This window comes from Ovis canadensis, chromosome 10 (genome assembly GCF_042477335.2).
Source record: "Ovis canadensis isolate MfBH-ARS-UI-01 breed Bighorn chromosome 10, ARS-UI_OviCan_v2, whole genome shotgun sequence".
NCBI classification, from domain to species: domain Eukaryota; kingdom Metazoa; phylum Chordata; class Mammalia; order Artiodactyla; family Bovidae; genus Ovis; species Ovis canadensis.
This window is the reverse complement of record NC_091254.1, coordinates 85,849,956-86,057,554: the sequence shown is the minus strand read 5'-3', so window position 1 is coordinate 86,057,554 and position 207,599 is coordinate 85,849,956. Positions and strand designations below refer to the sequence as shown.

The 207,599-nt window shown below is 41.7% G+C and overlaps 1 protein-coding gene across 2 annotated transcripts; it reads left to right on the top strand.

Annotated features, from left to right (window-relative positions):
• The first annotated feature begins 36,226 nt into the window (after positions 1-36,226).
• Positions 36,227-207,385, top strand: LOC138446665 (ATP-binding cassette sub-family C member 4-like). Of its 2 annotated transcripts, XM_069601884.1 has the most exons (31): positions 36,227-36,767; positions 45,702-45,812; positions 46,355-46,475; positions 65,311-65,535; positions 69,226-69,315; positions 71,795-71,958; positions 74,446-74,571; positions 75,916-76,165; positions 81,176-81,277; positions 83,329-83,418; positions 87,392-87,583; positions 98,901-98,995; positions 99,214-99,300; positions 106,592-106,688; positions 109,942-110,139; positions 111,476-111,616; positions 112,353-112,390; positions 113,663-113,757; positions 120,287-120,433; positions 124,257-124,336; positions 143,412-143,562; positions 145,671-145,790; positions 146,947-147,057; positions 153,532-153,632; positions 155,235-155,426; positions 166,132-166,287; positions 173,461-173,550; positions 182,252-182,424; positions 182,869-182,974; positions 192,433-192,567; positions 205,596-207,385. In XM_069601884.1, the coding sequence occupies exons 1-30, from the start codon at positions 36,694-36,696 to the stop codon at positions 192,565-192,567; spliced, it is 3,858 nt and encodes a 1,285-aa protein (XP_069457985.1). In that variant the 5' UTR covers positions 36,227-36,693; the 3' UTR covers positions 205,596-207,385. The 2 variants fall into 2 exon arrangements, with proteins under 2 accessions (XP_069457985.1, XP_069457986.1); XM_069601885.1 differs by lacking the exon at positions 81,176-81,277.
• The last annotated feature ends 214 nt before the right edge of the window (positions 207,386-207,599 follow it).

Genomic DNA, 207,599 nt, shown 5'->3' with positions numbered 1-207,599 from the left:
CATATATAGCTTTTATTATGTTGAGGTATGTTCCTTCTATTCCTGCTTTCTGGAGAGTTTTTCTCATAAATGGATGTTGAATTTTGTCAAAGGCCTTCTATGTATCTATTGAGATAATCATATGGCTTTTATTTTTTAATTTGTTAATGTGGTGAATTACATAAACTCAAAATGGATTAATGATCTAAATGTAAGACCAGAAAGAATAAAACTCCTAGAGGAGAACATAGACATAAATCTCCGACATAAATCACAGCAGGATCCTCTATGATCCACCTTCCAGAATTCTGGAAATAAAAGCAAAAATAAGCAAATGGGATATAATTAAAATTAAAAGCTTCTGCACAACAAAGGAAAATATAAGCAAGGTGAAAAGACAGCCTTCTGAATGGGAGAAAATAATTGCAAATGAAACAACTGACAAACAACTAACCTAAAAAATATACAAGCAACTTATGCAACTCAATTCCAGAAAAATAAATGACCCAATCAAAAAATGGGCCAAAGAACTAAATAGGCATTTCTCCAAAGAATACATACAGATGGCTAACAAACACATGAAAAGATGCTCAACATCACTCATTATTAGAGAAATGCAAATCAAAACCACAATGAGGTACCACTTCACACCAGTCAGAATGGCTGCGATCCAAAAATCTGCAAGCAATAAATGCTGGAGAGGGTGTGGAGAAAAGGGAACCCTCTTACACTGTTTGTGGGAATGCAAACTAGTGCAACCACTATGGAAAACAGTGTGGAGATTCCTTAAAATTTGCAAATATAACTGCCTTATGACCCAGCAATCCCACCGCTGGGCATACACACTGAGGAAACCAGAATTGAAAGAGACACATGTACCCCGATGTTCATCACAGCACTGTTTATAATAGCCAGGACATGGAAACAACCTAGATGTCCATCAGCAGATGAATGGATAAGAAAGCTGTAGTACATATACACAATGGAGTATTACTCAGCCGTTAAAAAGAATACATTTGAATCCGTTCTGTTGAGATGGATGAAACTGGAGCCAATTATACAGAGTGAAGTAAGCCAGCAAGAAAAACATCAATACAGTATACTAACACATATATATGGAATTTAGAAAGATGGCAATGGTGACTCTGTATGCAAGACAACAAAAAAGACTTAGATGTGTATAGCGGACTTTGGGACTTAGAGGGAGAGGGAGAGGGTGGGATGATTTGGGAGAATGGCATTGAAACATGTATACTATCATGTAAGAATCGAATCACCAGTCTATGTCTGATGCAGGATACAGCATGCTTGGGGCTGGTGCATGGGGATGAACCAGAGGGATGTTGTGGGGAGGGAGGTGGGAGGAGGGTTCATGTTGGGATCTCATGTACACCCGTGGTCGATTCAGGTCAGTGTATGTCGAAACCAATACAGTATTGTAAAGTAAAATAAAGTAAAAAAAAAATGAATTAAATTAAAAAAAAAAAAAGAAAACGAAGATCATGGCATACGGTCCCATCACTCCATGGGAAATAGATGGGGAAACAGTGTCAGAGTTTTTTTTTGTTTGTTGTTGTTGTTGTTGTTTTTTTTTGCCTCTAAAATCACTGCAGATGGTGATTGCAGCCATGAAATTAAAAGACGCTTACTCCTTGGAAGGAAAGTTATGACCAACCTAGATAGCATATTCAAAAGCAGAGACATTACTTTGCCAACAAAGGTCCATCTAGTCAAGGCTATGGTTTTTCCTGTGGTCATGTATGAATGTGAGAGTTGGACTGTGAAGAAAGCTGAGTGCCAAAGAATTGATGCTTTTGAACTGTGGTGTTGGAGAAGACTCTTAAGAGTCCCTTGGACTGCAAGGAGATCCAACCAGTCTATTCTGAAGGAGATCAGCCCTGGGTGTTCTTTGGAAGGAATGATGCTAAAGCTGAAACTCCAGTACTTTGGTCACCTCATGTGAAGAGTTGACTCATTGGAAAAGACTCTGATGGTGGGAGGGATTGCGGGCAGGAGGAAAAGGGGACGACAGAGGATGAGATGGCTGGATGGCATCACCAAATCGACGGACATGAGTTTGAGTGAACATAGGGAGTTGGTTATGGACAGGGAGGCCTGGCGTGCTGCAATTCATGGGGTTGCAAAGAGTCAGACAGGACTGAGTGACTCAATTGAACTGAGAGGAGGAGAAGGTTTATCGTGTCTCCATCCCCAGCCCCATGACTGCTGAGTGAGCCCGTGACTGAGAGGTGGGGAGGAGGGTGAGATGAATGAGTGTCCTCTGGTCCCACAGCCAGTCCTCCTCCTGCCTTGCCCCCAGCACCTCCACCCTTCCTTCCCTCTGCTCTTGTACTTGCCCTTGGATTTCCTCTCATATGCATTCGGGGCTCCCCAGAGTTCTGTCTCAGAGCTGAAATTTTCTTAAGCCATCTTCTTTGTTGTTTAAAAGCTTATCCCTAGATAGTTGAGTGACTTCACTCAGGAGGACAAGGGGAGAACAGGGAGTATGGAAAAGGCAGGAGGGTCTGAGGTGTTGCTTAGTTTCTTATCTCACTTTTAAACTAGGGTGTGGGGCACTTACACAGAAAAGGCAAACATCACAGCATTTCACCAGAAGCAGATCCCCTACACCTGTGACAGGGAGGAAAATGTACCTTTGTTGGGCCCTGACCTCCCTGTCACTGGCAGCCCCTCCCAATATACTGCAGGTCTTTGGTACATTCTTATCTCTCCTCAAAGTGAAAGTAAAAGTATTAGTCACTCAGCCATGTCCTACTCTTTGTGACCCCATGGACTGTAGCCTGCCACGCTTCTCTGTCCGTGGATTCTCCAGGAAAGAAGACTAGAGTGGGTCGTCATTACCTTTTCCAAGGGATCTTCCCAATCCCAGGGATCAAACCCAGGTCTCCCACATTGAAGGCAGATTCTTAACCATCTGAACCACAGGGAAACCCTCAAACTGATGTTTATTATCTGACTCCATTTGTTGGGTGGAAAATTATCTCATTAGCTTACTGCATAATAATGACAAAAGAAAAGGAGTGGCATCAAGAAAAGACTGAAGCTCTTTATCCAGTGTTTCAAAGGGAAGAAATAAATCATTCCAGAAACTGCCCTCATGTAAAATTCCAAAGAAAGTGTGAAAGAAAGTGAAAGTGGCTCAGTCATGTCGGGCTCTTTGGGACTCCATGGATATAGTTCATTGAATAGGTCAGAGTACTTGAGTGGGTAGCCTTTCCCTTCTCCAGGAGATCTTCCCAACCCAGGGATTGAACCCAGGTCTCCCGCATGGCAGGTGGATTCTTTACCAGCTGAGCCACAAGGGAAGCCCAACTGCAGTATTAAACCAATGGCTTGTGATGATTTAGAAAAGGAAGCAGTGATCATTGGAACAACCTCTTGGGTTCAATAAATAAATGATTATAATGCTGAATTAAATGCATATTCTTATAAAGGCTAATGGATCTAAAGAAAACTGTAGTGAAATCCTAGCATTAAGATTTTAGCAGGCATCTGTCAGTTTCTTAAATGTTCTTGAGATTTAGTACTGAGTGTGAGTATATATATCCATACACACTAGCATATTGATTTTAAGGTGATTAGTAAAGGGATAATCGTACTGTGTTTATCTTTCTCAAGTGTTTAGCTCTTAGAAATGTGTAATGGAGTATCAATTGGTGAAACTATATGTATCTTGGAGTTGTGCTAAGTACTGGTATCACTGAGGTAAAAGAGAGTTTGATGAAATGAGATGGACAACATGTGAATAATTGTTGAAGCTTGTTTCATAGAAGCTCATTGTGCTATTATACTTTTGGATATGTTTGAAAATTTCCATAATAAAAAGTTAAAACACCTACTTCCCATGATAGGATATGAACAAATAAGAACTAAGGACAGGGTCTTTGATCAGGTGAATTTCCAGTGTTTTAGGGTTGGGAACTCACCATTCCTCATGATATTTCCTTAACAGGTGGGCACAGTACAGAGAATTATTATTCGTTATGTAAAAAGAAAACTGTAGGTGGATTAAAAAGCATCAGTTAGAGCCAGATGTGAAACTAATTGGCTCAAAGTTGGAAAAGGAGTACAACAAAGCTGTATATTGTCACCTTGCTAATTTATCTACTATGTGGAGTACATCATGTGAAATGCCTGGCTGAATGAATCACAAGTTGGAATCAATATTTCCAACAGAAGTATCAATGACCTCAGTTATGTGGATGATGCCACTCTAATGGCAGAAAGTGAAGAGGAAATAAAGAGCCTCTTAATGAGGGTGAAAGAGGAGTGTGAAAAAGCTGGCTTGCAAGTCAACATGAATAAAACTAAGATTATGGTATATGATCCCATCACTTCATGGCAAATAGAAAAGGAAAAGTGAAAGCAGTAACAGATTTTATTTTCTTGAGTTCCAAAATCAATGCAGACAGTGACTGCAGGTATGAAATTAAGACACATGCTCCTTGGTAGAAAAGGTATCACAAAGCTAGAGTGTATTAAAAAGCAGACATTATTTTGCTGAAAAAGTCCATATAGTCAAAGCTCTGGGTTTTCCATAGTCGTGTATCCATGTGAGAGTTGGAGCATAAAGAAGGCTGAGGGACAGAGAACTTATGCTTTGGGATTGTGGTCTGAAGAAAAATTTTGAGAGTCACTTGGATAGCAAGGATATCAAGCCAGACAATCCTAAAGAAAATCAATCCTGAATATTCATTGGAAGGATTGTTACTGGCCAATACTTTGGTCACCTGATGTGAAGAGCTGTCTCCTTGGAAAAGACCCTGATGCTGGGAAAGACTGAAGGCAAAGGAGAAGGGGGTGGTAGAGGATGAGATGGTTAAATACCTTCACTGACTAAATGGACATGAATTTGAGCAAACTCCAGGAGACAGTGGAGGACAGAAGAGTCTGGTGTGCTACAGTTCATGAGGTTGCAAAGAGCTGGACACGACTAAGTGACTGAATAAGAACAAGAAAAACCAAGAGAATGAGGACACAATTATATTCAAAAAGAACATGGTTGCCGCTGCAGACAGATATCCTAAGGTCTGCTGCCAGTGCCTCAGCAAGTTCATTCCAGAGTCCTCGCTCCATTGCCCTCATGTCTCAGTTTGCTCTCCAGACCTTTACATTTTCCTATTTCAAAAATAAGCCTGGGATGATTCCCTGGTGGTACAGTGAATAAGAACCCACCTGCCAATGCAGGGGACACAGGTTCGATCCCTGGTCCAGGAAGACTCCACATGCTGTGGAACATCCAAGCCTGTGTGCCACAACTGCTGAGTGCCCATGCTGCAACTACTGAAGCCTGCATACCTAGAGCCTGTGCTCCACAACAGGGGAAGTCACCACAATGCAGAGCAGCCCCTGCTCTCCTCAACCAAAGACAGATGCATAAAAGCAACAAAGACCAAAAGACCAGCACAGCCAAAAATAAGTAAACAAACAATCCTGGGAATAACCAACATTCTTTCTCTCTCTTTGTTGTTTTTAATGCCACACTGTGTGGCAGGTGGGATCTTAGTTCCCTGACCAGGGAAAATAAGATTAAACCTGTACCTCCTACATTGGGAGCATATAGTCTGATTGACCACTGGGTCACCAGGGAAGTCCCTTTTGTTGTTTTTTAGCTTTGGGGTTTTTTTGCCCTGCCTTTCTGATTTTCAATCAGTTCCTTGATCAAACTTTGACCCTACATGAGCAATCAATTCCTTGAACAGACTTTGACACTACATGAATGTTACATCAACAAACTATAACAGGGTGAAAGAGAACTTTACATTCCACATACTATCCTTTGCCATCCAACATTGAATATCTCCAACACAAGACCAGATTCTTTCTTTAGAGCAGGTGGAATGTTGAAGGAGGGAAGCAGAGAGAGCACACTGAGGACTGGATCATCGTGATGGGTCTGTCCATCCAAATGCTGTTGAGTTCATCTCCTGGTCTCTGCAGTCCCATCTGTTCATCTCAGCTCCACCTCCATCACTCAAGCCAGGTGGAGAATTTCTCTCCTGGAAAACAGAGGAAACCCTGCATTCATTCCAGCTCAGTGGTTCTCAACCAGGAACTGTCTTCTCCAAGGATATCTCGGCAACAATGTCTGGACACAGTTTTTTTGTCACGACTGAGGGAGGAGGTGACTGCTGCACCCAGTGGGTAGAGGTCAGGGACGCTGCGACACACCCTGCAATGCACGGGTCCCCTCACCAACAAAGACTTGTCTGGTCCAAATGTCAACCCTGCTAAAGTTGAGAAAGCTTGCTTGCCGGGGTCCAGCCCCGGTGGATCCAGGGAATTCGAAGGTGGGGATGGCGTCGGTGTCTTTGGAAAAATACATATTTAATTACAGATATAGAGAGAGATTAGAAACGGATAGTGTAGTAGGAAGATTAGTGGGGAAAAAGAGGCTGAATAACTTGGATTAGGTGGAATAGCATCCATGCTCCAATGGGAATTCAGCCAGAAAAACGAGGAGCAAGAAAGAATGACATGGGGGTATCAGTCTCCCCAGAAACTGATCCGATTTCTTTATTTTTGGGTTTGCTTATATACCTTTTGTTACATATAGGGATGAATACAGAGTCATGCGGGGGTCAGCAGTCCTGACCTTTATCAAAATCAGGTGCTTCACATAAATGTATTAAAAAAAAGTCTTAGGGATATTACATCATCTTCTGGCCATGAGTGAGACCTGCTGACATTTTATGATCCTTTCTTTCTGATAACCAAAAAACTTATTTCTTCCAAGCGTGTTTTTTCTTAAACCAGGCACCACCCTCCAAACAAAGTTACATTCCTATAGGGTAAGGGTGTAGTGAGTTACAATCAAGAAAGGAATTTATTTAACCCAAGGTTAACATGATTAATCTAAGGATTAATACTTATTTCTCCTATATGCTAGTTATATTCGTTATAAGGGCAGGGAACATGGAGATTTAGCAGCAAACATCAGCCCAACAAATGAAAATCCTTTCACCAATGCTCCCCTTAAGATCTATTTAGTCTTAAGATAGTGATAAAGTTACATTTTTACATAGCAAGGACACAGTGATTTATAACAAAGTACAGTGATCTATTACAAAAGAGAAAATTCATTAAATCAAAAAGTCTAGTATTGCTAACATCAAAAACTACTATATTTCCTTTTCTATATTCCAAGTACATTGATTAATATATTCCCAGGTGCCTAAGGATATGGAGGCCTGGTGGCAATCATTGACTCAACAAGAAGAAAAAGCCCTATGCTAATTAAGACTCTCAAAATACTCCAAAACTCTCTGTGCTGTTTATGGTTAAGAGGTAGTAAACAATCATGTGGCAGGAGTATGGATAATCCTGTCACACAAGCTAGTCTGTCAGCAGAGAGGTTTGACCTGAGACACACTTGTCCCACCCAGAGCAGGGAATTAGCAGCAATTATTGACACAACAAATGAAAAAACCCTTCACCAATATAACTCCTAACCAACCCACTATACTAATAATTTCCAACTCCCCAAAAGAATTTGCCTTTAGTAAGTCTAAAACATCTCGTGCCTCTCAGGTTGGGAGGCTGTAAACAATCACATGTGGCTGGACGAACCTATACAGGCAGGCTAGATAAACTTCAGAGGAGTCCGTAAGCTGAAACACTCTTGTCATGCCCAAGAATTTTTATTGCCTTGGAGCTGCACGTTTACTCCTTCTCTGAGAGAAACGGTTATGGGGGAGAGCATAAAACAGACTCTGGTTTTGGGGTAGATGCTCGGGAACAGGGGGTTTCCTGAGGCTTGATCACGCCTTTGTGTATGCCAAGCCTCCTTCCTCATGACCTTTGCCATGGGCGGAGTTCCTCTCGCTGGCCCCCGGCACTTGCTCCAATTCCTCTGTAAAACCTGAAATGCATAATCATGCTGTTTCTTTAAAGAGAACATCAGATCATGTCACCCCATTGCTTAAAACTTTTCAACAGTTTCCCACTCTTGGTACAAAGATTAAAAACAAAGAAAAAAACTCCTTAGCTCCTTGCACCTGCATGACCTGACACTCACCTCCCCTCTTTTCTTATATTACTTGTAGTAACCAACCTAACCTTATTCCTGTTTTTCTAGAAAGCGTCATACTTCCTCCTACCTCATAGACACATGTTATTCTCTCTTATAAGTCAATTTCTACCCTCTTCCCAGCCTCTCCCCCTTTTCCCTGCTCACTGATGCCTTCTAATCATTTAGGAGACCTCAGCTTGGAGGTGACTCCATCACAGACTCCCTCCCTGACCACCGAGCTGTCAGAAGCCTGAGGTGAGAGGCCACATAGGAAGAGAAACCAGGCCACTCCAGGTCCTCCAGCCATCCCAGCTCAGCCCACAGTGGAAGTGAGGCCCATCTGGACACCCAGTGCCCGTATGCCCCCGGCTGTGGGCAGGCCTGTGAGTGAGCCCAGGAGGCCAGCAACAACTCTGCCTCATCAGCCCTCACAACTGTACTGAGTAATGAATGAGTGACCACTACTTTAGGCCACTTACGTCTCAGGTGGTTGATGTAGTGACAGACAGCAGATTCGCTCTCCCTGGTGTTCCTGACTGTGCAGTAAGGAGAGCTCCCTGCTACTGTGGGCAATTCCCCCCTCACCTCCCGCTCGGTCCCCTTCCCAGGACTGCTGATACTGTGTGGAATTCTCCCCTTACCTCCTGCTCTGTTGTGCTCACTGGACTGCTCTCAGGACCTGAGTTTCTGAGTCACAGTCCACTTGACTGGATGACACTCTCTCTGCAGCAGGTCAGTGAGTGGAGATAGGGAGACTGTTCCCCTTTCCTATCTCACCAACCTGTCCCATCAGCCTCCCTGGAACTGCAGCCTGCACTGGGCAGGGATGGTCTCAGTTAACTCAAGAACTAGTATATGTTAAAAGTGTAGGCATCTACTTCAGTAAGCAGGGAAATAGCTAAAGTTTTTCCAATAGTTTTCCCCCATATTCTAAAGGGAAAGTCACTCAAAGAACTGAGCCTTCAGGCTTCCCTTGTGGCTCAGATGGTAAAGAATCTACCTGCTATGTGGGAAACCCAGGTTTGATCCCTGAGCTAGGAAGCTTCCCTGAAGGAAATGACAACCCACTCCAGTATTCTTGTCTAGAAAATTCTATGAACAGAGGAGCCTGGCAGGCTACAGTGCTTGGGTCACAAAGAGTTGGACATGACTGAACAACTACAGTTTCTTTCTTTTGGGGAAAATCCCCAGGGCAACACCATCCCTCTTGAACCTGTTATTTTAATTGAGGGCCCCCTTCTGCTCTCTTCACATGAATCTGGACTTGCCTCCTGAAAGAGATACATCCTCATAGGAAAATCTCATCCTTATGAAGTTCTCATCACTTGAGTCAGGATCCAATCCCTGACTAGTCACTAAATCTCGAGTTTAAATCCTCAGATTAGCATGACAGGGTATTTCCTGGGGCTCAGGTCAGGAAGGGTGGGGAAGTCTGAAGGAGAAAACGCTCTGATGCTCTTGACTTCTGGGTCTAGTGTGAGCCTGGGTCTCCCAGGCAATGGATTTCTCTCAAGAATCCCACTCTGAGAGGTTCTTGAGTTTCTGGTTCTTTATGTCTTTAACCTGATAGAACTGGAAGGTCTATAAGTCTCACCTGGCTTCTATCAGGAGGGGAGGCACATGTTTCCAAGAGTAAACACCACTTTTAAAGGCAATGATGCAGACTACATGGTTATTAAGTAAGAATTTTCTAAACTAATCTGCTGCTTCTCCCTTATCTAGGTCTCTTGGAGAATCACATTCTCTTATTGGGCAAAAGAGGGTTGGATTTCTTCCTAGTCTGTTACCCACCCTCCCACATCAGACCCCAAGAAGCATCCTTTGCCAGGTGTGGCTTGTTCCAATAGAACTTGCTCTGGAGCACATGCTCTCCCCTGAAAGCCCTCCACGGGCCTGCTGCTTGTGGTTCATGTGAGCAGAGTGGGGCGGGGTTCTCGCTGGGTGGGCTCAACTGTGTAGCTGTGTGCCCAGATCGCAGGGCCAGGTGCATCATTTCTGCACACGGTCCCCTGACCACCATCAAGAATCACAGCACCCTGAGCAGCGTCTTTCCATGTGGCCCTCGGAGCTGAGGTGTCACTGTAGCCATTTCTCCCCAGGAACTCTGGTCTAAAGGACTGGGAATGTGAGGCCTCTGCAGGAGGTGATCTGTGAGCAAGTGAAAGTCAACTCAGCACAAAGGGAAAGAAAAAAGGTTAAATTTTGTGACCCAGATCCTCCTTTTTGTTGTTTAGTTGCTCAGTCGTGTCCAACTCTTTTGTGAGCCCATAAACTGTAACCTACCATGCTCCTCTGTCCTTGGGATTTTCTGGACAAGAATACTGGAGTGGGTTGCCATTTCCTTCTTCAGGGTAACTTCCTGAACAGGGATCAAACCCGTATATCCTGTGTCTCCTGCATTGGTAGGCAGGTACTTTACCACTGAGCCACCTGGGAAGACCCAGATTCTACTTTTACCCCCAGAGAATTGTTGATGGGCTTTTCTAGTGACTGCTTTATCAGCACCCAGCCTCCTGGAATATTAAGGGCACTGCCTCACCTTTAATGACTGCTTCCTTTGTTTCCTGTGGTGATCACCCTGATGAAAAGAAAGAAATCAATTTGTTTCCTAAACCTGAAGAAAGGTAGTCATATGGTCAATTTTGTTTGTTTTGTAGCTTTTTTACCCATAAAGTAACTCCCTCTTGGCAGGGGCTTGATGTTGCTCCTGAAATGAGTGGAAGTCCTTGGTGCCCATTATTTGACAAAGACAACTAGTACTGTTTAAATAGGGAAGGGAAGGGCCTACGCATCAGGGTGCAAGAGAACTAGGTCTGAGCTCCTGAGAAAGGGGCTAAGATGGCCTCTTTACTATGGAAACGGTGTATCTATGCTCACAGCCTTGTCTAACTCAATGAAACTATCAGCCATGCAGTGTAGGGACACCCAAGACAGATGGGTCAGGCTGGAGAATTCTGACAATATGTGGTCCACTGGAGAAGGGAATGGCAAACCACTTCAGTATTCTTCCCTTGAATACATGAGCCCCATGTACAGTATGAAAATGCAAAAAGATAAGACACTAAAAATTGAACTCCCCAGGTCAGTAGGTGCCCAATATGCTACTGGAGATCAATGGAGAAATAACTCCAGAAAGAATGAAGAGATGGGGCCAAAGCGAAAACAACACTCAGTTGTGGATGTGACTGGTGATGGAAGCAAGGTCTGATGCTGTAAACAGCAATATTGCATAGGATCCTGGAATGTTAAGTCTGTGAATCAAGGCAAATTGGAAGTGGTCAAACAGGAGATGGCAAGAATGAACATTAACATTTTAGGAATCAGCAAACTAATATGGACTGCAATGCTGCTAAGTCGCTTCAGTCGTGTCTGACTCTGTGCGACCCCGTGGACTGCAGCCCACCAAGTTCCTCTGTCCATGGGATTCTACAGGCAAGAGTACTGGAGTGGGTTGCAATGGGTGAATTTAACTCAGATGACCATTATATCTACTATTGTGGGCAAGAATCCCTCAGAAGAAATGGAGTAGCCATCATAGTCAACAAAAGAGTCCAAATTGAAGTGCTTATTTGCAATCTCAAAAACAACAGAGTGATCTCTGTTCGTTTCCAAGGCAAGCCATTCAATATCACAGTAATCCAAGCCTATGCCTGCCCAGTAATGCTGAAGAAGCTGAAGTTGAACGGTTCTAGGAAGATCTACAAGACTTTCTAGAACTAACACCAAAAAAAGATGTTGTTTTCATTTTAGGGGACAGGAATGTGAAAGTAGGACGTCAAGAAACACCTGGAGTTACAGGCAAGTTTGGCCTTGGAGTACAGAATGAAGCAGGGCAAATGCTAATAGAGTTTTGCCAAGAAAACACACTGGTCATAGCAAACACCCTCTTCCAACAATACAGGAGAAGACTCTATGCATGGACATCACCAGGTGGTCAACACCAAAATTCCATTGATTATATTCTTTGCAGGCAAATATAGAGAAACTCTATACAGTGAGCAAAAAAAAAGACCGGGAGCTGACTGTGGCTCAGATCATGAACTCCTTATGGGAAAATTCAGTCTTAAATTGAAGAAAGTAGGGAAAACAACTAGATCATTGAGGTATGACCTAAATCATATCCCTTATGATTATACTGTGAAAGTGAGAAATAGATTTAAGGAGTAGATCTGATAGAGTGGCAGATGAACTATGGATGGAGTTTTGGGAAATTGTTCAGGAGACAGGGTTCAAGATCATCGCCAAGAAAAATAAATGCAAAAATGCAAAATGGCTGTCTGAGGAGGCTATACAAATATCTGTGAAATGAAGGGAAGTGAAAAGCAAAGGAGAAAAGGAAAGATATACCCATTTGAATGCAGAGTTCCAAAGAATAACAAAGAGAGATAAGAAAGCCTCATTAGTGATCAATGCAAAGAAATACAGGAAAACAGTAAAATGGGAAAGACTAGAGATCTCTTCAAGAAAATTAGAGATACCAAGGGAACATTTCATACAAAGATGAGTACAATAAAGGACAGAAATGGTATGGACCTAACAGAAGCAGAAGATATTAAGAAGAGGTGGCAAGAATACACAGAAGAACTGTACAAAAAAGATCTTCACAACCCAGATAATCATGATGGTGTGATTACTCACCTAGAGCCAGACATCCTGGAATGTGAAGTCAAGTGGGTCTTAGGAAGCATCACTACAAACAAAGCTAAAGGAGGTGATGGAATTCTAGTTGAGCTATTTCAAATCCTAAAAGATGATGCTGTGAAAGTGCTGCACTCAACATGCCAGCAAATTTGGAAAACTAAGCAGTGGCCCAGGACTGGAAAAGGTCAGTTTTCATTCCAATCCCAAAGAAAGGCAATGCCAAAGAATGCTCAAACCATGGCACAACTGCACTCATCTCACACGCTAGTAAATTAATGCTCAGAATTTTCCAAGCCAGGCTTCAATGATATATGAGCTGTGAACTTCCAGATGTTCAAGCTTGTTTTAAAAAAGGCAGAGGTACCAGAGATCAAATTGCTAACATCCATTGGATCATCAAAAAAGCAAGAGAGTTCCAGAAAAACATCTATTTCTGCTTGATTGAAATGCCAATCATGCCAAAGCCTTTGACTGTATGGATCATGATAAACTGTGGGAAACTCTGAAAGAGATGGGAATACCAGACCACCTGACCTGCCTCTTGAGAAACCTGTATGCAGGTCAGGAAGCAACAGTTAGAACTGGACACGGAACAACAGACTGGTTCCAAATAGGAAAAGGAGTACATGAAGGCTATATATTGTCATCCTGTTTATTTAACTTATATGCAGAGTGCAGCATGAGAAACGCTAGGCTGGAAGAAGCACAAGCTGGAATCAAGATTGCCGGGAGAAATATCAATAACTGCAGATATGCAGATAACACCACCCTTATGGCAGAAAGTGAAAAAGAACTAAAGAGCCTCTTGAAAGTGAAAGAGGAGAGTGAAAAAGTTGGCTTAAAGCTCAACATTCAGAAAACGAAGATCATGGCACCCAGTCCCATCACTTCAAGGCAAATAGATGCGGAAACAGTGGCCAAGTTTATTTTGGGGGGTTACAAAATCACCGCAGATGGTGACTGTAGCCCTGAAATTAAAAGACACTTATTCCTTGTGAAAAAATTTATGACCAACCTGCTGCTGCTGCTGCTAAGTCACTTCAGTCGTGTCTGACTTTCTGTGACCCCATAGATGGCAGCCCACCAGCCTCCCCCATCCCTGTGATTTTCCAGGTAAGAACACTGGAGTGGGTTTCCATTTCCTTTTCCAATGCATGAAATTGAAAAGTGAAAGGGAAGTCACTTAGTCGTGTCTGACTCATCATGACCCCATGGACTGCAGCCCACCAGGCTCCTCCATCAATGGGATTTTCCAGGCAAGAGTACTGGAGTGGGGTGCCATCGCCTTCTCCATGACCAACCTAGACAGCATATTTAAAATTAGAGACATTATTTGGTCCACAAAGATCCATCTAGTCAAGGCTATGATTTTTCCAGTGGTCATGTATGGATGTGAGAGTTGGACTGTAACACCAAAGAATTGATGCTTTTGAACTATGATGTTGCAGAAGACTCTTGAGAGTCCCTTGGACTGCAAGGAGATCCAACCAATGCATCTTAAAAGAAATCACTCCTGAATATGCATTGAAAGGACTGATGTTGAAGCTGGAGACGGTGTCAACAGAGGATGAGATGGTTATATGGCATCACCGACTCCATGGATATGAGTTTGAGTAAACTCCAGGATTTGGTGATTGACAAGGAAGCCTGGCATACAACAGTCCATGGGGTCACAAAGATTCGAACACGACTGAGCAACTGAACTGAACTGAATGCTTTTGAGATAGGAAGGAGGGGGCACAGTTGTTAACAGAATGAGGAGGGGGCACAGATATTAAGAAAAACAGAATCCCACAAAAACTGTCTGAAACCAGCTACAATCAAAATGGTATTGAGCATGGTTTAGTCACTGACCTCTAAATCATTTCACCTTCATCATTACACTGAAAATCACTCCCCTCACATCATGACAGGCACCGTGATACTCCAAGGCTGATCATAAAAAGCCTAGAAGTGTGCAGTGGTTCAGCTCCTGAAAATCCATCTCTTCCCCAGAATAGCAAAGATATTCCTCCTACTCTCTATCCTACGAAATTACCCATCCCATAAAAACTCACAACCCCATACTTCGGGGGCACCCTTGCCTAAGAGAGGGTCTACATTGTGTCTATAGAGTGTTTGTCTCCCTGAGTAAGTCCATTTTCACTCTATTTCAGCTTGCTTTTTGATTCTTCCCTGTAAAAGCTAAGGATCCTCACTGGGCAGCTGGTCCCTTGGCTCCCAGGACAGGATATTTCATTTTCCTGCACCACTTGTAACCTAGAGGATGAAGAATAGGGATTATAGATCTGACCTGATTATAAAGTAGTTGACCTACATTTAAGAAGAGTTCTTATTTATTGTCCTAGTGTCTCCTAAACTTTAGCAAGTCTGATTTCTTCTTTCACAGCAGATTTTTAAAATTTGTTTTGTTTTAAAATCAGCTCTGCTATAGGATTTTTGGGCTTCCCTGATAGCTCAGTTGGTAAGAAATTGGTCTGCAATGCAGGAGACCCACTTTTGATTCCTGGGTCAGGAAGATCTGCCTGGAGAAGGGATAGGCTACCCACTCTATTATTCTTTTACTTGCTTCACAGCTGGTAGAGAATCCACCAGTAATATGGGAGACCTGGGTTAGATTCCTGGGTTGGGAAGATCCTATGAAGAAGGGAAAGGCTACCGGCTCCACAATTCTGGCATTGGAGAATTCCATGGACTATACAGCCCATGGGGTTGTGAAGAGTCAGACATGACTGAGTGACTTTCACTTCGCTTCACTTCAGTTCATTCAATCAGCCATGTCCCAATCTTTGCAGCCCCATGAACTGCAGCACACTAGGCCTCCCTGTCCATTGCCAACTCCCGGAGTTTGCCCAAACTCATATCCATTGAGTTGGTGATGCCATCCAACCATCTCATTCTCTGCAGTCCTGTTCTCCTCCCTCCCTCAATCTTTTCCAGCATCAGGGTCTTTTCAAATGAGTCATCTCTTCACATCCGGTGGCCAAAGTCTTGGAGTTTCAGCTTCAACATCAGTCCTTCCAATGAACACCCAGGACTGATCTCCTTTAGGATGGACTGGTTGGATCTTCTTGCAGTCCAAGGGACTCTCAAGAGTCTTCTCCAACACCACAGTTCAAAAGCATCAATTCTTTGGCATTCAGCTTTCTTTATAGTCCAACTCTCACATCCATACATGACCACTGGAAAAACCATAGCCTTGACTAGATGGCTCTTTGTTGACAAAGTAATGTCTCTGCTTTTGAATATGCTGTCTAGGTTGGTCATAACTTTCCTTCCATGGAGTAAGCGTCTTTTAATTTCATGGCTGTAATCACCATCTGATGTGATTTCGGAGCCAATAAATAAATAAATAAATAAATAAAGTCAGCTGCTGTTTCCACTGTTTCCACATCTATTTGTCATGAAGTGATGGGACCAGATGCCATGATCTTCGTTTTCTGAATGTTGAGCTTTAAGCCAACTTCTTCACTCTCTTCTTTCACTTTCATCAAGAGGCTCTTTAGTTTTTCTTCACTTTCTGCCGTAAGGGTGCTGTCATCTGCATATCTGAGGTTATTGATATATCTCCCGGCAATCTTGATTCCAGCTTGTGCTTCTTCCAGCCTAGCATTTCTCATGATGTACTCTGCATATAAGTTACGCAAGCAGGATGACAGTGTATAGTCTTGATGTACTACTGTTCCTATTTGGAATCAGTCTGTTGTTCCATTTCCAGTTCTAACTGTTGCTTCCTGATCTGCATACAGGTTTCTCAAGAGGCAGGTCAGGTGGTCTGGTATTCCCATCTCTTTCAGAGTTTCCCACAGTTTACTGTGATCCACACAGTCAAAGGCTTTGGCATAGTCAATCAAGCAGAAGTAGATGTTTTTCTGGAACTCTCTTGCTTTTTCCATGATCCAGCAGATGTTAGCAATTTGATCTCTGGTTCCTCTACCTTTTCTAAAACAAGTTTGAACATCTGGAAGTTCATGGTTCACCTATTGCTGAAGCCTGGCTTGGAGAATTTTGAGCATTAATTTACTATTGTGTGAGATGAATGCATTTGTGTGGTAGTTTGAACATTCTTTGGCATTGCCTTTCTTTGGGATTGGAATGAAAACTGACCTTTTCCAGTCCTGTGGCCACTGTTGAGTTTTCCAAATTTGCTGGCATGTTGAGTGCAGCACTTTCACAACATCATCTTTTAGGATTTGAAATAGCTCAACTGGAATTTCATCACTTCCATTAGCTTTGTTCGTAGTGATGCTTCCTAAGACCCACTTGACTTCACATTCCAGGATGTTTGGCTTTAGGTGAGTGATCACTCCATTGTAATTATCTGGGTTGTGAAGATATTTTTTGTACAGTTCTGTGTATTCTTGCCACCTCTTCTTAATATCTTCTGCTTCTGTTAGGTCCATACCATTTCTGTCCTTTATTTTACCCATCTTTGTATTAAATATTCCCTTGGTATCTCTAATTTTCTTGATAAGATCTCTAGTCTTTCCCATTCAATTGTTTCCCTCTGTTTCCTTGCATTGATTGCTGAGGGAGGCTTTCTTATCTCTCTTTGCTATTCTTTGGAACTCTGCATTCAAATGGGTATATCTTTCATTTTCTCCTTTGCTTTTCACCTCTCTTCATTTCACAGCTATTTGTAAGGCCTCCTGAGACAGCCATTTTGCCTTCTTAAAAAAACTTTAATTGGATACTAATTGCTCTACAATATTGCAGTGTTTTTCTAGGTGATGTTCTTGATCCCTGTCTCCTGTACAATGTCATGAACCTCTGTTCTTAGGTCACGCGCCCTGTCTATCAGATCTAGTCCCTTAAATCTATTTCTCACTTCCACTGTATAATCATAAGGGATTTGATCTAGGTCATACCTGAATGGTCTAGTGGTTTTCCCCACTTTCTTCAATTTAAGTCTGAATTTGGCAATAAGGTGTTCATGGTCTGAGCCACAGTCTGCTCCTGGTCTTGTTTTTGCTGAGTGTATAGAACTTCTCCATTTAAAGGAAGAATGTAACTGGTTCTCATCTGCTCCCCAGTTGGAAGGCACATATTTCATCTCCCTCTATGGCATTCTCTCATCCTGGCTCTGGACTCCATAAGCCTGCTACCTCCCTCTTTCTGAATTTTCCAGACCCCAAGTGGGAAATCAGGGTTTTCTACTTCACTTGTAATACAGGTTTATGGCATGGGAGTGTCCTCTACAAAGCTGATAACTCTGCTGGCTTCTAGCAAGAGAAAAGGCATGAGCCATACTTGAAGGGATTTCTATCATATCCTGTGTCCCCCCTACTTTGGGGATGGTGGTCACTGGGGACAGGCATCTCCAGCTCTCTGCCTCTCATTCCCAGACCTTTGTTCACCTCTGACTTGGGTTTTGATCTCTCTTCTGTGGAGGAAATCGTGGTTGGCTGTTTTTTTGCCGACTGTGCTCTTTATACCAGCACCAGTGCTCTTGAAGTTATAACCTCAAGAATTCCATTTTCATTCCTTTTACACAAACATTTACACCATACCAAGGGACAGTCAATTTAATACTCTGGTAAAACAGCTTGCCGTAATAGTTTCTACTTATTGAATTTCTCTTCTGTGCATGGAACTGCAGGAAGCACTTTCACATCAACAATAACTCCATGAAATTGATACTACTTTTCAGTACCCAATTTACAGATGAGAAATTTCATTCAGAGAATGTAATTATCAACTGGAGTTTGGAAGAGTGCCCTTGTTAGGAGGTGGCCTCCCTTTTTTATCTGATAAATCTGCTGGGAACCTAAGAGTTTCCAGTTTTTGAACAGATCAGGTAGAAAGAAAAGATATGTTTTAATTATACTTACAAAGGTCTAATTTTCCAAATTGTTTTAAGTCATCATTATCTTGAAAGGAATAATTTCCTTACATATGGAAAATGCAAGCTAAAACCAGTAATATTTTAGACAAAAATCATAAAAATTATAACCATATTCACAAGTTCACTCAGCAACTAGTCCTTTTGTTAACAGTTTTATGAACCCATCAGGCTTTCTGTTAGAATTATATAATTCCTTACAAAGTTTAGCAGCAAGGTCTGAAATTTCTCAGACACCTGTATTTATCAAAAGTCCTTCCTATGAATCTTCTTGAAGATGAAGCACTTTGCAATACTATCTGAGTACAACAATAACAATCTGTAAATGATAGAAGATCTTTCCATAAGTGTGCATGCTACACAGGTTAATAAACTGTATTTCTCTTGTTCATCTGTCTTACATCATTTGAAACTCCAAGGCCCCAGCCAGAGAGCCTAGAAGGGTAAAAGAGAGAGGAATTTTCCTCTCCCCTACACAGTAAAATATACATAATGTAAAACAAGCCATTTCCACCATTTTTTAAAATGCACTGCTCTGTGGCATTAATTATATTCACATTGTTGTGAATCCATCTCTAGAACGTCTACATCTTCCCTTTAGATTTTATTAGGTTTGTCATAGCGTTACTTCCAAACAGCAAGTATCTTTTATTTTTTTTTTTAAATTTTTTATTTTTACTTTATTTTACTTTACAATACTGTATTGGTTTTGCCATACATTGACATGAATCCACCATGGGTGTACATGCGTTCCCAAACATGAACTCCGCCTCCCACCTCCCTCCCCATAACATCTCTCTGGGTCATCCCCGTGCACCAAATATCATGGCTGCAGTCACTGTCTGCAGTGATTTTGGAGCCCAAGAAAATAAAATCTCACTGCTTCTACTTTTTCCCCATCTATTTGCCATGAAATGATGGGTCCAGATACCACGATCTTAGCTTTTTGAATGTTGAGTTCAAGCCAGGTTTTCCCTCTTGTCTTTCACCCTCATCAAGAGACTCTTTAGTTCCTCTTTGTTTTGTGCCTCTAGAGTGGTATCTTTATCAGTTCAGTTCAGTTGCTCAGTCGTGTGTGACTCTTTGTGACCCCATGGACTGTAGCACACTAGGCTTCAACTGCATATCTGAAGTTATTGATATTTCTCCTGGTAATCTTGATTCCAGTTTGTGCTTTATCTAGTCTGGCACCTTGCATGATGCTCTGCATATAAGTTAAATAAGCAGGGTGACATTATCCAGCCTTGTCATACTCCATTCCCAATTTTTGTTTGTCTGAAGAAGTATTCAATTTTCCTTTACTTTTGAAAATCATTTCACAAACTAAATTCTAAATTGGTGGTTTTTCTGTTTTCTCTCAACACTTAAAACTTTTTCACTCTACTCTCTCCTTGTTTAGATGGTTTCTGAGTAGAACTGGATACAATTCTTATCTTTATTCCTTTATAGACAAAGGGATTTTCTTTAATTTGAAAACAATAAGCATAGTTATAGGTTTTTCTTTTTTTTTCTTCTTTTCTGTTACAATGCTTTTTATTTCTAGTGTTTCTTCTTTGTTCCTTCTTAGAATCTACATCTTTCTGATTCTCAGTTCAGTTCAGTTCAGTTGCTCAGTCGTGTCTGACTCTTTGTGACCCCATGAATTGCAGCACGCCAGGCCTTCCTGTTCATCACCATCTCCCAGAGTCCACTCACACTCACGTCCATCGAGTCCGTGATGCCATCCAGCCATCTCATCCTCTGTCGTCCCCTTCTCCTCCTGCCCCCAATCCCTTCCAGCATCAGAGTCTTTTCCAATGAGTCAACTCTTCGCATGAGGTGGCCAAAGTACTGGAGTTTCAGCTTTAGCATCATTCCTTCCAAAGAATCGCAGGGTTGATCTCCTTCAGAGTGGACTGGTTGGATCTCCTTGCAGTCCAAGGGACTCTCAAGAGTCTTCTCCAATACCACAGTTCAAAAGCATCAATTCTTCGGTGCTCAGCCTTCTTCACAGTCCAACTCTCACATCCACACATGACCACAGGAAAAAACATAGCCTTGACTAGACAGACCTTAGTCGGGAAAGCAATCTCTCTGCTTTTTAATATGCTCTCTGGGGTGGTCATAGATTTCCTTCCAAGGAGTAAGCATCTTTTAATTTCATGGCTGCAGTCACCATCTGTAGTGATTCTGGAGCCCCAAAAAATAAAGTCTGACACTGTTTCCACTGTTTCCCCACCTATTTCCCATGAAATGATGGGACCAGATGCCATGATCTTCGTTTTCTGAATGTTGAGCATTAGGCCAACTTTTTCACTCTTCTCTTTCACTTTCATCAAGAGGCTTTTTAGCTCCTCTTCACTTTCTGCCATAAGGGTGGTGTCATCTGCATATCTGAGGTTATTGATATTTCTCCTGGCAATCTTGATTCTAGCTTGTGTTTCTTCCAGCTCAGCGTTTCTCATGATGTACTCTGCATAGAAGTTAAATAAGCAGGATGACAATATACAGCCTTGACGTACTCCTTTTCCTATTTGGAACCAGTCTGTTGTTCCATGTCCAGTGCTAACTGTTGCTTCCTGATCTGCATACAGATTTCTCAAGAGGCAGGTCAGGTGGTCTGGTATTCCCATCTCTATCAGAATTTTCCACAGTTTACTGTGATCCACACAGTCAAAGGCTTTGGCATAGTCAATCAAGCAGAAATAGATGTTTTTCTGGAACTCTCTTGCTTTTTCCATAATCCAGCGGATGTTGGCAATTTGATCTCTGGTACCTCTGCCTTTTCTAAAACCAGCTTGAACTTTAGGGAGTTCATGGTTCACGTATTGCTGAAGCCTGGCTTGGAGAATTTTGAGCAGTACTTTACTAGCGTGTGAGATGAGTGCAATTGTGTTGGTAGTTTGAACATTCTTTGGCATTGCCTTTCTTTGGGATTGGAATGAAAACTGACCTTTTCCAGTCCTGAGGCCACTGCTGAGTTTTCCAAATTTGCTGGCATATTGAGTGCAGCACTTTCACAGCATCATCTTTCGGGATTTGAAACAGCTCAACTGGAATTCCATCACCTCCACTAGCTTTGTTCATAGTGATGCCCTCCAAGGCCCACTTGACTTCACATTCCAAGATGTCTGGTTCTAGATTAGTGATCACATCATCATGACTATCTGGGTCTTGAAGATCTTTTTTGTACAGTTCTTCTGTGTATTCTTGCCACCTCTTCTTAATATCTTCTGCTTCTGTTAGGTCCAGACCATTTCTGTCCTTTATCTAGCCCATCCTTGCATGAAATGTTCCCTTGGTATCTCTAATTTTCTTGAAGAGATCGCTAGTCTTTCCCAATCTGTTGTTTTCCTCTATTTCTTTGCATTGATTGCTGAAGAAAGCTTTCTTATCTCTTCTTGCTATTCTTTGGAACTCTACATTTAGATGCCTATATCTTTCCTTTTCTCCTTTGCTCTTCTCCTCTCTTCTCTTCACAGCTATTTGTAAGGCCTCCCCAGACAGCCATTTTGCTTTTTTGCATTTCTTTTCCATGGGGATGGTCTTGATCCCTGTCTCCTGCATAATATCATGAACTTCATTCCATAGTTTATCAGGCACTCTATCTATCAGATCTAGGCCCTTAAATCTATTTCTCACTTCCACTGTATAATCATAAGGGATTTGATTTAGGTCATACCTGAATGGTCTAGTGGTTTTCCCTACTTTCTTCATTTAAGTATTGCCCATCTATTTTTTTGCATTCTGTATACTTTGTCCTTTAGAGCCCTTGGTATATTAATCATGTTATTGTCATTGTTATTTAGTCACTCAGTCGTGTTCAAATCTTTTGCAGCCCCATGGACTGTAGCCTGCCAGGCTCCTCTGTCTATAGGATTTCCCAGGGAAGAATACTGGAGAGGATTGCCAATTTCTTCTCCAGGGGATCTTCCTGATGCAGGGATTCAACCCAGGTCTCCTGCATTAGCCGGCAGATTCTTTACCACTGAGTTACCGGGGAAGCCATAGATACTTTTATTTTGTAATTAAAAAAAATAATTGGAGGCTAATTACTTTACCATATTGTAGTGGTTTTGCCATACTTTGACATGAATCAGCCGTGGATGTACATGTGTTCCCCAACCTGAACCCCCCTCCCATCTCCCTCCCCATCCCATCCCTCTGAGTCATCCCAGTGCACCAGCCCTGAGCATCCTGTCTCATGCATCAAACCTGGACTGGTGATCTGTTTCACATATGATAATATACATGTTTCAGTGCTATTTTCTCAAATCATCCCACTCTTGCCTTTTCCCACTGAGTCCAAAATACTGTTATATACATCTGTGTCTCTTGTGCTGTCTCGCATTTAGGATTATCATTACCATCTTTCTAAATTTCATATATATGCATTAATATACTGTATTGGTGTTTTTCTTTCTGGCTTACTTCTGGTCTGATGTTTCCAACATCCCTGCTATGTCTGGTTCTGATGAAGCTTTGTCTCTTCAATTTTTTTTTTTCTTTTGCCTTTTGCTGTGCCTTATAACTTTTTCCTGAAATGTGGACATGATGCCCTGAATTAAAGGCACTGCTATAAGTGGGGTGTGAGGGTAGGCATATCCCATGATTAGGTCTCAGCCCCTCAGTGAGCCTCTCCCTCTGGACTGTGAACCTTACAAGTGTTTCTCATTTTTCTTTCCCCCACCCCTTCCCTTATATGGACAGAATAGCTCAAGCCAGCTGAAGCTCGGTATTCCCTTCCCAGGGTCAGTTGGCTCAGTTAATACTCTAGAGGATTAGACTCTAGTACTAGTTTTCCCTTGGGAAAGGCCTTCTTCAGAAGACATTGTTCTAATTATTTCAAATTGGCTCCTCCCCATCCCCTCCCTCCCAGCAGGAAGGCTGAGGGGACTTTCCCTGGTATTTCCTGTAGGATCCCAGTGAAACTCCTGGAGGTAAGGTTCACAGTATTATAAGTCCCTTCATTACCAGGTCTCCCTGGGGTTATTTACTCTCAGATTGTCCACACTGAGCCTCCAGCAGTTTTTCGGTTATGGCTCTGGTTTCCTCCCCAAGCGTAGGTTCCCATGGTGGCTTCACCCTGAGGAAGCCTCAACTTCCTCTGTTCACCTGTGGGCCTCCCCAGTCTCAGGGGTGGCAGTTTGCCTCCTCTGACAGATGCAAGAACAGGTCTCCCTTTCCTTTTTTTAATCCACCCTCACCGAAGTTATCTTATCCAATACCAAGGACTGTTTTTCATTTTTTTACATTGTTGTTTTTTTAATTTTTTCTTTTTGCTCCCAGGTTTATAGAAGACTGACTCCTTGGTTTTCATGTTTTGGCTAAGTTTCTCATCTGAGTAGCCTCCTTGACTACCAATTAAAATCAGGGCTTGTCAGCCATCTTCAGCTACTCTCACTTCTTGTTCTTCATCAGTTCAGTTTAGTCGCTCTGTCGTGTCCAACAGTTTGCGACCCCATGAATCGCAGCACACCAGGCCTCCCTGTTCATCACCAACTCCTGGAGTTCACCCAAACCCATGTCCATCAAGTCGGTGATGCCATCCAACCATCTCATCCTCTGTCGTCCCCTTCTCCTCCTGCCCTCAATCTTTGCCAGCATCAGGGCCTTTACAATGAGTCAGCTCTTCTGGTATTATCTTGTTCGTTCATTAACTTGTTTACTGTCTATCTCCTACTAATTCAGTGTAAACACTGTGAGAAGATAAACCTTACATGTTTTGTAAGCCATTGCTTCTTAGTACTTTGAAGGGTATGTGATGTGTGATAGGTATTCAAAAGCACTTGTTTAAAAATAATTCATAATTTATTTAATCATGTTGATGCTAAATTTGGAAGTTAGGATGTTTCTAAATTCTATTATAATTTAATAATAATCATTGCTCTGAGAAACATTTGTATATAAATAAAGTTGTGCACAAACAGTTTTCTGTAAATAACATTTTTGCCTTCATCATCTTATAGGTAAAAATCCTACTGGGTAAAAGAAGGTGAACAATTTAAGGCTTTTAATAAATATTGTCAAATTATTATTTGAAATGGCTATTCTAATTTATAGTTTACCAATAGTAGATTACAGTGTTTATCACACTTTTAATTAGTGTGGGGTGGGCTGGATAAAGCACAAGTTGGAATCAAGATTGCTGGGAGAAATAACAGTAACGTCAGATATGCAGATGACCTTATGACAGAAAGTGAAGAACTAAAGAGCCTCTTGATGAAAGTGAAAGAAGAGAGTGAAAAAGTTGGCTTAAAGCTCAACATTCAGGAAACTAAGATCATGGCATCCAGTCCCATCATTTCATGGGAAATAGATAGGAAACAATGGAAACAGTGGCTGACTACTTTTGGGGGCCCCAAAATCACTTCAGATGGTGATTGCAGCCTTGACATTAAAAGACGCTTACTCCTTGGAAGGAAAGTTATGACCAACTTAGACAGTATGTTAAAAAGCAGAGACATTACAATGCCAACAAATGTCCATCTACTAAAGCCTATGGTTTTTCCAGTAGTCATGTATGGATGTGAGAGTTGGACTATAAAGAAAGCTGAGCACTGAAGAACTGATGCTTTTGAACTGTGGTATTTGAAAAGACTCTTGAGAGTCCCTGGCACCTCAAGGAGAACCAACCAGTCCATCCTAAAGGAGATCAGTCCTGAGTGTTCATTGGAATGATTGATGTTGAAGCTGAAACTCCAATAATTTGGCCACCTGATGTGAAGAACTGACCCATTTGAAAATACCCTGATGCTGGGAAAGATTGAAGGTGAGAGAGAAGGGGACGACAGAGGATGAGATGGTTGGATGGCATCACCAACTCAATGGACATGAGTTTGAGTAAACTCCGGGAGTTGGTGATGGACAAGTAGGCCTGGCGAGCTGCGATTCATGGGGTCGCAAAGTGTCGAACACGACTGAGCGACTGAACTGAACTGATTATCTTATTATTTGTATTATTTTGCTGTAATTTTCTTTTTACTTACTCTTTTTCTTGATTGTGAGCTTAATAAATAGGGATTTCATCTTTTTCAGTTCAGTTCAGTTCAGTCACTCAGTAGTGTCTGACACTTTGCGACCCCATGAATCGCAGCACGCCAGGCCTACCTGTCCATCACCATCTCCCGGAGTTCACTCAGTTTGCGTCCATCGAGTCAGTGACGCCATCCAGCCATCTCATCCTTGGTCGTCCCCTTCTTCTCCTGCCCACAATCCCTCCCAGCATCAAAGTCTTTTCCAGTGAGTCAACTCTTCACATGAGGTGACCAAAGTACTGGAGTTTCAGCTTTAGCATCATTCCTTCCAAAGAAATCCCAGGGTTGATCTCCTTCAGAATGGACTGGTTGGATCTCCTTGCAGTCCAAGGGACTCTCAAGAGTCTTCTCCAACACCACAGTTCAAAAGCATCAATTCTTCGGTGCTCAGCTTTCTTCACAGTCCAACTCTCACATCCATACATGACTACTGGAAAAACAATAGCCTTGACTAGATGGACCTTAGTTGGCAAAGTAATGTCTCTGCTTTTTAATATGCTATCTAGGTTGGTCATAATTTTCCTTCCAAGGAGGAAGCGTCTTTTAATTTCATGGCTGCAGTCACCATCTGCAGTGATTTTGGAGGCCCCCAAAATAAAGTCTGACACTGTTTCCATTGTTTCTCCATCTATTTCCCATGGAGTGATGGGACCGTATGCCATGATCTTTGTTTTCTGGATGTTGAGCTTTAAGCCAACTTTTTCACTCTCCTCTTTTACTTTCATCAAGAGTCTTTTTAGTTCCTCTTCACTTTCTGCCATAAGGGTGGTGTCATCTGCATATCTGAGGTTATTGATATTCATCTTTTTAGGTATATTCTTTTCTGAGGACACCTTTGTTAACTCTTAGCAATTTCTGGATGCTTATCTAAATATTGAACTAGTTTTCTAAAAGGCTGAAATCAAAATAACCGAAGATCCCATTTTTATTATGATATCTTAATGTTGCGGTTTAGTCACTCAGTCGTCCTCTTTTGTGACCCCATGGACTGTAGCCTACCAGGCCTTTCGGCCCATGGGATTTCCCAGGCAAGAATACTGGAGTGAGTTGCTGTTTCCTTCTCCAGGGGATTTTCCCAACCCAGGGATTAAACCTGAGTCTCCTGCTTGGCAAGCAGATTTTTTACCACTGAGCCCCCAGGGAAGTCATTGGCTCATGTTGAGCAGTTTGCTTCAGTTTTTACATCAGGGCTGTATATGATAGTATAATGATGCAGATATGACTGAGGGCCAGTGGGAAGTAACACAGGTAACTCATTACTAACAACAAAGTTCTGAAATGTGAGTGTGACTTTTTTCCATGAATTAGATCACATTCAAGATTTGAATACTAACATGATCATTATTTACTTCCTTTCTTAAGCGGGAGAGAAATTTGTGGTGTTAAACTCTGTCCATTGGTTACAGCAGTGGTGTCCACAGAAATATATAGTGAGCCACATCTGTAAATTTAAATTTGCAATAACCATATGAAAAAGTTAAAAGGGACAAGTGAAAGTAATATTAGTAAGACCTTTTTGAAACTATCTGTCAAAAATATATCAGCATGTAATAAACAGAAAAAAAAATCATTGAGACATAAAAGAGTTTTATGCTATCTTTGAAATCTGTGGTGTATTGTACAGTTAAAGCACACCTCAAATTGGACCAGATGCATTTAAAGTCCTCAAAATCATTATGTGAATACTGCTACTGTATTTGACAACCCAGGGTTTATAATATTAATAAGGATTTTCATGGGTTCAAGGGAGTGAATATAATTTTCATAATTGGAAGGATGTTCCTCATAGGTGTCATAGTTTGAGTTCCCCCAGTAGCAGACCGTGAGGCAAACATTTGCATGAAAGTGGTTTATTTTAGAAGTGATCCTAGGAAAACACATGTATGGAGTGGATAAGTGAGACAAAAAAGGGAAGGAAACCAATAAAATGTGTATTATCAAGAAAGTTACTGCTTTTGCAACTGGGTTCCTTCCCTCAGAGTCATCATGGGAGACAGAATTATTCCAGCTGACAGGCAAGGGCACTGGGGCATTTATCTACCCACTCCCCATCCATCACTGGTTAAGGGCTGAATCCAAGGTTTTTTATTTGCTTTGCATATGGCCCCAGTGTGGTTCCATAGCTATAAAGAGGTCCTAAGTGGAGAGTTGCAGATAAGCAGTGAGCTCCTTAGTCCTGGAGAAGAGTCAGAGGACACGAGCCGGAAAGTGACAGCTTCTGCTCCAGCAGGTCACACCATCCAAGGAGGGATCCTGTTAGCCTCAGGAGCCCTAGGGACTTGATGTCACTGAGACTCTACTTTATACCAATCATCCTGTTCATTTATGTATCCCTAGTTCCTGGAATAGTAGGTGTCAGTAAATAGTTGTTGACTGTATGTCTTTCCCTGAGTACCTGCTTTACTCTTTCAGGCTCTCCATGTAAATAAATGGGGCACATGGTTACCAATCATGTGTCATGTCCTTAAAACTCCCTCATCAGAAAGGAAAGAGAGGTTTTCTCTTTCTAGCTCCAGCAAAAAAGAAAACAGAAATTACCCACTGGTCAACATTTTCAAGGAAGAAACTCAGCTGGTCTGGTTAGCCATGGGGTTATCTGTGGGCCAGGCCCTTTGCATATTGACGTGGCATATTATGATTGGCTGGATTTCAGTTGGGTGCCCAGCCCTGGGTTTACAGAGGTAGATATATTACTAGAAGGAGGAGTGATACAGAGATTGTCACCATATTCGGAACTATGGATACCCACAGGATTCTGTTTACATTGTGAATCCCGTTTGTCCTGTATGTCTTGATAGAAAAATGCTTGAGGACCAGCCCTGTCCCACCCGAGCCATTTTAGTTCTGCTGTTAAACCTGCTGCAGATTTAACACAGCTTTGACCATATGTCAGAGATCCTATAGACCAGTGTTCAACTTTTTTGGCCCTAGGGACCAGTTTCATGAAAGACAGTTTTTCTATGGACCAGGGAGGGTGGGATGGTTTTGAGATGATTCAAGCTCATTTCATTTATTATGTACTTTCTTTTTTTTATTATTATGTCGTGATTATATAATGAAATAATTATGCAGCTCACCATACTGCAGAATCAGTGGGAGCCCTGAGCCTGTTTTTCTGCAACTAGATAGTCTCATTTTGGGGTGATGGGAGAGACTGACACCTGAAGTGTGCTGTTTATGTCCAATCTACTCTGCAATCACATTTTGGTTGCTGTCACTGCAGAAAACCCTGCTTCCCAAAGATAGCTTGTTGAATATGGAAGCAGACTTTTCAGTGCTTTGTGGCAATCTCAGGATATTCTGCCTTTAATCTAGAACATACAGAGATTTGGAATTGTCTCAAACATATTTTTCAGATCGTCATCATTTACAGTCTCAAGAAGGTGATCCTCTCTTACAACGGATAAAGTCGATTCACCTGTCTTATTCTCAAATGGATCACAGACCCATTCCTTCCCAGTTCAAGAGTGTTTTGTGGTTGGGAAGTAATGCTCAAACTCTTTCAAAAGCTGAAATATGTGGTCACACACCAGCCAGGATGAAGAAGGCCCTGGCTCAGTCTCTTTCAAAATCTCTGTTAATATTTGAAATATGTCAAAACCCCAGTGTTCACTTGTTAACTCCATAATTGCAGTTTGGCATTGAATGCAGCCACTTTATCTGCTGACTTAAACACAGTTGTCCTTCTCCCCCAAAGTGATAGAGAGATTGAGTTCATTGAGCAGGTTGTGTATGTCACACAGGTAAGCAAGGTTTGCAGTCTCTTATGTGTCACTGAAAGGTGCTGCCAGAAATCCCCAGAGCATCTCTTGTACCTCAAAAACTCTGGCCAGTGATCTACCTTTGGAAAGTCTTCTCATTTTTTGTGCATAAGAAATGTGTGTGCTCTGCATCCATCTCCTCACAGAACTGCATGAACAGATGTGAGCTAAGGGCATGCACTGTAATGTAGTTGATCATTTAGTCACATCCTGCAAACATTGTTAAGGTTAGGTGACACTTTTCAGCTAGCCAGCATTTCTCTATGGATAACAGTGGATAGCGACTCACATTTAAAAGCGATCTCTTTGACCCAAGTAGTGAAACAAGAAAGCCATCCAGTCATGGCAACCACTGTGTGCACAGACCAACACAAAATGACCAATTCAGTTTTCCTGATATGTAATTTCAAAGACTTAAATAGTTCTGCAGCTGTGGTATTGGTTGGCAACAAAAGTGCACACAACATATCCTCATGCACATCCTCCTGAAAATAAAGCTCATAGAGACAAGCATTGTGGCCTTTTTGTCAACATCAGTAGACTTGTTAAGCTGGATTGCATGCCACGGTGACTCATTAATCTTTCCTACAATTGTGTCTCAATATCCTCTGCTGTTTCACCAATTCATCTAGCTATGGTACTAGCCAAAAGAGAGAAAGGTGCCACCTTTTGAACTGCAGCCTCTCCTAAAAGTTCATGAAAGCTGTCCTCAGCACCAGGTAGGATTGACTCTTCAGTAAGAGTGAAGGACTTTTTAACTTTAGCAATGATGTTCACAACTAAGAATGATGCTCTCAGTGCCGACACATTTGGTGAAGTTGTGGCCATCACTAATTGCTTCTGTTCTTCATGTTCACATTTTCCCTTTTGAAAAACTCCAAAGGCTTGTCTTTCAAGGCATGTCTTTCATGTGACAACAGTTGTGGTGGTTTTGTGGCTTCATTGCATAACTGGTTGCAAATATATGTGTTGCAATTAACCTATAATTGAAGTGGAACTCTTGATATTTTATCTTAATTGAAATTTTCTTTTGTTGGCAGTCTTAGACTCTTTTGCTGTCTCATCATTGGGTCTCTCCCCCTTATCAAAGAAGCTCCGACTCTTTGTTTTTTACTCATTTCGGCTAAAGTTAGCTTGTGGGCTTACCAAAACTGTGACAGAGACAAGTATGCAGTGCAGGAAAGAGGCACTGATGGAAGTAATGGGCAGGCCTTGTGCACACTAAAATTAGTGTCGGATTCTGCCTTAAAGCCTATCAAGAGATGCAGCTGAGCAATTGAAGTACACCAACTCATGTGCTACTGTATGGCCTGCCAACAGATGCAGCTTGTCACTTGCCACTCATTGAAAGGGTCTTCATATGAGTCTGCAAGCAACTGGCTTATTACGGACCCTCTGCTGTCAACCTTGGAGAAGGAAATGGCAACCCACTCCAGTGTTCTTGCCTGGAGAATCCCAGGGACGGGGGAGCCTGGTAGGCTGTCGTCTATGGGGTCGCACAGAGTCGGACACGACTGAAGCGACTTAGCAGCAGCAGCAGCAGCTGTCAACCTCTCTGCTAATGATAATCGTACTTCCAGGTGCTCCTCAGTGCTAGCATCATCACTTCAGCTCCACTGAAGCTCCACTTCAGATCATAAGGTATTAGATTCTCATAAGGAGTGCTCAACCTAGATCCCTCACATGAGCAGTCCATAGTAGGGTTCATACTTCTATGAGAATCGAATGTTGCTGCTAATCTGATAGGAGGTGGAGATCAGATGGCAATATGAGTGATGAGAAGTGACTCTAAATACCCATCAAGCTTCTCTTCCTCGTCCATTGCTCACCTCTTGCTCTCTGGCCTGGTTCCTAACAGGCCATAGATCAGGGGTTGGGGACTCCTGCTGTAGATCATATAATAATTTATAGTTTGCACAGATACAGATTTCCCCTATGATCCCTGAGGTTTGTTTTGGAAATGAATCATCAAGTCCAATAAGATTGAATTTCTCCTTAGATGTTGTTTTGTCAATGGCTGGCTTCGTTAACTCAGCATAATATATTCAATGTTCATCCATGTTGTGGCATACATTCATGTATCTATCTTTACAAATAATATTCTATTGCATGTAATACCAGATTTTATTTATCCATTCATTAGGTGGTGTACACTTGCTTCCTCCCACCCCTAACACCCCTAATTGTCACTTTTTATGAATAATGGTGTTATACCATTAGTAACTAAGTTTTCATGTGGACATATGTTTTCCTTTATCCTGGATAGATAACTATGAGGAGAATTTCTGGGTTATGTGGTAGCTTTGTGGTTGTACCATTTTACATTCCCACCAGCAATATATGAGAATTCCAGTTTCTGTACATCCTTTCCATCATTTGTTATTGTTCTTTTAGTTGTAGTATTGAACAATTTCAGATCAGTAATCAAGCGCAGATAGAGGTCTTATGACATCTTCCCCATGTTTGTAAGCTCTGTGTCTGGCCTAGTGGTCCTGCACCTGTAAGGCATTCACTGAACACCTGTTTAAAACAAAAAGTTTTTTCTTATTGTTATTTTTTAATTGAAAGGTAATTGCTTTACAGAATTTTGTAGTTTTCTGTCATACATCAACAAGAATCAGCCATAGGTATACCCATGCCCCCTCCCTCCTGGATCTCCCTCCCATCTTCCTCCCCACCTCACCCTTCAGCCTTTTGCAGAGTCCATGTTTGAGGTCCCTGAGTCATACAGCAAATTCTCATTGGCTATCTATTTTACATATGGTATTGTGAATTTCTATTTTACTTTCTCCATACACCTCCCCTTCTCCCTCTTCTCCTCCCATTCTGTCCATAGGTCTGTTCTCTTTGTGTGTTTCTCCATTGCTGCCCTGAAAATAAATTCATCCGTGCCATCTCTTCAGATTCCATGTATATGTGCCAGTATACAATATTTATATTCCTCTTTCTGACTTACTTCACTCTGCATAATAGGCTCTAGTTTCGTCCACCTCATTAGAACAGATTCAAATATGTTCCTTTTTATGGCTGAGTATTGGAGAAGGAAATGGCAACCCACTCCAGTGTTCTTGCCTAGAGAATCCCAGAGACGGGGGAGCCTGGTGGGCTGTCGTCTCTGGGGTCACACAGAGTCTGACATGACTGAAGCGACTTAGCAGCAGCAGCAGCACTAGTCCATTGTATATATATGTACCACAGCTTCTCTATCCATTTGTACATTGATGGACATCCAGGTTGCCTCCATGTTCTCACTATTGTAAACAGGGCTGCAACGAACATTTGGGTATGTGTGTCTTTTTCAGTTTTTATTTCCTCAGGGTATATGCCTAGGAGTGGGACTGCTGTGTCATATGGTGGTTTTATGCCTAGCTTTTTAAGGAGTGTCCATACTGTCTTCCATAGTGATTGTATCAGTTTACATTACAAGAGTGTTCCCCTCTCTCCATGCCCTCTCCAGCATCCATTGTTTGTAGACTTTTTGATGATGGCCACTCTGACTGGTGTGAAGTGGTAACTTCTTATAGTTTTGATTTGCATTTGTCCAATAATGAGTGATGTTGAGCATCTTTTCATGTGCCTGCTACCCATCTGTATGTCTTCTTTGGAGAAATGTCTCTTCAGGTCCCTTTCCCACTTTTTGATTAGGTTGTTTGCTTTTCAGGTTTTGAGTTGTATGAGCTGCTTGTGTATTTTAGAAATGAATTCTTTATCAGTTGTTTCCTTTGCTATTTTTTTCTCCCATTCTGAGGGTTGTCTTTTCACTTTGTTTGTAGTTTCCTTTGCTGTGCAAAAGCTTTTAAGTTTAATTAGGCTGCACTTGTTTACTTTTGTTTTTATTTCCAGTATTCTAGGAGGTGGGTAGGAGATCTTGCTTTGATTTATGTCATCGAGTGCTCTGCCTATGTTCTCCTCTAAGAGATTAATAGTCTCTGGTCTTACATTTAGGTCTTTAATCCACTTTGAGTTAATCTTTGTGTATAGTTTTAGGTAGTGATCTAATTTCATTCTTTTTCATGAAGCTGTCCAGTGTTTCCAGCACCACTTATTGAAGTGGCTGTCTTTGCCGCATTGTATATTCTTGCTTCCTTTGTCAAAAATTAGGTACCCATAGGTGGGTGGGTTCATCTCTGGGTTCTCTCTCTTGTTCCATTGTTCTATATTTCTGTTTTTGTGCCAGCACCACACTGTCCTGATTACTGTAGTTTTGTAGTTTAGTCTGCAGTCAGGAAGATTGATTCCTCCAGCTCCATTCTTCTTTCTGAAGGCTGGTTTGGATATTCAGGGTCCTTTATGTCTACATATGAATTGTGAATTTTTTTGTTCTAGTTCTGTGAAAAGTGCCATTGGTAATTTGATAGAGATTGCATTGAATCTGTTGATTGCACTTAGTGGTATAGTCATTTCAAAACAAACAGAGTTTTATTTGTATTTGTTTTAGTTTTTACAAAGTACTCTCACAAATTCTGAGGCTGGCACTAACCCTGTTGGAAGTAGGATGAGTGAGGCATCTAGAGCTCTGGCCCCTTGGCTCCAGAACAGTGGAACATTGGATTTGAACATTTCTTCTAAGTATCATATTAGTGTATGTTCAGAAAAGAATGCTAAGAAGTTTCAAAAACTCTTAATTAAAAAAAAAATACAGCAGAAGCTGTAGGGACTGAATGTATTCGACAGTTTGGAGACACTAATTATGGTCTTGAGACAGTTGTGGGGACCAGAGAGAACAATCTGGGGAAGTGTGACAAGAGAAGTCACTAGACTTCCAACTTCAGCAAGCAGTTTATTCATCTTTGAAGTAGAAGTAGTAGCTGAACATTTATAGGGATGGAGAAATGTAGAGAATTTCAAAGAGAACTGGAAGTCAAGTGAGGAGTGATTATTTAGATTGTTTGATTGCATTATCTAAGCAAGAGTTAACACCAGAAAGAAGGGTAATTGGAAGTTGACAATTTTCAGCTTTGTCTTCCTTTTTTCAATAGAAAACTTCAAACATGCATGAAATATCAAGAAAATAGTATAATAAACCAATAGCATGCCCATCAATATAAAATTAACAGTTTGCCACTCTTATATGTTTGAGTTATAAAAAATATTTGAATACAGTAAAGGTTTCTTTAAAATTAGTTTCTCCTTCAGCTTTATTGAGGTCTAATTGATGAGCAAAAATTGTATATATTTAGATGTACAACATGATGACTTGATATACATATACATTGTGAAATGCTCATCCTACCAAGCCAATCAATATATCTACCACACATCTTAATCATTTAATTTTTTCTCTCTTGTATGTTGAGAACTCCCAAACTCTCAGCAAATGAAAAGGACACAGTACTGTACTGTCAACTGTAACCAAATTGCTGTACACTAGTTCTGCAGGACATATTCATCTTGCATAACTGAAGCTAAAAGTCACTATTAATAACACCATTTTAGCCAAGGTACATGGGAAATTATCAAAGAATAATGGGGTGATCTTATTATAAGCACCACAAACTTTGATCTTTCTTCATTTAGAATGAAAGGGAAGAGAAGCTGCTGAGCTGGTAAGATGACCACACAAATAACTTATCACTTATGAGTGGGAGCCCAAGATTTTATTCTCAGTCCTACAGCATTGATTCATTCAGATAGCATATTCTAGACACTTTTCACACACTGCCCATCCAACAGTGAGACAGTCATGCTGGACTTGGACTTGAATCCAAATCAAAATTCATCATTTACTGATTCAAAGATCTTGGAGAATGCTGTCCTTGAGTCTCATCTTTCTCATCTGTAAAACAGAGATAATACCTTCTTGAATAGGGCATTGTGGGAGTTAAAAGTGAATTGTTTCCCACAAATGCACATAACCTGTATTCTATAACATATTGCCACTATTACTCCACTAGGCAGTCCCTGAGCTCATGATGAAAGAAATCATAAGGCAATCTCTCTGTCCCAAATTCCTCTTCAAAGAGAGCAGCAAAAAGCTCACAGAGGTCCCCCCACAATGTAACCTGTGAGATGCAAGACACCTCACATGTTGTGGCGATCTCCAATGACAGCATGAATTCATGTTTCAAAATCATTTGAAGTCTTCTAATCTTCTGTTACATTTGTTTAAGTCTTATAGCTCTACAAACATAATCTGTGCTAAACCCTGTTGTTGTCCATCATCAAATGTTTGGTGCCTGGTTTGTATTGGCCAAACCAAGGTCTTGTGCCCAATGTACACTGAGGTGATATGAACTGAAATGTTGGTGTTCTGAGCAGAGAAAAGTTTATTGCACGGGCCAAGCAAGGAGTAAGGATGCTCGTGCTCAGAAGTCTGGAACTCCCCAGTGGATTTCAGGGGAGGTTTTTTAAAGGCAGAGTAGGGGAGAGAATGGAGAGTACTTGATTTAGCTCATGCACTATTCTCTGCTTGATGTTGAGGAGCAGGGTAATGCAACAGGGGTTATCATCATAAATCCTTAAGTTCCAGTTAATCATGGTCATGCAGTTAACTTCTTCCACCTGGTGGACTTTTCAGCATCTGCAAAACAACTCGGGAATGTGCACCAAACATATTATCTGTACCTTCTGGGAGGAGCTAAAGATTCTATGACTGCAGTATGGCTATTGATAACATTTTATTTTTTTAATTACATGTTCACATTTTTCCAGTCATTAATTCTTGAGCCAGCCTTTTGTGATGCAGATGAGGCCTGGGAGACTAAAGATTTTCTACCAACAGGAGACAGGCAGAGGGCATGGGGTGGGGGTAGGATCTATCCCAGGAAGGCCCCACCGGGTTCTGCTTCATTACAGTTGCAGAACTTCCCACAGAGCCCTTGTCTGGTCTTGATGAGGGCAGAGGGCCCAGAGAGGAGGCTGCTATCTCCTTCTGCCAGCTTTCCCCAGGTTTCCTCTGCAGTGCATGGGGAACCTCTGAGCAGCAGAGATGGGCGGGGCTGAGCCTCCCATCTCCACCTTCTGGTTGAGTGCCTGGGCTCAGAACAGGAACTTCCGCAGAGTTTGCGGCCAGGTGCGCTCCTAGGAGCTGGGCTGGTTGTGCCTCACAGTCAGCCTGCTGCCTTTAACAAAGAGCTGATAACTTTGCCTCCCACCTGCGTAAGGCTTCTGGAAGCGTCTACCTGGGTGTTTCCTGATCCTGAAGGCCCACACGTGGCACGCTGCATCCATCCTATGCCTGTGGCAGCACCTGCACAGAGCGGGTGCCTCAGAGGTGGACCCTGGAGGCTGCTCAGTCTTAAGAGGCGGACCTGGTGCACAAAGGGCAGTCCACTCTCAGAAGCAGGTGTTCTCAGGCTCCGGTCCAGTGGACCTGTGAGACGGCCAGAATCCAGCATCCCCGCCAGAGCCTCCAGGAGCAGCAGGAGCCCCACGGCCGCCTGAGCAGGGAGACCCCGGTCTGTGTCCGCCTTGGCCGGCAAGATGCTGCCTGTGTCCGCAGAGGTGAAGACCAGCCCGCTGCAGAAGGCGAACTTTTGCTCGCGCCTCTTTGTCTGGTGAGTGCCCTGTCTGAGATGTGACATTCCACCGCGGGCGCAACACTGTCGGCTTCTGTTGGGGATCAAGGGACAAAGCGAGGGAGCAGTGCCTGGGAGCCTGGGGCAGGTGAGGTTGGGAGGGGTACCAAGAGACCTGGTGTCAGGGGAACTGAGTCTCCTTGCCTTGCTGCTCTTCGCCCAGCCAGCCCCAGAGCCTGAGAGCTGATGCAGCAGGAGCAGAAGGCAAGGAGGTTGCTCAGGGAGAGTCACTGCACAGCAGGAGAAGGGACTGGGCTCCCTACTCTCCACCTTATCCAGTGGCCTCAGAACCACTCAGGAATTCACTGTCAGTTCTGAAATAAGCTCCAACTCGGCACCCCCCGCCCCCGCCCCCCGCCCCCCGCCCCGCCCCACCCCACCAAGCAAGCAGCTTGTGAACAATTTTCTTTATCTATGTAGTGCCCTGCATCTTTGCCATCTTCCAATAATGTCCCCACCTTTTCCCATGTTCCTCAGGTGAACATCTGAGTTCCAACTGCCCTGGGCTCCCTCTCTCCGCCGTCTATGACCATGTCTTTCTTTCTGTCCCTCCTTCACTCCCTGTGTGGTCCTGTATGTCCTGGTACACAGTTTTGGCCAATTTCATGTGTGTACAAAACACTATTGTTTTTTATGAAATGAATGGGACATTATTCTGGAACATGTGTTGCTTTTGCCTGGGACACACAGCCAGGAGTAGAGTGTGTATTTGACCACAGCCCCTGGTCCTATTGTGAATATTTATCTCCACTTCTACCTTTGAGAACCAAACCCTGGGGATGGAGTCCCTGAAACCTGTGGGGTCTTATCTAGATATCTATTCTTCAGGGAAGCAGTACATGGTCTTGATGCAGGTGGTCGTGCCCAGGAGTCCTTTGGTCCTGAAACCACTGACAGGTCCATGAGCTGGGAGGAAACAGAGATGAAAAGCACTGCAGAGAGCTGAAGCTCTTAACTGAAGTCTTCATCTAATAGCTGGGAATATAGATATGCAGGCCTGAACCTTTGGACTTTAATCACACTTGGGTGATTATTAGGTCTTTTGTTTCTGGACCTTGACCCATTTATCTTTTCCACAAATTCTGATACTTCTTTTATTGGACAGTCTAGGGGATCCCCAGGGGGATGGCAGCTCCTATGCTTGCTTGGATGGTGGTGTATTCAGTGCATGTAGCTACATCCCTTGGCTATTTGATTGCCCTTTAGGAAAGAGGGGCCTAGAAGAAGGAATATGTGTGTGGTTACCATAAATAATAGCAAAGTAGACAAATGTCTCCTTAACATCAAGTAGGGCAGGAAACTCTCAAAACACATTCTATTTGTTGACTTTGAAAAGGTATGTGCATAGAAATGGAAGGTGAAGACTTCCATTTTCATTGGCACCCATTTCCAGCTTTTCTCCTGGGGAGGAAGGAGGTATTACCTCTTATTTCATGCTTGAAGACTCTGAAGCATAGAGGTTGAGTAGTTGCCTACCATCACACAGCTAGTAAGTGGTAGAGTGGGATCTCAAACCAGGAAGTCTGGTTCTGGGGTCTGTGTTTCTTGTGTATGTAACTGCTGTGCTTGCCATGGAATTGGTTGCCTGGACTTGTTCCAGGGTCCTGGCCCAGATTGAGATCCCTTATCATGATGGGGAGGTTCTTTCTCCACTCAGATTCCCCCAACCAATAAGTTAACTGATGGTGAGACTGCTAGAGCACACGCTTTGCTCAATGACCAAAGAAAGAGAAACGGAGACTTAGTTTGCAAGTCAACCTCTCAGCCCAACTGGGTATATAGGAGGGTTGAAGTAAAAGGAAGGGAATCAGGTTAAGACAGGGAGGAATATTCATGGCTTACCCAATAACGTGGTGTGATTTGGACCTGAAATTAAGGCAGCACTCCTTTTCAGTCCTTGTATGAGCTTTGGCTTTGTTGTCATAGTCACTGTCAACTGTAGTGGTCTGGTTGGTGTGTCATTTATCATGCTCATATATTACAGTGGATTCATAATGAGGCTCTGTGTCTATTAGAGGTTAGGTCTTCTGCCATTTGGGTCCAACCTAGTTATAGTCAGTTTTTATTTTTTTCTTTCCTTTTATGAATGAGCCTGAAACTCAGATAAGAGAGGTTTGTTTTCATTCGAGGGAGGGGCAGGAATATATTTCTGGGGCATCAGCCTTATCTTTTTACTGCTCCTTATTACTGAAGGGGCAAAGGTTCATCTTCTGATCCTGCTACCTGCTAAGCGCAGGCATTGTCACATGTTGGATTCAGTTCAGTTCAGTTGCTCAAAATGTCTGACTCTTTGTGATCCCATGGACTGCAGCACACCAGGTTTCCTTGTCCATTGTGAACTCCTGGAGCTTGCTCAGACTCATGTCCATTGTGATGCCATCCAACTATCTCATCCTCTGTCATCCCCTTCTCCTCCTGCCTTCAATCTTTCGCAGCATCAGGGTCTTATCCAATGAGTCAGTTCTTCACATCGGGGGGCCAAAGAATTGAGTTTCAATCTCAGCATCAGTCCTTCCAATGAATATGCAGGAAAGATTTTCTTTAGGATTGACTGGTAGGATCTCCTGGCAGATCAAGGGACTCTTAAGAGTCTTCTCCAACACCACAGTTCAAAAGCATCAATTCTTTGGTGCTCAGTTTTCTTTATAGTCCAAACCTCACATCCATACATGACTACTGGAAAAGCCATAGCTTTGACTAGACAGACCTTTGTCAGCAGAGTAATGTCTCTGCTTTTTAATATGCTGTCTAGGATGGCCATAACTTTTCTCCCAAGGAGCAAGCATCTTTTAATTCATGGCTGCAGTCACCATCTGCAGTCATTTTGGAGCCTCCAAAATAAAGTCTGTCACTGTTTCCATTGTTTCCCCATCAATTTGCCATGAAGTGATGGTACCAGATGCCATGATCTTCATCTTTTGAATGGTAAGTTTTATGCCAGCTTTTTTCACTCTCCTCTTTCACCTTCCTCAAGAGGCTCTTTAGCTCTCTTTGCTTTCTGCCATCAGCTCAGTCAGTCAGTTCAGTCACTCAGTCATGTCCAACTCTTTGTGACCCCAGGAACTGCAGCACACCAGGCCTCCCTGTCCGTCACCAACTCCCAAAGTTTACCCAAACTCGTGTCCATTGAGTTGATGATGCCATCTATCCATCTCATCCTCTGTCATCCCCTTCTTCTCCTGCCTTCAATCTTTCCCAATATCAGGGTCTTTTCAGATGAGTCAGCTCTTTGTATCAGGTGGCCAAAATATTGGAGTTTCAGCTTCTACATCAGTCCTTCCAATGAACACCCAGGACTGATTTTCTTTAGGATGGACTGGTTGGATCTTCTTACAGTCCAAGGACTCTCGAGAGTCTTCTCCAACACCACAGTTCAAAAGCATCAATTCTGCACTCAGCTTTCTTTATAGTCCAACTCTCACCTCCATACATGACTACTGGAAAAACAGTAGCCTTGACTAGATGGACCTTTGTTGACAAAGTAATGTCTCTGCTTTTGAATATGCTCTCAAGGTTGGTCATAGTTTTCCTTCCAAGGAGTAAGCGTCTTTTAATTTCATGGCTGCAATTACCATCTGCAGTGATTTTGGAGCCCCAAAAAATAAAGTCAGCCACTGTTTCCACTGTTTCCCCATCTATTTGTCATGAAGTGATGGGACTGGATGCCATGATCTTAGTTTTTTGAATGTTGAGCTTTAAGCCAAATTTTTCACTTTCCTCTTTCACTTTCATCAAGAGGCTCTTTAGTTCTTCTTCACTTTCTGCCATAGGATAGTGTCATCTGCATATCTGAGGTTATTGAAATTTCTCCTGGCAATCTTGATACCAGCTTGTGCTTCATCCAGCCCAGCCTTTCTCATGATGTACTCTGCATAGAAGTTAAATAAGCAGAATGACAACATACAGCCTTGACGTGCTCCTTTTTCTATTTTGAACCAGTCTGTTGTTCCATGTGCAGTATTAACTGTTGGTTCCTGACCTGCATACAGATTTCTCAAGAGGCAGGTCAGGTGGTCTGGTATTCCCATCTCTTGAAGAATTTTCCACAATTTACTGTGATCCACACAGTCAAAGGCTTTGGTATAGTCAATAAAGCAGCAATAGATGTTTTTCTGGAACTCTGCAACCTTGCCTTATTCTCCCAATTTGGAACCAGTCTCTTTTTCCATGTACCGTTTTAACTGTTGCTTCTTGACCTGCATACAAATTTCTCAGGAGGCAGGTCAAATTGTCTAGTATTCCTGTCTCTTGAGGAATTTTCCACAGTTTGTTGTGATCCACACAATCAAAGGCTTAGCATTAGTCAATAAATCAGAAATAGACTTTTTTCTGTAATTCTCTGGCTTTTTCTGTGATCCAACAGATGTTGGCAATTTGATTCTGGTTCCTCTGCCTTTTCTAAATCCAGCTTTAACATCTGGAACTTCATGGTTCATGGTACTATTGGATAATTTTGAGCATTACATTACTAGCGTGTGAGATGAATGCAATCGTGTGGTACTTTAAACATTCTTTGGCATTGCCTTTCTTTGGGATTGATGAAAACTGAAATTTTCCAGTCCTGTGGGCACTGCTGAGTTTTCCAAATTTGCTGGCATATTGAATGTACCAATTTAACAGCATCATCTTTTAGGATTTGAAATACCTCAACTAGAATTCCATCACCTCCACTACCTTTGTCCGTAGTGATACGTCCCAAGGGCTTACTTGCCTTTGCCTTCTAGGATGTCTGGCTGTTGTCCAGTGATCATACCACCGTTGTTATCTGGGTCATGAAGATCTGTTTTGTTGTGTTCTGTATATTTTTGCCACCTCTTCTTAATATCTTCTGCTTCTGTTACATTCATACCATTTCTGTCCTTTATTGTGTCCATCTTTGCATGAAATTTTCCCTTAGTTTCACTAATTTTCTTGAGAATATCTCTAGTATTTCCCATTCTAATATTTTCCTATTTCTTTGCCTTGATCACTAGGAAGGCTTTCATATCTCTCCTTGCTATTCTTTGGAAGTCTGCATTCAGATGGGTATATCTTTGCTTTTCTCCTTTGCCTTTATGTTGTCTTCTTTTCTCAGCTATTTGTAAGGCCTCCTCAGACAACAATTTTGCATTTATTTTTCTTGGGGATGGTCTTGATCACTGCCTCCTGTACAATGTCACTAATCCCTGTCCATAGTCCTTTAGGCACTCTGTCTATCAGATATAATACCTTGAATCTATTGTCATTTCCACTCTATAATCATAAGGGATTTGATTTAGGTCATATCTAAACAGTCTAGTGACTTTCCCTACTTTTTTTTTTTATTTAAAACTGAATTTTTCACTAAGGAGTTCATGATCTGAGCCACAATCAGCTCTTGGTCTTGTTTTTGCTGACTGTATAGAGTGTCTCCATCTTCAGCTGCAAAGAATATTAATCAATCTGATTTTGGTACTGACCATCTGATGATGTTCTTGTGTAGTCTTTTCTCATTTTGTTGGAAGAGGGTGTTTGCTATGACCAGTATGTTCTCTTGGCAAAACTCTGTTTGCTTTTGCCCTGCTTCATTTTGTACTCCAAGGTCAAATTCACCTGCTATTCCAGGTATCTCTTGACTTCCTAGATTTGCATTTCAGCCCCCATGATGAAAAGGATATCTTTTGGGGGGTGATATCCTATCTAGAACTAAGGTTCTAGAAGGTCTTGTAGGTCTTCATAGAACCATTCAACTTCAGCTTCTTTGGCATTACTGGTTGGGACATAGACTTGGATTACCATGATATTGAATAGTTTGCCTTGGAAATGAAGAGAGAGCATTTTGTCATTTTTGAGACTGCACCCAAGTACTGCATTTTGGACTCTTTTGTTGACTATGATGGCTACTCCATTTCTTCTAAGGGATTCTTGCCCACAGTAGTAGATATAATGGTCATCTGAGTTAAATTCACCCACTTCACCCCATTTTAGTTCATTGATTCCAAAAATATCAATGTTCACTCTTGGCATCACCTGTTTGACCATTTCCAATTTACCTTGATTCATGGACCTAACATTCCATGTCCCTATGCAATATAGTTGTTATAGCATTGAACTTTATTTCCATCACCAGTCACATCCACAACTGGTTGTTGTTTTCGCTTTGGGTTAGAGGAGCAGATTTCTCCTGATTCCACTAAAATGAATCTGATTGTTATCAGGCTAGAGTCGCAATTGCTCATAGCCTTGGGTAAAGACCATCTGCCACTTGATTGTCTCAGTTCTCTAAGAGATAAAACTAATAAGTCAATTGAGGAATCACAGACCAAAGAGCAAGAGAAGGAGAGTAACTGTAACGGGTTCTAAGAATGACCTTAGAAGCCCAGAGAAGCTGGGGAACCTTCTTTAGTTCCTGTCACAAATTTGTTCAGCCAGGCCCTTCTTGTTTTGAGTATTTGGCCAAGTGACCTTCTCTCTACTAAAGAAAAAAATTTATTGGGGTATAGTTGATTTACACTGCTGTGTTAGTTTCAGGAGTACAGCAAAGTAAATCAATAGACATATATCCACTGTTTTTAAAATGTTATTTTCTTTAAAAAATATAAAGGCTATTACAGAGTATTGAGTAGAGTTCCCTCTGCTATACAGTAGGTTCTTATTAGTTATCTATTTTATATATACTTCCCTGGTGGCTCAGACTGTAAAGAATCTGCCTGCATTGCAGGAGACCTGGGTTAGATCCCTGGGTTGGGAAGATCCACTGGAGGAGGGCATGGCTACCCACTCAGGGATTCTTGCCTGGAGAATCCCCATGGGCAGAGGAGGCTGGTGGGCTGCAGTTCATGGGGTTGCAAAGAGTTGGGTACGTATATAGTAGTCGATGTATGTCAATCCCAGTCTCCCAATTTGTCCCTTCCTCCCTGCCCCCCTGGAAACCATAAATTCATTTTCTACATCTGTAACTCTATTTCTCTTTGGTAGATAAGTTCATTTGTCTGGCTTTTTAAGATTCCGTGTATACGTGATACCATATGATACTTGTCTTTGTCTGCAAGTGGTTTTCTCTGGCAATTGGGATGTGCTCTCTTCTATCTGACCACTAGTGTTAACATAAAAACAGCAGGAAATGGTTGCTGGGGCATAAATTCCCCCTTGATCAGCCAGCAGGTAGTCAAGAGCTTTGTAGTGGTCAAGTGTCATGTGGGCCAGAGGGTCTAGTGAAGATTTTGTCATTCTAAGGTTAGATCTGGGTTCTCTACTTACCTAGGCCAGTCTCTGACTTAAAAAAATTTTTTTTTTTTATACTTAGGTTATTATAAGTTCTTTCTCATGCTAGGTTCACTGGAGATCCTACAAGAGTGACAACTGCTATTACCAGTCCAGCTCCCCTCCTGACTAGATGAATGGCCCCTTTGATTCACAGGTTGTGTGAGTGTAATTAAAATTTGAATGTAACCTTGATCTGGGTGTGAACAACCTATAGCCCAGTGTCCCCTGGTAGTTTTCTTGGAGACACTTGATGGCCCAACATGGGTGCCCTTGCCACAGGGACCTCGAGGAGCAAACATCCCTCAGGGGCACACACACTGTCTTTGAATTTTATTGAGTCATGTTTAGGCTCATGGTGGCGCCCTTCCATCCAGGGTACTTGCACATGGCCAGGCCCCTCCATGTTTGGTCCTGTCCCCAGAGCCCTTAAGCATGGTAACTATCTAGAGTTGGCCATGCCTGTAGGTGGAGGGCTCATGATGAATGGTTGGTTGGACCCCCAGAAAACAGGGATTTGATTCACACACAGGCCTTTGCAGGAGTGTGGTGGCAGTGGGCAATCTTGATGTCCCCGGGCAGAAGCCTGGACGTGGAGGAATTAAACCGTAGTTCGGTGATGCTGTCAGCTGTTAGTGCAGTTCCCTGAAAGTCTGGCGGGCTGTATTTATTCCTCCACTGAGGCTGATGGTGACAGATCCAACAGTCAGTAAAACCTCAGCCCTTTTGCATGTTTGAATGTTACTTTAAAAATAAACGAATCTTCCAGGGAGTGATACCGAGGAGGACCATAAGAAAAATCAACTGTATTTTAGTTGGGAAGGTATTACTTATCTTGAGGTTGTCTTCAGAAGGTTGGGTTCAGAAAGAAGCTCACATGAGTGCTCTGGCTGAGGGGAGTCTGACAGGACTGTAAGGAATTCAGGGTCCAGAGCCTGTTAGACTCAGGGTGTTGTGTCCATAAGATAATTCCTGTAAAACCTCCTCTGTGTTGACGATTGATCTGAGGAGATCTTGAGACCTCAAGGTTGCAACTGCTTTGAATATCACTGGTACTAAGACAGTTCAGTCATGTCCGACTGCAACCCCAACTGGTGGGGTTGCACCAACTGGTGGACCGTAGCCCACCAGGCTGCCCTGTCCATGGGATTTTCCAGGTTTAAACACTGAAGTAGGTTGCCATTTCCTTCTCCAGGGGATCTTCCCAACCTGGGGATCGAACCAGCATCTCTTACAACTCCTGCTTTAGCAGACAGGTTCTTTATCACTAACACATGTAGGTATTCTTCAATCTGATCCATTTCAGAAGATATAAGTCCTCAGTAATACAGGAACATATCTGCAGCCTTACCCACAATGGCCATTCAGCTCTATTCTGCATGCCTGAACCACTGTTACTTTATTTTGATTTCTAAACATATTTTTTCATTAATAATTAAAGCAGATGTACAATGAATGTTCAGTAGGCCACAAACAGGCTGCTCTAATTAAGTTATGTAATATATAAGCCAGCATGACTTTCCTATACCTAGAATGTATGTGTGTTTGTAAGCATATATCTAATTTTCCCCATATCTTTATATATTTAAAATGTAGAGTTTTTTTTTTTTTTTAACAATGTCCATGAATGTAGGTTTCTAATTAGAGATGTGTAATTTGGATATATGTCACTCTCCTTTTAATTTTTAACAGGTGGCTAAACCCCTTGTTTAAAATTGGTCACAAACGGAAATTAGAACCAGATGACATGTACTCGGTGCTTCCGGAAGATCGCTCCCAGCACCTCGGAGAAGAGCTGCAAGGGTGAGCACAGGCAGCAGGGAGGAGGCGAGGGAGAGTGAGAATTTCCACGTGGGGCTAAAGGTTTGGGGGAGGCTTTGCCTTCCTCTGGGTTCTCCTGAGGCTCCTCCCCTGGCACTGTACGCTCATCCCCTCAGGTTGACCCTGGGCTTAGCCCATTTTGGAGGCTGGGGGAGCCCATGTTCCCTGTGCATCTGTGGACGTGGAGGGAGCCCGCAAGCCATGGCCCTGGAGGCCAAGCTCTGTCCCCGGAGGTGGGGTCCATGGAAGAGGGAATCTGCCCTCCTGAACTGCTCATGACCTGTGAGTCCAGCAAATCTAGGCAGGAACTTGTTTCCAGAATCTGGGACTTTTCCCTCAAGGCCTGTTTCTCTGGAGCGTCAGAGTCTGCACCGCTCATCTTTCAGGAGCCCTGTGAGCAGGTAGCCGGCATCTATTGCACAGCCCCAGAGCGCCCTGTAGTGCAGGCTGGTCTCCCACTCTGCCCTTCCCCCGTTTCCCCTTTGGGGGACATGCTGTTTACTGTGCTTTGTTTTGTATCACAGGTACTGGGATCAAGAAGTTAAGAGAGCCCAGAAGGATGCACGGGAGCCCTCTTTAGTGAAAGCAATCATAAAGTGTTACTGGAAATCCTATTTAATTTGGGGAATGTTTACATTTCTTGAGGTAAAAGATATTCATACTGTGCACTGCTTTTTGGTATATGTATTTCAGTACCGAGGTGGACGGGACCGGTGGGGAGAGAGGCCAGTAGTCTAAGGTCTGAGGATAAACCCTCATGGAAACATGATGGAGCTCAGAGGTTGTATTTGCCTTTAGAATGGCAAGAACTGGACTCCAGGAGTTACTATTTTTCAACTGATTCAACAGTATTGTGGAAGGATGGCCTTGAAATAAAAGACATTTTATATTATGGTAGAAATTTCCTGGTGCTCAGTATAAACGTTGGCTGATCTTTGACCAAAAGAAGATTACAGCAGCCTCAGTCAATATGTGCCCTGTGATTGAGAGGAAGGTAAATTGGACCCAAGCCCAGAATAACGTACGTTTATGGCACTCATTTATAGTTTAACAAGGTAGAAATTGTTCCCTTGACCAGGTCACATCTGATAAATGCTTTTCTAAGAAGATACCATCGCCGCTCCTCTTCCAGGGGAGCAGAACCCAGGGCCCTGCATCTGACTGTAGCCGCCCAGAACTCCTAAGAGCACACCTTTCCCCAGGCTGCCCCCTTCCCCGTGGGCTAGCACTGTGAGCAAAGCCCCCATGGGAAGGAGCTCCAGCTTCACCGTGAATTCTGTGCACCCTTCACGCTGCTTTCTTTCCCTGGCTGTGGGAGCAGATTCCTCGTTGAAGGGGGATCCTGGTATCCTGGCATTGGCAGAGGGTGTAGGAGGGAATGTGCAGGGCAAACCAGAGGCAGAAAGCTGTGAGGTCAGTGACCTCCATGACCCTGAAGATCCTGGGTCAAGATCCCCCAGAGGACAGTTCAACTGGGGACACAGTGCTGGCAGCCCCCTGTCCTGGCTGAGCCTGCTGGAGGTCTGCTGCAGACCCCCCTGGGGGGCTCATGCTCTCTGTGGTCCCTTGAAGATGCAGTTGCTGTGAAAGGGGTGGAGAAGGTGGAGAAGGTGTGAGTTGTCCTCAGTCCATCGTGTTGGTGGGCCAGGTGGTTTGCGGTGGGTGGCCTGGCTCTTGTTTAAAGCCTGTGCTGGACTGAGGGCACTGCGGGCAGTGGGCAGCTGGGCAGGTGAAGTCCACCCCACATAACTGGAGAGACCAGAGAATCTGCCAGCTCCCAGGTGACTGGATGGTCCTGGGGGATGGAGTTCTCACTGATGTCAGAAGAGGACTGGCCATTGTGCCAGAGGGTGGGACAGGTGTGTGGGGCAGAGTGCCGCCTTTGAGAGGGCACTGACCACCTAGGTACTGCAGTGCCTTGTGAAGGACGGGGTGGGAGAGGGAGCAGGAGCCCGTCAGGGTGCCCCCGCCCTTGTTTGTCCCATGCGCAGCTGTCCAGTCATGGAATTTCCACATAGTCATAGTAAGTCTCTGTTTGAAATACACAGGTGGCAAGCTGGTGTGGCCTGTTTGTTCAGGATTTCCTGACTTCCCACAACAGAGCTCTCATGAATTCTGCTTATCAGGAAACCCTGGGGCCTCGGTTTCTGCCTGTGGCTCATGCCAGGTGCCTGGTTGGATGAGTGGCCTCTGGGTTTAATGTTGGATCATATCCTGGAGGAGGTCTTTCTCTGCTGTCCCTGGCTCTCTAGTTTCTCTTTGGTACCAGATGCTAAAGAGTCTTAAAGTCGGGTGGGTTCAAAGCATAGCCCATGTGGCTGGGTTTGAACTGAGCTGCTGGTTTTTCTTGCTGTCCTGGGCTGTTGGCTCTTTGGCTGGGGTCACTAAGCCTTGGATGGATCCCATTCTAATATGAGTCCTGGATCTTGGCTGTGGCAGCTCATGGGAGAAGCAGACATAGAGGGAGAGGCCACAGGATCTGGGGTTCTTCCTGAGAGGGAATCCTCCCCACTGTGGTGCTGGGAGTGTTGATTTCGCAGTTGTCCGGCCCCAGTAATACTTCCTGCTGGGGATCCAGGAAGGCCAGCCCTGGGGCTGCATAAGGTGGAACTGGAAGAGCCCTGGGCCCTTTCAGGAGGTTGGTCGCTGGGTGGTCATGGCAGAGAAGAGGGGAGGAGAGGACGTAAATTTAGAGGCTCATCTGTGTGATAGTACTACTAGTACTAGTAGCAATGCTAGTTAGCGAAATAATTGATTTTCTGAAGCAACTACCTGTGTTGTGATCAATCTATACTGCTTGTTGTTCTTTATATTTTAGATGGTGGAAGATCTAAACTCAGTCCAGGATTTTCTAAAACACAAACATGTTTCCTTTTTGATCTCCAGCCCTCTTTTAATCCCTCAGGTGCACAGAACACCCCGTGGATCATCCATGATCCCAAGCACTGTGCTCTTACCACCCACAGCATGAGCGGGGCCTCGCAGGTACTCCTGATGGCACCAGTGGGAGAAAGCAGGGTGACGCCAGTCCAGAGTGAGGCTTTTAGTGTTTTAGGATTTTGAGATGTGAAAACCTCTGTCCTATGAGAAGGCCTTCCCTGATAGCTCAGCTGGTAAGGAATCTGCCTGCAATGAGGGAGACCTGGGTTCGATCCCGGGGTTAGGACCATCCCCTGGACAAGGGAAAGGCTACCCACTTCAGTATTCTGGCCTGGAGAATTCCATGGACTGTCCTGTGAGAACTGAGGAGTATCTCTTCCTCTCAGAGAAACAAGTACCAGGCTATGGAGCACTTGCCAGTCACCCCTAATTAGAATAGAACAGCCAGAGATTTACCAGCACCCCTGTCCCGTGTGTGCACCTCCACGGTACTGTGGGTGGAGAGGACAGGTCCCCAACTGCCCAGGGCCCTCAGGGTGGAGAGAAGGAGCCTGAAGCCTCTGCCTGGGCCTGAGTCACAGAGACTACCTCCCCAGGTCATCAGCGTTTCTCTCTGAGTGGTGAGGTCTCCATTGCTGGTTTGTAAGTGGGATGACCTCGGAGAGCCAGAGTGGGTTCACCCAGTCCCTTCCTCTGAGAGGGGAGGTGTGGCCAGGAGTTATGTCCTCTTCCCAGGACCCTTAGAAATGGCCCGACCTTGTCCAGTCACCTGGCCTTTGTCTGAAGCCACTTTTGCCGATGGTCTCTGGTCCAGGTGGAGGTTGTGGGATTTTGGAGCTCAGGTGATGGGCAGGAAGTAAACAGAATCCTCTGCATCCCACAGTGAGCTTTGTGCCTTGACTCACGGCTGGTTCCCTGAGAGCTGAGTGGTCTTTGCATTTATTCCCCAACCCTTTCTTCCATGTGTCCCTCACTTCTGCTCAACCCAGGAGGCTGAGGAGTTGCTGCTGGTGGCAAAGATAGTGTGTGCTGAGAGCAACCACTGAGGACCACATGGCAAGGGAGAGGAGGAGGGGGCACTGAGCCAAGCAGAAGGGCACCTGCAGGGCAGACTTGTGCACCCTGCTGGTTCCTGAGAGCATCATGTTAGCCATTAGGTGCCAGTAATACCCAGAGTGATGACCTTGAGTTATAAATTAGGGTTTTATATCCAATCTTATTTTCTTTTTCTAAGCATATGTACATTTTTAACGTAAAATTAAAAGAATTTTTTAAATTGAAGTATAATTGGCTTACAATGTTATATTAGTTTCTGGTATATATCATTAGTGATTTACTACTTTATACAGTACATGATAGGTTTAGTTACCAACTGTCACCATGCAAAGTTATTCCAATATTATTGAATATATTTCTTATGTTGTATAATTCCATGATTTATTTATTTTTTAAATTTTTATCTATTTATTTTTTGTCCCTGATCCCCTTTGACTTATTTTATAATCTGGAGCTTGTACCTCTTAAGTTCCCTCACCTGTTTCACTTGTTTCCTCCACCCCCTCAATCCATTTTCTTTATGTAGTCAGGGAAGTAGACTACAAGGAGAGTCAGACTCTTTTTGAAAGATTGCATTCATAATGGTTAAAAATTTTCGCAATCTGGGCAGAAGTGAAACTGTACTTATAGTCTAGAAAATTTGATTTTACCCATGACTTTTCTCAAGAGTTCTTGTTCCACTGTGGTCGCCTGTGAGGAACAACGAGTTTTCCAAGCCTTGGTGAATCCAGCCTCTGCCATTAAGAATAGAGTGATTCTCTTACCAGGACTTCTAATAATAAAAGTGATTATTATTATTATTATTATTTATGGTGGTTTCAGAGTACTCTGCGCTGTTGTAGCTCATTTAGATGTCCCAGGATTCCTCTGAGGGAGGCAAGGCCAGTATTTTCACTGATAAAGACCTGGAGTCCCAGGAGGGCACACGATGGGCTTGGGGTCATGTGACTCGCAGGTGGCCAACCTGGTTTCTGAGGCGCAGAGCTCTGACTGCTAGACCCGTGTTCTCTGCGTTCTGTCCTCTCCTCCCACAGCATCCACTGAGGCTCAGAGCCAAGAGAAGCTGCTTTTCTAGCAACAGCTCTGGCCCCTCTCTCACCTGATTTCTATGGTGTTTTTTTTTTCTAACTTCCTGTAGATATTTTTTTAATGGATTTAGATTTTTAAGAACATTTCAAAAATACAAAAACAGAATAGAATGAAAGGGTAACACAATGTGTCACTCCAGAGTAGGGCTCTCTGGCAGAAAGATTGTTGTGAGTTGATTGTGTTTTTCAGAAATAGACACAGGAGAAACTCTGAAGACAGAGTAGAAGTTATTCTTCTGAGGGACATTTACGCTGATAAAGGAAACCTCCATTTGTAAAGGCATCTCCCTCTCTGTACCAGAAAATGGATGGCTCTAAATCACAGCAGAATCCTGTTGAAGGACAGTCTTCAAGAAGGATGAAATCTGCTTAACAAACCCAACCCTACTGTGGTTTAAGCTGCTTTTCCTGTTAACCTCTCATTGGCGCTCCATCACCTTTTCTTTTGTCTTTAGGGGGAGATGGCATTTAAGGTGGTGGCTTGGGCCATCTCAGGAGTTACTCAGTTCTTATTGATATTTCACATGTATATCAGAAATATACATGTTAATAAACTTCTGTTTTATTTTTTTTTGTTATTCTGTCATTTATTACAGGGATCCTCAGCTAAGAACTCAGAAGGGTAAAGGGAAATAAGCCCCTATGTCACCCTAAGTCAGCTTCAATAATTGCCATAATGAGCAGTCTTGATTTATCTGAAACTCACCCTCAGTTCCCAAGATTATTTTAAAGAAGTTCCAAGATAGCAAATAATTTTTATCCATAAATATTTCAGTATGTATCTTTAAAAGATGTTTAATCTCCCCCCACTAAACATATTTAGCATAAACATTATTTTTGTAGACTTCCCTGGTGTCTCAGGTGGTAGTGTCTGCCTACAATTCGTGAGACCCAGGTTCTATCCCTGGGTTGGGAAGATTTCTTGGACAAGAAAATGGCAATCCACTCCAGTATTCTTGCCTGGAAAATCCCATGGTTGGAGGAACATGGTAGGCTACAGTCCATGGGGTCGTAAAGAGTTGGACATGACAGAGCGAATTCACTTTCACTTTATTGTTTTTATGCTTAAATATTAACTTAGTATCTGGCCAGTGCTCACAGTTGTCTTTTCCCCTCTTCTGTTGGCAGCAGTATTAAATGAGGTACACTTGGCTGACACAGGTTATACAGATTGCTTTTCTGTCCCCTCCACCCCATGCCTCTAGGTTGTTTGTCCTGTAGAGATTCCCACAGCCTGGATTTGGCTGATCGCATCTCCCCTTGTGTCAATTAACTTGTTCCTCTGGCACCTTAGGTTGGTGTTTAGGTCTAGAAATTTGATATAGCTCATTTGGATTTTCTTCACCCCTTTCGTCTATGTAGGAGGTAGGGTTGTATATCTCCCTTATAAGGTACATAACATCTTGTGTGTGTGTGTGTGTGTTTGTGTGTGTGTGTGTGTGTGTGTGTGTGAGATGTTGTAGCTATTCATAATCCTTGCTCAAGGTCCATTAACTTATTAAGGGTTGCAAAGTGGGGATGTTCTAAGCTCTTTGGTTAATGCTGAACTATACTGTTTATAGGGAGAGTAGGGGGAAATAAGTTTTTCCATTTTTAAAACCTGTTTTCAAAATGGGGAATTGGTTCTCCTCTAGTGAGGAGAGGGGATAGTGAGTTTTCATGGTTGTTTGTTTGGTTTGGTTTTGTGAATGTCAGTTTGAGCTCATGGATTTAAGCATTTCTGATCTGCTTCAGTCCATTTCATTTGTTATGCTGTGTCAACCTTTGGCCATCTTTGGGCAGTGGGAGTCTATTCAGGTTGGGTCCTAAGTCTTTTGCACATACTCTAGAAGTCTTGGCTAGTTTTTTTTTTTTTTTAATGTCTTTTTTCATTCGTTTTGTTTTTTTGGTTTCTGGTGTGACAGGATGTTTCTAGTTCATTTTGTACAGCATTTCCTCAGCCCCGGAATCATCCATTTCTCTAAGCAGCCCTGTCTTCTCTTAGTGTGAAATGGTATTTAAAGACTATAGTCTGGGTGCTAGAGGGGCTTCTTGCTCTTGGTTATTGTTTCTTGGCTTTTTTTCATTAGACCAAGTTAGAATACATTTCTAAGGTAAACAAATATGTTCATATGGGTGTTCCCAATCCAAATCAGATACAGGACACTAGTTTTTTACTTCATCTTATTGTGCTTACATCTGTATCTCTTTTCTCCCATTATCTATTCTCTTTGTCCCATGTCTAAGCCCAATTCTCAGTGATATTAACAGAATTATTCATTTGTTTTACCTTATAATGTGACTTCTGAAAACATAATAAGATTTATCTTTTGGCAGTTCATACTGTCTTCACGTGGGTGTATCAAGCAGAGAATGTGTTTTCAAATTGTTTTGTTTAAAACCACTTTTGATAGTTCTTTTTTGTATGGCTCTTTGAACCAACAGGTTGGGTAGATACTTAGGTACTTTTATTTAAATTTACTCTGAAATTTTAGGAATTCCTTTTTAAAAAATTAGTTCTTTCATAATTATAGTTCTGTATAATGTTTTCATGATTCCAAAATCAAGACAAGGCTACTTTTTTTTAATTAGTTTTTTATTTTTTAAATTTTAATATCTTTAATTCTTACATGCATTCCCAAACATGAACCCCCCTCCCACCTCCCTCCCCATAACATCTCTCTGGGTCATCCAGGAAGGCTTATCTTTGTTAGCTCTATTCTAATTCTCCTTCTCCTTTTAGAGATAACTTTCCAGGCTAATTTTGACTCATCTTTTTATTAATTTTTTTAAAATATAGTTTTATCCAAAATTTTAGTTTTTCTACTGTGCAGAATGAAAATTTTCAATTTCAATACTGTAATCTCTGGATTTGGGTTTATAAGGATTTTTCTGGAAGCATGAAATGTGTTATGGGACTCGTTAAAACTGTTTATGATCATTGTAACTCCTTCATAGCAGGTCTGTAGCCTTTCCAGGGTCAGATGCCAAAACAGTGCAAGAGTGGAGGTTAGCAGATGCTTACATGGGGTTAGTTTCTGCATCCAAAATCTTCCATGGAGAAGAATCTTCAGGCTCCATCCTAATCAGTTGAACCTAAACCAGTTTCTGGAGGCTGGACCTTGGGCATCAGAGTGCCCTTATCCCCACCCAGGTGATGCTAAGGTGCAGTCAGGATGAAGACCACTGTGTAAAAGATGAGTGAAGGCTAGGATATCTAGAATGCTGGTGGTTATGATATCCCAGATTCACTGCTTTTTCTCCTTATCTCTGGATCTTTTTCAATTCTACTTAGAAATCCCCCAGTTCTAAAGATAAACTGCCTGTTCAGTTTTTCCCTACAAGCTCACTCTTTTCTGCGTATAGTTTCACTCAAGTGTTTTTCTTTGTTAGCTTGCTTCTATTTTCGTGTATTTGTTTCCATGAATGAGATGTGGGGAAATTGGGTGAGAAATGTTTCAAGTACCTTAACTTGGAGGAGAAATTCTATCCGTTGCAGAAGTTCTAGTTTCTAACTGAACCCTGCAAGAAGTTATCCTAAGCAGCAAAAGGTGGGACCCAATATCAGGTGCTTTCAGGAGGCTGAATACCAAGGCCTCTGTCAAGAAATGGCTACCACAAGCTTCCCTGGCAGTCTGGTGGTTAAGACTCCATGCCCCCAATGCAGATATGAGGGTTTTTGTTCCTTGGACTGGGAACTAAGATTCTGCATGCCACAGGGTGTGGCCAAAATAAAAAGTCTGCCTCAGAGATTCAGACTCTCAGATAATCCTAAATAATGGATGTTGTGGTATTAAATTCAGCTTTTTAAAAGATCCTTTATGATTTCAGAACTGTGGAGAATTCTTGTGAGACAATAAGAACTATATTCTCAATTGATTTGTGGAAAGAATATATATGTGGTTATAGATTGATGTCAGAGAGGAAAGGTTTAAGGGACAGTGTTTGACCTTGTTCCTGCTTATCAAGAAAGTTTCAATTCGGTTAGCTCCATGATTGATACTGAATACTTTCTCAGTTGTTTTATTTCTTATTAATTGATAGTGAGAATCAGGAATGTCCAGATGAGAGAATTCCTTGGTGGTGTCTGCCCACACCAGTGTACACGTGGTGGGGCAGCTCCCGGGAATGGCTGCCACAAGTGTCTGTGTCCCCAGGGCGAGCCACAGCCACTCCTTGCCTCTCTGAGAAACTCTCCAAGACAAGCAGAGTCTTCTGAAATTTGGTCTATCCTTGGGATTCACACCACTATTTCATTTGGTCTTAATACTTGGACTAGAACATTGAGCAGGCGGTTACTGCGACCCGTGCACTAAGCTCAGGCGGCTGCTGCGAGCGGCGCAAAGCGCAGATGGCTGGCTGCTGCGACCAGCGCACTAAGCGCGGCCGAGACGAGTCACCCCACTTCTGAGGTCAGAGGCGATGGCCAGGAGGAGCCACCCCACGTCCAAGGTCAGAGGCGGTGGCTGGGAGGAGCAACTCAATGTCCAAGGAGCTATGGCTGCACCAGCGCAGGAGGGCTTAGAGGAGCTATCCCATGTTGAAGGTCAGGAAGGGCGGTGGTGTGGAGATACCCCTCATCCAAGGTAAGGAGCAGCAGCTGTGCTTTGCTGGAGCAGCCGTGAAGAGATACTCCACGCCCAAGGTAAGAGAAACCCAAGTAAGATGGTAGGTGTTGCAAGAGGGCATCAGAGGGCAGACACACTGAAACCATAGGCACAGAAAACTAGTCAATCTAAACACACAAGGACCACAGCCTTGTCTAAATGAAGCTAAGCCATACTCACGGGGCAACCCAAGACGGCAGGTCATGGTGGAGAGGTCTGACAGAATGTGGTCCACTGGAGAAGGGAATGGCAAACCACTTCAGTATTCTTGCCTTGAGAACCCCATGAACAGTATGAAAAGGCAAAATGATAGGATACTGAAAGAGGAGCTACCCAGGTCAGGAGGTGCCCTGGAGAAATAACTCTAGAAAGAATGAAGGGATGGAGCCAAAGCAAAAGCAATACCGAGCTGTGGATGTGACGGGTGATAGAAGCAAGGTCCGATCCTGTAAGAGCAATATTGCATTAGTTCAGTTCAGTTCAGTTGCTCAGTCATGTCCAACTCTTTGCGACCCCGTGAATCGCAGCACGCCAGACCTCCCTGTCTATCACCAACTCCCAGAGTTCACTCAGACTCACATCCACCAAGTCAGTGATGCCATCCTGCCATCTCATCCCCTGTCATCCTCTTCGCCTCCTGCCCCCAATCCTTCCCAGCATCAGAGTCTTTCCCCATGAGTCAACTCTTCGCATGAGGTAGCCAAAGTATTGGAGTTTCAGCTTTCGCATCATTCCTTCCAAAGAAATCCCAGGGCTGATCTCCTTCAGAATGGACTGGTTGGATCTCCTTGCAATCCAAGGGACTCTCAAGAGTCTTCTCCAACATCACATTTTAAAAGCATCAATTCTTCGGCACTCAGCCTTCTTCACACTCAAACTCTCACATCCATTCATGACTACTGGAATAACCATAGCCTTGACTAGATGGACCTTAGTTGGCAAAGTAATGTCTCTTCTTTTGAATATGCTATCTAGGTTGGTCATAACTTTTCTTCTAAGAAGAAAGCGTCTTTTAATTTCATGGCTGCAGTCACCATCTGCAGTGATTTTGGAGCCCGAAAAAATAAAGTCTGACACTGTTTCCACTGTTTCCCCACCTATTTCCCATGAAGTGATGGGACCGGATGCCATGATCTTCGTTTTCTGAATGTTGAGCTTTAAGCCAACTTTTTCACTCTCCTCTTTTACTTTCATCAAGAGGCTTTTTAGTTCCTCTTCACTTTCTGCCATAAGGGTGGTGTCATCTGCATATCTGAGGTTATTGATATTTCTCCCGGCAATCTTGATTCCAGCTTGTGTTTCTTCCAGTCCAGCGTTTCTCATGATGTACTCTGCATAGAAGTTAAATAAGCACGGTGACAATATACAGCCTTGATGCACTCCTTTTCCTATTTGGAACCAGTCTGTTGTTCCAAGTCCAGTTCTAACTGTTGCTTCTTGAGCTGCATACAGATTTCTTAAGAGGCAGGTCAGGTGGTCTGGTTTTCCTATCTTTTTCAGAATTTTCCACAGTATATTGTGATCCACATAGTCAAAGGCTTTGGCATAGTCAATCAAGCAGAAATAAATATTTTTCTGGAACTCTCTTGCTTTTTTATGGTCTAGTGGATGTTGGCAATTTGATCTCTGGTTCCTCTGCCTTGTCTAAACCCAGCTTGAACGTCAGGAAGTTCACAGTGCACGTATTGCTGAAGCCTGACTTGGAGAATTTTGAGCATTACTTTACTAGCATGTGAGATGAGTGCAATTGTGCGGTAGTTTGAGCCTTCTTTGGTATTGCCTTTCTTTGGAATTGGAATGAAAACTGACCTTTTCCAGTCCTGTGGCCACTGCTGAGTTTCCTCAAATTTGCTAGCATATTAAGTAAAGCACTTTCACAGCATCATCTTTCAGGATTTGAAATAGCTCTACTGGAATTCCATCACCTCCACTAGCTTTGTTCGTAGTGATGCTTTCTAAAGCCCACTTGATTTCACATTCCAGGATGTCTGGCTCTAGATGAGTGATTACACCATTGTGATTATCCGGGTCGTGAAGATCTTTTTTGTACACTTCCTCTGTGTATTCTTGCCATCTCTTCTTAATATCTTCTCCTTCTGTTAGGTCCATACCATTTCTCTCCTTTATTGAGCCCATCTTTGCATGAAATGTTCCCTTGGTATCTCCAATTTTCTTGAAAGATCCTAGTCTTTTCCATTCTGTTGTTTTCCTCTATTTCTTTCCATTGATGGGTGAAGAAGGCTTTCTTATCTTTACTTGCTATTCTCAGATGCTTATATCTTTCCTTTTCACATTAGCTTTTCGCTTGTCTTCTTTTCACAGCTATTTGTAAGGCCTCCCCAGACAGCCATTTTGCTCTTTTGCATTTCCTTTCCATGGGGATGGTCTTGATCCATATCTCCTGTACAATGTCACGAACCTCATTCCGTAGTTCATCAGGGACTCTATCCATCAGATCTAGGCCCTTAAATCTATTTCTCACTTCCACTGTATAATCGTAAGGGATTTGATTTAGGTCATACCTGAATGGTCTAGCGGTTTTCCCTGCTTTCTTCAATTTCAGTCTGAATTTGGTAATAAGAAGTTCATGATCTGAGCCACAGTCAACGCCTGGTCTTGTTTTTGTTAACTGTATAGAGCTTCTCCATCTTTGGCTGCAGAGAATATAATCAATCTGATTTCGGTGTTGACCATCTGGTGATGTCCATGTGTAGAGTCTTCTCTTGTGTTGTTGGAAGAGGGTGTTTGCTATGGCCAGTGCACTTTCTTGGCAAAACTATATTAGTCTTTGTCCTGCTTCATTCTGCATTCCAAGGCCAAATTTGCCTGTTACTCCAAGTGTTTCTTGACTTCCTACTTTTGCATTCCAGTCCCCTATAATGAAAAGGACATCTTATTTGGGTGTTAGTTCTAAAAGGTCTTGTAGCTCTTCATAGAACCGTTCAACTTCAGCTTCTTCAGCGTTACTGGTTGGGGCATAGACTTGGATTACCGTGATATTGAATGATCTGCCTTGGAAACGAACAGAGATCATTCTGTCGTTTTTGACATTTGCATCCAAGTACTGCATTTCGGACTCTTCTGTTGACCATGATGGCTAGTCCATTTCTTCTGAGGGATTCCTGCCCACAGTAGTAGATATAATGGTCATCTGAGTTAAATTCACCCATTCCAGTCCATTTTAGTTCACTGATTCCTAGAATGTCAATGTTCACTCTTGCCATCTCTTGTTTGACCACTTCCAATTTGCCTTGATTCATAGACCTGACATTCCAATTTCCTATGCAATATTGCTCTTTACAGCATTGGACCTTGTTTCTATCACCAGTCACATCCACAGCTGGGTATTGTTTTTGCTTTGGCTGCATCCCTTCATTCTTTCTGGAGTTATTTCTCCACTGATCTCCAGTAGCATATAGGGTACCTCCTGACCTGGGAAGTTCCTCTTTCAGTATCCTATCATTATGCCTTTTCATACTGTTCATGGGGTTCTCAAGGCAAGAATACTGAAGTGATTTGCCATTCCCTTCTCCAGTGGACCACATTCTGTCAGACCTCTCCACCATGACCTGCCTGTCTTGGATTGCCCCATGGGCATGGCTTAGCTTCATTGAGTTAGACAAGGTTGTGGTCCTAGTGTGATTAGATTGTTTAGTTTTCTGTGCCTATGGTTTCAGTGTGTCTGCCCTCTGATGCCCTCTTGCAACACCTACCATCTTACTTGGGTTTCTCTTACCTTGGGCGTGGAGTATCTCTTCACGGCTGCTCCAGCAAAGCACAGCCGCTGCTCCTTACCTTGCATGAGGGTATCTCCTCCCACTGCCCTTCCTGACCTTCAATGTGTGATGGCTCCTCTAGGCCCTCCTGCACCCACACAGCCACCACTCCTTGCATGGGGGGTTGCTCCTCCTGGCTGCTGCCCCTGGCCTTGGGTGTGGGGTTTCTCTTCCCGGTTGCCGTCCCTGGCCTTGGATGCAGGGTATCACCTCCCGGCCATTGCCCCTGATCTCAGACGCAGGGTAGCTCCTCTCAGCTGTTCCTGGGCCGTCGCAGCCTAGCACTCTAGGCCGCTGCCCCGACCTCGGATGTGGGGTAGCTCTCAGCCGCACTTAGTGCTCTGGCCCCTGCTGCCACGTGCACTTAGTCATAGGAACCTAGAATGTCAGGTCCATAAATCAAGGCAAATTGGAAGTGGTCAAACAAGAGATGGCAAGAGTGATTGTTGACATTCTAGGAATCAGCAAACTAAAATCATCTAGAACGGGTGAATTTAACTCGGATGACCATTATATCTACTACTGTGGGCAGGAATCCCTCAGAAGAAATGGACTAGCCATCATGGTCAACAGAAGAGTCCGAAATGCAGTACTTGGATGCAATGTCAAAAACGACAGAATGATCTCTGTTCGTTTCCAAGGCAGATCATTCAATATCACGGTAATCCAAGTCTATGCCCCAACCAGTAACGCTGAAGAAGCTGAAGTTGAACGGTTCTATGAAGAGCTACAAGACCTTTTAGAACTAACACCCAAATAAGATGTCCTTTTCATTATAGGGGACTGGAATGCAAAAGTAGGAAGTCAAGAAACACTTGGAGTAACAGGCAAATTTGGCCTTGGAATGCAGAATGAAGCAGGACAAAGACTAATATAGTTTTGCCAAGAAAGTGCACTGGCCATAGCAAACACCCTCTTCCAACAACACAAGAGAAGACTCTACACATGGACATCACCAGATGGTCAACACCGAAATCAGATTGATTATATTCTCTGCAGCCAAAGATGGAGAAGCTCTATACAGTTAACAAAAACAAGACCAGGCGTTGACTGTGGCTCAGATCATGAACTCCTTATTGCCAAATTCAGATTTAAATTGAAGAAAGCAGGGAAAACCGCTAGACCATTCAGGTATGACCTAAATCAAATCCCTTACGATTATACAGTGGAAGTGAGAAATAGATTTAAGGGCCTAGATCTGATGGCTAGAGTCCCTGATGAACTATGGACTGAGGTTCGTGACATGGTAGAGGAGACAGGGATCAAGACCATCCCCATGGAAAGGAAATGCAAAAAAGCAAAATGGCTCCCAGACAGGGAGGCCTTACAAATAGTTGTGAAAAGAAGAGAAGCAAAAAGCTAAGGAGAAAAGGAAAGATATAAGCATCTGAATGCAGAGTTCCAAAGAATAGCAAGTAAAGATAAGAAAGCCTTCTTCAGTGATCAATGGAAAGAAACAGAGGAAAAGAACAGAATGGGAAAGACTAGAGATCTCTTCAAGAAAATTAGAGATACCAAGGGAACATTTCATGCAAAGATGGGCTCGATAAAGGAGAGAAATTGTATGGACCTAACAGAAGATATTAAGAAGAGGTGGCAAGAATACACGGAAGAACTCTACAAAAAGATCTTCACGACCCAGATAGTCATGAAGATGTGATCACTAATCTAGAGCCAGACATCCTGGAATGTGAAGCCAAGTGGGTCTTAGAAAGCATCGCTACGAACAAAGCTATTGGAGGTGATGGAATTCCAGTTGAGCTATTTCAAATCCTGAAAGATGATGCTGTGAAAGTGATGCACTCAATATGCCAACAAATTTGGAAAACTCAGCAGTGGCCACAGGACTAGAAAAGGTCAGTTTTCATTCCAATCCCAAAGAAAGGCAACGCCAAAGAATGCTCAAAATACTGCACAATTGCAGTCATCTCACATGCTAGTAAAGTAATGCTCAAAATTCTCCAAGCCAGGCTTCAGCAATACGTGAACCGTGAACTTCCTGATGTTCAAGCTGGTTTTAGAAAAGTCAGAGGAACCAGAGATCAAATTGCCAACATCCGCTGGATCATGGAAAAAGCAAGAGAATTCCAGAGAAATCTCTATTTCTGCTTTATTGAGTATGCCAAAGCCTTTGAATATGAGGATCACAATAAACTGCTGAAAATTCTTCAAGAGATGGGAATACCAGCCACCTGACCTGCCTCTTGAGAAACCTGTATGCAGGTCAGGAAGCAACAGTTAGAACTGGACATGGAAAAACAGACTCGTTCCAAATAGGAACCAGTACGTCAAGGCTGTATATTGTCACCCTGCTTCTTTAACTTATATGCAGAGTACATCATGAGAAATGCTGGGCTGGAAGAAGCACAAGCTGGAATTAAGATTTCTGGGAGAAATATCAATAACCTCAGATATGCAGATGATACCACCCTTTTGGCAGAAAGTGAAGAGGAACTAAAGACCTTCTTGATGAAAGTAAAAGAGGAGAGTGAAAAAGTTGGCTTAAAGCTCAACGTTCAGAAAATGAAGATCATGGCATCTGGTTCCATTACTCCATGGGAAATAGATGGGGAAACAGTGGAAACAGTATCAGACCTTATTTTTTTAAGCTCCAAAATCATTGCAGATGGTGACTGCAGCCATGAAATTAAAAGACGCTTACTCCTTGGAAGAAAAGTTATGACCAACTTAGATAGCATATTCAAAAGCAGAGACATACTTTGCTGACTAAGGTCCATCTAGTCAAGGCTATGATTTTTCCAGTAGTCATGTATGGATGTGAGAGTTGGACTATGAAGAAGGCTGAGCGCTGAAGAATTGTTGCTTTAGAACTGTGGTGTTAGACAAGACTCTTGAAAATCCCTTGGACTGCAAGGAGATCCGATCAGTCCATTCTGAAGGAGATCAGCCCTTGGATTTCTTTGGAAGGAATGATGCTAAAGCTGAAACTCCAGTACTTTGGCCACCTCATGTGAAGAGTTGACTCATTGGAAAAGGCTCTGATGCTGGGAAGGATTGGGGGCAGGAGGAGAAGGGGGCGACAGAGGATGAGATGGCTGGATGGCATCACTGACTCGATGGACGTGAGTCTGATTGAACTCCAGGAGTTGGTGATGGACAGGGTAGCCTGGTGTGCTGCGATTCATGGGGTCACAAAGTGTCGGACTCGACTGAGCAACTGAACTGAACTGACCTGAATCTTCTGGTAGCTGGACAAACTTTTGCCTGGTTTGCCTCAGAAATGGAAACACTCACAAATTACAAATGCTGCTGCCAGCTGTCCTGCCAAATGACTCTCCATCTCTAACCTTTCCTTATGTGTGGAGGTGATGGATTTACTTTTTGAGAGAAATTACTGGAAAATTGTTTTTTTACTTGCTGCTATTTTTCATATGGAGCATAATATCAATTTTCTGTTTTCCATAGTTGCAACTTGTGCCAGGATGGAAATTCCTTGTGCATTGCACTTTTTGTCGCTTCTCTGAGTTGCTGGCTCCTTGCTGGAGGCAGAGTTATGCATGTGTGCTGTGTCACTCAGTCATGTCTGACTCTTTGTAACCCCAGGGACTGTAGCCCACCAGTCTTCTCTGTCCGTAGGACTATCCTGGCAGGTATTCTGTAGTGGGTTGCCATTTCCTCCTCCAGAGGATCTTCTCACCTCAGGGATTAAACCTGCATTTCCTGTAACTCCTGCTTTGAGATGGATTCCTAACCACTGAGTCATCAAAGTCCCAAAAGAGTGCTTAAAAATAATAAATGACTCTCCTCCCAAACTGCATCAGTAACAGTTCATGTTTGAAATCCTTTGTTATCTTTTTGAAAGATAAACATTTTCTATCCCAATTAAATAATAATCATTATCAAGAATAAAAAGAATTCACAGATGAGTGGAAGATATAAGCCATGAAGTGGTATTTTACCTTAATAAGGCTATTTCTCCAACTGTTTTTTGGTTTTGTTTTGTATTTAATTGATTTATTTGGCTGTACTGGGTCTTAGTTTCTGCATGTGGGATCTACTTCTCTGACCAGGGATTGAACCAAGTTTCCGTACATTGGGAGTGTGGAGTCATAACTAAAGGACCACCAAGGAAGTCCCTCAGCTAGGTTATTAAATATTGTTTCTCAGCGAAAAACTCCAGATATGCTTAGGCAGTAATGACCTGCCTTTATTTACACTCCTTTTTGCTGGATTTATTGAATTATTCATATTATCTTTGGTGAGTGCTATTATTCTTATTTCTCCTATAGTTACAGGGATGTTAAGCTCAAATGGAGAGCTGAGTAACAGGCAACAGTGTTTCCCAAATAGAATCATAAGTTGCAGGAAAGTTTGGGATGGCAGATATTACTGCTGGGCTTCTGGTGGTTTGTGGCTCCAGCACTGGACTGCCCTTGGGGACACCTGGGCTGGGACTGCCCGTGTGTACAGTTTGATGTTCTTGCTTCTCTGTGTGGCCTCCACATTTCCATCTCAGGAAACTCTATCAACAGTGTGTTTGACAATCCACTGTGTGAAGGACTCTTCTAAGAGCTCTCTGTGCCTCTTGGGATGGATGACAGGACACGGTGGAAATGTATCAGTTACATTTTACTCAGTTCTGATCATCTTATTCACACTTCTTCAACTAAATAGTGTTCCCTTTATCCTCTATAGTAGATGAAAATCTCCATGACTTCCTGGAGGCAGAGGCAGTTGGTGCACTCTGTTGACGTGTGTGTGTACATGTGTTCATTTGTGTAGACAAGACATTAAGGTTTAGTGAGAACCCATGTGAGGGATGGGGACATCTTTTGATAAATATCCTGATCAGGCACTGGTTGGCTGAGCAGGAAATGCTTAGTTTTTTTGTTGTTTGGTGTTATGGATTCACCTTCCCTCCTCTTGTGTGTGGGTTCCTCAGCTTCAGACAGAGGAGAGCTATCAGAGCACAGCTGTCAGGTCAGCCAAGCTTCCCCTGTCTGTGTTAGCAATGAGGGATGGCTGAGAAAGGAAACCCCTGTTCCTGAAAGACTTCCAAACTTTGAACATTTTGTCTTTTAAGAAGTCTGTGGAGGAAATGATATTGTGGCCCAAGGTGTTTAGTTTTGGTAACTTGGATTTGTTGAATGATTTTCCTTGATGGTGAAGAAGGGGACCTAGGAAGAAGGGGACCTTCCAGGGGTGACTGGAGAGAAGTACGTTGTGAGGTGGAGTGGCTGTTTGGCAGGGTGGGTGGGTGGGTGTTGCTGTTCCTTTGCATTTTTCTTTAGGAAAGAAAGTTGCTTTCCCTAAGTCTTACTCAGGATGGAAGCCTCAGTGCACCCTGAGTCAATTGGTTTAGGCCTTGGGGAAGAGAGGACTGGTAACATTTCTTCCAAACCACCAACTTCAATGGATGGTGGCTCAAGAACTACGGAAGACATGATTTTTTAGCTTGGCCTCCACCATGTTTAATTTTTCACTCCAAGGAACATTCCAACTTCTAGAGGGTAGAGACATATTGAGGCAGTGCTCTCGGGAGCTGAGAACCTGCAGAGCTGCCAAGCCTGGTTTCTTTGTGGTGCTCCAGCCAAAGCTGGTTTCCATTCCCTTGATCTACATGTGGAATTTGGGGTAGAAAAGAGTGGATGTGTTTGTGCCAGTGTCTCAGTTCATAAGGATTCATGAAGAAGGTGATGAAAGCCTGTCTCCCATATGTGAACCGCATTGACTTTCTATTGGGCTGGGACATTGAGAGTATGGGGGACAGGGGCAGGCCGCTAGCAGGCTTGTTCTGTGGAAGCAGATTTCTTCCTTTTCTTCTGCCACTTTTTTCTTTATTCATCTTAAGGCTCAGTTGGTATTGTGCTGTTTGTGATATTTATTGAGCATCTACGGTGTGCTAAGCACAAGGTACTAAGGCTTTACTATGTTTGAATGGAAAATTTTACCTGCAGGTTAAAACTGTTGTCTACTTGTCTTACAGGAGATAATAGATCTGCATATTTTTCTTTTAAATTAGTCACACATGTAGCATTTTGTCAAAATGTATTTTAAACATGCTAATGACAAAAGTAAATCTTGTGTAAAGGAAAACTGACATTTCTAATTAGACATTTTTCTTTCCTTTTAGGAAGGCACCAGAGTAGTTCAACCCATATTTTTGGGGAAAATGATTAGTTATGTTGAAAACTACGATCCCACCGATTCTGCCGCTTTGCACGAAGCCTACGGCTACGCGGCAGGGCTGAGCGCCTGCGTGCTCGTGTGGGCCGTCCTGCACCACTTGTACTTCTATCACATGCAGCGCGTGGGGATGAGGCTGAGAGTAGCCGTGTGCCACATGATCTACCGCAAGGTGAGTGTCACTAGGTACCATTGTGTGTTCCTTTCTTGAGGGATCAGGAACATTTGGGGAAAGTTCTCTGTAAATTACAAATTTTGCAAGTGGGATCATTTTCACCTTCCTAGAGAAGCTTGCTTTTGCATCAAGCCAAGTTTATTGTTGTTGAAGCAAACTTTACCAATACATAATGAAAAGTTTCCTTTTGAAATCAAGTGTGGGCCGTCCTTTACAACTTTTAGCCATAGGCTGTCACAAAATAACCACTAAATTTGTACTATAAAATATTAAATTAATATTCAAGAATAGGTATTAAAAGTATCAAGTTGATTTTCAATGTCTTCATGCCCAAATCCCATAGTGCTGTTTATGGAAATTTTTTGTTGTTGTCCATTAATACCTTCAGTTATATCAAATTTGTGTTTAAAAGTGAACTTCAGAGATTGGATCTATAAAACTATATCTAAGAGCAGAGAATGTATTTGATAAAGGGAATGATTCTAATTTTAAAAGACCCATCTAATTATATTCAATATAATTATGTTTGCTAGGGGAAAATATAAAGAGAATTCATGCTAAATATAGACTCACTCCTTATATTTTATAGATAATTTTTGTTAATGGTATGAGAGAAAATAGGATATTTGAGATGAAACTTGAAATTTTACATTGTTTTATTAATTCTAGAGAGAATTTGTTGCTTTTCATTTAAATTATTTTGATACAATATTTCCTTTTATTTTTGGTATGCATTGTAGCAGTTTTAATAAGAACTGATTTAACATGTTTAGTGATTTTATATTGAGGAATGCCATGAAATTTTTCCATAGTTTACCCTTGCCTAAACTAGTGTAAAAAGAGTAAGGCTTTCAGATATCTTTACAAAGGTATTGCCACAGATATATCAGTGTCAAGAGCTGAAGGGCTCAGTATAAACTTGATCCTGGATATGTCTTTGCCTTGGACTGTTAAAAAAAAAAAAAGCCTTATTTGACTGTATTATATCCTTGAAATTTTCAAAGAGAGTAGATCTTAAATGTTCTCACCACACATGTTAAATAGGATAACTATATTAGGTAGTGGATACTTTAAAGGGTTTTACTACAGTAATCATTTCCCAGTGTGTATTTATACCAAAGTATCATGTTGTAACCTTAAACATATGCAATTTTTATTAATAAATAAAGTCCTCATTGAAAGATAAAACAAAGCAGCTTAAATTGAAAATATTGCTTCTTTTACCTGGTTGCTGCTTATCTAGAGCTTCTGCTTCTTCAGAATACTTTTTTCAGCAGAAAGTGAGATGTCTTCTCATCTTTCCTTGAGCAGAGTCCTGTACTTTTCAGGATTGTGTGAAACTGGGTACCTGGCATCTCACTGTCTTGTCAGACAACAGCGTCTGAGCTGCTTTCCTTCTGGGTGATGTGGAAATTGCAGCTGTGCTTGCAAACTGCAGGCAGAGGTCTTCACTGTCGTTTATCATCGTCTTTGTTATTCTGTTGCATCTTTAACCATTTAGGAGATGGATACTCAGATTTCCCCACAAATTGGCTAAATGTTTGTCTTTCCAGATCATACTTAACTCTCATAATAGTTGCGAAATTTTACCCAAACCGTGTTGTGAAACCTTAAGTTAGGTGTGAGGTGATGGTTTGGTGAAAGCTGACTCTTGGCTGCACAGGTGAGCCATGGTCTACCTGTGTTTCTTCCTCTTCCCACCACACTTTGGAATCTTGCCTTTGGGAAATGTGATCTGACCTGGCACATTGGCTTATGTGAATGTAAATATCTCCCAAGAAGTTCATTTACTGCCTTGATTTTACCTAAATGTTGGCCCTATATGAAGTCAGAAATTATAGGGATTATAACATAGACATAACTTGAAATTTCAGAAACCTGGAAAAGACAAATTTCCTCATGCACAGCCTTGCATCTAGAGTCCTGCTGGGGTGCAGAAACAAGACACTTCTTTAAAGGTTACAGGTGGACTGATTCTTTAGGGCACAGCTGGTGCTGCCAAGCAGCTCTGAAAGGCCCCTCTGAATTGTGGTTCATGCTCAGGCCCCACCTCCTGATCCCTGGTCCTGGGGAGGAATCAGATTGGGTATTAGAAATGGAGTGGCTGCTAAGCCCGTAGCCATAGTTTGTTCTGACCATGGATTCCAGGCTGGGGCAGGTCTCCAGGAGGTCTCTAAGACTGCACATATTCCACTCCTAAAATGGCCCATTCAGCATTTTGTGCTCTTTGCAGCTGAATTTTGAATGATTGTGAAGGAGGTATCATATATAAAAATGACTTGCCATTTATTGATTAATACATTTCCAGAGCTTTGATAAAATTACCTTTGGCTTTTGATCATTGTTTTTGTTATTCTGGTGGTGGTGGTGGTGGTAAAATACACTCAGTGTAAAGTAGACCATTTTCACTCCTTTTAAGTACCACATTTAGTGACATTAGGTACACTGACATTGTTGTGTAACCATCACCTTTATTCATCTCTGGAACTTTATCTTTTTCCCAAACTGAACTTCTGCATCCATTAAACACTAACTCCCCAACCCCTCTCCCCATACCCAGCACCATTCTGCTGCTTCTCTCTGTGAATTTGAGTACTTTAGTACCTCATGTAAGTGGAATCATACAGTGTTTGTCATTTTGTGTTGGCTTATATTCTGTAGCACAATGTCTTCAAGGTTCATCCGTGTTGTGGCAGGTGTCAGAATTTAATTCCTTTTTAAGGCTCAATAATCTTCCATTATAGGTCTATGCAACATTCTGTGTGTTTGCTCATCTGTCAATGGGTAGTTGTTTCCACCTTTTCGCTATTGTGAACATAGCTGCTGTGACTATGAGTGTACAAAGTGTCAGTTCAAGTTTGTGTTTTTAGTTTTCTTGAGTGTATCCTTAGTAGTGTAATTGCTGTATTGTATGCTAATGTCATGTTTAATTTTTGAGGAACTTCCATATTCTCTTCCATTGTGGTTATATCATTTTACATTCTCACTTGATCATTGTTTTCTTCTTTAGCTTGAGGAGTAAAGCAAAAGTTTCTTATGAAGTATGACATTGTGTTTGGATCAGTAGCTCCAATTGGTGGTCTGTTGAAGCAGCTCCTGGTGTCTTTTCAGCTTCCTCAGATCTCTATGGCATTTATCTTACTAAATAAAGGGATTGAGCAACACGGGTTGTGTATTTTGTAAAATCAGCAGACTGGCATCAAAACCACAGTTTCCTCACAGGAACAGTGTTTTGAACATTATACTTGCTCATTTCAGAATGAGGAAACTAAGCCCAAAGTATTAAAATATTGTAACCCACCAAATGAATGATTGAATCCAAATCTCAGAATTTCTTTCCTAAGGCAACCTCTCCAGTCTCATTTAATTTGGCTGAAAATTACTTAGTTGGCTCCTAAGTCTAAACCTACACCCCTTAACCTTCAGGCAGGTCCAAGTTCACTGAAAAAAGGGGTGGATTTTGCTTCTACCTCCTGCTCCTCCCTTTGCTGTCCTTGTGGTTGGGGCTGCCCCCACACTGAGGAGTTAGAGGCTGAACAAGGGTCCCTAGAGCCCTGCTGTCAGGGGTCATCCTGCTCCTGCTGACACCACTCACGACCCTAGAACGCATGCTCCGTTGTGTTATATTCTAAGATGACTTGGTATCACCTTAGGAATCCTGATCTCTGTCTCCCTCTCTCATTTCAGGCCCTTCGCCTGAGTAGCTCGGCCATGGGGAAGACCACCACAGGCCAGGTAGTCAACCTGCTGTCCAACGATGTGAACAGGTTTGACCAGGTGAGCTGCCCCTGAGGGATCCTCTTCCATGTCCCATCCTTCTCACTGGGTTCAGCTTATTAGGATGCCAGGTGCCAGGGTTTGGTGTCAGCCAGGGTTCTGTGAGGATGTTAGACAAAGGTTCTATTTATCCAACTTTCACTTCTCTGCGTGCAACTTCGATGTAATTCTTTGTACTGTTTCCTAAGTGAGAGTTTTGTTTTTCTAATAATAAATGGCAGCAGTGTTTTTGCCCAGCGTGGTTAGTGTCCTAAGGGGTCCTCCTGAAGCGGCCCTTCTTGGCACGTGGTGTAGGTGTTGCTGAACTGTCTTCCTCCTCTTCTAGGTGATGAAGGCCTGGTGGTCAGGGATTGTTTTTTCCCCTGCACCCTGTTCAGTGCCTGCTGCATAGGGAGCCTTCAAGTGGGTGGTCCCCAGACACAACTTCTTCTCTGCTGTCCCCACACACTCTTTTTTCCACTGACCTTAAGCATAGATCACATGACCCAGAACATCGTAGCTGTTGGTCAGATCTGTGTTGTAGTGGACACTTCTCTTTCAAGTATTAATTCATCAAACATGAAGTAAGGCCCCTACTCACTTTCAGGGATGAATAAAGCTTAGTTTCTGCCCCATAGAAGCCACAGTCTCTCAGGGAGGTAAATATAGAAGTAATTACTGGAGAGAGCAGTAAGTACCATAACAGGCTTTCCTGGGATGCTGGGGAGCCCAGGAGAGATGGGGCTAAACTCTGGGATGGAGAGCATTTGGGCAAGCCCTGAGCTCATCTGTGTTGTGGTCAAAATCTACATCTTCTTTCATTGCTGCTGGTCTGATTCTCCCGGGACATCCCTGAAATCAGCCCTGTGCTGCCCTGGAACAGTGTCATCTGGGGTGGACACTTGGATTTCTGCTTTAGCAGGTTGAAAACCCAGTGAGATCATTTCTATTTGGTTCCTGTCTGTTCCTTCAGAGCATATTGGCTAGATACTCTGTCCTTATTGGTTTCTTTTTTTTTTTTTTTTAAATTTTAAAAACTTTAATTCTTACATGTATTCCCAAACATGAACCCCCCTCCCACCTCCCTCCCCACAACATCCCTCTGGGTCATCCCCATGCACCAGCCCCAAGCATGCTGCATCCTGCGTCAGACATAGACTGGCGATTCAATTCCATTCCAAAGAGAGGCTATGCTAAAGAATGCTCAAACTACTACACAATTGCACTCAACTCACATGCTAGTAAAGTAATGCTCAAAATTCTACAAGCCAGGCTTCAGCAATACATGAACTGTGAACTTTCAGATATTCAAGCTGGTTTTAGAAAAGGCAGAGGAAACAGAGCTCAAATTGCCAACATCTGCTGGATCATCAAAAAAGCATAGAGTTCCAGAAAAACATCTATTTCTGCTTTATTGACTATGCCAAAGCCTTTGACTGTGTGGATCACAATAAATTGTGGAAAATTCTTCAAGAGATGGGAATACCAGATCACCTGACATGCCTCTTGAGAAACATATATGCAGGTCAGGAAGCAACAGTTAGAACTGGACATGGAACAACAGACTGGTTCCAAATAGGAAAAGGAGTACGTCAAGGCTGTATATTGTCACCTTGCTTATTTAACTTATATGCAGAGTACATCATGAGAAATGCTGGGCTGGAAGAAGCACAAGCTGGAATCAAGATTGCCGGGGAAAATATCAATAACCTCAGATATGCAGGTGACACCACCCTTATGGCAGAAAGTGAAGAATAACTAAAAAGCCTCTTGATGAAAGTGAAAGAGGAGAGTGAAAAAGTTGGCTTAAAGCTCAACATTCAGAAAATGAAGATCATGGTATCCAGTCCCATCACTTCATGGCAAATACAGTGGCTGATTTTATTTTGGGGGGCTCCAAAGTCACTGCAGATGGTGGCTATAGCCATGAAATTAAAAGATGCTTACTCCTTGGAAGATAAGTTATGACCAACCTAGACAGCAGATTAAAAAGCAGAGACATTACTTTGTAAACAAAGGTCTGTCTATTCAAGGCTATGGTTTTTCCAGTGGTCATGTATGGATGTGAGAGTTGGACTGTGAAGAAGGCTGAGTGCTGAAGAATTGATGCTTTTGAACTGTGGTGTTGGAGAAGACTCTTGAGAGTCCCTTGGACTGCAAGGAGATCCAACCAGTCCCTCCTAAAGGAGAGCAGTCCTGGGATTTCTTTGGAAGGACTGATGTTGAAGCTGAAACTCCAATACTTTGGCCACCTGATGCGAAGAGCTTACTCACTTGAAAAGACCCTGATCCTGGGAATGATTGAAGGCAAGAGGAGAAGGGGATGACAGAGGATGAGATGGTTGGATGGCATCACCTACTCATGAGTTTGGGTAAACTCCGGGAGTTAGTAATTTACAGGGAGGCCTGGTGGGGTGTGGTTCATGGGGTCGCAAAAGTCGGACAGGATTGAGCGACTGAACTGAACTGAACTGAAGAAGGCTTTGTCTTTCTCTTTAAGGTAATGATGTTCTTGCACTATCTGTGGGTGGGGCCACTGCAGGCTGTCGCAGTGATCGCCCTGCTCTGGATGGAAATAGGAATATCATGTCTTGCCGGGATTGCGGTTCTCATTATTCTTCTGCTTTTGCAAAGCTGCTTTGGGAAGTTGTTTTCATCACTCCGGTAAGAGAAACACTTCTTTTATTTTATTTTATTTTTTTTTAGCCTGAGTTTATTTATTTTTAAAATATAAATTTATTTATTTTAATTGGAGGTTAATTACTTTACAATATTGTATTGGTTTTGCCATACTCAACATGAATCCGCCACAGGTATACACGTGTTCCCCATCCTGAACCCCTCTCACTCCTCCCTCCCCGTACTATCCCTCTGGGTCATCAGAGTGCACCAGCCCCAAGCATCCAGTATCATGCATCGAACCTGGACTTGCGATTCATTTCATATATGATATTATAGATGTTTCAATGCCATTCTCCTAAATCATCCCACCCTCTCCCTCTCCCACAGAGTCCAAGACTGTTCTATACATCTGTGTCTCTTTTGCTGTCTCGCATACAGGGTTATTGTTACCATCTTTCTAAATTCCATATATATGCATTATTATACTGTATTGGTGTTTTTCTTTCTGGCTTACTTCACTCTGTACAATAGGTTCCAGTTTCATCCACCTCATTAGAACTGATTCAAATGTATTCTTTTTAATAGCTGAGTAATACTCCATTGTGTATATGTACCACAGCTTTCTTATCCATTCATCTGCTGATGGACATCTAGGTTGCTTCCATGTCCTGGCTATTATAAACAGTGCTGCGATGAACAATGGGGTACATGTGTCTCTTTCAATTCTGGTTTCCTTGGTGTGTATGCCCAGCGGTGGGATTGTTGGGTCATAGGCAGTTCTATTTCCTGTTTTTCAATGAATCTCCACACTGTTCTCCATAGTGGCTGTACTAGTTTGTATTCCCACCAACAGTGTAAGAGGGTTCCCTTTTCTACACACCCTCTCTAGCATTTATTGCTTATAGACTTTTGGATTACAGCCATTCTGACTGGCGTGAAATGATACCTCATTGTGGGTTTGATTTGCATTTTTCTGATAATGAGTGATGTTGAGCATCTTTTCATGTGTTTGTTAGCCATCCATATGTCTTCTTTGGAGAAATGTCCATTTAGTTCTTAAGCCCATTTTTTATTGAGTCATTCATTTTTCTGGAATTGAGCTGCAGGAGTTGCTTGTATATTTTTGAGATTAGTTGTTTGTCAGTTGCTTCATTTGCTATTATTTTCTCCCATTCCGAAGGCTGTCTTTTCACCTTGCTTATAGTTTCCTTTGTCATGCAGAAGCTTTTAAGTTTAATTAGGTCCCATTTGTTTATTTTTGCTTTTATTTCCAATATTCTGGGAGGGGTCATAGAGGATCCTGCTGTGGTTTTTGTCGGAGAGTGTTTTGCCTATGTTCACCTCAGGAGTTTTATAGTTTCTGGTCTTACATTTAGATCTTTGATCCATTTTGAGTTTATTTTTGTGTATGGTGTTAGAAAGTGTTCTAGTTTCAAAAGAAACACTTCTTTAAAAAATTGATATGTAATTGGTAACATCCACAGTCTGCTTCATGCTTTTGTTCAAAAACAAGACAAATGCCTTCTCTAGTTTCTTCTTTGTGTGAGTTGCAAACCCTACAGGCTTAGCCAGTGGAGGCTCCAGCCTTAAACTGAAGGCTGACCCTGAAATGGGAACAAGAAAGGCATTCACTGGGTCCTCTTGGCACTGTGTCTGAAAAAGTAGATTTTCCTTCAGCAGAATTTACCCATGTCCAAGTTATTTAAATATTAATAAATAGTAATAATCTTGTAGCCCCATTTCTCACTGTATATATTTTTTTATGCTTGTGTTGGAGCCTTTCAGGTATTTATTCATGTTTCCATTAAGTTATAAGCACCCCCAGGGCCAGGTTGATCTTCATTGTGTCTTCATGAAGCCCCACAGCCACAGCAGCATATGTAACAGAAAAGTGGCTGGCGGTGAAGAGCCTTCTGCTGCTGAGTTAGACTGAAGCAGGTCCCAGAGGGTTGGAGGTGGGTGGTTGTCAGGTGATGGTGATGTTATACTATTTGAAGGTCACTGAGTTCTTGTGTTGTGTGTGTAATTCTGTGCTTGGTGTCTATATTTGGAATTTCCTGCCCTGTCTTTGCTGGAGAGATAGATACTCCCTATCTTCGAGACCCTGTTCCACTGCTACCAGGTCTCTGAAGCTCTTCTTGTTCTCCTTTCCTGGTGGAATTAGCAGCCGCATCTTTTCTGCTCCCCAGAACTTCTCTCCTATTTTATTACAGCACAGACTGTCTTCTTGGGTGTCTTTCTGCCGTGACCTCTTTGAGCAGATGGTTCGTATCTGACACATTTCAGATCTTTCTTAGCCGATGCTGCACATTCTCCAAGTTACTTCTTGAAATGGACTGAGTGGTTGACTTCCTAGTTGAAGCCTTTTTCTCCATTTGTACTCTGAGTAGGACCTGCCTGTGTTCTAAGTGCAAAAGCGCTGTAGAGGATGATTTGAGTCCTGGCCCCGCCCCCTGCCCACTCCTGCTGCCTCTGCTGAGGGAAGCTGGGCTGTGGTCACTGAGGCTCATCTCACGTCTGTCCCCTCAGGAATAAGACTGCTGCTCTCACAGACAAGAGGATCAGGACCATGAGCGAAGTCATAACTGGCATCAGAACAATAAAAATGAATGCTTGGGAAAAGTCATTTATAGACCGTATTACCAGACTGAGAAGGTAAGTTTATATATATATAGATGTCACTCCATATTTTCATGCTTTATTTCCTATTTTATTGGATACTTTAGATGTCTTACCAAAGAAGGATTTCAGTTCATCTTCACATTAAGGTGAACTTAAATACTGACTGTTCACTGCACCCCCTACATGTTGCAGGAGGGTTAAGAATAGTGGAGACATCATTTAACCTGCTCTTTCATTTGCCATCTTCTCAAAGGAAAAAATATATATGCTTCTTACTTATATAGAAATGAAATTCTAAGTAGTACTTAATACCTCAAATCCCAATAAGCAATGCTTTTAACATAATATTTGAGACAATGACATTCAAACTAAAATTGTAATTTATGGTGATGGCTGATAACCAGGAAGATCATAGAGACTTGGTATACTTGTATTGAGCCAAACTGTATGAATCACTATTGTTCATTGCTCTATGCTTAGTCACTCAGTTGGATCTGACTCCTTGTGACCCCATGGACTGTAGCTTGCCAGGCTTCTCTGGCCATAGGACTTCCCAGGCAGGAATATGGGAGTGGGTTGCCATTCCTCCTCCAGAGGATCTTACAGACCCAGGAATTGAACCCATGTCTCCTGCATTGGAGGTGGATTCCTTACCACCATGAAAGCTCATGAATCACTATTATTCAATTCAAATGGAGCTATGAAAATACTGTCCCTTTTTTTTTCTGCTTCATGTTTTTAGACTGTTTTTCCATCTTTCATTTAAATATCTGGTGAGCATTTCTGTGACCCCACCTTGTCACCTCTCACTTTGCACCTAGGCTGAGCCCATCTTCCTTCTACTATGGCCTCCAAGCCTGACTGACTCCAGCTCATCTTCAGGGTCCATGTGTGTGTGACTTGCCCTGACTCCACTGCTCCGAGTTACATATCCCAGCTCTGGGCTCCCTTGGGGGCTGTGATGACGGTCTCTGTCTATTGTCTCCCAATTTTGTGGTTGCTAATACTCTTTGCCCACAAGTTCATGAGTACCTGGAGGGGACAGGCTGTGTCTTTCTGTGAGGAGCCTGGCACAGACTTGTGATTATGAATGTTTGTTGAAAGAATGTTCAAACCCTGTTGGATTGACCCAAAATGTTTGAAATTGTGACAGAAAGCCTCCTTTTACTCGAAAGAGTGAAGTGAGGATGAAGTGTGTGGTCCTGGTGTCGGGCAGACCCCTGAGTGTGCACTATGCTAATGTCTCCATGATGTGAGGGACGGTTTATCTTAATCTGTGTCTATTCCCTAGAAAGGGGCCACTTACACAGGGCACTGAATTCATGTCTTGTATGCTGATGCTTCTTATAAAACTTTTGTCCTACTTTCTTTTTACAGTAAGGAAATTTCCAAGATTCTGAAAAGTTCCTACCTTAGAGGCATGAATTTGGCATCATTTTTCACTGTGAGCAAAATCATGATTTTTGTCACCTTCATCACCAATGAGCTCCTTGACAACCGGATCACAGCCAGCCAAGCGTTTGTGGTGGTGATGCTGTTTGAGGCTCTGTGGTTCTCGAGCACCCTCTACTTCCCCATGGCCATCGAGAAGGTGTCAGAGGCTGTCGTCTGCATCCAAAGAATCAAGGTTTAGTGAAAAATAACTTTTTAAAGTTATATGCAGGTTTTACCTAAAATATCTCTTTTATGTGGTATCACTGTGTGCCAGTTAGGTGAGATTTAACTCTTTCAGTGCCAAGCTGGCAAGCTTTCCAAAATGTATGTATTCCCTTATTTTCTTAGGTAAAGTGCGTTAAAGGTACTGTGAGATCCATGCTTGTTTAGGGCCAGTAGCATAAATGGCAGCAGCACAGGCTCTTGATGTGCAGTGATGGCTGCAGGACGATTGAAATGTCTAAAAGCAGGAGAAGCAAACAGATGCATCTGCTGTGCTGACTGGAATGACTAGGCCGCGACGGTGCACAGTCCTGGGGTGACTAGGATTCCTCTCTGGGCCGGGAGGGAGGAACTTGCTGAGAAGTTCCTGTTCCTGGGCAGGAAGAGTGGCCTCAGATTCACTTAGTTCTCTGTGTTTAAAAATGGAGTCTTTCCTCCAAAAGATGTTTTCTTGTTGATTTCTGATCTCTGCATTTTTATTCCTGCCATTATTTTACTTGGTGTCTAAGCCTGTCTCTAGCTGCCCTCTTCCTTTCAAACTTGTAATTCCGACCATACTTATTGTCTCCTCTTTTAAACTAAATGTCCCTAAGTAGTCACACAAGGGCCTGGTACACAGTAGGTGCTCAAGTATTTCTGTTTAAAATGAAGATTAACTCAGCTCTGTAAAAACGAATGATTTATTATGACCTCATAAGCCCAAGAACTCTGTCTAATTTTCTCTAAGTGAGGAAGCAGGGCCCATGGTCCTGGCCTTGGATGACTCCAATAGGATTGCAAAAGATCTCAACTTCAAAGCACTCATAAGGGAGGTGGGAGGGGGGTTCAGGATTGGGAACATGTGTACAGCCGTGGCAGATTCATACTGATGTATGGCAAAACCAATTCACTATTGTAAAGTAAAACACACACACACACACACACACACACACACACACACACACACAAATTTCCCTCAACAGATGAATAAAGAAGACGTTTTATATATATATATACACACACACAAACACACACAAAGAAAGTCTTTAGTAACTTTAACATCTAGTAACAGTCTGTCTCTGAGGATGTTTTCCATTACCAGCTACAAGCAAGTCAGTCTTTTTGGTAGTATCAACTTTCCTGCATAACCTGTTCTGGGTCTGCAATTCATGGCTCTACTGGCCATTTAATTTCAGCTTAGTCATCAGACAAAGTCTTGGAGAAAAATCCAGCCAGCACTTCTGGCGCCCTTACAAGCTGATCATGTGTAGAATGGGGGTCTCATTTAACCCTTGGAAGACTGACATCTGTTCACCTCAGAGGTATTGTTTGTGGACAGGTGCTCAATAAATTTAATTCTTCACATGGGGCATACTTTTCCTTTTCTTTATTTTTTGTTTGAAAGTGGAGTGTTTCTATTCTTTTTTTTTTTTATCTTTATTTTACTTTACAATACTGTTTCTATTTTAATGTATACAGATTGAGTATTGATGTCTTGGTTACATGCTTAAGCTGAAACTGGAATTTGATTCTGTCTAGACCAAATATACAACATATACATTACTCTCCAGGGCCTGTGGTCTTTTTAATCAATAGAAGTTGATAATAGGCCAGACGAGAAACTCAAGCAAGGCTTCACTGAGGCTTGTGCTGCAGCACAAAGTATGAAAACAAGAAACTGATGCCCCGTTGACACTTTGAGAAGAGTGGGCTAGTTCCTTAAGTGGGGTGAGGGTAGGGGAGGCTTAGTGGTTTGAGACACAGGGGTGACTTAAGTGATCTGCCCCCCGTCTTGTAGGTGCCATGTGCCAGGATCGTGCACAGTTCCCTGCTTTGCTCCCAGCAGCTCAGAAATGCCAGTTGGCTTGTGGTGTTTTGTGTCTCACTGTTCGTGATTGCCTTTGCATGTGTGCAGGTGTGTTTAGTCTCTCATGGTTTCTTTGTATTTTGTTGCTCTAGGAGACGTTTGTCCAGATGCAAGCACTCCCGTAGAGGGTCCCAGGTCCCAGCCTGTCTCATCACCTTTTGCTGTTGCTGTGTCAGCTTAGACTATGTGAGGCTGTAGCCGTGCAGTCAGCGGTTAGATGGTTTGAACAGCCATGCAGTCTGTTCCTTCCTTTAGCTGATGCCCTCGATGGGCTGACTGTGCAAGGCTAGGTCTTAGCTGGAGTTGGGACTGTAAAAGCACACGAATGATGTAGTGTCTCCCCTCTGTGTGACTTAGGATTCCTCAGGGGATTCAGAGGTAGGGAGGGCAGTGCCAGCTGGGGATGTGCTGAGCTGGTTTCAGTAGGGTTAGTATTTGAGATGGACCAGAAGGGTGGGTGGGGTCAGTACTCAGGGTGTCCAGGCAGAGGCCTCCTAGGGAGCGTGGACTTAGGTGCAGGTGAGTCGCTTGGCGGGGGTGGTGTTAAGCTTGTGGACACTCTCTGAGGGGCTGTAAGGAGATCAGGAGGGAGCAGTCTTGGGGTGGGATCAGTGGTGTTGGGGAGGACTGGGGAAGGAACCAGCGAAAGAAAAGTTGCATTATTGAAATAACTAATAGTGAGTGAGATTCTGAAATTATGTTGTTTCAAGAGGAAAAGAGAGTTGGGAGAGAGATCAGTTGTGTCAGAACAGGCAAGAGCTGGTACCTGGCTGACGATGGTGTTGGGGAGAGAGAACTCAGGCTGTGGTGGTTGAAAGCCTGCAAACGTGTCCTCAGACCACTCTCTGTCCATCCTGCCTCCTGGTGGACACAGGCTCTGGGCGGGTGGGAGTCACTGTGCTCAGCGTTAGGTTCTCAGTGAACTTGGATGAGAGAAGGAAGGAATAAATGAAAGCATCTTCCACCAGCTGATATTTGACAGAAATGCAAGGATCCTGTCTTTCTTTTCCTGCACAAGGGTTTTCATATTCAGTTTTTACCAGTTCTTCTTTTTAAGTAGAAGTTTACAATCACATTTTTGATTCTGAGGCATGATAGATGGGGTGTCAAGATGTTTAAGGTAGTAGATTACTATTTATGTGCCGTTTTCTTTCTCAAACATCCTCACATACTTGTTTCAGTTTTTCCCCATATGAGTTAGGATTTGGTTTACCTGTGGGTCCCAGAGGTACCCATGCTAAAGCTGCTTACAGGGGTCATTTGTTTTTCTCTCATGCAAGAATCCTTGTGAGGCTCTGTATGGGTTTCCTGGGGCTGCTGATACAAAGTACCACAAAACATGTGGCTTAATACCACAGGAATGTTTTGTTTCACAGTCCTGGAGGCTAGAAGTCTGAAATCAAGCTGTCAGCAGAGTCATGATCCCTCTGAATCTGATAAGGGAACATCCTTTCTTCCCTCCTCCAGCTCTGAGTGGTCGCAGGCAAACCTTGGCTTTCCTTGACTTGAAAGCCATCATCCCAGCCTCTGTCTCCATCATCAGGTAGCTGTTTTCTGTGTGTCTGTCTGTCTCTGCATTTCTCATGAGTACTCCAGTCATATTGGATTTAGGGCCCACCCTGCTCCACTGTGATCTCCCTTTAATTGATTACATTTCCAACAACCAAATTTCCAAATAAAGTCACATTTTGAGCTAACTGGAGTTAGGATGTATCTTTTAGGTGGTGATACAACTCTCCCCATAACAAGTCCCATGGCTAGTGTGAACCTCCGTGGTGTCGGGACCCAGACTCTCTCTTCTTATGTTACTCCACTGCATGTGACCTTGACCCCGCTGGCAGCCCCCAAGTCCCAGGCTGGGATGGAGGAAGGTCCTGGTTGCTGTCACTCTCCACTGCCCTGGATTTAGTCACGTGGCTGCTCCTGTATGCTCAGGAGTCTAGAAACAGAGGGAGGGCCTCCTTCCAGGCTTCCACATGCAGCTAAAATCCAGGGTTTGTTACCGCAGAAGAATAAGAGCAGATTTCAAGGACAGCCAGCAGTCTCTGCCTTTTGTTCACAGTTTTGGGGACCTTGGGGAGTAGGAGTGGTCTAAGTTGTTTGTTCAATTTCTCTATTGCTCTAGCTTTTCTCATTGAATTATATCTAGCATTTGCAAGGCAAGAGGGAGTTTTCTTGTATGTGTTTGTCAGCTTTGTAGCAATTTATAAAACTTTGTTTTCTTCAACTACTGTGCTTCAGTTAGCTGCAAAGTGGTGTAGAAGATAACAAGAAGAGAGAGGTGCAGCCATTCTTGCTGTGGAGGAAAGAAGGCATCGAGTAAGAAGAGGCAGTGATTGTGAAAAGATGCTTGTGAAATATTTTTTAAGACATAGAAGCTTAACACAGTTTTCTTTTTAGAATGATGGCTTAGTAATAGGTAATGACAAGCCGTGATGTGGTATTGACACTCACGAGGGGGAAGCAGAGGGTACAGGGCTTGCACTCAGAGTCTGTGTCGTTGGTCTTGTGTTCCCAGCCTGTCCTGTGCCACCTGCTTCCTGACGGCCTGGGAAGGGCCTTCCTCTCTGTGTTCTAGCAGTGTCGCGTGGTGCTTGGCACATGGTGGGATTCAGTTAGTATTTATGAAATAATTTCCTACCAGCTCACCTGTTTATTGTAGCTAACACAAAAGTAAAACAATAAAAATGTCCAGATTCTAAATGTATTGGAGTTTGAAGCCATATTTTCTTCTTAGAGAGGAACCAGTACACTTGTTGAGAAAGTAACAAAGATAGCCTCATGGCCAGGGACTCTTCTTTATTCATTTTATACACACACACAGACACATACACACACACATACATGCTCTCTATATGTGTGTATATGGTATGTTATATATATGTATATATGCTATACTATATTATATACTTAGTTGTACATATAATATATTACATACTATATACTATTTAATATTTCTCATGTGAACCAAGAACTAATAAAATACAGTTGTAAAATGATAGGTAGGTATAAATGATAGGTATAAAACTTTTTTATTGCCAATTCCAGAGAAGCAGTTGTTTTGTTTGTGCTTTGTTCTTACAGTATAAACAGTCTATGTTTTGTTTTGTTTTTTTTTTTTTTTTTTTTCTGTAGAACTTCCTGTTACTTGATGAGATAACACAGTGCTACCCTCTGCTGCCCTCAGATGGTAAAACGATCTTGGATGTGCAAGCTTTTACAGCTTCTTGGGAAAAGGTAAGAAACCTTGCTTTCCAAAATTGTGACTGCTAAAAGACAACTGTGACAGATTTGTTGGAGAATTTTGAGATTTTACATATACTGTAAAATATGACTTGCTCATTTACTTAGAATATATTATAACATTTCTCAGAATCAGGGATGAGGTTTACAATGAATGGAGATTAAGTGTAAAATCAGCCTGAGGCATTTGACATCTTACTCTTTTTCTCATTTTCAAGAGAGCTTTCAGGGTAATTAGCACATGTTGAACTTAAAGTATATAAATTCTTCTTTTAATTTTTAGTTTATTTTTCATCATGTTTTATTACAGAGTATTAAGTATAATTCCCTGTGCTATACAATAGGATCACCTTAAACAAAAGATATAGAGCACAAGTAGCTTTTCTTGAGAACCCAGATCTATTATTTTGAGCTGAAGTGTGAAGTGTCAGTTGCTTCATTTGTCTCTGAGTCTTTGTGGCCCCGTGGACTGTAGCCCACCAGGCCCCTCTGTCCATGGGGATGGTACCCACTCCAGCATTTCTGTTGTTGTTGTTGTTCAGTCGTTCAGTCATGTCCACATCTGTGTGACTCCATAAACTGCAGTATGCCAGACTCCCTTGTTCATCGCCAACTCCAGAAGCTTGCTCAAACTCATGTCCATCGAGTCAGTAATGCCATCTAACCATCTCATCTTCTGTCATCCCCTTCTTCTCCTGCCTTTAGTCTCTCCCAGCATCAGGTGAGTCTTTTCTAATGAGTCAGCTGTTCGCATCAGGTGGCCGAAGTATTGGCGTTTCAGCTTCAGCATCAGTCCTTCCAATGAATATGCAAGATTGATTTCCTTTAGGATTGACTTGTTTGATCTCCTTGCTGTTCAAGGGACTCTCAAGAGTCTTCTCTAACACCACAGTTCAAAAGCATCAATTCTTCAGTGCTCAGCCATCTTTATGGTGAAAACTCTCACATCCATACATGACTACTGGAAAAACCGCAGCTTTGACTAGATGGGCCTTTATCAGCAAAGTAATGTCTCTGCTTTTCAATACACAGTCTAGGTTTGTCATAGCTCTTGTGCCAAGGAGCAAGCATCTCTGAATTTCATGGCCGCAGTCACTGTCTGAAGTGATTTTAGAGCATAAGAAAATAAAATCTGTCACTGTTTCCACTTTCTATTTGCCATGAAGTGATGGGACCAGATGCCATGATCTTCGTTGTTCGAATGTTGAATTTTAAGCCAACATTCACTCTTTTTCACTCTGCTTTTTCACCTTCATCAAGAGGCTCTTTAGTTCCTCTTCATTCTCTGCCATTAAGTGGCGTCATCTGCTTGTTTGAGATTATTGATATTCTATCAGAATTCTAGATTCCATTTTGTGATCATCTGGCCTGGCATTTGGCATCATGTAATCTGTATAAAAGTTAAACAAGTAGGGTGACCATATACAGCTTTGACGTACTGCTTTCTTGATTTTGAACCACTCTGTTGTTACATGACCAGTTTTAACTGTCACTTCTTGACCTGCATACAGGTTTCTCAGGAGGCAAGTAAGGTGGTCTGGTATTTCCATCTCTAGAAGAATTTTCCACAATTTGTTGTGATCCACAAAGTCAAAGGCTTTAGTCAATGAAGCAGAAGTAGATGTTTTTCTGGAATTACCTTGCTTTTCTGTGATCCAACAGATGTTGGCAATTTGATCTCTGGTTCCTCTGCCTTTCTAACTCCAGCTTATACATCTAAAAGTTCTCAGTTTAGGTACTGCTAAAGCCTAGCTTGAAGAATTTTGAGCAATACTTTGCTAGCATATGAAATGAGTGCAATTGTGTGGTAGTTGGAAAAAAGAAGGAAACTTCCTAAAGTGAGCTAAAGCTACTTCAAATCCCTAAAGAGATAAAATCTGATGAAGAGGTCTCCAGGACACAGTATCTTAAAATAGGAAAGACAAAAATGTGGGTTATATTTTGCATATCAATTATGTTGATTATTGTTATATTTTTCACTTTCTAAAAAAATTTGTGTTACTTTATTAAAATGGGTAAATTAAATTAAAAACTTTAATTTGTAGGCATCAGAGACCCCAACCCTACAAGGCCTTTCCTTTACTGTCAGACCGGGTGAAGTGTTAGCTGTGGTCGGACCTGTGGGAGCAGGAAAGGTAAGTTAATGATGTCTTTTGTCAGCTTGATGCAACACCACAGCTCCTGTTAAATTCTCAGAACTGAGCCCAGATCTCTGTGTGACTCAGGTTGAATTGAGTGTGTCTAAAACAGTGCCTCTCTAGGTGTGTTCATGGGACATTCATTTTACAAGAATGTCTCATGGCCAAATAAATCAGGATAAACACACGCTGTCTTTTAGTTCTTGGTGCTTCCCATTTCCCAGTTAGGAACTGCCTGTGGGGAATTTGGATGTCTCAGTGAAGGAAATTATTCATGTGACAGCTGTTCAGAATTAAATTAAATTAAATCAGACTTATATTGAAGAAAGTGTGGAAAACCAATAGACCATTCAGGTATGACCTAAATCAAATCTCTTATGATTATACAGTGGAAGTGAGAAGTAGATTTAAGGGACTAAATCTGATAGACAGTGCCTGATGAACTATGGATGGAGGTTTGTGAGACTGTACAGGAGACAGGGATCAAGACCATCCCCAGGAAAAAGAAATGCAAAAAGGCAAAATAGCTGTCTGAGGAGGCCTTACAAATAGCTGTGAAAAGAAGAGAAGCAAAAAGCAAAAGAGAAAAGGAAAGATATACCCATTTGAATGCAGAGTTCCAAAGAATAGCAAGGAGAGATTAAAAAAGAAGCCTTCCTCAGCAATCAATGCAAAGAAATAGAGGTAAACAATAGAATGGGAAAGGTTAGAGATCTCTTCAAGATAATTAGAGATACCAAGGGAACATTTCATTTAAAGATGGGCACAATAAAGAACAGAAATGTTATGGACCTAACAGAAGCAGAAGATATTAAGAAGAGGTGGCAAGAATACACAGAAGAACCATACAAAAAAGATCTTCATGACCCAAATAATCACGATGGTGTGATCTCTCATCTAGAGCCAGACATCCTGGAATGTGAAGTCAAGTGGGCCTCAGGAAGCATCACTACGAACAAAGCTAGTGGAGGTTTTGGAATTCCAGTTGAGCTCTTTCAAATCTTAAAAGATGATGCTGGTGAAAGTGCTGCATTCAATATGCCAGCAAATTTGGAAAACTCAGCAGTAGCCACAGGACTGGAAAAGTTCAGTTTTCATTCCAATCCCAAAGAAAGGCAATGCCAAAGAATGCTCAAACTACCACACAATTGCATTCATCTCACACTGTAGTAAAGTAATGTTCCCAATTCTCCAAGCCAGGCTTCAGCAATACGTGAACCATGAACTTCCAGATATTCAGGCTGGTTTTAGAAAAGGCAGAGAAACCAGAGATCAAATTGCCAACATCCGCTGGATCATGGAAAAAGCAAGAGAGTTCCAGAAAAACATCTATTTCTGCTTTACTGACTATGCCAAAGCCTTTGACTATGTGGATCACAATAAACACAAATAAAATTCTTCAAGAGATGGGAATACCAGACCACCTGACATGCCTTTTGAGAAACCTGTATGCAGGTCAAGAAGCAATAGTTAGAACTGGACATGGAACAACAGACTGGTTCCAAATAGGAAAAGGAGTACATCAAGGCTGTATATTGTCACCCTGCTTATTTAACTTCTATGCAGAGTACATCATGAGAAACGCTGGGCTGGAAGAAACACAAGCTGGAATCAAGATTGCCGGGAGAAATATCAATAACCTCAGATATGCAGATGACACCACCCTTATGGCAGAAAGTGAAGAAGAACTAAAGAGCCTCTTGATGAAAGTGAAAGAGGAGATTTAAAAAGTTGGCTTAAAGCTCAACATTCAGAAAACTAAGGTCATGGCAATTGGTCCCATCACTTCATGGAAAATAGATGGGGAAACAGTGGCTGACTTTATTTTGGGGGGCTCCAAAATCATTGCAGCCATGAAATTAAAAGACACTTACTCCTTGGAAGGAAGGTCATGACCAACCTAGACAGCAGATTAAAAAGCAGAGACATTACTTTGTCAACAAAGGTCTGTTTAGTCAAGGCTATGGTTTTTCCAGTAGTCACGTATGGATGTGAGAGTTAGACTGTGAAGAAAGCTGAGCACCAAAGAATTGATGCTTTTGAACTGTGGTGTTGGAGAAGACTTTTGAGAGTCTCTTGGACTGCAAGGAGATCCAACCAGTCCATCCTAAAGGTAATCAGTCCTGAATATTCATTGGAAGGACTGATGTTGAAGCTGAAACTCCAATACTTTGGCTACCTGATGCAAAGAGCTGACTCATTTGAAAAGAACCTGATGCTGGGAGAGATTGAAGGCAGGAGGAGAAGGGGATGACAGAGGATGAGATGGTTGGATGTAATCACCGACTCAATGGACTTCAGTTTGGGTAAACTCTGGGAGTTGGTGATGGACAGGAAGGCCTGTGATTCATGGAGTCAGAAAGAGTCAGACATGACTGAGCGACTGAACTAATACTGTTCAGGATAGACACAGACCATGGGGACTTCTTTTCATCTTAGTGGCCCTTCCGGGATGTCTGGAGATCATAAAGGCTCTTCCCGGAAGCTGTGAGCATTTCCTCCTGTGACTTGACATGATCCCATCAGTGCATGTGTAGTGAATGTGCAGCCATGTGCTGGAGAATAAGGTACAGACGTGAGCAAGACCCTGACTCTCTGCCTTTCAGAGACTATCAGCTTGTGGGGCAAAACAGATATGCAGACATATTATTCAGCCCAGTGTTGTGAGCACTCCGATGGTGTGGATACACACACACCACATCTGTGTGATGTTGAAGATTGAAAGGAAAGGTGCACATACACTTGGTCTGAAACAACAAAATGCAGCAACCTAATGTGGGATGTAGCTTCCCTGGTGGCTCAGTGGTAAAAGAATCCACCTGCTAATGCAGGAGACACAGGTTTGGCCCCTGGTCTGGGAAGTTCCCACCTCCCAGTTGTGGAGCAACTAATCCCGTGCACCACAACTGTTGGGCCTCTGCTCTGGGGCCTGGAGATGCAACGACTGAGCCCACGGGCCACAACTGCTGAAGCCTGCCCACTAGAGCCTGTGCTCCTCAACAAGAAAACCCCCATGCACTGCAGTGACGACCCAGTGCAAGCAAAATAAATAAAATTAGAATTGTGGTATTGCAGAAACCGACACAACATTGTAAACAAAAAAAGAATAAATGAAAAAGATAAAAGAACTAAAAATAAATACAATTATTTTTTAAAATGTGGGATATGTACATGAAAGGGTGCTGATTTCCTCTGTCATGGAGTTTTGCTCTGCAGACACAACTCACTTGAGAGTTCTTTCAGTTAATCATCTTTGGCTATATCGTCACACATAGGTTTTTAAGAACAAGAGTTTGTCAAGTAAATGATACCAGATGCAGGAACAATTGCACTAAACATCAGATCTATCAAATCCACATCCTGCTGGGCTCTGCTAGAGAAGGATGTTGCTGCTGCTGCTACTGCTGCTAAGTTGCTTCAGTCGTGTCCAAATCTGTGCAACCCCATAGACAGCAGCCCACCAGTCTCCCCCTTCCCTGGGATTCTCCAGGCAAGAACACTGGAGTGGGTTGCCATTTCCTTCTCCAATGCAGGAAAGTGAAAAGTGAAAGGGAAGTTGCTCAGTCATGTCCAGCTCTTAGCGACCCCATGGACTGCAGCCCACCAGGCTCCTCTGTCCATGGGGTTTTCCAGGCAAGAGTACTGGAGTGGGTTGCCATTGCCTTCTCTGAGAGAAGGATGTTAAACATTCTCAGTTATTCTTTGCTGAGTAGAATTTCACCTGGGGGGATACTCTGGCAGAATAGATTGTTTATACTATTAATATATTCCTTATCAGTCGTTTTCATTGACCATTAGTGTTATTTTCACTTTTTTTTTTTTTGATCTTAACTGTGAGGGCTGTACTTTATCCTGTTGAAGGAACGGGTTCTATCATGTGTCAACCGCCAGGGTGGGGTCGGCTGTGCTGCGGGGCGTGTTCCATCCTGAGTGCTGCCTGTTCACATGTGTGTGTTGCTGTCTGTTGCAGTCATCACTATTAAGCGCTCTGCTGGGGGAGCTGCCCCGGAGCCAGGGGAAGGTCAGCGTGCACGGGAGGATCGCCTATGTTTCTCAGCAGCCCTGGGTGTTTCCAGGGACTATAAAGAGTAACATTTTATTTGGGAAGAAATATGAAGAAGACAGATATGAAGAAGTAATAAGGGCTTGTGCTTTGGAAGAGGTGAGTAATGACTACTGAGGTGCATATACTTGAATTTCAAACGATGATAGTGGTTTACACTACAAGGTTTGTTAAAGGTTCTTTTTAAGAAATAGATTTTTGAACGTTGCTTAATGTTTAAGTTGGTCTTCTGGCTAAATCAGCAGGATAAGCATATGTATTTACATATGCCGTCGTTTCAATTCTTATAGGTGAGTAACACTGAATACATTATATGGAGGGGGGATTGTTTCTTTCTGTGAAGTTTTCATTCACTTTCAACATTTTTTAATGGAAAGTTATAAATATTTACAAAAACAGAGAGCATGGTGTAATGAACCCTCATGTACCCACCCCTAGCTTCAGCCAGAATCAACTGGTGGCCAGTCTCGCTGCATCTATACCCCTGCCAGCCCCACCTCCACCTGAGTATCGTGGAGCAGATCCTAGACCTCAGATCAGTTCATCTGTAAACATTTCATTATTTTTCTCTAAAAGATAGGAAACCTTTGGGGAAAATAATCACTGCTTTATTTCATCTGAAAAATACCTCAAGTTCCTGGGTATCAGCCACCTGCTCGTCTGTGTTTACATGCTGCTGATCATCTCACTGAGAAATCTTCCCCACTGTTGGAACCCACACAAGGTCTGCCCCTGCACTTGGCTGATGCCTCCTTGGTCCCGTTCAGTCTGTGAGGTTTTCTCAACACTTCATTTTTGACTTGTAATTTATTATTTAAGGAAACTGGAATGGTTTAAAATTTCTTTTTAATACTACGTCATTTCACTGAGGGAGATTGTTTTCAGAAATGGCACTGAGTTTCACAGAGAATGGTAAGATGAAAGGTTTGACTGTATTTTGGGAATTAAATAAGATTAGTGAGTAAATGATGAGACCTAAACTTAAGAGATAGGAAAATACAATTGACAAAAAGAAAGGAGAAAGAGTACATAATGTTAAATACTATGTTACTCTTTGGATTGTAAAAAATCAGTGAATAATAGCATTAAAGTTCTCCCCCGGGATCTGTTTAGCGCAATCTGGACATCTGACTGCCCTTTTGTACTGTGAGGAAAAGACCGGGACAGATATTCAAAGGTGAGGTGTTGAAGGCTCCAGACCTGCTTTGTGAAAAAATAGTAATTCTCCTGGAACAACGGCTGGGACATCATAGGTTGCATCAGGTGTGTGTGTTCATGCTAAGTCACTTCAGTCGTGTCCAGCTCTGCGGCCCTATGAACTATAGCCCGCCAGACTCCTCTGTCCATAGGATTCTCCAGGCAAGAATACTGGAGTGGATTGTCATTTCCTTCCCCAGGGGATCCTCCCAACCCAGGAATCAAACCCGAGTCTCTGTCTCCTGCATTGGTGGGTGGGTTCATTACCACCAGCACCACCTGGGAAGCCCTGCATCAGGTGAGCAGCATTTTACAATGATGTGGACACGCACAATTGCTTGTTTAATGGGCTCTCTTCTTTACTCTAGGTTCTTGTTCATGGGTGACTGTACATTTGCAGAAATGATGTCAAGTTAGCAGGGATGAGCTAGATTTTTATTAAATGGTCTAGATACCATATACAGAGAAGGCAATGGCAATCCAACTCCAGTACTCTTGCCTGGAAAATCCCATGGACGGAGGAGCCTGATGGGCTGTAGTCCATGGGGTTGCTACGAGTCGGGCACAACTGAGTGACTTCACTTTCACTTTTCACTTTGCTGCATTAGAGAAGGAAATGGCAACCCACTCCAGTGTTCTTGTCTGGAGAATCCCAGGGACAGGGGACGCTGGTGGGCTGCCGTCTAAGGGGTCGCACAGAGTCAGACATTCCTGAAGCGACTTAGCAGCAGATACCATATAAGAAGGGAAAGCAAGTGCAGAACAGTGAGTACAGTAGCTCCCATTAATTCACAGTCCACGTGCAAATCATTTCTCTGCCTTTCACACATGTGCATGCACACATGTAAAAAGGTTTATGAGTTATTCATTCTTTATGAGTATCTTCGATATTCCCATCTTCATTTTATGGTTAGTAGAACTGAGGCCGGGACAGATGAGACACCTCATCTCTACATTTGTAGCTCAATTGCAGATACTCGGGACCAGTGCTTTGTCGCAGCCTCATGGGGTGACTGGACCACTGATGTGGGCAGTGTTCTGGGGCTTCACCCAGATGGGGCATGTGGGCAGCACAGACTTTGGTGGAATGTGCCCTGCAGGACTGGGATGCACAGCAGTTCTTCTGTACATGATTTGACGTCTATAAACATGGACTGCTCTCCTGTTCTGCTGCATAGTTGGGACATGGAGTTGGGGTCCCTTGTGCCCATTCCCTCCTTGGTAGGAAGGGAGGCCCAGCGTGGAGAAGTAGCAGAGAGGAAAGTTCTGGCCCTGGGTTCATCACTTGCCCACTGTCACTCTGGACATGTCCTGTTACCTGCTGGACCTCTGACATTTCTGCAGTAAAATGAAGACCTTGGGTCAGAGGGTTTTGTTGCTGCTCTGAAATGTCATCTATGACTTTGATTAACAAGAGGTTAGCAAGGTCTTTACGACACCTGGGAACTAGTTAGTAAGTTATGATAGTATCTGCTTATCTCCTTTTGGATTCCAGGTCTCAGTGGACGGACGTAAGGCAGGCACAGAAAATCATGGCATTCTGTAGACACAGAGATGGCATAGACAGTGCAGTAGAAAAGGCTTGGCCTTTGGAGAGAAGCAGTCCTGGGTAGTGACTCCAGGTGTTTGTCTCAGTTTCCTTTCTTATTAAATGGGGGAGGGGTGGGATTACTGTAAAGATTATAGAAAATGCCTGTGAAATGTAAATAAGCCAGGGTTTCAGTAAGTGGTAGTCATTGTTGCTGTTTCTAACCTTTTTCTCTCCATCCATATAAATATAATAAAGATTTCTCCTTATTGTTCTCCTTACTCTCACCTCCCCAAATCTTGGAGGAAAAGCCATAAAAAAGCAACATCTATTTTTTATTAAAATTATAAATATTTTTTTATTTTAATTGGAGGATTATTACAATATTGTGATGATTTTTGCCATACATCAACATGAATTTGCCATGGGTATACATATGTTCCCCCATCCTGAACACACCTCCCACCTCTCTACCCACCCTATCCCTCTGGGTTGTCCCAGAGTACTGACTTTGGGTGCCCTACTTCATGCATCAAACTTGCACTGGTCATCTATTTTACATATGTTAATGTATATGTTCAAGCTATTCTCTCAAATCATCCCACCTTCACCTTCTTCCACTGAGCCCAAAAGTCTGTTCTTTACATCAGTCTCCTTTGCTGCCTTGCATGTAAGATCATAATTTACCATCTTTTTAAAAGCAACATTTTTTATATAACATATGTTAAAAACAACGAGAGGTATTATACTAGATGGATGGTGTGTGGGGGGGGAGGTGGGAGGGGGTTTCGGGATTGGGAACATGTGTACACCTGTGGCGGATTCATGTTAATCTGTGGCAAAACCAATACAATATTGTAAAGTAAAAATAATAATGAAAAGGATGCCCACTTTCACCACTACTATTCAACATAGTTCTGGAAGTTTTGGCCACAGCAATCAGAGCAGAAAAAGAAATAAAAGGAATCCAAATTGGAAAAGAAGAAGTAAAACTCTCATTGTTTGCAGATGACATGATCCTCTACATAGAAAACCCTAATGACTCCACCAGAAAATTACTAGAGCTAATCAATGAACATAGTAAAGTTGCAGGATATAAAATCAACACACAGAAATCCCTTGCATTCCTATACACTAATAATGAGAAAGTAGAAAAAGAAATTAAGGAAACAGTTCCATTCACCATTGCAACGAAAAGAATAAAATACTTAGGAATATATCTACCTAAAGAAACTAAGGACCTATATATAGAAAACTATAAAACACTGATGAAAGAAATCAAAGAGGACACTAATAGATGGAGAAATATACCATGTTCATGGATCGGAAGAATCAATATAGTGAAAATGAGTATACTACCCAAAGCAATCTACAAATTCAGTGCAATCCCTATCAAGCTACCAGCGATATTTTTCACAGAACTAGAACAAATCATTTCAAGATTTGTATGGAAATACAACAAACCTCCAATAGCCAAAGCAATCTTAAGAAAGAAGAATGGAACTGGAGGAATCAACTTGCCTGACTTCAGGCTCTACTACAAAGCCACAGTCATCAAGACAGTATGGTACTGGCACAAAGACAGAAATCTAGATCAATGGAACAAAATAGAAAACCCAGAGATAAATCCACACAGATATGGACACCTTATCTTTGACAAAGGAGGCAAGAATATACAATGGAGTAAAGACGATCTCTTTAACAAGTGGTGATGGGAAAACTGGTCAACCACTTGTGAAAGAACGAAACTAGATCACTTTCTAACACCGCACACGAAAATAAACTCAAAATGGATTAAAGATCTAGACATAAGACCAGAAACTATAAAACTCCTAGAGGAGAACATAGGCAAAACACTCTCCGACATAAATCACAGCAGGATCCTCTATGATCCACCTCCCAGAATTCTGGAAATAAAAGCAAAAATAAACAAATGGGATCTAATTAAAATTAAAAGCTTCTGCACACAAAGGAAAATATAAGCAAGGTGAAAAGACAGCCTTCTGAATGGGAGAAGATAATAGCAAATGAAGCAACTGACAAACAACTAATCTCAAAAATATACAAGCAACTTATGCAGCTCAACTCCAGAAAAATAAATGGCCCAATCAAAAAATGGGCCAAAGAACTAAATAGACATTTCTCCAAAGAAGACATACAGATGGCTAACAAACACATGAAAAGATGCTCAACATCATTCATTATTAGAGAAATGCAAATCAAAACCACAATGAGTTACCATCTCACACCAGTCAGAATGTCTGCGATCCAAAAATCTGCAAGCAATAAATGCTGGAGAGGGTGTGGAGAAAAGGGAACCCTCCTACACTGTTGGTGGGAATGCAAACTAGTACAGCCACTATGGAGAACAGTGTGGAGATTCCTTAAAAAATTGCAAATATAACTGCCTTATGACCCAGCAATCCCACTGCTGGGCATTCACACTGAGGAAACCAGAATTGAAAGAGACATATGTACCCCAATGTTCATCGCAGCACTATTTATAATAGCCAGGTCACGGAAACAACCTAGATGTCCATCAGCAGATGAATAGATAAGAAAGCTGTGGTACATATACACAATGAAGTATTACTCAGCCATTAAGAAGAATACATTTGAATCAGTTCTAATGAGATGGATGAAACTGGAGCCAATTATACAGAGTGAAGTAAGCCAGAAGGAAAAACACCAGTACAGTATACTAACATATATATGGAATTTAGAAAGATGGCAATGATGACCCTGTATGCAAGACAGCAAAAAAAAAAGACACAGATGTGTATAGAGGACTTTTGGACTCAGAGGAAGAGGGAGAGGGTGGGATGATTTGGGAGAATGGCATTGAAACATGTATACTATCATGTAAGAATCAAATCGCCAGTCTATGTCCGATGCAGGATACAGCATGCTTGGGGCTGGTGCACGGGGATGACCCAGAGAGAAGTTATGGGGAGGGAGGTGGGAGGAGGGTTCATGTTTGGGAATGCATGTACACCCGTGGTGGATTCATGTCAATGTATGGCAAAACCAATACAGTATTGTAAAGTAAAATAAAGTAAAAATTAAAATAAAAAAATAATAATAGTAATAAATTTTTTAAAAAAGGAAAAAAAAATACTAGATCTTATTGAAGTAATCGTTTAAGTTCATTGAGCTGAAAACTTTTCTGTAACAAAATAGGGAGACATGAAGTAATCACACTGGCAGTATCAATTCAGGTTGATGGCATCAACTCCATGGTCTAGGAGTCAGAAGGTTCAGGAATTGAGTCCCAGTTTCTCTGTTGATCAGGTGTGTGGTTTTAACTGTTTGATCCTTACAAGCCTGTTACTTCATCTGTAAAATGGAGATAATAAGACTATCACCCTCATTTGCTTGTTTTGGGGATGAAATGTGGTTGTGATTTTAAAGCACCTGCTTGCTAAGGACATAACAAGCACTCTGTAAGTATTAGAATGGTTTTGAAAATAAATTAGTTTTTGATTATAAGCTCAGTCATTTTCTGGTAAAATTACATCCATAAAATGTGACATGTAAGAAAGAAGGTATTTGAGTATTAACTTCCATTGTTTGAGCTGGAATTTCTGTAGGTGCTCTACACACAGTACATTATATAAATCAACAATAATAATATTCTGTTACCATAATATAAGCAATATTGTGTGCAACATTTGTCTCCATGTTATCTTTAAGGCTTTTGAAAATGTTTAGTGAACACATATTTAAAGGTATCAAATTGATAAATTCTAGTTTAATATTTTTCCACATAGATCACTTACTTGGACATAGGATAGTAAGTTTATTTACACTTACATGTCTAAGTGTAGAGGCCTTCAAGTCTTGAATTACTTAAGTATTGTCTTCATTTCAAACGTACCTTCAGTCACCAACTGGGCAGCATGATGTGAAAGAGCAGAAGGCTCTGAACTGATATGAACTGGTTCAGATTCCAGCTCTTCTGTTTAAAAGCTCACTGCTCTCAGACCAGTGATGTGGTCTGAGTTTCTCAGTTTCTTCATCTGTGAAATGGGGCCAACACTGACTGTGAAGCTTGCTGTGAGGATTAGAGATAATCAGCATCAGGTTCCAGAACAGAGCTTGGTGCACAGATCTTATCCCCCAGGAGCTGTGAGAAGGCGTGTGCACGTGTACAAATGATGGAACAGAATAAGACGGGTCCTTCATGAGAAATGAGAGATGTAAACAGAACCTAGCAGGAAGAAAGATGAGTCCAGGATGGTTCCATGGGAGAGTGTGCTTGTGATGAGCCTGGAAAGATGGGCAGGATGCTGACAGGCCATGAGAGGAGGGGCGATTCCACAAGGAAGAAAAGCTGTGAAGGAAGCAGGGCCACCTGCTGTTTGACTCTGGAGTCCAGCCCTCCTCTGCCAGGGCCTCAAGTCCAGCCCACATTAACCATTTCAGCAGTCTGCTCCGTGGTGCTTCTACTGTAAGTCCCCACCATCGCTGAAGGGCCCTTGATGTGCTTCTGGATGGATGGCATCAAACCAGCATCACCATTTCCTAGTTTGCCTCTACTGTGTATGTCTGCTTTTCAGTGAGAATTGGTTAAATTTGGGGGCTTCCCTGGTGGCTCAGACGGTAAAGAATCTGTCTATAATGCAGGAAGACCTGGGTTCACTCCCTGGGTTGGAAAGATCCCCTGGAGAAGAAAGTGGCAACCCACTCCAGTATTCTTGCCTGGAGAATTCCAGGGACAGAGGAGCCTGGTAGGCTATAGTCCATGGGATCACAGAATTGGACTCGACTGACTAGCACTTACTTACTTACTTAACTTAGAGGTAACAAATATGAATAAGAACACTTTCCTGTCAGCGGAAGGAACTGTAATATATGCCCAACTCAGGCTTTTCCCCTTTGATCTAATCAGAACATGGCAGCTGAGAAAGAAACTTTACTTGCTTTTACTTCAAATCCTCCAAAATGTTTTTCCCCTTGGTGGCTTGTTCATATATAATTTGCAGAGTCAACAACACACTCGAAGTGTTACTACCAGACTCCGAGATAGTTTCTCATGTCCTGGAAAGAGAGGCTGTGAGTGCTTTTTCTAGAATGTGGTTAAGATTGCTGTATTACAATGTGGTGCTTTTTAAAGAAGAAAACCATTTGAACAACATGAAAGCAGAAAAACTAAGCAGAACATTTTGCAAGGACTGTGAACAGTGAAAGAGAGGTCAAATAATTCTCTGTATGTGCATGAGGCTGAGAACTTAACACAAAGCTCATTTGAAATGAAATGAGCTTTCATTGAAAGCTCAATGAAAGCTTTTCATTGAAAGCTCCTACTGTTGGCTTGGTGAGAAAATAGGGATCAGTCACCAACAGCAAGTTACAATCAACTCATGTCCTTTTTTCATTTGTGGAGATGTTCACACACTTCTTTAGATTCTCACAGCATCCTTGAGTCCAGTGACTCTGGTTTCTGCAGCACATTCTATAGAAGAGGAAAATGAAACTTAGGGAGATAAAGGACTTGTTTATCATGGTGGCACCATGTGCTACTTGCTTTCTCCCCAGATTTGCTGCGCTAAAGACAGGAAGTGAGGGCTTCAACTGCAGAAAGGTACTGCTGGGCATCCTAGGTTGATGCCTGAGGGGTTTAGTGATAAAAACTCCAAACTCTGTCTATGGCAGAATGTGCCAATTGACAATTATAGGCAACCTAAGACTTCTAATATAATACCATGCAACTTGAGTCTAAGGCAGAGGAACCAGAGATTAAATTCCCAACATCTGTTGGATCATAGAAAAAGCAAGAGGATTCCAGAAAAGCATCTACTTTTGCTTCATTGATATGATAAAGCCTTTCACTGTGTGGATCACAACAAAGGATGGAAAATTCCTAAAAGAGATGAGAATACCAGACCACCTTACCAGCCACCTATGAAACCTGCATGGAGGTCAAGAAGCAACAGCTAGAACTTGGACGTGGAACAACGGACTGATTCCAAATTGGGAAAGGAGTACATCAAAGCTGTATATTGTCACCCTGCTTATTTAACTTACATGCAGAGTACACCATGTGAAATGCCAGACTGGATGAAGCACAAGCTGGAATAAAGATTGCCGGGAGAAATATCAGTAACCTCAGATATGCAGATGACACCACCCTTATAACAGAAAGTGAAGGGGAACTAAAGAGCCTCTTGATGAAGGTGAAAGAGGAGAGTAATAAAGTTGGCTTAAAACTCAACATTCAAAAAACTAAGATCATGGCATCTGGTTCCACCACTTCATGGCAATAGATGGGGAAACAATGGAAACAGTGACAGACTTTATTTTCTTGGGATCCAACATCACTGCAGATGGTGACTGCAGTCATGAAATTAAAAATGTTTGCTCCTTGGGAGAAAAATTATGACAAACCTAGATAGCATATTAAAAGGCCGAGCCATTACTTTACTAACAAATGTCCATATAGTCAAAGCTATGGTTTTTCTAGTAGTCATGTATGGATGTGAGAGTTGGACCATAAAGAAAGCTGAGTGCAGAAGAACAGATGCTTTTGAACTGTGGTGTTGGAGAAGACATTTGAGAGTCCCTTGGACTGCAAAGAGATCAAACCAGTCAATTGTAAAGGAAATCAACCCTGAATATTAATTGAAAGGACTGATGCTGAAGCTCCAGTTCTTTGACCACCTGATGGGAAGAACCAACTCATTAGGAAAGACCCTGATGCTGAAAAAGATTGAATGCAGGAGGAGAATGGGATGACAAAGGACGAGATGCTTGGATGGCATCCGTGACTCAGTAGGTGGGAGTTTGAACAAGCTCCACGAGATGGTAAAGGACAAGGAAGCCTGGAGTGCTGCGTTCCTTGGGATCACAAAGAGTCAGACACAACTAAACGAGTGATCAACTACTTAAGCCTGATTTCTGTCTTGTCATTTTGGGAATATTTTTTATTCTTTTTTTCCCCCATGGTACTCTGGGGAAAATAGGCTGATTTGTCTATTAACTTCTTAAATGATATTCAAATTCAACTTTTGATTGATTCCCAGATCCTCAAGTTACAACTGTATTTCCTTCTTAGTTTTGAGTTTTTCCTGCTTTCACAGACAAGCATCTGCTTAATCCAGCTGATCTGCTGAGTGTCCTTTGAGCACACCGTTTCTTTCCTTTTATTTTCCTGCTCAGCTTGCTCTTTCTGCTTGCATTCTTGTACAGAGCTTATCTGTCACTTACTTTAAGTATTGCTGTGAAGACTTGGCTCAGGTATTATCCCTTTTCTGAAAGTGGGAAGCTGAGGCAGAGATCAGCAAAATGTCTTTTTAAGAGACACTCATTTCTTGATGATAACAAGTCTTGTGCCTTCACCTCCTAGGCCACCAGCTCTCACACCTGTGTCTCTAGCACAGACCTTCACACCTGCACGTACAAATGCAACATGACCCCACTGGGAGGTCATCTCAGGTTGTCCATGAGCGAAGTTCCCTAAACCTGCATCCACCATCTTCCCCAGCTCAGTAAATGGAGACCCTGTCCTTCCCCTTCCTAACCCCAAACACCACGGTCTCCTCTTCTCTTACAGCCACACCCGTCCTGTCAGCTGGTCTTTCGGACTCTGCCTTCAACCTGTGCCTGGAGTGTGACCCCATCTCTCCATTCACACTGTTCTCACTCTGGTGCTGACCACCATCATCCCTCACCTCTATTATTCTGGAAGCCTCCTCACTTGTATCCACCCTCACCCTTCCCCACTTACTGTCTGTTTTCTGTAAAGCACAGGAGTGATTCCTTAAAACCTCAAACCAGGTCTGTCCTCCTCCTCCTATTACTGGAGTGCCCCCAGGCTCCTCCTGCTCTATCTCCGCCCTCACTCCCCTCACTCTCACTCTGCTCTCCTGCCTCCTTGTCCTGAACCCCTTGGGCATCCTCCCGTGGCTCCTGCACTCGCCCCCGCCCTCTGTGAGGAGCAGCCTCTCCAGGTCTGCCTGAGTGCCGTCCCCCCCCCCCACAACCCAGATCTGCTCACCCCTCTCTGAGCAGAGCCCTCACACCCCAGTGCAGACTCACTTCCCTCCTTCACTCTCCATCCCCCTGAGCCAGCTTCCTTTTCCTTCCTGTCCTCAGTACTTGTGCTCAGGTTAATTTTCCATATTGTCCATCTTCCATTATGGAAAGAAACCCTAGGAGCTTTGTTTCTTCACAGCTGAGTTCACTGTGCCCAAAACAATGCCTGTCATACTGTAGGTCCTCAGTAAATATCTGTTAAAATGGTCAAACGCATACATGCTGTGCAAAACTACAGAATGAAAACAAAAGACACTGAGAGGTTTTGTTTTGTTTTGTTTTGTTTTTAATGTTGAAGGTCACAGTTTAGTTACCCTGACTTATACCCACTGCTCTAGCTTCCCAGGTAGCTTGGTGGGAAAGAATCCACCTGCCAGTGCAGGAGACACAGGAGACAGTGATTCGATCCTGGGTCAGGAAGATCTCCTGGAGGAGGAAACAGCAAACCACTCCAATGTTGTTGTTTGGAGAATCCCATGGACAGAAGAGCCTGACAAGCCCTAGTCCATGGGGTTACAAAGAGTTGAATACGACTTAGCAGCTGAGCATGTATGCACGTTAGTCAAATACTTGTGTGAGGAACTAATGCTAAGAGTGTAAGATGGTAGTAGACCACATTTTATATCTTTCTCTTTTTCCCCTTTTCTATCTGTATAGGATTTACAGCTTTTGGAGGAAGGAGATCTAACTGAGATAGGAGACCGAGGAACCCCGCTGAGTGAAGGACAGAAAGCCCGGGTCAGCCTCGCCAGGTGAGTGGGGTTCAGTTGCCATCTGCCCCTCCTCCTCCGCGGCTCCTAGTGGACGTGAGCATGCAGACCCCGCTCACCGGGTGGGTCTGTGTGAAGCAGGGTCTTGGCCCTTTCCCTGGGCTTGTAGAAGGAACATGATGTTGGACACCATCATGATTTAGAGATGAGACCCAGGGAGTGTGAAGTGTCCTCTCCTGACGTCTCTCTGTGTTTTCTAGAGCCGTGTATCAGGATGCAGACATCTACCTCCTGGACGATCCGCTCAGCGCAGTGGATGCAGGAGTCAGCAGACACTTGTTCGAACAGTGAGTTTGCTCCTGTTTTCTATCGTTTCTTCTTTCCAAGAGCCCTGTAGAGATGAGGGAAGAAAGCTCAGGAAGGTCTTTATGCTCCAGGAGACTCGGCTCCCTCTGCCCTGGTGTCCCTCCCTCCCCTCCCTTCCCTCCCCAGAAGATCCATCATAGAGAAATCTTGCATCCTGATGAGGTCAGGACAGGAAAATACAGCAGGTGCTTCCAGTGTGTGGGGGCCAGTGGGGTCCATGCTTTAGGGAGTGACATAGATGGCAGTTTCCCTCCTGCTACTTGCAGTTGATTACCAGATACTCCAAGTGGATTCAGACCCCAGGAGTAAGAAAGATGATGTAAAGTTTTTAAATCAGAGACTGAGACTCTATAACCTGGTACTTGGCTGCCAGTTTTTTTCCTCCATCATTTGCTTAAGGCACGTTAGAAGCGAAGTTTTCGGTACTGACATAGGGTTTCCATGGAACAACCCTGTTGGCTTATGCTTGTTATTCTGTCACTTTGGAAATAAAGTCTTTATTAAGTCTAGAGTTAATAAAGTCTAGAATTTGAGAATCATGTATTCCACATCTGAGCATGATTTCAATCATTTCATATTATTTCATGGGTGCTTACTAGAATTAATACTTAGACCTACAATCTGGCTTGAGTCTTGACTCTCATTCCTGTTTCTAAAATGTAGAACTTGTCAGTGGCTCCTGGAAGGCTATACAATGACTAAAATAGAACAACTCTGATTCTTTTCTCTGTATAATGTGTCCTAACACACACCGACTGAGGCCTTTTATGAAGTCTAGCCTGGCCTTTTTGAAAGCTTTGTGAACTTGTTTTTTTCCCTAAAACAGCCTTCACATCTGCCTCATGGTCAGGTCACTTGCTGTTGTTCACTTTGTTAAAGTCAATGAGCCTTCCAGCTGCACTTATAAACACCCTGCTGTGTGCCCTGAGATCAATGCTTTACTGCACAAAACCTTAGTTTACAGGGAGGACAGTGAACCAGGAGAGGGGAAGGACCCACACTGGGCAGAATAAGGGAGTCTAGGATGCCCAGCTTTCATTTCTGCCTCTGAGGAACCCGTCTTTACGTGGAGCTTGTTAAGACAATGCCTGGGGGAAAGCTCAGCAGAGTCAGGGTTTAGAGTGTTTTAATACAGGATAGTAAGTGCTGAATGTAAAGTGGAAGTGTCAGCGGGAGGCTTTCACTGAAGTTGGAAAGCTCCCTGTGCCCGGGGCTGGGTGGGAAGTACTGAAGCAAGAGTAGAAAATCGGGTGTGAATGGAGGAGAAAGCAAGGCTGTGAGGAGATTAGCAGGCACGTCCTCGCCTGGAGGAGGTGGAGTGTGCGGCAGAGAGAAGCCCTTTGGGAATTCTGTCAGGTCCTGTGTTAGTTTCTAGGATTGTGTCTGTCCAGGCTGCTCTCACAGGAATCAGAACTGGGTGGCTTAGAAGTAACAGAAGTTTTTCTCATGGTTTTGAAGGCTGGGAAAGTCCAAGTCAGGGTGCTGAAAGATTCAGTCTGGTGAGGGTCTGATTCCTGCAGCCTCATGTGGTGGCAGAGGTGAGGGAGCCATGTGGGTCCCTTTTATCAGGGCACTAATCCCTTTCATGGAGGCTCCACCCTCATGACCTGCTCCCTCCCGATGGCCCCACCTCCTAATACCAACACAGTTGGGATTAGGTCTCAATAGATGACTTTTGAGGAGTAAAACATTCAGTCTATAGCATGTTGTCACAGATGGGGGTGCTCAAAGAATAGAAATTAAATTTGTTACAGTTCTTGAGGCTACAGGTTCAAGGTGTGGGTGGTCTGGTTCCTCCTGAGACCTCTCTCCTTGGCTTCTGACCACATCCCCTCGCTGTGTCCTCACATGGCCGGGGTTTTCTCTAGTTGCAGCGGGCAGGGGCTGCTCTCTAGCTGTGGTGCGTGCACTTCTCATGGCGATGGCTTCTCTCATTGCAGAGCCCGGGCTCTAGGGTATGTGGGCTTAGTAGTTGCTGTTCCTGGGCTCCAGAGCACAGGCTCAGTAGTTGTGGTGCATGGGCTGAGGTGCTTTGCACATATGGGATCTTCCTGGACAGGAAGGGATTCCATGTCTCCTGCACTGGCAGGTGGATTCTTAGCCACTGAGCCACCAGCGAAGCCCCCATTTGTATATTTTTGCTTATATGTCTATTGCCTTAGGAGACTTGGAGAAGGCAATGGTAACCCACTCCAGTACTCTTGCCTGGAAAATCCCATGGACAGAGAAGCCTTGTAGGTTGCAGTGCCTGGGGTCACTATGAGTCAGACATGACTGAGCGACTTCACTTTCACTCATTGGAGAAGGAAATGGCAACCCACTCCAGCTTTCTTGCCTGGTGAATCCCAGGGATGGGGGAATCTGGTGGGCTGCCGTCTATGGGGTTGCACAGAGTTGTATACGACTGAAGTGACTTAGCTGCAGCAGCAGCAGCCTTAGAAGACTGACCTAAGGAAACATTGGTATAATCTATGTCACAGAATGTTTGGCCTGTAATCTCAACTGGTAGTTTTATGGCATCACATCTTTTGATTAAGTATTTAAGCCATTTTGAGTTTATTTTTGTGCATGGTAAGGGGGTGTGTTCTAACTTCATTGATTTACATGCTTGTCTTTCTGTCCTTGTATCTTAGTCTCTTCATCTAAGCTCACCAGTCAGATTAGATTAGATTCAGTATAATTAAGGGTAATGATTACCTCTTTAAAGTCCATGACACCAAATTCTAAGGTACTGATGACTCCGGTGACCACATGTGAATCTGAGGGGACATGATTGATTTATAGCAAGTCCAGAATAGCAAAGTAGAGACTTCAGCAGAGTCAACAAATGTGAGAGGGAGGCCTTGTGAGGAGCTCTGTCTGGGCTCTAGACACTAGGAGCTGGCTAGGAGCTAGGATTCCACATCCACTAAGTGGGTGTTGTTAAACTTTGGTGGATCCTGCCCTCGTATAAGAGTCGGGCATGACTGAGCGACTTCACTTTCACTTTTCACTTTCATGCATTGGAGAAGGACATGGCAACCCACTCCAGTGTTCTTGCCTGGAGAATCAAAGGGACGGAGGAGCCTAGTGGGCTCCCGTCTATGGGGTCACACGGAGTTGGACACGACTGAAGTGACTTAGCAGCAGCCCTTGTATAAAACGTGCTTGTTGTTGGGGTGATAAAAGAGTTGTGGAGATGGATGGTGGTGATGGTTGCACAGCAATGTGAATGTACTTAATGCCACTGAGTTTTATGCTTAAAACAGCAGAAACAGTAAATTTCCTGTTAGGTATATTGTAACATACATACAAACCTGAATAGTAGCACAGAATCCTTGAGAACAAGAGAGAACAGGGCAGATGACACGTGGCATTGTCTCCAGCTCTCTGATCTGACCCCCCTTTCCCAGCCTCTCCCATTCATGACTTGATGAGTTTTCCCTTAGAGAAGTGCCTTGTGTCTTGCCATGAGTTCAGTGACTGGAGCTCGTGCTGTGACAGAGATTCCCCACCCCCACCCTCCTGGCATCATGAGTAGTTCAGCCTCCTTGTTCCCAGCCCCACTCTGAGTTCACTAATGTGTGTTACCCTATCTTGTGAGCATCTGCACAAGTTCCCCATTACGGCAGGAGCAGATTCTGCTGGTCACTGCATCCGTGTCACAGGGAAGGGATAGCAAGGCATTTTGGTGCCAAGTACAGGGTGCTGATCGAAGAAGTTCTCCTGAGTTCTTTTTCAAACACTGGAGATATTTATAAAATCCTCTCAAATATTTTGAGTGTTCCGCTTTGGATATATACTTGATAGAAGCAAGCTTAAGACTGTTGTTTGTAATCAGAAGCACATTCTCTAGGGAAAGTTAAGGCAGAGAGTGTGAAAGCAATTTAGGAAACCACTCAGCAGCAACTGGGGAGTGTTCTCAAGTTAGAGAATCAGATGGAACAATATGCTGTGAGATATGGTGGTCGTGTGGAAGCTTGGCCATGGGGAGGGTTTTGTATTAAAACTGAATGAGTCACACTTCTACTTGTTGTTAAGAGTTTCCTTTAGTCATGAATGTATATCCATGGTCATTGAGGTTCATGACATTTACAGCTTTATGCTGTGAACATAGTGGATTCTATCAGCTGCAGAAGTGAGGCACCTTATGTGAACCGATGCAGTCTCCCCTGTGTCCAGCCACGGATCCCATCCTGGTTCAGCCCCACATCACCAGACCCCTGCCTCCTGCGTCATCAGATCTTGGGATCTGTCCTGATCAGACTCCCACGCCCCTGTCTACACAGCTCACCCTCCTGCTCCAGTCCTTTACGGACACCCTGCCCCCACCCCCACGCCCGATTCAGGAAGCAGCTCCAGGTCCTCAAACAGGCTTCTTTGACATCTTCCCCCATCAGCCTTTCCAGTTTGTCCCCACACCTACTCAGTATCCAGCTGTGCTGGCTCTGTGGGGTCCTTTCTCACCCCGTCTGTCTGTACATACTGGTCCCTCTGTCCCAGAGCCAGGGAGCAGTGCTTCAGGACACAGAAGGAAGGTGGAAGACGGGACCTGACATTCCCACCTACTCCTCCAGGGGGCGCCCGTGCCCTCTGTCGTCCCCCCGCCCTCAATGGGCGCACTGAGTCCCCCTGCCACCATTGTAGCTTAGTTGGGAAACAATCTACCTGCAATGTAGGAGACCTGGGTGCAATTCCTGGGCCGGGAAGATCCCCTGGAGAAGGAAATGGCAACCCACTCCAGTATTCTTGCCTGGAAAACCCCATGGACAGAGGAGCCTGACGGGCTACAGTCCATGGAGTTGCAAGAGTCAGACACAACTTAGCCACTAAATCACCACCATCACCTGCCACCCATAAACTATGAATGCAAGAAGGTGCCTCTGTCCAGTGTGTTCTGTCCCAGGAACGCTGCACCTGCTGTGCCTCCTTCCAGGATGTTTCCCCAGTTAGTCTCAGGGCTCCCATGTCTCCACATCCAAGACAGCAGCTGCCCTTATTTTTCCTTGAGAGCACAGGTCACAGCCAAATAGCGTATTTTCTATACTTGTTCAGTGTGTCCTCTACACGGTGCAGAGTATTGTCTTTTATCTTGACGTGTGGGTGGATCCTTAGCACTTGGGACAGTGCCTGGCTCCTCAGCAAACCTCTGCTGATTGAATGAATGGAGGTGGGGACTTTGTTTCACTTGTATCGCCTCCAGCATGGGATGTGTTCCCTCTTGATGAAGCCCTTATATAGGATTATATGTGGGATTATAGGATTAACACAGCCTTTATATTGGAATAACTGTTATACAACTTGTTGCTGACTCAGTCATTTCTATGGCATGACTTGGAAATCTTTAAACACTTGGAAAATAGTGTATTTTTCTAGTGATTTGGATAAAAGCATCATTTAGGAAAAATTCAAAGCCATTAACTGATCTCTTCATTGTAATTATTTGTATTACCTCATCTGTGATGGGATGTTAGGAAGAAAACATCTTAAAACTTTTGGGTTGGTTCACCTTGGGCACAATACCCCATCAGATTTGATTAACATTTAGGGATTTTTGGCAGGTAATTATGAATTAAGGAGAAACAATTCTGATTTAATTCCAAGTTTTTAGTTCTAAGTTTGAAAATGTGTTAGTCAAGAAACTTTGGTATGAAAGCTGAGCTAACACATGTCAAAACGTAAAAATGAATCCTTTTGGACTTAGCAAAGGGATGGTGTATGTGTTTACATCCCAGGGTCTTGTTTCTGATCACAGACTCAATGTCCAGAATGTCCCCTTAAGAGTTTTCTGACCTGTGTCCAAAGCACACGACTGCTCTTGGTTAGGGAGGAGTGGAAAAGAAAGCTGACATTTGCTGAGTAGATTGGTGGTTTGATTTCTCAGAACACATGGATGAGTTGTCATTGATGTTCTAAGACGTAGAAACTGAGGTTTAGTCACTTGTCTGATGTCGTAAGGCTCCTGAGAGGGACTGAGCTGCAGTCTGCTGCCTCCAGACTCTCCATCTGACTCATTCACAGGCTGAGCTCTGGCTCAGGTTCCTTAGATTTGCTCTGCAAGGGCCTTGGGCTCCCAGAGTACCTGCCTGGAGTCCTGCTTGTGGTCACCGGGGCCCCAGGCTCACCCACTTTCTTCCCTGGAGGAGTTGTGGACCCTGCGGGATGACACTGGGGCTGAGTCCCTAGGGGTCTACATTTGAAATGTAGGTTTTTTTTTTTGTTTTTTTTTTTACTGTGAAAACAATTTAAGGTTGAATAGTGAGGGGTGTTGGAGAAGGCAATGACAACCCACTCCAGTACCCTTGCCTGGAGAATCCCATGGACGGAGCAGCCTGATACACTGTGGTCCATGGAGTCGCTAAGAGTCACACACGACTGAGCAACTACTTTCCCTTTGCACTTCCATGCATTGGAGAAGGAAATGGCAATCCACTCCAGTGTTCTTGCCTGGAGAATCCCAGGAACGAGGAGCCTGGTGGGCTGCCATCTATGGGGTCACACAGAGTCGAACACGACTGAAGCAACTTAGCATCAGCAGCAGTGAGGGGTGTCTTGTCTAAGAGAACTGGTGGGTGCTCTGAGCCATTGGGTGATTTCCACTGTGATTTGGGCCATTTGGATTCTGTTCTTTTACTTTCATATTTGGAAAGTGTTCACTCCAAATGAGAAAAGACTTGCTTCCTGGATGGAACTAGGAATGTTGTAGTGACTGATAGAGGCCACTCTGGCATTCATTTTCTATCTAATATTCTTTGGGAACAAATGTCTAGCAAATGCACTCTGGCAAAGGTTACCAAGAATCTATTAATTTTTTTTTGTTTTGAATATTTGCATCATTAATTATAAATAATCACCTAGAAAGCTGTCTAAGAATGTACACATTTTTAAATGACATGGATCCCTCTTCCTCCATTCCCGAATAGTGATAAAATAGTGTTTCAGTTTAGTCAAGTTTTGAGATATCAGTATAACTCAGTTGTTTTCCTTTATGAAACATGTAAATAATTGTTAAACTGAGTTTTAGAGAAAAAAACTTAGCTGTTTTTTCCTCCTTCACTAGACTGGTTTTAAGAATTTTTTATAGCAGTAGATTCAAATTTGCTGCAGATAAATTTAAGAACATAGTTGGATTAATTGATTTATGTTTATTTAATTTTTATTATTGATTTGGTATTTAAACTAAAGATCTTTCACTGCTGTGTGGTCTTTGTCTCACTGTTTTAAAAATATATGTTTTCAGTTTGAGGCATTCCATTAATGTGCTTTTGCATTCTATGCCTTTTACATTTGTAGGTGTATTTATCAGGCCTTGCAGGAGAAGATCACAATCTTAGTCACTCATCAGCTGCAGCACCTAAAAGATGCAAGTCAGATTCTGATATTGAAAGATGTAAGTACTTTCTAGAAATCCATGGAATTGCAAGCACTCAGGTGTGTTGAAGGGCAGACCTCCCTGCAGGTCACTCTCTTTGGGTTCATGGTAAACACCCTCTTCTCCTTCAGTTTTTTGCCTCCTTCTTCTCAGAGCTGATGTTCATGCCTTGGAAGATGAACCTAAAGCCCTATAGAAATGTCACTATTACACTCTAAGCCACATAGACCCTAAAGTGTATAAAAGTGCAACCACAGGGCTATTGAATCATCACTATTCTAATGAAATTTGTTAAGGGTAATGTTGCAGTTTTATTTAGAACTTTTCACTTTCCTCTTCCATGACTTAAGTCAAAGTGTATCACTTAGACATTAGACATTCTAAGATCTGTTGGTATCCAGGTGATTGTATACATAGTTTGCCAAAAGAGCATCTTCCATTAACTCCAGAAGCGAGGTTGGGTAGCCAACCACCCGGATCAGAGACGTCCTCTCTGCTGGTGTCTGCAGTTGCTGGTCTCCCTGCCCAGGTCTCTATGTGCCTGATACGTGTGGGAGTCTGTGCAGCAGGAGGACAAGGCCCTGCCCTCATGGGGCTCCTGTTCTTATGGGGAGGATGTGACAGAGAGAGGTGGGCTGACATCCTGGCTGCCTCCCTGAGGAGCTGCTGCCTCACGGGGCCTGAGTGACATGAAGGTAGTGGCCACACAGTCACCAGGGGGAGGGGGTCTGAGGCAGGGGGTCCTAAGGAAGGAGCCGACTTGTCAGGCTGGAGGAAGACCAGCGTGTCTGAGGAGAGTGAGCAGGGGGACGGGAGGGAGCTGGTCTCCGAGCAGTGGGCAGTGGGCAGTTGTGGGATGGAAGCCATCAGACGGTCCAGAGCAGAGGAGGGATGTGGTCTGATGTGGGAGTTAAGAGATTCCTCTGATGGTCACTGGAGGGGTGACAGAAGAAGCAGTTAGGAGTCTTGGTAAAGCTGAGAGACAGAAGTGTGGCTCAGGCCAGAGACTCACTTTCTAGAGCTGCCGTATCACAGCACCGCAAGCTGGGTGACAGGAGGAGTTTATCGTCTCCCTGTTCTGGAGGCTTCACATCCCAAATCCAGGTGCTGGCAGGGCCGTGCTCTCCTGGAGGCTCCAGGGGAGAGTCCTTCCCTCCAGCCTCTGGTGCTCACGGGCCTTCCTTGGGTTCCTTGGCTTCCAGCTGCAGTGCTGTGGTCTCTGGCTCTGATGTCACATGACCGCTGTCCCCAGGTCAGTCTGTGTCTCCTATTCTCATAGTGACATCGGTCTTACTGGCTTTAGGGACACCCTGCTCCAGTGTGACCTCATCTTAACTCGGTTACATCTGCAAAGACCCTGCTTCCAAATAAGGTGTCATGTTTGAGCACATCTTTCTGAGGAGGCGGCACCATCCAGTCCACACCTCCTGGCATGGCTGGGGGTGGGTGGAGAGTAGTGAGAAGGGTTCAGACCTGGTGGTCGTTCGATGCTTCACTCCTTGGCTTGTTTGCCCCTGGGTCTCATCACCTCTGTCGTTAACCCCTGACTGCTCCACAGGCCCTTGGTCAGATCCCTGACTTCTGAAAAGAATCTCTGCTCCGGGAAAGATTATTAAGATGCAGAACCCCTGCCTCTCTGGAAGCGGTTCCATGCGTCAGCCCTTCTCCACTCTCTAGGAATGGGGGGAGGCTAAGGTTTCTCAAGCTTGAGAGCAGTTGATTTCTTGTGCAGAGGGGGTGATTCTAGTGTGTAAACTCCAGGTTCATAGTGTTATGAGCACAGGATCAGTGGGCAGGAGTATAACCTATTTTGCCTATTTCTAGATGTTTTGGGGTCCCCTTATTGCTTTCTTTGAGGACACTACCCCCAGTTTTAGTACTAACAAAACAACTATTTGGCCACGGGTGAGCACCCCTGCCTGAGATGGGGACCAGCCTCACTGTCGAGTCCCTCTCTTCAGAGCAGATGGCTGTCCCTTCATCCCCCAGAATTGTCAGGGCTTGACTGCTGAGTGAAATTGCTGTCTTTGTACCACCAGTCATTCATCGTGCATGTTACAGATTTGATGTGTTGAGTGGTGATTTCATTAAAGAGGTGTGTGAATTTTGCCTCCTGAGTGGAGCAAGACACAATATATCCTGCATAATTTTCTAGTTCTGCAGTATCTGACAGTACCCAAAGGCTTCCCTGTGTTTCTCCCAGTGGGCCCCTCAGGGGAGAGGGTGAAGGGGTGGTCCCAGTGAGGGTCCTGGCCAGCTCCCTCCACCTGAGCTGCCTTAACCACAGCTGCTCTCAATTGATGAGTTTTGCATCCTGACATATTTTTTTCCCTGATGTTTGATTTGCTGCTGAGTGATACAGCTGAGTCTGGTTTCATAGCGCCAGTAACTAGTGAAACATCTGCACGTTATTTTATGTGACTTTGTAAGGGAGGGAAACTGTGCAAGGATGTGTCACATGTGTTCAAAGAAAATGATTTGATTGGCTGTGGCTTAAGCAGTTGCCTGATTTGGGGAAGCCTGGTTGGCTGCTTGTGGTTGGTCGTTCCTAAGTTATTTATTGGATCTGAGTGCACTGATTCTGACTTAGGTTTTGGTTTGTAGGCACAGACTGCCAAGGCTTTAGAGCCACCCCAGCCCCATGGCCTCCTTGTTTAATTACCTTATCAGGTGGAATATTGAATTTTCAGTTGGGAACTTGCTGTGTGTGGTGGCAGGTGTAGACCATGGAGAGGCCTCTCGTGGGTTTTCTGTCCGGGGCTGGCTCCTGTTATCCAGGCCGGGCACGTGACAGTGTGATGGTGACAGTGGGCAGTGAAGATTCATGAGAGGCTCTCACCCACGTGCAGATGTGCTGGGCCCCGCCTCCGGGCTAAGTTTAAATTTCTTTCCTGGAATTCTCATATGAGGCTTCTCTTAACTCCCATGTTGTCTAAAATAAAACTGTGCTGATCCTGCCACCAACCTCTGTACTTCTTCCTTCCCTAAGTGCCAAGGGTAGTCATGTCAATGGCCTCCATTTTTAACATAAGAGCACACGTTTCTTTCATATCCCTCAGCACCTGACCCAGGGACAGGGTTTGGCAGAGAACATAATGCTCAGTTCTGTCCTGAGCTGACTGAACTAGATTTCTCCACAAGAATTCTAGACCTAGGGATCACTGTTTTTCATAAATCATAATTTAAGTCCAGAAAATTTTTCTTGATTAGTATTTAGGTTGGTTTAATATTATCAAATATAAATTAATTCCTCTCAACTTTTTTATTTTAGGGCAAAATGGTGGAAAGAGGAACTTACTCTGAGTTCCAGAAATCTGGGATAAATGTTTTTTCCCTTTTTGAAAAGGGGAATGAGCTGTCTGAACCATCTCCAGGTCCAGCAGCTCCCACTGCGATCTCTGAGTCTTTGGTTCAGTCTTTCCAGTCTCCCAGCCCCTCGTTGAAAGATGCGGCTCCAGAGGACCAAGAAGTGAGTTTCTCACCCTGCAGTGTGCCCGGGTCTGTCTGCTCTTGGTGGTCTCAGGGACCTTCAGTCTGCTCTGCTCATGACATCTTCATTTGTCCCAAAGTAGACCCTAAGTTCCCAAAGTCTTGTTCCATGGAATTGGTAGAAGAGCATGAAGGGAGCAAGCCTGCTTGGTGCTCCCCTTTGAGTATAGGATGGAGAATCTTATGGAGATCAGTAGTGGCTCACTGCAATGAATTTCTGAGTGAATGTGGCTCACACTAATTGACTCTTCAGTTTACCATATTTACATCCTACTCAGGCTGGTGGCCCCTGGCTTCCCTTATGCATCCCAAGGCTTAATGTGAAGACCCCCTTAGACTGAGTCCTGCTGTTGCCACGTTAAATCAGCTACTTTTCCTGTATGTTGGAATGTTCTGGCACTGCAGGTAACTGATGATATTATTTTGCCTTGGTGTCAGATGGTTTGTGATAGGCAGAGGTAACATGTGCAAAGAACCTGACACATGGTAGACACTTCGGTGTTAATTCCCGTGCTCCTTTCTTACCCTTCAAGACCGAGAACCACATCTTATCGACCTTGAATCCCAGGGGCCAGGATGTACTAGAGTCGAGGATATACTAGGCTTCTGTGACTCCATAATGCATTCCAAGTCCTCCAGACAGAAATGCAGTAGATCTCCCTTAAAAACATACACAGATATTCCTTGATATCCAAACCGAGGAGCCTGGAATGATTCTGATAAGTATTCAGATTAGCTATTTACTTTCTAAACTCAGGAATTACTCTGAAATTTAGAAACCAAATAGATTCAGATAATATGCTTGCAATGTGCTATGTAAACTTCTATTTATTCTAACTCTCTGTGAACTCAGTTTACTGTATTTGGCTAGTGTTTTGAGTCCCAAGAATGTTTTATGTTTCTATCATTGAATGATGTAGTCATCTAGAGGGATACATTAGCTCCATATCATTTTGTGTGTTATTTTAGAGGAAGTTTCTGCATTTATACATTATCGATTTTGTTTTGTGTGTGTTGAGAGTCATTTTGTATTTTAAGTAAAGCTCCCCAACAGTGAATAACCTCATGTGAATGCGTTTGATTATTTCTCATAGATTCTTATGAGTGGGATGGCTGGGTCCAGGGGTAAACACATATGTGGTTTGGCCAGATATTCCCACACCCTTCTCCATAGGAGGTGGACCATCCTGTGCTCCTGCCAGTGTATGAGATGTGTCTGTTTCCCACAGCTTTGCAGTGGAGGGCAGTGTTGAACTCTTGAAATTTGGGGTTCAGTTTTTAAAATTTCATCTCTCACTGACATTTTTCCCTTTTAGACTGAGAAGATACAGGTTGTTCTACCTCTAGAGGACCATTTGAAAGGAAAAGTTGATTTTAAGACCTATAAGAATTACTTCACAGCTGGTGCTGACTGGCCTGTCATCATCTTCCTTATTCTAGTAAACATCATAGCTCAGGTACGTAAGGGTGTTTATTTTGATTTGTGCACGCAGCTATTTATATTTTATAATTCTTTTTAAATATTTGCATTAAGAGATTTATCTCAAAGACTTGGCTCATGCAATTGTCGGCCTAGCTTGGTGAATGTGAAATCAGAAAGGCAGGCCTGCAGGCTGGAACCTCAGACAGGAGCAGACCCTGCTGTCTTGAGACAGAATTTCTTCCTCTTCTAGGAAGTCTCAGGTTTTGCTCTAAGGGCCTTTGACTGACTGGATGAGGCAACCATAGTGTTAAGAATGATCCCCTCTACTTAAGTTCTGATGATGGATGTGAACCACATCCACAAAATACCTTCACAGCAACATCCAGATGAGTATTTAGTTGAATCACTGGAGACTGGCCCAGCCAAGCTGACACCCAGAACTGACCATCACTGTACCTGTCAAGCTTTTTGCTTTGAAAAATCCCAACATTTGTTCTGTTATTACTGACTTTGGAGTCCACTTGGATTTTCATTGAAGTACATTATATTTGGGGAGCAAAGTCTTCTAGGGAAAAAGGGATTTCTTTTAAAGATATTAACATGTAAGATGCCCTCCCCTGACCTGTGGTCATCTGGGGTGTGGGGCTTGGTGCAGACCTGAACCTGAAGGACCGTCTCCATATTCTGGAGCCTTTCCATCCCCAGCCTGGTGAATGGGGTGTGAGGCTCAGTGATGTCAGTGTGTGAGTGACTGTTGTTTCCTGCTCCAGGTTGCCTATGTCCTGCAGGATTGGTGGCTTGCATACTGGTGAGTGATTCCTGGTCTGACCGAAAGTGCTGTAACGTCTACACGAAGCCTCACTTTCCCACAGAGTCAGGGGGACTGACCCTCACGTAGTTTCCCTGAAGAAAAATGAAAGTTCCTACAGGTGGTGTGTGATCCCCCTGTGGTCTCTTCCCCATGTCCCCCCCATAGCAACTTCTTCACAGACAATTTTTTTTCTTTTTTTCAACTTTTTTTTTCTTCTTTGTAAAAATATAAATTTATTAATTTTAATTGGAGGTTAATTACTTTACAATATTGTATTGGTTTTGCCATACATCAACATGAATCCACCACAGGTATACACGTGTTCCCCATCCTGAACCCCCCTCCCTCCTCCCTCCTGCCTCCCTGTACCAGCCCTCTGGGTTGTCCCAGTGTACCAGCCCCAAGCATCCAGCATCATGCATCGAACCTGGACTGGCAATTCGTTTCATATATGATATTATACATGTTTCAATGCCATTCTCCCAAATCATCCCACCCTCGCCCTCTCCCACAGAGTCCAAAGTAATCCAGAAAGAAGAGCACCAATACAGTATACTAACACATATATATGGAATTTAGAAAGAAGGTAACAATAACCCTGTATGCGAGACAGCAAAAGAGACACAGATGTACAGAACAGTCTTTTGAACTTTTAACATTGTATTGGGAAATGGCCAATCAACAATGGTGTTATACTTTCCTTTGAATAGTGAACGGATGCAGCCATACATATACATGTATCCATTCTCCCCCAAACTTCCCTCCCATCTGCCACATAACATTCAGCAGAGTTCCATGTGTTGTACAGTACGTCCTTGTTGGTTCAGTTCAGTTCAGTCGCTCAGTTGTGTCTGACTCTTTGCGACACCATGAATCGCAGCACGCCAGGCCTCCCTGTCCATCACCAACTCCCGGAGTTCACTCAGACTCACAGCCATTGAGGCAGTGATGCCATCCAGCCATCTCACCCTCTGTCGTCCTCTTCTCCTGTTTTAAATCTAGCAGTTTGTGCACGAACACCCAAACTCTCTAACTATCCTTCCCCTTGCCAACTGTAAGTTCAATTTCTAAGTCTGTCTCCACAGATAATTTTGAAAACTGAAAGTTGTGATTCAGATTTTTAAAAGGGAGACACAGACAAGGCCTTGTGAGCTGGGAAACACTTTCCAGCATAATATACATTTCTTGAATTGAGGTAATTTTTTTGCAATATCTGTGTAAATTCTATGTATATCTATAGTGTAATATTTTTAATTTTCTGTCCCATAGGGCGAATGTACAAAGTGACCTGTATTTGGGGGGATATTTAAAAGAAGATGAAGATGTAGTATTTATTCTGAACTGGTGCTTAGGAGTTTATTCAGGTAAAGTTGAGTCATCTGCCCTAGAATACCAAAGTTTAAGGTGCTTACAATGAGTCTGCGAGAGCAAGAGGGCTTCCAGAATAATTCAGTAATGTCCTAACAGACTGAGTGTCTGAATTGCATTTACTCTGTGAATTAATTAGAATAATTATTTTAAAGATCTACTAGGAGAAAAAAGGTTGAATGAAGACTCTTAACTTGCTCCATACTGGATTTTGGTAGTTAAATCAGGATTGCATATTGAGAAAATCAGCCACTGGAAATATGTAGCTACTGTGTATTCTAATAGGTGCTTTAGCTAAATCTTATATCATTATATGGATGGGCAAGGGGAATAGAAATGAATCCCCACCCTGTGGTTCAGGTTGTTCCAATTCTGTCTGAATAAACCCTGGCTTTTATTGATCTTGGATGAAATCCTCTAGCAGCCTGGACCCCAGATAAAAGCATTATTCCCTCCAAGGTATACCAAGCTCCCCTTTCCACAGTGCTCATCTCCTGGGCTTCACTAATAACTTGAGAAGCTACGCAGGGAAAGTCCAGTGTCTGGAATTAGGATTCCTTCTCTTTCTTACCCTGAGATCACAGTGCTACCTCCTCCCCAACTGTGTGATTAATTCAAAATTTGGCTTGCCAGACTAATATTATCATGACTGTCTCTATTCACAAGAGTATGTAGGAGATATATATATATATATATATATATATATATATATATATATATATAGCATAGCATAGCATTACATACTATTTAGAGGATGTCTTTAACAAAAATTTTAAATGCTTTCTTTATCCATTTATCGGTTGATGTACATTTAGGTTGCTTCCATGTCCTAGCTTTTGTAAACAGTGTTGCTATGAACACTGGGGTGCATGTGTTTTTTTGAACTATGGTTTTCTCAGGGTATATGCCCAGTAGAGGGATTTCTGGGTCATATGGTAGTTCTATTTTCAATTTTTTAAGGAACCTCCATACTGTTCTCCATAGTGACTGTAGCAATTTACATTACTACTAACAGTACAAGAAGGTTCTCTTCTTCTATACCTTCTCTAGCATTTATTGTTTTTATATTTTTTGATGATGGCAATTCTGACTGGTGTGAGGTAATACTTTATTATAGTTTTGATCTGCATTTCTCAAATAATGATATTGAGCATCTTTTCATGTGCCTCTTGACCATCTGTATGTCTTCTTTGGAGAAAGGTCTATATAGGTCTTCTGCCCATTTTTTGATTGGGTTGTTTTTTTTTTTTTTAATATTAAGCTGCATGAGCTGTTTGTATATTGTGGAGATTAATCCCTGGTCAGTTACTTATTTTGTAATTATTTTCTCCCATTCTCAGGGCTGTCTTTTCATCTCATTTATGGTATATATATATACCACACACACACACACACACACACTGGACCAAGGGAGGGGGATTCCCCAGGTAGCTCAAATGGTAAATAATTTGCCTGCAATGCTGAAGACCTGAGTCTCATCCCTGGGTCAGGAAGAACCCCTGGATAAGGGAATGGCAGTCCACTCTAGTATTCATGCTCGGAGAATCCCATAGACAGAGGAGCCTGGTGGGCTACAGTCCATGGGGTTGCAAAGAATTGGACATGACTGAGTGACTAACACATGTACACTGGAATATTACTTATCCATAGAAAGGAATGAGATTGGGTCATTTGTCGAAAGGTGGATGGACCTAGAGTGTGTCATACAAAGTAAAGTAAGTCAGAAAGAGAAAAACAGAAAAAATACTTATATTAATGCATATATATATATATATGGAATCCAGCCTCTTCATGGATAACTGCCTTATCATGGTGAAGGGGCTTGCATAACTCAATGAAGCTATGAGTTATGCCATGTAGGGTCACCTAAGACAGACGGGCCATAGTGGAGAGTTCTGACAAAATGTAATCCACTGGAGGAGAGAATGGCAAACCACTCCAGTGTACTAGCCATGAGAAACTCATGAACTGCATAAAAAGGCAAAAAGATATGACACCAAAAATTACCCCCCCGGGTCAGAAGGTGTCCAATATGCAGAAGACAACTACTAATAGCTCCAGACAGAATGAAGTGGCTGGGCCACAGTGGAAACATGTTCAGTTGTGGATGTGTCTGGTGGGGAAAGTAGAATCAGATGCTGGGAAGAACAGTATTGCATAGGACCCTGGAATGTTAGGTCCATGAATCAAGGTAAATTGGACATGGTCAAGCAGGAGATGGTAAGAGTAAACATAGACATCTTAAGAATCAGTGAACTAAAATGGACAGAATGGGTGAATTTAATAAAGATGACCATTGTATCTACTACTGTGGGCAAGAATTGCTTAGAAGAAATGGAATAGCCCTCATAATCAGCAAGAGTCCAAAATGCAGTTCTTGGGTGCAACCTTAAAAGTGACACAATGATCTTGGTTCATTTCCAAGGCAAACCATTCAGCATCTCAGTAATCCAAGTCTATGCTCCAGCCACTGACTGAAGAAGCTGAAGTTGATCAGTTCTATGAAGACTTAGAACGTCTCCTAGAACTAAATGCAGAGTCCCAAAGAATAGCAAGGAGAGATTGGAAGTCTTTCTTTGTAGCCTTTCTTTCTACAAAGAAATAGAGGAAAAACAACAAAAAGGGTAAGGCTAGAGATCTCTTCAAGGAACTTAGAAATATCAAAGGAACATTTCATCCAAAGATGGGTACAAAAAAGTACAGAAATGGTAATGACCTAACTGAAAAAGAAGATATCAAGAAGAGATGGGAGAATACACAGAACTATACAATAAAAATCTTAATGACCTGGATAACCACCATAATGTAGTCTGTCACTCAGAACTAGACATTCTGGAGTGTGAAATCAAGTGAGCCTTAGGAAGCATGGCTGCCTATAAAGCTACTAGAGGTGATGGAATTCCAGTAGAGCTATTTAAAATCCTCAAAGATTTTAATTGCTGCACTCAATATGTCAGCAAATTTGGAAAATCCAGCAGTGGCCACAGGACTGGAAAAGGTCAATCCTCATCCCAGTTCCCAAGAAGGGTAGTACTAAAGAATTTTCAGTCCACCAGAGAATTACACTCATCTCCCATGCTACTAACATTATGCTCAAAATCCTTCAAGCTGTGTTTCAGCATCATGTGAACTGAGAACTTCCAGATGTTCAAGCTGCATTTAGAAAAGGCAGAGAAACCAGACATCAAATTGCCAACATTTGATGGATCATAGAGAAAGCAAGGGAATTCCAGAAAAGCATCTACCTCTGTTTCACTAACTAAGCTAAAGCCTTTGACTGTGTTATAACAACTATGGAAAACTATTAAAGAGATGGGAATACCAGACCTTCTTACCTCTCTCCTGAGAAACCTGTATGCAGATCAAGAAGCAACAGTTAGAACCCTGTATGGAACAACTGGTTGTTTCAGGATTGAGAAAGGAGTACAACAAGGCTGTTTATTGTCACCCCATTTATTTAAATTATACACAGAGCACATCATGTGAAATGCCAGGCTGGATGGGTGTCACTGGGATTAAGATTTCTAGAGAATATCAACCTCAGATATGTGGGTGATAGCACTCTAATGGCAGAAAGCAAAAAGGAACTAAAGAGCCTCTAAAACTGAATATTAAAAAAAACCTAAGATGATGGCATCCAGTCCCATCACTTCATGGCAGACGAAGGGGAAAATGTGGGAGCAGTGACAGATTTCCTCTTCTTGGGTTCTAAAGTCAGTGTGGATGGTGACTTCAGCCATGAAATCAGAAGACAATTTCTTCTTGGCAGAAAAGCTATGACAAACCTCGACAGTATGTTAAAAAGCAGTGACATCACTTTGCCAACAAAGGGCCTATACTCAAGGCTATGGTCTTTCCAGTAGTCATGTACAGATGTGAGAGCTGGACTATAAAGAAGGCTGAGCACTGAAGAATTGATGCTTTAGACCTGTGGTGCTAGAGAAGACTTGAGGTTGAGAGTCCCTTGGACAGCAGTGAGATCAAAACAGTCAGTCTAAGAGGAAATCAACCCTGAGTACTCATTGGAAGTACTGATGCTGAAGATGAAGCTCCAATACTTTGGCCTCCTGATGCAAGCAGCTGACTCACTGGAAAAGACCCTGATGCTGGGAAAGGCTGAAGGCAAAAGGACAAGAGAGTGACAGAGGTTGAGCTGGTTGGATGGCATCACCAACTCATGAACTTGGGTAAACTCAGGGAGATGGTGAGGGACAGGGAAGCCTGGCATGCTGCAGTCAGTGGGGTTATGGAGTGTTGGACGTGACTTGGTGACTGAACAACAACATGGAATAAAAAAAAAAAAGGTACAGATGAACCTATTTGCAGGGGATGAATAGAGTTGTAGATGTAGAGAATAGATGTTTGACACAGAGCGGGAGTGGGGTGTTGCGGTCCTTTAATGGACCAGAACCTGGTGGTCTGGAGTTGATGATAGATAGTAAAAGAGAGAGAGCTGGAGGGAAGGAGAGAGAGAGAGAGAGAGAAAGAAAGACATGGGAACCGAAGCTCTGATGGAGCAAAAGTGCTTTAATGCTCTTTCTGTGAGTATATATAGGCTGTTGTACAAGGAATTTCTTTCAACAAGGATAAAGATCAGAAAACCAAATGTACAGCAACCGTTACCAAGGGATCAAGGGATTAACAATGGTCATAAGGTCAGGAGACAATCCATATCTCAAGAAAGAGGATCGAGACCAAACAGTTTTGTCGTAACGAGAATGTTTACTGGAAGGAGATCCACGCATGTCTCATCCTATGACCTCAGTCCTGGGAGCAGAAGGCTGTTCCACTCAGTTTCTGTTGCCAGAAACTGATAAGGAACAGAGGATTTATGAAAAACAGCATGTAGGAATCCTCCTGTTAAACATTCCCTGACAGTGGGGAAGTGAGAGAGATGGATGGGAAGATTAGGATTGAGATATACACACTACCATGTGTAAAACAGATAGCTATGGGAAGCTGCTGTATAGCACAGGGTGCTCAGCTCAGTACACTGTGATGACCTAGAGGGGAGGGATGGGGAGAAAGGAGGTCCAAGACGGAGGGGATATATGTATACATATAATGATTTACTTTGTTGAACAGCAGAAACTAACACAACATTGTAAAGCAACTATACCCCAATAATTTTTTTAAATAAGTAAAAATTTAAATATCCTCAGAGGAAATGCTTGGAAAAACTTTCTGCAAAGAGTAAGTTATGTAAATATCCACTCATTGAATATTTATATTTGTTTTATTGATCACTTGATAAGAAACTTGAATCTATCAGCTGTTTACCTTCTGAATTGATGGACAATGAGGGCTTAAAGAAGGAAGGGATTCTGTTACACATTCATATAAGATTGTGGGCTAAGGCAAATGCCTGTTGATGGAATTTAAGAATTTTACCAGCTTTCAGAATTTAAATAATACTGGTGTGCCAGCTGAATGGAAAAAAGTACTTGATGGAATATATTTTGCCAAATTTATCCCCACTCTATATAGCATTGTGAGTTGAAGAGATGTTTGGAGGACTATTTTAATTTTTATATGCATAGTAGTGCTCATTTATGTCATTGATAAGACAAATTTAAATGATTATATTTATTTACAAATGCTTTGGGGTTCTATAAAAGAGTGAGAGATTAGTTTAGATTATCTTGCTTAGATTATCTCATGTCAAAAGACAATTTGTAGTTTCTTGCAGTTCAGTTATGAAAGAGATTGTCCACTTGCAACTTAACATGGTCTTTTCATGCTCTTTATAGTGACTTGGGCATAGAAGTAGCTACTTTATTTTTAATATTTTAAATTTTTATTAATTTTTATCATAGTTGCTTTCCAATGTTGTATTAATTTATGTTGTACAGCCAAGTGAACCAGTTGAACCTTTATCCTCTCTTTGGATTTCCTTCCCAATTAGGTCACCACAGAACATTAAGTAGAGTTCCCTGTGTTATACAATAGGTTCTTAAAAAGCTACTTTACATGCAAGTATATTTCCTTGTAAATTACAAGAAAATGGTAGATCATTTCTCCTTTTCCCTGTTAATTCATGTGCTGGTAGCAAAGCATTGGAGAAGGGAATAGCAATCCACTCCAGAATCCTTGCCATGGATAGAGGAGCCTGGGGACTACGGTCCGTGGGGTCACAAAGAGTATGACTTGACTGAGCAACTAACACTTTCCCTTTCATTTACTTGTAATTGAATTAGGCAAGCCCAGAATGAAGCTGTAGTTTACACATGATTTTTCCCCCATGTTGTTTCTATTTAGTGGGAGGAAAAATTTTTATATTTGTTTTATAAATGTATTTTTGAGAGCATTAAAGTCTTAGATAACCTACTTTATATATATATATATATATATATATATATATATATATATATATATATGTTTTTTATTCTGTATATATGTAAATCTCTATACAAGTTTTATTTTTTAGAATAAAATGCACAGTATCTTTTTAAACTGCCTGCCATGTTTTAGCATGGTTGAGGATAAGACAGAGATCTTGTGCTGAGTCATGTTTCTTTATTTCAGGGTTAACTGTGTCTACTGTCCTTTTTGGTATCACAAGGTCTCTGTTGATATTCTACATCCTTGTTAATTCTTCACGAGCTTTGCACAACAAAATGGTGGAGTCCATTTTAAGAGCTCCAGTATTGTTCTTCCATAGAAATCCAATAGGTAAGTCAGACATGAAATTTGTTAAAGAATATGTCTGTTAACACATTATGTGCCTATTTGCATTTTCATATTTGAAAGTGGAAGAGATGCTTGGAAGAAAATCACTGTGTATGTTTATTCATTTTCTATAAAAAGCTTCACTGGTAATTTTTCCTACCAGAGAAAATCTGAATATAGGGGCATATCAGCTTTTACTCCAATTTATGCATGTCTGTAAAAATACATGAATGTTTACTTTGCAGGATGATTTAGGAGTCCATTTGTTCTGTGGCATATGAAACACCCAACAGATGATGAAAATGTGTTGAAATGTTTTTGACTAGTTGTTAAAATGTTGGCTATGTTACATGATGTTAAGCTAACTAGGAAGGACCATCTTCCAGGAACATTTCTGCAGAAGACAGCCTGTGTGTTTGTTTCTTTCATTGCTCATCCATTTCTGGGACCACAGAGCTCTGACGTGTGCTCATATTTTGAGGTTTACCTAAATGGTAATGTAAGATTAATTAAAATACAAGATCAGTGAAATGTAAACATCCTCTTCAATGAAATCAACTCTCTAGTTTTACAATGGAATTTTTGTTACCTTAAAGATGTCTTGTGGTACCTAGCAGGTGGATCTTCATTATTAAGTAAGAGTGTCCCTGAAGGGTTCCCAGTGGTTGCTTCCTACACCCTGAGGCCTTCAACCTGTCTTGCTTTGGAAGGAACCCTGACCTGGGTTCCTATGAAGAGCTAGTTCATCAGTGCACATGCCCACTCTGCTCAGTTGGTTAGACTTGTGCCGAGGCCCAGGGCAGCTTGTTTTTTTGCAGATGATGATTGACAGGGCCTGTTGAGGCAGGGATGTGACTGAAGAGAGGACAGCAGTAGCCTTGGCCTGCGCATCAACTATCTGTGTGATCGAGGCCAAAGTAGGTGGATACTACTGGGCAGGCAAATCTCCAGGCAGGATGTTGTCATGGTTATAAGTATGGACCCTGGAGCCAACTTTCTTGGTTCAGTCCTGGAGATAGTTACTAATAGTAATAGCCAGGTATAGTTATGTTAATACTTTTATGCTAGTTATTTAATTTCTCTGTGTCTCAATTTTCTTACCTATAAAATGAGGATACGGTTCACACACTTACTGATATCTTGATGTTGTGGGCATGAAGCAGGTTAATACATTCACAGCACTTAGCACAGGGTCAGTGCCTAATGAACCTCAGTGAGGATGTCAACATGGTGTCTGGGGACTTCCTCTCCTGTGAAATGGGATTAACTGCTGCCCTTCCTGTTTCACAAGACTGTTGTGAGGATTAAATAAGACTGTTTGGTGCAGCATCTTGTGCAGATTTATTCAACACATGTTCTTTAGTCCAGGCACTGTGAGGAGCACAGGATGGTAAACTGCAGAGGCCCACACAATCTCATCTTATTATGAAGCTGGAGTGAGGAAGTGATTGGAAGAGTCTTTGCTATTATGGCTGTAAAGTTACTCTACGTTTCCTGTTAATGTGGAAACTACAATTGTAAATTTGGGAGCATCAGATGCGACTGAATTTCTGTTATCACAGGTTATGACCACTGTTAAAAAGGCCCTTGATGACCTGTAGGCTTCTCCAGATGCTGATTTATTATTCAAGGATTTGGAACCAAGTTTAAATCTTTAAGGTCACTAATCCTAGAGCAGCAAGCGTGCATAGTGTGTATCTTGTCTCCCCCTCCTGTGCCTATTATCAGAACTTCATCCCTTCTAGAAAACAGAAGCTCAAATAAAGACTGCAAAGATGGGCCCAAAGGTTTAGGGGCCAGTTATTTACTCTTCTAGTGGTATATTAAACTGAATTCTTCTCTGTGTTTATTTTCAAAAGTAGAATTTGTAATAGACTGTTTATGGTGGTTTTTGTTTCTGGTATGTGATGGCATGAAGAGAGAACCACACAGAGTGGTATTACTTGTTACCAAGTTCAGGCTCGCTCTGCTCGCCTCACAATGCAGATAAGTCTTACAGACGATATGTTAAGGCAAAGAATAATGACTTTATCTGGAAACCTGGCAGACTGAGAAGATGGCAGACTGATGTCTCACAATAGCCATCTGATTGGGATCTGGATGCCTCGTTCTTTTATAGAACAGAGAGGAGAGGAGGTGAGGAAGTAAAGTCAAAAGGCCATTTATCTTGCACAATAAGAGGGTATTTGTTCATTTTTTCTTTTCTGCAGCCATTGACAGGTGGTGAGGGTCAGACTGTCTCCCTGTGAGCTGACAAAAGCCACTTTGGTTTAACATTCATGCAGAGGGGCAGGGTTTCCTGACCAAAGCAATGGCCAGCAGTGGTCAAAGAAGCAGATCCAGCATGGAGTCAGTATTGGCTCCTCCCTGCACAGTTCCTGTGGTGTGCATCTCCCCTGTCTGGGGCCAGCATCCTGTGCTTTCTCATCCTGAGTCTCCTCAGGGTGCCCCACCTTTGCAGGGGTGGCTGCAGAGTCCTGGTGGGTGCAGCATCCTTTGTTTACTGATGTGACATTTTTAGTTTTCACCAGATATTTACCAGAAATTCCCATATTCTATCCTGCAGCCTTAAGGATATACTATTATTGTGGATTCTGAGAAGGGAAATAAAATCAATGATAAATGATTCTTAAGTCATTTAGTAATATTTCTGTTTTCCTGCCTACATCCCTGTGGTCTTCTTAGATGCTTATTTGAAAGTCTGCGCTTGTCGCACCTGGTACACCTCTGAAAACAGTGACTACTAAGCCAGTGGTAAACTCACAACTTGGAAATGGCCACGATCCAAAATTTCCCAAAATGTGCTGTGAGCCATTTGGAGGGAAAAAAATTACAGAGAGGATATAATTATGTTTATTATAGAAAGCATCCCTTGACAAAATTAATCTTGATAATAAAGCAAAATTGATGTGACAATTAGGATTAACTTAGGTATTTTGCAACTGTTTACTTACAGATTTAGCACTTGGAGTGAGCCTTAGATGGGATGGACCTAAAGGGAGGCAACTCCCAAATCCACCATTCTTCCTGATACTGCCACAAGGTTCTCCCATTCTTTTAAAAATCAGGGCTAAGTTTCAACTCCCCACCCACTGCCATTTGGTGGTATTTTTGTTTCTCTGTAGGTATCATCCTATTGTATCTTTCTTTTTACCACTGACATTGGCTTATTTAATATGAATTTGTAATATATTAAATTTGTTGTTTTACCGCTATGTCATGACCGACTCTTTTGTAGTCCCATGGACTGTAGCCTGCCAGGCTTCTCTGTCCATGGGATTTCCCAGGCAAGAATACTGGAGTGGGTTGCCATTTCCTCCTCCAGGGGATCTTCCTGACCCAGGGATTGAACCTCTGTCTCTTATATCTCCTGCATTGGCATATGGATTCTTTAGCACTGAGTCCCTGGGGAAGCCCAATATATTAAATATTTAATATATGTAGTTTTTTTTAAAAAGATTTATTTATTTATTTTTAGTTTCATTGGGTCTTTGTTGCTGCATGTGGGCTTTCTCTAGTTACAGCGAGCAAGGGTTACTCCCCATTGCAGTGCCTGGGTTCACATTGTGGTGGCTTTTTCTGTTGCAGAGCTCAGGCTCTAGGCACATGAGCTTCAGTAGTTCTGCCGCATAGGCTTAGTTGCTCTGCAGCATGTGGAATCTTTCCAGACCAGGGATTGAACACATGTCCCCTGCACTGGGTCACTGTACCACCAGGGAAGACACAAAATACATAGTCTTAAAAAATATTGTTTTGATATGTTCATGAATTATTTCTCTTAAAGCTCCTGAGGGAGTGAGTAATTTCTCATATCCTGTTCTTGCAGGAAGAATTCTGAATCGTTTCTCCAAAGATGTTGGGCATATGGATGACTTGCTGCCTCTGATATTTCTTGATTTCATCCAGGTAATGTACCAGTCCTACCAGAGTTCTCACAGGGAAGAACAGAGTGCCTGTTTCTCAAGGATTTTTCACAGAGGCTGAGGGTGGGCCTTTCAGCCTGGTAGTGTGTCCTGTTATCTTCAGTGAAGACTGTGTTTGTGAGAAAGAGGTGCAGTTCTGATTAGGAGGGTGAGTTAGCATGAGTAACCCCTGGGGCAGGCATGTCTACACAGTCATGTCAATGTTGGTCTGAAGCAGTGACATGCTGGGTAAGTGGTTCTCCCTCTGCCTCCAAGGTGTCTGGCATGGATTCCCTTTACTATGAGCCCATTTTGTAATATAAAAATAATCACCTCTCATGGAAAGATAGCCTAGATTAACTAAATTATGCATTGTATTGGGCTTCCCAGGTGGCTCAGTTCAGTTCAGTTGCTCAGTCGTGTCTGGCTCTTTGCGACCCCATGAACTGCAGCATGCCAGGCCTCCCTGTCCATCACCAGCTCCCAGAGTTTACCCAAACTCATGTCCATTGAGTCAGTGATGCCATCCAACCATCTCATCCTCTGTCGTCCCCTTATCCTCCTGCCCTCAATCTTTCCTAGCATCAGAGTCTTTTCAAATGAGTCAGTTCTTCACATGAGGTGGCCAAAGTATTGGAGTTTCAGCTTCAACATCAGTCCTTCCAATGAACACCCAGGACTGATCTCCTTTAGGATGGACTGGTTGGATCTCCTTGCAGTCCAAGGGACTCTCAAGAGTCCTCTCCAGTACCACAGTTCAAAAGCATCAGTTCTGCCAATGCAGGAGATGCAAGAGACGTGGAATCGATCCCTGGGTTGGGAACATGCCCTGGAGAAGAGAATGGGAACCCACTTCAGTATTCTTGCCTACAAAATTCAACAGACAGAGGAGCCTGACGGGCTATTAGTCCATGGGGCTGCAAAGAGTCGGACACAACCGAGCATGAGCATAATGCATTGTATTCCCACAGGGGACAAATATTTGCTGCACCATTTTATTTGGATAAAGCCAGGTATGGTTATGTGTTTATGAAGAGAAACCAGAGTATATTCACTGGTGGCTCAGAGGTTAAAGCATCTGCCTGCAGTGTAGGAGACCCGGGTTCGATCCCTGGGTTGGGAAGATCTCCTGGAGAAGGAAATGGCAACCCTCTCCAGTACTCTTGCCTGGAGAATCCCATGGATGGAGGAGCCTGGTAGGCTACAGTCCACGGGGTCGCAAAGAGTCAGACATGACTGAGTGACTTCATTTTCACTTTCAGGTGTGGTTACTTACAAAGAAAAGATTGGCTAAAAATAAGGTGAAAATAATAATTTAACAAGGACAGTGTTGTTTAGTTGCTAAGTTGTGTCCAGCTCTTTTGTGATCCCATGGTTTGTAGCCTGCTAGGCTCCTCCATCCATGGGATATCTCAGGCAAGAATAGTGGAGTGGGTTGCCATTTCCTTGTCCAGGGGATATTCCTAACCCTGAGATCAAACTCGTGTCTCCTGCATCTGCTGCATTGCAGGCAGATTCTTAACACTGAGCCACCTGAGAAGTGCAAGAAGGACCATAGAGAGCAACTTTGAAGACACAAAAGCTTTTAAGCCAATAATTTGATTCCGGGATCAAAGTCATCTCAGAAAATGTCTTTTGTTTATGTAGGCAGTTTTTCTTTTCACAAGTGTCTTAAGGTGTCTTAAAAAGAGAGAGAGAAAGAGACCTACAGGAATACCTTCTGTCTAGCCTCAGTTAGTCTGTGAACTTGAGGTTCTAAGAAATAATGTTAGGTCATCTCTGCTCTCATCTTCACATTCAGTGTTGTTGCTCTTATGGAGTGGTGTTTTTTTTTTTTTTTTTTTTTTTTTGCCTCTGTTATTCTGTCTATTTATCAGTGATTAAGCCTGTGGGGCATTTACTTTTTCTTTCCAAGTGTTAATTTTGGAAATGAAATGCATTTATCAAGAGCTGCACACAAATGCAGCAATGAACAGTGCAACAGTGTCCTACAGACAGTGCAGCCTGTGGGCAAGGCTTCCACTGTTGCCAATGTGAACTAAGCTGAGACTCGGAGGCAGAGGACTTTTACTGCAAAGATGTCTGATTGTTTTTTTTGTTCTCTTCTGCAAACTTATTTCATAAATGTGCCCTGCTGGGTTTAGCTACATAATTTATCCCGGGAAACAATTTTTCCCTAAAAACAGTGTCACATTTTGACAGTGATTGTAAATTACTTTGAAAGGATTTTGTGAAAATTTCTGTTTCTTTGCTACAGCAAGCTAGGCCAAGGTTGGGTTTCCGCCTTGTGCTTAGCATATGGTTAGTCAGTCATCATAATCAGAATTTGTCACATATTTTTGGATGGCATATAGAGGGACAGAGGTAGATGCTACCTGATTTCAGCAGGAAATACTCTCATTAAAGAGAAGAAAAAAATCTAGTCTAGCTGATTTCCAGTCCTTCCTCTACCACTTGTCAATTATCTTGAAGTTTGGTGGAGGTGTCCTGTAGTTCATTAGAAGTAAGAGTGCTCTTTGAGAGAGAGACCTGGGATGAGCATGGAGCCTGCGTATTCTTCACTGAGCAAGTAGCTTAATCTGTGGGGATGGATAAGGTTGCCCAGAGAGAGGAAAGCATTTTAGGAGCCCAGATCAGAAGCTTAGGGAAGCCCTGATATTCAGGGAGAAAGCAGAGAGAGAAGGGAAGTACTGAAGATGCATAATGAACAGCAAGGATGAGAGGAGGAGATACGGTGGAGACCTGAGGAAGAAGAGGTCTGTTCAGTGCAACTGAGAAGGTGAGTCCACGGAAACTTGTTGGTTGATTTGGAATCAGGAGGCGTGTGGTGACCCAAGGAGTTAGAGAGCAAAGAACTGCAAATCCAGTCCTTTGGAGGGAGGCTTGGAGGGAGTTGAGGTGAAGACTGGCTGGAAAGAATTTGAATGAATCAGGAGAGAGGCCCATCTGGAATTCAGGGTCTGAGAAGCTCTTGCCTGTTGTTTGAGATTTTAGTTTCTGAGAGGGGAGTAAGATTGATGATTTTCCCCTCTCTTCCATCCTTCCTTTCAACAAACAAGGATCGAGGCTGTGAAGTACAGGGGTGAATCAGGCATGAAGCCCTCCCCTCATGGGTCTCCTCCCCACCCAGGGAAGGAAGACATCCAGAGATTCACCCCTTGATGACTTTGGGATCCTAACTGTGGGAGCCCTGTGGAGGAAGTTCTGGAAGGCAAACTGGATGTGGAGGTTGGAGACAGTTAGGGAACCTGGTCCAGGAAGTGGCAGAGCTTCTAAGAGGTTACCTTTGATCTCAGATTAGAGGGAAAGGCCACTGTAGATGGTGGAAGCAGAGTTCCTGTGTGGGACCAGTCTTTCTCTCTATCACCAGCTGACAGGGGGGAAGGGAAGGGTCTGGAAGGGCATTGTTCAGCTGTGTTAGTGCACTGGTGTTCAAACTCATTTTTGATGATTTTGCTTATCCTTGTTGTATTTGATAAACTTTAGAAGATTCTTGATAATTTTTATTTTTATTACTTTTAAAATGTTTATTCCATATGCTTTCCATCATCTAATTTATTCTCACTCCCTTAAATGAAATTTCAGACAATTTATTTAATATTTTGTGATAGTGGTGCCAAATGTGGCTAAGGAAAACCCTGGACTCTGAGTAGTGGTCCACACTGCAGGATAGTCCACCCCCTCAGGTGATGTCACTCAGAGACCACATCCCAACAGAGAGACGAGCATGAGTTTGTGCACCATCCTGTACACTGACTCTCACAGCTACCAGCCTGTTCAGTCACATTATATGAGTGGTTGGGCAAATTGGAGTTGTTCACCATTTCAAAGGACAAAGGAAAGCAGCATAAAAAAGTCAAATTATGTGGTGTGATTGCACTTGATAATCATTCATGATGCCAACAGCTTTAAAGTGTGGTACAGTGCAGAGCCCCGCAGTCTTCCTTTCCAAGCCCCCATCCCAGCTCTCCCTCTTACCGTCTCTGCCCCACAAAGCCACACTCTGCTTTCTGTAAAATGGAGAAAGTAATACCTGCTTCCTAAGGTTTGTTGGGAAGACAAAATGAAATTCATTTTAATTAATTTTTTCATAATATCTAAATGCATGTTGAACACTAAGTAATGGGTAACTATTTTTAAAATACCACATGTGTGTTTTAGGTAAGAGAAATAGACCGATGACAGTGGCATTTGTGAGTCCATGAACTGCAGCACAGCAGGCCTTCCTGTTCCTCACTATCTCCCGGAGTTTGCCCAAGTTCATGTCCAATGAATCGGTGATGTCATGCAGCCATCTCATTCTCTGCCCCCCTCTTCTCTTTTTGCCTTTGGCAAAGTGGCATTACGTTGCATTAAAGTTATTGTCAAAGACAGTTTTCAGGCCCATAAATATCATCTCATGAGTTTGTATCACAGAGATTCTAGGTTTGTAGTCCTTGAAGATTTTGATGGATACTTTCTTATGTAGACTCACAGAATCAAAATCAGTTGTTTTCAAGATACACCATTGAGCATTAAATATTTGAGTAATGTAATTTTCATACAATTTGCCAAAGTCCAAAATAACACTGAGAGTAAGAAGTCTCAATTATGTATAATTCTTGTCATTGAAATCATCAACTCCAAGGAGTCTTCCTACTGCTAAATGAGTGAAAATGAAGGTGAGATGTAGAAGTTAGATTTAGGCATTTTAATTTTCCAAAAAAAAGTCTGGGACTGCTCGGAGCTTGTGAACTTGCACACAGCTGCTCTCAGCAAAATGCTGTGATTTATTGAGGAAAATTAAGTTGCAAAATGCTTATTCCCTACATACCCCTCATTCAGGAAAAAAAAAAAAAAAGAGAGAAGAAAATCAGCAACTTGTCAGGGCTGAATTGAGTCTTCACGTCCTTTCATGGACACAAAGGGCAAATGCACTTGAGCCACTAATGCCGACTGTGGTGGGACCACCAGGGACCGTGTCATTCCCTCCTCAGCACACACAGAACACACTGACTGCAGCTTTATGAAGTGAAAATGCCCAAGAAAAAGGAAATGTGAAGGAAGTGTCCTCAGTCATTACCTTCCAGAGAGGGGAGCGCAAAAGAACAGGCCAGTGCATCTGGATATTGGGAACGAAGCCGGAGACTGAGTGTAATAGGTTATTATGGGTCACTTGCTTTTATAGACTTTACTTGCCTCGGCACCACTGACCCTTGCATTTCATTGTGTGGAGATGTCAGGGAAAGTGTGTAGAGAGTATCCCAGCCTTTCCCACTGAACACTGACTTTGTCATTTTGAGATTTCTGTGGATTTCTGTGGATCCCTTCCTCAACCCCTTCCTCAAATCCCCCTTGGGGATGTTTAGTTTAAATATATATTTAATGCTAGTGCTTTGTGGATATTCCTATCAGTGGCTTACCATTTATATCCCTAGTGGAGATCAAGGTTTAATTTTGATGAAGTCTAATGCTTACTTTTTATTCTTTTGTAGTTGATATTTTGTATCCTAAGAAATCTGTATATCCTTAGGAGTGTGAAGATATCTTTTTATGTTCTACCTTTTTAGATATTGGGTTTTGTCCATATACAATCATTTCAGCTGTAAATAATGACAATTTTGTATCTTCATTTCCAATATTTATGACTTTTATTTCCTTTTCTTGACTTGCGGCTAGAGTTTCCAGTTAATGTTGAAGAGAATTGGTTAGATAAGATAATCTTGTACTCCTAGGGCAAAAACTTTCAATATTTTTTCATTACAAATAATATTAATTGCAAATTTTTAGGTAGGTATCTGTTATCAGATTGAAAAAGATTTCTCTTTTTTTAAAATATAAATTTATTTATTTTAATTAGAGGTTAATTACTTTACAATATTGTATTGGTTTTGCCATATATCAACATGAAAATGTTTCTTTTAATTCCTCAATTGCCAATTATTTTACTTTTAAAAAAATGAAGAATAGGTGTTGAATTTTAACAAATATTTCTTCTGCATCTCTTCAGATAGTCATATGATTATTTATCTTTACTATTTTAATGTGAATTATAGTGATTGGTATTTGAAAGTTAAACTTAACATTCCTGGAAAAAACTTTACTTGGTCATAATGTAGCATCTTTTTTATGTATTGCTGTGTGTAGTTTCTGAAAAATTTTTATACCTGTTGTTCATGAAGGATATTAGTGTATAATTTGCTTTTCTTAAAATATTTTATCAGCTTTTGGTATCAGAATTATCTCAGTGAGTTCAGTTGCTCAGTCATGTCTGACTTTTTGTGACTCCATAGACTGCAGCACACCAGGCTTCCCTGTCCATAACCAACTCCTAGAACTTACTCAAACTCATGTCCATCAAGTCTGTGATGCCATCCAGCTATCTCATCCTCTGTCATTCTTCCCAGCATCAGGGTCTTTTCCAATGAGTCAATTCTTCCCATCACGTGGCCAAAGTATTGGACTTTCAGCTTCAGCATCAGTCCTTCCTGAATATTCAGGACTGATTTTCTTTAGGATTGACTGATTGGTTCTCCTTGCAGTCCAAGGGACACTCAAGAGTCTTCTCTAACACCACAGTTCAGAAGTATCAATTCTTTTGTAGGCTTATGAAAATACAGGGGAAATATTTCCATTTTTAATGGTCAGCTTAATGTGTCAGCTTGACCAGACTACATTCCTCAGTTATTCAATAAAAAGTGATCTGTGTGTTGCTCTGTAGGTATTTTGTAGATGTGATTGAAGTCCATAATCAGTTGAATTTAAGTAAGGACAATTATCCAACATAGTCCAGTGGACACAGTTCAGTCAGCTGTAAAGCTTTAAGAGCTAAGACTTCTCTGAAGTAAAAATAAATTCTGCTTGTGGACAACAGCATCAGCTCCTGCCCAAGGGTTCCAGCCTGTCCTCTGTAACAGGCGACTCTGAGAATTTTGGACTTGCCCAGGCAAGTTAGATTTGCAGTATTATCTTTTTTATATTGCTAGATTCAGTTCACTAGTATGTTGTTTAATATCCCAAGACAGTTTGTTTTGTAATTTTCCTTCCTTTAATGTCTTTATCTGTTTTTTATATCATGATATTGCTGGACTCATGTACCCTGGAAACTTTGGTAAGACTTTTCTGCCTAGTGTTTTGTGAAGCCCTCTAGACTTAAAGTCTTTTCTGTGGGAAATTTAAAAATTATGTATTCAGTGAATTCCCTGGTGGTCCAGTGGTCACGAGTTGGTACTTTCATTGCTATGGGCCTGGTTTCAGTTGCTGGTAAGAAAGCTAAGATCCCACAAGTTGCACGTTATGTCAATAAAATAAAGTAAAATAAAATAAAGGATTCAAATTCTTAAATCAATATGCACTTATGCAGATTTTCTATGTCATTATGTTATTCTTGTATGTCATTTTTAAAGATATTTGTCCTTTACATTAAAATTTAAAAATTTAAAAATTGAATCTGCATGGTGTTTGTTATATTCTCTTTGTAATGCCCATGTATCTTTTATATTAAAGTGAAAGCTGAAGTGTTAGTTCCTTAGTCATGTCTGACTCTTTGCAACCCCATGGATTGTAGCCTGTCAGGCTCCTCTATCCATGGGATTCTTCAGGTCAGAATACTGGAGTAGGGTGCCATTTCCTTTTCCAGGGAATCTTCCCAACCCAGGGCTCAAACCTGGGTCTCCCATATTGCAAGCAGATTCTTTACCATCTGAGCCACCAGGGAAGCCCAATCTTTTGCATTATCCTCTTTTAATTCATGTGAATGGTAAATTCCCTCCCCCCTCCCCCCTTTTTTTCTTTTGCATTTTGAGGTGATTTCAAAGAACCACGCTTTGTGTTTGTTGATTTTTCTGCTTGGAAGTTAGCTTTCTTTTTCATTCGGATCTTTTGTAATTTAGATGCTTAGTTGTATCTGGCTTTTTGCGGCCTCATGGACTGCAGCACACCAGGCTTGCCTGTCCTTCACTGTCTCCCAGAGGTTGCTCAAACTCATGTCCTTTGAGTTGATGATGCAATCCAACCATCTCATCCTCAGTCACTCCCTTTTCCTCCTGCCTTCAATCTTTCCCAGCATCAGGGTCTTTTCCAATGAATCAGCTCTTCTCATCAGGCAGCCAAAGTATCAGAGCTTCAGCATCCAGTCTTTCCAATGAGTAATCAGCATTGATTTCCTTTGGAATTGACTGGTTTGATCTCCTTGCTGTCCCAGGGACTCTCAAGAGTCTGTTTTTTTCTTATTTTCATTCTTCTACATAATTTAATATGCTGGGTTTTTTAATTTATAAGATGGATCTCAAAACCCTTGACTTTTAGGTTTTTAAAAGACCTTTTTAATTTAAACAAATTATAATTTTATTGGAATATAGTTGTTTTACAACGTTGTGTTTGTTTCAGATGTATAGCAATGCGATTCAGTTATACATTACATATATTCATTCTTTTTTGTATTCTTTTCTCATATAGGTTATCATTGAATGTTGATTAGTTTCCATTTGATATACTTTTATAGTGCTCTTCTTTTTAAGGTGTACCTTGATAAATTATAAAATAAGAGGACTCTAGACTTAAATTTTGTAATAACATTGAACCCTGACAAAAGTGGAAAGGAAGCATTTGATCAATGAGATACACTAAACATGAAGGAAGAGACACACCATGTTTCCCTAAAGCTTCCTGCTGTGCTGGTTAGCAAACTGTGAACCAAACCCCACTATTCACTCTACAGTGGAGTTAGCTGTGACTCTCATTTGGGGGCGAATTGAAGGATACCCAGGTCCCAGAGCTGACATGGTTGTGAAAATATCCAGGGCAGCGAAATGAGGGATGAAGAATGTGATGAATGTATCCCAAGCAAAGGCCAGGTTTAGAAAAGCTTAGTCTTAGGCTTTGTATGTGTGTGTGCGTGTGTTAGTCACTCAGTTGTGTCCAATTCTTTGCAATCTCATGGACTGTAGACTGCTAGCCTCCTCTGTCCATGGAATTCTCCAGGCAAGAATAATGGAGTGGGATGCCATTCTCTTTTCCAGGGGATTTTCCTGACCCAGGGATCGAACCCGGGTCTCCTGCATTGCAGATTCTTTAACATCTGAGTCACCAAGGAAAACCAGGGTTTGTATAGATCTCATCATATAGATAAGACTCACCAATGTTTTATAATGTTGTGAATTAACAGAGTTAAATGAGTTGAATTCTTTACCAGCTGAGCCACAAAGGAAGTCCAACCAAAAAGATAGGACACTGAAAGATGAACTCTTCAGGTTGGTAGGTGCCCAATATGCTACTGGAGATCAGTGGAGAAATAACTCCAGAAAGAATGAAGGGATGGAGCCAAAGCAAAAACAACGCACACTTGTGGATGTGATTGGTGATAGAAGCAAGGTCCAATGCTGTAAAGAGGAATACTGCATAAGAACCTGGAATGTTAGGTCCATGAATCAAGGCAAATTGGAAGTGGTCAAACAGAAGATGGCAAGAGTGAACATCGACGTTTTAGGAATCAGCAAACTAAAATGGACTAGAATGGGAAAATTTGACTCAGATGACCATTATATTTACTACTGTGGGCAGGAATCCCTTAGAAGAAATGGAGTAGCCATGATAGTCAACAAAAGAGTCCAAAATGCAGTATGTGGGTGCAGTCTCAAAAACGACAGAATGATCTCTGTACGTTTCCAAGGCAAACCATTCAACATCACAGTAACCCAAGTCTATGCCCCAATCAGTAATGTTGAAGAAGCTGAAGTTGAACAGTTCTATAAAGACTTACAAGATCTTTTAGAACTAATGCCCCCAAAAGATGTCCTTTTCTTTATAGGGGATTGGAATGCAAAAGTAGGAAGTCAAGAAACACCTGGAGTAACAGGCAAATTTGGCCTTGGAGTACAGAATGAAACAGGGCAAAGACTAATAGAGTTTTGGCAAGATAACACAATGGTCATAGCAAACACCAACTTCCGACAACACAAGAGAAGACTCTACACATGGACATCACCAGATAGCCAACACCAAAATCAGATTGATTATATTCTTTGAAGCCAAAGATGGAGAAGCTCTATACAGTTAGCAAAAACAAGACCAGGAGCTGACTGTGGCTCAGATCATGAACTCCTTATTACCAAATTCAGACTTAAATTGAAGAAAGTAGGGAAAACCACTAGACCATTCACGATGACCTAGATCAAATCCCTTATGATTATACAGTGGAAGTGAGAAATAGATTTAAGGGACTAGAACTGATAGACAGTGTGCCTGATGAACTATGAACAGAAGTTTGTGACACTGTACAGGAGACAGGGATCAAGACCATCCCCAAGAAAAAGAAATGCAAAAAAGCAAAATGGCTCTCTGGAGAGGCCTTACAAATAGCTGGGCAAAGAAGAGAAGTGAAAAGCAAAGGAGAAAAGGAAAAATGCATCCATTTGAATGCAGAGTTCCAAAGAATAGCAAGGAGAGATAAGAAAGCCTTCCTTGGTCTTCCATGATCAGTGCAAAGAAACAGAGGAAAACAATAGAATGGAAAGACTAGAGATCTCTTTAAGAAATTTAGACATACCAAGGGAACATTTCATGCAAAGATGGGCATGAAATGGTATGGACACAACAGAAGCAGAAGATATTAAGAAGAGGCAGCAAGAATACACAGAAGAAATGTACAAAAAAGATCTTCATGACCCAGATAATCATGATGGTGTGATCACTCACCTAGAGCCAGACATCCTGGAATGTGAAGTCAAGTGGGCCTTAGAAAGCATCAATATGAACAAAGCTAGTGGAGGTGAAGGAATTCCAGTTGAGCTATTTCAAATCCTAAAAGATGATGCTGTGAAAGTGCTGTGCTGAATATTCCAGCAAATTTGGAAAACTCAGCAGTGGCCACAGGATTGGAAAAGGTCAGTTTTCATTTCAGTCTCAAAGAAAGGCAATGTCAAAGAATGCTCAAACTAAGGCACAATTGCACTCTTCTCACACACTAGTAAAGTAATGCTCGAAATTCTCCAAGCCAGGCTTTAGCAATACTTGAACCGTGAACTTCCAGATGTTCAAGCTCGTTTTCAAAAAGGCAGAGGAAACAGAGATCAAATTGCCAACATCTGCTGTATCATCAAAAAAGCAAGAGTGTTCCAGAAAAACATCTATTTCTGCTTTATTGACTATGCCAAAGCCTTTGTCTGTGTGGATCACAATAAACTGTGGAGAATTCTGAAAGAGATTGGAATACAGGACCACCTGACATGCCTCTTGAGAAATCTGTTTACAGGTCAGGAAGCAACAGTTATAACTGTTCTTGAAACAACAGACTGGTTCCAAATAGGAGAAGGAGTCCATCAAGGCTGTATATTGTCACCCTGCTTATTCAACTTATATGCAGAGTACATCAGGAGATTACATCCACGTACTGCATTTTGGACTCTTTGGTTGCCCATGATGGCTACTCCATTTCTTCTGAGGGGTCCCTGCCTGCACTAGTAGATATAATGGCTATCTGAGTTAAATTCACCCATTCCAGTCCATTTTAGTTCGCTGATTCCTAGAATGTCGACGTTCACTCTTGCCATCTATGGTTGACCACTTCCAATTTGCCTTGATTCATGGACCTGACATTCCAGGTTCCTATGCAATATTGCTCTTTACAGCATTGGATCTTGCTTCTATCACCAGTCACATCCACAACTGGGTATTGTTTTTACTTTGGCTCCATCCCTTCATTCTTTCTGGAGTTATTTCTCCACTGATCTCCAGTAGCATATTGGGCACCTAATGACCTAGGAGTTCCTCTTTTGGTATCTTATCATTTTGCCTTTTCATACTGTTCATGGGGTTCTCAAGGCAAGAATAATGAAGTGGCTTGCCAATCCCTTCTCCAGTGGGCCACATTCTGTCAGACCTCTCCACCATGACCTGCCCATCTTGGGTTGCCCCACAGGCATGGCTTGGTTTCATTAAGTTAGACAAGGCTGTGGTCCTAGTGTGATTAGATTGACTAGTTTTCTGTGAGTATGGTTTCAGTGTGTCTGCCCTCTGATGCCCTCTTGCAACACCTACCATCTTACTTGGGTTTCTCTTACCTTGGGCATGGGGTATCTCTTCACAGCTGCTCCAGCAAAGCACAGCCACTGCTCCTTACCTTGGACGAGTTGTATCTCCTTACCGCCGCCATTCCTGACCTTCAATGTGGGATAGCTCCTCTAGGAATGATCTCTCTTCGTCTCCAAGCAAACCATTCAATATCACAGTTATCCAAGTCTATGCCCCAACCAGTAACACTGAAGAAGCTGAAGTTGAATGGTTTTATGAAGACCTACAAGCCCTTTTAGAACTAACACCCAAAAAAGATGTCCTTTTCATTATAGGGGACTGGAAAGTAGGAAGTCAGGAAACACTTGGAGTAACGGGCAAATTTGGCCTTGGAATGCGGAATGAAGCAGGGCAAAGACTAATATTTTGCCAAGAAAATGCACTGGTCATAGCAAACACCCTCTTCCAACAACACAAGAGAAGACTCTACACATGGACAACACCAGATGGTCAACACCGAAATCAGATTGATTATATTTTTTCAGCCAAAGATGGAGAAGCTCTATACAGTCAACAAAAAACAAGACCAGGAGCTGACTGTAGCTCAGATCATGAACTCCTTATTACCAAATTCAGACTCAATTTGAAGAAAGTAGGGAAAACTGCTAGGCCATTCAGGTATGACCTAAATCAAATCCCTTATGATCATACAGTGGAAGTGAGAAATAGTTTTAAGGACCTAGATCTGATAGATAGAGTGCCTGATGAACTATGGAATGAGGTTCATGACATTGTACAGGAGACAGGAATCAAGACCATCCTCATGGAAAAGAAATGCAAAAAAGCAAAATGGCTGTCTGGGGAGGCCTTACAAATAGCTGTGAAAAGAAGAGAGGTGAAAAGCAAAGGAGTAAAGGAAAGATATAAGCATCTGAATGCAGAGTTCCAAAGAATAGCAAGAAGAGATAAGAAAGCCTTCCTCAGCGATCAATGCAAAGAAATAGAGGAAAACAACAGAATGGGAAAGACTAGAGATCTCTTCAAGAAAATTAGGGATACCAAGGGAACATTTCATGCAAAGATGGGCTCGATAAAGGACAGAAATAGTCTGGACCTAACAGAGGCAGAAGATATTAAGAAGAGGTGGCAAGAATACACAGAAGAACTGTAGAAAAAAAATCTTCATGACCCAGAGAATCATGATGATGTGATCACTAATCTAGAGCCAGACATCCTGGAATGTGAAGTCAAGTGGGCCTTAGAAATCATCACTGTGAACAAAGCTAGTGGAGGTGATGGAATTCCAGTTGAGCTGTTTCAAATCCTGAAAGATGATGCTGTGAAAGTGCTGCACTCAATATGCCAGCAAATTTGGAAAACTCAGCAGTGGCCACAGGTCTGGAAAAGGTCAGTTTCATTCCAATCCCAAAGAAAGGCAATGCCAAAGAATGCTCAAACTACTGCACAATTGCACTCATCTCACACGCTAGTAAAGTAATGCACAAAATTCTACAAGCTAGACTTCAGCAATACGTGAACTGTGAACTCCCTGATGTTCAAGCTGGTTTTAGAAAAGTCAGAGGAACCAGAGATCAAATTGCCTACATCTGCTGGATCATGGAAAAAGCAAGGGAGTTCCAGAAAAGCATCTTTCTGCTTTATTGACTATGCGAAAGCCTTTGACTATGTGGATCACAATCAACTGTGGAAAATTCTGAAAGAGATGGAAATACCAGACCACCTAACCTGCCTTTTGAGAAATCTGTATGCAGATCAGGAAGCAACAGTTAGAACTGGACATGAAACAACAGACTGGTTCCAAATTGGAAAAGGAGTACGTCAAGGCTGTATATTGTCACCCTGCTTATTTAACTTGTATGCAGAGTACGTCATGAGAAACGCTGGACTGGAAGAAACACAAGCTGGAATCAAGATTGCTGGGAGAAATATCAATAACCTCAGATATGCAGATGACACCACCCTTATTGCAGAAAGTGAAGAGGAGCTAAAAAGCCTCTTGATGAAAGTGAAAGAGGAGAGCAAAAAAGTTGGCTTAAAGCTCAACATTCAGAAAACGAAGATCATGGCATCCAGTCCCATCACTTCATGGGAAATAGATGGGGAGAGAGTGGAAACAGTGTCAGGCTTTATTTTTTTGGGCTCCAAAATCACTGCAGATGGTGACGCAGCCATGAAATTAAAAGATGCTTACTCCTTGGAAGGAAAGTTATGAGCCTAGATAGTATATTCAAAAGTGGAGACATTACTTTGCCGACTAAGGTCCGTCTAGTCAAGGCTATGGTTTTTCCTGTGGTCATGTATGGATGTGAGAGTTGGACTGTGAAGAAGGCTGAGTGCCGAAGAATTGATGCTTTTGAACTGTGGTGTTGGAGAAGACTCTTGAGAGTCCCTTGGACTGCAAGGAGATCCAACCAGTCCATTCTGAAGGAGATCAACCTTGGGATTTCTTTGGAAGGAATGATGCTAAAGCTGAAGCTCCAGTACTTTGGCCACCTCATGTGAAGAGTTGACTCATTGAAAAAGACTCTGATGCTAGGAGGGATTGGGGGCAGGAGGAGAAGGGGACGACCGAGGATTAGATGGCTGGATGATATCATGGACTCGATGGATGTGAGTCTGAGTGAACTCTGGGAGTTGGTGATGGACAGGGAGGCCTGGCGTGCTGGGATTCTTGGGGTCGCAAAGAGTCGGACACGACTGAGGGACTGACCTGAACTGAATTGACATCAGGAGAAATGCTGGGATGGATGAAGCGCAAACTGCAATCAAGATTTCCAGAACATATATCAATAACCTCAGATATGGTGATGGCACCACCCTTATGGAAGAAAGTGAAGAAGAACTAAAGGGCCTCTTGATGAAAGTGAAAGAAGAGAGTGAAAATGTTGGCTTAAAGCTCACCATTAGAAAACAAAGATCATGGCATCTGCTCCCATCACTTCATGGCAAACAGATGGGGAAATAGAGGAAACAGTGACTGACTTTATTTTTTTAGGCTCCAAAATTACTGCAGATGGTGACTGCAGCCATGAAATTAAAAGAAGCTTGCTCCTTGGAAGAACAGTTATGACCAACCTAGACAGCATATTTAGAAGCAGGTACATTACTTTGCCAACTAAGATCCATCTCGTCAAGGCTGTGGTTTTTCCAGTACTCACGTATGGATGTGAGAGTGGAGTAAAAAGAAAGTTGAGTGTTGAAGAACTGATGCTTTTGAACTGTAGTGTTGGAGAAAACTCTTGAGAGTCTCTTGGACTGCAAGGAGATCCAACCATTCCAACCTAAAGGAGAGCAGTCTTAAGTATTCATTGGAAGGACATATGCTGAAGCTGAAGCTCCAATACTTTGGCCACCCAATACAAAGAACTGACTAATTGGGAAAGACCCTGATGCTGGGAATGATTGAAAGCAGGAGGAGAAGGGGACGACAGAGGATGAGATGGCTGGATGGCATCACCAACTCGATGGACACGAGTTTGAGTATACTCCCGGTGTTGGTGACGGACGGGGAGGCCTGGCGTGCTGTGGTCCATGGGATGCAAAGAACCTCACATGACTTAGCAACTGAACTAAACTGAACTGAACTGAAATGAGTTGGGTGATATCAAAGGAGAAACAGAGGTGATGAAGGAGGAATCTGAGAACCAGAGCTAATCTCTAAAGTTCCTGAAATATGCAAGCTACTCTATCTGCTTACGTGAAGACTTCACTGCCCCTTTGTTTGTGTTAAGTTCGTGTGCCTAGTCACTTAGTTGTGTCTGACTCTTTCCAACCTCATAGACTGTAACCAGTCAGGCTCCTCTTTCCTGGGGTTTCTCTGGGCAAGAATACTGGAGAGAGTTGCCATGCCCTTCTCCAGGGGATCTTCCTAACTGAGGAATCAAACCCAGGTCTCCTATGTTGCAGGTGGATTCTTTACCATCTGAATCTCCAGGGAAGCCCTATCTCACCACAATATTGGGCTAATGGAATCTCCTCCAGGTATAGACTGTCATTCTCTGCAAACTAAAGAATTTTTCTGAATTGTGAAAAATCATCATTTTCTCTCAAGTGAAAGATTTCATCTAAGAATTTTTTTTTATTTGTTCATGTAGATACATAGACTTTGGATAGAATTTCCCAAATGATGTGCTCCAAATGGGACATATATGAAAATAATGATTCTCCTTATTGGAGGGATATCAGGACCTCGGTCACTTGCTTCTGGGTCAGTATACTTCTTTCTATATACCCATCATTGTCTCTGTTTCATAGTGTGACAGAGGTGCAGAGCATTGGCCGTGATGATATGGTCCATCAGATGGGTCTGGAGTCCAACCAGATGAGGGGGAATTGTGTGTGTAGCTTGAATTGGGCTTTTTTGGAATTCCTGGGAATGTAGGAGAAAGAAATGAAGTTGGCTTCAAGGAAGGGATTTATTTTGTGTTTATTGTACACTAGGATCTTTTGTGTCCTTCAGAAGTTGACTTTTTGCTTAGATACTATTTTCATCTTCTACGAACTTCTGTAAAGGGTTTGAAATGGCTGGCAATAAAAGATTCACAAATGTATATACATATGAAAGGAAAAGTGCTCAGTCATGTCCAGCTCTTGGGACCCCATAAACTGTAGCCTTCCAGGATCCTCTGTCCATGGTATTCTCCAGGCAAGAATACTGGAGTGGGTTGCCTGTCCCTTCTCCAGGGGATCTTCCAAACCCAGGGATCAAACCTGGGTCTCCTGCATTACAGACAGATTCTTTACCATCTGAGTCACTAGGGAAACCAGTATGGTGTGTGTGTGTGTGTGTGTGTGTGTGTGTGTGTGTGTGTGTGTGTGTGTGTGTGTGTGTGTGTGTGTGTGTGTGTGTGTGTGTAACAAAACTGTTAGATACAACCTCTTTAAATTGCCTTAGAATTTAGGGCCATGAAATCTGAACCTAACTCCAGAGCTTCTGAGAGCATTAGTAATGGGTCTTCAGTGGGTACCTAAGGAAAAAGCATTGGCACAGCTTCCATGGAGCTCTTCACTTTGATGTTACCTCTGCTTCCCAGGTTAGTGCTGGGCTGGGTTAGTCATAAAAGGCCCTCACCTGGAGTGGTTTAGTCTCTCAGTCTTGTCTGACTCTTTGACTCCATGGACTCTAGCCTGCCAGGTTCCTCTGTCCATGGGATGTTCCAGGCACGAATACTGGAGTGGATTGCCATTCCCTTCTCCAGGGGAACTTCCTGACCCAGTAATCAAACCCGGGTCTCCTGCATAGCAGTCAGATTCTTTAATGACTGATTCACCAGGGAAGCCACCTGTGGAGACCCAGATTATTGAAATCTGCTAAAAACCAGTAATTTGGATTTTTTAAATTGACATTTTAGTATTTTTTTTTTTTTAACAAACAACAATGGCAAGCCAAGTGACCTAAAGGCTAGACATAGAAGGAGCCAGAAGGACTCCTCCCCATGAACATGAAGTTTGTAGTGTGGTAGGACGCACAGTCAAGCCAGTGACTGTAAGAAATTGTTTTCTATAGGTCTAATAGGAGAGGTCAGACAGCCCTATTTTTCTCCACTTATGATTAGCATTTATTCCTTCAGAACTCCATGCTCTTCACTCTGAGTTTTCTTTTGATACCACAGCAGAGATGGGGAGAAACAGGAAAAGCACATGGGTCTCCATCCAGATCATGCAGTTTGCTCCCCAAGGGCTCCTGGCCACAGAGTCACAGTTCTGGTTGTTTGTTCCTCCTGCCTGCAGCTGTGGCTCTGGGATTCCCTGAGCACAAACTGCTCCTCTCTTTCTCTAGGATAAGCAATACCTTCCTGGGAAACTTTAGGACAATCACTTACCCTCCCAACCTCATATTTCTTACCTTAAAGAACAGCCAGTGTTAACTCAGACAAGCATCTCAACCTTCTCATCCCAGCTCCATTTTGGTCAAAATTTCAATCAACTGTGATTATTGCCTGCAAATCATTCATGCCATTCTTTCTATCTGTTAAACAAGCCTTTAAAATCAGTCATAAGTCTTAGAATGGTCTAAAAATATTTGGGGATTCTTCCCTGTGTTTCCCCAGCACCCTGTGCAGATCACAATCGATTTGTATCTACCTGAGATTGTAAACTTCAGAGGCCTTGGCCCAGACTGGGAGAATCTGCAAGTCCCTAGCACCTCACCTGACTTTCACAGCAGGCAGACACTAAATGTTGATTTCATTCTTATTGCCTGATACTGCATTCCAGGGTATCATACTTTTCCTGATAAAGATGGATGCTTAAATCAGCATCAACCAATGATTTTGTTTTCTATTCTACCTGTTGTCTTTTTAGACCCAGGTCATTTCCCAAGAGAAAATCATCTCATGGGATAATGTGATAATTAAGAGAATGTTCATGGAACTCAGCACAGGGCCTTACACACAGTGCCTACATTGTAAATGGAACCTGGTGTTGTTATAATAGTTAACCTTTGGAATGGGCATTTTAAATACTTACTATAATGATAGAAAGATGGCTGTAAGTTGGGGGCAAGCTTAAATATGTCATAATAGCTCATAACATGGGCTTCCCATCTTCGTGACTTAGGCTTTGCAGTCTCCATCAAGTTGCTTTTTCTCTCCCTGTGCCTCACTGTCTTCATTTGTAAAATTAGATAATACTGTTACTAGATATGTTACATTGAATTTTTAATTAACCACTTCTTTATCCCTACATGGATAGCTGAGGCATCTGGATTCCTCATCTGTGATGCCTGCTCACTCATCTCTCTATTAACACCTGCTGACTCCTGAAAGTTTGAGATTCAGCTCCTACTCTCTGAGCCCCAAATAGTCTCATCTGTTAAAAATAGTAATGCCTGCCTCAAAGGGCTACTGAGTGTATCACAATAGCTGACACCTAGAAAGTTCTTATCAGAGTGTTAGGTGCATGCAATAAACATCATGAGGACCACCTATAATTGTATTTCTTTGGGAGGGAAAGCATTCCCTGCTGTTTCATCAAGTTTCAAGGAAAGGAGTTTATTCCTAACAAATCACTAAAGTTTACCTTTGAAAATTATCCTTGACATGAAGGCCTCTGTATTTTCGCTATTTCAGACATTTCTACTTATGATTGGTGTGGTGGGCGTGATGGTGGCTGCAATTCCTTGGATTGCTATACCTGTGATTCCCCTTGGCATCATTTCCTTTTTTCTTCGGCGATATTTCTTAGAGACGTCACGAGATGTGAAACGCCTGGAATGTACAAGTGAGTACCAGGGCTCTCAGGTTGGGAGGGCAGTGCAGCCTGTCTTCCATTCATACTGCAATTAACCAGACCCCTGAAACTCTGCAGACTGTTCTGTGGAATTTCTCACTGTTAACATTAGGTGATTGAATGTTCTGGCCCCTGTAGGTTTGGCCCTTAAGGCAGATGGAGCTGGTGGCGGGTCAGCTGCACTTTGCATTTTAGCCCAAGAAGGATGGATGTGAGCACCATGAGGACAGGGACCATTTCTGTCTTGTTCATGAAACACTTCCTAACACAGAGTATCCACTCTATTAATATTATTGTTGAAAGTTTTCATCATGTTGAAACTAATGTAGAAGGAAAATAGAGAATTGTTCTTCTCCTAAGGTTACCAGAAATGACAAGGAAAGGACAAGAGACCTCAGGAAATATATGTCAGAAGTAATATATTTGCAGAATACATTCTTTCACATGTTCTAGTAAGTTGCAGTTGTTAAATGTATTGAAAAGATGTGTGTTGGTCACTCGGTCATGTCTGACTCTTTGCGACCACATGGACTGTAGCCCACCAGACTCTTCTGTGCATGGAATTCCCCAGGCAAGAATACTGGAGTGGATAGCCATTCCCTTCTCCAGAGGATTTTCCTGACCCAGGGACTGAACCCAGGTCTCCTGCATTGCTGGTGGATTCTTTAATGTCTAAGCCTCCAGGGAAGCCCTGCTGAAAAGATAAGCCCTGTTGCTTTCAGGTTTGCTCTTTGTCATTGTCAATATTTGGGGTGACACCACACTGTTTGTACACCCCTTTCTCAAAACTATTCATATAAATGATGCTGAAAATAATCCTCTAGGAGAACTCAGGAGTGGGATCTGTTCAGTATGCATTTAGTAGATTACTCCATTCACCTTCCTAGTTTTAGAATAATGGGGAACAGGACCCTGGTGGTCCTGTGCTTCCGCTGCAGGGGCTGCCACTTCTGTCCCTGGTTGGGAAACCAGATCCTGCAAGGTGAGGCAAAAAACAGAATGCTGGGAAACACATCAGTCTATTCTACAGGTAATCACAGATGATGAAATAATCTAATTTCTCTTATTAATGCACATTTTTTATCAATATTAAAACAAAAATAAGGAAAATAGATTGCTATATATTTTTCAAAAGTTATAAAACAATAGCCAAAAAGTAAGGAGAGAATATGTTTGTATCAGAGACCTCAACCATGAATAATTATTGCAAATTAATACCAACTTAACCCTCTAGAAACCAAGCCAAGAACAGACGCATATTAAGTCCCTTGCTTCTCTGTATCTATTAAGTGGGAAAAAATGTCAGTTCATCCAGTCAAAGGAGTTTTTCTTTAATTGTGGCATTTGTATGTTTTGTTTTTAATAATAAACACTTGAGGTACTTATCTTTATTTGCAAAAAGGATAGTGATCATCAGTTTCATAAAATCTGTAGAAGATATTTTCACTCATCAGGAGAAGCAGCTAACCTCCTGTGAGGTCGAGTTTGGTGAGGTGTTAGGAAGGATGGGGAGCAGTAGAGTCCAGGCGTGTGTGTGATGTTCTACCTGTATAACTGAGTAGGATGGTGGGACCTGGGGAGGCAGAAGAGGAAGTGATAAGCTCCATCCAGTCTTCTGTGTAGACAGGGCTTCAGACGTTTTATGGTTTGAGGCCACTCATGAAATGGAGTCATTCAACAGTCGTTGCAAAGCAGGTCTCTGGTACACTGATAACTGAATGACTATACTGTATACCTGAAAGTAGCACATTATTGTAAATCAACTATACTTCAATATGCTTATTAGAAATTGTGGACAATTTCCACCTGATGAGATGCCAGAAAAATTTGGAGGGAGGTGTCTTTGAGAGGATCTTGATGAAAGAACAAGAATTTCTTTACCTAAATCTAGCTGTGATTTGAATTTGATCAAATATAGTTTCAAAGAGAATCTCTCATTCCCAGGTCATTAAAGTGAAACTTGGTGTGAGCAGGAGTTCAGGGTCACATGGAGGATTCCCTTTGCCAGGACGTGTGACCACAGCGCCCGGGAGGCAGTGGTTTCCTCGCGTCCAGCCTCCCTGATTTTCTTTGTCCTGTGTCTGTTTCTGCTTCCCCAGCATGGAGCCCGGTATTTTCTCACTTAGCATCTTCTCTCCGGGGACTCTGGACCATCCGGGCGTGCAAAGCTGAACAGAAGTTTCAGGAACTGTTTGATGCACACCAGGATTTGCACTCAGGTCTATAAGTTTCTGGAGATGATTTCAAAGGATGGGATGTGCTCCCTTCTGAGGCTGACCTCCCTCTCAGGTGGCTTGGCTGCCCACACCTCTCTCTGTGTCACCCCTCATCCCTCTCTGCACACCTGCCTCCCCCACCCCTTCCTCTTAGCATCCCTCTGTCTATCCCTCTTCCCCATCACCACATGCTTTGCTCCCCGAACTGACTTGCATTGTCCTTGCGTCACTGTGCCCTGTGGACTTCTGTCTCTTTAGGGCAAGAGTCAGCAAACTTTTCTTTTTTGCAAAGATCCAGATAGAAAATATTGTAGGCTTGTGTGCTATACTGTGTCTGTTGCAACTACTCACCTTTGCGGTTGTAGCACAAAGACAGGCAAAGATAATACATCAGCAAATGGCGGCACCTATGTTCCAATGAAACTTTATTTTCAGAACCAGGTGGTGGCTGTTCTCACCCTCCAGGTTACAGTTTGCTGACTCTTTTCAGGGCATGGAGGGTGGCAGAAGTTATTGAGGAAATAATTTCCTGATTTGCCACCCACTTGATTATGTTTTTATCAGTGAAGTTTTTTTCCTAGGTAGAAAATTCAGAATTTCCTCTAAGTCTATAAAATCCAAGCCAAACTTTCCAATAATTGTTGTATTTTGAAGATAAAAATGGCATTTTGAAAGTCACATGCAGATCCTGTTAGCTGATGGTCACATAGATGCCGACTCCTAAGAATAAACACCACAGGGCCCTGTAGTGAGGGAAGAAGGTGCTGGAATCAAAGTGTGAGCTGTGCTGTCTGCTGTGTGAGAGCTGGGAGCAGTCGGCCCTGTGAGAGGATGATCTTCACCCTGAGGCCCAGCACTGCAGGAAAGGCACTGATGAGGCGATTTTCCATCTTCCTTCTTGTGATCCTGTTTCTGTTGATAACCTGTGGGTTGACGTTTTCAGTGCATGCTTCCTGGACTGATTCCTGTGTGTCCCATACATTGTCTTGTGTTAGAACCTAGTTTTCCGGAATCTTCAGGTTCCTTGGGTGTGTAACTTTGCTGTCCTACCTGTGTAAAATCTTCTGTAGCTCGACTGAGAAAATGCTCTCCCTCGTGAGAAGCAGCTAACATGGTTTCTCTGTTTATGTATTGCACTTATTATGGTTCACAAACCCAGAGGCGTGGTTCCTGCTTTTGACGACGTCCCGATGGCTCGCTGTGTATCTAGATGTCATCTGTGCCATCTTTGTCACTGTTGTTGCCTTTGGGGCCCTGATCCTGGTAGAATGTAAGTACAGATGTGAATATTTGTGGTATGTTTACAGTATATAGCTTTATTTGTAGTTATTAAACTCTTGTCATCTTGTCTAATATGTATACTCTTTGGTTCTAATGAATTGTATTAAAGTGTCTGCATATGTGACTCCACAGTGAGGTCCATGTGAAGTCATTTGTGTCTTGATGAGAATTTTTATCTTTTTTTCCATTTACTTATTTATTTACAGTAGGTCCTTGTTGAGGCCATTAAAATTTTTTTTTGATTGGCATGTGGTTGATTTACAATGTGTTAGTTTCAGGTGTATAGCCAAGTGAATCTGTTGTACATATATCCACTTCTTAAAGATTCTCTTTGCATACCCATGAACATTGGGGTGCATGTGTTTTTAAAATAATTTCCATTTTGATTAATACTTCAAATGAATTGTCTTTTAGAAAAGAATTTCTGTTTTTGACTTTTGGAATCCTCAGGAGCAAAGACCAGGTATGAACATGCCTGCTCCAGCAGACCTGTGGTGCCTTGGGCCCCTGCTTTGACTTGCTCAGGCCATTCTTTCATTTTTATTTTAAGTTTTACTGGGGTATAGTTCATTTACACTGTTGTTTTAGTTTCCAGTGTATAGCAAAGTCAATCTGCTATGCATAGACATATATCTACCCTTTTTTAGGTCCTTTTCCAGGTAGGTCATTACAGAGTTCTCTGTACTTTACAGTAGTTCTTATTATCTATTTTAATATTTTATATATAGTAGTATGTATGTGTAAATCTGAGTCTTCCAATTTATCCCTCCCCTCCCTTACCCCTGGTAACTGTAAGTTTATTTTCTACATCTGTTACTCTATGTCTGTTTTGTAGATAAGTTCATTTATAGCCTTTTGTTATAATCCATATATAAGCAATATCATATTCTGTTTTTCTCTGTCTGACTTACTTCACTCAGTATGACTATCTCTAGGTCCAGCCAAGTTGCTGCAAATGGCATTATTTATTTCTCCCTTTGCTATGGCTGGGTAATATTCCATTGTATGTATGATAGCACATCTTCCTTTTCCATTGCTCTGTTGATGGACATTTAGGTTGCTTCCATGTCCCGGCTACTGTGAATAGTGCTGCAGTGAACATTAGGGTGGATGCATCTTTTGGCGTTATGGTTTTCTCTGGATATATGCCCAGGAGTGGGATTGCTGGATCATATGGTAGCTCTATTTTTAGTTTTTAAAGGAAGCTCCATATTTTTCTCCATAGTGGCTCTACCAGTTTACATTCCCACAAACAGTGTTGGAGGGTGCCCTTTTCTCCACATCTCTCCAGTATTTATTGTTTGTAAGTTTTTTGATGATGGTCATTCTGACTGATGTGAGGTGAAACCTCACTGTAGTTTTTTTTTTTTCATTTTTTTTCACTGTAGTTTTGATATGCATTTCTCTAATAATTAAAGATGTTGACCATCTTTTCATGTGCTTTTTGGCCATCTGTATGTGCTCTTTGGAGAATGTCACTTAGTCTTCTACCCATTTTAAAAATTTTGTTGTTTATTTATTGTTTAATATTGAAGTGCATGGACTGTTTGTATATTTTGGAGAGTAATCCCTTTTAAGTCACTTTGTTTGCAAATATTTCCTCCCATTCTTTAGGTTGTCTTTGGTATTTTTTATGGTTTTCTTTGCTGTGCAAAAGTTTTTAATATTAATTGGGTCTCATTGGTTTATGTTTTATTTTATTTTCATTGCTCTAGGAGGTGGGTAAAAAGAAAGCTTGCTGCAATTTATGTCAGAAAGAGTTCTCCCTGTGTTTTCATCTAAAAGTTTTGTAGTGTCTGGTCTTACATTTATGTCTGTAATCCATTTTGAGTTTATTTTTGTGTATGGTGTTAAGGAATGTTCTAAGTTTATTCTTTTACATGTAGCTGTCCAGCTTTCCCAGCACCACTTATTGAAGAGACTGTCTTTTCTCCATTGTCTATTCTTGCTTTCTTTGTCATAGGTGATCATAGGCACATGGGTTTATCTCTGGGCTTTCTGTCCTATCCTGTTGATCTGTATTTCTGATTTTGGTGCCACTAGCATTTGGTGGCACTTTCAGTTACTGTAGCTTTGTGGTATGGTCTGAAAACATAGAGCATGATTCCTCCTAGCTTCATTTTTCTTTTTTTTAAATATTAATTTATTTATTTTAATTGGAGGTTAATTGCTTTTCAATATTGTATTGGTTTTGCCATACATCAACATGAATCCGCCACGGGTATACACGTGTTCCCCATCCTAAACCCCCTTCCTCCTCCCTCCCCACACCATCCCTCTGGGTCGTCTCAGTGCACCAGCCCCAAGCATCCAGTTTCTTCTTTGTTTTTCTCAAGATTACATTGGCTATTCATGTTATTTTGTGTTTCCCTACAAAATGTAAATTTTGTGTCTAATTCTGTGAAAAATGCCATTGGTAATTTGATAGGGATTACACTGAATCTGTAGATTGCTTTAAGTAGTTTGTTTGTTTGTTTGTTTACAGTAGGTCATCATGGAGATATTTTATATTTTTATTTTTCTTTGAATGGGTTGAGGTCTACATAACTGTAGCAAGATGACCTTCTGAACATACCAGGTAGTGTCCTGTAGTTGGATAGAGAGAACCAGGTTTATTATTAAGCTTTCTGTACAGCTTAGGTTATAACTTTAGGGCCTACTTGGATCTCTTGGTTGTAGGGGTCTGGTGTACTGGTGTGAGAAAGAGTCTCTGTAGCAAAAACAGTATCCTCACTGCTGTGTGGGTCCCAGATGAGCAGTTGTTGGAATGTGTGGCATGAATTCGCCATCCCTCACTATTCCATAGCAAGAACCCTGAATCACAGTCTTTAATAATGCAAAAATGAGAGTAATAGTTTAGATTTAAAAGCACTGCCTTGTTTTGAAAAACCCATTACCTTGTTTTTGGAATTCCAACTGCAGCTATATTGGACATAGAAAGTGAAATTACATAATGATAATTGAAGCATATGGACAAAACTCTGAACAATGACATCCTCACCTATAGTACACTGTCAAGGGTACCTCAGTCCAGGTGGGAGTAATATGATAAAAGACAAAAATGGAAAGGACCTAAGAGAAGTAGAAGAGATTAGGATGAGTTGGCAAGAATACACAGAAGAACTGTACAAAAAAGATCTTAATGACCTGGATGGCCATGATGGTGTGGTCACTCACCTAAGCCAGATATCCTGGCCTGTGAAGTCAAGTGGGCCTTAACTTCAAAGCATTACTACGAACAAAGCTAGTGAAGGAAATGGAATTCCAGCTGAGCAATTTAAAATCCTTAAAGATGATTCTGTTGAAGTGCTGCACTCAATATACCAGCAAATTTGGAAAACTCAACAGTGGCCACAGGATTGGAAAAGGTCAGTTTTCATTCCAGTCCCAAAGAAAGGCAATGCCAAAGAATGTTCAAGCTATCATGCAATTGCACTCATTCTGCATACTAGTAAGTTTATACTCAAAGCCCTTCAAATAAGATTTCAACAGTACATGAACCAGGAACTTCCAGCTGTACAAGCTGGGTTTACAAAAGGCAGAGGAAACAGAGATCAAATTGCCAATATTCACTGGATCATAGAGAAAACAAGGGAATTACAGAAAAACATCTGCTTCATTGGCTATGTGAAAGGCATTGAGAACTAAATAGACATTTCTCCAAAGAAGACATACAGATGGCTAACAAACACATGAAAAGATGCTCAACATCACTCATTATCAGAGAAATGCAAATCAAGACCACAATGAGGTACCGTTTCACACCAATCAGAATGGCTATGATCCAAAAGTCTATAAGCAATAAATGCTGGAGAGGGTGTGGAGAAAAGGGAACCCTCTTACACTGTTGGTGGGAATGCAAACTAGTACAGCCACTATGGAGAACAGTGTGGAGATTCCTTAAAAAACTGCAAATAGAACTGCCTTATGACCCAGCAATCCCACTGCTAGGCATACACAACAAGGAAACCAGAATTGAAAGAGACATGTGTACCCCAATGTTCATTGCAGCACTGTTTATAATACCCAGAACATGGAAGCAACCTAGATGTCCATCAGCAGATGAATGGATAAGAAAGCTGTGGTCCATATACACAATGGAGTATTACTCAGCCATTAAAAAGAATGCATTAGAATTAGTTCTAATGAGGTAGATGAAACTGGTGCCTATTATACAGAGTGAAGTAAGCCAGAAAGAAGAACACCAATACAATATACTAACACATATATATATGGAATTTAGAAAGATGGTAATGATAACCCTGTATGTGAGACAGCAAAAGAGACACAGATGTATATAACAGTCTTTTAGACTCTGTGGGAGAGGGAGAGGGTGGGATGATTTGGGAGAATGGCATTGAAACATGTATAATAGCATGTAAGAAACGAATAGCCAGTCTAGGTTCTATGCAGGATACAAGATGCTTGAGGCTGGTGCACTGGGATGACCAAGAGAGATGGTATGGAGTGGGATGTGGGAGGGGGGTTCAGGAATGCGAACACATGTACACCTGTGGTGGATTCATGTTGATGTATGGCAAAACCAATACAATATTGTAAAGTAAAATAAAGTAAATTTTTAAAAAAAGCAAAAAGATGGAAAAATAAATTTAAAAAATGAACCTTTTAGGAAAAAAAAAAGAAAGAAAGGCTTTGACTGTGTAGATCACAAGAAACTGTGGAAAATTCTGAAAGAGATAGGAATACCAGACCATCTTACCTGTCTCCTGAGAAACTTGTGTGCAGGTCAAGAAGAAACAGTTAGAACTGATGTAGAACAACAGACTGGTTCAAAATTGGAAAAGGAGAATGACAAGGATGTACATTTTCACTATGTTTATTTAATTTATATGATGAATACATCATGCAAAATGCTGGGCTGGATGAAGCTCAACCTGGAATCAGGATTTCTGGGAGAAGTATCAATAACCTCACATATGCAGATGATACCACTCTAATGACTGAAAGTGAAGAACCTCTTGATGAAAGTGACAGAGCAGAGTGAAAAAGCTAGGTTAAAACTCAGCTTTCAAAAAACTAAGATCATGATGTCTGGTCCCATCTGGGGAAAAATTGAAAGCAGTGACAGACTTTATTTTCTTGGGTTCCAAAAATCACTTCAAAGTGTGACTGCAGCCATGAATGAAAGCTATGACAAATCTAGACAGAATGTTACTAAGCAGAGATGTCATTTTGCCAGCAAAGTTCCATATTGTGAAAGCTATATTTTTTCCAGTAGTCATGTGAGAGTTGTCAAAGGATGTTAAGAGTTGGGCCATTGAAAAGGCTGAGGGCCGAAGAATTGATGCTTTCAAGCTGTGGTGTTGAAGACTCTCAAGAGTCCTTTGCGCTATAAGGAGATCAAATCAGTCAGTCCGAAAGGAAATCAGCCCTGAATATTCACTGGAAGGACTGTTGCTGAAGCTAAAGCTCCAATACTTTGACCACCTGATGCGAAGAGCTGACTCATTAGAGAAGACCCTGATGCTGGAAAGATTGAAGGCAGGAGGAGAAGTGGGTGGCAGAGGATGAGGTGGTTGGATGGCATCACTAACTCAGTGGACATGAGTTTGAGCAAACTCCGGGAGATAATGAAGGACAGGGAATCCTAGTGTGCTGCAGTCCATGGCGACACAGAGTCAGACATGACTTAGTGACTGAACAACAACTTTGTTCAGTTCAGTTCAGTTTAGTCGCTCAGTCATGTCTGACTCTTTGCAGTCCCATCTATGAACTGCAGCACGCCAGACCTCCCTGTCCATCACCAACTCCTGGAGTTTACTCAAACTCATGTCCCTTGAGTTGGTGATGCCATGCAACCATCTCATCCTCTGTTTAACAACTTTGTTAGTTCTTTCTAAATTCATAATATTAAAAAAATTTTTTTTTACTTATTTATGTGGCTATACTGGGTCTTAGTTGGGGCACACAGGATCTTCAGTCTTAGTTGTAACAGGCAGGACTTAAGTTGCAGGATGTGAACTCTTAGTTATGGCACGTGGAGTCTATCTAGTTCCCTGACCAGGGATTGAACCAGGGCCCCTGCATTGGGAGCTCAGAGTCTTAGCTATTGGACCACCAGGGAAGTCTCTCATAGTGTTTTTTTTTTTTTTTACTTTATTATTGTCTCATATAACAGAGGTAGTATAATCAGTAATACTATCATTACATGCAAATGATTTAAATATTATAAAGGAGTCTTCTCACACTATATATAAAATATATAACAAAAAAGCTCTCCTATATAGCACAGGGAAATCTATTTAATACTCTGTAATGACATATTACATATATGTCTGGCTAATTCACTTTACTGTACACCTGAAACTAACACAACTTTGTAAATCAACTATGATTCTAATAAAAATCATAAAAATAAAGGTGTCGTCTTTGTAGAGTGACAGGAGGAACTTGTGAGGGGTTGAGAAGTAGACTGACTTTATCCTTCTTCTTCCTCATTTAGCCTTGGATGCTGGGCATGTTGGCCTGGTGCTGTCGCTCACCATCACACTTACCAGGATGTCCCAGTGGTGCGTCAGGCAAAGTGTGGAAGTTGAGAACATGGTGATGTTTATCTTTCTGTTCTTACTCTTTTCAGTCTCCTTGCTGTTATTTGACACAGAAGCAATTCTTATGTAAAATAATGAAACTGTTACTTTTACATCATTTTACAAAGTTTTTTACATTCTCTTCCATCTTCTTAAGGGCTTCCCTGGTAGCTCAGATGGTAAAGAATCCGCCTACAACACAGGAGCCACAAGAGACTCAGTTTCGATCCCTGGGTTGAGAAGATCCCCTGGAAAAGGAAATGGCTACTCCAGTATTCTTGCCTGGAGAATCCCCATGGACAGAGGAGCCTGGCGGGCTACAGTCCATGGGGTTGCAAAGCGTCGAGCACGACTGAGCAACTTTCAGTTTCACTTTCCATGTCCTTAAAGTTAATGTAAAATAAAATATGTACATATTTTTCTCAGTCATGTGTATGCCATGTCAGAAGGTTTTGTATTCATCACAAACTGTCTTCAAATACAATAAATGTCTCTGTAGGAGAGAGGTTCTGAAATTCTGGAGGCAATATAAGCTAATTTTTTAGCAGCTTGTTTGTATTTGTTTCTTAATGGGTAATTCCTCGTTTTTGGTAAAAGAAAATAATCCAGTATTTTGAGGTTTATTTAATTACTATGTTCCTCCACCCCTCCCCCATTTTATCATTTATTCTTGTGTGAGTTGAACACTGAATTTGCTGGTGGCCCCTCTTCCTGGTAGGATAGGCTCCCTCTCAGAATGTGCTAAGGTGTGGAGTCATAGTTGTTCAGAAGACCTTAATCGATGTGTATATTACACACTTTTGAATATTTGTACCTTCTCCTAAAGGGAGAAAAGCAATAAAAATAGTTTTTCCATTTCTTTCTTCTAACAGAGTAGAAATAGTGAAAGTCTCTCAGTTGTGTCCAACTCTTTTCGACCCCATGGACTATGCAGTCTATAGAATTCTCCAGGCCAGAATACTGGAGTGGGTAGCCTTTCCCTTCTCCAGGGGAGCTTCCCAACACAGGTATCAAACCCAGGTCTCCCGCATTGCAGGAAGATTCTTTACCAGCTGAGCCACAAGGCAAGCCCAAGAATACTGGAGTAGGTAGCCTATCCCTTCTTCAGGGGAACTTCTGGACCCAGGAATCGAACTGGGGTCTCCTGCGTTGCAGGGAGACTCTTTACCAACTGAACTATCAGGGAAGCTCATAACAGAGTAGAAAACGACTGATTATTAAAATTAGATTTGATGACCATCCAGTTCTGTTCATTTGTAACACGTGGCCCTTCTGTAGCCACACATTACTAATTGGTGTCCATAAGTATTATTTTCTTTGAAAAAAAAATTTTATTCAGATGTGAAAGGAGGATCAATAAAATCTTACTATGCATTTCTTTAATTTTTTAACTTTAATATAAAACTGAAGGAAGTAGTCATGTGTAAAAGTGTTGAAGATGATGAACAAGTTTTCAAATCATCCAAGGCCTCATCAGACTCCTACTTCTGTCCTTTGTGGATGCTGAGACCTGGGATGTTCTGCACTGTATAAAAGCAGAAGGTTTCATTTACAGTCTCTGAACATCCATAAACAAGACTTTCTGATACTAACTCATGAGATGTCATATGTGTTTCAGATGATTTCAGTAGAAAGGGTGATTGAATATACAGACCTTGTGAAAGAAGCATCCTGGGAACTCGAGTATCGTCCACCGCCATCCTGGCCCAACAAGGGATTGATTTCCTTTAACAATGTGAACTTCAGGCATAAGTTGGACGGGCCTCTGGTATTGAGGAACATCTATGCAGACTTTTACCGAGGACTAAAGGTTAGTTTAAGCCATTTGCCTCTTTAAAATCTGGCTAAAGATTTAGCACCACATCTACTCTTGACTTGTCAGTGTGTCAGGGGGACTCTGTTCCTAATGGATGCAGATTAGATCAGTGACATTGTAGGTGAATCTTTCTTGGAAACTGACCATGGGATGGGGATCCCAGGAAATGTCTTCCCTGTGTTGTGAGCTCCCTCGTGATGGTTGATGGGCCCTGGGGTCCAGGGCTCCATCTTAACGTGACTCAGGACACTATATGTGACACCTGATTATTCATGCAAAGTCTGGGACGTCAGCCTTGTCTTCCTGGCCCTAACTCTCCAATATCTCATTCCTTTCCATCTTTTCTTATTCGTATTCCTGAGATCGCCTCCTCCTCCCTCTGGTGCCCTCTGGTTTCAGCCTCCTTCTCTGTCCTTTAGCTCTTCCTGCAGACTTGTCCTCCACTCACCCACACTGAGCTGCCAGCCCCCTGCCCTCCCCCCACAGACTGCTTCTTTCTTTAGCCCAGATCTGATCCTTACTGGGCTGGGTGAGCTGCTGCTGGAACCATAGCATAGCCTCAAGTCCGCTCCAGCAGGGACTGTGAGGTGAGCTTGTGTCCACCAGAGAAGAGCCTCAATAATGACCCAGTCAGCAGTGAGGAATCATGGTATGAGATGGAGGCAAGGTCTAGAGATTGACTCAGGGTCAAAAGCAAATTGATGGGAGCAAAGAAGATCTGTGTGGGAGATGGCAGAGAGGCTGGTATCCTGGACCTGTCAGCATCCATGCCTGCTTGTGATGTTCCTTCCACACTCAGATTGAGGCCCTCAGCTGGGATCAGGACAGAATCTTGAAGATGACACTAAGCCAAAACAAACAAGGTGTTAGGAGCTCTTCCCCACTGCCTTCTGCAGCCAGTGTGTCTGACAACTCCCCCGCCACCGCATGTGGATCGTGTGTAGTTTCTCCCAAAGCACCACGTCCTCCCTGTTCCCAGTGCACACGCTGCCCCTCAGCCTCAGAGACCCAGGCCCTCCGTCATCTGGGTGGTGAAACTCTCTGCATTTTCTGAGTCAACTTGAATGCATCTTTGAGACCTTGAGTTCTTCCTTAGTGTCTTATATATTCTTTTAAGGCAGCGTTTATGGTACAGCTATGTTCATAGCAGCCAAAAGTTGGAAGGAACTAAATCCTTACAATGAAGTATTATTTGGCCTTAAAAAGGAAGAAAATTCTGACCTGTGGATAAACCTTGATGACATCTTGCTAAATGAAATAAGCCAGACACAAAAGGAATGAATACTCTGATTTCACATATGTGAGGTTCCAAGAGTGGTCAAATTCAAGAAAACAGGAAGTAGGATGGTGGTCTCTAGGAACTTAGGGAGAGTAAATGGGGAGTTGTTTGTTTAACGGGTAGGAATTTCAGTTTTATGAGGCAGAAAAAAAAAATTCTCAAACTTGGTTGCACAGCAATGTGAATGTACTGAACACCAAACTGTCCACTTAAAAATGGTTAAATAGTTAAATTTTATGTTATGTGAATTTTATCATGATTAAAATAAGAGATAGCACCTGTGGCATGCTTTGCAACTTGGGATCTGTATCTCATAGTACCTTGAGGTTTTTTAGTCAGAGAGTATCTTGTTTTCATCTTTGTTCCCAGAGGGTAGCATTCTGCAGGGCACAGAGAGGGTGCTGAGGGACTGCTGGTTGTGAGGGTAGGTGAATAACACAGGTGTGAGCAAGTGGAAACCAACACACACACACAAACACATAACAACTCTGTAAATAACTGAAAGAACTGCCCTGTAAAACTCTTACCACCCCACAGATCCATCTAGTGGACAATAGCTATAATTTAACAAATGAAGCCCTTGTAACATAAAAGAATATTCAACTTAATGCCTGAATGTTACCCAGGGAACAGCTTCAGTTAGTCACAGGGCAAAAACTGGTCCTCAATATTTCCAGTTCCATTGTAGGTCAGGAAAAAGGTGAACTGCCATGTCAGGAAAACATTAATCACAGCTCTTGATACAGTCTTGTCCCTGAGAGCACTGTATGTGATGTTTACTTACTCTCAGACAATGTGTCTGTCCAATTTTCTGTTGTAAATATAATTCTGTTCACCTGTACTTGTTTTAAATTTTCCCCAAAGCCATAAGATATGAATTATCTAGGAAAGTCTGTAGTACAACTTAGGAACATAACAGATTCTTATTCTTCCTTCTTAAAACCTGTAAATCATAGGATCATTAAGATTCTAAAATGTTTGAGGGAAAATTGAATTTTGAGACTGAATAATAACTCCAGTAACTTGACTTTTGATCTGTACCTTGGTCTACTCTCAGTATCACTGTTGACTTCATCTCTGTGTTTGGAAATGATACCCAGGCAGTGTGTTCATGAATTGATTTCACTCTTCCTGTTTATATCCCAGGTTCCCTCTCCTGCTCACCTGTCCCAGCCCCTGTCACTCCAGGACACCCCTTTGGTGCTGGATTTGATTGAGAGAAGCTATTGTCTGGGGTGGAGGTGGGGGTGTGGGGACAGGGGACGTGGGAGTGAACCAGCACACAAGAAGTGGGTCTTTATTTTCTTTCCTTCCTCTTCTGTCCCTGTTTCTAGAAGTTAGAGTCAGTAGGAGAGGATAGTAGGTACTATGCAGGAATTTAATTCACAGAAGAAATGGCAAGTAAAAATGAAGACCCAGGACTTCCCAGGTGCAGCAGATAAAAATTCACTTGCCAATGCAGGGGACACTGGTTCAATCCCTGGTCTGGGAAGATTCCGCATGCTGCAGAGCAACTAAGCCCTGCACCACAACTACTGAGCCCACGTGCCACAACTCCTGAAGTCTTTGCTCAGCAACAACAGAAGCCCCCTCAGTGAGAAGCCCGTGCACTGCAGGAGTAGCCCCCACTTATCACAACTAGGGACAGCTCGTGCAGAGCAATCAGGACCCAGCACAGCCAAACAGAAAAAAAATCAACATGAGGTAAATAGCACCCTAGACTTCATGGCTAGAGTCTGAACATGGGCTGCATTTTTCATTTAGATGATTTTGTGGTTGATTTGATCATTTTAGATAATCCTGAGCAATAAAGTATTTTCCAGCTCTTGAGGTAGATTGATTTTGCTTTGTTTTTGCTCACAGCAATTATTTGGATGATACATTTTTACAGATGCTTAGTAGATCATGCTATAATGTGCAAAAATATTAGTTTCCTACATTTTTTTCTTTTTTTACACAATATTTTCTTAAAACCCGCTCCTCTCCCTCCCAGATTATCCCCTTCTCCTGCTGGCTTCCTAATTCCCTGTGACTCAGACAGTGGTGCCAGGGCCAGCAGCATCTGCCTCTCCCGGAGCTTCTTAGAAATGTAGAGTCTCAGGTCCACCCAGACCTCCTGACTCAGATTCATATCTGAACATGACCTCTTCCTTTCTCTCTCATGGGCAGTTTTTGATGAGTGATAACCTGTGATTCCCAAGACATGTCTTTGACAGTTTGAAATTGAACTCAAGAATTCCCAAGTCTCTGTTGTGACTGAGCAAGAGGCTCTAGAATGTTCTGTGCCCCTAGATTTACTTACTTTTATGCTCTAAAAGTTGTACCTTTGCATTATAATCTAATTCTGTGTGATTCTGCCTCATTTCTTTGCATTTTTCCAGTGGAGTCTGTCTTCATTACAGGCAGTTTTCATCCTGCTGTCTATCCTTCCCCACACCAGCCTCCTGCAGGGACCAGAGGGATTTTCCACGGGCTCAGCCCTGCCTGGACCTGGAGTCAGAGACAGCCCCGTGCAGCAGTATATGTGTGGCTGTTTCACAACCTGATGGGATCAAAAATGAGTCTTGCTGCTCCAAGCAGGGCACGAGGTCTGTTTGGCCTGTTCCCCAGGCATCATGTGCCCCACTTAGCTGCAGGTTTCTCTCTCAGTCTGGCTGTGGGTGCCGGGTCTTCCTGCTGACAGCTGGTCCACCTGCCCTCAGGTACCCTCTTTGCTCTCACTCACCACATGTATGCCTGTGTCCATGTCATGCTTTAAGTCTCTGACCACAAGATCTCTATGGTAGGCCTGTTCCTTTAACTGCAGCTACACCTCTCCCCACTTTCTCTGTTCTATCTACACAGAGGGGCATGGTAAGGTGCCAGGCCTTCCAGGTGATAAGGAGTCCCATCAGCAGATGGAAAAGAGGCCAACAGATGTGGATGTGAGTCCCATCCTGCTACTTATGGGCTCTGATATCCAGACAGACTAATTTATTTAAGCCTCAATCTTTTCTTATGCAAAATGGAAGCGAAAGGATGTAACCTGTAGGGTTGATGTACAACTTAAACAAGATAAGACATGTAAAGCATCCAGAATAATTGCTTGGACAAAAATGGTCATCATTTTCATAGGGTGTAAAATGACCATAACCACTTACGCTGTGGAGGTGTTGTCTGTCCCATGAGAATGAGGTGTTGGCCATTTGAAGTTGTATTTATGGCTACAGGATCCATCTACTGTATTTGTTTCTGTCTGATTTATCTTATACCTAAATAATATGGTAATAAATTTCCCATAAGTTTCTCTGGCTTGAGTTAAAAATCTCATCTCCCAGTGGAAGTGTCTTTGTCTCAGGACACCACAGGTAATACAAATAAGAAAAAGTCAAATCCAGTACAGATCCTGATGTCAACATATACAGTCTAGTTGAAGAAACAAGAAAATTACTATATCAGCTTTGTAAGCTAGAACGAGGTCATAATTTTTATAGACATTTATTAAAAAAATGACATAACATCTGTTAGAGTTGGAACAAGCCCACATGAGGAGACACGGAGAGCATTTCCAAGGAATTATACATGTGAGACAGACTTAGTGATGTGTGGTTAGGGTTTCAGCAGCTGGAAATGCATATGGAAGGCATTCTGGGAGCTGAGACCAGGATAAGCCAAAGTGTGACGCCCTGATCGAGTGGATGAAGGCCTAGACACCTGCATAGCACTCAGGAAAATAAACTACCAGGTGTGTAACACACATTTTTACATTCAACCCTCACCACTAGCTAGTGATGCCAAGGACTCTGACTCATGTACATGAAGGAGGGAGATGTTAGTTTTGTAGAAGAGACGTCCTGGAGTGGAGTGTTGAGTGCTGAGCTGGCATTCAGTTTAATCTGAGAAGTGAGAGCACATGGACCAGAGTGGGCAGGTGCAGGGGGTCAGGGAGCCAGGAACTGTTATGCCTCCAGCAAGACATTCTGGGAAAGTGATTACACTTTTTGGGATCAAATTAATGTCGATTAAAACAAAGCTGTAACACTGGGATTTGTGAACAGGCAGGGAAATGGGTGGGAGTAGAAAATGGTATTATACTTCTGGAGGGTAGGTTACCAGCTTAATAGCTTCCTCTGAAAATGTTCATACTTTGTTGTTGTTCAGTCACCTAGTCATGTCCAACTCTTTGCAACCCCATGGAATGACACACACCAGCTTCTCTGTCCCTCACCATCTCCTGCAGTTTGCCCAAGTTCATGCTCATTGTATCAGTGATGCCATCCAGCCATCTCATCATCTGTCATCCCCTTCTCCTCCTGCTTTCAATTTTTCCCAGCATCAGTGTCTTTTCCAATGAGTTGACTCTGTGTCAGGTGGCCAAAGTATTGAAGTTTCAACTTCAGCATCAGTCCTTCCAATGAATAGTCAGGACTGATTTCCTTTAGGATTGACTGGTTTGATCTCCTTGCTGTCCAAGGGATTCATACTTGCTGTCCAAGGGGTTCATACATGACTCTCAGCAATTCCATATCTGAGAATTTATGTGAAGGAAATGATTAAGGTTGTTTGCAAAGATATAGCTTCAGGGATATTTAGCACAGAGTTATTTATAATAACAAACTACTTGACGCTGCCTAAATATCCAGCAGTAAAGGATTTGTTAAACAAAATATCACATGTACTATAATATTATGCAACCATTAAAGTAAATATTTTTATGAAATATGAAATGAAAGCACACATAACAGTAGGTTCACATTAATCCCATTTTGTTTAAATATGTGAACATGTGTTTTTAAGAATACATACAAAAAGAAATAGAACAACAACAACAAAAAGAACACATGCAGGAGCCTAGAAAGTAAAAACATCATTATAAGAATTTTTTTTTTTCAGAATGCTGGGGTATAGCTAGCATTTATTTACTTTTCAAATTCATCTGCACTGATTGTGATTAAGGAAAGAGTTTATTTTAATTTGTTTTTTATACACTATGATCCTGGGAAAGAAGTAATGAGAGTAAAGTAAGGAAGATGGATGAAGGACTTGTTTTGTGTGCTGCATTGCTTGTTGATTATGTTGAGTTTGATGTGTGAAGAGAGATCCAGGAGCAAGTGTCTAACAAACTGTGTCATCATCAGAGGCCAGCCTGGTTGGAAAAACAGAAAGGGACCACTGCAAGCAAATGACAGAAGATTTTCTCCAAGTATCTTTATAATTGTATCTACTTATTTATTTTTGGCTGGGCTGGGTCTCTGTTGCTGCTCTGGCTTTTCTCTAGTTGCCACATGTGAGCTTCTCACTGTGGTGTCCTCTCTTGTTAAGAACAAGGGCTATAGGGTGCGAGGGCTTCCACAGTTGAAGCATGTAGGCTCACAGTCGTGGTTCCCGGGTTCTAGAGAGCAGGTTCAATAGTTGTGGCGCATGGGCTTGTTGCTCTGCAGCATGTAGGATTCTCCTAGACTAGGAATTGAACCCACGTCTCCTGCATTCGCAGGCAGATTCTTTATCACTGAGCCATCAGGAAGGTGTCTTTAGATTGAAGAATGTGAAGTTACTGATACTGGTGACATTCTCCCTGTGCAATTGGTAAAACCCTTTGGTTACCCAGAAAAGACGTTCAGACTATCGCTTTATGAACGAACTCTAGGAATTATCAGAGTCAGGTTTTCTTTGAGTTGTCTTTTTCTTTTGGGGGCCCTGTGGCCATGCAACATGTGGGATCTTAGTTCCCTGACCTGGGATCGAATCCACGCCTCCTGCAGTGGAAGCACAGAATCTTAACCATTGGAATGGCAGGGAAGTCCCCTGGCTTTTTAGTTGTCTTCACTGGAGTTTGAAACTCACAGTCCTGTGGTCATGAGCAGTCCTGTGGTCCCTACATATCTCAGACCATTTGCCCAAAGTTTACAGATGTTCCTGTTTGCACAGAAGGATCAATTTCAGTGGAGCTGATAACATGGGAACATATACACATTCTCACAGATCAGTTCCCACCTGTGTCCTGATGTGTGTTGATTTATGTATGAGAACACTCAGAAATACAGGCACACCTGTTTTACTGTGCTTCTCAGATAATGCTTAAAAAAAAATTGAGCATTTATGGCAATGTTGTCAGGCAAGTACACTGGCATCATTTTTCCTATAGCATTTACTCACTTCATGTCTCTGCCACATTTTGATAATTCTTGCAATATTTCAAACCATTTAATTATTATTATATGTATTATTCTGATCTATGATTAGTGGTTTTTAATGCTTCTACCCTGTAAATGATCAGATGGTTAGCGTTCTTTTAGCAATAAAGTAATGGAAGTTAAGCCATATACACTTTTTTACATATAATGCTATTGTACATCATTAGACTAAAACATAGTATAAATATAACTTTTATTTGCATAGAGAAAGAAAAAAAAATTCATATTACTTGCTTTATTTTGATACTCACATTATTGAGGTGGTCTGGAGCCAAATCCAAAATATCTTTGAGGCCTGCCCGTACACAGAACACATGAGCCACATATATACACACTACGACCTGCCTGTAGGCAGAGAATGGCCTATCTGTATTATATGAATTAGGGTTTAACATAAGGTACAAAATGTCCTGAGAAGCCTGTATGCAGATCAAGAAGCAACAGTTAGAACTAGACATGGAACAACAGACTGGTTCAAAATTAGGAAAGGAGTACTTCAAGGCTCTACATTGTTACCCTGCTTATTCAACTTACATGCAGAGTACAGCATGTGAAATGCTGGGCTGGATGAAGCTCAAGCTGGAATCAAGATGTCAAGAGAAATATCAGTAACTTCAGATAAGCAGATGATACCACCCGAATGGCAGAAAGCAAAGAGGAACTAAAGAGCCTCTTGATGAAAGTGAAAGAGGAGAGTGAAAAAGCTGGCTTAAAATTCAACATGCAAAAAACTAAGTTCACGGCATTTGGTCCCATCACTTCATGGCAAATAAATGGGGAAACAATGGAAACAGTGATAGGCTTTATTTCCTTAGGCTCCAAAATCACTCTGGATGGTGACTGCAGTCATGAAATTAGAAGATGCTTGCTCCTTGGAAGAAAAGCTATGACAAACCTAGACAGCATATTAAAAAGCAGAGACATTACTTTGCCAACAGAGATGTGTATAATCAAAGCTATGTTTTTTTTAGTAGTCATGTACAGATGTAAGAGTTGGGCCTTAAAGAAGGCTGGGCACTGAAGAATTGATGCTTTTGAACTGGGGAGCTGGAGAAGACTCTTGAGAGTCCCTTGGATTGCAAAGAGATCCAACCAGTCCATCCTAAAGGAAATCAACTAATGCTGAAGCTGAAGCTCCAATACTTTGGCCACCTGATGTGATGAGCCAATTCATTGGAAAAGAGCCTGATGCTGAGAAAGATTGAAGGCAGGAGGAGAAGGGGACAACAGAGGATGAGATGGTTGGGTGGCATCAGCAATTCAATGGACATGAGTTTGAGCAAACTTCAGGAGATAGTGAAAGACAGGGAAAGCTGGCATGCTGCAGTCCACAGGGTCACAAAGAGTCAGTTACAACAGAGCGACTGAACAACAACAAAATGGCTTATGGTCATTGTATTATCTTTATAAGATAATAAAGTTAGCTAAACCCACTTTTCTTGTGTTTAATCTCTACAAAGATAAATTCTTTTTTGAAATGCCATGATTAATTTGACATACTGATTTGAAACTTTAGATGTATTTGAATAAAAAAACATGAAAAGTTCCAAGCATTCTGATTATATTGCTCAGAAAGATTTAGTTATCTTTTTAAAGCCATGAGTTTTAAAACTTTACTGATTTACAAATGATTCAAGCATATCTTACACCCTCATCAATTCCAGATTTTAAATAGAGATGAAATCATCTCTTGGAAAACTCCCTTCAGAGAATTTGTAGTTGGGGTTCCCTGGTGGCTCAGACAATAAAGAATCTGCCTGCAAGGCAGGGACCTGGGTTCCATCCCTGGATCAGGAAGATCCCCTGGAGTAGGAAATGGCACCCCACTCTAGTATTCTTGCCTGGAAGATTCCATGGACAGAGGAGCATGGCAGTCTACTGTCCATGGGATTGCAAAGAGTTGGACACGACTGATCAACTAATACTTTCTTTCACTTAAAAATTCATTGGTAAAAAAGACCAGTTGCTGCATATATATTTGAATGAGATTTTATTCCCCACCAGCATTTTATCTAGAAGGAAATGGCAACCCACTCCAGTATTCTTGCCTGGAGAATCCCATGAACAGAGGAGCCTGGCGGGCTACAGTCCATGGGTTGCAAGAGTCAGACACAACTTAGCAACTAAACGACCAACCACCAGCATTTTACCTACGTTGTATTGATTCTTTAATCTTGCTGTTAGTGCATTTAATTTCTCTCTGCTTTAGTTTTAATAAATATTGATTCTTGACATATATTTTTCCAAGGTTCAGTTGTAAATATTAATGAATTGATAAAATGCCTTTTGACCTGCTCCAATGAAAGGTCCCATGTAAACAGCAAATGTTGTTTGTGTTGTTGTTGATCTCATTGTGTGTATTTTGCCTATTGGCCTCTGTCTTTCAAGACTGAGACCTGAATTTTACATTTGAACATGTTTCCTTTCAAGATAGAATATAATTAATGTAGTTAGTATCAGGGAGTGATTTCATTTTTCTACCAAAGAATAATTCCTCTTAAATAAATAACATATCCCTGAGAAAGTGAGTACTTGTTTGTGTATAACACTTCTGACTTGCCTTGTCGACATCTCTGTAAAAATACCCATGTAATTCTCAAGGTCAAATTACCCAGGGAGTAGGAATAAAACTAATTTTAAAGCTGACTTCTTATGGACCACTTAGGAGACTGCTGGTTTTTCACTACAGTCAGGTTATTTTTTTTTTTAAGTCATCTTCTTCCTTTATTTATGAATGTTAGTTACATACATATACACACACACATACATACCACATACATATACATGTCTCCCCCTTTAACATACCACACAACAGATACTATGTGATAATTATAGAAAACAATTTTCAGCATATTAAACATTTATTTATGGAAATCTGAATAAAATTGCCTGACATTTTTAGAAGGCATGAAAGTCACTACAGTTTATATTGTATATTCTTGGGATGATGGTAATCTCAATCAGGGACATTTGTGAATTTCTGTCATTTTTGTTTGCCACAGTTCTGGGGGTTGCATTTGGTATCTAGTGGATTCATGGCTACTGTTAATCATCCTACGATATACAAGACAGGCTCCTGACCATCAGCAACAAATTATCTGGTCCAAAATGTCAGCAGGGCCTTGCTTGAGAAACTTATAGACTATCCTTTAAATATAATAGAACTTTTAAAATTGGTCTTCAACAATCGGTTCTCCTGGGTTTTGTGCATCCTGTTAATCCTTCATCCCCCTGGCTCTCTTTACAGGTTGGCATCGTGGGAAGATCAGGAGCTGGGAAAAGTTCCCTCACTGCTGCCCTTTTTAGATTGTCAGAACCTGAAGGTGGCATTCTCATTGATGGAATCTTGACAACCAGTATTGGACTTCACGATTTAAGGAAGAAAATGTCAGTTGCACTTCAGGTATGCACAGCAGAACACTCTCACATGTTCTTTTCATAAGGTGTCTAAAGTTCAAGTGCTTTTAATTCGATTGGTCTTTTCAAGTTAAGTGAATGAATTGATCCTTTTTTTCCCCAATAGAGCATATTTTTAGCAGGAGGTATTTTCAACATACACTTTCATTGGATACCAGGGTTTTTTGTTTTTGTTTGTTTTTTTTTTTCCCCCATCTGTTAGTTTTGTGTGCATGTGATTTAATAACTTACTGAGATAGATTTCTGGACTCAGATTTCCTCAGTTTCCACAATGTTATCCACTGATAATCACATAATTCTGAAAACAGAAGGATAAATAGTTTGCTTAGCACTGGAGAATTTCCTATAGGGAAACAAGAATTTTATTAATAAGTGTCTTACAGATACAATTTTGCTGTGGGAAATTAGGACATCTTTTAAAAAGTGATTATCTCCTCAGGGAACTTTCTGTGAAATTGTGGGGCTTTGAGAATTAGAGGCTCTGTAGATGCTTTGGGAGACTTTGACAATTTAGCCATTAATGAATAATTTTCACCAGGGAGGCAATACAGAATAGTGAGGAAGAGCAGGGGACTCAGAATTCTGTCTCTATGTACCTGGGTTTCTCTGTCTTACAAGGCAGATAACAGGATCACCCCCTCAATCTGTTGTGAGGACAAAATAGGTGAGTGAGTGTGAAGAGCTTCATGTAGACCCATATGTGCCTGCTGTGATGGTGGAGTGCTGAGTTGGCCATCTCTTCCTGGGCTCTGATTCTGTGTTTTTTCCTTCTTCTTCATAAAATAGTATAACTTTCAGGGAGAGTTTGGAGACTGGATTATATGGATGAGTAGACACTCCTGTCATTCCTTGTGGTTCATTCACTCAACATAATTCTGTGATAGTTACTGAGAAATTACTATCCTCCAGGTATATAGCCAAGCACAACCTAGATCCTGTGTCCTCATCTATCATCCTGCCCTCTACTTTGACAGACTTGCTTATTTTTAAAAAAATGAGTTTTTAATTTATATATGTAGTAATCATTTGCTCATCAAAGGAAGCTCAGAAAAATACTCTCTTGAGATGAGAAACAGAGAGGAGAGGAGAGGAGAGAGAATGAGCCAAGCAAATGTGCTTCCTAGAATGTGAGTGCAATGTGTCCTGAAATACCTGTTTATCAGGAAGCAAGTACAACATGGCACCCAAAGGGAGGTGAATGTGGACTTGGGGACAGCTGTTGCTACCTGCCCGTGACCTCAAAAATACCTGAAATTACTCTAAGTAATTTTGAAACCAAGATATTCTTTTCAGACTCTAGTGAAATGCCACCTCACACCCCTTAAGATGTCTGCTATAAAAGAAAAGAGACCTTCCTTCCAAAAGAAAATGATAAGTATTGGCAAGGATGTAGACAAATCAGAATCCTTGTTCATTGCTGATAGGAATGTAAAATAGTCCAGCTACTATGGAAATCAACTTGGTGGTTGCTCTGAAAAGTTAATGATGGAATTATCATCAGTTAAGTTCAGTTCAGTCTCTTAGTCGTGTCCGACTCTTTGCAACCCCATGAATCACAGCACGCCAGGCCTAGCTGTCCATCACCAACTCCCGGAGTTCATTTAAACTCCTGTCCATTGAGTAGGTGATGCCATCCAGCCATTTCATCCTCTGTTGTCCCCTTCTCCTCCCGCCCCCAATCCCTCCCAGCATCAGAGTCTTTTCCAATGAGTCACCTCTTCGCATGAGGTGGCCCAAGTACTGGAGTTTCAGCTTTAGCATCATTCCTTCCAAAGAAGTCCCAGGGCTGATCTCCTTTAGGATGGACTGGTTAGATCTCCTTGGAGTCCAAGGGACTCTCAAGAGTATTCTCCAACACCACAGTTCAAAAGCATCAGTTTTTCGGCCCTCAGCTTTCTTCACAGTCCAACTCTCATATCCATACATGGAAAAACCATAGTATATGACCTAGCAATTCTGCTTTAGAGTATAAAACCCCCCAAACTGGAAGAAAGGTCTTGAAGAGATACTGGAACATGCATGTTATAGCAGCATTATTCTCAACAGCAAAAGGTGGAGGCACGCAAGGGTCCATTGGCAGATGAGTGAACAAACAAAATGCGGTGTGCATACATACAGTAGAATATTACTCAGCCTTAATAAAGAAGAAAATTCTGACACATGCTACAGCACAGGTGAACCTTGAAAAAAATTAAGCTAAGTGAAATAAGTCATTTACAAAGGACATATACTGTATGATTCTACTAATAATAGTTACCTAGAGTAGCAAATTCATGGATACAGGATGCAGAATGGTGGGTGCCAGGAATGGCCAGGAGAGGGGACTTGTTTAAAGGGCACAGAGTTTCAGTTCTTCAGGATGAAAGGAGATCTGCAGCTGGGTGGTGGTGATGGCTGTACAACAATGTGAATGTATTTAGCATCACTGGACTGTGCACTTAAAGTGGTTAATCTAGCAAATTTTGTGTATATTTTATCACAATTGAAAAAAATTTTTTTCAAAGGTATCCCTTTCAGGAAAAATGGGAAGAACTTTTTAGCACATTCAGTCCCCATATTTAAAGATTTCCTCTGGCTATAAGATTTATGACTTATGGTTACAGTAGAAAATGAATAAGCTTAGATTCTCGAGTCTTATGTTTTGTTGGTACTCATCTCTGAAATGGCCATGTGAGATTTGTTAGTAGAAATAAAGGGCATGTCTGTAAAGTCCTTCCACATCCTTGGATGCAAAGCTTTAGAAACATGCCTGCATTATTTTTAATGCTTCTTAATAGGAAAAAGTTGCATGCTTGTATACACAAAATAACTGTAAATAAATAACATTGGATTATCTTGGCTCTGCCAATAATATTTGGAAGCACATCTGAGCAAAGACTAAACATGCCTTGACCTCAGCATGTTTTGGTTCTGTTCTGTTGATTTCCATCCTTCCTTGGAGCATGTTCTAGGTACACACTCCAGAGAGTGTGTTTACAGAATAGTGCTAACCTTTGTATCCATGTAGATTCCACTTTATATGCCTTTGTCTCCAAGGTGAGTGTTGGTTGATTAAAGAGAGAAACTCTGGAGAGAACTTGCAATGTGCAAAAGTTCCCAGGAAGCCATTCAGGAGGCAGAGAGGGCTAGAATGGTTCAGAGTGTAGACAAGGTGTCAATGTGACCCACAGTTTATTCCTGCTCTGCCTCATCAACTGTGGGGCCTTGATGATGTCACTTGGCTGCCAAGCTTCAACATTCTCCTCCTTAAACCTGGTCTGGAAATCATTGACCCATAGATTTGTGGTGAAGAGGTAACTTAGTGAGATAATGTTTGTGCCCTTGTGTCATTCTTAGGAATGCTCAGTCATCAGGAACTGTTATTATTCTTAAGAATCAGGGCACTGGCCTTTTGGGTATTATTTCTACTTAAGTATAAAGAGTAACACCTTTTGAAATGACTTTTCTCTTTAATTTCTGTTTATGTGTTCATTGTCTTTGATGATTTTCTTTATATTCATTGTTTAATAATGAAAACTAAATTGTTACATAAATATGAATAGTAAAGCAAAGAAACAGAAAATAAAAACAAACAAACAAGAAAACGCAATAGGAATTTTGAGGAAAAGCACCACAGAGAAATGTATCTAACATTTTCCACCAAGAGCAAGAAATCAGACTAAAATTTTTTTGTATTTTTATTTCTGTCTTTCTTCTCACCAGCTTCTTTCCTGACCATCACCTTATACACACTCTTACTTTCCAATCCCCCACCAAGACCTCCAGCCTTTTTCTCAGCCCTCCCCACACTCTTGACTATTTTCTTTCTCTCTTTGAGAACAGGGCCTTTATCTCTCATTTCTGTTCCTCTAGTGCTCGTTACAGTCCCTGACAAGTTACACGAGTATTAATAATAATTCCTAACATTTATGGAATCATTAACACATCTTAGTTTCTTATCCCACCATTTCCTGCTTAATCCTTACAATTTGTTGCTATCCTTATCTGACAGATTTAAAAACTGAGTCACTGGGAGCTTATCCTACTTTTCAAGTAAGGGGCAGAGCCAGGATTCTAATTTTATGTGTGTCTACTTTTAAAAATTGAAGTATAGTTGATTCACAGTGTTTCAGTTGTATAGCGAAGAGTTTCAGTTTTATCTCCAAAGACTCCCATCACAGCAGAGTAGATTCCAAAGTACTAGTATATGACAGAGACCTATGCTCTCCAGTTTCCACTTTGTCCACTTCCCAGTTGTGTCTGACTCTTTGTGACCCCATGGACTGCAGCACACCAGGAATCCCTGTCCAGGATTCCTGGAGCTTGCTTAAACTCATGTCCATTGACTCGGTGATGCCATCCAATCATCCCTTTCTCCTCCTGCTTTCAGTCTTTCCCAGCATTAGGGTCTTTTCCAATGAGTCAGCTCTTCACATCAGATGGCCAAAGTATTGAAGCTTCAGCTTCAGTGTCAGTCCTTCCAGTGAACATTCAGTGTTGATTTCCTTTAGGACTGACTGGTTTGATCTCCTTGCAGTCCAAAGAACTCTCAAGAATCTTCTGCAACACCACAGTTTAAAACCATCAATTCTTCACCTGTGTTGTACTCATCAGATATTTTCCCCATTTTTCCTACTGTCCCACTCCCCAAACCATAGAAAGACTAAGTAAGTATAGATCAAAGCCAGAAGATACTACTCCTATTGCTCTGTGTTTCATTTGGACAATATCAGTTTAGAAGTGGGTTTATGCACTTGTATGTCATGGGCTGTTATGTGTCCGGAGAAGATACTCAAAATGTTATCCCTCCCCAACCAAGAGCCCTTTGTCTTTACAGCGTTTTGCTAGCTGCAGAGGTGGAGAAAGTCTGTTACTTTGAATTTACTTGTCTAAGTGTAAAAACTTACATTCGTCTTCCCCTCAAATGAGTAGGAAGCAGTGATGCTTGTGTCTCAACACCCCAATGTATGGAAATTAGGAAGCTAAGAACAGACTCTGCAGAGGGGGGAGCCCAGTGCTGTTTCTTTGAGTTGCCCCTCTAGCTGAGCCAGGCCCACAGTGTCTTCCCTGGATTCCTGGTCCCTGTGATCCTGGCAGCAGCAGGGAGCTTCCATGGTGGTCTCTCTTCCTCCCAGGCTCATCTCCATCACTACTGACCCCGCATGAACAGGTCAGAACTGGGGGAGATGTGATGGTAACAAGGACCTGGGTAGGAGCAGAGACAGGGGAGTGGGAACATAGACCATCAGTCATGGGGGGAACATTCAAAGATGAATACAATGTTCTTAAGAAGGTACTCCAAAACTTCTGCTCAAAATTTTAGGAATAATCTAAAATTAAAGTTCTTCTTAAATAATTTCCTTAAACATAACAGGTAGCTGAAGTATGTGTGTTCTTTGTGCTCAGGATCTGAAGTAGTTAAATATGTCCACCAGTTGAGATTATATGCAGGGAGTAGCCTGCTTACTTGAAAGGACCTGGAAAATGGAGGGAAGATGGAGAAAGGAAGGAGGAAGAATATTGGGGGCCAGCCTACCCTCGCCTGACTACATCGCTTGTGTAAACCTCATGGAGACAGCTGAAGGATGAGAAATCACCAGCATGTGGGAATTTTAAGGTTGATAATTACAAACAGTAACAAGTTTTTATAAAAATCTGAAGTAGAATGATGGTTATTCCCCTGGCAAGGAACGATTACCATTGTTTAGATGGTTGTTTACTCTTTGATCCTAAATTTGAGTTTTAAGGGAAACCTTAAATTTGGTCTCAAGATAGTTTAGTTCAGTACTCATTCTGAAATATTGTATGACTAGTGATTTTCAGTGCTTTGGAAGCATTTTGGCCATTTAATCAACTTGGTGTGACTAAATCTCCCTTTATAATGTCTTTTTAACTGTGGATTTTGCTCAGGGGTATGTCTTTTTTTGGTGGCACACCCTGCGTTTTCTGTATTCATTTCTCTCTCACCAGACTTAAACCTGAGACCATATTGAAGGAAGGTTTGGAAGGCTCCCTGAGTATCATTCTTCCTCATGATTAGGGAAAAGAAATGTCTATCTTCTTCGTTTTCCCTCTCAGGGTTTTGTGAAGTGAGGAGGAAAGCCCAACCCCAAGGCCAGGCGGGATTTAAACTTGGGCATTCTGAGCAGTTCCGGGCACTTGTGGAAGTGTCAGGTCTCCTCTTGTTCCCACAACTTTGCCTCCTCTTGTCCTCCCCCCTTCACTGAAAGGAGCCTTTTGGGCTCTTCACTGCTGCCCATATTGTTATGGCCTGGCTTACTAAGCCTTCCAGAGGAAAATGTAAATGGCCTACATGAGCTTATGTACAGCATTCTCTCTTGAGGCCAAGAGGAGACATATATTCCAGAGTAATTTACTTGTGGCTCCTCCTGAAGCAGATGAATAGGAAGAACTATTTAAATTAAAGTATCATGACATAGGTCACAGTGGGTTTCAGGTCCTCCTGGCCTTGCAGTTAATAATGAATGTGAGGCAGGTCCTCCTGACACACATGTGAGAGAATGCGGGGACCAGCTGCTGCCAAAATCAGAGGTGATCTCTCCATGGACAGGGGTGCTGTAGACCCCAGGAGCATGTTCTCCTTGCACATGTGCGGATGTTCATTTCACACATGTGGAGAGATTCCAGATCCTAGAAGACAGTCTGACCAATGGAGAAAATAACCTAGTTTAGTCTTCAGTGCTAATGTGTAAATATTTAATGGTTTTCTTTGAGGCACAAACCTCTACTAATCATGCTGTTGATATTTCTCAGTCACACCAGGCTTGACAGTTAATTTATGTAGATCTTGATGTTAAATTTCTCATGTAATTATTTCCTCACTTTGTGTGAGTGTTTAAACAGATATTTATTACCAGGGTGGTATTTAAAAAAAAAAATCAAATCTTCCCTTTTCTTCAGTTTTTTCATTAAGATGAAAAAATACTTCTTCAACACTTTCTTCTGTTAGTGTTCAGTAGTTCAGAAGATATTTTGTAGCACACTTTGTACAATGGAAAATTATTTTAGAGATACTGTTTTGTAAACATACAGTTGCAACTTTATCATTAATAATTAATGAATTTAGATGTTTTTCTATTTTAATTTTGACAGTCTGTACACATTAGAATAAAATAAAAAGAGGTTAAGGTAATAACACTCACTGTTTTGGCATATTTAGGAGCCTGTTTTATTCACTGGAACAATGAGGGAAAATCTGGATCCCTACCATGAGCATACGGATAACGAACTGTGGAATGCCTTAGAAGAGGTAATTTATTAATAGTAACTGTAATTAACTTGTTAGCATCAGTATATGTGTGTTTACATTGAGAGCTTTGCAGATAATTAAGGGGAGCATATCAGTTTCACTGACTTCGGTAACCTCCTAAGAAAACACTGATGACATGGGTGCGCTTAAAAATGTGTGTATTGATGATGATGAAAAGCAACAATATAATGTGACATGTTTGCATTTTAGCTATTTTCCTAGAACCCTGAACAAATAGACACATTATCTTGTCCTTAGCAGAGTACTCAAGTAGATGTTAAAACTGTGGGATCAAATTCTACTAGTGACCTAGTGAATTAATTACTCCATTACACTCCAATATTCATTTTATTCCTCTGGTCTTAGGAAACATCTCCTGAGTGGAGACAATAAATAAATAAATAAATAATTAAAAAAAAAACAAAAACTACAAGATACTGACAAAAGAAATCAATGATGCAAACCAGATGGAGGGATATACCATGTTCTTGGATTGGAAGAAACAATATTGTGAAAATGACTATACTACCCAAAGAATCTACAGATTCAGTACAATCTCTGACAAATTACCAATGGCATTTTGCATAGAATTAGAGCCAAAAATCTTACAGTTTTAATGGAAACACAAAAGACCCCAAGTAACCAAAGCAGTCTTAAGAAAGAAAAGCGAAGCTGGAGAAACTAGGTTCCCTGACTTCAGAATGTATTATTGAGTTGGCAAAAAAGTTTGTAGTACAGAGCTAGAGTAATCAAGTTGGTATGGCACTGGCACAAAAACAGAAATACAGATCAATGGAGCAGGCTAGAGAGCCCAGAGATGAACTCGCAAACCCGTAGCCAACTAATCTATAACATAGGAGGCAAGAATATACAATGGAGAAAAGGTGGTCTCTTCAGTAAGTGGTGCTGGGAAAACTGGACAGCTATGTGTAAAAGAATAAAATTAGAACACTCCCTGATACATACAAAACTAAACTCAAAATGGATTGAAAACCTAAATGTAAGACCAGACTCTTAGAGGAGAACACAGGGAAAATGCTCTACCTAAATAACTACTAAATGTTTGATTGACCTTTTCATTTCAGAGAAGTGTGGCATATTTTTTAAGTCTTTTGTTGTTGTTGTTGTTACACAAATTTGAGAGATTGATTGTTCACATTGGTTTGAATTGGTGTGTTTATCATTTAGTGTCACCCTTCTAGGGAAGCTCTGAAATCTGTAATATACAGACGAACCTTGACTATGAGCAGGCAGATTTGCAGGTATGACCATTTCCAGCTACTAATTCTGGTTTCTGAAGGATGTCATGACTGAGTCTTTATACACCCACCCTGCGTTTCAGCAGCATGTGGATTTTGTTTTCTTAGGTTGAGTCGATTGCTTCACCTTCTCTTGCCTGAAAAACAGTGCACCTCTGATTTCATTTAAGTTTGTGAGTCTTTTACAGTAAAATTCTACAAGAGAAGAGGCGTGTAGAGCATTTAACCATTAAACACAAAGAATGATAGGATGATCCACTACTCGAATTCATAGGACAAATTTAATGGTGAAATTGGGACACATCTTAAAAACAATAACTGGAAGTACTGGTGAATTATTTTTCTATTTGTTTCCCAGATTGAGATCTTTTTTCACAGATTCTCAAGTAGCCTTACTCTAGAATTTTAGAACATATTGTTCCATGGACAGAGAGGCAATCTAAATTATAAAAATACTGAAGTATTTTTATATACTTTGCCTATTTTTATAGGCAATCTAAATTATAAAAATACTCAGATCTACTTCTATTTAAACTACATTTGGAACTTTCTATAAAAAGAAAGAAATGTGAGTTTATTTCACAAAGTCAAGTGTGTGGTTTCCATGTATTGCTTCTGGAATTAAGCCTGTTAACTTTGGTGATATCACTTAGAGAAATCATCCCATCATTATGTTTCTCTAGGAATTGATTCCTTATGACTATTTTAAAAGAAAACTTACCAAATCATTCATTGAAAAACATACAAATGTGATAAAGAAATAATTCCTAGAGGATCTGGATAAAGGGGTGATTTATCACTCTAAGTTATTGTTGTTCAGTTGCTAAGTCACCTCTGACTCTTTGTGACCCCATGGACTACAGCATGCCAGGCTTCCTTGTCCCTCACCATCTCCTGGAGTTTACCCAAGTTCATGTCCATTGAGTCGATGATGCCATCCAGCCATCTCATCCTCTGATCCCTCTTCTCCTTCTGCCTTCAATGTTTCCCAGCATCAGGGTCTTTTCCAATGAGTCAACTGTTTACATCAGGTGGCCAAAATATTGGAGCTTCAGCATCAGTCTTTCCAGAGAACATTCAGGGTTGATTTCCTTTAACATTGACTAGTTTGATCTCCTTGTTTTCCAAGGGACTCTCAATAGTGTTCTCCAGTACCACAGTTCAAAAGCATTGACTCTTCAGCACTCCGTTATTGCCCAGCTCTTGCATCTGTACATGACTACTGGAAAGACCATAGGTTTGATTATATGGACCTTTCTCAAAGTGATATCTTCGCCTTTTAACACGCTATCTAGTTTTGCCATAGCTTTCCTGCCAAGAAGCAACCATTTTCCAATTTCAAGGCTACAGTCACAATCTGCACTGATTTTAGAGCCCAAGAAGAAGAAATATGCCACTGCTTCTACCTTTTCCCCTCCTATTTGCCGTGAAATGATGGGACTGGATGCCATGATCTTAGTTTTCTTAATGTTGAGTTTTAAGCCAGTTTTTTCACTCTCCTCCTTCACCCTCATCAAGAGGTATCACTAAATCAATGAAGTCATGTTTTAAGCGAACCAGAAACCCTAGTTATTAATTTGTAAATGATGCCTAACTGGATATGTGAACCCAAACTCACAGAGTTAACCTGAGAATGAGTAGGAGGGAACCACTATGTTTTCCTCTTTATGAACTTCAATTAAATGGAAATGATGGCTTAAATTTTTTTTTAAGGTCCTCTAGTTCTGTTTCCTCCTTCATTGGCAGTAATGGACATTCAGAAGGAAGACAGTTCTATGGATGCTGCCTGTCTCATTTTGGTTATTTTTCTAAATATGCTGAAAATACATTTTTCATGTACTGAAATTTGCCAACTTACTGTAAACTGATAAAAGTTCATCAGAAATCGGTGCTATTGGGGTGCTAAAAAGCAAAGGCAGCTCCAAAAATATAACATGAGTAGTGCCTGAAGATGAAGCACTTTATCACTCAGAGGTTAAAAGGTCATAGTAGATAAAACTCTGGAAATGAATCATTGATGTGTTGCTTCTGTTTAAAAGCAAAAACAAAACACCTTAGATACTGGGATTTGGAATTAAGAGTAAAGTATGGGGGCTTCCACAGTTGCTCAGTGATAAAGAGTCTGCCTGCAATGGAGGAGAAGTGGGGTTGATCCCTGAGTTGGGAAGATTCCCTGGAGGAGGAAATGGTAACCTACCCAATATTCTTGCCTGGGAAATCCCATGGACAGAGGAACCTGGTGGGCTACAATCTATAAGGTCTATGACTTAGCAACTAAACAATAACAAAAATGTCCTGTCAAACTGGGAAGAAATCATACAGTTAAATGTCTGACATTGATAGTGTCTCTGTTAGGACACAAGTGTGTCTCATCACACAGGAAGCAAAGATACAGAAAACTGGGCGTCAGCAGCCTGTGCATCAGGAACCACGGGGTTCGGTCCTTACGGTGGCAACAGGTCACATGTCCATTTCCCCTGGCCTTGTATTAGGTGGACTTCCTTTGCTGCTGGCCCTGCTCTAGTAAAAGCTCTTCCCCGTCTGTTGTTTGCATTTCAGTGTCTCGTTCTGACCCACACCAGATTTTCTATTTGAAAAGTAAGAAATTTCCACCAAACGTGGAAACCACCTGACCTCTGTGTTCCCCTCCTGTGAGGGGCGTCAGCAGCCACTACACAGAGTGCACAAAGCGATGCTGGAGGCAGGCTGCCTTAGAGGCCAGTGTATTCTTCAGTTTTGCTGTATTCTATTATTTTCACAAGCTCAAAATCAATCTGAAGTATTCGATACTGAGATGTATAGTTTTGAATAGTAGTTATTTGTTTTATTTTTCTTAAATTATGACTTTTTCAGTGCTTTCCTTTGTTTAAAATGTGATATGATGTTTTGGAGCCAGTTACTTTTATAAGAATATATCCTTTATACAACTGCACTGAGACGACCCAGAGGGATGGCACAGGGAGGGGGGTGGGAGGGGGGATTCAGGATGGGGAACACATGTATACCTGTGGCAGATTCATATTGATGTATGGCAAAACCAATACAATATTATAAAGTAATTAACCTCCAAAAAAAATAAAAAAAGAAAGCCTTCCTCAGTGATCAATGCAAAGAAATAGAGGAAAACAATAGAATGGAAAGACTAGAGATCTCTTCAAGAAAATTAGAGATACCAAGGGAACATTTCATGTAAAAATGGGCTCAATAAAGGACAGAAATGGTATAGACCTAACAGAAGCAAAAGATATTAAGAAGAGGTGGCAACAATACACAGAAGAACTGTATAAAAAAGATCTTCATAACCCAGATAATCAGGATGGTGTGATCACTCACCTAGAGCCAGGCATCCTGGAATATGAAGTCAAGTGGGCCTTAGGAAGCATCACTATTAACAAAGCTAATGGAGGTGATAGAATTCCAGTTGAGCTATTTCAAATCGTAAAAGATGATTCTGTGAAAGTGCTGCACTGGGTATGCTGGCAAATTTGGGAAACTCAGCAGTGTCCATAGGACTGGAAAATATCAGTTTTCATTTCAGTCTCAAAGAAAGGTCATGCCAAAGAATGCTCAAACTCTGCACAATTGTACTCATCTCATACAACAGTAATGTAATGCTCATAATTCTCCAAGCAAGGCTTCAACAATATGTGAACCGTAAACTTCCAGATGTTCAAGCTGGTTTTAGAAAAGGCAGAGGAACCAGAGATGAAATGGCCAACATCTGCTGGATCATCAGAAAAGCAAGAGAGTTCCAGAAAAACCTCTATTTCTACTTTATGACTCTGCCAATGCCTTTTATTGTGTGGATCACAATAAACTGGAAAATTCTGAAAGAGATGGAAATACAAGTCCACCTGACCTGCCTCTTGAGAAATCTTTATGCAGGTCCGGAAGCAACAGTTAGAACTGGACATGGAACAACAGACTGGTTCCAAACAGGAAAAGGAGTACATCAAGGCTGCATATTGTCACCCTGCTCATTTAACTTATATGCAGAGTGCGGGGGGGGGGGGGGGGGGGCGCTCCGCAGAAAGAGAGAGGTAGTGGAACTTCCCTCAGCAAAGTGGAGGGGTCCTGAGGAGAGGTGAGCCTGCTGTCTGCCAACCCAGCCCCTCGGCAAGCGATAGACAATCAGACGTCAATCAGACGTCAATCAGACGTGACAGGGGTTAGTCTAAGCAGTTCCGCTTTATTGCCACAAACTCTTGGTTTATATAGGCAAGCAAGGGGGTTTTGCGAGGGACTTTCCATAGTTGCACCAATCACGTTAAAGGTCAAATCGTAATATGCCATAGTTGCACCAATCACGTTAAAGGTCAGGTCATCATGTGCTTCATTGTAACAGGAGTCTATGGTGATCACGCTGTCCACATGCACGGAAATCAAGAGAGCCAATCAAAAACTGTAACATAGACCACACCCCTATCTCTTCCGCCAGTTGCCATCTCAGCTCCAAACCACAAAGCTAGCCCTTCTTTTTCAAGGTTTCTGATTTAGGGCCCCGCAGCAGAGTACATCATGAGAAATACTGGGCTGGAGGAAGCACAAGCTGGAATCAAGACTTCCAGGAAAAATGTCAATAAATTCAGATGTGCAGGTGACAGCACCATTGTGGCAGAAAGTGAAGAAGAACTAAAGAGCCTCTTGATGAAAGTGAAAGAGGAGAGCAAAAAAACTTGGCTTAAAGCTCAACATTCAGAAAACGAAGATCATGACATCTGGTCCCATTACTTAATAGCAAATAAATGGGGAAACAGTGGAAACAGTGGCAGACTTTATTTTGGGGGGCTCCAAAATCACTGCAGATGGTGACTGCAGCCATGAAATTAAAAGATGCTTACTCCTTGGAAGGAAAGTTATGACCAACTTAGTATATTAAAAAGCAGAAACATTACTTTGCCAACAACAGTCCATCTAGTCAATGCTATGGTTTTTCCAGTAGTCACATATGAATGTGAGAGTTGTACTATAAAGAAAGCTGAGCAGTGAAATATTGATGCTTTTGAACTGCGGTTTTGGAGAAGACTCTTGTGAGTCCCTTGGACTGCAAGGAGATCCAACCAATCCATCCTAAAAGAAATCAGTCCTGAATATTCATTGGAAGGACTGATCTTGAAGCTGAAACTCCAGTACTTTAGCCACCTGATGCAAAGAACTGACTCATTTGAAAAAAGCCTGATGCTGGGAAAGATCGAAGACAGGAGGAGAAGGGGTGAACAAAGGATGAGATGGTTGGATAGCCTCACTGACTCAATGAACATGAGTTTGAGTAAACTCTGGGAGTTGGTGATGGACAGGGAGGCCTGCTATACTGCAGTCCATGTAGTTGCAAAGAGTTGAACACGACAGAGTGACTGAACTGAACTGATTTTAAATCCTAAAAGATGATGCTGTTCTAGTGCTGCATTCAAATGCCAGCAAATTTGGAAGACTCAGCAGTGGCCACAGGACTGGTAAGGTCAGTCTTCATTCCATACCCATAGAAGGGCAGTGCCAAGAAATGTTCAAATTACCACACAATTGCACTCATTTCCCATGCTAGCAAGGTAATGCTCAAAATTCTTCATGCTAAGCTTCAACTGTGTATGAACCAAGCGTGGATTTAGAAAAGCCAGAGACACTGGAGATCAAATTGCCAACATCCATTGGATCATCGAAAAAGCAAGAGAATTCCAGAAAAATGTCTTTTTCATTGACTGCACTATAGCCTTTCACTGTGTGGATCACAACAAACTGTGGAAAATTCTTAAAAAGATAGGAATACCAGACACCTTACTTGCCTCCTGCGAAACCTGTATTCAGGTCAAGAAGCAACGGTTAGAACCATACGGGGAACAGGTGGTTCCAAAGCAACAATTTGGACTGGTTCCAAATTGGGAAAGGAGTACATCAAGGCTATACATTGTCACCTTGCTTATTTGACTTATATGCAAAGTACATCATGCGAAATGACAGGCTGGATGAAGCTGGCATCAAGATTGCTGAGAGAAATATCAATGATGTCAGATATGCACCTGACACCACCCTAATGGTAGAAAGTGAAGAGGAACTAAAGATCTTCTTGACAAAAGTGAAAGAGGAGTGTGAAAAAGCTGGCTTAAAGTTCAACATTCAAGAAACTAAGATCATGGCATCCTATCTCATCACTTCATTGCAATATATGGGGACATAGTGGAAACAATAACAGACTTTATTTCCAAAATCACTGCAGATGGTGACTGCAGCCATGAAATTAAAAGATGCTTGCTCCTGGGAAAAGGAGTTATAACAAACCTAGACAGAATATTAAAAAGCAGAAACATCACTTGCTGACAAAGTCCATGTAGTCAAACCTATGGTTTTCCCAGTAGTCATGTACCAGTGTGAAAGTTGGACCATAAATAAGGCTGAGTGCTGAAGAGCTGATGCTCTTGAACTGCAGTTCTGGAGAAGATAGTTGTGAGTCCCTTGGACCACAAGCAGGTAAAGAAAGTCAATCCTAAAGGAAATCAACCCTGAATTTTCCTTGGAAGGACTGATGATGAAGCTGAAGCTCCAGTACTTTGGTCACCTGACGTGAAGAGACAACTCAGTGGAAAAGCCCCCGATGCTGGAAAAGATGGAGTCAGGTTGAGAAGGGTACAAAAGGGGACAAGATGGTTGGATGGCATCACTGACGTAATGGACATGGGTTTCAGCAAACTCCAAGAAACAGTGAAGGGCAAGGAACCCCTGGTGTACTGCTGTCCAAGCAGTTGCAAAGTGTTAGGCACGACTCAGTGACTGAACAACAGCAACCTATATTCATATGCTGGGGAAAATAAGATGTTGTGTTTTATTTTTCATGTGTTTTCATTCACTACAATGCATTTATAACACTGAAGAAAATGAATTTGATTGGTCCACTGTTTATAGGATTAAATTGGGAAAGAACCATCATCAGAAAAGGCTCCAGGATTACTAATGTATAAGGGGCAGTTTGCCATTGTTTGAAACTTGCATATATTAAACTTTACAAAATAGTAAAGGGCCAATAAGACTATATCTTCAGAGAACCAGATCTTCTGTAAAATTTTTGAAGGTTTTTCTCTAGTGTACCAACTCCTATGCAAAATGTACTTTGGGAAACTTGACTGAACCATATAGATCCTTTTAACCTTTCTGTTTAAATCACATTGGGAGAAATCGCTTCACTTTTTGAGAGACTTCCTTAACTAACCCCTAGGTGGGGTTTCTGGTGGATGCCCTGTGGTGGGAATGGGCGACACTGAGATCTTTCTCTCCTGACTTGACTCCATCATCTTTCTAAGTGAACATTCACTGGAAGGAGCTCTCCCCTTCATCCGGCTGTACATGTAAGATACATAAGAAGTCCTAAGGGTGTCAAAGCTCTAGTATCTAAGAGGCTTGTCTACTTCAGTAGCAGTTTGCTTAGAAAAATGTCATTCTTTCTGTATCCACAGGTACAACTTAAAGAATCCATTGAAAGTCTTCCTGCTAAAATGAATACTGAATTAGCAGAATCTGGATTGAACTTGAGTGTTGGTCAGAAACAACTGGTGTGCCTTGCCAGGGCTCTTCTCAGGAAGAATCAGATATTGATTCTGGACAAAGCCACATCATATGTGGATCCAAGGTGTGGACCTGAGCCCCAGGAAATCTTGAATCTGACTTGTAAATGTGGTAAATGGAAAACATTTAGTGAATCTTCAAAATGTTTCTAAGTGCTCGCTTGGCCTCATGGATATCTGTTGATAATATTAATTCCAGAAAACAAAGGATAAAACCAAGATATATTTTATGGTGTCAATGTTGTTATGAGGCATCATAAGAGAGCTGAATTCCTAAATCCAGCTCCTGATAGTTTCAAGCAATTTTGAGGGAAGACTAATTTTCCATCATTTTATGAAAAATAGTAAATTTCTAAGTAGGGTTTTTACTTAGTTTTTTTAGGAAAAAGACTATATGTTAAAGACTATATTGACTTTTAAAAACATTGTAAAAATATCATAGGCTATTTTTAAGTCTTAACTCTGCTTTTCCTGTCTTTACTGAACTAAATAAACTTCTTTGTTTCTAGAACTGATGAGTTCATACAAAAAAAAATTTGTGAGAGATTTGCCCAGTGCACTGTGGTGATCATTGCACACAGGTTGAGCACCGTTATTGACTCTGATTGGATAATGGTAAGACCCTCACCATTTTCACCATTTATGTTCAATTTTCAATGTATCCTTCCTTGTAAAATTTGATAGGAACCTCCATTAATGTTTCTCTTAGTTTCTTCTCTCATTCCTGAAAATTACTCAAGTACTTAACTATACTTTTAGAATGTACTATTAAATAATATATCCAATAATCTTATATTTTCATATTAAAAGTTTGAGTTGTCATTTCTTTATGATGGCCAACTGTTAAAATATTCCAAACCCAAGTTATAGCTCCATATTTTAGTGGGGTAGAACACAGTCATGTTCTCTGTGTCATAGTTGTTTCAGCATTTTTGGATTCCTTTATCAAAGTAATAGCTCGAATTTAGACTGCCAGGAGGTTGATGGCTAAAGTTGTAGAATTTCTTAGGAGTCCATGAGAAGAAACAGCCTAATGAGAAAAACACTATTTTTTAACTGAAAGGATTTAATATAAGAAATGTATTACATAGGGATTAGAGGGCTAGAAAAGTGAAACACTGGGGTAATGATTTTAGAAAGCAGCTACCATAACCTCAGACAGGTCTCCAGACCTGAGAACTAGGAAGAGAGGCCCTAAAGAACTGATGCTCGTACCTCTGAGGAGAGGTCACTGCCCGGTTGCTGGTCATATCTGTGAGGGGGCAGGATGAGGCTGGTTCTCCATGTGCTAATAGCCGGGAGCTGGAGTCAGGTCCCAGTGCTGAGATGCCGCTAGTAGCAGAATCAGGTAGAGCATTAGCGGTGTTTCCCACCTTCAGTCTCCCTCTAGTGCCCCCTACTGGCAGGCCCTAACAAAGGCCACCTGGCAAAAGGGTCTCTGAACTCTTGCAGTGACTTGCAGAGCCCAGCTTATGCATCACAGATGAGAGTTTGGAAAGAAAGGCAAATCAGAGATAAGAGACTAAATAAACAACCTGCGAGTATCTTAACAATAGCTCTGTTCTTTACACACGGCAAGCTCCAGGCTTTGATCTCTGGATATCTGTCTAGTATCTTCCTTTCCAGATTTGGTTGGCTCTTTCTTCCTTAGGAATGTAATATTTCCTTCCTTAGCTTTATTTCCTTCCTCCATCTATTCCTTTTCTTTCTCTTTTTTGTTTTATCTTTTTCCTTGTCCTTTCCCTCTGTTGCTTGCTCAGTTTCAATAAATAAGAAATGGGATGTGGCTTTATAATATAAGGAAAGCATTCCTCAAAGGAAAAACTTTGGCAGCAAATAATCTCAGGGAATGCAAGATACTTTAAGGTATGTTGATGGTCCACACAAAACAGGTAATAATCACTGATGAGTGGTCATTAATACCCACAGTTCCTTATGTCTAAGGATAATAGTACCATCTCTTTTGACTTCTTGGGCAGCTTCTGGAATATCACCTCCTGTCCTTACTTCAGATGCATTGTCAGATGGGATCGTCAGTGGGGCACTGAGTGGATACCAGGCTGTCAGCACTGAGGCAGTGCCTGTAGTCTCACTCCCCAAGCTGGACGTGCCTTCCTCTGGGAAGGCGGACAGGAGAGGGGCATCCCTAACCAAAGGGATGCTCTAGGCTCCAAGCAGTGTGTATGGCTACCTGGACTAGACATCACGGTAGGAAGCAGGCTCTACCTACAGACTTTCATGAGAGACTGGTGACATTCAAGATTGCCCAATAGTGACTCTTAATGTCTATAAATGTTTTGTGTCAGGCATCTTTATTCCTTCATTTTGTGTTCTTGAATGCTAATTGGAAAAGTAACCTTTTATTTCTAGTTTTTACCTGTCACTTTGTTGGTCTTACCTCTCAACATTGTATTTCAAAGACTGTCCCCCAATGCACCATTTTTCCATAACAAATAAGTTATGCTGTGAAATTAACCTATTTCGAGTTCTTTGTCAGGCTTTAGACATAGCAGCAGAAAGATGGCTTGATCTCCAGCTCAGTTAAGGGTCTGTTCAATTAAATTCTTAGTTCCTAAATGTACCCTGAAGATTTATTTTTGGTTTTTGGTATTATAGCATTAATGACATTCATGGTAGCAGATTCTTTTTATCACCTAATTCTTAGAAGTACTGTCAGCTTGAAATGGGTGGTTGGTTAGGGAAACTGAAGAAGGACAGAATTAGGAGGACATGTCACCTGGTCCGTCCTAAGGTGTTATCACTCAGCACCTGATCTGCAGATGTGAACATCTATACCCTCTCAACCAGTCAGCTTTCTTGATATTATCAAAATACATTCATTTTTTAAAATGCTTTACTTACTAGTTTGTTGTTCAGTCATTCAGTCATGTCCAACTCTTTGCATCCCCATGGACTGCAGCATGCCAGGCTTCACTGTCTTTCGCTATCTCCCAGAGCTCACCCAAACTCATGTTCATTGAGTCGGTGATCCCATCCAACCATCTCACCTTCTGTTGTCCGCTTCTCCTCCTTCTCCCAATCTTTCCCATCATCAGAGTCTTTTCCAGCGAGTTGGCTCTTTGCATCAGGTGGCCAAATTATTAGGGCTTCAGCTGCAGCATCAGTCCTTCCAGTGAATAGTCAAGGTGATTTCCTTTGGGATTGACTGGTTTGATCTGCAGTCCAGGGAACTCAAGAGTTCTCCAGCACCACAATTCAAAAGCATCAGTTCTTAGACTGGCACCCAGCCTTTTTTATGGTCCAGCTTTCACATCCATACATGACTTCTGGAAAAACCATAGCTTTGACTATATGGGCCTTTGTCAGCAAAGCAGTGTCTCTACTTTGTAATGCACTGTCTAGGTTTGTCATAACTTTTCTTCCAAGGAACAAGCATCTTTTACTTACCAATATCTCCTGGTAAGGAGGTTATAAATTTCTATAACCTCACAATTTTTCTCCCTTGGTCAATGTCTATGAACAAATATTTAAAGTAGTTTCATGAAGCAGCTCACTGCCCATCTCTCCCCAACTTTCTAGTTTTGTCTCACTCTGTTCTCCTTCCTCCTTTACAGCTAAAATCACACTGATGGTCTTTCAGTTCTCCAAATTCAATGTTCACTCTCTTACAATGTGCCCTCTCTAGACTGTTGGCTTAGTCTAAGGTGCCTGCAGTGGAAATGGTGAGATGGAAGTGGAGCCAAGTGGACCGTGTGATGGATTGAACATGGGCTCTGAGGGTAGAGAGAGAGGTTGATGCTGGTTTCTGGGTACAGAGACTGAGCATCTGGGTGAATGTGGAAGATGAAGGGAGAAGGGAAAGGCAAGGGTTCTGTTTGGAGCCTGTCACCTTTGTGATGAATGACCTTGTTTCCAGAAAGGATCTTACCCTTCACTGTGGAGCTGTTCTTCCCACTCCTGTGTTGGGAGACCTTCAGTTTAAGGTTCCCCGCTTGAGGTCATCAGTGATGTCATGGGGAGGTCCCCCAGGAGATGTAACCTTGGCCCCGTGTTTGCATCTCAGTCTGAGTTGGTTGTGGTTGCTTATTCCTCTGGTAAGAATAACAGGATTAGACTTCAGGGCACCAAGATTCAGGCATCCCCCAGCTTCAGGGTTGGGGATTGTCCTCTGTGCTCCATTCACCCCAGGTGTAAAGCCTATATGTTATTCTAGAGGTTCTAATCACCAGTTGGCTTTCAATGTAGCAAAAACATCACAAATAATGTTCTTTCTCAATTTTTGAGGCAATCTTATTTTTATTGCTTGCTTCCTTGAAGGCTCAGATGGTAAAGTGTCTGCCTGCAGTGTGGGAGACCTAGGTTCGATTCCTGGGTCAGAAAGATCCCCTGGAGAAGGAAATGGCAATCCACTCCAGCACACTTGCCTGGAAAATCCCATGGAGGGAGGAACCTGATAGGCTACAGTCCATGGGGTCGCAAAGAGTCGGACACGACTGAGCGGCTTCACTTTCCTTTCCTTTCCTTTAGAACTATAGACATACCTTGTTTTATTGTGCTTCCCAGATACTGCCATTTTACAAATTGAAAGCTTGTCATGAACCTTCATCGAGCAAGTCTATAAGCACCATTTTTCCATCAGCATCTGCTTATTCCTTATCTCTGTGTCACCTTTTGGTAATTCTCACAATATCCCAAACATTTTCACTATCATTGCAGTTGCTTTGGTGATCTGTAACATCAATGATCTTTGATATTACTACTACGACTTACTGAAGTCTCTGATGATGGTTAATATATTTTAGCAATGCCTTATTTTTAAGTTAAGGTCTGTATGTTATTTTCTGTTCAGACATAATGCTGTTGTATACATGCTTGGGTATAGTATAGTGTAAACATAACTTCTATACGCCCTGGAAAACTAGAAAATTCCCGTGACTCACTTTACTGAAATATTCACTATATTCTGGTGTTCTGAAACTGAACCCGCAGTAGCTCTGAGGGATGCCTATACTAGTTCCTTTCTGGAAAGCAAGTGATTGTGTGTTCTGAAAGCTTTAAGGATATAAAGACAAGTCAATCTGCTGCAAAGCCTGATGCTTCACAGGGAGGGCTGCCAGCCTAGGGGAGGGGCTGGGGAAGTGACAGATGCTGACAAAGGGCATAACCAACAGTGCTCTCACCATAAAGTCCTGTCACTGCATATGTTAAGGTATGTAATAATTACATACTGTTGCACTGATGAATACTTCGGCACAAAAATAGATGGGTATTTTCTTTTATTCTGTTTTTTAAAATGAAGAGCCTAACTCATAAAAATATTTTTTGTTACAAAAAGGCAATAAATGTACAAGGTAAAAATAGGAATTTTTTTTTAAATCTCTTAAAGTAAGATTACAAAATACACACCACCAGAAAGTAACAGTTGTATAGTGCTATAATATTATTTGGATAAAATTAAAACTATTAATAGTTTGATAATTAGTCTTATGCAAAACAGAGTATTTCATCAGCAGAATTTTATAGCAACAATATATTCTTAAAATCCCCCATATCATTAATTTTCTATAACACGGTTTTAATAGCTACCTAAAATTTCACCTTAGAGATCGAGTATAATTAATCTGAAACTTTGACATAATATGGGCTTCCCTGGTGGCTCAGACTGTTAAGAATCTGCCTGCAATGCAGGAGACCCAGGTTTGATCCCTGGATCAGGAAGATCCTCTGCAGAAGGGAAGGGCTACTCACTCCAGTATTCTTGCCTGGAAAAATCCATGGACAGAGGAACCTAGCAGACTACAGTCCATGGGGTCGCAAAGAGTCGGACATGACTGAGCAACTAAAACTTTTACTTTAGAGATTATATATTTTTTAAATTATCACTTTTATTCAAAAATATTGAAATGATTAGATGGGTATGGTTTTGCTTAGTGTAAGTGAACAAGAGAAAAGTCTTGTTGGGAAACAACTGTGACCCAGTTAATAGCTTTGTGTATGTGTTGGCTCTCTGAAGGGATATATCCAGTTTTGGTTCATTAAACCATTTCAGAATTTTATTTTCCAAAGAAATTCTCTTAAAGTATCTTAAGGATGTCATAACAGCATCTAAGTTATGATTAAGCATAAAAGTCATAACAGCAACTAAGTTAATCATCCTCATTTGCTCCAAAATAGTGGAGCAAGACAGACACATTAGAAATCCTTTTCTCCTAAGACTCACTACTGTCTCTACATTAGAGGGTTCTTTCTACAGATTTTAGGATTAGCTGGGTGCTTGTGACCTGCTTTCTTTGCAGCCAATAGCACAGCTGTTGCCTCCAATTCCTGCACACTGCAGCCTTCATATCACCTGAATTCTCCCTAGAACCATGAACAAAGAGGCATGTGACCGTCTGCACTTGCATTAACAGTATTGTTGTTTTTGGTCAACATTTTCACTGTCTGCAGCTAGAGAATTCTTTGGAAATGAATGATGAAGAATCAAAACCAGGGACAGGAAACTCAGATTCCACCTCTTTGGTTTATAGTCAGTCTTATGATGTTATGTTCTTTATGTTTCTTCCTCAACACAAACCTCTTGTCAGTAGAATTTTTCCCAGAGAAATCAAAACCAGAAACTGTTGTAATATCCCCACCTGGAAAGCACAAAACAGCTCATACCTAACTAGAGTTTTACTTAAGTTCTGTTTTTCACTTTCACGAAACATTTCTTTCAGAAGCCTACATGGCTGCAATTAGAATATTTCAGAAGTGGAAACTCCTTCAAAAACTCCAAAAGATTTCACTCAAGTTTTCAAAGGAAAATAACTAATATGGTGGTAGAAAGCCCAGGTCGGGGGAAGAGATTACTTTAAGAGGGGAGTGCTTATGAGCAAATGCAGCAGATTTGGGAAAGTGACTGTGGAGGTGAACATGACCCAGCCTTCATCACCCCCCTAGTGAGAGACTAATTTATTATTTCAAGATCTAGGAAAGGATTTTGAGCTAATTCTTTCCATGTTGCCCCGTCACCTAGAAAATCACGGGCACCCATGTTAACAATGAGGGACTCACGATGCAAGTTTGGACAGTGGTCCCTGTGTCATCACCTGGCGACCAGAAACAGAGATATGATGCAGACCTTCCCCGTGCAACTCTACTTGTCGATAAGTGGGGCTCTCTCTCTATTGCTGTCATCATTTCTTATCAGGCTTTAACTCCATCCTCTCCTGCCCCCCACCTCTCCATGCACTTACCCACCTCTCCTTGCATTCCTCTTTTTTACTGATGGCATCTTGCCAATGAATGGATCAAGTTATCTTGCAGTGGGTCCATTTAATTTTTATGTCTAGACAGCTACCAGGAATATCTGCACATAAACAGGTTTGATAAACACATCTTCATTGAGCTTATGTAACTCACTTATTTGTCGAACATAATTTTTACTTAACCTACTAGAGCTTGATAAGTAATTCAAGATTGGATTTCCTGGAGAGATCCTGGGGTTCAGGGATTATTATCACACCAATTTTAATGTGTGATTTAGTTTATAGTTTAACTTGTGTTACAGAAAGGGCGGGGACATAGTGGGAAATTATACAAGATTTTTCTTATAGGGGATGAAAAAAATCCAAGGATATACCTATTTTTCTGTACAACAAGAAAATTTATATTTGATTTATGTTTATTTGTTCTGAAATATCTGGAATCTTTGACCAAGCTACTAAATGTAAAAGCTAAGTTGGTAAATTCTGTTTCTGGCTATGTCTTGCCTTTTAAGTTTAATTAGATCCAGTTTATTTTTGCTTTTATTTCTTTTGCTTTGGGAGACTGATCAAAGAAAATATTGCTGCGATTTATGTCAAAGTGTTCTCTACCTGTGTTTTCCTTTTTTTTTTTTTTTATAGTACCCAGTCTAATCTTAGTTCTTTAAACTATTTTGAGTTTATTTTTATGTGTGGTATGAGGGAATATTCTAATTTCTTTCATTTCCAGGTATGCAGCTTTCCCAGAACTATCTAGCAAAGAGACTGTCTTTTCTTCAATATATATTCTTACCTAATCTTTCATAGATTAATTGAACACAGATATTTGGAGACCTGTGTTTTAAAACTGTAGTTTTTCTTCTTCAACATCAGGAGGAACAGTTATGTTCTATCTATGCTATGCTTAAGTAAAACTGCACGTTCAGGGCATCTAAATTGACATGCCCAATTGACATACAGAAAATTCATTATGTGGATGAGGCATTCAATTATTCTTGGATTCTTTTGAGAAAGGTGCTCTTAACAATGATTCGAAGTATAAACAAAAGATTAATAGGAATATGACCTTTGTGAGACTTAAAAAATGGTTCCAGTTAAATACAAAGGAGGAAGTTAACTGCAATACCTACGTGTAGAAAAAATAACTTGTGTCTTGTTTAGAGTTCCAGCATATTCTCTTCTTTTTTTTAAAAAAAATAATATTATTAATTTATGTTTGGCTGTGCTTGGTCTTCATTGCTATTTGGGCTTTTCTCTAGTTGTGGCAAATGTGCAGACTTCTTGCAGAGGCTTCTGTTGTGTGGAGCACAGGCTCTAGGTGCTCAGGCTTCAGTAGTTGTGACATGTGGGCTCAGTAGTTGTGGTGCATGAACTTATTTGCTCCACAGCATGTGGGGTCTTCCCGGACTAGGGATCAAACCTGTGACTCCTGCATTGGCAGGCAGATTCTTTTACCACTAAGCCACCAGGTAAGCCCATACCACATATTCTCTTTAGATACATTTATTCTAAATGTGACCTAAATGAAGAATTAAATTCTACTTAACATCAGAACTGTTTTTGTAGTTCTATTATTGGGGTCAATTGTTTCAGGTACTTTTTCCCCCTCGATAACCATTAACCAAGGTCACTCATAGGTAGAAAGGCAGAGTTAAGAGCCCCTTCCTCTCCCTTTCAATTTCCAATTAGCAGGTTTGTTAATGAGCAGTAAAAAGGGTGAAAGGCAGGCAGCTTGAGAAAGAAAGGGAAAGAAGCAAATAAAGGTAATTTGTGAAAACATATTCAGATCCTGGGCAGTTCAGGTTGGGCTGCCCCATGTACTGTGCAGGCTGTGATCACTTCAACTTCGAGCTCAATTTCTTATTTGCTTTTATAGTCTTATCCAAAAAGAAAACTGGATTTCTAGAAGTTCCTTCTGTGCACAGCAGTTCTGCAAAAGCCACTTGTATAGCAGCTCTTTTTGAAAGCCTTCCACTCTCATAATAATAAACTATAGCCACAGCCAACTTCAGGAAGCATCTTAACCTCTTGAACAAGGGATTCTGCCCCTCTTGTTGCTGTTCAGTCACTCAGTCTCTCGGTTTCTGACCCTTTGTGACCCCATGGACTGCAGGACTCCAGACTTTCCTGTCCTTTACTACTTACCAGAGTTTGCTCAAACTCATGTCCATTGAATTGGTGATGTTATCCAACCATCTCATCCTCTGCCGTTGTCTTCTCCTCCTGCCTTCAATCTTTCCCAGCATCAGGGTCTTTTGCAGTAAATCAGCTCTTTCCATTAGGTGGCCAAAGTAATGGAGTTTCAGCTTCAGCATTAGTTCTTCCAGTAGGGGCTGACATAATCCAGGACCCTAATGAAATTCCAGAAGCGTTTACTTTTTCCCCCCCAAATATTGTTCAGGTTGTCAAATCAACTTGACAATTAATTTGTTGTCAGGACACTGCCATGTGGTTTGTATGATGTCAACCTACTTTTTAGATAAATGCAGTCTGATTTTCTTGAATCAAGACATTTCCCAACTCTGTGTATCTATATAAATAGCCCTCAGAGCTCAGAGTCTGAGAACTAAAAGCATTAACTAATGATAACAACCCCAAATGCCCTGGGAAGAATATAAAGTGCTACAGACTGTTCAGTTCCAGTAATCATATTCTAAACTTTTCATTTTCTTCCTTTGCTATAACCATATAATAATGAAAGGCCGGGCTGGGCCCTTGTCGCCCTCGTAAAACAGGGGAATCAAACCACTTAAATACCTCTAGTCCTACCGCCCAAATTCTCCCTGACCTGCCCCCTTTTGAAATATTGTCTGAGTTATGTTACTGGGAGATATTGTGTGCTAATGGGTTTCTTTCTGCTGTTAACAGGTTTTGGATTCAGGGACAAAGAAAGAATGTAATTGGCCATCTATTTTGCTACAAAATAGAGACAGCCTATTTTACCAGATGCTGCAACAACTGGGCAAGAAGGAAGCTGCTCGCCTCACCAAAAAGGCAAAATAGGTGAGCCTGCTGCCGGAAGCTGTAATTAAAATTCGCCTCCAGGGTGCACTCTTCACAGGCTCTCCACCAAGGGTCTGGGAACAAGCACTCTGTGCTCTTTTCAATTAGTCACCAGAGAGGAAGTTTCATGACTGGATCTTAACAACATGTGGCAGGTGGAAGGCACGTCTGCTGAGAATCTGCAGCAGTGCTGGCGGTGGGATTGGGATGGGTGAACCCTTCTGTGTGCACATACCTGTGCCTGAGACAGAGATTTTGGATCGACGTTCCACATGTTCGGACTCTGAGTTGAGATTCTCATGGAGCACTGAACATTCATTTTGCAGACCCTTTACATTCATTCTGATTGGTGCTCAGTATATTTGTGATACAAGTTCTGTTGAGAAATATCCAGGAAATTTCAGAGTTTAAGGGGAAAAATCTTAGAATATTTTGATTCTAGGAAAATCTTCCAGAGAAAGGTGTAGGTCTATTCTGTTTCCTAATCTGTAAAGAAAACTCTTACCTGAAATTATCACTTTCTCCATCATTCTTTATTGTTTAGAATTAGGTCCATTTGCCTCCCATGCTTCCTCTATATTCTGGAAGATGAAATTGTTATCAGGACAAATCAAGAACTCACAATACCTTCACACTGTAGTCTGAATGATGCATGAAGGTTACAGAGCACTTTCTCAGAGATGAGGTGTGTGAGGCACTAAGCATGGTATGTGGTGTGAGGAAGGGGCTCGATGGGTAACACTCAAGTCATATGGTATCTTCCTAACAGAGGTGAAATGGTAACCAAGGTCTGATTTAAGAGGCTTAGCCACTGTCATGCAGCCATCTGTAAGTCTTTTTGGAACCAGGTGGGACTGGGATTGGGGTTGATGGAAAGATAGAGGGAGGGAAGGAATGTCTGGTGTTCTTGCCCCTTAAGATGCATGGCTCAGGGTGGGATGTGGCTTCCCCATCAAAAATTTATCTCTGGGTGTTAAATTATGGGTGTATTTTCCATTCTTCATTCTTTTCTGTCTCTCCCAGATTTTCACTTGTAAATAGAATAAGATTATTTGTGTAATATTTAAAATGTCTTAAAGAAAATATATCCCAGTATCTTAAATACTTCTATATGAAAGATTTATCTAAAATGTGGCCTGAGTTCCTCACTGTCTCCTCTCAGTCCTCTCTAGAAATGAGGAAATGCAGAGCAGGACCTTCCACTGCTCATTGGGTAGCAGACGTCCTGGGTCCCAGAGCTGGCTGAAGAGTTGGCAGAGTTAGAGTTTGTGCTTAGGTTTAGGGACAAGGAAGTCTGTGTTCTGAACTTTGCATAAGTACTTACATGTGTGCAAATGTTGAGAAGCTGAACAAGGAGCTCTGTGTTTTTTTTAATGCCTGAAATTCACAGAGTGCTTTTATCCACTAGAGTATCTCCCAATCAGACCATCCCTCCTGAGACCTCGAGAGCCGGGAATCTCCCAAACCCTTTTGCTCTTTTGACTTTAGTCATTTCACATCAAAAAGAGGTGTTCCCAACTGTATGTCAAAGTCTTCATTTTAGAACTATATTATCATGACATTGAGTAAAGAGAAATAGAACACAGAATTTAGATTGGTCTAATAATAAGATAATATGATTCAACCCTGTCTTTGTACAGGTGAGGAAACTAAAGTGCTTTGGAAAGATGGTGGTCCTATGTATATAACTGGTGTTAAGCCAGTCTGCAGCAGACACAGAATTATATATTTATTCATTCAGTAAATATTTTAAATCAAGTGTAACATACATACTGAAGCAGAGTTAGGTCATAGAATTAGAAATCTTGTGATTCCTGGTCTAGTAATCCTGCACCTACTCTAACAGTATTAATCATAAGTTACCTTTGTGTTGCCGGGGGCCAGCATGAGGAATTCCGCCCATGGCAAAGGTCATGAGGAAGGAGGCTTGGCATATGCAAAGGAGTGATCAAGCCTCAGGAAACCCCCTGTTCCCGAGCATCTAACCCCAAAACCAGAGTCTGTTTTATGCTCTCACCTACACCTCTGACTTTACGGGGGGCTCTCCCCCATAACCGTTTCTCTCGGAGAAGGAGTAAACGTGCAGCTCCAAAGCAATAAAAATTCCTGGGCGTGACAAGAGTGTTTCAGCTTACGGACTCCTCTGAAGGTTATCTAGCCCACTTGTATAGGTTTGTCCGGCCACATGTGATTGCTTACAGCCTCCCAACCTGAGAGGCACGAGATGTTTTAGACTTACTAAAGGCAAATTCTTTTGGGGAGTTAGAAATTATTAGTATAGTGTGTTGGTTAGGAATTATATTGGTGAAGGGTTCTTCATTTGTTGTGTCAATAATTGCTGCTAATTCCCTGCTCTGGGTGGGACAAGGATGTCTCAGGTCAAACCTCTCTGCTGACAGACTAGCTTGTGTGACAGGATTATCCATACTGCTGCCACTAGGCATATGATTGTTTACTACCTCTCAACCATAAACAGCACAGAGAGTTTTGGAGTATTTTGAGAGCCTTAATTAGCATAGGACTTTTTCTTCTTGTTGAGTCAATGATCGCCGCTAGGCCTCTATATCCTTAGGCACCTGGGAATATATTAATCAATGTATTTGGAATATAGCAAAGGAAATATAGTAGTTTTTGATGTTAGCAATACTAGACTTTTTGAGTTAATGGATTTTCTCTTTTGTAATAGATCACTGTACTTTGTTATAAATCACTGTGTCCTTGCTATGTAAGAATGTAACTTTATCATATCTTAAGACTAAATAGATCTTAAGGGGAGCATTGGTGAAAGGATTTTCATTTGTTGGGCTGATGTTTGCTGCTAAATCTCCATGTTCCCTACACTTATAATGAATATAACTAACATATAGGAGAAATAAGTATTAACCTTTAAGCATATAGGAGAAATAAGTATTGACCTTTGAGACTAATCATGTTAACCTTGGGTTAAATAAATTCCTTTCTTGATTGTAACTCACTACACCCTCACCCTGTAGGAATGTAACTTTATTTGGAGGGTGGTACCTGGTTTAAGAAAAAACACCCTTGGAAGAAATAAGTTTTTTTGGTTATCAGAAAGAAAGGATCATAAAATGTCAGCAGGTCTCACTCATGGCCAGAAGATGATGTAATATTCCTAAGACCTTTTTTTTTAATACATTTATGTGAACACCTGATTTTGACAAAGGTCAGGACTGCTGACCCCCACGTGACTCTGTATTCATCCCTATGTGTAACAAAAGGTATATAAGCAAACCCAAAAATAAAGAAATCGGATCAGTTTCCAGAAAGACTGATTCCCCCATGTCGCTTCTTTCTTGCTCCCGTTTTTCTGGCTGAATTCCCATCTGGAGCATGGATGCTATTCCACGTAGTCCAAATTATTCAGCCTCCTTTTCTCCACTAATCTTCCTACAACACTATCCATTTCTAATCTCTCCATATCTGTGATTAAATATGTATTTTTCCAAAGATGCCAACTCCGTCCCCCCACCTTCGAATCACCCTGGATCCACCGGGGCTGGACCCCGGCATTGTGTAGTCCTTTATAATTTATTTTCTACAGATCTCACGTGTATGATTTCACTTAATCTCCTGGATGTCCATTTTTATCCAATGCCACGATGAGGAAAGTGGGTCCAGGGCTCACTCAAGGTCACAGAGCTGGTCTAGGGAGCGCCAAGGGGGCATTTCTGGGGAGGCTGGTACTGTCCTGGGCACTGCTCTCTGTGTCAAGCCTGGGAACACTGCTCCTGTCACTTGGTCGCCAAGGTAGGGCCAGTCACCGAAGTTCACAGGTTGACAGAACCTCACTTTTGGATTTCAGTCCTACCACTGGCTCAGGTCACCTCTACAGAAAGAAACTCATTTCTTAATTCTCATCCCATCTTGACATTATTTATGCATACTCTGCATCCTCCTAGGAGGATAAAATGTCAGATTATCAGTTTTTTGAATGTGCAGGCATCAGGTATCAATGCGTTGTTCAGAGCTATAACATAGGGAGCGTTAGCCTAAGTCATAAGGTTTTCACTAATAGAACAGAATTCATTCATCTGAAAAGAAAACCCAACATCTGGGAGAAGGTGCTTCCACATCACAGTTTCTTGAACTCGTAGCTCAGGTGAGCTTATCACTGTCTGATTGACCCTTTTGGATGATCCATGAATAGAGAAAGTACCTTTTAGATACCTAAAGCTAAAGGGGGCAGTAGTTTGCTAGGGCTGCCATACAAAGACCAAAGAGTAGGCAACTTAAACACAGAACCTTATATCCTCACAGCCCTGGAGGTTGGAAGTCTGAGGTCAAGGTGTCAGCAGGGTTGCTTTCCTCTGGGGTCTCTCTCCTTGCCTTTGTAGACACCATCTTCTCTCTGCATCTCACATGCACTTCCCTCTGTGTAAGCCTGTGTCCTGGTCTCTTCTTATGAAAATTCCAGTCTGTTAGATTAGGACCCACTTGTCTGATTTCATTTTAACTTTATTGCCTCTTTAAAGATGCTGTCTCCAAACGCAGTCAAATTCCTTGGTACTGGGGGATATAGGACTTCAACATGTAAAATTGGAGGTGAGAGTGTAACAGGAAGGAAGACCAGGGGTCTCTAAATGGAGGGAGTAGGTTGCAAGTGTCAGACATTTTTTATCTCTCTCTTAAGCTACAGGAGGAAACAAACTACTGGTGATATATTTTCCCCCATCTCTATACAAATTTATCTCTGCTGAAAAAGAAATGCAAAAAGGTAAAATGGTTGTCTGAGGAGGCCTTACAAGTAGCTGGGAAAAGAAAATAAGCTAAAGGGAAAGGGAAAAAGGAAAGATATACCCATTTGAATGCAGAGTTCCAAAGAATAGCAAGGAGAGATAAGAAAGTCTTCCTCAGTGATCAGTGCAAAGAAATAGAGGAAAACAATAGAATGGGAAAGACTAGAGATCTCTTTGAGAAAATTAGAGATACCAAGGGAACATTTCATGCAAAGATGGGCTCAATAAAGGACAGAGATTGTATGGACCTAACAGAAGCAGAAGATATTAAGAAGAGGTGGCAAGAATACACAGAAGAACTATACAGAAAAAGATATTCAACACCAAGATAATCACGATGGTGTGATCACTCACCTAGAGCCAGATATCCTGGAATGTAAAGTCAAGTGGGCCTTAGGAAGCATCACTATGAACAAAGCTAGTGGAGGTGATGGAATCCCAGTGGAGCTATTTCAAATCCTGAAAGATGATGCTGTCAAAGTGCTGCACTCAATATACCAGCAAATTTGGAAAATTCAGCAGTGGCCACAGGACTATTAAAGGTCAGTTTTCTTTCCAATCCCAAAGAAAGGCAAAGCCAAAGAATGTTCTAACTACTGCATAATAGCACTCATCTCACATGCTAGTAAAGTAATGCTCAAAATTCTCCAAGCCGGGCTTCAACGGTATGTGAACCGTGAACTCCCAGATGTTTAAGCAGCTGGATTTAGAAAAGGCATAGGAACCAAAGATCAAATTGCCAACATCCGCTGGATCATGGAAAAAGCAAGAGAGTTCCAGGAAAACATATACTTCTGCTTTATTGACTACACTAAAGCCTTTGACTCTGTGGGTCACAACAAACTGTGGAAAATCCTTCAAGTGATGGGAATACCAGACCACCTGATCTTCCTCCTGAGAAATCTATATGCAGGTCAGGAAGAAGCAATAAAAATTGGACATGGAACAACAGGCTGGTTCCAAATCGGGAAAGGAATACATCAAAGCTGTATATTGCCACCCTGCTTATTTAACTTATATTCAGAGTACATCATGAGAAATGCTGGGCTGGATGAAGCACAAACTGTGATCAAGATTTCTGGGAGAAATATCAATAACTTCAGATATGCAGATGACACCACCCTTATGGCAGAAAGTGAAGAACTAACGAGCCTCTTGATGAAAGTGAAAGAGGAGAGCTAAAAAGTTGGCTTAAAGCTCAACATTAAGGAAACTAAGGCCATGGCATCTGGTCCCATCACTTTAGGGCAAATAGATGGGGAAACAATGGGAACAATGGCAGGCTTTGTTTTTAGAGGCTCTCCAATTACTGCAGATGGTGACTGCAGCCATGAAATTAAAAGACACTTACTCCTTGGATGAAAAGTTGTGACTAACCTAGACAGCATATTAAAATAAATACATTTATATTAAAAAAACAAACAAACAACAACAGCAAAAAAAAAAAAAACAGAGACATTGCTTTGTTAACGAAGGTCCATCTAGTAAAACCTACCGGGTTCCAGCCCCAGCAGGATCCAGGGGTTCCCTCAGGATGAACAGCATTGGTGTCAGGAAAGAGAGAGAGAGAAAGGATGTTGCATACAGAGTGAAGTAAGCCAGAAAGAAAAACACCAATATAGTATACTAACACATATATATGGAATTTAGAAAGATGGCAATGATGACCCTGTATTCAAGACAGCAAAAAAGACACAGATGTGTATAGTGGACTTCTGGATTCAGAGGGAGAGGGAGAGGGTGGGGTGATTTGGGAGAATGGCATTGAAACATGTATACTATCGGGTAAGAATCAAATCACCAGTCTATGTCCAATGCAGGTTACAGCATGCTTGGGGCTGGTGCACAGGGATGACCCAGAGGGATGTTGTGGGGAGGGAGGTGGGAGGGGGGTTCATGTTTGGGATCACATGTACACCCGTGGCGGATCATGTCAATGTATGGCAAAACCAATACAGTATTGTAAAGTAAAATAAAGTAAAAATAAAAAATTTTTTAAAAAGAAACAAATATAGTGTTAATAAACCAAATGTCCCCTCAATAAAAAAGTAAATTATAAAAAAAAAAAAGAAAAGAAAGGAGAGAAAGAGGTTGATATTCCTTTGTTTACACAGAAAGCCAATAAAGCACCAGTACAGAACTTGTTCTGTCCACGTTGGCCACAGATGCCCTCTCGGTATGGCAAAGGTGCCCTACCTTGGGCACCCTCTCAAGAGGGTCTTAGAAGCCCAGTCAGGAAAGTGAACCCAGAGGGCCCCTGGGCTCCAGGGGATCAACCTGAAAAGGAAAGAGAAAGAGAGAAAGAAAGAGAGAAAGAATGACACAGGGAGACCAAGCTTCAGTGAGCAAGGCCTGTAACTTTATTTTCAAAGGGAACTTTTTTTATACCCTGAGTTGTACATAGAGAATAATGGAAGATGCAGAGTCCTGCAGGGTCAGCAGTCTTGACCCTTATCGAGACCAAGCTTTCTTTCTGCATACCTTTCCCTATATACCACCCTTATGACAAAAAGTGAAGAACTAAAGAGCCTCTTGATGAAAGTGAAAGAGGAGAGCTAAAAAGTTGGCTTAAAGTGCAAGGTTCAGGAAACTAAGATCATGGCATCTTGTCCCATCACTTCATGGTAAATAGATAGGGAAACAGTGGAAACAATGATAGGCTTTCCTTTGGGGGGCTCCAAACTCACTGTAGGTTGTGACTGCAGCCATGAAATTAAAAGATGCTTGCTCCTTGGAAGAAAAGTTATGACCAATAAAGACAGGATATTAATAAGCAAAGACATTGCTTTGACAACAAAGGTCCATCTAGTCAAAGCTATGGTTTTTCCAATAATCACTTATGGATGTGAGAGATGGACAATAAAGAAAGCTGAGCACTGAAGAATTGATGCTTTTGAACTGTGGTGTTGGAGAAAACTCTTGAGTCTCTTGGACTGCAAGGAGATCAAACCAGTCAATCCTAAAGGAAATCAGTCCTGAATGTTCATTAGAAGGACTGATGCTGAAGGTGAAACTCCAATATTTTGGCCTCCTGATGCGAAAAACTGACCCATTTGAAAAGGCCCTGATGCTGGGAATTATTGAAGGCAGGAGAAGAAGGGGACGACAGAGGATAAGATGGTTAGATGGCATCAGTGACTCAATGGGCATGAGTTTGAGTAAGCTCTGGGAGTTGGTGGTGGACAAGGAACCCTGGCATACTGCAGTCAATGGGGACACAAAGAATAGGATAAGACTGAGCGACTGAACTGAACTAATACAAAATTTAAAAGAGGTTTCTTTTAAAATTCTCTGTTGATCACTCATCTAGAGCCAGATATCCTGGAATGTGAAGTCAAGTGGGCCTTAGAAAGCATCACTATGAACAAAGCTAGTGGAGGTGATGGAATTCCAGTGGAGCTATTTCAAATCCTGAAAGATGATGCTGTCAAAGTGCTGCACTTAATATGCCAGCAAATTTGGAAAATTCAGCAGTGGCCACAGCACTGGAAATGGTCAGTTTTCATTCCAGTCTCAAAGAAAGGCAATGCCAAAGAATGCTCAAACTACCACACAATTGCACTTATCTCACACGCTAGTAAAGTACTGCTCAAAATTCTCCAAGCCGGGCTTCAACGGTATGTGAACCGTGAACTTCCAGATGTTCAAGCTGGTTTTAGAAAAGGCAGAGGAACCAGAGATCAAATTGCCAACATCTGCTGGATCATCAAAAAAGCAAGAGAGTTCCAGAAAAAAACATCTATTTCTGCTTTATTGACTATGCCAAACCCTTTGATTGTGTGGATCACAATAAACTGTGGAAAATTCTGAAAGAGATGGGAATACCAGACTACCTGACCTGCCTCTTGAGAAATGTGTATGCAGGTCAGGAAGCAACAGTTAGAACTGGACATGAAACAACAGACTGGTTCCAAATAGGAAAAGGAGTACATCAAGGCTGTATATTGTCACCCTGCTTATTTAACTTCTATGCAGAGTACATCATGAGAAACGCTGGACTGGAAGAAACACAGCTGGAATCAAGATTGCTGGGAGAAATATCAATAACCTCAGATAAGCAGATGACACCACCCTTATGGCAGAAAGTGAAGAGGAGCTAAAAAGCCTCTTGATGAAAGTGAAAGAGGAGAGTGAAAAGTTTGGCTTAAAGCTCAACATTCAGAAAACGAAGATCGTGGCATCCGGTCCCAACACTTCATGGGAAATAGATGGGGAAACAGTGGAAACAGTGTCAGACTTTATTTTTTGGGGCTCCAAAATCACTGCAGATGGTGATTGCAGCCATGAAATTAAAAGACGCTTACTCCTTGGAAGAAAAGTTATGACCAACCTAGATAGCATATTGAAAAGCAGAGACATTACTTTGCCGACTAAGGTCCGTCTAGTCAAGGCTATGGTTTTTCCAGTGGTCATGTATGGATGTGAGAGTTGGACTATGAAGAAGGCTGAGCGCTGAAGAATTGATGCCTTTGAACTGTGGTGTTGGAGAAGACTCTTGAGAGTCCCTTGGACTGCAAGGAGATTCAACCAGTCCATTCTGAAGGAGATCAACCCTGGGATTTCCTTGGAAAGAATGATGTTAAAGCTGAAACTCCAGTACTTTGACCACCTCATGCGAAGAGTTGACTTTTTGGAAAAGACTCTGATGCTGGGAAGGATTGGGGGCAGGAGGAGAAGGGGACAACAGAGGATAAGCTGGCTGGATGGCATCACTGACTCGATGGACGTGAGTCTGAGTGAACTCCGGGAGATGGTGAACGACAGGGAGGCCTGGTGTGCTGCAATTCATGGGGTCGCAAAGAGTCGGATAGGACTGAGCGACTGAACTGAACTGATAAGGATACCTGGTTGCATTTGAACTTAACTTTCTCAAACCTTGAGCTCACCAGAGCATTTTTCTTGTGGAAATGTTTGTCTTAAACTATGCAAATGGACTATGTATTTACCCTTGTCTATGTCTTCAAGTGGGTTCCCCCTAAGACTCAGAATTGAAATGACAAACCAGTATGTTTTCCTCATGCAAATGTTCTCATAAGCTATGTCAATGAGACTGTATTTGCTTAGAAACCTGCCTTTCTTCAAGATTCATGTCAATCACTTTATGGCCAGGGACAACTCACCTTGTGCCAATGTTATCTCAAAATGCAGGTTGTGTGTGAGGGGCCTGGTGCCAGTCTCTGAGTTCTGAGATATTTCCTTTCTCTAATTAGCAGACTGCTAGTAGCTATACAGATCTCCCTTGTAGCTCAGATGGTAAAAATCTGCCTGCTATGTAGGAGATACATACGTAGGAGATCTGGGTTAGATCCCTGGGTTGGAAAGATCCTCTGGAAAAGGGAATGGCAATCCACTCCAATATTCTTGCCTGGAGAATCCCATGGACAGAGGAGCCTGGCGGGCCATAGTCCATGTGGTCGCAAAGAGTCAGACACAACTTACCGACTAACACTACCACTACTAGTAGCTATATAACATCCGCCTAAAGACTCTCAGAGGACACTCTTTCTGCCCCCTTCTGATGTCTGTGTCAGAAGCTTTCTCTATCTCTTTTATACTTTAATAAAACTTTATTACACAAAAGCTTTGAATGATCAAGCCTCGTCAGTAGCCCCAGATTGAATTCTTCTCCTCTGGATGCCAAGAATCACAGTGTCTTCCGTGATTCTGCAACAGCCTTTCAGAAGGGACACAGTTCAACTCCAAGAATAAATACCTATCATCCATTCTATTCTGTGATGAGGCAGATCTGGTTGAGGTTTTTTGAAGTTTGTTTGTTCCCAGGGAGTAACAGAGGTGTCATTTTGTCTATTCATGACAACACCTAATACAGCCCAGAAGTTATAAAATTACCATATCCTAGCTCCAGGAGCCTGGACCCATTTGAATAGATGGAAGAGGCACTTAGCATCCATGTGGCCTTGTGTCCTCCAAGGTCTCTGAGCCTCAGGTCCTCACCTGTGTGTAGAGCAAGATTATAGTCCTGCTGGCTTCTTCAGATTTATCACAGGGATCAGATGAGAGAGCACATGCTTAAGTGCATGAAGAATATAGAGCATTTTACAGTATAAAAGTGGGATCATTTTGTAAAAGGCTGTAGGTAGAAACCTTGCCTCCCAATAATAAAACAAATAAACTCATAGTTCTAGGTTGCTTTAGAGACTGTAAGTCAGGGGTCCCCAACTGCTGAAGATCCTTTGCAGTATTCAGCTTAGGTATTTCAGACCATGAAGCAAAGTCCTTTTCAGTTAAAAGTTGCTAAAAATAATATTTTCTTTATTAAAAAATTGTATTGAGAAGGGTTATGGAGAAAGGAACCAGATGATTTTGGAAAGAATATTAAGCAGTAGAAAATGAAATTAATTTTCTTTTGTTCCTTTAACTGTTTTTAGTTTCACCAAAAGAGTACATAAATCTATAATTACAAAATTTGTCTAGCATAATAAAATGGAGGAGGGTGATGATATGCAATTAACCAGCTGCTGCACCACCACCCCCACTCCCACCAAAGGCTTTATTTTTTAAATGCTTCCATTACAATGGAAATAGCCTCAAATTTCAGCCAGTGGGCCCAAGCATTCTTGGAGGGTTTACTTTCCCCTTAAATGACCTTTAAATATATAGCATTTCATATGCAGAGCTGGTTATGTTATCAACAAGAGAGTAAGAAAGTGCACTTACTATGAAGGTAGCTGTCCTAGTGCTTTTCTGTTTCGTGTGAAGTTCATTCTCTCATGATAGCTTTGTTTACAGCGCCCACAAATGCACTTGCTGTCAGGTTTTATAAAAGATATCTGGGATCATATGAGTCGGACACGACTGAGCGACTGAACTGAACTGAACTGAAGCAACCCAGTTTGTGAAAAGTCAGCCTCTGATAGATGATACATTTTCTGTTTTAAAGACTCAAATGAACTTTCACATTCTTCGTTGAGGATAAAGAGTTACACTTAAAGTTGTTTTTCATCCAAACATGTTTAGAGATAAGGCTTTACAAGCCCTGACATTATTTTATTTTGTTATGTGCATCTGTAAAGAACCAAGATACAACACAGTTAATAAAAACTGGTGACTGTGGACCTTGACAGCACTTCACTTCCTCTGTGTTCTGCTTGTACACTGAGAAGACCTGTATCTCTTCCAGTTCAGCTAGAATTTGGTAGAGTTCAAGAGCTCAAAGGTCTGGCAGAGATCTGTCCTATTATTGGGTATCTTCTTACATTTTAGAGAAGTCTCTTGGTTGAGTCATTGTTAGAACTTTTGATTCTCTTTTCATTCTTGGGACCCACTATCAACAGATCACATCTCTATAGGCCCTATAACTGCTTTGCCACACAAATTAAACACCAGGATATTTCATACATATATGCCAGTGTTTCAGTGCCTGTCGATCAGAGTTCATAAAATATAAAGATAATACTAACACATATATATGGAATTTAGGAAGATGGCAATGACGACCCTGTATGCAAGACAGGGAAAGAGACACAGATGTGTATAACGGACTTTTGGACTCAGAGGGAGAGGGAGAGGGTGGGATGATTTGGGAGAATGACATTCTAACATGTATACTATCATGTGAATTGAATCGCCAGTCTATGTCTGACGCAGGATGCAGCATGCTTGAGGCTGGTGCATGGGGATGACCCAGAAAGATGTTATGGGGAGGGAGGTGGGAGGGGGGTTCATGTTTGGGAATGCATGTAAGAATTAAAGATTTTAAAATTAAAAAAAAAAATAGAGTAACAGCTGTCCTATGGGAAAAAAAAATAAAACATGGCTCCTGCTAAAAAAAAAATATATATATATAAAGATAACAACCTGATATTAACATCCAAATCTGTTGTGCTCCTTTTATGTGTGAAAATGACAAACCCTGTTCAGATGCTAGATTTCCTGTCCTGTTTGTTACCCTGTTTTTAATTTATTTCAGGGAATAAAATGATTTTGCTTATCAATTTATTGTAGTGATAAAGCATATCTGTGAATCAGAGTGGTCAGAAATCTAGGAGATCTGCAGGTTATTTGGCATTACGTCCAGACTCACTGGGGGTTTTAATGGGGCTACTTCCTCCACAGAATAAATACAGCCCTAGCTTTTTAAAACTATCCCTCCAATAGTGATATGGTTTCACATGAAGAGGGAAACCTATAAATGTTTTGCCTTAGGAGAAGGACTTTAAAACTTTTTAAAAAATATAAATTTATTTATTTTAATTGGAGGTTAATTACTTTACAATATTGTATTGTTGTTTTTGTCTTTTTCTCCCTCAGGTGTACTTCAAAAGGAGACAGCCAAATATTACAGTGACCTTGTGGTTATGAATGTTTCCAGTGGACAGCCCTCAGCCTTAACAATTTTTGTGTCAACACTATGATTCTACCATGAGTTCATGTGTATTCTGAAGGCTTTTTTCCAATAGGTTTTGCACTGCATAAACTATATTATACTTGTTTTACACCAGCAACAAATATTTACACATTACAAAATGTGAGTTCTCCAACTTCACTAAATTATTTCAAGCTCTTGAAAAAGGATTTATTATGTTTACTTAAAAGTTATATTACTTTCTTTCTTATCCAAATCAGAGGTGCAGGCCACCAATAATAGCCATCTCCCAGGTTTTGTGTCTTGAGAGACTCCAGAGCCAAACTCATTTTCTAAGTTTTGAGACAAAGTTGTCATAGGTTTTGTTTTGTTTTGTTTTGTTTGTTTGTTTGTTTTTACTGTTCCCAGATTACATATTACTTTCCAGTTATATCAGGGATTCTGTTTACTTGAAGACTGTGTGAAGGTGCTCTTTTGTGTCACCACTTCCTTTAATGTGACTAGGATCCATGTTTTCACCAAAAGACCTCTGATTAAAATACTATAGAGAAAACTGATAGGAAAACATATACTATAGTTTAAGTAACAACAACAACAAAAAAGATATATGGTTAAATACAGAAGGACAATATTATATGTTCTAAAAGAGAAGGAAGAGAAAATATACTTTCTCAAAATAGCAGCCCTTCTAAGGGATTTGCTAGTGAAGGACAGACGTGTGCTAGACTGTCTTCTAGATAGAGGATTTTAGTTTAGTTTTTTGTTTTTTTTTTTTTTTTACATTACAAATAGTGGTAAAGTATATATAACATAAAATTTACCATATAACTATTTTTAGTCACATAATCCAGTGGCAGTAATCACATTCACAGTATTGTATAGCCACATTGTGTGGGTAACTTTTGGGAATTATGTTTTTCCTATTCAATGTGTTATTTCTGCAGAGTCATTATGATAAGTTATTTCCTGTGAGTTTTTCTTGATTGGCATAAATTTATGACAATATCTTATATGTTTAATATCTGCAGCACCTCTAACTTGTTCTTTTGGCTTTCTAATTTTCTTTTAGCCTTCTTTTTTTGTAAATAATCTTGCATAACTTTTTCCTGTTTTCAAAGAATCAACTTTTTGCTTGATTGATGCTCTCTTTTTTCCCTAGTTCATCATATCATTCTTTCCTTCAACTTTCCTTAACTTTGAGGTTTTTCTTCTAAATTCTTAAATTTAAAAGAGATTATTAACATCATTATTTTTCTAATATAAATATATAAAGCTGACATTTCCCCTAAGATCCATTTTAGCTGTTACCTGCAAGTTTTGGTGCTCAACACCGTTGATAGCCATAGTATTACGTATTTTCTGATTCCTAATCTAATTCATTAACTATATCTTTTACCCATGAGTTATTCATAAGTATAATGTTCTCTAAATTTCAAATTCAAATGGATTTTTTTTATTAGATTCAGCCATGTGGAACTACTAACATTAAGTATTTTTTATAAGTGATAAAGTGGCTGTTTCATTAGGTTCAACATATAGTTTTCTTTTGTTATTAACATATAACTTAATTTCATTTGGTCAGACAACATTAGATTGTGAAGTTTAAACCATTCACACAAAAGGTCCTTGCTTCTACCATTTTGTGTTTTATTGGGGGTTTTTAAAATGTTATAAATACATGTGTAACCAGTAATTTTCAATAAAAATCCTCCCCAAATACTGGAATATTTTCTGATACGTGTTGCAGGCTGGCTCTCTGGGATGCAGACTCGGATGGAGTTTAGTGCTGGGATGTGTATCAGGGTTGCCCTTGGGGTCAACACTGTGGAATCAGAGGGAAAAAACAGGGTAAGGCAGAGGGAAGGATCAAGCTGGATCACTGGCCAGATGACCTGAGCTGACCCCATGGGAGTTTGGAGTGACAATGGCCTTTCAGGGTTGTCCTGATG

Coding starts and splice junctions, on each gene's coding strand:
- LOC138446665 (XM_069601884.1), top strand. CDS start 36,694: ATGCTGCCTGTGTCCGCAGAGGTGAAGACCAGCCCGCTGCAGAAGGCG. Junction 98,996..99,213: donor GCCCGGGTCAGCCTCGCCAG/GTGAGTGGGGTT, acceptor TGTGTTTTCTAG/AGCCGTGTATCAGGATGCAG. Junction 106,689..109,941: donor AGATTCTGATATTGAAAGAT/GTAAGTACTTTC, acceptor TTTTTATTTTAG/GGCAAAATGGTGGAAAGAGG.